Below are 288,358 nucleotides of genomic sequence, written 5' to 3'. Positions count from 1 at the left end.
CAGCAGCAACAGTAGCTGCTCGTTTTTGTTGTTGTTGTTGTTGTTTTTTTGGACCCAAAAGCAGCAATCAAAAAGCTATTTTCTTGTTCTATCTGCAAGAAATGCAATAAATGTGTTTTTTCTTCCCCCTGCTGAGCTCGTATTTTCTTTTTTCTTTTTAAAGCCACAGGAAAACACTCAATTGGCAGCACTCAGATGCTTTCACTCGTGTTTGGGTGCCCGGGATTTTCCTTTTACTGTCCGGCTGCGTATTGTAGCATGCACCAGTTAATGGCGCACGAGCCGGGAAGGAAATACTTGCTGGCAAGATCCGTAAATCAAAGTACCCTATGAGAGAACCTGATAGATTTAGAAGATTTGATATAGCCATCTAATTCAAATCTCTGCTGATTTTTGTTCGTTTGAACAATTCCATTGATTTTTAAAGGCTATTGGACCAAAGATGGTCACTCTACATTAAGTCATAGGCCCGTTACTTTTTCGATCTCTATCAGCAACCATTTCAATTGAGTCTGATATTTCTTTCTTTTTTTTGAGGCTTTCAGGGGTTGTTTTAGCTAAGGCAAAACAAGATTATTGATTTTAAAGGACATTACACTCAAGGCACTATGAGAACCAAATTTCTGGCAGTTTCAAGGATTATATAATGATTTCATGTCAGAAGCACAACCCTAATGTAAAGGTCAAAGCAGTCCATAAGTCACCTGACAGGGATGAACCAATCAGCAGCCTTTAGGGAATGTTGAGTTTTATGTGCGAACATGAGCCCGATTGATTTTGGCTGATAAATCGATCTCACTAGTTGGCCCTCAAAGACAGAGCCTACATTTGTGAGAAATTACTTAAGGCAGGTCTAAAATCCAAACTATTAAAAAACTAGTCAATATAAACTGCATTCAGGCACAATTGAGGCATTTTTTTCCCTCATGATAAAGAATAGAGACACAGGAAAAATGGCTATGACAAATAAGATGATATACCAGGGAATACATTATATTTTTAATACTTAAGGAATAAAGTTTTAAGAATGTTTTTTTTTTTTTTTTTTTGGCATGGGCCCAAAGAAAGAAGACAATGGTGCTACCAGGAGCAAAGAAAAGAGGAAAGTTGTGCGAACCACAGTGGATTTAACTAAGGAGATAATGTAGTGCGTACTGATTATGGCTCTTGGTAAATCGTATCTTATGCCTAAGTCGACTATTTCGTCTATGCTAAAGAATAAAAATGTAATAAAAGGCAGATAGTGTTACCAAAGGAGTGACTAGCATTACAAAGCAAAGGCCACAGATAATGGAAGAAATGGTGACGCTAGTGGAGAAATACCCAATCAAATTATGGAGGGTGACATTAGTGTACATATTTTTACATAAATAGGAATTAGAATGGGAATTTTTCATTAGGACGTTGGGAACAGATTAAACTCATTTACATTATTTCCTATGGAAAAAAATGCTCTGGAGGTTGAACACATCGGACTTTGAACACTTCACAAGAAGGAATCGTATTTGAACTTTGAGGTTCTGGTGTACTTGTAAAATTGTAATAAAATTGCAATTATGTTGATGCCCTGTCCCAACAATCAACGTAGTTGAATAAACGAACACTTCTGGCCAGTATTCAGGGACATTTCTACTTTGACTTCATGGATTGTGGATTTTTGGGGCCATGGTAAACAACTGTTTAGCACAACTCCCTCAGAGTTCGGAGGAGTCGCGTTCAGATCTGGCCTTGCCTGGATGGAGTTTTGATGTTCTTCCTGTGCCAGCATGTTTTTTTTTAATGGGTCATCGCAAAAACATGCATGGTAGGTTCATTGCAGATTCTAAATTGCCTGTAGGCATGAATGTGAGAGCAAATGGTTGCTTGTTTATATGTGCCCTACGATTGGCTGGCGACCAGTTTGTGTACCCTGCCTCTTGTCTCTAGCCAGCTGGGATTGGCTGGAGGACTCCTGTGACACTAGTGAGGGTAATTGGTACAGAAAATGGAATGGAATGGCTCGTGGAATATGCGCTTGATGAAATAAAACTTTTACAATAATGCCATCTTCAAGCATTAGCATGCAAGCAATGGACAGCAGGTCCTCCTGGTGTCACAACGTTAAGTACACAAATTTGTCACGATTTGGGCCCCATTACTGCGTTCGCCGGTTCCCTTCCCCTGAAGAAGTCTGCGTATTGACCGTGAGCATTGATTCTTATGCGCAATATTTGCCGATAACCCGTCTCCTCGCAGTAGTCAAGTGATGAGGCACACAAGCACCGATGACTGTTGTCCCTGAGCAAACAAGTCAATAAAACTCATTTCCTCCCGGTCAATTGTTAATTAAATGGTAGTTTCCTTTCAATTAAAAACACATAGATACACACACGATATGAAGCATTTCGTTTTTTCCGCTTCAGCAAAATACATTTCTATAATTGGCAAACATGCCCCCCCAAAAATATTAATTTTCTGATGTCTATCTGCAAATTGTCGGCACCCTTAAAGCTATAAGTGGGATTTATCAGCATTGCACCTGTTTGATTGAAACGTATGATTGGTAGGATTACCCCTGACGCCGGATACTAAAGGGCATCCCACATTAGCTAAAGGGCACAGCTTGCAATTATGCAGAACGGGATATGGAACCTTTTAAATCCAAACAGTGTTTTTCAAATAGGAAAGGGAAGAATGCATTGAGAAATGGTAGGTTTTTTTTGTATTTTTTCTGTAACTATGTATTATAGGTGTGCTACATACTTGTTTTTTTCCTTTCTTTTGGCTTGCCCCTTTTCGGGGTCGCCACAGCGTGTCATCTCAGATGAACGCACATATATGTTTGGCACAATTTTTACCCCGGATACCCTTCCTGACGCAACCCTTTTCAGGGAGTGGAGGCCTCAGTGGGATATGAACCCACAACCCCGGTTTACCAAACCAGTGCTCTAACCACTGAGCTTCGGGGCCTCCTATGTATGCTACATACAATGCCTCGAAATAGTCTTGCTGTTCTCCACAGTTACTTCTCTATATACCGACTTAAAGCTTTAAATCAAGGGAAACTTCTAATCTAAAAGTGCAACAACTTTTTCCACAACTTTAACAAATTGAATCGATGACTTGAAATTGAAATTAATTAATTGAAAATAATCTAAGTCATTTGTTAATTGATCATTTCAGAACCATTGTTTAACTTAAAATCGTCCAATCCTGTCATTTCACCCTCATACTGTACAGACAGTATTGACACTCACACTCACGCCATAATTAAGTGGGAAGCGCCTGTACAGAAGTCAGGCAAATGTAGCCCCCCCAAACTGTCACTGAGTGAATTTTAATCATTTCTGGAAAAAAAACAGTCTATTTTTTCACAAGTATTCATGATTTGCACAAGGAAAAACTGATGTAGTTGAACCTGAAGCATCCTGAAAACTAATAGTCCTTTGCTTTTAGGATAATATATTCTAAAACTATTTGGATACAGTAGCTGCAGCTCTACTCTTCACCGGTATACTGCCAAAACCTCCGATTTCTAGATGTGGTTAGTTTACTATAGATTTTTTTCACAAATCAAAACTGTTGGTAAGTCTCCACGTCGGTATGTTATTTATTTATATTTTTAATTACATTTGGACTAAAATAAAACTGCTTGCTTTCTTTGATGATGCAATGCTAATGGCTCAACAAGCGTTTTTTTTTCCTGACAAGTGAGGTTTCCGCATGATGCCAGTGAATTATGCACTAATTATTGATACATGTACCATATACTTTTCCTGCATGTAGTGCTGCTGATTATTCTTATTGCTACCCAGATTCACTTCTGTAGGTATAGTTTCCATTTTTTTTATTTTCAGTTTGCCTTTCACAATCTCATATATTATTCCTTATTCCTGTACAGTTGCCACATACACCGGTGCTGCTATGCTATTACTGTGGTATTTGCCAAAGGTATAATAAGACATTGTGCATTGCCTTTCAGTCCAAGAAGAGTTTTTCTCTTTTTGAAACTAGTGATGATAATAACTCCCACAAGCCGCGTAAGGCATTCCACCGCGGCTGTCGTCGAAGTCGCCATCAGGCAAGATCATCCATGAGTGCAAAGAAGCCCACAGGGTGGCGAGACAAGAGGAGGAGGCCGCGGATCAAGCTTTGGTGTTTTGCTGTGAGTTATAAAGCTCCTGACAGATGCTTCTCCTAAAAATGCGCCAGCGTGCTCTCAGGGCTCGAAAGCATCCGACTTCTCCAGAGAGTTGATGGTGCTCAAACACTCTCACAACTGTCAACCTGCATTTTTTCACCCCCTTAAAAAGGCACCACATACATCACTCACTGTTTCATGCCGTATCAATATGAACAAACGACACAGCAGAGTGCTCCTATTTTCAAATATTGTATGCATCACAAACTTCCATAAGACAAAATGTACATCCGTTAATATTTCTTATATGCAGTGCTGCCACCAAAGTTGAACACACAGAAGATCTAAATCTTCAATCAAATCTTTTAAAGCGATTTTCTGATAAATCTGATTTAAATTATAGCCACTTGTATCATTTTAACCTTTTAAAACTTGAGCTGGACATTGGTTACTGGACTTATGAGTTGATTTCATTCTGTAAAAAAAAAAAAAAACTCCTAAATCAATTTATTCAGATATTATGTAAATTTTCTTCATCGAATTGAAATGCCACCAATCCATTACAGCCCACCCCAAACAAATAAATTATGTTGAAAACAACTAACTCACTATAAAAACAGACTACAAAGAAAATGCAAATACAAAGAAATGAATTGGTTTTATGTTATAGGCACGTCACACAATTACATCTTTAGTTTCACAAAACAAAACACTAGATGAGTCAAAACACAGCGACCTCTTTCAAAATACTGATGCATTTCAAGTAGGGCGAAGTTCCTTCATGCAATTGATTTCCACCAGCATCGTGGCATTTTTATTTCAAGGTCAGCTTCCTAAAATGTGTCAAACTCAGCCAAACGCTGCGTGGATGGAAGAGCGGAATGACTGCGACAATGTTGCGGCACTGAACCACTGCTGCTCAGGCGGAACGTCTGTCCATCTATCCTCCATTGTGGAGATGACACACAAGTGTGGCACACATGGTCGTGTTGTCATGACAATCACCTCTGGTAGTCTTCCACCTCTTTGGTTTTTTTTCTTAAACTGACCAAGCCCACACCTGATGACGTAACAAATCTCATGTGCACTTATTTGTCTTGTCCACTTATGTGTACTGGAGATGAGCTCACCAGACATGGAAACCCAAATCCGCTATCAACTGACAATTGGAAGTCAACATCCCCAAAACATGGAAAAAAATATATTTTTTGCCTTTTTATCGTTAATGAATGTGGCTTGTGTATAAATGGTGCTGTACAAATCAACTTGCCTTGCCCACTACTGTGGATCTCTGACAACTTACCAAGACTGAGTTGTGACAGGCAGCACGTTGCCAGAGGGCATCCAGATTCCGTAGTGACGCTAAATGCAAAGAATAAAAAGAAAAGTACTTGCAGAAAATGAATTCAAGGAGTGAGGCGAACACCTAGCTCGTTTGGAACTATGTTACAGTAGCAAACTAAATCACAGAGTTTATCTTTCTATTAGTCTGTGTAGCGCGTACACAGAGATTTAAACTTATTCAACAGGGTTAAAATTTATGATTGTTGGTCAATGGATAATGGGGGGGGAACACCCAACACACCCAAGATAATCTCTGGATACATCCGATAATCGGGCCTTTGCCGACTTTGATTGTAAGGAGGGACAAATGTTTAAATTCCCCACTGGGTATCCTTATGTGTCTTTAAAGCTCAAGTGTCGTCAAACGGATGATTTTTGGTATATTATTAATGAAAAACCCACTGCCAATATGGTCCCATGTTTTTTCACCACAAAACATGATTTTGACGTATACAGCTTTTTGTAACTCCTGCCATGAAAATACTCTCAGGGATTAGTTTTCGAGAAGAAGCAGGAAGTGATGTAAAGGACAGCGGCGCCCCCTCGTGGACTCGTTTGTTTCCATTAGTTTAACCTCCGGGAAGGTAGCTCGTTGTTCCTTCGTGTTAGCCAAAATGCCAGCTCATTGCATTGCTGGACATTGCTTGAACACTCGGGAGAATGGAATTACCCTTCATAAGTTTGAAAGAGACCCTGTTCGTTGTGAAAATGGATTGCACGGGTGCAGAGGACGAGAGTTTCGTGGGTTCCAAATAACAGGTAGGTGTGAATACAGCTAAAAAAAAAAAATAGTTTGGGGCGGACCACGAAATCGGTCCCTCTCATAACGTAACAAAAGATCCGCGTATGAAATGTGTCGATGTGCGTGTCACCCAGCCAACAATGTCTCACTCAGCCTTGTCTCGATAGTGTTCAACGCGTACTGCTGCAACTTTGAACATAGCCCTAAAAGCAGAAGAGCTCGGCTCCACCTTCTCCTTATATGCCACCACGGGCGCAGAAACTCAGCCACACCGGCTGAGGTGCCGCGTTCGGCGGTCACAGCTACTGCGAAGGCTGCACGTCGGGGTTTGCGATGGGGGCGGCTCTGAAGAACCCAGCCAAGAATGCGTTACTCAGTCGCGTGTGCGCATAAAGCGCCCAGGCTCAACTGTGACTAAAGCAGCACCGCTCCGCTATGTCATAAGCCACACCGGCCGGCTGCGATGAGCCGTGGTGGCTCATCTCTACCACGGAAATTGATCGGACGGGATGCGGTTTGGCCGTGATCGGATATAATCTGAATATGGCTCGAAACAATAGTGTAATGTTGTCCTGAGGGCTCAAAACAATATGTAATATTTCCCCGGTAACTTCACTCAGTTGTGTGGTGTTGTCCTTTTCGAAAAGAGCTTCGGTGTCAGAAGGGGCGTCGGAAAAATCCGAATATCACTGTTGTTCGGCTTCCGTAGTAGCAGGCACTGCGCGTTTTCAACGGCGGAAGTGAGGATGACGTCAAGGACAGAAGACGCGACTAATATGGCCACCACTTGGATGTTGAGGGACACTCAACTGCGCAACTTTGTGCATGGATTATGCGCTCTCCGCTCATTTTTTTTTCCCGTATAGACATTGAAGTGAATACTGTTATATGTATTTTTCATTACAATATCTATTTTAGAATGTTGACAGTCCCACTTTAACTGGAGATAAAGTTTTCTGAATCTAAATCTGAATAGTCTTCCAGTTCACACCGCAATCCGAGTTTGTCGGTTGGCTGATCTCCATGTTGACCTCATGCATAAGGATTTCCAACATTGAACAGTTTAAACACTGACGTTTGTCACTTGCTCACTTCTCACAATCGTTGTCTGAACAGATTGGGGTGGAAAAATGACTGTTAAAACTTTACACACCGCAATATATCCTGTAATTCTTTAGAAATGTCATATTCAAGGTTGTGGTGACTTTGATCACAAGGGCTGTGTGGGGTCAAATGCTTAAATTCCCCCCAATTAACAGTATTGGTGTGTAGCTGACTTGCTTTCTGTTACTCATCACAATCACAGAATCCACAGAATCACAGAATTGGCTACATTTATAGTTGTCGACCCAGTTGTTTTACTCATCATATCGGGAAAGCTAATCCCCTCTGAACATATCCCATATAAAGTGATACATCTGACAATTGGGCCTTTGCTGACTTATCTGAATGGGGGGGGGAGAAGTGTATAATGCTCAAACAGTATGCGTATATATGTTTACACTGCCAAACCATAACTATATTGAATAAATGACCACTGATATTCTCCTCACTCAAACGGTGCCGATCTGACAGGAATCAAAGTCAAGGGGATAGTAAGGATGATTTCCATTCTCAGATTCAAATGAAGCGATGTAAAGTATGATTCAACTAATGCAATAACAATTATGTTGTCTCGTAAATCACTCGAGTAATTTCCCTCCCGTCTCCCCATGATGTGAGGCGGGGTGGTGCAATCTCTGCTGAGTGTGCCAGGTTTAATCTGTCAAGCGCAGAGCTGTGACGTGCAACTCACTGTGATGAAGACTGATTGCGCAGGGAGGCGTGCGGGAGGGATGGATCATAAAAATCGATTCGTGACGCGAAGGCGGCTTGGTGGTGGGGGTCCTGAGCAGTCCGGCGTGGACTCGAGGACAACCGCAAATTGTTGTGGGTCAGACGGTGTTAAGTGTCACATCCCAGCTGGAACGCTCCAGTCAGATGAGATAACCCTCACAACAAGAAGTAAAGACACAATAGTTATTGCTGAGGATTGTATTTCAACAGGAGTGTCCAGCAAACAAGGGTGAAACTACTCTAAAACTGAAATTAAATTATGAGGTAGTGCTTTAGCTACATCTTAATTTAGTGTTGGAAACAGACTAACCCAAAGTCTTTTGTTGGCATGGACATTTTGACTCTGGGTAAAATGAATGATCAATTAATCCATTGCAAATTTAAAAAAATGATTATTCAATGGGACGGCAAGGTGGATCAGCTGTAAAGTGTTGGCCTCACAGCTCTGAGGTCCCGGGTTCAATCCCAGACCCGCCTCTGTGGACTTTGCATGTTTTTCGCGTGCCTGCGTGGGTTTTCTCCGGGCACTCCAGTTTCCTACCACATCCCAATAGCCGGTATTAATTGTGACTCTATATTTCCCTTAGGTGTGCTTTTGAGTGCGACTGTTGTCTTTCTCTATGTGCCCTGCAATTGGCTGTCAACCAGTACTGGGTGTACCCCACTTCCTGCCCATCGCGATAGGGCTAGGTTCCAGCACTCCCGCGACCCTTGTGATGATAAGCGGTAAGCAATCATCAATGCTGTTCATAACCTTTATGGACAAAATTTCTAGGCCCAGCTGAGTCATAGAACCTCTATGACTTTATGTCTGGTTTGTAGAGCTCCCTCTCCAGGATTGGGATGAGATCCTGCCCAAAGTGAAAAAGTTCAAGTGTCTCTGGATCTTGTTAACAAGTGAGGGAAGAATGGAATGGGAGATGGACAAGTTGATCAGTGGAGTGTCTGCAGTGATGCGGAATTAGTATTTGTCCATTGTTGTGAAGAAGGAGCTAAGCCAAAAGCCGAAGCTCTCAATTTACCGGTCGATCTACGTTCCTTCCCTCACGTTTGATTACGAGCTGTGGGTTGTGACCGAAAGAACAAGATCTTGGATACAAGTGGCAGAATTGCGTTTCCTTCGCAAGGTGTCCGGGCTCTCGCTTAGAGATAGGGTGAGCGCCTCGATAATCCAAAAGGGCTGCTGCTCTTCCACACTGAAATAAGGTGACTTGCGCATCTGTTCAGGGTTCCTCCTGGACTCCTCCCTGGTGAGGTGTTTCAGGTGTGTCCAACCAGGAGGAAACACCAGGCACAACCCAGGACATGCTGGAGAGACTACATTTCTTGGTTGGCCTTGGGATCCCACTGGAAGAGACGGAGGAAGTGGCTGGGGAGAGGGAAGTCTAGGCTTCCCTGCTAAAGCAACTAGCCTCGTGACCCAAACTCAGAAAAGTGGAACAAAATGGATGGCGGGGGGATGGGGGGGGGATTGTTTCAGTCTGGATTCACAGTTAAGTGTTTTAGTTGGTGTTCATTCCAATACCCTTTCATGGTGTTTAGTAAAAATAGAAAATGTGCCTTTGAGGATACACTTTAAAAATGTGTAAAAATTGACTTTCAAAACCAGACTGGTGTTACGTCATTGTTTTTGTTGTGACATACTTGCACATTCTTTTACTGAAAAGTAAAGGTGAAAGCTTATGTCCTCTGTATTGACTGTTCTCAAAGTTTAAAATATCATACTAACATACTCCTAAAAATATGTTGTACCCTTTGCCTTAAAAGCAGCAAATATTGTTTTACCAAACAGTAATGGTAGTAGTAGTAGTAGAAGTAGTAGTAGTAATAATAGTAGTAGTAGTAGTTTGTCAAATTTATCTCAAGCGGAGTTGTACGTCACCTCCACTGAAGAAGTAATGTTTCTTGTCGGGCTTGTTTGGTTGTACACTAGATAGTTTGTATCCTCGCAGAACACAACAAAAACTACACGGATTTCCACAAGAGCAGTTTTGATTATAAAATATGTAGGTAAATGTGCAAGATCTCTTTTGAGGCTTTATTTAAGAGTTTGGCCTTGAATCTCAAGAATTTCATCAATAAATTTAATCACACAAGATAATGTCAATACACTTTACTGATCTTGTTCCTCAAGTGGAACTCCTGGTCGATACAATACAGGGGCAAATGCAATTCTCATTTCTTGATTTCCATTGAGGTTCTCCTTCATGTGTTGGAACAGCATTGATTTACCAGTATTAGGAAAGACCTCAACCTGTGAATATGTATTCTTTGTTTGTTCTGTACTTTGTATTATTTTGGCAAGAAATGAAAGAATTTCTCATGAGACTATTCCAAATATTCATTGTCAACAGGTTCGACGACCACAAAAAGTAGAAAAGATAACTTTGTTGAAATGCTTCTCCTCTTATTTTCCCTTTTGTTGCAAATGAAAAAAGCTGGAAAGTCAAACAGGTGACAGTCCCAAAAGTAATTGGTGGTTGATAGGCTGTGTAAATTGTATGCATTTCCCAGTGGAACGGTCTAGCCAAACAATGTTTACTTTTGCAACTTCAAACTCAGTCTTGCACACACACACATATGCACACACACCATATACTTTGAATTCACTGCTGTGAGGTTTGCCTTCAGTTTCACTTTTTTTTATTTTTACCAGATGTCGAATACATTCACTGAATATCCTTTATAATCATTATTTCTGGTAGACTGTTGTCTGCACTTTTAATGGATGTGTTGATTGGTGGCGAAAACACCACTGACAACTGGATTTACTAAGATCCTAAATAATGGACAGTAAATTTCATGCCCCCTCACTCTATAAAAGATTGTGGTCTGTTGACAAGAGCTGTAAAAGTGGTGGAGACAGCCATATTCATAAGACGGTTTTGTGCTTTAGGTAGATTGTATGGCTTTTATCATGGAATATTTGGGAGAGCACCATAAGCTCAAAATTAAGTTTGAAGTGAGGGAATTGGAAGTCTTGGTGAAAGCGGCAAACAAACATACTACTGATTAATGTAAAGAAATCTATTGCTTCGGTCATTTTGGGGAAGTGAAATATAAAAGCCATGTTTTGTTTGTTTCAACTCACCTTTGTGCCTGGAAATTGATATTTTTTTAGCCTTTCTTAAAAAACTTTATGCAGCACATCCGAAAAACTGCTCCAGGAGAGTCTAGCACCAGTAGTCTCACTCTACTTAAAGGACCCAGATGCAAGGTAATATGACTTTCTTTTGACTTTGCACACACCCACTAATCACCAGGGATGTTTTGCTGTGTTCAAAAAATGAAGGTACACCTCATCAAAGTTCTTTCTTTTACATTTGAGTTGTAAATGTTGCATGTTGCTCATATTTCCCCCAATTTCAACAAAAATATTATCTGTGAATCCCAATGCAATTACCCAAGATCTTCCAGGCAGGCAGCCTCGGTCCTTGTCTTTCAAAAAACCAAAGGTACACGGTATTGAGAGTATGAAATAAATCATATTGTTCAAGTCTAAATCAAGTCGAATCTCGTGGATGCCAAGTCTAAGTCAGTATTTTACAAGTTTTAGCCAAGCAAGTCACAAGTCATAAAATCAGCGATTAGTTGAGTCAAATCCAAGTCAGGTGACTCGAGTCCGCTAGGTCTGACACATCCGATATAGGCATTGGTCTATTCAACAGCAGTGGGTGTTGTCACTCTGACAGTTCTTAATCTCACTTCCTAATTAGTGTAGAATAACACCTACTGCATAGTTGTTTGGTCTCACTAACTAGCCCATTAGTGAATAAGGGTCTAAAGTAATTGGTCTCTGTTACCAGTCAGTGCATGAGCACACCCATTGTGACCAGTCAGTGTGCCGATTGATTCTTGTTTACCCAAGTACACTGCTACCAAGGAGGCCTGAAAGACATAATTCATTTAACTTATGCTAATATTAACATTTTTATCGATTAGTGTGTTTGTGTTTCGGCGTGTATAATTCCAATTTGTGCCAGATCCAGCCTGGCACATCAATTAACGTGGTCCGTCATCATGTGTGTTGACTTCGTGTTTGTTGATAAAATAACACCATTGTTTGAGAATTGCAAGCATTTGAATTGTTTTGGGTCACCGTTTGAAAATAAAATTCATTATAGTTCTACAGTTTTCATTCGCTTCTGATTTCAAAACTAGTCATCCATCAATTTGTTATGTATTTGATAAAATTATACATTTATTATAACTTTATATCTATGATGAGGCCCGCGCCAAAAATTTGTTTGACATCCCTACCGTGGGTCTTTTTGACGCTGATAATATTCTTGGCCATTTGTAACGCTTATTGATGGCCCTCAAGTCTGCTAGACATCAGTAAGACGCCCCCCTCCCCCGTGTGTCCAGTAAGTGCGACGGATAACCTTGCGAGGTAGATGGATCCACGTGGGTATGTCATCCTCTAAATCCATTTTGCTGATCCAATTGTGGGCGGTTAAAAAAATAAAAAAGGGTGCTCCAATCAGCTTGTTGACTGAGGTGGCAGCTATAGTGATGTTTTTAAGATGTGGTAAACTACACTGACCTCTGAGGCAGCGATTGTGAATTCAGTAAGAAGGGCAGTGTAATCAAAACTGGACAAGCATTTGACGAAATGCAGTTAGTGCGCAGCTAACAACTCTTATCGCCATTCAGCCTAAACACTGTGAAATTTCCAAACTGTTAGTGTGAAGCACACACATAGTCATCGGTCTGTCAGGCAACAATCACCATAAGGGTGTCTCATCCCATTTTTGGGGGGATGCTGAAGCACCCCTAAGGTGAATACAGGCTGTACAATTGTGGTAGGTTTAGGGGAATATTCTTGACAAAATTGTGAAAATATAGATCATCCTCTTCTTTTCCTTTTGACTTTTTCCGTTAGGAGTCGCCAATGCGTGTCATATCATCACGCATCTCTTTGGTCTTCCTCTCGCTGTTTTGCTTGGCAACTCCATCCTCAGCACCCTTCTACCAATAGACTCACTCTCTCGCTTCTAGACATGTACAAACCATCGAAGTCTGCTCCATCTAACTTTGTCTCCAAAACATTTAACATTGGCTTGTCCTCCGATGAGCTCATTTCCAATTTGATCCAACCTAGTCACTCCTAGATGAACCCCATCATCTTCATTTCCTCCAACTCCAGCTGTGCTTCCTGTTGTCTCTTCAGTGCCACTGTCTCTAATCCCTGCATCATGGCTGGCCTTGTGGAAGATCAATCTTGGGAGGAAATAATAATATAATTCATTACTATGAACTATTCTTTACTGGTGTTCCTCTTATTGAAGCATTTAATATAACTAAATTGTCAACGATACTGAGAGATAACACTTGGAAAAAGCTGAGCTCTGAAATACCTCTCTGAGGGACCTTTCTTAGATTACAGACGAATGACACTTGAAAGCAACTGGTCGCCTGAAAGTGTTTATAGCCGCCAGCCAGTCTCTGGGGCTAGCTAAAACTGAGGATATTTGACAGAATGTTTTACGATTAAGGAATGCTAGAAATGCTGAGATCATCTGAAAGGAATAGACTAGCTATGGCTTAAAGCACCCCTTGTAGGTGACAAAGACACCATTAGAAAGTAAGAAGTCCTGATGAACTTGTTATAGCTTATGATGGAAGAACACCAAATACAATTAAAAACTAAATACATATATGATTATACTGCATGAATTAACTACATCAAAAAACATTGAAAAAAGTACTGTAACTCAACAAGTGGAAAAAAGGGTGCCATCTGCCCCTCCTGTGCCACCCAACCGAGGCAGCGACAATTCACGACACAACAGCCTCACGACTGTCTTATACATTTTGGCCTTCATCCTAGCAGAGACTCTTCCATCACATAACATGGCTGACACCTTCCGTCAGGTGTTCCATCTTCCTTGGACCCTTTTATTCTTTTCCTGCCAACACTCACTATTAAAAGTATGGATATTTATTTATTTATTTATTTATTTATTATTATTTTATTTTTTATTAGTCGGCAGCTCTGTTCATCTCTCTAATACCTCACTTAATGTAAAATTAGTGTACAAGATCACCAATAAACACTGCTTTCAAAACAAATTCTTTAGTCCTTGATATATTTCACTTACTAGTTAGTATACAAGACCTCCTACTATATAGTACACTATGTTGTGATGATTGACCAGTGTGTTTTTCTCTTTTTGGAACAGTCTCTTTCGGCTTTGCTTGAATGATTGGTACAACGAATGGTCCTGCGGTTCAATCTGTTTGAGATTAAAGCAACTATATGTTATACAAATTGCAATACATACTGCTCCACTGTGTGATTTAGGCTCACTGCCTCCTTTCAATGTGTTGTTGCAGCTTGAAACCTGCCCTCAATCAAACGGTAGACACGGTGCAGCTGTGAACACTTGATCCCCCACCCTACCCCCAACAGATAGCTGTGATTTTAAATAAAATATAACATCACAGTGTTCTAATCATCAACATTTTGCATACAGGTTGGCAGCTTCACCTGAAAAGCTCCAGGTAATATAACTCCCTTTCAAGGATAATTGGAGTGTGGATGTTTTTCAGCTACTCTGGTAATAACAGAGCCTTTCTTGTCACATTTTTTACAGACCTCCATTTTTCTTTTAATTTTAATGCTTGTTTATTCTAATTACATTTAGCAAACAGCCCAAGACCAAAGCAAGGCCGAGGAGATCCACACTAATTACATTAGAGCTAGATGAAGACTGCGCATGTGATGAAGTGGTTTGGCCATTGGCGATCCCACTCCATAACTTAAAGCCCTGCCTGGTTGTTGATGAGATTGAGCTGTCGTCCGAGGCATCACTCACCTTCAGGATACTTCCTCTATCGTCTCTGTCGAAGACACCTCACAAAGGATGCTCAGAGGTGGAGGTGATGACTTTTCCATTAGGAAGCAACTCTGGTGAGAGGAGGCTTGGTTTAAAACACAACCAAAATTCTTGTTTGTGGATACAATGAAAGATTTTTAAAATGTCACTTTTGAGTTCAGTACAGGGGAACAAACCTTCCATCTTAAAGACTGTTTTCCGACAAAAGAAGTTACCGCGAAGGTTGCGTAGAATCTCAAAAGGCAAGGGTAAAGGGTAAATAAATAAAAAATAACAATGGATGAGTACTGGACTGACGAGTTGGCCTTGTTTTGTTCAACTCAAGCAAGAACTGTTGTGGCTCTACAGCAGGGGTCTCAAACTCAATTTACCTTGGGGCCGCTGGAGGCAGAGTCTGGCTGAGGCTGCACTGCAACTTTGGCACACATACAAAATTAGAAATGAAAAGAAAAATCCAATCTGCTCCAGCATCTTTTTTTAATTTTTTAACACAAAATAAAATAAACAAGGACAGCGGTGAAAACAAGTTGTGTGCAAAACTACGAATAAGCCTCGATGGCAGTGCTGCTGTAACCTTCACTCATTGAAAAATGTTTCTCTGTTTGCATTGAGCCCGGTCGATGTTGGGGCCCCGAGAGCTATACACCCCACCGTGATTGGTAGATTTGTCAGCTCTGGACACAACACTGCAAAAGGTCCATTCTTTTAGAAACTCGAGGGCCGCACTAACGTTTAACTTGCATATTAAGGCAGGGGCCACAAACGGCCAGTTTGAGACCCCTGCTCTACAGGGTTAAACGGATGGCTTGACATTGGACATCTGTTCGTCATGATGGTAGCTAGATAAGCCATCTTTGAACTTCATGACAATGGAATGTAAATGAACGTTAAATGAATTTCAGACCCAGATAGTACTGCAAGTCTATAGGTTGGCGAGAGCAACTTTTTGGTGGTCTGCTTGACATACTTTTTATCAAATGTCTTTTAAACTTTCAGGCATTATTTCTCAATGTCAGAGCAAGAACCGTAAAGATTTTATTGAGTGTCCAACAGGAGCGGCTCGGGTTGCTCGGGTCAGTTGTTTGATTGCCAGCTGCATATTGCTTGTCAGCGCTTTGCCATTAACCTCCAGCATTTGTTCTGTGCACATACTGTATGCGTCTGTACAATTGTTGAAGTTTCTGACTACAGTACACAATTTCTTTTTTTTTTTTGCGCACCGCGCCATCAGCTATAGCTCAAACGTTTCTTTGTGACAGCCACTATTTTGAGTCGAGTGTTGTTCTCACCACTCTATACCCTTTCAACAGTGTCTTCTGTTTGCTTGCCCGTGTATGTGCGTGTGTGTGTGTGTGTACACACATTTGTGTTTGAGTGTTTGTTTGTTTACGTCTGCACTTGCTTCAGGGGGGAGGAGGTGGTGGCAGTGGATGGGCTACATTGAGGAACCTTGCAGTTTGCAGCTGTCACAATGAAATGTCAATATTTATGACACACTTTCTCTGTGCATGTTTTTTTTTTTGTGACGCCAAGGGAATAGTAGAGTGATGGTGACTACAGATAAATAACTAGAGTTCACTGTAACATAGGGAAGGAGAACATGCATTTTCCTTCCTGTTCAGTAAAATATGGCCAAGTCAAATCTACTACTACTAAAACTGCTGATAATATTAATAATCTTACAATAATCCAACAATAAAATAAACAATAAAAAAAAATTAAACTAAACTAACAAGTGGAAAGGACTTTCGCACATAACCTAAAGTCAAGCAGAAAATGCAGACACTCAACAACAGCTACAACAAAACAACCAATAATATAAACCTGGGGTGCCCAATGCATTAGTCGCCTTAGGTAATTTTGGCCGATCGCGTCACCCTGTGGACAAAAAAACAAATAAAAAGAGGTTGGTCTCTCATCCATCTTGTTGCCCGATTCAGGTGTGGCCAATACGTTGATTATGTGTGTCAATTGTTTGTTTGTTTGACCAATGCTGGCCTCTCCTGACGTGTCACTGCGCGTGTGTGCATAAAGGCGTGTTCTAGCAGGCTGAAGATCAGGCAAACAGCAGTTGAGTGGAGAACACGGGTATTGACCACACTACTCCTCACGTGCAAACCAAGCACTCGAACACTTGAACTAATTAATTTTCTTTTCAAAACTTCTTCTTCTTTTCCTTTCGGCTTGTCCTGATTAGAGGTCACCACAGCGTGTAATTTTTTCCATCTTAGCCTATCTCGTGTATCTTCCTCTTTAACACCCACAGCCTTAATGTCCTCCCTCACAACATCCATCAACCTTTTCTTTGGTCTTCCTCTCGCTCTTTTGCCTGACAACTCCATCCTCACCATCCTTCTACCAATATATTCACTCTCTCCTCTCTGAACATGTCCAAACCTTCTAAGTCTGGTCTCTCTAACTTGGTCTCCAAAACATCCAACTTTGGCTGTCGCTGTAAAGAGCTAATTTCTAATCCTATCCAATCTGCTCACTCCGAGCAAGAACCTCAACATGTTAATTTCTGCTACCTCAAATTCTGCTTCCTGTTGTTTCTTCATTGCTACCGTCTATAATCTGTACATCATCGCCGGCCTCACCACTTTTTATAGTCTTTGCCCTTCATCCTAGCGGAGACTCTTCTGTCACGTAGTACACCAGACACCTTCCGCCAACTGTTCCACCACGCTTGGACCTGTTTCTTAACTTTTTTACCACACTCCCATTGCTCTGTATATTTGACCACAAGTATTTGAAGTCATCCACCCTTACTATTACTTCTCCCTGGAGCTTCACTCTTCACCCACTGCCCCTCTCATTCATGCATATGTACTCTGTTTTACTCTGGCTAATCTTCATTCCTCTCCTTTCCAGTCCATGCCTCCATCTTTTTAATTGTTCCTCTACCTGCTCCCTGTTTTCACTGCTGATCACAATATCATCTGCGAACATCATAGTTCAAGGGGATTCCAGTCAAACTTCATCTGTTTTTTGCAATTTAATTCCAACCATTTGGAATCTTAGGAAAAGATTGCAATCCTCATAAATAACACATCTACCAACAGTGCGTATCTGGATAAGCGAAACCCACGATTTATGCTATTCTTTATTTCTCTGCTATCTGTAGTCGCTTATAAATAGCACGTCATTAAAGCGGGACTTGTTCTATTTTTTTTTTTGTAATATACTTTTACCATACAATAGTTTTGTAAATTTGCATGGCAGTTCAGGGTGTTAAATATTATTGTCTTGGAGGTGAAAAGAGTATCAGATTGAGTGATGAGACTGAAATTTGAAATTGAGTATGAAATTGTTATGTATAATGTGATTGGCAGCTATGCCCCACTGGTAGGATGTGACCTAGAGATGAAAGAGAAATTCTGGAAGGAACTCACTGAAGTAGTTCTGATCATCCCAGACACGAAAGTTGTGATTGGTGCAGATTGTAATGGGTGTGTTGGTGATGGAAAGAGGGGTGATGAAGAACTGATGAGTAAGTACGGCATCCCGGAAATGAACTTTGAGGGGCAGATGGTGGTAGACTTTGCAAAAAGGATGCAATTGGCAGTGGCGAACACTTATTTTCAGAAGAGACAGGAACATAGAGGGACCTACAAGAGCAGAGGTAGAGCCACACAGGTGGATTATATTTTGTGCAGACGATGTAATCTGAAGGTTACTGACTGTAAGGTAGTGGTAGGGGAGAGTGTAGCTCGACAACACAGGATGGTGGTGTGTAGGACAACTCTGGTGGTGGGTAGGAAAATTAAGAAGACAAAGGTAGAGCAGAGAACCATGTGGTGGAAGCTGAGAAAGGAAAAATGTTATGAGGCCTTTCGGAAAGAGGTAAGACAGGCTCTCGATGGACAGGAGAAGCTCCCGGAAGACTGGACTACTACAGCCAAGGTGATCAGAGAGACAGGCCGGAGATTACTTGGTGTGTCTTCTGGTAGGAAAGGGGAGAAGGAGAATTGGTGGTGGAACGCCAAAATAAAGGAAGTCATACAAGGAAAGCGATTACCGAAGAAGAAGTGGGACACTGAGAGGACTGAGGAGAGCCGAAAGGAATACATTGAGAAGCAACGTATGGCAAAGGTGTCACGGACGAGACTCGGGGGAGGACCCAAATGCACGACTCAGGTGAGAGGTAAGCAGTGCGGAATAAGCCTTTATTCGTTCCAATGTCCGTTACCAGGGAGTCAGTCCAAACAAGCAGCAAGATCAGTAACGGCAGGCTTACGGGGTAGGTCGGGAGACAGGCGTTGGTCGGTACACGGGAGGTAGACGTCAGGAGTACGGTAGTGCGGGAACGAGGCATGAGAGGCAACGATCTAGCAGAGTAATAGTCGTCCCCCGGGTCCTATATGTACTGGGTCTTAATCAAAGGTCATGAGGCGCAGGTGTGCACCTTCAGATTAGCTGGCCACGCCCAGCCCTGGCTGGAATCCAGGAGCATGACAAAAGGTAGAGGTGCCAAAGGGTAAACAAGAGGTATATGACCACATGTACACCAGGTTGGATATGAAAGAAGGACAAAAGGAACTTTACAGGTTGGCGAGACAGAGGGATAGAGATGGGAAGGATGTGCAGCAGGTAAGGGTGCTTAAGGATAGAGATGGAAATGTGTTGACTGGTGCCAGTAATGTGCTAAATAGATGGAAAGAATACTTTGAGAAGTTGATGAATGAAGAAAATGAGAGAGAAGGAAGAGTTGAAGAGGCAAGTGTGAAGGACCAGAAAGTGGCAATGATCAGTAAGGGGGAAGTTAGAAAGGGACTACAAAGGATGAAAAATGGAAAGGCAGTTGGTCTTGATGACATACCGATAGAGGTATGGAAGCAATTTGGAGAGATGGCTGTGGAGTTTTTGACCAACTTATTCAACAGAATACTAGCGGGCGAAAAGATGCCTGAAGAATGGAGGAAAAGTGTTCTAGTTCCCATTTTTAAGAACAAAGGGGATGTTCAGAGCTGTGGGAACTATAGAGGAATAAAGTTGATGAGCCACACAATGAAGTTATGGGAAAGAGTAGTGGAGGCTAGACTCAGGACAGAAGTAAGTATCTGCGAGCAACAGTATGGTTTCATGCCTAGAAAGAGTACCACAAATGCATTATTTGCCTTGAGGATGCTCGTGGAAAAGTACAGAGAAGGTCAGAAGGAGCTACATTGTGTCTTTGTGGATCTAGAGAAAGCCTATGACAGAGTACCAAGAGAGGAACTGTGGTACTGCATGCGTAAGTCTGGTGTGGCAGAGAAGTATGTTAAAATAGTACAGGACATGTATGATGGCAGCAGAACAATGGTGAGGTGTGCCTTAGGTGTGACAGAGGAATTTAAGGTGGAGGTGGGACTGCATCAGGGATCAGCTCTGAGCCCCTTCCTGTTTGCAGTGGTAATGGATAGGCTGACAGATGAGGTTAGACTGGAATCCCCTTGGACCATGATGTTCGCAGATGATATTGTCATATGCAGTGAAAGCAGGGAGCATGCAGAGGAACAATTGGAAAGATGGAGACATGCACTGGAAAGGAGAGGAATGAAGATTAGCCGAAGTAAAACAGAATATATGTGCGTGAATGAGAAAAGTGGAGGGGGAAGAGTGAGGCTACAGGGAGAACAGATAGCGAGGGTGGACGACTTCAAATACTTGGGGTCAACAATACAGAGCAATGGAGAGTGTGGTCAGGAAGTGAAGAAACGGGTCCAAGCAGGTTGGAACAGCTGGCGAAAGGTGTCTGGTGTGTTATGTGACAGAAGAGTGTATGCTAGGATGAAGGGCAAAGTTTACAAAACAGTGGTGAGGCCGGCCATGATGTACGGATTAGAGACGGTGGCACTGAAGAAACAACAGGAAGCTGAACTGGAGGTGGCAGAAATGAAGATGTTGAGGTTCTCGCTCGGAGTGACCAGGTTGGATAGGATTAGAAATGACCTCATTAGAGGGACAGCCAAAGCTGGATGTTTTGGAGACAAGATTCGAGAGAGCAGACTTCGATGGTTTGGACATGTTCAGAGGAGAGAGAGTGAGTATATTGGTAGTAGGATGCTGAGGATGGAGCTCCCAGGCAAAAGAGCGAGAAGAAGACCAAAGAGAAGGTTTATGGATGTGGTGAGGGAAGACATGAGGGCAGTTGGGGTTAGAGAGGAAGATGCAGGAGATAGGCTAAGATGGCAAAAGATGACACGCTGTGGCGACCCCTAACGGGACAAGCCGAAAGGAAAAGAAGAAGAAGTTGGTCTTGATGACATACCTGTGGAGATATGGAAGCAATTTGGAGGGATGGCTGTCGAGGTTTTGATCAACTCATTCAATAGAATACTACTGGGTGAGAAGATGCTTGAAGAATGGAGAAAAAGTGTGCTAGTTCCAATTTTTAAGAACAAACCCGATGTTCAGAGGTGTGGGAAGTATAGAGGAATAAAGTTGATGAGCCACACAATGACGTTATGGGAAAGAGTAGTGGAGGCTAGACTCAGGACAGAAGTAAGTATCTGCGAGCAACAGTATGGTTTCATGCCTAAAAAGAGTACCACAGATGCATTATTCGCCTTGAAGATGCTATTGGAAAAGTACAGAGAAGGTCAGATGGAGCTACATTGTGTCTTTGTGGATCTAGATAAAGCCTATGACAGAGTACCAAGAGAGGAACTGTAGTACTGCATGCGTAAGTCTGGTGTGGCGGAAAAATATGTTGTAATAGTACAAGACATGTATGAGGGCTGCAAACAGCAGTGAAGTGTGCCTTTGGTGTGTCAGAAGAATTTAAGGTGGAGATGGGACTGCATCAGGGATCCGTGCTGAGCCTCTTCTTGTTTGCGGTAGTAATGGATCGGGTGACAGACGAGATTAGACTGGAATCCCCTTGGACTATGATGTTCGCAGATGATATTGTGATATGCAATGAAAGCAGGGAGCAGATGGAGGAACAATTAGAAAGATGGAGACATACACTGGAAAGGAGAGGAATAAAGGTTAGCCAAAGTAAAGCAGAATATATGTGCGTGAATGAGAGGCGTGGAGGGGGAAGAGTGAGGCTTCAGGGACAAGAGGTAGCGAGGGTGGACGACTTCAAATACTTGGGGTCAACAATCCAGAGCAATGGAGAGTGTGGTAAGGAAGTGAAGAAACAGGTCCAAGCGGGCCGGAACAGTTGGTGGAAGCTGTCTGGTGTTCTTTATGACAGAAGTCTCCGCCAGGATGAAGGGCAAAGTCTTTACAGGGTTTGCACGCGGCCCTAGAAGTCCCTAAAACCCCTAAATTTTCGAAGGTGCATTTAGGGGCTCCTGAAAGTCCTTAAAAATCCGCGAAAACCAGTCAAGCCCCTAAAAAGGCCTTAAATTAAAAAAAATCAAAGGGAGGACCTCTACCGCCAAAATTCTCCCTAAAAAAATTATCTTTTATTTTAAAAAAATAGCGATCCGTCTGGCGTCCAAAACAGCCGGAAATTGTCATTGGAAGTCACTGTGTTGACAACTTGTCACAATCTTGTCGATATTCCATTGTTTGTTTCCGTGAGTAGGCATTTGACTTCGTCTTCGTTACGACGTAGCGTAGTTCTTTCATTGATCCAACTTGTATCATGGGGAAGTGCATTTTTCAATATGCTTGGGTTGAAAGTAAGGAGTTCGGGAGCCATTACAGTTACAAATCTTGTGAAAATAATTCGAAAGTGTTTGCAGTCATGTTCCCAGACAGTGACATTGATAAAAACTACCACTGTGGGGAAAGGAAGACTTCGTACCTGGCTACATTTGGGATCGTTGCCCTCTCTACTGCCTCAAAGCCAAAAAAGCCAGAATAGAGACTAACATATCTACGCTTTTTAAGAAGGCTGACAGGCTGTGTGAGGAGATAGAAGAAAAGAGGAATCTGAGGTTTATCACTGAGGCCAATGCACTCAGAGGCAGCGCAAAGGACAAGAGAGCCACTTTGGCACCTCTGCAGCAACAATTAGAGGAGGCACTGGGTAGGCTCAAGGAGCTAGAGTAGGGGTGCTGAAACAGACATCAGTAGAAGACATTTGTGTATATAGTTGCAATTGTAGTTAGAATCTGTTTTTCTGTAGACTGTTATGTGAAGACATTGAGAATGGTCATATCAATGAGAACTACCACAAGGGGCGACAGGTGATCATGTCACAGGTACTGAGATACTGGAACATTTGATGAACCAAGAACGGTTGATGGCACCATTGGGTGAGTCTTTTTTCCTTACTCTTGATTTCCCACGATGGCCCTAAATTTTTTGTGTCAGCCCTAATTTTTTTCCGTGTCGGCCCGAAATTTTTCGTGTCAGCCCCTAAGAATGCCCCTAAAAAGCCCTTAAAGTTTTTGGGTCAGACTGAGTATGAACCCTGCTTTAAAACAGTGGTGAGGCTGGCCATGATGTACGGATTGGAGAAAGTGACACTGAAGAAACAACATGAAGCAGAACGGGAGGAAAAATGAAGATGTTGAGGTTCTCACTTGGAATGAGCAGGTTGGATAGGATTAGAAATGAGCTCATTTGGATTAGAAATTAGCTCATTAGCGGGACAGCCAAAATTGAATGTTTTGGAAACAAGGTTTGAAAGAGCAAACTTTGATGGTTTGGACTTGTCCAGAGGCGAGAGAGTGAGAGGAAGACCAAAGAGAAGGTTCATGGATGTTGAGAGGGAAGACATGAGCCACTTGGGGTTAGAGAAGAGGATGCAGGAGATAGGCTAAAATGGAAAAAGATGACGCATTGTGCTGACCCCTAACGGAACAAGCCGAAAGGAAAAGAAGAAGATTGCCGCTACAATTAATAAAGGGTTTACAATTGCAACACCCTGAAAAGCATCAATTTAATAATAATAATATATATATTATAATTAATGATTTTCCTCTGGGAAAAATTCTTCACTTTGGACCTTTGGTGTTCACGGACACTCACTACACTGTACATCATGTTTCAGATCAGCTTACCTTTTGTTGGAATCATGACTAAGCGTTTGATATATGGTCAATATATGTCAAAAATGTTTTCTGATGGCCTTGAACATACACTATGGTGCTCCCCCCCCTGCTGACTCAGTTGGGCTGGCCACACAAAATATGGCAAGGCCTTACACTACTGAAGAGGAAATCAAACACTGCCAATAAAAGGGATTGAATTTCCATCCAGTGCCAACGACATGAATTGAAGCAGGAACGCAACATCCTGGAGCGCTTTTTTTTTTTTTCCAGGTAGAAGCTCATTATTTGTGCCTCTGAGGAGTTAGAAATTTCACTGATACAAAGATAAAAAGAAAATTATTTTTTTTACTCTTTAATAATTACTGGAACTATTCTTGAGGCTGTTTTGAATTATACACTCAACCTTTCTCACCCCTCCCCTATTTTTACAACAAGTAATTAAAATATCACAATTTAAATCACAACCTCATTAACTAAAGTGTTCACTTATCAGGCCTGGTTGTTCTACAAACATAAACATACAGGGCTTTAATAAATTAAATTAATTCTCCAAAAAGATTAAATGATTATGAAGGCATTGAGAAACATAACATAACAAGAAGAATACTGTATAGTTCACAAAGTGCCCAAAGCTGGGAAACACATTGAAAATGAAAAAATGCACTAACAAAAAGATTTGAAAAGTTATGAATTCACAAAATATAGAAAAGAAAAAGAGGGTAGATAATTCTAAGGAAGGTGTTAAGGACAAGCAAAACAAAAAATAATATCAAGAATATTACATTTGAAAGCATAATATAAACAATGTGATCTCCCCTCTAATGAAGTCATCTTGTACTCTTAATCATGAAATTCTAATTGTTATATGACAATTAGAAGTATTTAGTTTGAATATATAATATATTTACTCCCAAAAATTATATATATATATATATATATATATATATATATATATATATATATATATACAGTGAAGAAAATAAGTGTTTGAACACCCTGCTATATTGCAAGTTCTCCCACTTAGAAATCATGAAGGGGTCTGAAATTTTCATCGTAGGTGCATGTCCACTGTGAGAGAGATAATCTCAAAAGAAAAATCCAGAAATCACAATGTATGTTTTTTAACTATTTATTTGTGTGATACAGCCACAAATAAGTATTTGAACACCTGTCTATCAGCTCGAATTCTGACCCTCAAAGACCTGTTAGTCCGCCTTTAAAAGTCCACCTCCACTCCATGTCTTATGCTGAATCAGATGCACCTGTGTGTGGTCGTTAGCTGCATAAAGACACCTGCTCACCACATACAATCAGTAAAACTCAAACTTGTAACGTGGCCAAGACCAAAGAGCTGTCCAAAGACACCAGAGACAAATTTTACAACACCACAAGGTTGGAAAGGGCTACGGAGAAATTCCCAAGCAGCTTGGTGAAAAAACGTCCGCTGTTGGAGCAATCATTAGAAAATGAAGGAAGCTAAACATGACAGTCACTCTCAATCGGAGTGGAGACCCATGCAAGATATAAACCTCGTGGGGTCTCAATGATCCTTAGAAAGGTGAGAAATCAGCCCAGGACTACACAACAGGACTTGGTCAATGACCTGAAAAGAGCTGGGACCACTGTTTCCAATGTGACTGTTGGTAATACACTAAGACGTCATGGTTTGAAATAATGCACGGCATGGAAGGTTCTCCTGCTTAAACCAGCACATGTCAAGGCTCGTCGTAAGTTTGGTAATGAACATTTGTATGATACAGAGGATTCATGGAAAAAGGTTTTCTGGTCAGATGAGACCAAAATGGAACATTTGGTCATAATTCCACTAACTGTGTTGGAAAGAAGACAAATGATGAGTTCCTTCCCAAGGACACCATCCCTAGCATGAGGTGAAGCATGGAGGCGGTAGCATCATGCTTTGGAGGTGTTTTTTCTGTACATGGGACAGGACGACTGCACTGTATTAAGAAGAGGATGACTGCGGCCATATATTGTGACATTTTGGGGAAAAAACTCTTTCCCTCAGTCAGAGCGTTGAAGATGGGTCGTGGCTGGGTCTTTCAACATGACAATGCCAAGAAGCACGCAGCCAGGAATACCATGGAGTGGCTCCGTAAGAAGCATGTCAAGGTTCTGGCTTGGCCTATCCAGTCTCCAGACCTAAACCCGATAGAAAATCTTTGGAGGGAGCTGAAACTCTGTGTTTCTCAGTGACAGCCCAGAAACTCATCTGATCTAGAGAATATCTGTGTGGAGGAGTGGGCCAAAATCCCCCCTGCAGTGTGTGCAAACCTGGTGAGCAACTAGTGGAAACGTTTGACCTCTGTAATTGCAAACAAAGGCTACTGTACCAAATATTAACATTGGCCTTCTCGGGTGTTCAAATACTTATTTGAAGCTGTATCACACAAATAAATCATTAAAAAATCATACATTGTGACTTCTGGATTTTTCTTTTTAGATTATCTCTCTCACAGTGGAGATGCACCAACGATGAAAATTTCGGACCCCTCCATGATTTCTAGGTGGGAGAACTTGCACTATAGCAAGGTATTCAAATAATTATTTTCTTCACTGTATATAATGAACTTGCCCTGCAAAAATGCCACAACAACGGCTTCAGATTTATATTTATAGCACACATTAGGGTCATGCTGAAAAGGGAAACACGAGATTCAAGTATTTTTTACCAGAATAAGTTGTGTATTTTCCACTCCGAAGTTGTAATAGTATTAGGGAAAAAAGTCATACAAGACCTTTGTGTAACATATGATATTTCTTCTGCATAAAAAGTCATGTAAGAAGGGAATTTTGAAATCCGCCCACATAGGTCAGGCAGCCGTCTGAGCCAAGCAGTTGCTGGCTTCCTCTCAATACCTGGCAAAGAAATACCAATTAGTTATACTCTACTGTACTTTCAATCTTACACAGGCAACACATGGCTCATCTGACATCATTCTTTCACTTGCCCTCATTAAAATCCCACTTTAACTTTTCCTGATCTTTAATTCTACTGATAAGAAATGTTATCTGATAAAACAACTTTCATTTCATTGAAGCAACATTTGACTCCATTTTGAAAATGTATATCGTTGTTCTCAAATTTGAAACATTGGCTTGAACATCAAATATGTGTAGTATTAAAATATGTGACTTAATTTTTCTACACTACTTTTCCAAGATCACGCCTAATCATAATAGTATAATAATTTTATTTCTTTTTCAGTGTGGCCATAACACTCCTTGATATGGTAGCTTTTAATAATTCGACTACTACTTGCCTCAATACGAGTTGGAGACATTTATTGTTGTTAATGTTGCCACTACCTAATCATGATCAGGCTGTTTTTTTGTTGTTGGTTTTGTTAGGTTTTTTTTTGCCAACATTATATTATAACACTGTGGCAAAACCTACTGAAAAAAGTTTATCGCTAACGACTCTATAGAGCTCGTGCATGTGACGTCACCAATTTTTTCCAGCGCCATATTGCTGGTCAAACAGATCTGCTCGCCATTGTGGGAGACACTGAACCGGAGGAGAATATTTACAATGCCCGAGACCTGTTGTGCTGTTGGTTGTCACAACAGACAAGACAGATCTTCAAAGAGATCATTCTATAGCATACCATCTGAACAGATCGATGGACTTCGGCAATTAAACGTGATGGCTGGTGCCCAACTAAACACACACGCCTGTATAGCAATCACTTCATTTCAGGTAGGAATTATTCTTAATCTCAAAATACAAAGTATTTATAATCCTAAATTGACTCATTTAAGAACAATGCGTATTAAAAAAAAAAAAAAAACATCTGTTGCAGAGAGGTTTAACAGAGGTTAACGTGTGGCAGCGATATGCTTCCATGTACGGAGGAGCCGGCTCCCCGTCCTCTTTTTTTTTTCCAATCATAGTTAATGAGTGTGCGTTTGTGTAAAACCAGGGGTCATTTATTCAAATTATTAAATTAAACTATATGTATTGAAAAAATCTGAGTGGGCCCATCACTTTGTCGGATTTATTCTTGATTGAGAACAGATCCAGCAACGAAGTATTTTTATGCGTCCAGACTTTTATACGCTTTGTAACTCTTCAGTGTAAATCTTGACGATTTACTCAACAGATACACGTGTAGATCCAGTTGTCCAAGACAAGCGGAAGCGAGTTAACAGTCCGATTTCCTTTTGGCGAAAACATTGACTTTGGCATTAAATATGTGTCCTCTTTGCCAAGTGTCTCTCATTTTTCCACGTACCTTCATTTATTATCACCTTCTAAATGTTTGACAGTATCGGACAAAACTCTGGGCGTCGTGCTATAACACATATTTTTGTTTTGTCTCAACGGATTTAGCATTGAACAATGTATTGTTTGACCGGCAATATGGCCAGTCACGTAAATTCGTTGACGTAGGTGTACGAGCTCTATATTAATTTGGCATGCATTACAGCATCAGAGTCATCAGCCTCATCAAAAAAGAATGATGAATCTGCATCTTTTCAGAAAGTGGAGTGCCTGGAGCTTTTTCAACACAACCTTGAGCTGAACACATTTCCCTGCGTTAACCATCAAGTTCCTGGGAATTGCAGCCTCTCGGGATGTTCAGTGGGAAATAAACATCAACTATATGTTGCCAAATTTGTCTTGCAATTGTTGTCACATTTCTGTCGGGCCTATTATGCATTACTCAGGCGCTCACTGTAGTAGTCTCGGCACTCTGCGCGACTTGGATATCTGTTGTTGACCAATACTGGCCACTTATGTGCTCGTGAAGTAACAGCATAGTTTCCTCAATGGATATTGTCCCAGATTGTCGCACGGCGAGTCACACTCTCTACACCATTTACACAATGGTTACTCCAATTGATAGAGAACTCAACATAGTTTTGCACAAGTGCGGAAAAACATGTCCCACCATTACCACATTACTGGAAACCTTTGATTGCTCAGTGATTATGTTTTTCTGTCTCAAAAATATTCTCTGTCAATTGACCATCTGTTGTCATACTAGAGCAGCTCCATGTTTCAGGCTCCAACTGTTGGTCAAAAGTGGCTCTGGATTCTATACCAGCCTAGCATCCAAGTCACGATTCGAGAAACTTTGTGTGTGGGCAGTTATGTCATCTTATATTATCTCCCGTAGCCACTCCAGACACAAAACTATTTACACCCAAGGAATTAATGGGTGGCCTACAATATGTCCCTTTAAGTGAATTACGAATAAACCTTAAAATAATACCTCTGGGCCTGAGTCAAGTAGCTCTAGGCTATCAACTTCGATGCAAAGTTAGAAAAACTTTTTGGAAGTTTCAGCCATCACTCGAATGTTCCTGAGGAGACTCTTTAATTTTTATATACTTGTGCTCTACCTAATGATGATACATGACATGAACTGGCACTGTGCTACCTTTTGTGCCAGATGGGCAATTAAAGTCACGGTAACCACATGCTGAGCACTGGATGCAACATGGGCACATGCAGAGTGATTACCTGCAAAAAAAGAAAAACATTTTTCTCAAAGTCCTTGCCATTCAACTTAGCACAGGTTGATGAATAGCACGTCTGAATCTCGCATTTGTGGGTTTTAAAGAGCTCAACCAGAAAATGTGTTGTCCGGAAACTGCTTTTTAGACACACCTGATCTGATAAAATGATGTAATGGAAATCTTACTTAAACATTGCAAATACTGATGGTGATGATGATGATGATGATGATGATAATCATCATCACAATACAATACACAATACTATTTTTCATATAAATGATGATCTGTCTTGGGAGACAAAACAGAATCTTATTATGCTTTTGCATGGAAATGGATGCATGTGATGGAAATTTGCCAGAACAGGCTGCTACATGTAACCAGATTATGTCTTTGTCTTTAGAATTGGCCAAGCAGCATGCGGTTTATTGTCCAAGGTTATTCTTGTACGCCTGATTCTAAGTAACTGTGAACAATGGTATATTTGTGATCTCAAGCTAGGCTTCTTGTGTTTAGTATAAGTGTGACAGCAGCTGCCAGGTGTATAAGAAGACTTTGTACACTGCATCCTATGCATCTGCTCTGTACACTTTTTTTTTCAAGAAATAAAACAGGACAACTCCTGTTATTTTCCAGTTTTTTATTTATTTATTTAATTTTTTGAATCCATTCTGTTCATCTGCTTGGTCACGCAGAAAATGACTACAACAATGCTACAGAGGAATCTGGTTCTCTCGATATTATGTGAACTGGGAAGGTAGTTCTATACCCTGGAGGAAGGCATGCACTGAGTAGCAAACAGGTCAAGATCGGACTGGACAGGACAGGACAGGGGAGGGCAGGAGAGGATTTTTTTTTATATATTGTAGAGAGTCAGACAGCGTAATCGGTGTGTGATAAAATTGGCAGTCCAGAGAATATAGAAAGTTGACAAAGTCAAGTGGGTTGAAAACGGCAGTTTAGGAGAGGCCACCCAAAAAAATATCTACAGAAACCTGCGAGTAAATCAACACCAATGTGCATGCATGTTAGTCATCAGAGGTGTCCTGGAACCATCCAAGTTGGGCACCCATCTTAGGGGATCTGGCTCCCTCATTGAGATTCCCTGGCATGCTCTCAGGCCTCCCAATTGCCCAGTTTGTCCTGCTACAACCAAATCTGCTACAACCAAATCCCCCACCCAACACCAGGGGAACAAGAGGTCCCCCATTAACCAAGTGAGACAACTGCCTAACCTACTATTTTATAAAATACTGAAAAAGCCCATAAAATTCCCAATAGAGTGGTACAAACAGCAAGTAGGTGTGGTTAATAATGTTAGCATTAAAATGGCCAAATCAGGGTAGCAGATCAGGTGGCGATGGTGGTGAGTTTGTTTTCATTCATACATGCTATTTCTGAAAATCATTGGTTTTCATTCACATCTTAACATCTTAACAAATGTGGGGGACCTGACACGACAAGGAAACAAACTTGCCAGTTTGTGCTTGCTTACTTCGCTAATGCAGTGTGGCATGCTCCAGACGAAAAACACAGCATGCGGTATCTCCATCATCATTCGTAAGTATCCTCCTCAAACCAGATGTCTGTCCTAGGATCAACACTGACCACCACCAGAATTTTATAAAATGCAAAGAAGAACAATGAGTAGGACTAGAAGAAGAAATTGAAGTAGCTTGGGTTGTGGTGTTTACATAATTCACCCGCGGGACCTCGAGTTGGGGTTCCGCACTGACTGTTTTTGTTGTTGCTCTTCCGGAATGGGCAGTTCACGGAGTTCCCGCCATTATCCGAGTAGTGTTTTGATGTCTGCCAATAAAACAAGTTTTGTTCCTGTGTCCGACACTCCGCCTCCGACTCCTTTTCTCCGGCACTACACTGGTGACCCCGACGTCAGTCCCGGCGTTTTCGAGACTGAACCGAACATGGCAACTGACATCCTCAAATTGCCGGAGTTTTGGGAGACGTCCGCGGCAGCGTGGTTCGCGCAGACGGAGGCTCAGTTCGTCCTCCGCGGGATCTCGGATGATTCCATGCATTATTAACACGTTGTCTCAGCCCTCGGGAGCTCAACGGCGGCCAGAGCAGTGAACTTCATCACCTCTCCCCCTGCCCGAGATAAGTATACTGGGATCAAGGTTCACCTTCTCAAGGTTTTTGAGCTTTCACGGCCGGAGCGTGCCCGACGTCTGTTGGTTATTAATGGACTGGGGGACAGCAAACCTTCTGAACTCATGGAAATTATGCTAAACCTGCTGGGCACGGAAGAGCCCAATTTCATTTTCATGGAATCGTTTCTCAGGCACATGCCACCGCATGTTGAGATGGCGCTCGCTAACAGTACAGTCACTGAGCCCCGGGCCCTGGCCGAGGAGGCCGACCGTTTCTTCCTGGCCACCCAGCGCTTCTACCTTGAGATGCTGGCCGCGACGCGCAGTTACTCTCCTCCGGGTGCGGGGGTGGCATCCAGCAGGGGCCCCATCGCCACCGACGGCCGTGCTGGCACAGGCTTGTGCTACTTCCACAATCGTTTCGGTGCAAAAGCGAAGAGGTGCCGCGCCCCTTGCAACTACGACACATCGGGAAACGCCAAAGCCCGCGCTCCGCGGCGGCTGTGAGCGTGGGCGCGAAGAGCCTGCTGCTGTTTGTCAAGGACACCCTTTCTGGGCGCAAATTCCTTTGCGACACTGGCGCCCAGAGGAGCGTCCTGACGCCCACTGTGGAGGACGCCGCTGGCGGGACTCATGGGCCACCCCTACTGTCCGCTAATGGTTCCCCTATCCGCTCTTATGTTAGAAGGACTGCGGACTTGTGTTTCGGGAGTCAGCGCTTCACATGGGACTTTGTCACTGCCGATGTCTCGTTCCCTCTCCTCTGCGCTGATTTTTTTTTTTGTGCCCACGGGCTGCTGGTGGATGTTAAGAGGGGCCATCTGGTGGATGCACTGACTTTCTCCACCGTTGCCTGCGTCCGCAATGAGGCGACTTATGGCGGTCTCTCCAGTTTGCTCTCAGATGGCACCAAGTACCAGCTCCTCCTTGGTGAGTTCCCTGGCTTGACACTGCCCACTTTCTCCTCTGCAACGACTAAACATGGGGTCGAGCACCACATTGAGACCAAGGGCCCCCTGATTCACGCAAGGGCCCGACGGCTGGAACCCGAGAAGCTAGCAGTCGCTAAGTCCAAGTTTGCCAACATGGAGCGCCTGGGCATCGTGCGCTGCTCGGATAGCCCGTGGGGCCTCGCCGCTACACATCGTCCCTAAACCGAGTGGCGGGTGGCGACCGTGTGGTGACTACCACCACCTTAACGACGCCACTACGCCCGACCGCTACCCTGTTCCACACATTCAGGACTTCTCGGCCCACCTGGCGGGCAAAATCCTGTTCTCAAAGGTCGACCTGGTGCGCGGGTATCACCAGGTTCTCGTGCACCCCTCAGACGTTCCCAAGATGGCTGTAATCACACTGTTTGGACTGTTCGAGTTTCTGAGGATGCTGTTTGGTCTTAAAAATGCGGCACAATCTTTCCAACGTTTAATGGATTCTGTGCTCAGGGACTTGCCATTTGTGTTCGTCTATTTGGATGACATCCTCGTCGCCAGCTCCTTGGAGGAAGAACATCTGATGCACCTCTGCGACCTCTTTGCAAGATTCGAGCAGCATGGCCTGATCATCAACCCGGCGAAGTGTGTTTTCGGGGTGCCCTCTATCCAGTTCCTTGGGCACCTCATTGACAAGAACGTCGCCGCCCCCCTTCCGGCAAAGGTGGAGGCCGTCTCCGCTTTTCCCCGACCTCGCTCGACTCGGGGGCTCCGGGAGTTCCTGGGGATGGTGACTTTCTACCACCGGTTCATCCGCCGGGCGACCCACATCATGCGCCCGCTCTATGAGGCTCTTAAAGACAAGGCCCCCAACCAGGACGTTGAATGGACTGCTGAGAGGATGGAAGCCTTTGAGGCTACGAAGGCTGCGCTGAGTCGTGCCGCTATGTTGGCCCACCCGACACACGGGGCCCCTGTCGCTCTCACTACCGATGCATCGGACTACGCTGTTGGAGCCGTATTCGAACAGTGGGTCGGCGGCGCCTGGCAACTGCTTGCCTTTTTCAGCCGTCAGCTAGTCCCCAGGGAGCGCAAATACAGCACGTTCGATAGGGAGCTCCTCGGCCTCTGGCTGGCAATCCGCCACTTCCGCTCCCTATTGGAAGGCCGTAAGTTCACGGTATATGTGGACCATAAACCCCTCACTTTCGCCATGTCCAAGGTGGCCGAGCCGTGGCCCGCCCGCCAGCAACGCCAATTGTCGTTCAGAGTACAGTAGGGACATCCACCACATTGCCGGCAAATCCACCTGGAGGAAGTCGCGGTTGATGACTCGGGCGTCAGGTTGCTGTGCGACCTCTCGGCTGACCAGGCTCGGCCGCTGGTCCCTGCAAACTGGCGGCGGGCTGTTTTTGAGGCGGTCCACAACCTCTCACACCCCGGAAGGAAACCATCCGTGAGGCTGGTGACCCAGAAGTTCGTGTCGCACGGTCTTAAGAAAGATGTGCAGGCCTGGGTCGACTCGTGCGTGGCCTGTCAGCAGGCTAAGGTGCATCGCCACACAAAAGCCCCCTTGGAGCCCTTCGCTGTCCCCGAGAGGACTGTTGTCCTCATCCGCCGAGCTCATCTACGTCCAGCCACTGTGGGTACCTGGCGAATTAATCCCGGATGCCACAGCGCCCTGGTCTGCAGCCAGGCAACGGTCCTCCCTGCTGGAGGCCGCAAAAGGGTTCGCAACATGGCACCCCAGCTGCCCGGCTGCCCCGTCACCTGCGCCATGACGCCCACCGTGGACCTCTGCGTCCCCCATACGATGGGCCGTTCAGGGTCCTGGAGCACGGCGATAAGAGCCTGCTCGTGGACATTGGCGGCAGACCCGAGACTGTTTCCGTGGACAGGGTCAAACATGCGCACCTGGACATTGCCCAGCCTTTGGGGTTGGCCCTCCACCCGTGCGGGGTCGTCCCCTTTTGCCCTGTGCCCCTGCGCCTGCCGGGGTGCCCTTGACCGCGCCTGAGCCCTTGTTCCGTGACTCAACGGACAGTGTGGCCCCGCCCCCCTCGGCCCCTAAAGTGCACACCCGCCGGGGTCGGGTCGTCATCCCTCCACGGCACGAGGATTTTGACTATGGATGAATTCTGGGGGGGCTTGTGTGGCGTTTACATAATTCACCCGCGGGACCTCGAGTTGGGGTGCGGGGTTCCGCACGGACTGTTTTTGTTGTTGCTCTTCCAGAGTGGGCAGTGGGTAGTGTTTTGATGTCTGCCAATAAAACAAGTTTTGTTCCTGTGTCCGACACTCCGCCTCTGACTCCTTTTCTCCGGCGCTACAGGGTTACTATTAGCCTATCCGGTAACAACATTGTGGTTAAAAAAAAAAAAAAAAAAACACTTTTACTTTGCATTTTGATTGTGGTAAATGACTTCTGAGATAAGATAACCAAACACTCAACAGAACCAGTTGTTCTTTTATATGTGTCAGTCAACAGTGTGAGTATCAACGAGCCTTTTAATTGGCTGTTCTGTTTTACGTCACAATCTGCTGTCTGTTCTAATTTGGCCTGATTGTTGGTATGTGTGTAAGCATCTTGTCATGGAGCGCAAAAGAGCCTTTACGTGACAGCTGTAAGAATGACTCCTCTATATAATTCCGCAACAAATTATCTTTTAAATGCGATGGTGAGCAGTAAATAATCGTGATTTTATCTCTCCTGACAGAAGGCAGGTCCGCGGTGAACATAAACGGGAGCTCGAGCAGATAATCGACGATAACGACGTAAACATTAACATAAGCTGTTTGTGCCGTTCCGCCTCAAAACGGCGAGTCCGTGGGGATTCATCTCGTTTATAAAGTGTGGCCTTTGTCGGCTTGTTTGGGATTGAGAGCACGCGATTGGCTTAGCGTGCGTTATCTTTCACAGAAGGGCTCTGATTTGGGTTGACTGTCGATAGCAGCTGCCGCTCTGATGGCTCTGCAGTTAAAAGACCGACCTCTAGTTAGTGCAAAGCCCCCCCCCCCATTAGCCCCCTCCTATACACCTGCCTGCGCTGGTATTCTGCCAGGGCGCTTGTCAATTTAGCATGAGTTATGTCACTTCGGTAAACGCGAGTGGCATGAGTGATTGCCCCTCATGACCAAAATTGTTTGCAAATGAGCTTGAAGTGTGCATATGGCTGTTGGACATTTAGATGGGAAAAAAATACCATGCAGGATGGGCACAAATACGATTGAAATGAAAATTAGAGAGTTTGTTTTTCCTTTTTTTCATAGAGCTGCTCTGCATGAAAAAGGCTTTTTAGATAAGTGCCAAAATGGAAGTGATGTAATTAAAAGATTTGTAAATGGGGGGTGTTAGAGAACAGCAAAACATTCAGGTAATTCTGGCTGTCATAATGGAAATTTGAAAGTGGCTGCAAGATAAAACAGACTGACTTTTAATTGATGTTTTTGCCACATTGCTATGCAAATTGCATCTATATGATCACACGTAATGGTTACTGAACAGCGCACAGTAAGAAGCATTTTTCTCATTAAAAACATATGTTATTATGCAGAGCACTAACAGTGTATATTTTAAAAAATCATTCAATTAATTAAATTCTAGTATTGTTTTTGCTTTAGCACCCTGCTATAGACAAAACAATGATAGGAGTGAGGCATGTAAAGGAAAATGGAGGCACATTGCAGTACCTTGATCGGTTGACAGAAATGATGTCAGACTGTCAGTCCATCCATTTCGTTTCTACAGCAATACTTTCACATTAAGGTGGCGTCCACCCTGGACTGGTCCGGCTAATCGCAGGGCACATGTAGACAAACAGCCATTCACATTTAAATTCACATAGACAACTTAGAGTCTTTGGTGGTCAACATCCAAGTTGATGGAATGTAGGAGGAAGTTAAATGTTGGACAGGAGGGCTAGAGCCAAGATTCAGACATAGAATTGGTGCTTCATATTTAACTCTGGTAAACGAAACAAATGGAAAAAATACAAGTCTTAAAATCCCCAAAATATTACGTGCAATCATTGCAAAACAACAAAAACAGAAACAAATGGCAGTACTTCAGCATACAACCCAAAATAAAGTGGACAACGCAGTCATCGATCCCAGTGAAGCTCACATACGAACCAAGTGCTATACCTCTTGAGCTAACTCAAAAAAAAAACATACATCCATCCATCCATTTTCTACCACTTCTCCGGGTTGGGTCGCGGGGATGGTAGCTTCATCAGGGATACCCAGATTTCCCTTTCCCCAGCCACTTCTTCCAGCTTTTCCGGAGGGATCCCGAGGCATTCCTAGGCCAGCTGAGAGAGATAGACTCTTCAGCGCGTCCTGGGTCATCCCTTGGTTTCTTTCCGGTGGGACATGCCCGGAACACCTAACCAGTGAGGCGTCCGGGAGGCATCCTGATCAGATGCCCCAGCCACCTCTTCTGGCTCCCCTCAATCCGGAGGAGCAGCAGCTTGACACAGACCCCCTCCCGGTTCTTCTTGACAGCAAGGGTACCTATGGGGGGATCCTGTTCGTGGACTTCAGCTCTGCGGCTAAGACCATCATCCCTGAACTCCTCTCCTCCAAACTTGTCCAGGTCAGCGTCTCGCCTGCCATCTCCCGGTGGATCTACAACTTCCTGATGGGCAGGACACAGCAGGTGAGGCTAGGGGCACCACCTCATCCACATGCACTATCAGCACCAGGCCACCCCAAGGTTGTGTCTCTCCCTTCTGGTCTTCTCACTCTACATGTACGACTGAACCTCGTGGCATCCAATTGTCAAACTCCTGAAGTTCACAGTTGACACCACGGTCATTGACCTCATCAAAGACAGTGACGAGTCTGCGTATCGACAGGAAGTGGCGAGACTGGAGCTTTGGTGTGGTCGACACAATCTGGCGTTGAACACTCTAAAGACTGTGGAGATGATTGTGGACTTCAGGAGGCATCCTTCACCACAGCCGCCCCAGACACTGTCCAACTGTTTTGTGTCAACCGTCGAGACCTTCAAGTTCTAGGGAATTACAGTCTCAGAGGACCTGAAGTGGGGGACGAACATCAACTCCAACCACAAAAAAGCCCAGCAAAAGATATACTTCTTGCGGCTTTTGAGGAAGCATGGCCTGTCAAAAGAGCTCCCGAGACAGTTCTACACAGCGGTTATCCAATCAGTACTGTGTACCTCCATCACAGTCTGGTTTGGTGCTGCAACAAAAAAAGACAAACTCAAACCGGACAATCAAAACCGCTGAATGGATTGTCGGCACCACACTACCCACTATTGAGGACTTGCATGCAATGCGAACTAGATCCAGAGCAGGCAGGATACTTTCGGGCCCTCCCCACCCTGACCCCCACCTCTTCAAACTCCTTCCATTGGGAAAGCGTTACAGATCAATGAAAGTCAAAAGTAACAGGCATTCAAATATTTTTTTCTCTGGCAATGAAGTCATTCATGAATTTTTGATCAGCGAACCTACTATTTTTCTGCTTTGTGCCATGTTAGGACACTCACTCACATCCTCCTGGTTCAATCTGTGTGTGTGTGTGTGTGTGTGTGTGTGTATATATATATTTATTCATCTGTTTATTTATTTATTATTTTGTGTACCATATGATTCATCACTAAACTGCTCCCATTTCACAATTGATATTCTTCCCTCACTCATGAACAAGACCCCAAGATACTTGAACTCTTCCACTTGGGGCAGGATCTCATCACCAACCTAGAGAGGGCATGCGACCCTTTTCCGACTGAAGACAATGGTCTCAGATTTGGAGGTGCTGATTCTCATCCAAGCTGCTTCACACTCGGCTGCGAACCACTCCAGTGAGAGTTGGAAATCACGGCTTGATAAAGCCAACAGAACCAGATCATCTGCAAAGAGCAGAGATGTGATGCTGAGGCTACCAAATTGGACACACTCTACGCCTCGGCTGCGCCTAGAGATTTTGTCCATAAAAGTTATGAACAAAATTGGTGACAAAGGGCAGCCTTGGCGGAGTCCAACTCTCACTGGAATCGAATGTCACGACCCATCGGAACGGGAGTAGAACTCAAATGAAGGAGGACACGGAAGATGCAAGGTAGTTCGGGGGGAAACGTTTATTAGTCCGTAATCGGGGATCGGGCAGGCAGTCAGGTGCAGCAGGGATAGTTGGGACGTCGGGCGAAGAGAGCAGGTGAGCGGGCAGGCAGGAGTCGGTACGCGGGAGATCGATCAAGGCAGGCAGAAGTCTCGAAGGAGTCAGGCTTACAGGGTCGGTCGGAGAACAGGCGGAGGTCGGTACACACGGGTTGACGATCAGGGATACGGAAGTACTCGAACGGGGCATGAAGCTCAACGATCTGGCCCGGACCAGTCGTCATCGGGGTCATATAAATACACAGGATAATCAGCCTGCATGAGGCGCAGGTGTGCGCCTCCCAATCAGCGCAACCGCGCGGGCACCCGCACGGCCCGGGCTGGAGCGGCAGGATCATGACATCGAGTCCAACTAATTGTTGCCAATGTCGACCAATCTCTGACACCGGTTGTACAGGGACTGAGCAGCCAGTATCCGGGGGTTCCGTACCCCATACCCCTGAAGAACCCCCCACAAGACTCCCCAAGGGACACAATCGAACGACTTCTCCAAGTCCACAAAACACATGTAGACTTGTTGGGCGAACTCCTATGCACCCTCAAGAATCCTGCCGAAGGTGTAGAACTGTTCCACGGCAAGAATGAAAACCACATTGCTCCTCCTGAATCTGAGATTTGACTGAGATCCTCCTCTCCAGTACCCCTGAATAGACCTCACCAGGGAGGCTGAGGAGCGTGATGCCCCGTTAGTTGGAACACACTCTCCGGTCCCCCTTCTTAAAAAGGGGGACCATCTCCCCAGTCTGCCAATCCAGAGGCACTGTCCCCGATCTCCATGTGATGTTGCAGAGGCATGTCAACAAGGACAGCCCCACAACATCTAGAGCCTTTAGGAACTCTGGGCAAATCTCATCCACCCCCGGGGCCCTGCCACTAAGGAGCTTTTAACCCCCTCAGTGACCTCAACCCCAGAGATAGAAGAACCCGCCTCAGACTCAGCTTCTTCATGGAAGGCGTGTTGGTGGAATTGAGGAGGTCTTCGAAGTATTCTCCCCACTGACTCACAACATCCCAAGTTGAGGTCAGCGGTGCCACATCCCCACTATACACAGTGTTGATGGTGCACTGCTTCCTCCTCCTGAGACGCCGGACGGTGGACCAAAATTTCCTTGAAGCTGTCTTGAAGTTGTTCTACATGGCCTCACCAAACTCCTCGAACACACCCGGGTTTTTGCCTCGAAGCTGCTTTCCGTTTGGCCTTCCGGTACCTATCAGCAGCTTCAGGAACAGGGCAACACTAAAACAACAAATCAAACTAAACAAATTAATTTAGCAGAGAATTTAAGTCAGGGGGATATTTCAGCCATTGATCCTGCACTCTCTGACAATCAAAGCAAGCCCTCTATTTACCTGTTTTGACAAAAAAAAAAATAATAATAATAATAAACAGCAATAAAAACAGCCATCAAGCTAACCCAATAAGAAGACATCCAAAAGTCAAGTGGTTAATACAGGTATTGATCCCGCTATCTTGCACATGCTAAGCAAGCGCTCTACCATTTGAACAATTCCCCTGTTTTGGAAAAAAAAAAAAAAACAACAACCATCAAACTAAACCAATGAGCAGAAGAAAGAACTAGAGAATATGGGCATCAGTCGCACGACCTCTCTCTCGTACTGAGCGGGCTTTCTACCACTTGAGCTAATTCCCCCCGTTTTGTAATATGACTGCAACAAAAACAACCATCAAACTAAACCAACAAGTGGAAGACCAGCAGATAACTGAAAGTCAAGTGGGGAATGCGAGCATCGATCTGCGCCACCTCTCACATGCTAGGTGAGCACTCTGCTATTTGAGCAATTTCCCCTTTTTGAAAACAAAACAAAACAAAACAAACGAAAAAAAACAACAACCATAAAATTAAACCAACAAGTGGAAGACATCAGTCAACCAAATGTCAAGTGAAAAATCCCAGAATCACTCCTGCTACATGCTTAGTAAAAGCTCTACTGTTTGATCAAATTCCATTGACCCAACCAGCCAATCCCAGCTGTCTTCGGGCAGGAGGCAGAGTACACTGGTTGCCAGCCAATCACAGGGCACATGGAGACAGAAAACACTCACAATCACACCTAGGGGCAATTTAGGGTCTCCAATTAATGCACGTTTTTGGGATGTGGGAGGAAACCGGTGTGTCCGGACAAAACCCACGCAGACACGGGGAGAACATGCAAACTCCACACAGGTGGGGCCAGGATTTAAACTCAGGTCCAGAGAACTGTGAGGCCAACGCTCTTCAGTTGAACCATCATGTTGCCCTTGAGCAATTGCCCGATTTTGGGGGGAACACAAAAGAACCATCAAACTATACAGACAAGCAGAAGATATTAGTCAAGCAAAGGTCAAGTGGTGAATGCAGGCATCAATCCTGCTACCGCTCACTTGCTAAGCAAACACTCTACCACTTTAGATAATTCTAAGATAAACTACGGGGCGGACAACCATCAAACTAACATGCTTAAGACATCAGTCAATGCCAAGTAGGCAAATACCAATCCCACGACCTCTCACATTCTAAGCCAGCACTTACGATCTGATTTAATTAATGGTTTAGTGACTGAAAACAGCAACAACAAAACAATCATCAAATTAAGCCAACGGAAATAAAAATGACTTCAGTAGACATTCTAACTCCAAGTGTAGAATGCTGGGATCAATACCACTACATCTCAAATGCTAAGTAGGCAGTCTAGCACTGGAACTAATTCCCCTGTTTTGCGGCAAAACAACAACAAAAACAACCATTTAACCGACCAACAGAACTTAGTTGTGGAGATTGCGGATATTGATCCCAGTAGGCATTGATTGGCTCAACCGGCCTTCCACAGAGGAAAGCACACACATACATTCACCTGCCACACCCAATCATAAATCTAACTGTAGCCATGTTAAACATGAGTGAATAATAGATAAGATGGTGGCACCCATATTTGCAACAGCTGCTTTGCCCATGATAGTTTTGCCAAACTAGGACTAAACACCACATCTATCCGATGGAATCGATTACATCATTTCAGTGGAGCATCGCATAACCTATCTACAACTGCCAGTGAAACTGACAAATGTACTTCTGCAGATAAACCACAGAGATGAAAATACTATTATGACTGTCTTTGTGGCAATAGCTGCCCTCAAAATAGACAGGTTTCAGGAAAAAAAAGTCGATTGAAAGAAATTGTTGAAAAAGAAAGTGCAATAATTCTTGATCCTTGGGTTACGTTGACAAAAGCATGTCGCTGTTATGTTATGAAGACACCTGGGAACTGTTCAAAATTTTAAAGAATGGATATGCCTCATCATAATCTTACAAATTGAATTAGGCTTTATTAAATTTAGCATAGATTGCTGCTTGTCGTGTGAATACAAGGATACTCTTGACATTGACAAAACAATGGGTCGACCTCAGAAGTAAGGCAATACTTCAACCAAAGTTTGAGATCTGGCTGCTGTCCCCCATTACTCATCAGCCCCCCTCGAATGAGTTTGTTTTTCATTAGAGGAGCACAGAGGCTAGAACGGTGCCATCTTTACTCATCCAAGCTTTGCCCCTCCTCGACCCCTGCGCGCCAAACAAATCCCTGTGAGTGATGAACCTGCGGGCTATTTGGACATCTGTCTTCTCCCTCGTCGCCGCGGCAGCGAAAAGGTCCGGCTTCAATGTCACGGGCTTCTCGCGACAACGTGTATTAACACCGGTTGGAGACATCTCCGCGGGTTGGGCCTCGGAGATCAGTTATTAGTGGCCCGTCAATCTCTCTATGCTCCTGCAGTCAGCTGGGAGGAAGAATACGCTTCTGGTAAAGGTGTGATCATTACAGATTGATTTAGCCGCTGGAATTGTACGGCACTTTGGCGCAGTTGTTAAATTTATAATGTACTCAAGTTCTGTGGATCACAGTAAGGGTGGGAATAAGGGGCACTCAGTTTACAAAGTAGTGCTGGTCTTACAGTGGCATTGTAACACAAATTAGTACAGTAGGACCTATCCTTACCTTACGTTACGAATGCTCCGGCTCACAAGTTTTTGGAGTTATGTTGACACAGCTCAGCCAATATTTTTTTCCTTTATGTTGTGAGCAAAATTTTTGATGACAAGTGAGCTTTTTTCCAATTACAATATCTTTTCTGCCCTCTCAAAGCGTGCCCTCTGCCATTCAGGAGATGGCAAATAGTTCTTCAAAATAGAGCACACGTGTGCTTGCTTCAAGCTGTTCATTGCCACTTTCAACTGAAGTTCACTGTAAAGTAAACATAAAGCAAATAGAAATTCATTTTCTGTATTGGAATAGGCATCTTAGTAGCGCAGCTGCAGTGTTGTCCTCACAGTTTTGCCTGTGTGAAGTTTGCATTTTCTCCCTGTGCCCGTATGGGTTTTCTCCGAGGACTCCAGTTTCCTACCACATTCCAAAAACATGCATTAGTTGAGGACTTTAAATTGGCCCGTGGTGTGATTGTGAGTGCCACTGTTGTCTGTCTCCATGAGTGGCTCCAATTGGCTGGCAACCAGTTCAGGGTGTACCCTGCGTCCTGCTCCATGACAGCTGGGATTGGCTCCAGCACTCCTGTGAGCTTCATGAGGTTAAGTGGCTCAGAAAATGAATGAATGGATGGATAGATAGGTGGATGTATTTAAATAAACCGCATCATTTTGTTTTACAAAATCCCTGTAGTTTAATGGTCTAGATGAGCTAACAAAACTAGCATCAATATTGGAGTAGTTATAAATCTTTAAACAGATGATTGTTGAACACAAATAGTGGAGCAACAAATGCAGAGAGAACATGAAACAATCAGTTGTGTCGGTCTACGTCTCATCATCAAATTGACGTGTGCTATACATGTACAGTATTCATTTTACTGCCCCCTGGTTGTCAAGGCCAGAGGACAATGTATACTGAATTAAAGCACGAAAAGGTTATTTTCATTCTATTTAATTGTGTTATTAATGTAGAAGTTCAAACCAGGGTTCAAATCCGGCTTTGCCTCCATCGAGTACATTACTTGACTACTACCACCACTTCTTTGTTATGTCACGGGGGAAAAATGCTAAAATGAAAAATAAATGAAAGGATCATCCTGAAAAACTGAACCAAATCCAGTAATTCATCGATAAGAAATCTGTCTATTGATTGCACTTTGAATAAACTGAGGTAAAATGGATTTTGCGACTTATTCTGCTGTAAATAATTGACCACATTTGATTTGGTTTGACAAAGTTTTTTCCCCACTTGAAAATAAACGGAACCAATGTTTTATATCTATCAACTGGAAAAGAGAAAAACTATCACCATCAAAGAACACTAATTTTTTTTGAAAACTTCTAAAATTTTGGAGGTAAATGTTTAAGCGTCAGACTGAATAGCTGACTGGATGTTGTAAAACGTGGACGTAATTGCACCTGGATCACTTTTGGCAATGTGTCTGTTGTCCTGTGTTTTCATGGAATAGAGTTTCATACTTCAAAATCTGCAATAAGAAACACATGCAAGGTAAATTACAGTATAAGTGACTGAGTGTAGGTCTCGTAAATTCACCTAACGAGAAATAATGAGGAAATTTGATGCGTGCAGCTTGCAAGACTTTGACAATCATGATGGTCTGGCAAAAAAAAGACTGACTTCTTCGTGTGCACTAAAGTTTGCAAGAAAGTCATTGGTCAAATAAAGTTGTACGTTTTTGCTTAGGGCACTGAAGCATTGCCATGTGCTAAAGCTGGAAATGGTAGAAAATCAGGCAAAAAGTAATGTGAATAATTAGAAGAAATTCTATTCATTTGAATCTTACTCGAGAATTATATCACATAGTGATTAATCTTTATATTTATTACACAGTGCGGTGCAAATTATAAGCCTCCACCTTTGTTGACTCCAAGTTAATATTAAAGCATCATCGGAAATACCTGAAAGGGAGGCCCTGTAGCTCAGTGGGTAGAGCACTGGTTTGGTAAACCAGGGGTTGTGGGTTCCTATCCCACTGGGGCCTCCACTCCCTGAGTAGAGCTGCGTCAGGAAGGGCATCTGGTGTAAAAATTGTGCCAAACATATATATGTGTTCATCTGAGATGATACTCTGTGGCAACCCTGAAAAGGAACAGGCCATAAGGAAAAAACATCAAAAATACCTGAAATTTAATTCCTTTTGAAACTTAATCCTTCTCAAAACTTCAATGCCATTCAGGGTGCCCCCTAAGTTAGGTTGGGAAGGTTTAAACATCCATCTATCCATTTTCCCAGTCGCTTATCCTCACTAGGGTCGCGGGAGTGCTGGAGCCTATCCCGGCTGTCATCGGGCAGGAAGCGGGGTACACACTGAACTGGTTGCCAGCCAATCGCAGGTCACATGGAGACTGACAGCTGCACTCACAATCACACATAGGGGTAATTTAGAGTGTTCAAATAATGTTGCATGTTTTTGGAATGCGGGAGGAAACCAGAGTGCCTGGAGAAAACCCAGGCAGGCACGGGGAGAACATGGTAACTCCACAAAGGCGGGGCCGGGATCGAACCCGGATCCCCAGAACTGTAAGGCCAACGCTTTACCAGCTGAGGCCCCGTGCCACCTTGTGTGGAAAATCGCTCTATGAAAATAGAGCCCTTAGTACTTTCTGTAGATGACTAAAGAACCATCCCTTTTTTACTGTCATATGAAGAAATTTGTACCTAAGTTCAGTTGTGTTGTGAATGAATTCCGTGTATTATTTATGGACACCTTTGCCCTCATATTTTAATATTCACTTTGCATCTGTGGAGGCTCAAACCATATTTTTTAAAAACACCAACATACACACTTTGACAGGTGTTGATACCACCTGAAATAGTGATTGATGGCGTATGCTTGAGAACATAAACCCGTTTGCACACCCTTCCTGACTCAAATTCACATTTTTGAATCCTTCTCACCAGAACCTTTTTATGGAGAGGAATTAGAATCCATTCATATTGAGTCTTGCCATAGCCGCCACTCCTGTTAATGTGAATCCAAAGATGATGAAGTATCATCGAACACTGGCTCCAAATGAATGCAGTTTATGAATACCCATGAGCAATCGACTAATATGAAGCAATCACTATCCCCGGAATATTCGACGTATGTGATAAGCAAAGGCAAAGTGTCACATGTCACCGCCATCTCCGCGCTCCAATGACTCACTAATGATGCCATTTGTCCATTTAGCCTCATTGGCTTGAATGCTGCGCAGGACTCGCCAGTTTCCTCTGCCAGCACCGCACAAGTGGACCATTGAGCTTACATCACCACCGTGAGTGATAAACATTACGAATAAACTCATTTTAGTCAATGCTCTCACTCAATGGGCTTTTTATGAGTTTGAATTGTTGAATCCAAAAAATATGTGTAATGTTATGTGACAAGTTAAAATACAAAATAATTTAAGTGTAAAAATTACAACTCTAATAACTAGATATTAAAATGTATTCTGACAAATAAATAAAATGGGTTTAGTGATAAAAAAAGACGTCACGAATGGTGTCGTGGTACACATGGCTGACTATGGTGCAGGCAACGTGGGATCAATTACTGCTCAGTGATGGTGTCGATATGTGCCCTGCGACTGACTTGCGACCACTTCATGGTGTAGTCCGTGTACAGAGTGTAGTAGGCTCCATCATTCCTGTGACCCTTCTGAGGATGAGTGGCTCAGAAAATGGATGGATGGATGGATGGATGGTGATAAAAACAGACACTTAAGAGGCTGAATATGTGATAGAAGAACTTTCGCTAAAAAAGTAAATGTTGCTTTTTTCAATTCTTACAAATGAACATAGAATGAGGAATGAAAAATGTGGTTTGGTGTGGTTTATTTGGTTTTAAGTGGACTTAAGAAATCATTCAATGCATTTTTAATTTGAGATTTTGATTATCATATTGGCCTTAAATGCAATCTACAGTATATCAAAATAAACAAATGCATTAATTAAATTTAAAAAAATGATTTCACAAATATTAAAAAAACATTCTCGATTTATATTTTAATTAAAATGATTGATAAAAATGAAAAGGGTGGTGTGGTTAGTCACAAAAATATCATTTTTATATCAATAAATGAATGAATTAAAATAAATTTAAATTTAAAGAAATATACTTTTAAACATGGATGCAATCAACCCGAAAATTTTTAATTTCTGTTCTGCAATTATACCAATAACTAACTGAAATAATAAATCATTAAGTGCTATTTTTTTAAAGGCAAATAAATTATAGAATATAATTTTAAAATGGTGTTAACTGCTAATTAGTGATTCAAATCAATGATATTATTCAACGTTAAAAAAAGGGTACAACTTTAATCAGCTTCCCATATCTTAACTTAAACAACTTTAAACCACTTTTTTCAATTACTTAAAAATATATGTACACTATAAGTAATGTAATATTTAAACATTAAAGTGCCACCAGTATCTGTGATGTAATGAATCAATGCAAAGTAATCAATCAATAAATGTTAAGTTTACACACCTAAAGGCTTTTTAATGCTAGAGAAAACTCTCCCTTAAATAATAAATATTGTATATTGCATGTTGTAAATGCTTAAATGTAGTCAGTTTGTAAATGTAGCGATAAAGAAATTCAGTTTGAAAAGGACTATATTTCAACCAGCAGTTTTTAAACCCCCCCTGCCAAAAAAAAAAAAAAAAGATTTACATTTATCAAAGGCTTTGAAACATTCTACCACCATTGACACTGCTAAGACTCCATCAGGCAGAACAGATGGTCGGCACGGCAAAGAAAAATGTTTATAAATGACCGCATCCATCACCTTGAAGATGGCGTCATTAAACTAATCTTGGCCATTTAAACGTGGAGGATAAACACGGGAATGTAACGCTTGGACGCCGAGCACTGGATGTAAAAGTGATGGAAATCTACTTGTGCTTGCTCAGCCCTTTTGTAAATCCATTACATTTAATAGAGATTGCATTTACAATACATTTATATGAAAATGAAAACAAGTTGTATAATGTTTGGGATGGGGGAGTGAACTCGTGTTGTCGTGTTGCGGAGGAAGTGGTAGGCGTTTTGACTTCTGAGTTTTGCCGTAGCACTGCAAGAAAACACTAAGACGCAAGCCTTTTCCACTTTCTGTGGTTGCTTGTGTGGGTGTTGCTTGGGAAAGGGTTCGTGTGGTTGAAATTGATAATGTAAACATTTTGAGACTTTACCAGAGCAAGCTGAGACGTGATGTATTTGTCTTAAAAACTTGGTGAAGCAACATGTAGCTCTTTACCCAACACTTTATTTTGTTTGTTGTGACTAATAACTATCACTTATAGAGGCATGTAAATAGCATGTATTGTGCCAAATAAGTATGTTGATATGGACGATGGAGATATGAATTAATGAATAGGCGAATTTGGAGCATCAATTAATGAAAAATACATTTTGACTGCCTGAGCATAACATCCAAGGCAACATTTTTGTGCAGACTAATAAGCTACATTTAAAAGCTAATCGCATGCATACCATTAAGCAACTAATTGATGTTAAATATGCTGCTCATAAATCACATACTAGGAATTCATATCTCTGCATGTTCAGGAATGTGCTATAAAATTCTTTTAGTCTGGAATTTAAAAAGAAAAAAAACACAGCTAGTATGTGAGAGGTGTTCTGACTTGGTGGCAGGGATGGAGTCGGTAAAACATGGACATCTTTAACTACAGCCCGGAATTCCAGTTATACTAATGTTTCATTGACTTTTCTAAGAGATTTCAAGATAAGAAGAAATTCACGGGTACGTTGAGTGCTAAAAAACGTGTTTTGTCAAGTTATACCCCCGTCATGCTCTGTGACATTACAGAGCTTAAAAAACAAGAAGACCACCACCCCAAGACTTGCGCCATTATAATAGGATGAATTTAGTCTGAAAGTTTGAAACGTTCTATCTCCAAAACAAGTAGTCTAAGTGGTTGAATAAATTTTTTTAGTACACTAACTCTTCAATCACTTAAAATTTCAGATCGGGGGTGGCCAACCTACAAAACTGTGAGCCATGTAAGGACCATACATAAGATATTAATCAGCTTCGGCATGCTAATCATCAGAATCAGAATTAGCTTTATTACTCAAGTATATAAACAACACACAAGAAATTTGTCTCCGGTAGTTGGAGCCACCCGAGTACGACATACATGTTTAGTACAGACAGTCAAATGACAGGGATTTTTTTTTTTAAACTCAGAGGTGTGCAAAGGATTCAGTCTTCTTCTAGCATCTAGAATCCCCATTAGAGTGATAGTCCAGTGAAATGAACATTGTGCAAAGGGTGTCAAGACTTTAAGGAGTGTATGCAGTTTAAAGTGACTAGTAATGCTATAGTCTATCGTATATAACACTAATACTGATTGGTCCAGCAGGATGTGACAATAACTTGAGGCAGAAAATCATCAGCATGTTTCTGTGAAATTGAAAGTTAGCTGTTCAAGAATCAAATTGAAAGAGGGTAGATGCTGTCAGAATGCCTGCTGGTTTTGGTTTGCATTGTTCGGTAGCGCCTACCTGAGGAAAGGAGCTGGAAGAGCAGACCGCCAGGATGTAGAGCAGGGGTGCCCAGGCTTTTTTTACTCCAAGATCGACTTTTGAAGCAGCCAGCCTCTCACGAGCTACCAACGGCAGTGGTGATGATGCTCCCAATGTTATGTTATTAATGTTATGTGATATACTATTTATAAATATATATGTATATTTAAAATGCAGAATTAGCTTTTTGTGCACTGTATTGTCTTTGCTTTCATCCTGGATCAGGCTGTGCCAAAGTGAAATTTTCAAATTACACACCATCTCATCCTGCACTTTCTACATTGGCTTCAGACCAGACCTTTCCCACTTGAAAAGAGAAAATCTCGTCCAGTTTAACCACTTTTTCTTTGATTATTCACATACTCCGACAGTCATTCCGTCTTAAAACACCAGCATTTCTTTTTGTTACTTTCTCTATTAATATCGAGCGTAAACATAAGCAGCACGTCAAGCTCGTTTTTGCTCTGCGTTGCACAGACTGCGTTGCGAACTAAAGCAGAGGTGTTGGATGCTGTCATTATAAAACACATTGATGGGCTGCATAAGCACTATAACATTTGGAATTATGAGTGTACGGCTTTAAGAGTGGGGGGGTGTAAGGTAAACTAGGAAAAAGATAGTGTGGCGGAGAAAGTTCTGTGTGCTGCCTAAAAGAAAACAGTGGCTTCTTCATTTCATTTTTTTACAGTACGTATGTGAATTGTGCCATTGGATATAACAACCAGTCATCCCTCACTTATTGAATCACATTGCAAAATGCCACAAATTGAATAGCTGTATGTTATACTTTCAATTTGCATTGGATTTTTTTGGGGCGCGCAACGCAGAGTATCTCCGAAGAGACTGCATCAGTAGCGCACGCACGCAGTTTAGAGGGAACATCGGCTGACGTTTTTTTTTTTTGTTTTGTTTTTTTTTGGCATACCGTCCCACAGTCGACCAAGACTGCCTCGCGATCGATCGAAGCATTGAGCACCCCTGATAAAGAGGGTCCAATAGGATCCTGGCTGCTCTTGCCCTAGTTTGTGCAAGACATCAATGGTGGGTAGGGTGGTTCTGACAATCCATTCAGGATTTTCGATTGTCCATTGCAGTTTGTCCTTTTTGTGGCAGCCCCAATTGAGGTGAACAAGTACTGCTTCGAAGACCGCTGTGTAGAACTGTGTGTGTGTATATATATATATATATATATATATATATATATATATATATATATATATACATTTTCTTAGCCGCTTATCCTCACGAGGGTCGTGGGAGTGCTGGAGCCTATCCCAGCTGTCAACAGGCAGGAGGCAGGGTACACCCTGAACTGGTTGCTAGCCAATCGCAGGGCACATACAGACAAACAGCCCCACTCAAAATCACACCTAGGGGAAATTTAAAGTGTCCAATTTATGTTGCATGTTTTTGGGATGTGGGAGGAAACCAGAGTATCCGGAGGAAACCCACGCAGGCACAGGGAGAACATGCAAACTCCACACAGGGAGGGCCGGGATCGAACCTGGGACCTCAGAACTGTGAGGCCAACGCTTTCCAGCTGACCCATATATATATATATATATATATATATATATATATATATATATATATTAAAAGGTGCACATACAGCATGAATGTAGAAGAAAACAAAAGACAATGTAAACTTTAAAGTACAACAGCCAAATAATATGGGATGATAAGTAAAATAAAAAAGAGAAATACTGTGACCAAAACCCATGCTGGAGATGGAAAATAACATAGAGGAGCACAATGAGAGAAACACTAATTGACAATAGATGGAAGAACTAAAGTACTTACAAGCACACAACACCACGAAGTACCGGTTATACTAACGGGCAGGGGGAGGAAAAAAGGATGGATGAAATACAGCGATGGCAGCAAGCAAAAGCAATAATCCGATGACTCGTTTCTGACACCGCAGGGTTTTTAACTCCCCTTGACTGACTTTGCTTGGTGTTGTGTGACAGCTATCTCCAAGGAAACTGAATAAACAACGCAGGACAGAACAGGAGCGAGACAATATGTGTTGAGATTAATATAACTTCTTGTGTAATATGCTCTGCAGCTAAAATAAGTATGTAAAGCATCATCATCTTTCTCATTAAATGTATTTACTCAGATGTTATTGATGTGAAAATTTCACCAGATGTTTGAGACAAACCCAAGTAATCCATACAATACAAAGAAAGCCCAACAAATGAAATCTCAAATAAAGTGTGTCATAATATGAAATGACACAGGGTGAAAGTATTAAACAGAGCAACTGGTATTTATTTCATACTTTGTACAAAAGCATTTGTTTTCAATGACAGGTTCAAGGCATCTGTTGTAAGGAGAAACTCATCGCATGGATTGAAAATCCTACCGCAGCTATTTTTGGGCGAGAGGTGGGTACACCCTGAACTGGTCGTCAGCCAATCACAGGAGATTCATAGTCACATTCACAGTTACAGAAAAAACTCATGCAGACAGTGGGAGAACATGCAAATGCATACACAGGTCAGGCTAGACTTGAACCTGGGTCCCCATGAACTGCGAGGCAGACCTTCCAACCAGTCACACATTGTGCCGCAATTCTATCCATTGGTCAAGCAAATGAATCAAATATTCTAAAGGCAGATGTTAGCTAAAGTGCATTTTTCATTTTTTATGTGTTAAAATTACTTTTAAAAGATGTATGGTCGTATTTAAGCTTCTTAGTGGGTAGAAAAAAAACCCAATAGGGATCAAACCAACCCTAAACCCCAAAGGTAATTATTACACCAGACTGCCATTAATTTTTAATTACCCCAGTTTGGAGATTGCTCTAACTTCAAATAACACATTGTTCTTTATACCCACCACAAATAAATATAGTGGCATGCTGGTGTGACTGGTTGGAGTGCCTGCCTCACAGTTCTGAGGACCGGGGTTTGAATCCTGGCCCCGCCGGCGTGGAGTTTGCATGTTCTCCCTTTGCCTGCATGGGCTATTTCCGGGCCCTAAAGTTTCCTCACACATCCCAAAAAAACATGCATTAATTGGAGACTACAAATTGCCCTAAGTTGAGACTGTGAGTGCGAATACTTGTTTCCATTTGCCCCGCGATCGGCTGCCAACCAGTTCAGCGCGTACCCAGCATCCTGCCTGAAGATAGCTGGGATACACTCTAGCACTCCTGCGACCCTTGTGAGCATGAGTGGCTCAGAAAATGGATGGATAAATAAATAAAACTATTGAATGTGAAAGATATCTGAACTAAGAAAAAGTAGTTAAGTGCTTCATTCAGGTCTACCAAATGTTGTGGCCTATGGGCTCAACAACACTCAAGTTCAGCACCAAGGACAGCAACCATATCCTCTTTTTTTTTTTTTTTTTTTAAGTTCCACTCCGCCTCTTGACTTCCTACTCAGTGCGTGGCTGGTTAAAGCGTGTGTGTCATGTTCAGACGTTGTTGCAAAAGTCCAACACAGCCCACGCGTGTCACAGGAGTGTGACTCCGACCAGCCTCCTCAACATCTCACACCTTCTGCTTTCTGGAGCTCTAATTAGTGATCCAAACACTGCTACCTCTGTAGTCTTGAAAGGAGTCACACTCGTGGAGCTGGAGCAACGTTTTCAGCGAGAAGGAAGAGTTTTGAATATGAATTTTTTTTGGATGTGGAACCATCATAAATAGTAGCATCTCACTAGACTTCGTTTCATATAGCATCAAAGGAATCTGGTGAAGTGAGTTTTTTCAATTTGGCTACTTGCAAAGCGTTGAGTGGGAAATTCTGTGATTAGTGTGATGCACTAAAGTTCATCTGTTTGTGCTGTTTGACGAGAAGGAGTACAAAGAGAAGCTGTAGACTCCTAAATTTACCATCTCAGGCAAACTAGCTTGACAGAATTCTTAGCTGGACCTGGACCTTTTTTTTTCAATGAACAAAATACTTTAATTTGAATCACCTGTGATGTGTCGTCTTTGCGTTGAAGTCCACCTGCTTCTGATAGGACTCTCACATCGTCTTTTTCAATGTGAATCTGGTTTGTATTGTATGAAGAACCGAGTGAACGTGGACTACTGTTAGCTTCTTGCAATAGCTTCTGGCTAACCTTATCAGACAGCCAGAGTATTTATTGACATTTTTTTTAGCCCCTCTGTCTGAGCCTTTTGACAAGCGAGAGCATTGATTGAAGATATGGCTCAGGTCAACTTTCCAAGTTAGCCGCAAGCTAGTTAGCCTGACAGAAGTTTGATTTGGATCTTCTTCATTCATTTGGAGTCTGTGCTGTTTTACAAAAAGGAATGCTAAGGAAACCTGTAGCTTTTATATCCAATTGACCCCTCCGTAGAAATTGCGCAATCCGCATCACTGACCAATCAGAGGCCAGAGATCTGTATAAACCACGCCCCTTGTTTGGACCCGCAGTTTTCTCAGACAACGCTGCATGGTCCAGTATAGCTTCTGTTGGCGTTTTATCGCGGATTTGGGTTCTTTGACTATAGATATGGTTAAGAGGTGTAGTCACGGACTTTATAATAGTGACAACAGGTATCCTGAAAGGCTAGTTGGTGGAGTTCAATTCGTACCCTTTCCAAAACCGAAGACCCAGTACGAAAAATGTCTTTGATGGATCAAACTTTGTGGAAGACCGCATCATCAACTGAATCCCTCTAAAATCAACCGGAACAGAAGACCGAGTACGAAAAATGTCTTTGAGTAAAACTTTGTGGAAGACCGCATGATCGACTGAATCCATCAACCGGAACAGATATGTTTGCATGAAGGTAAGTCCGATATTTGATTTTCAATACATGTCTCATATAAATGAAGTAGCAGGTCTGCGCTTGCATATTATAGCTACGTGTGAATGATTGACACACTTGATCCGTGTTGAGCGATATTTTGCGATGATCTGACTGCACAAATGTGTCCCTTTGTTCGCGGCTACGGTAAACCGGACTGTGTTAGCACGAAGGTATGCCCTATATTTGATTTTCAATAAATGTCTCATATAAATGAATTAGCAGTTCTTCGCTTGCATAATATAGCTACATGTGACTGATTGTCACACTTGATCTGTGTTGACCGATATTTTGCGATGATCTGACTGCACAAACGTGTCTCGGTTCGGCGGTGAGCTAAGCTAAACCGGACTAGTAGTCCTAAAAGCCTTCGACGTGCATCGAGACACCAAGACTGAAGGAAGGATGTTTGAGGACACTAAAGTAGTGATTGTCGTACTCGGTCGGGACTTGCGTAGGTTCGGCACTAATTCATGAATAATTATTGAGGGGAGCGCGTGACGTTACACAAAGAAAACGAGAGAAACAACTCGTAAATCAAGCCTCGCCTTATTTTCCTTCATACGGCGTTTCACAAACAGCTATACAGATACACATACAGATTCTGCACACAAGTGTGATATGTAACACGAAAATAGGAAACTGTCAATGACGAATTCGTCTTTGGGTTATAATATATTATATTATGTGGCTTCTCGGTCTTCCTCTGACTCCGGAAATATCTCGCGCTAATATCAATGGTTTCTCCGTCGATATGCATGTAAATACCATTGAAATACCCCTCGCTGAAATATTTGAACCCTGCTGTTTGCTTTTCAACGATATTTCACTATTCGCTAAGAATGCAAGTGAGAAATCAGCCGGTAAATCGGACAGTTTCGCTCTATTCTTTTCTTGATGCGCCGCCCTTTTTGCTAATTGTTTGTCTGACATCAGCGCACGTGGTGTGACGTCACTTCAGGAGGCGTGGTTAAGTGCCCTGTACGGAGGGGTCAATTGGTTACCTGCTATTTGGTCATCACTGATTATCAAAAGATATTCTTACATGTTATGTTATTCTGTTCATATTTATTTATTTTATTTTAAGTCTGTAACACTGTTAAAAATGGACTGTCCAACCTATTTTAATATTTTTACATTCCACAGATTACTCCAACATAATTTATACGAATGATTTATATCAAGTTTTTTTGGTCCATTTTTATAAGTGTATATATATATATATATATATATACATATATATGTGTGTGTGTGTGTGTGTGTGTGTGTGTGTGTGTGTGTGTGTGGTGTGTGTGTGTGTGTGTGTGTGTGTGTGTGTGTGTGTGTGTGTGTGTGTGTGTGTGTGTGTGTGTGTGTGTGTGTGTGTGTGGTGGCACGGTGGAGCAGCTGGAGAGCACTGGCTTCACAGTTCTGACGACCTGGGTTCAAATCCCAGCCGCGCCTGTGTGAAGTTTGCATGTTCTACCCATGCCTGTGTGGGTTTTCTCCAGGCACGCCGGTTTCTTCCCACATCCCAAAACATGAATTCTTTGGAAACTCTAAATTGCCCTTCGATATGATATTGAGTGTGACTGTTGTCTGTCTCCATGTGCCCTGCGATTGGCTGGCAACTAGTTCAGGGTGTAGCCTGCCTCCTGCCCATTGACAGCTGGGATGTCATATTGAGACAAACAGCCGCACTCACAATCAATTTAGAGTGTCCAATTTTTGGAGTTTTGGGAGGAAGCTGGAGTGCCCAAACGAAAGCCACGCAGGCATGGGAAGAACATGCAAACTCCTCACAGGTGGCTCCGGGAATGAACCGGGGACCTCAGAACTGTGAAACCAACGCTTTTACCACCGTGCTGCCCTGGATATATATATATATATATATATATATATATAATATATATATATATATATCGTTCTTGTCCTCATCCACCCAAAGCAGCCACCCCTCCCCTCGGTTACCTCATCCGGTCTGCACCCCCCCACACCCTCTCCCCCTTTGCCGTCTGCAAGGACCCTCCCCCTTTTTCTCGCCTCCAGTCTTAGCATCAGAACCTCCTCTCCCTCCCACCCTCCACATCACACGCACACACACACCTTCTGCAACCGCAAAGCCCGCTGCTGTGTGACGGGAAGCCACAGGAACGACAGAGAGAACCACCGAGTCTCTCTCACACACACGCACACACACACACGCACTCAGAGAGCGCCTTCCTGACGGACTTTCTTCTCCTCTTGTCATCCTGTGTGCACTGTAGCGATCGAGTCTGGATTTCCTCTCCCCCCGAGTATGAAAAGGATTCCCAGGATTGCCAAATTAGCCGCAATCCAGCAGCAGCAAAGAGCAGCAGCAGCAGCAGCAGCAGCAAAGAGCAGCAGCGGCAGCAGCAGAAGAAGAAGAAGCATCGCCGTCGCCGAGCACCGGATGCTCCAGCAGAAGTTGTTGGCTGCGCAAGTCACACAGGGGCCGAGACTCGGAGGGGAGCGTCTGATTAAGGTGAGTGCTGTGTGCACTCTCCTTGTATGCACGCGCATGTGCCTGGTCAACAGTGTTATTGTGGGCGATGGTGTTTTATGCAAAGGACTTGATTGCATCCAGGATGGATTTCCATTCTCCACACGTGTGCCACATCTCCGTTATTGAGTATGGAACAAGCATGCTCCCTGTAAACCATGGTCAAATCATATCTGCTGGTTTTGTGTGTGTGTGAAAAAAAAAATATATATATATATATACATGTGTGTGTGTGTGTACAAAATGGACGTTTGTGTGCGTCAGCAAGATTCTGATGTGTATAATCTTGTGTGAGTGAGCAGCAAGTTTCAGAACGTTTCAGCAACTGCTTTAAACCAAAATGGCATGTACACAAAAGAGAACAAGGGCATTTCTTCTCAATACACTGTACTAGTTTAAGATCATCGAAGGTCTGTTTTTTTTCAATTTAAAACAAAATCCTTCTCAAAATGAAAAACTATATATTTTTAAATTGCAAAACAAAACAGCGAAAGTACACCTGGTGTCTCATCAGAAAGTTGTCTCACGCCAAAGTTTACCTAAAGTGTGCTGTTCCACCAGCTCACTGCGAGGGGAGCTCATGCTCTTCTCCAATAAAGGTGTCACGGTTCTGGCCCAAGGCGAGATGGATGCTAATGATCCCCCGGTATCAACTAGAATCGTCTTCTGTTGGGGAAAAATGGGTCCCCGGAGCAATTCCAGACTTGAGTTGCGCGCCCCAACACCCCACCCTCTTCTTCTCACATGAGACGGCATTATATTTACAGGAGAGTAAATACACCCCGTGATTGTTTGGCCTCTTCGCTATCTGAAACCCGCTGCCTCATAGACGCAACGCCGCGTTCTATTTGGTCGCCTTTTCATTTACAAAGCGCCGTAATTGTGTTCACAAGGATTCCCACATCATGAAAATGCCAGCATTAGCTTCAGGCTGTATTTGTATCATGGCTTTTAGATGACCCAATGTAGATTTTTTTTTTTTTTCTTTCAAGGAATGTTGTCAGTACTGGCTAATAGAAATTTTGTGACAGTGTTTGAGAATTGAAGGTTAAAACTAATTACAAATGAAAGCTGTGAGCGTTGATGATCGGTCCCTCATGCCTCCTTTTTCCTGGCAAAACTTTCAAATTCTCATCATATTAAGACGCTGATTTCAGCAATTCCGTTATTGGAGTCAATCAAAGTAGGCACCTCGAATTCACTTGTAATGGCTGCTTCCTGCGGAATGTCAGCCATCGGGTTCTTGAGACTTTCTCGTGAGTAAACCTATCTAATGGACTTGATAGTGGCACATGAAGCTGGCTTCCGGGCGAAAAAAAAAAAAAAAAAAAAAGCATTTCCTGGGGGTTACTCGCCATTGAGGAAGTTGAGGTGTGGATCGTCTCAGGGTGGCGTTTCTCAGCTTCCTAACTCTTTTAATCAATATATGACCATATGGCAGTGAGTTACTTAAATTATAGCAGTTCTGCAAAATGATGAGCAAACTTGCATTGGCCAAAAAAAAAAAAAAGGTTTGCGATTTTGTCTAGCCCATCTGTCTTGGTTCTGCTCTCCAGTGGACTCCTTTGGATACATTCTTTAGTTGGAATTTGGTGAAGTACAAGCTCTGGAACGCTCCCAAAATGGCAGCTTCAAATTAACTGTTCAATTATTATTTTCATGTAATTTAAATAATTTGTACCCAACTTTCACAAAGCAAATTTTTCTAAAACATTAAATGAAAATGTATATCATCTAAAAATTAAATACAGCTAAACTCTATTTTTCACATGTTCTCCCCGTGCCTGCGTGGGTTTCCTCCAGGCACTCCGGTTTCCTCCCACATTCCAAAAACATGCAACATTAATTGGACACTCTAAATTGGCCCTAGGTGTGATTGTGAGTGCGGGTGTTTCTCTCAATGTGCCCTGCGATTGGCTGGAGGCCAGTTTGGGATGTACCCCGCCTCCTGCCCGTTGACAGTTGGGATGGGCTCCAGCGCTCCCTGCGACCCTCGTGAGGATAATCAGCGGAAAAAATGGATAGAATTTATGGATGGAAACTGCTGTAACACTACCCACAGTTTTAACATTAAATGATTTTTCACATACCGCAGTTAGTAATACTGCAGTATGAAAATCATTGCCCTTGTGCAAGCCATGAAATCCACCTAAATTGGTTGCTTCAACCAAAAATGTCAGCCTTCCTCTTTAATTCCAGGTGTGGGATTTTTGATAGAGGCGCACCAAATTTTCCATTAATTGCTAAACTGGTTTTTGAGGGTTGATTTTCAGTGAGCACTAGTTTCTTTTTTTTTTCTTTTTTTAAAGCTTAGTTGGAGCATCATGTTAAGAACCCACTTCAGCGCATATATTTTCTTCAACGTAAACGTATTTGCAAGTAATGCTGAGCTTTCTGACATTCGAGCCCTCCCAGAAGGTAAATCTTTCCTTGAAAGAATTATAACTCACAACAACTCCAAGGAGGTCTTTGCACTGGCTTCTGCTCATGCCCTGATGTCTCTTAGTGGTGGATGGTGGTGTAAAAAATATTTTGCTGCTGCATTGGAGCAGAAGGCTGCCGTTGTCCCGAGAGGCTTTGAAAAAAGACAAATTTGAGGAAAAACATCAGGGTCACATAATGACATCCAACAACTGAAAAAAAGCTGCTGAGTCAAAGAAGCCGTGTCACCGACAGTTAAGTCCTGTATTAGTCATACCTTGGCCTAATTTTAATCTTCCTTTCGATGGGGGGAAAAAAATAGTCACTTCAAAACCTGTTTTTACAGCTTCATTGAACAATTATAGCTCTTTTCCTTATTAATGAAAACTAAGTGTAGTACTGTGGCCTGACTGGTGAACACATCTGCTTCGCAGTTCTGAGGACTGGGGTTCAAATCCCGGGGCTTGCCTCTATGGAGTTTGCATGTTCTTCCTATGTCCGTGTGAGTTTACTCTCGGCACTCTGTTTTTTTCCCCATCATCCCAAAAACATGCATGGTAAGTTGATCGAAGACTCTAAATTTCAGATAGATGTGCATGTGAGTACGAATGGTTCTTCGATTGGATGTGCTCAGTAATTGACTGGCGACCAGTTCAGTGTGCACATCACCTCTCGGTTGCTGGCATATACTCCAGCACGGCTGCAACCCTAGTGAGGATATGTAGTAATGAAAATAGATAGATGGATGGATAAGTAGTCAGCCATTGCGTATTTGCTGTGGGTAGAACTCTGGTCATAGCTGGTGTAAAGGCTCTCTTTAAATTGTTAATTTTTTTTCGTTGGCCAAACAGATCACCATTTTAAGGTCCTTCCCACACATAAAAACTCTCCAAATTTTATAGCTGTGTTCATCCTTTAAAGTGAGAATACATTTAGGACCTCAAGAAACCACTTTCACTTCCTAACATGAGATTTGGTGGGCTTGTCTATCATGAGTAGACTCACAAAGTGTGAAGAATGGAAGCTTGAAAAGACACAAGGGTCTGCCATTTTGGCTTGAAGTGTCCTTCAGAGAGACTTATCCTGTAGGGTTTGACCCATTACTACCAAATTTCAAATAGATGCAGTACACAGAGAGGTGATGCTGATTTCCAAAGCTTCTCACATTGTACGGGGGATGTTTAGTCATGCACCACGAAGGCTTAAATGACACATTGCATTTATGCCTGAATTGGCTATATTTGTCTTTTTGGGCTTTTTCAGAAAAATCTCAACATGAGAGTACAAAATACTCAACTGGATTTTCAACAGACAGTGATGACAACACTGCCAGAGGCGCATAAAGTTCAACGTACAGTAAAGGCGCATCTACTAGGGGCAACACATTTAATGGGGCGAGGCATTTAATTGGACAATTGTAAGAAAATGTAGCACACACTCAGATTAAGCTATTTCATATACTGTATAAAAATAATGAGTAAAATATGCATGATAAAGGCAAGGCATTTATTAAGTAGGGGGTACAACTTTAAATGTTATATCATATTTCATCATGACATTTTTATCATTTTTGAGCTTATCTTGTGATCAGTCAGATGACGTAAAACCTCATTTGAACTTAAACTTTGGCTAGCGTATGAATAATTTTTAAGGTATGAAAAATCTCAGTCTTGTAGCTAATTGCAGCTCTGCACTCTATTCAAGTAAGAGGGCAGTTTGAAAAACAAAAGTTTGTGCCGAGCCTTTTGGGAGCCCAGGCAGACACAGGAAATGATCATAATAGAGATGTTTTATTTTTATCAATTTATGAAAGTTCTGCGGCACACAATTACTCCTCTGAAGATTTGGATATGGTCCCTTTCTCTCTTTCACTTTCTGCAGCAGTATCCTTGTTCGATTTTCCTTCAAAGTAGGCAACACCATTTGCATTTTCATTTTTTGCGGCTGCCCCCAAAACCTTAAATGAACAGTGAACTTGCAATAGAAATAGTTGCAGTTCGTTACGATTTCCTGCAAAGGACATTGATTCAAATGTTTTTCTTCTATTTTCACGAGCAGCAGTGCCAGTCCTTGTTTGAATGGCACCCTGTTCGAATGCCCCACCCCCTCCTCACTCTTTTGGCTGAAAATTGTTTATTGTGATCATACTGTGTTGTTTGTTGTTCTCCTGTAACATAATTATTTGTTTTTGTGTTGTCACCCCCACCCGCCCATAGTCAGAGCAGTTGTCTTTGTGTTTTACATGTGTTGTGTGTCCCTTTATTTGCACTGTGTCAATTTTGTTTAATGACCTTGTTTGTTTTTATAGAAGGTTATTAACAGGGTAAAACATTTAACAGCAATTGAAGATCAAATCCATTCTGGTCACATGGTTATTCAGCAATAGAACATCAGACAAAAATATTTCATACTTAAACAAGAAAAAAATCTGTTAATTGGAGATGTGAATCAAATACTATACAGAAGAATAGGCAATAAATTTGATGGCCCTACCTACTAAGGAACCAACATTATAATGCTAAACAGCAACTTAATTGCATATTTTCAAAAATATCACCCTTCCTACTCCAGCAGTTAAGCTGGACTAATTTTGAGGGGAAAAACAAATTAGAAAATGTTCTCACAAACCAGCTTTGACAAAGAATAAGAATAAACACAAATTTTAACCATGCAAGAGTGAAACGGCTAACTTACTCAATCACCACACAATTTTAATGATATATTCTACAACTACAGTGACTTATATTCATCCCTTAATAAGCAGAATAAAAATTATGTCAGAAGTTTTATCAATAACCCAAACCTAAATTGCTAGAAGGCTCTGCATCATTTACACAATTAGCAAAAAAAAAGAACATCATTACCACATTACCGATAATGTTTCATTACCCACTGTGCGTTTTTATGTTATTTCTCAAAAGTATTTTCTGACAAATTGACTGTCTGCCGTTGTACTAAAGAAGCTCTAACTAGCCGAGACAAATTCCTTGTGTTTTTTTGATGTACTTAAATAAAAATGATTGTAATTCTTATTCTGATGATTAATTTTTGAGAGGGTATTTAGACATCTCATTAACCCTGACACAATTTCATACACCTATGAGCAATATCCCAACAGGTAGCGCTTCAGGTGATGATGGATTTCCCACTGTTTTTTTTTTTTTTCTCTTTCTAGCATTTCTGTTCTGGACTACTGTTGAACCACTATTTTTCACAACATTGGCAAAGATAAAAGGTAAAGTCCTAATTAGAAGCTTTACGAGGATGCCTGCAATAAAACTACTACTGAAACCACGGAACGACCCCTTTATTCAGCTAATTACCATTTTCTCTTACTAATTAATACGGACATCAAAATCTTTGCCAAGGCTTTATCTAACAGAATATAACAAAAAATATTTAAGCGTGGAACTCCACTGACAATATCAAGTGACTGAAAAACCTAGTAAGTATGTCTCAGTGTAATAATCTATAGCATAATGTTTCATTTACAAAGGAAAAACTAGATAAGAATGCCTTCACTCAACCCTGCTATTTGCACTGTTTAATGAACCACTGACACTAGCAATACAGCAAACTACTACTATTAAAGCTACGTGCACTCCTGTCAGAACACACAATTAATATTTAAACAGATTATATTCTTCTTTATTTACAAGAACTCAAGTCACCACTTCAAACAGTTTTTAAACTCATTAAGACATTTTTACTGTGATCAGAATATGCTATCAATGGGTTAAACTCAACAATATTCCCTGTAACGACTAATTTATGGAATCCTGGAGCAAAAACCCACACTTTCCTATCCTGACAAGGAATATCAAATATCTAGTCATGAATATCTCGGTGAAAATTACAGTTAAAATAATCTAAATCACATACCTCCACTAGAAAAAAAAAAGTGATGATTTAAGATGTTGGAACAGCCTACCTAGTTATTAATTCTCAGAGATCTCATTCAAACTCATGATGACATGGTTCCAAATGCTAAACTCTGCCATTTAAATTTTTTGCTCTAAAAATAATAAAAAGAAAATTTAATTAGCCTATCCACCCTTCAGAAAGTTAAAAAAGGGGGACTTGAGGCACCAAACTTCAAACACTGTTACTTAATACCAAATAAAGTACCTCAGTAGCACTAAATTTTCAGACCTCACATTTATCAGCGCAAGTCTCAAATGGTCTAGATCTTACAAATATACTCAACCAATACTTCTAATTTGAGCAGTTTCCAAAATAAATAGTACTGTTAAACTGAAAATATAAACAAGGTAGCAACATTAACCATTGCCAAAATCTCGTCATAGACTACACTTCTCTCCCAAACCTGATAAACAAATGGATAACTTCAAAACTGCTCCCCTTTCATAAAAATAGTGAACCTTGTAGCTTCATTCAAGTTTGCCTGCGAAAGAATGTCGTACAGAAATGTGATATAATGTGTAATATGTATGTATGTATGTATATAATGTGTCCAAATCACATCATCTCATTTTAGAGTCCTGTGCATGCCATAGCTTAATTTGCATGTACTTGAACCCCTACCCTTCTTGATCTGTGGTGTGACTTTTTTGAGAAAGATGGGCCTATTTCCCCCTCCTGCTCTTCAGTCTGGTTGTATCCATGTTGCCCTCCTGGGAGGTCGGGGGCTGCTCTCAGTCCCTGGGGGCCAGCAAAGTGCCTTTAGAGGTCACCACATTCCTCTCCCCTCTCCTGGCATCTTATTTCGTCATTGCTCATGATATCATTGCTTGGATTTGGCGGGCATTGGTGATGCTTTGGGGCCTGTTGGTGACTGGGCCCCCATGCTCTCAGGAGGCGGTTGTAGCAATGGGGAACACAAGGTGGTTGCGTGGATGGAATTGGGAATGGGGCACAGTGGTCTGGTACCCATGCTCCTCCCTCCCTTTGGAACTGGTCAGGGCGCTTGGGTTGGTCCTGGTGACCGCCTTGGGTCCTAGGGAGTAGGTAGAGTCCCTCTGGTGAGGTCCCCTTGTGGGATGGGCTTGCTAGCTTGGCCATGCCTTACTGGTGGAAGGGGGCTGGACCCTTCCTCAATGTGCTGGATCAGCAGCTCCACACACAAGTTGAATAACAGGCATGTGATAGATGGGTTCATACATTAATAAGTTTTCATAGCCTCGGTTTAGGACTCATTTTTTTGTCCTGGGACCACTAATTATAACACAGGTTGTATTAAGATACAGCTCACAGGTTGTTACTAGCATTTAGACATTGTAAAAGGCATCCCACCGCACCAGTCATTAAGTACCACTGCATTGCTCATTTCCCACATCTTGTCCTGCCCTTTTCTGGCTTCTCTTGTCTCATTCTGTTTTTTAGTTGCTGCATGTTCATACCAGGTGGGTCCCCCCTCCATCCATAAATAATAAAATATGACTAACGTTACTTGTGGTCAAATATCTAGACTGTCTTACCATTGTTCTGCTGTGGTTCTCACCCCTTGTCCCCTCTGTCCTTTTGTCTGTCCCCTAAAATATTTTTCTGCCTCCCTATGTTTTCATTAAACAGCATAATAATGAAAATGAAAAGTGATACACACACTAACGGAGTATATCAAACTCCCCAGTTAAACATCAAAACTGTTGCAGCACATAAGGCTTACAAGGATTTATATACGTTTTGTGCTGGAACAGTTCCAAAAAAAAAAAAACAAACAAACAAAAGAAACAATCCCCCACCCCACAAAAAAATAATCTGGCATCTGTTTCGTTATATATATATATATATATATATATATATATATATATTTAAATTATTTTTTAATATATTTTGTTATATATACTGTCCATAAGTCCTGATGCTTAAACTGCATCGCATACACTGCAATTGACAGCATTTCAAAAGCCATTTTATTTTATGTGCAAAAGTCTTGTCAGCAGTGAGCATCTGTCACTATAATGGATGCAAAATATGTCCAATGTGTTTATCAATACAATATACATGTACAGCATGTGATTATGTGAACACATTAACTTTAAAAACGAGCATTCCATAGTATTCTACCCCTCCATTTTTTTACAGTGCAAAAGTAGCCAAACTATTAAGAAGAAGAATGCTTATTCAATTTATGGAAATGGAACGGCCTTCTAGACCTGATTGTTATCCAGTTGAATTTTGTAATCCCAAACTAGTCTAATTGGCTGCTCCATTTACCTGATATAGGCCATTAAGACTTTGGGTATTATGTTAACCCTTCACTTATTAATTATGTGATTGGATAGACCCTATTTATACAGTATATAGCCCTTAGTAGCAATCACAATTTTAAATGTAGAAAAAATGAGGTTGTAATTTGGCGTTGATTATACAAGTGATTCACTATCAACTCGTTTGCCAATTAATTAGGGATGTAAAAATAATGCTATTAATCCTGCCTTCACAAGGCTTTTAATCATTTTTTTCCTTTTAATGATATGTTTCCAGAGAGGTATGGGGGATACTTTAATTCTTACTTTGGGAGCTGTAATTAGCTGGTGAGCTTCAACTGAATTATATGAAATACAGTTGATGATATACTACTTGTTCTCAAGATAAATATACAGATTTTCACATAAATCACTCTTTCTATCTTTAAGTGTCTGCGTATTAATATTTCATGTAATCGCTCACAACGCCTCACAGAAAAATGAAATAAAAAAAAAAACACTCTCCTGTTGTGAAATTAAAATGAGATTTCCAGAGATGGTGAACCAAAATGATTTTTGTGCGCTGTAGTTAATCATTATCAGTCACAGCTCGTGCACAGGTGAGCCGACTTGGGAGACAGAAATGGGAATGCGAGAGGATTTATTGTCAGCCTCAAGTGGCGCTGATGTTTGCAGGTGACAAGAGAGGAAGAGGCTGTAATCATGTCCCTTGGAGGGCAAAGTCACAATATGGCAGGAGACTGGACGCAGTTTCAGTAACCTCATATGTAGTATTACAGTATTATTCATTGACAGATTGATGGCTAAAACCTTTTCCAACTGTAGCTATATTGTATAATAACTCAGATTGGGATATATTTGTCCTGTATGCTACTACTTATTGTTCGGACTAGGTTGGGTATCACACCCCAGTATTTTTGCAATATTTTGTCAATCCCGATATCTTCGCTCTTTGGCAAGAATCCATCTGGCAAGTAGCTTTACAGAGCATAAACACAATTAAAACGCATGGAGGCAGCAGTTGAAACACTATACTGTGTGCATGTGGCACATAGTTCACCCCCACTGGCCCCCTGTACTGCCGCCACATTGACAGTTTCACCGAACAAGCGTGGAACACGAGTGTTTGTCGTTTACTCGGAACACGTTCAAAGAGGCTGCAGTTCAAAATATACCACAGCATAAATGAAGTGACAAGGAAATCCGCCATTTACCTGAGCAGCTCTCTCAACGTGGGTGCCATTAGCAAATCTGGAGGTGAACTTAAGAGCTCAGTAACCACATCCTTTCACATTCAACCTGTGGGGAACATTGATTGGATCGCAATTAATGTACATTTGTGGTCAGCGGATGTTACTTCCTTGCCTGTCGCTATGGTAGCACCAACCACACTTGCCATAAATCTCTACCTTAATTTCAATGTTATCATTCAGTGTGAATCTACCTATTAAGCGTTAGTAATGCGGAAAAAGATGTCCGTCAACATCTTGGATCCACTGATGTAGTTTTTCATTATTTTGCATGTCAATGAAAATGCTTGTGTTTATAAGGCAAACATTATCTGAGGCCTCTGGCATTCCTGCATTTAAACAAGACTTCCTCAGGGTGAGGAATATAATTAAATGCTTAACAATATATATTTTTTAAATTCTCAGCTATTTACCCACTCTTATACCACAACTTGTAAAAAAAAAAAAAAAAAATCATGTTGAAGGACACTTCATTTTCTGTTAAATTAAAAAAAGAATAAAAACATTGCTGACACAATTGATACTATTCTTCAGTGAGTGAAGAAACAAGTTACATTATTAATTTAAATTTTATAAATTATACTGACATCAGAAACAATACAGTTTAAACAATATAAAAAGTTTGCTAATATAACAGTTTCGTCAGAGCAGACAAATGTGCTTTGTTCCTGCAATTCCTTGTTAAAGTCGAACAATTAGGTAGTAGTTTTATGTAAAAAAAAAAATGTAATATACACACACATATACTGTACTTTTAAATCGTTAAACATTTAAAAATAGAGTTAACGGGTTTTATAGCCCTGACAAATTATTTCACTTTACATTATGTCTGATTGAATTCACAAAATGAAATTTGGGATTTCCAACATACACTTAACATATATTCCCAACACATTTGTACATTTTTTTAACATATATTTACCATATACTATGAAATACAGTATGTGAATTGGTAGTGACCACATTTTCCACATAGTTCCAAGTTCTAAGACTGGGTTTCCAAGAGTGCATGTTAGGTCTTCCTCCTATGTTCTGAAAACAAGCTTGTTAGGTTAATGGAAGACTAAATTGTCAATAGGTGTGAGTGTGAATGTGAATTCTTGTTTGTCTATGCACCATGCAATTGGTTGGAAATGAGTCCAGGGTGTACCTGGCTCTCGCCCAAAGTCAGCTGGGATTGACTCCAGCTCACACATGACCCTAATGAGGACAAGCAAAATGTGTTCCATCTACATAATTTAAAGCCGAAAAAAAAAGTTGCTTTACTTACAGGAATGGGAGTGAGGTCAGCTGTCAGCATGGTTCTGGGGAAAAAAAAGGATCCTGCATTGAATATTTAGCTCTAGAACTTGAGGCTGAAGCAAGAGAAATGCAATGAATTAAAAATGTGGTGCGGCAAATTTATGAGACACGTCTAGGATTTAATGCAAGATTATAAACATATTTTTAAGTCGCTCTTAAGCTCCTAATTTGAAACGGCCCCCTGCTGAACTCCCTTCTCTGACCATTAACATCTTCTGTGCCAAGGTTAGAATGTCAAACTGGGAATATGATTTGAGACGAATGCTTATTCTTAGTTGTGTCCATTTTTTTTCCTCAGTCCTTTCCTCACCCTCCCCTCAATGCATTGCAGAGCTGGAAGTCTTCTTTAAATCATGTAGTCCGTAGTACCAATGTGTGTTGCTGCAATTTGATCATTCGTACTAAAAATTGGAGTCATCTTTTTGGATTCAGAGTCTCGCCATACAGCTAGTGGCAACTAAGTGTGGGGTTCTGGATAAAGTGACACAAAAATAGCCACCAAAAGGTTAAAATGCAGAGTCATGCATTTGCACAGGCTCTTAGGGAAGTGCAAAAAAAACAACAACTCTTGAATAAATGAACATGTTTCTACAAAACCTCAGCACCGCTACTGTTGCCTCAGCTATTTGAGCCTGCAAAGCATGAAAAAGTTGAAGTAGACATTATCATGCAAATGCAAGCTCTTACTTGATCACTTGCCTTGGTTTCACTTCAAACTACAATAAACCTCCGAAATTCACAGGGGGATAGAGACCAAACCTTGCTGACATTAACGACAACAAGAGCCTCCGGTGGTTGATCCGCCTCACAAAAATGCAAAACTGTTCAAATTGAAAATGTACCACAAACTCTAATCTCCCAAACACTGTTGTTTCAAACTCATTTCACATTACCGTTAAGAATAATTGGAAGAATAATTGGATAATATTTTGATTTTTAATACAAGTAGACACTTGTTCAACAAATTCAAATTTTACTTTTGTTTATGCTGCGTTTAAACAGCATACACTATACAAATATTTTTTAAATAACTCATATTTGAAGAGCTATTTTCAATGTTATTGATGATTTCAAATATTAGGCCAGAATATTGGTACATAAGTGGAAAACACAAAATTCATGGCAGTTCAATGCAAATGTAATTTCATTAATTGCATGGAAAAAATCTTAAACACTAACTTTGATTGATGAACGGCAACTTTGTTCAATAAAAAATAAAACAAAATTCACAGTGAACCTAAAGTTTAAATTTGATTGAGTGTGCTCAAACTATAGCATGATATTCTGAACAATTTACAACGTATACGTGTAATTTAGCTATGCAAACTCGAAATACATTAATTAAAAAACGCCCATTTTTTGAATTATGCAAATTTCTGCATTAATCTTTTCCGATTTAAATTCTGCCACAGCTTTGTTGACAGAACCCATTGACCAAGCAAATGGTTGACCACTGAAATACACTTCTGCATAAATGGTAAAGACAAAAGTGCAGAATGGTTAAGATATGAACAGTTCGATTAAAAAAAAGCATGTAAATTGCACTATTCACATGTAACCCCAACCCTTTAAGCTCTGCAGTTGCAAGAGTATGGATGATACTCACTTTTCATTAAACACAGAACACTCTTGTCTTTACACAATCATAATAAAGGTAACGAGATGCAATAGTTCTGAAACTTTCACAAATTCATTCAAACATACAAATAACAGCATTTATAGTATTTTGTTGTATGCTATTTTGTCAATGCAAAATAGCTCTCACAGATTTTTCTAGTGTATAGCAACAAGATAATGACGCTCCATCCAGTGACATAGAAGGGCGGAAAACAACCCCCCCCCCCAAAAAAAGGAACTCTGCAGCCACTACCAGGCATTTGTATTCATTTTTATGGAAAAGACAAGCTCAAGCTATCGAAGAGAAATGTTAAAAACCCTGTGCTCCATATCATGAAATTTCATTGGGGAGAAACAAGGGCGTTTTGAAAAATATGACTTTGCTTTGGAAAAAAAGTATACTATCACCTTTTGAATGATAACAATTGAAAAATATTCAAACGCTCGTATCTGTCAAATTAACAGCTTTTAAAATTGAAATTCACTGGGGGTATGTCTTTAGCGTTGTGGATCAAATACCCAGAGAAAACATGCAAACGCCATATTGGAAGGCCGTAGTCGAGCTTCAAACCCTCAACGAGTAGGGCACTGTCCTGGCCAGGTAGAGTCCAAAAGAGCCTAAATGGAGGATGAAAACTCATACAAGAGGCAGTTTCTTTGTTGAAAGCCTCTTACACGGGGTTGTACGGTGCAAGCACAGACCGGCTCATGCTGTCGGACATCACTCAATTCGGGGCTGTTAAGGCCACTAAAAGTCAATGGCAGCGACTCACTCTTGCCAATGCATCGTTCACGTGTAGCACATAGCATAAAGATAAAAAAAAAAAACGAAAGGACAGCAATGCTTTGTTGTGCAGCCTCTTCGGGTTATACAATACTGTCAGAATGTCGAGGCGGGAGCTGTACTGAGTGTTCAGAGCCGTGTAGTATCTGGGAGATTTGTTGCAGAGCGAGCTCCTTTTTGTGAGCGGCGGCCTGGCTCAGGAACGGCGAGGTCGCACTTCAAAAGAGTCGGCAGTTGGAAGGTGAATAAAAGCCAGTCAATTGGCCCAGAATTCCCTCAACTAAACTGCAATATCAGCACTGCCAAGGAAGCAGCCGGCTAGGACCATTTTCAGCTTAAATCACTCGGCCCTGCACGTTGACATGGAGGCCAGGCGGACAGAGAGAAAGGAGGAAGTAGGCTGGTTTTATCAGTAATTATAGGAATGCTATTTTCTCCCGTCAGGAAGGAGAGTAGCCATTTGTTAATCTTGACACATGGTCATCATGTAGCACTCCTATTACATGTCCAAGGTGTTTGAATTGTATTTCGGGGGAAATTAGGGTGACAGAGATGAAGAGTGTTGGGGGATACGTGAACCTGAGGGGGAAATGAAAGTTGACAAAGGATAAAAGTTTAATGCCTTTGTATGACATCAAAACCCCTACTGAGTTTGTGTAATAATTTTTTAAGGGGAGCAGTCGGCCGCATTCATTTGAAAATCCCAAAACTGGCCAATGAACAACTGGACACAAATAAAATGATAAATGTAGGCCAGCCTTTCCCCCATCGAAATAAATAAAATAGAATCTTAATAAAATGCAAACTATGAATTTTAACTCAACCTTTAAAGGGTTAACTGCTGTACTCATATGAATGACGTTGCTAACCAAAAAGGCAGCACCAATATTAACGTTCTAATATTCTGACGTGATCATTCTGAAATCATGCATGTCCAAGTGTAAACTTCTAAATGTTGCTATAAAGTATCTGCACATTTGAAAGAAATTGTCTGCACAGTATTAAAGAAGATCTTTCGTTATGCAAGTCTGACACGCTTAAGCCTCGATTAGCATTCCGGCAGACTCTGACATGCCCAGGTTTAGACTTACTGCATGTTGTAAACAGGTTTCCGGAGCAGTATTAAAGACCATGTTACATTAAGTAAAGACTTGTTGTGCCCCATTTCTCTGCATTTGTCCATAACAGTCCTTCTAATTCCACTTTCAACTCCACTTTGACTTGGCACAAAGTGTAATATGCTGGTAACATTGCTCAGTGTTGCTTGCAAAGTGTCTATTTCTCGTGTGGAAACATGAAACATTTTTCGTGACATGAAATTGCGAGGCTTTCATGTTTCACCCCCATGGGCTGACTTTGAACAATAATAAAACACAATCAAGACAAAAATGAATTGTGTTTTGCTTTTGGGATGTTTGCGCATCGCAAATCAACGGCTGGCAATAAAGTCAAGATTGTTGTGTGGTGTTCCGATATATCTTTTGATTTCAACTAGGCAAGGAACTTGAGCACTTTTCTCACAAAAAAAAAAAATAATTCAAGTTGTTGAATTTGAATAGAACCTTTAGCACACCCTGTCAGTCTTCTTCTCCTAATTTTAGCATATAACACAAATGGAGTCTTTTCAATCATCTTATATTTTGTTTGTTCCTTGGAGAAAAGAGGAGACAGACACATAGACTCGTAGTGTCAGAACTAAGAATAAAGATACACAAATCAACCCATTTTTGTGTGTGCGTGTTTTTAGCACACAAACCCCACACAAGCACCCAAGCGTTTCTGAATCAGACGGTAGAAATTGTTTGTATTTCTGTCAGATTTCAGTTTGACTGCTGACTTGGTAATGATGTGTACTTGACAACATTAAAAAAAGCTAACATTTAACGAGCTATTTGTGTAATTGTCAAACAATATTATATATTGTTTCCAAAGATGTCAGTTGACATTCATCTTTTAAATATTTGCATTTACAAAGATAATAATGCTCAATGGTGTAATATTGCAATGCATCAGGTATATATTACCAATATTTTGGTTATGGTACTCAGGAAACAAATGACAAAACATTAGGAACACCCATAAATCCCCATTCCCCATCAGGTAACAATAATAACTGTAATTGTATAACCGGTTTATTGATGCGATTGTTGACACATTATAAAATGCTGATAATATGAGCCCATTTAAACTTTGCTAAAATTAAGGTCTAATGAACACTTTCCCCAAATCTGCCGCAGAGTATAGAATTTGATTGCTTATTTATTCTGTTTTAGTATTGGAATTGGTGTGAACTGCATGTTTCAATTATGTGAGTTCACTAATCATGTATGGATGCATACACACTGTATACATGCTATAGATGTACAGTATAGATTCCAAACAATCAATTCTTTGAGAGCAGCCAGTGCACATTAACATGCAACCACAAGGAGCTCAAGCGCATTATATTCCCACAGTTGCTGTGAGTGCAGCCTGTGCCGATGGAGCCACAATTGTTTGTGGTAATGACAACGAAAAAAGGGTCCAGGTGAAGCTTAGCTGTGCTGTATCGTGTATCGTGTTCCCGCAAGGTGCACACTCAGCATGCCTCCACGTCTCACATGTAGGGCACAGAAAAGGCAACACAGCACATTCGAGCTGTCGTTAGCTGAATGGAAAAAAAATGCAGTTTGCTGCACAACAATCTTCATCGCGTTCAGGCTTAAAATAAAATCAGTCAGGACGAGCCTTTCAAAATTACAGGGATGTTCATGAAACACTAACTTGACTTCACATCACAAAAAAAAGAAAAAAAAATCACAAAAAAATGGAGTGCATTTATTAAAAAGAATGGCCTGTTCATAGAAAGGAATACAAATGGAGATTTAAGTACAATAAACAGCCGCTGAGCAAAGGCGTTGAGTGTCTGTGTGGTTGGGGTGAAGGCCTGCAGCATATAGTGGAAAAAAAATTAATTGAAATCCCGTCACTATAAATGTTGTCTAGATTAATAAAGTGTAACAATACCACACACTATGGTCTCATATTATTTCAAACTCAGTTTTAATCAAATTAAAGGGATTGGACAACAGATTATTTTCTTTAAATTGTATTTAAAAATTGCATGTGGCAAACACACAGCAACATAGAAGTCTATCGCGCACATTATGGAGAGAGGAAGAACTATAATCAATTTGTGTACTTTGACTTTTAAGTAATTGTATTTCTGAGTACAACCTTTCACGTGAGCCCCGTAACATCCCAGGAATCGGGCGGAATTTGTCAAATTTTTCTGCTTCAATTGGAGTCACCAAAGGTGTGATTGTAGGATGGTTCTCAAAGATCCTGAGTTGATTTTCTTGTGGTGTGGGGTGTGATCAGAGTGAAATTTTCCCCACAATTGCTTGGTTGACAAATATAGATATTAAGCCTGTTCAATAATTACTATCACAAATCCTTGTATGTTCAACAAAGTTGGGGCCACACTATGTGATTATAACATGAAACGTTATCGATAGTCAATTAAGAAGTGTGCGGTTTTGGTGGACACAAATCGGGAAGCAAGTGTTTGTGTTGAGTGCTTGTGTTACATTTTACAAGACCACCACAAAACAGAGGTGAGTTTGCAATGGCATTGTTGTTACACAATACAAGCTAACAGTTGGTGAGGAGAATCACGATTGTTGATGATGCTATCGATATGTGTTTGGTGTCCTGTGTTGTGTACTAAGAACATGCTTGGCAATTTTCTTTGTGGCTGGTCTCTCATGTTTAAAAATAATCGGTTAGGATGTTAAAAACATACATTTGTAACCTGCAATTTAAAGTTATTTGGTTACCGACCCACTAGTCTCCCCTTCCTCATCACTGGAACTTCATCGATCTGAATTCTCGTAAATTTTTTGGATCTCTCTAATGATGACAGTTTGAATAGACGTACATCTAAATTAATCTTGTATTCATGTACAGGATAACTTCAATTTACAGAGGTCGTTATATACGTCGGTTCCAGCTCATAATGGGTATGTAATGAACTAATTTGCGCAGAAGCATAAGAATACAAAATCTTTCAATCCGGTACTGCCATTCTACCTGCTTTTGCATTCGATTCAATGGTTCCATAGTTTGGTTATTTAGATCACCATAGAGTAATTCTCAAATATGTGCTTACTATATAATTGTCATTTTCATTTAAAAAAAAATGCCTTGATTTTTGTCATACTAGTGTCAGACATGGCACCTCTGACAGCTACATTTGCTGGATCCAGTTTTGAATTTGCTTTCTGGTAAAGACTGCCCCCTTTCCTCTGCTTGGTTGTCTCTGTGTTAAAAAGTCACTTGTGAGCACACGTTGTGTTGACAGCGCTTGGTCAGGAGCAGAAAGATAGGAGGAGATGAGCGCTAGTGACGCATTTAGGCTTGAGAAATTCGCATGACCCGATTTCAAGCCTTTTGGCAGAAAAACTTCTGAAATCAGGGCCACACAGACAGGTTTTACATGTTTACTCAGGCATCATAGAGAGGATATTACATCCCCAACAACACAAAAAGTTGGACTGGCAAGATACAGGGCCTTTATTGCATTGGAATATTTGTATCCTTTTAAATGTTTTACTCTAATTAGAACTTAACTTGTGCTGTAGTGTAGGTTAGTCATGACATAGTACTTCGACTTGTGTAAAAATTTAGTTACGCTGCTATAGGAACGAACTCAGTGGTGAATCAAGAACTCCATGAAAATAAATTTGTTCTTCTGACACGTCCAGTGAGCCGTGTAATTTGGCAGCGGAATGATAAGGAGTTGAGACTTTTTCCAGTTTACTTTAAAGAGCTTATATATAAATAACGCTCTTTTTAAATGGCACTGGAATGGAACTGGAAGTTTGTCACAAGTCATTCAGTCTGCCTTCAGTCAAGCATTTCAGTGACTTTGGAAATTTTCGGGGAATCACATTGTTGTTCATTGCGAGGGTGGACGTACATTTTCAACACTTGGGCACTGTCATTTCGCGGCGACATGGCGGCTAGCACTTGCTTCCATGTCCATCTTGGAAAGGAATGCGGTGATAAATTAAACCACGAGCCTTCTTGCAAAAGCCTTTGAGCTGGGGAAAAAAAAAAAGGGAAAGCCTGAAGGAAGGGTGGGTAGTGAGTAGTGGGGGGGGGTGATACTGTGGCATTCGGAGAATTTCAAAGGGAGGAGGTCAAGACTACTCTATTTCCAATCTTTCCACACTGAATGGCTGCTCTAACCTGTATCAAGAGGGCATTTCTTGCTAACGGTAACTTCACAAGGAAGAGCAGGTGCAGTAGGGTGCAGAAATAAGGGACTTGTTCATGGTATATGGCTCCACGCAGTCTAGATCTACGTGCCTATTTCCACCTTGTCCAATTTCTCCAAGACTCAATAGAGAATGGAGTGCACATTTGCTGAGCTCATGTATAGTGACGCGGCAGATGGTTTGTTTGCGTTACCATCTGGGGACGAGACAATGGAAGCAGCTCGGAAAAAGGTTGTGTCCCATCTATCACATCGATTTTGCAGTCAAGTTGAGTAGTAAACTGCTTACAGTGAGTCAGCGTCTCTTGTTATATGTGGACAAATCTTTCTATCAGGAAGAATCCTTATAGTGCTCTGCTCTAGTTCCAATAGAAATGCAGCGGCAGCATGCCTGTCTATTTGCTGTTAGGTTGAAAAAGGATTCAGACCGGAGCCAAATTTAAAAATACATTTAATTTGACTTGATGTTGAAGAAATCACCTTATTAATCATTTTCATTGTTTGTTTTTTCTACATTTTTGGAAATTATTCATATCCAGGACAACTTTACTCTTCTATAGCATTTTAATAAGCTAAATTTACATACATATTATTTCTTGTATGTACGATTGGGACGAATAATTTTCATCTATTAATACAGGGAGACTAAAATACAATAAAACTACTTATACTTTGAGGATGGCTATCAAGCATATGATGGAATGGAAACAAGAAAGCGGCATTTTTGTCTGTACAAAAAAAATGCTAAAGGAAAAAAAAGATTGTTCAAAAGATGATGTCTTGAGTTATGTTTCCCACGGTAGCTCTTCAACTTCCAAGCTTCGTTAAACTTTAACCCATAATTTGGATCAGATTAATGAATAATTTTGGGCTTGAGTATACGATCATATTTTTTTGTACCACAATCTTTACCATGCCCACAATTTAGTTTTTAAAGCAATTACTTTATACAGAGGTGGAGCGTAACCAGGTACTTTTACTCTATTATAATTATTTAAGTAAACTAAGTAGCTTTTAGGATAAATTGCACTTGTTAAGAGTATTTTTAATGGAACATTTATTTTACCTTTGCTTGAGCAATTTTGTTTCGAGTAAACACTTCCGTTATTTGCATTGTTACCCTTACGATGAGCTACGTTTTGCCTGGTATTTCTATTTTTTATCTTCCCTTATTTCATATAGTTTGCACATTCTATTTTCGTCTGCCAGAAAGATGTCCTCTTTATTTTGATGTAAAGTATCTATGGTGTGTGTTCACCAATCCAATGTTACTTCTCGTGACGTTTGATTGTATTTCTCCCATGAAATTAGCTTGATCACACACAGCCTGCACAATGCCACCTACAAGTAAAGTTCTCAAAAAACTAAGACGCAAAGCATGCCAGGAATATTTATTTTCTTTACAGACAGCCGGCTGCCATCTTACCTGAGATCCAAATGAGGATAGGATGTATAGAAAATGGATTCATGGACTAGGATAAAGAACATCTATGTCATGCACTGTCTGTCATTGTGTTTCTGCATGAAAATGTTTGCTATTCAGGCGACAAGAACTCCACTCTGCACTTGAGAAACATGCGAGAGGCTGTCATTGAGTGCATTTGCAAGACTTAATACTGTCTGGAATAGTACTAGATTGGAGCAAATTGCTGTTCATCCAACCCACTCAAATCTGTTAAAGTTTTTGGTTTCTCACTGTATAAAAGGTTGTGTGCAATCAAAAGGAGCAGGGAGAAAAGCAGTCCACAGTTTATCCACAGCACTGAAGATAAGAGCTTCCCCTTTTTTTGTTTTTTTTTAAGCAAAGAAACATATGTAACCCTTGTTGCATTAGTTTATTTGATGAAAAATGTTCAAAAGTGATGTTGTTGGGAAATATTTGAATTTTCAAATTTCTAATATTGCTATATACTTTATGTACAGTATCCATCTATCCATTTTTGCCGCCGCTTATCCTCACCAGGGTCGCTGTGGTGCTGGAGCCTCTTCCTGCAATCTTCGGGTGAGAGCCCGGGTACACCCTGAACTGGTCACCAGCCCATCGTCTGCATCTCAGGAATGCATGAGTAATTTCAATTCACATTTCACGTTTACTAGTGGGGGGCACGGTGGTTCAGCTGGAAAGCGTTGGCCTCACAGTTCTGAGGACTCAGGTTCAATCCCAGCCCTCCCTGTGTGGAGTTTGCATGTTCTCCCCGTGCCTGGGTGGGTTTTTTCCGGGCACTTCGGTTTCCTCCCACATCCCAAAATCATGCAACATTAATTGGACTCTCTACATTGTGCCTAGTTTGTGATTTGTGAGTGCGGCTGTTTGTTTCTATGTGCCCTGGGATTGGCTGGCAACCTGTTCAAGGTGTACCCCGCCTCCTGCCCGTTGACAGGTGGGATAGGCTCCAGCACTCCTGTGACCCTTTTCAGGATAAGCGGCTAAGTAAATGGATGGATGGATGGATAGATGGAAAAATTTACATTTACTCATGCACTATAAAGCAAATATTACATTCCGGGTTACTATAAAAAGTTGGGTTGGCAAAATACAGGACCTTTAAAAGACTACTCACATTTGAATGAAATTCTTGGCCTACTCTACTCACCTCTGGTTTAAAGCTTGGCAAGTCAGCTCAAATACTGTTACTGTATTCTCTCTCCAGTGTGTTTTCGCTTGATAAAAGGTTAGCTTTCAGTCCGAATCACCAAATGTCCTGACAAACAATTTAGTTTTGTAATTCCGTTCACTGCTTAGGGCCATTTCATTGAAAAATTGGGAGAGGGAAAAACATGACCTGTATTTATAATTAGACCGCTGCATTGCTCTCATTATGAGGCAGATCTTCCCTCCACTCATTCTGAGCTTTTCAATGGAAAGTCTGCCGTTGTTGTGGTGTGCAGGGAAATCAATTCGAACAGCATATTTAAATATATTTTTTAGACATCATATTTAGTTTTTGTTGCCGTATATTTGTCAACCCATTAGTTGCACTTAGCAAGCAAATGTATTTGTAAAGAGCATTTCATACACTAGGTAACTGAATGTGCTTTACATGATTAAAAGCATTTGAATACGAAGAAATCAAACATTTAAAACAGGGATAAAATCGAATGACAAAAAATGAAAAATAAAAGGACAATTAAAACAGTGTGCAGTGCAAGAAATATAATTAAAAAGTGGAAATACTCAAAGCATGAGGGAAAAAAAAGTTTTTAACCTAGATTGAAAAATATTCACACTTGGGGGTGATGTCACCTCTATTGGCAATCTATTCCATTTGGGTGTAGCATAATAGCTAAATTCTGTTTCACCATGCTTGCTTTCGAGCCAGACTCCGTGAAGGCAGTTGAGAAGAAAATAGGAGGAATCCAAATCATTCTGAATCACAAACAAAATTTTAATCAGTAATTGCAATATTTGTTAGCTGCAGTTAAAATGGGTACTAAAAACATAGCTTTAATGCAAAATGTGTGTTGTAGTACAGTGCGAGGGTACCTAGATGATTGACCTAGAAAATCTTTACTGATTAAAGAATGCCTCACTGGGATTAAATGGAATGGGAAGGAAAGAAAATACATCTTTTCTCATAGGAATATTCTACTTGTCAGTAGAGTAGAGCTACAAAGGAATTGTGTGTACTCTGGGGAAAATGTATGTGTTTTAGGTGCACTGAGGACAAACCCTCAAAAGCCAGTCCCCAAGTGCCCACACGGAAAGTTGTATAAATTTGCTGCTAATATCAATTTCATCAATCAACACAAAATTTTGTCCATATGTCTATCTGAATATATGACACACAAAAAGCTTCAAAGAATAATGCCTGGATTGAATGTGGACATTTTGGTTTGAAGCAGCCATTTTTGTCAAATTCTACAGGCTTGTACCCTTGCCAATTCCATCCATCCATCCATTTCCCACACCATTTACCCTCACCAGGGTTGTGGGCAAGCTGGAGTCTACAGTATATCAGGTGACTCTGAATACCTTGAACCCGTTACGAGTCAATCACAGGGTGCATACAAACACTCATTCACACTAACCCTAACCCTTTATTGTGGGTGGAGAATTGCATCAATGTTTGTGCATGTTGAGGATTTACTATTAAAAACCGAGTTAGAAGGCCTTTGGAGGTTTTTTCCATTCCACGCTTGTGAATTTGGAGATGGTAGTGGAACATTACCAGTGTAAGTAGCTACATAAGATCAAATAAAGCCTTGTTTTGGTTTACACTTCGTGAAGCAGCATGTGGCTCATTGCCCACGGTTCTTATCAGCACTTTTCAAAATAACTGCAAATAATTGTATGTTTGTGATCACAAGGAAGCTTCATTTAAATTTAGTTTCATATAAATGTGACAGCAACTGTCCTGTTAGCCAAAATAGCTCATTTATATTTGTGTGTATCTGCTCTGTACAATTACTGCATATTTACAGTCTCTCAAAGAATTAACTAGAAAGACAGAACTGTAATAAACAAGGTTATCGGAAATATTGCCACAGCACAGATGTGCTGTTTTCATTGGACAAGTGATTGGGGAGTGCTAACTTGTGGTGTCATATTTAAAAAAAAAAAAAAAAAACTGTTTTTCATTCGCATTAGTTTTTATCTGATTTAAAAAGATTTGGCTCATCTGGAATTATTCACACATTGAGCATTTTCGAACTCTATTTAAAGGTCCCATGCAATCAAAACCCAAATTTGTTGGATTGCTTTTTAGATAATATTGTTGAAAGTGTGTCTTTGATATGGTTTAAATTGGACAACTATGCAGTTTGTCGGTTGAAAGCAAGAGCCTTTGAACACTGAAACAGTTGCAAACGACCGGATTACATTTTTGTTTTTTGATCATGTGGGTACTTATTCAAGTATCCACCCACTTTGTGGCTTTTACCCACCTACTTAGCTCAGCTGAACAGCAACCTGGCATTTCCAGATTTTATGCGATCCTGTCTCAGCTGCCGCCAAGGTTTACAAATGCAGTCTCTAAAGAAGACATACAGTATGTTGTGTTTTACAACAGTACTTAACCATATTTATCATTTAAAATGTAGCTGTGGATGAAATTGTGAATTTGTGGTCTATATCACCAAAGTGTGTGAAAAATGAATGTCGCGTCACATCGTACTTACAAGTGAATGGGACCCCAAGATAAGCCTATGTTCAAAATATCCCCGTTGTTTAATTTTTACCCACTTCCCTCTTTCAGCTCAAGTTTGCAATTAGTGGACCAACAATCTAATGTTTGGTGAATTCTGCTTCATAATGAAAGACCCCAAACAACATGTTGCTCTGATCGCTTGGTCACCACTAGTCACAAGACAACATGATGTCCCCAAGGACAAATCAGAACAAAGCGGTTATCCAAATGTAGATAATCATAACAGTGATCCAATGAGAGTCCAGCTTATTTACACATTGAATATTAATGAGAAAATCTCCCGTCTCATTTGTCAAGCATAAGCGACCAAAGAGAATAGCTTGAAAAAGGTCGTTCTGGGCATTTCTAACACAAATTATCCTGGAAACTTGATAGAAGGACATCAAAGATTATGGAAAAAAAAAGATGGCATAAGACCTTTCAGGTAATTGTTACATTCTCATGCAATTTTTTTCATGATCAGTTGTGATTTCACCATATTCCTGTTAATTACTATATCTTTGTATGGAGAATACCGTATTTTCCGCACTATAAGGCGCATCGCATTATAAGGTGTGCCTTCAATGAATGGCCCATTTTAATACTTTTTTTCATATGTAAAGCGTACCGCATTATAAGGTGCGCCTTCAATGAATGGCCCACTTTAAGACTTTTTTTCATATATAAAGCATACCGGATTATAAGGCGCACCGCATTATAAGGCACATAGAATAGACGTTACAGTAGAGGCTGGGGTTACGTTATGTATCCATTAGATGGAGTTGCACTAAAGGCTCAATATTGATCCATATATAAGGCGCACCATCATCTTTTGAGAAAATTAAAGGCTTTTAGGTGTGCATTATTGTGCAGAATATACTTATTCATGTTTTGGGTGGCACAATTGCGCAGTTTTAGAGCGTTGGCCTCACAGTTCTGCGGACTGGGGTTCAAATCACCTCCCCGGTCTCCCTGTGCCTGCATGGTTTTCTCATGGCACTCCGGTTTCCTCCCACATCCCAAAAAACATGCATTAATTGTAGACTGTAAATTCCCCAAAGTGTCATTTGTGAGTGCAACTCTTCTTTCTCTCCATGTCTTCTTTGGTGTTGTAATATTATGGCACCCACTGCTTGTTTAACATACTTGGCCAAAAAATATGATTCTGATGACTGTTTAGTCCCATGGAAGGCTTACAATATTGAAACTTGGGCAGCCCTAATAGAGAGGCATCAAATGTTGGATGTCCTCTATTTGTTTACTGTGCCCTTCTTGTTCTGGTTAAAGTCATTGGCGGGCAACAGTGTTGAGCTGCTGTGAAGTCGCAGTATTTAATGGGGCTGACACAGCACATCTGTGTGATTGCACTGAGAGATTGTTTATGCAAGTTGGCAGAGCATAGGAGGTGCTTTTTGTGATTGCGATTGAGCCAGGCATTGTACAAAGCAGCCTTTACTATATTGATATTGGTGATACAACGCACTGGTAATATAACCCCGTTTCATTTTACAATTCTTACTCTGAAAGGAGTAGAGATGGGAGACACTTGGAAGGTACCATCTGCCGTGCGTCTCAGCAGATTTACCAGACTTAAGGAATCTGCAGAGTCTCTTCGCTTGTTCTGATTCGCTCTCGTTTCTGGAAAATGTATGACTTTGAATTCAGGAACAGTGGGAGCAGGCAGGACCCCGGCTTAACACTTCATTTCCTCCCCTCGCTCAGGAAACCATCATCCCCCAAGTCTCCTCATTAGTTATTCGTCAGGCTGGCAAATTGTAGAGTAAACAGCAAATTGGCAAAAAATGAGGTCGCTAGATTCAGGGATGGCACCTCATCAGAGTGAGTGCAAAAATAAACCCGCTGCAGCTGGACAAAAGCTTCTCTGCGCATTATGCGACCGGTCGCCTCCCTCGAGAGGGCAGCAGCTGTTCTCCATTTTCTTCTCCATTTTTTTCATTACATATATTTCCTTGTGATATATGAACATCTGTCGGTAAAAGGGGGAAGAGATGAGTTGAGAGGGGAAAAGACATGATTCTGTTCAAGCGTCATGTTCTGATAAAACCCCAGGAATGAGAAAATGACTCGTATTTTTTCCTTCTTTCGGATACCGGGATAGAAATAAGAAAAACATGGCCTCTGCCTGATAAGGTGAGGCTCTTATTTTTCTTTTTGCATACATCTTCCCTCACTTCAACTGCAATCTTCACAGTCGAAGCGCAACACTTTCATCACAGTCGAGAAGGCGACACCTGCAGTGAGACATGAATACATTATAACACAAGCGAAGGGTGACGGATCAGTCGCAGTGGGGAGATACCTTGGAAACGGGTGTCTTAATTCGTCAAGTAATGACAATGGTAAAGTATTAATGGGAGCTGAGGTGAGCAGAGTCTCTATTGGGACCCATTTGATACATGCTGGAAGTATTTACCTGATGCAGATAAACTGTGCAATAGTCATGTATTTTCCCTCTGAATGTTCTGAACTCTGGTTTCCTTGCCCTAGCAGGGATGGAGCTCAACTTCCCATAGCCAATGTTGGGGGTTACATGCAGTCTGACAATGGGACTGAATTTAACATTTTTAGTACACTATTTCCAAAGTCAGTAAAGGCTGGACTATGAAATTTATTTGAAAGATTAATTGAATTGAATTTCCTTCACCAATCTGCTGAAAAATTGGTTGCAGCTAATGTTTTTAAATGTTAAACCACTTTAATACTTCTCCTCGCAAATGCTTATCTGTGTGGTCAACACTAAGTTCTGACAAGCCAAAGACTCTTTCATTGTGATGTGAAACAGAATGAGAGCCGATCCCATATATGCGCACCCTGTTTTCTGGATTCAGCAAAACAGGTCGAAGGACTTCGTCCCGGTTGGGTTGAATGGTGCAGAGGGCTGGGAGTTGCCAGTGTGGAGTTTGCGTGTTCTTCCCATGCCTGTGTGGGTTTTCTCTGGGTGCACCAGTTTCCTCCCACATCCGCAAAATATGCATGGATGGTCAAACCCTAAATTACCCGCAGGTGTTAATATGCTTGTGAATCGTTTATTGTCCACATGTCCCCTGTGATTGACTGGCAACCAGTTCAAGGTGTACCCCGCCTATCATCCAGAGTCAGGTCAGATAACCTCCAGCAGCATCCCAGTGACCCTTGTGAGGATAAGTGGTAGGGAAAAGGGATTGATGTAAGGATGATATGATTTGATCACAGTAAACCCCCACTATATTTTTCATGGTCTTTTTATTTCATTTTATTTTTTTAATTGTGTGTGAGAGAGAGAGAGAGAGAGAGAGAGAGAGAGAGAGAGAGAGAGAGAAAGAAAGAGAGAGAGAGAGAGAGAGAGAATTTCTTTTGCAGACATATTTTTGCCTTGAACATATTGATAAGGAACTATAGCTTGTTACTATTTCTAGTTGTGTGTAAGTTTAACTTAAATGAACACCATAATTCTATAGATACATGTATACTGTCATCCAGATACTATAAATAGACATTGGGGGTAGCTGTCCTTACCTGCTTGAAGAAATATATCATGTTCTAGTGACATAATTTTGCTCAAATTATGTAATATTCTCATTTTTTACTTGTTTTTATTTTTTTTTACATCCATCTTTTGCAGTGTAGGACTGTAATGTACCCTGTCTTTGCTCATGCTTTCCCTTGGTGCACACCTTTTGGGTCAGTGGGTTAGCTTACATAGATAACATCGCTTGACATTTACATGCGTGAGCATGGTGGAGCTGCACAGCCAGTACTTGTCATGGACATTCTCGGAACTGCTTGGAATCGTGTCGGGGGCTCTTCTCGGCGCATTATGGGACGCGGCTAAGGGAAGGGAATCTGCTCACACACGTTCTTGTCATATATTATTCCAGCAGAACAGATGAGCACAATCTGTCAGGTTGGCTCGCTCCCCTTAATGTCTTTTTGGCGAGAGAAGATGAATTCAAAACAAACAAACAAACAAAAAAAAAGCTTGTGCCCAGTGAGGTAAATCCAAGGAAAACAGTCAGCGGTTTCTCATCAATAAAACCACAGGGTAATTAGAGAAAGCAGTTGAAAGCCAATTTGTATCTTGACAAATGATCAATCTTCATCTGCGAGGCAGCCACAGTCGCGTGAAGCGGCAATGCTGGCGAATTTAGTGACAAATCACTCAAACCTTGGACCGCAGGAGAAATGTTCCTGTCCATTTTGTACAAGCTCCCTCGCTCATACATACAATTTGTATGAGTTCTATCAGTTTCAGAGTTGCTGTTTAAGGCCCTTTATTGTGGTTAAAGGTTTTTTGTTGCTGTATTAGCTCCACACCCAATAATATCTGCATTGTTCATTGTTGCTTTATAGGCTTCATATGGCTCATAGTCACTGTATGAGTAATTTTTACCAAATTATTATCTTTAAGTATCTTTAGCATTTGTATATATATTTGTCTCCATTAACTGGAGCTGCTCTAGTACAACAGCAGGCATTATTTATTGATATATATACATACATTATATACATACATTTATATTATCCATTATACATTTTATCTCATACATACATTTGTATGTATTTTTCTTTTTTTTTGGAGGGGCGGGGGCAATTATGCAAAAGATGTCCTCTAGCACTTTAGAGCACTTTGAAGTGACCATTAGCACAATAATCTGGTACATTGATCATTGTGCAAATGGTGCAGTAAATTCAAGGAATTTAAGCAGTTAAAAGAGACTGGTAGTGCAATAATCTGGAACAGTGTCAATTGTGAAGAACTTCCTCAACAGCTCCTGTGGCAGGCCATGCTTCCTCAGAAACCACAACATTTGCTGGGCCTCTTTGAGGATGGATTTGTTTGTTTCTCACTTTAGGGCCTGTGAAACCATAATTCCCAGGAGCTTGAAGGTTTTGATGGTTGACGCAGGGTAGTTAGACAGCGTGATGGGCACCTGTGGCATAGGATGCCTCCGTAAGTCCACGAACATCTCTACAGTCTTGAGCGTATTAAACTCCAGGTTGTGTCAGCCGCACCAAAGCTCCAGCCGCTCCACTTCCTGTTGATACACAGACTCGTCCCCAACTTTGATGAGGGCAATATCTGTGGTGTTGTCTGCAAATTTCAGGAGTTTGACAGCCAGGTGCAATCATGTGTGTAGAGAGAGAAGAGTAGTGGAAAGAGAACACATCCGTGGGAAACCCCAGTACTGGTGGTACATGTAGATGAGGTAGTGTTCCCCAGCCTCACCTGCTGTGTCCTGTCGGTCAGATTCCATTGGCAGATGGCAGGCAAGACACTGAGCTGGAGAAGGTTTGAGAAAAGGAGTTCAGAAATCCACAAACGGGATCCTCGTGTAGTTCCCTGTGCTGTTGTGGTATTCTAGGATGAAGTGCAGAAATGCATCATCTACAGACCTGTTTGCTTTCTTGGAAAAATGTGACATTGAGGTTGTCCAGCACAAGGCCTTCAAAAGACTTCATGACCACACATGTTGCTGTTTAATCTCTAGTCTATATGAGCTCCCAAGTTGCTGTATAAACAGTATATGTCCTCTCGATATACTGTTGGTGCTGTATAGGTTCCACAGTCTACCTACTTTCGAGGCTCCATTGTTGTATAAGATCCCCTGTTGCTGTATCAGCTTCAGTGTCCAAAGTCAGTATATAAGATCTATTGCTGCTGTATAAGATCCAAAGTTCATAATAATTGGAAGCTCCACAATACATAGTTCTTCTTTAAGGTCCCTAGTCGCTATATAATCTTCACAGTTAAATTTAGTTCTTTTAGCTCCCTAATTGGTGTATAAGTTCCATAGTTGTTACATACTGCATGGCCCATCGCTGATGGATACTGTAAGCGCCGTCGTCCAAAGTCAATGGATGAGATCCCTAGATGCTATTTTACCTCCATACACAGCATCCCTAAACCCTCGTTGCTAATTGTCAGCTCAAAACTTTGGTAGGCATTTTTCATTTGTTGTGTTTATAACACACAATGTAATGTTTCTTTCATTCACATGCTCAAGTTTTAAAGTAATAGACTGGAGGAACAAAAAATAATTAAAGTGTGGCAATGTTTTTTATTTCCCTTGTTGCCAATTCCCTCATGAAGCAAATGAATTGCAGTTTTTATTCCATGCCATATTTTACTACTTTTCTGGTGGCCAATTTATCTGTGAAAAGACACACAGCGCCGGCGCATCCATAGTGCCTGGTCTCATGCTGTCTCTGAAATCTTATTAATTAGTTTGCTTTATGACAGAGGCGATCCCTGCTTTAAGAACCATCTCATAAACTGCCTCTGTACTGTCGCTGCTAATACAGGGGGCAACTACCGTATAAACCTACAGTGTCGTGTTCACCACAAAAATATTACCCAAGCTGCCTGCCCCCCCTCCTTTCTCTTGCAATAATTCAGCCGCCAGGTAAATTGGAATAACTGTGACCATTAGTGAATTACTTTGCTCTTTAAAATTGGCCATTGATCTCCAAGCTGAGCTGATTGGTTGTTGACCAGCCAGGGGAATTTAATTATCAAGTGGGCTGCTTGTTCAGTCACGTTTGGTGAAGGTCACGGCGCCATTCTGAGACATTTTTCATGTATTTTTTTGTTGTTAAAGCAGCAACTGTGTCGAGAGACTGCGATATGGGTGGATTGAATGGTGGGATATGGAATCCAGTACAAATAAAGTTAGCCATGCCTGGTCCTCGAGTTCTTCTGTTGCTTCCCGGCAATTGCAAGTGGCAGACCATTACCATGCCTTTCCGCACATGAGCTGAGAGCTCTGCGATCATCATTCTCGGAATTCTGATTTATACTGGGTAATTCCCTCAACTAGACCCCTGAGAGGTGACGCAATGAGGTTTTTACCTCCATGTAGGAGTTAATGTTTTGGTTTCTAAAGGCACGTTCTTACCAAGCGTATGATTGAGACCATTGTCTGTCGACCAATTACTGCACAACAGCGTGTCCTTTGATTGAGTGTTTGTTGGGAGTGAAGCATCCAATAAAAAATATCTGCATGACAGGGTGAGGCCTTGTTATACAAGACATTTGGTCTAGCTCTGACCTTGTGGAGCTAAAGGTTTAGAGTTTAATGTTCAACAGCATCATCAAATTTTTCCAAAATACATGCATTTTGGGAGTTTGTGGTTGTGGAAATAATCTAATTAAATAATAAAGAATAAATAATTTAGCATTGTCCATCTGTTTAGTACATGTACTTCAGTCATTGTAGCAATCAGCTTGGACAGTATTTGTCAAACGGTGTGTCACCACCTTGAAAAATACTTGGGTCTCCAAGTACCATCATAGTGACTGCATTAAAATACAGTAACACAGTAGGCCTACCTGTTCATCAAAAAAAGAGGTAGGTTTTATTCCTAAACTGTTATTGTAAGCCACTGTAACATTATGTACACTTTTGACAACAGTGTAAAAAAAAAAAAAAAAAACTGTAGGAAGACAAAAAAAGATAATTCAATTAAAAATGTTTTCTAAATGAGGCAAATATGCTTGATATGTTAAAAGCAAACAGTTAAACAAGAAAATATATTGTGCTTAAAAGTTAAATACATATAAACTCAACTTGAAAATATAAAGCACTTGACTTCACTGCTCTGGGACAGATCAGTTTTTGAAGGATCCCTGGCAGTCGAGAAAATGCCAGATCAAAATGGCAAACGTCCGGTGACATATAGCATTTTAAGACAAGTCATCGGACTACATACACACGATCAGGGCACATGCGATGAGGAAAAAAAAAATAATAACAAACTTTCTCTCAAAATAATCTACAAGAGCATGGTTCAAATCTGTTAGCAATTGGACAAAATGACCCAAAATACTGTATAATCCCATGGGGAGTCATCACCCTGTTATTCTCTGCCCACATGAAATTACAAAAGCGAACATTTATTCTCAATTTAGCATCTCCTGTCTGTCTACGTAGAATCCAAGGTTCGAAATAGGTATTCCATTTTGCAAGGAGTCAACGATAGTGTAGTGTGCGTTCAGTTTACACTCAGTGACGGCGTGAATGTGAGTCTGAATGGTTGGCCATCTCTACATGTCCCCAGCAACCGGCTGGCAAACACTTCAGGGCTTAATACGCTTTTCGCCCAAAGTCAGCTAAACTCCAGCACCTCACGACACTGAACAGGATAAGCGGTGAAGAGAATGGATGGATAGATGTGTTTGAAGGATCTCTGGAAATCCCAGACCTGTGTCTATTCGAGCATAGGTTCTTGAGATTGTGAGTGTACTCACAACTGAAATTCATACCAAATGTAATGTTAAACCATCTTTCTAGACTGCATTTAAAATTTAAAAAAAAAGGGGGGGGGTGGAAACTACCAGTAAACTAACCAGTCTCTTTGGGGTCTCAGACTCATTGATACTACCACATGTAAAAGAGGAACACACTTGCAAATTATGGAGGTATTTGAAAATGGGAAAGCTCTCAGAATAGCATATCATTTGCCCTGAAAAGCTCCCCGCTAATAATGGCGACCAGATGCAGTGTAACAAACAGGCACTGATGGTAGTGCAGCATCCCTCGTGTCTACCTGTCTCGACCAAAAGACTTCAGTCACTATTGATCTTTTACGCAACCAGAATTTAGAATTCAAATTGGGAGAACAAGCCTCTCGATTCTTATGAACTTTTTGGAATAAAGAGGGACACTTAGAAGCATGCACGCAGGGGAAGAAGATAGGAATTGATTGACAAAGTGAGTGACGGGACCAGAATGGAAATTGAATCCCCTTGAATGAACCTGAATGGAGGAGGAGCTGCCGCATGAATAGGGCCGCTTTGAGATGGGGGACGAAGAAAACAAATCCTCCCTTGTCCTGTCTGCTTGATTTCCTGAAGCAGACATCCTCCCTTCTTTTTTCTTATTCAACGCGATCCACTCCGTGCAGCTTCCTCTTTTTCTTGGCCGTCTCCTCTCGTCTTCGCTAATCCACTCTGCAAAATGTTGTAATCTGTAAACACCACAAGATGGCCATTATTTACAAGACACCGCCAGGCTGTTTTGTGAAACACATATCAAATCTAGCCTCGGGATGTAAATAAGGGAAGGGGATAACACACACAAAGAATCGATGGATCAATATTTACAACAGCATGCTTGAATGAGTCAGTTGGTTTATGAATGCAATGAGGCTGTTTTCAAACATGAAAATGAGAAAAAGTTGCAAACTTTGTCGTAACATTTTTTGTGTGTTTGGTCTGACAGTTAATTTATCAGGAATAAGGTGAAATTGACTGTTGATTAAGGCAAAATACAGTGTAGGAGTGCTGTTAATTCACTCATCTACTTTGCTGTTTTGAGCATAAACAATAATATGTTCAGGAAAGGTGGTATGGTGGGGTGGCTGGTTAGAGTGCCTGCCTGACAGTTCTGTGGCTGGGGACAAAATCCTGGCCCCGCCTGTGTGGAGTTTGCATGTTCTCCCCATGCCTGCGTGGGTTTTCTCCGAGCACTCCGAAAACATGCATTAATTGGTGACTCTGAATTGCCCTTAGGTGTGCTTGCGACTGCAACTGTTTTCTGTCTCTATGTGCCCTGCGATTGGCTGGCAATCAGTTCAGGGTGCCTAAAGTTAGCTGGGATTGGCTCCAACATACCTGTGACCCTCGTGAGGATATATATATGTATATGTGTATATATGTGTGTGTATATATGTGTGTGTGTATATATGTGTGTGTGTATATATATATATATATATATATATATGTATGTGTGTGTGTGTGTGTGTGTATATATATATATATATATATATATATAATATATATATATATATATATATACATATATACACGTGTGTGTGTACATATGTATATGTATATATGTGTATATCCATCCATTTTCTTAGCCGCTTATCCTCACAAGGGTTGCGGAGAGTCCTGGAGCCTATCCTATATATATTTTCATATCTATCTATCTATCTATCTGCATGCGCCACGGTGGCATAGCTGTACAGAGACACTCAGACAATGGATGGATGTTTAGGAAAAACAATCCTGGTTCCTGCAAAGTTAGATTTTTCCCCAATTGTTTTTATATTTATGGCCAAAAAGCTTTTCATACCAGTATTTACTGTATTACAAGAAGTTTCTTTTTTACTGGATTAGTGTAGATTAGTGATACACTTTGTTGTTGTGGTTGTTTGTGTGACAGTCTAACATTTAAATGGATCCATGTTGTAAAACCAAGTAACATACTTTAATGAATTTGGTTGTTCTTCGTGAACCCACAATCAATAATATCATAGTAAAAGTGTCAGATAAAGTCCCAATGTTTTTCTAATACTTGTTTGACGATTGAAATGTATACACTTTGCCAGCTGGAAAATATAATTTCTTTTTTTTAACATTTTCTTTACATTTTTTACATTAAAAAAATTTAATTATCTCCAAATCAGTGCAGTTTTGTATCCTGCAGCCCCATTCTGCTAGGCTTTGATCTGTATTTTAGGATGTGGTTTTCAGTTAAATGACCTCCATCTAGTTGTCCTGCAGCTCTGCAAATTATTTAGTTGTCCTTTGGATGACATTGAAGGCACTGCCTACATCTGACAACAGTCCTCAAAGGAGCGGGGAAAACACTATTTGGAAACCAATGTGGCATACTTACTACTGGATGTCTGCCCTTCTCACTTGTGAAAAATAAGAGATGTCTATTTAATACTAAACCTCTCCAAATAGAACACTTGCGATTCCACAAGTCCAGTTTGGATTCTTGTTTATATGAGCGTGTGAATCCTTATGAAAATATATTTATTTTACAGATACCCAACACTAATACAATAGCTCCCCAAAGAAAGTTGGGTGAAAAAAAGCCCATGACACTAGTTTCAATAGGAAATTGGGTGAATACGTAGACAGTAACAGGACATTTGAAAATGTATCAACGACTCATACATAGAATTGACGCTTTTGTTTGAAGCAGCCACTTCGGGCAAATTTCTTCTTGAGCCTCCAGTTTGAACTTTTTGCCAATGTGGATGGAGCATGGCATCAAAGTTCGATTACCATTTTGAGAACTGACCCTAAAAAGGGTTGCAGAGGTTGCAAGGGCCCGTTCATTGCTCATAGCAGGTTTTATTTTTATCTGATCTGATAAATAAATTGTATTTACTAATTTAAGAGCCTTCCTAAACCAGCAATTCTTATTCCAGAAATTTTCCCAAAATACCTTTAGTATGTATGAAATTACTTTTTACTTTGGCTGTTCAATCACAATTTTTAATTTTGATTAATTGATTGAGTTTTTATTTTTTGTACTCTACCTTATGGTAATTTACTTTAGTACACAGAAACTCATTGCTGAGCCAGGCCTTAGAGAAAATGTACAAAAACACATAGATTAGTCATTTTAAGTTTAAAATAGCTCGAGTTTTAGAAAGCCTTACCAACCAATACAGGGTTGGAATTAGGGCATTACTATTGTCCGAAAATGAGGCTAGCATATTGCGTATTGGCTAATGCTCGTCATATCATGCCCTGCTAACTGCTAATGCTAATTTAACTTCAGATAGATGCACACACTTGTTTATAATTTGACAATTTGACTTTCATATTTCATCTTGGAATTTGCTCCGATGAAAGCTAGCTAGAGAAATTCTTTTGAAATTACAGTATGTCTGAATCTTGTACTAAATTGAGGCTAGTTGTAAACGCAGCTAGCCACAAGTAATGCATTGCCAAATGCTAAAGCGACTCCAGTAGTTGCTATTATACAATGGTATAATACTTTTACTATTGCTACCCTTGAGAAAACCACATAGTGTAATTGTTTTTTATGAGTTTTTACAGTTTACCTACTGAGTGTGTGATGCCATTGCATGTGGGAACGGGGAGCCACAGTCACTGATGGAGTCTTCAGCTGTCTATTAAATGCCAGAAGAAATGTGAAACACAAACATGTAGGAGCTGCTGTCAGCCACAGTTCACACCCTACCAGGCTCCACCTCTTAAAGACACTTGCATGTACACAGATACTACAGTAAATACTGTATTTTCTGTACAATTTATACGTCTATATTTTTGGGGGGTGTTCAAAAAGGTTTATATTGTATCTCAAAATTTTATTTTGATAAGAATACATTTACTGTAAAGCAAATGGGAGGGATCGATGTATGTAAAATAAATGTAAATGGTTTCTATATATTGCAAGTTGACACCTATTGCATGGGAGTCTGGAACATTTTCTCGCAGTAAACTGGTTCAATATATTCCTCCCTTATTTTATCTTTTGTTTTAATCTAAAGATCATTCACTGCGAGCCCTCCCATTTAACATGGATATTTGACTTCTAAAGCCGTCAATGGCAGTGAACGTTTAACTACAAACACAGCGTGCTGTCACACTGGCAAGCTAGCGACAAACCATTTTACATTAGTGTTGCTATTAGCTGAATTGGCATCCATTTTACCTGGTAGTAAATCAAGGTTTAAGGAGTCATGCTGTATAACTATCTGTAGAAAACGCAGCATGGGAGGAACACAATTTCATGGCAGCAGGAGGTATAAAGATTTTAATGCGGCAACAGAATCCTGTCTGTGGAAATAAGACGGGAGGATTTATTCTCATCCTGTGACCATATGAATGTAAATGCACTCACGGCGGGAGGTTTCAGGAGGATTCAAAGGAGAAATGACGCACCAGGTAGCAAAAAATTTAGAAGCTTTAGAAGCTTTTAGAAGTTGACCACAGCACAGCCCGCGAAACCATCTTCACTTACAGAATACATAATAGTTGTCACTCATCAGAACTGGTGTGATCTGTATAATGTACATAATCAACCAGGACGTGTCAACTCAACGGTTATGTATTATTAAATGCTTATGTAATCAGAAGATCCAATATCCTCACTTCCCATCATTATTCTTTAAATCTATAAATTATTTAAAATACTTTGATTAACATTTTTCATTGTAAAAATTAATGACTTGATGTGACACTTTATATGGGTTTACCAGGCACTGAGATATGACAGGCGCGTATGTGCCCCCGCGCACCACCACCCTCGCAAAACTGTACAGTCGAGCACAAAAAATCACGCACTTAAAATTTGTTCCGAGTAGAAATACATAAATATTGAAAGACTTCGCTTATTTTTTTGTTTATTTCAGAAACGTTGGTAACAAAATAAGCGTGAAGTTATGCCAAAATCACATCTTCCGAGCTTCTTCACGTACTGTGAGCGAGTTTACGTCAAAAGTCATCAACATCATGAGCCATGTCAAAGGAAATTCAGTTACACTGAAAACATTTTTGGGATACAACACGGGTAATGTTTCAGTACCTAACTTTCACTTGATCTAAGTTCTAACGTTAGACTACTCCGTCCATATATCTAAATGCGAACAGTCTATATTTAATTTTGAAATTTAATGTCTATTGACCTCTTTAAAAATGTCTGCTTCAGTCTGTGCAGTGTCAATAAATTAGGATTATTGTGTTAGGTAACAATTACATACTCGGGTATAACAACTCAGTAAGTTATATTAAGATCTTGAGATTAAATCCCTAATCACACTTGCAACTTTATATCTGCGGGCATTACAGACCACACCCGTACATTTTTCAAATGTGAGTGACTGGTTTACACAATTTTGATGTAATAGTCATGTAAAAAAAATGTTAATAAAATGGGTGCGGAAAACTGCAATCACATTTTTTTACTCCAGGAAGATTACGATTATGTAAATCTTACTTGAAATTTTGTGACACCGGACCTGGAATCTTTTTGACACCTTTCTTTTATAAGACAGTGTTTAATAAAGGGAAATTGAAATCACAAAACAATTCTTTTAATTAAGCGTTAGGGTTCCTCACTAAAAATACCAGTTCCGGTGCAGTTAGGATGTTGTTTAATGCATGCGATAAATGAAAAGTGAATTCAATTATTTGCAAATCATTTCTACTGGTATTAAATTTAATACACTACCATTTCAAGATACTGTTCTTAATATTCAAATTGATGAATGGTTCTCATTGTTTTTTTGCAAGGGGTTAGAAGGGAATATTCTCTTATTTTGAATTTGATTCCTGCAACATGTTCCCAAAAAGCTGGAGAAAGGGGAACAAAAGATTGATTATAAAAGTCGCATCCTTGAAAGTTTCAGGGGTTCTCGAGGAAAGATGGTGCAAGGTTCACCACTATGAATAACCGAGACTACATAAGCAAAAAGTTCAACACTTTAAGAACAAAATTTCTCAATGTGCAGTTTCAAGGAATTTAATGATTTCATCATCCACAGTCTTTAAAATTAAACGATTCATAGAATCTGGAGAAATCTCTGCACATAAGCGTCAAGGCCGAAAACCAGCATTTGATTACCTTTGACCTTCAATCCCTCAGGAGGTACTACATTATCAAATGGAACCATTGTGCAAAGGATATCGCCAGATGGGTTTAGGAACACTTCAAAAACCAGTCAGTTAACACGGTTTTTCACTACATTTACAAAATATCAAACTCTACCAAGCAAAATGAAACGCATATATATAAAATAAAGGAACCTTAGAAATCCCACCAGCTTCTCTGAGCCTGAATTCACCTGAGATAGACTGACGCAAAGTCGAAAGGTGTACTGCGATTTAAGTCCAGATTTCAAATCATTTTTGGAAATCATGGATGACGTGTCCTCCAGGGTAAAGAGGAAAACAACCATCCAGATAAATATCAGTACAAAGTTCCAAAGCCAGCATCTCCGTGTAAGTGGTAATTGAAATAATGTATTGTAATTGTAATTGCTAACTTGTACATCTGTGAAGACCCCCAAAATACAAAAAGGTACAATCAGGATTTGAAGAAAATTATGCTGCCATCAAAGCGACAGCTTTTCAGTGATGTCCCCACTTTTTTCAGCAAGACAATGCCAAACGACATTCTACACATGTTTAAACAGTGTGGCTTTGCAGTAAACGAGTGCGAGTACTAGACTGGCCTGCCAGTAGTCTAGACCTGTCTTCCATTGAAAATATTTGGCGCATTATGAAGCCTAAAATACAATAACAGAAACCCCGGACTGTTGAGAAAATGAAGTTGTTCACCGTGCAAGAATGGTGAAAAAATTCCACCTATAAAGCTTCAACTATTAGTGTCCTCTGTTCCTAAACGCTTACTGAGCGCTGTTCAAAGGAAAGATGTAATGCAATTGTAAACCTGGGCACCCATCTCATCTTTTTTGTCACGTGTTGCAGGCATTAAACTTAAAAATTGGCAAAAATATGCAAAAAAAAGTTTGTTTCAAAATGAAATATTCTGACTTCGTAGGGAAATTTAATTGAATATAGGTTAAAATCGATTTGAAAATCATTGTGCATGCCATTGGTTGGAAACCTGTTCAGGGTCCTGCCTGATGTTAGCTGGAATAGGCTGCAGCACTCCCGCAACCATTGTGAGGATAGACGGCTCAGAAAATGGATGGATGGATGTATTCAGTTTTTATCTACGCTTTACACAACATCCCAACATTATTAGAATTGAGGCTTGTAAGAAATTATCAATTTCTTCAGTGTCACACAAATGAAATGTGGGTTTTACAAACACTTTTCTAATCACTAAAAGCCGATAAAGCAAGTGTTTTTTTTAATAATTGTTTTTACACGAACAATACATCTATTTTTTTAATCCTTTTCCTTTGTTATTAGTTTCTAGTCCTTTGGTAAACAAGGAGTTGTCATGATCCTGCCGCTTCAGCACGAGCTGTCCGGGTGCCCGTGCGACTGCGCTGATTGGGAGACACACACCTGTGCCTCATGCGGCCTGATCATCCCCCGTATATATAGGACCCGGTGACGACTGGTCCTCCGCCAGTTCGTTGAGCTTTATGTCCCGTTCCAGCACTCTCGTATTCCTGACTGAACCTGTGTGTACCGACCTCCGTCCGTTCTCTGACCAACCTTGTAAACCTGACTCCTTGACACTTCTGCCTGCGTTGATTGTTTCCCCGTGTACCGACTACTGCCTGCCCACTCATCTGCTCTTTTCGCCCGATGCCCCAACAACCGCTGCTGCACCGGACTGCCTGCTCGATCCCCGACCTCGGCATACAATAAACGTGTCTCTTCTTGAACTACCTTGCGTCTTCCGAGTTCCTGCATTTGGGTCCTACCTCTCGTTCCGATGGGACGTGACAGGAGTTTGACTAACGCATAATTTATTTTCAACTGTATTACCAAAGAGTGATGTTTTAGCCCTTTTTATGTGTGCTAGTGATATTTAACGTTAGGTATCGAGTTGTTCATCATCTATTTCGTGGGAACAGATTAGGCCCATTACATTTAGTCTGGGCTTTTAAGATATTATTGTCTAATAAAGCATGAAATAGAAAAGATTTCACCCAGCCACCCTTGATAGCGCTCTATAGGCCATCCCCCCACGGCAAGGGGCCCAAGCTCTTTCAGTGTAATTACAGATTTTCTTGTATTTTTTATTTTATGGTTAACTAACTGGGCAACATGGTAGAACAGCTGTAGAGTGTTGAGGTCACAGTTCTGAGGACCACGGTACAAATCCCAGCCCCACCTGTGTGGAGTATGCATGTTCTCCCCGTGCTTGCGTGGGTTTTCTCCGGGCACTCCAGTTTCTCCCCACATCCCAAAAACATATATTAATTGGAGACTCTAAAATTTCCCCTAGGTGTGATTGTGAGCGCGACTGTTGCCTGTTTCCATGTTCCCTGCGATTGGCTGGCAATCGGTTAAGGGTGTAGCCTGCCTACTGTCTGATGACAGTTGGGATTGGCTTCAGCACTCCTGTGACCCTCGTAAGGATCAGTGGCTCAGAAAATGGATGGATGGATGGTTAACTAAGTGACTTGATTTAACTTGCAAGAGAATATTAAAACAGAAATATACACAATGAGGATATGTAGTCTTATAATGTTCTGAAGAATAAGATGTTAATATTGTTCTCAAACTGTGACAATGACACTTAAAACATTCTTATTCTTATTCACTGCGTGTAAGTATTATAAATTATGTATTACATCGCAGTCTGGTTTGAACACACTAAGGAATTACCTCTACACTATTGTAGTCATGATGCTCTTAACTACAAATGGATTCACAAACCTTGTAATTTTCTAGAGTTCTTTTTAGATTAGTTGTGGACAGGCCTGAAGGCCTCACCCTTAGTAATTTATAGAAACAAGCTCACGTTTATTATTTTAATCAATTGTTGGCACTTTGAGAGCAGTAATACATTCAACCAAGCTGCCTTTTCTGAAGTCACTTTGTATATGTTCCTAGCAATGATCTTCTTCTTCTTCACCTTTCGGCTTGTCCCGCTGAGGAGTCGCCGCAGCATGTCACCTTTTTCCATCTAAGCCTATCTCGTGCATCTTCCTCACTAACACCCACAGTCTTCATGTCCTCCCTCACCACATCCATCAACTTTTTCTTTGGTCTTCCTCTCGCTCTTTTGCCTGGCAGCTCCATCCTCAGCACCCTTCTACCAATGTACTCAGTCTCTCGCCTCTGGACATGTCCAAACCGTTGAAGTCTCCTCTCTTGAACCCTGTCTCCAAAACGCCCAACTTTGGCTGTCCCTCTAATGAGCTCATTTTAAATTCTATCCAACTGCTCACTCCGAGCGAGAACCTCAACCTCTTAATTTCAGCTACCTCAATTTCTGCTTCCTGTTGTTTCTTCAGTCCCACCATCTCTAATCCGTACATCATGGCCGGCCTCACCACTGTTTAAAGACTTTGCCCTTCATCCTGGCGGAGACTCTTCTGTCATATAGAACACCAGACACCTTCCGCCAACTGTTCCAGCCCGCTTGGACCTGTTTCTTTGTATTTGTATTGTTGACCCCAAGTACTTGTAGTCGTCCACCCTATCTCTTCTCCCTGGAGCTTCACTCTTCCCCCACCGCCCCTCTTATTTATGGACGTATATTCTGTTTTACTTTGGCTAATCTTCATTCCGCTCTTTTCCAGTGCGTGCCTCCATCTTTGTAATTGTTCCTCCACCTGCTCCCTGCTTTTACTGCTGATCACAATATCATCTATGAACGTCATGGTCCAAGGGGAATCCAGTCTAACCTCATCTGTCAGCCTATCCATTACTACCGCAAACAGGAAGGGGCTCTGGACAGATCCCTGATGCAGTCCAACCTCCACCTTAAATTCTTCTGACACACCTACGGCTCATCTCACCGCAGTTCTGCTGTCCTCATACATGTCCTGTACAATTCTAACATATTTCTCCCCCACACCGGACTTGCAGATTCAGTACCACAGTTCCTCTCTTGGTACTCTGTCATGGGCTTTCTCGAGATCCACAAAGACACAATGTAGCTCCTTCTGACCTTCTCTTTACTCTTCCACGCGCATCCTCAAGGCAAATAATGCATCTGTGGTACTCTTTCTAGGCATAAAACCATACTGTTGCTCGCATATACTTACTTCTGACCCGAGTCTAGGATCCACTACTCTTTCCCATAACTTCATTGTGTGGCTCATCATCTAGCAAAGATACACTATATTATTCGTTGTAAATTACTGATGTGTTTCTGACCGATTAAGTGAAGTTGGATAATTTCCAGTTCACATCGTCCAATGTGCCATGGCACACTAATGTGCTGCAGGACAGTGGGTGGATTGATTTATTCAACAAGTAACTCGACTGGAAACAATCCTTAAGTTACGCCATTGAAATGGTGGGTGCACTGGCTGCAGTTTACGGGTTTGGTATATCACAACAACTAGCGCAATAGCTATGATTGTATGTCTTTTGTTTAAATGTGAACGATCAGTAGTGTGACATCTCCTCAAGTAGTGGCTTGTGTGGTGTTTATAGCTTTATAGGTTAAGTGTCATGCCTATAAACATTCTAAACTAGATATTGTAATGAAAAATACATATAACATTATTCACTTAAATCTCCATACGAAAAAATAAATATGAGCAGAGAGCACGTCATCCATTCGCAAAGTTCCGGAATTTTCATTTGAGATCCAAGTGGTAGCCATATTGGCTGCAACGTCTGTCCATTATGTCACACCAGGATGTTCGCCATTGAAAACACGCTGTGCCACCTACTATGGTACACGGAAGCTCTTTTCAAAGAAGAGAACATCTCACAATTGAGTGAAGTGATTGGGGCAATATAACCCTATCGTTTTGAGCCATATTTAGATGATATGCGGATCACTTATAACTAACAAGACTCCTAGATGGTATGTATGAGCCAGCCCGGCTGAAGCCGCGACAAGGCGCCGACGAGTACATCGACCCATTTAGCACTATTTTGACTTATGTACGCAGATCTTTTGTTGCACTCTGCGAGGATTATGCCCCTCCTCCCCAATTTTTTTTTTATTAGTAGCTGTATACACACCTACCTGTCATTTGAAAACCACAAAGCTCTTGTCCTTTGCACCCGTGCAATCCATTTTTCACGACGAACCATGTCTTTTTGAAAAGTATGAAGAATGAATCCATCCCCCCCGTGTCTTTGAACAGTATCCAGAAATACAACAAGCTGTCATTTTGGCTAGCACGAAGGAACAAAGGGCTACCTTCCAGCAGATAAAACTAGTAGAAACAGATGAGACTGCTTGAGTGGGCGTCTGATATTAACGTCACTTCCTGCTCCTTCTCAAAAACAAATCCCTTGAGAGGATTTTCATGGCGGGAGTGACAAAAACCTTATACATCAAATCATTTTGTGTCGTTAAAAAAATGGATGGGTCCATGCCTTTTTTTCATAAATGACGTACTAAAAATGATGCATTTCATGACAGTGGACCTTTAAGTAAAGGCTATTTCTCAGGGTACTTTTTAACGTAATCTGGTACTCTAGTCTGACCTTTGATGGTTTTGTAGCGTGTTTGCGCAGCTAACTGTGGAGATGTAAGTTGTTAGCAAGTTGCTGCCTTTGTTTCGATTTGTTCAAGATCACCCCCTTGGGCTGTATTTACACTAACCTGAACCATAATGGGAGCTCACTAATACTGTAACCCTAACCACATCTATCATGTTAACTGTTTTCACGCTAAACTGAAAATTCATCTGTTAATACCATGTGACTCGTGATTTGGCACCATTGTGCCAATTATGGTCCAAGCTCATTGGTTCTTTGCCATCTGAAAAAGACCATCTGACTGGACTAAACGGCAGACGCATGAAAGCACCTTTAATTCCTTTGTACTTTAGGACAATTGACCTCATATATGGCTAAAATTGTCATCTAATGGCTGTCTTTCTCTTCCTACTCCCTCCCCTTCTCTCCTTTTATTTTTGTCTCACTCATCAGGTCTCCACATAATGGACCGAGAATGAACAGAGAACGGCTGAAAAAAAAGCATGAACTGGAGGTTTATTAAGGTCATCTGCTTCCTGTTTATATGGGACCATATAACAGTTCAGTCTTCCCGCCAGGACCCGTTGGCCACTGAGCAACATGTCGCCAAGCAGTATGACTGGCTCATCTCCGACCGCGGACCGTTCCACCACTCGCGCAGTTATCTGTCCTTTGTGGATAGATTCCGCCAAGGATTCACGACCAGATATAAAATTTATAGGTGAGTGTTTGCTGACGCCGCACACTATTTTCAGATGGCACTTGCAAAAAGCTGCATGTACATTTTTAACTTACTAACTATGCATTTTTTATTATAGCGTGTTGTCGCTCCTTATTAGATATTGATGAGGCTGTTGCTTGCTTATTTTGAATGCATTTTTTTTTTTCTCTGACGATCAGAATAACAATTTTCAAGTAGTTAGACTTTACCACACCGAAACACCCTCCATAAATAGAGGGCATTTATAGCTCTGTTTTTATAGCCCTTAAGTCCAAAAGCGCCTCGCAGCATTTCATTGCATAGCCTCTTATGCAACCCACTCACACCCACATCCACACGCTGGCGATGATGGCAAGGTGCAAAGCAACTTGTCAGGAGCTCTTAAGGATTCCAAGTCTTCTACAAGGACACTTGGGCTGTGTCGCAGGCGGCATAACTTTGGAATTATGAAACAGTCTTGCTGATCTACCGAGCGGAACAGCCCGTGTTAAATTACAGCTGTATAAATGTATAAAAACAGTATTATTATTGCTAAATTGTATTGTAATTGTACTGTATGTACTGTAATTCCCGGCTTACAGAGCGCACCTGGTCATAAGCCTCACTGAGTACATTTGTAAAGGAAAAAAACATTTGGTACATACATACGCTGCAGCTGTGTAAAAGGCGGAAGTGCCCACATTGAAACCCACATTCAAACATGAGATATTTACAAAGACGGTAAACAGAGAGCTTAAAGCTAGCGTGATGCTAGCACTAACGCTAACAGGGCCGGTTAAAATAAAACCTCCTGGTAAATACCAATGAGACACACTAGTAACACAGCAGCAACACGCTAGCACAGCGCCAAGGCTAGTGCAGCGCTAACAGGCCTGGTATAAATCACGTCCTCGGCACATATATACATCCATAAGAAATTGATGCCATCCAGAAAGGATTTAGAATTGTTTGTAGATGACACAAGATGGCTGCAAAGCAATAATTACAATCCTCTGGCCTGTGCACAGCCTTCCATCCATGTTCTGTTATCCTTGCTTCATGGGCGTGCTGGGGCCTGTTCCAGCTATCTTTGGACGAGGTCTGAGGTACACCGCATTGGTCACCAGCCGCAAATATGCAGAGTTTCACTCTACTGCATATTTTCTACCTTTTTTTTGTTGTTCTAGTACACCTGCATCTTGTAATTCTCCTCACAACCGGCAAACTCTGTATTGTAGAAAAACCCAAGTCAGAATAATTCTTTTCAATCACCATTTTGCTTTTGACTGATCGCCTCACAGGTGTGTTGTAGCTTTTTCTTTGGTGTCTCTAAGAAAGTCGCCACATCGGCTGCCTGCTCCCCTCTTGGTTTCCATACCCCTTGGTATAGTCACATGTAAGAGTAAACAATCCATTTGCATAATATGTTTCTCAACTTGAGCGGGGATTCTTGTGCCGGGGATGCAATTCTCAGAGGCGTGACTTCTGAGGCGCCATTCGGCAGACAGGATGCAGCGTGCTGGATGGGTTTATTAAAACACAGACTGTGTTTGCACGGAGGGTGACACTGGGGGAAGTTGGTATAAGCAGGTGTCATCCTCCCCTCCTGACAAACCATTTGTAGTTTTAAATTCATCCATCAGCGCAGGGTGTGACTTCTCTGTTTACAAGACAATTAAATGAGAGAGGTATGCTGGATTTTCTCATCTGTCATAATAACAGATTGTTTAATCTTCAGCATTAAAAGGTTAGAAGACTTATAGATCAAATTGGAAAATGTGATGTGCTTAGTAATTTGCTTTGAAAGGTAGGAGGTGCTGTCATATAGTGCAAACCTCCACAAAGGATGTTACTGCTAACAAAAAATGTTTTTTTTTTTTTTTTTCATCCATGCGAACACTAGGAGGAGAATTATCTTGGCTCACGGACATAAAAAGGCAATATTTATATTCATGAGTGTGGCTAACAATCGGAATTTGAATGGCAAAAAGGGAAAATAAACTCTTACAGAAAGTGACAGAATTGTCCAGAGTTCCTATTTTTGTCCGTCAATATTTTGGTGAGATATTTTGTTCTTGAAGAGCGGTATATTTTTTTATTTGACTCAAGGGAAAAAGTCACAATAAATTCCGCTAACAAAAGTTAAAGCAACATTGTGGGTTTTATTTTGTTCTGTCATATTTAGCAGGGTACTTCCTTGATCACAGAGAATGACATAATAAGACTTTGCATAATTTTGAAGACGGTGACTCAAACCGTAACTGTCAAAATAAAACATGAACCTCAGGTCATTTTCTAATTTATAAAGGGTGATATAAAGTAGGATTTTTTCAAAATTGAATCTGGAGCTGGCATAACTATTTAATCATGCTAAAATAATGAAATAAATTCCGTAAAGAAGCGAAAAAAAAATGTTTCCGATTGTTATAACTTAGCAAGCTACTTCCTGGTTCATAAAGGTTGATAAAAGATAACAGAGACCATACTGATTTCGACATGACTCAAACAGAAAATGTGACAAAAATAATTGGAAACCATATCTTTATTCATTAATTAACTGGCAGGCTACTTCCTGGTTCACAAAGACTGATGTAGAACAACGCCATGACTGATTCACAATGGGGGAAATTGTTTGTTTTAATATAAATTACCAAATAGTGACTGTACATTCCAACAACAAGAGTGGGGGAAAATATGTGAAACTGTTTTTGTTTTTCTGGTTGTTAGCTCCTGTAACAGCCCGTTTTCGTTCATGGACGATAACGCAAACTAAAAAGATCCTTTCATTTTTGGGGCCAACACTTTTATCATGACTCAAACAACATAAGGTCAAAAGCATAGACCACCACTATGATTTTTTTTTTTTTTAAGTTAGCAGGCTACTTTCTGCTCTCACAATATGGCATCAATTGATTCTGAAGAGGGGGATCGGTTTTATCCTGACAAACAGAACAATTGCAAAAGGTGACAATACATTGCTTTTGGGAAATAGTGTGTGTGTGGGGGGCGGGGGGGAAGCACAGTACTGCTTTTCATACTGTTAGCCAGTAGAAAAAGAAGCAGATGGCCGTAGTGTACAGCCGGCAGCGAGATCCAGCCCGCTGTTATAAAACACTTGCAGGTAAAATTGAGGCAGTCCACACAGCCTCACTAGTTAGAAAGCTCAGGCTCCACCCCCAGGTCATCATCGTAACAAAAGCCAAACTTGTCAGTGGCCAAGCAGTCTGTCCATCTAGAGTCTATGTGTGAGCATCTGGGCATGTGCCGTGGCCTACAACTGCTCCTTGCATGTGTTGCCATAGCTACAAGGAGCTGAAGTGCATCAGTGGCTGTCCACATGTGAGGACATTACAATAATTGCTAAATATTTTAATTTATTTTTTTTCATTTCATAGCAGTGGTGTATATGAAATTGGCTCATAATTCAAAAAGAAAACAAATCTGGCATCACAAAATAGAAAAAAAACTGCAAAAAACAAGCAAGTAACATTTACTTTGCATGTTTATGTGGCTGGATGGGGTTGGTGTTGTATACTTCTTGTTAAAGGTTGGTTTTAATTTCTGTAAAGCACTCTGTGCTACATTTGTTGTTATGAAATATGCTATATATCATAGATACACTTAATTTGATATGATTCATACCATGAAAAAGTTTTAATTTATGCTACCCTGAAGGCAAGGTACCGCATTTTAAATTGACGAAACAGAAAATGTCGCATTCAATATACCTTTTCATCGCTTGAGATGTTTTTGATTAGTCAAGGTTAAAATGAGTGCAATAATGACCATTATAAAGAAATTCATTGCTGAACAGTACATTAATGGATACATTTGTGTCTCATTCACTGTTGCTCAGTGTGACTCCTGTCAGCCTGCACACAGTGACCATGAAAACAAATTGCAGTGAGCGTTCCAAACAGCCCGACCCACCGGTACAAATTGACTGGTCGCCCTGGTTGTAAATTGGAGTAGCAGATCAGTGCATCTTCGAGCAGCGAGGGGGAAGGAAAACGAGCGACATCAGCTGCTCTAGTGTTTTGTCGGAATGAAGCCTCTACCACGAGTCTCACCCCATATCGCGCTCTCCTCTAAGCGCCAATGAGCACTGAATAGCTTTGTAAATTTCCCTTGGGACTCCGGCAGCCTCTGCGAATTAAAGGTGGAAAGTGGTTGAATTAAATTTGCAGAGCGACAAAAACCATGTGTCCTCTTCTTTTTTTCTTTCGTCTTTTTTTTTTTTTTTTTAGCTCGGCGTATCATATCACAAATGATTACCCTCGAGGCACGGTGTACGGACAATGGCAACCTGATCAGCGATAAACAAATCCGGCCCATCTCTAATAATATGGGCGCGGCGCCTAATTCCAAAGATAAACACAGCTTTAAGAGGTGCCAGCCTCTTGTCTTGTTCTTTGAAAAGGTCAGTGGCCATGTGAAGAGAGGGAAGCGAGGAGCCACAAGGCACCAATTACTCTCTCCCCCTGCACGTAAGGGCCTCAAAAAACATGCCAACTTGAAGTAATCATCAACACTGTTGATTGTAATCTTCAAACTGCCGGGCACATTTGGTGGAAAGAATTGTTGGGAAACTTTTGACTTGTTGGTCATACATTGTCATACACATTTCATGCAGGCCACCATGAAATTCTTGAGAATAAATTTTACAATAGAATACAATACAATTTCCCACTTCAGCCATATTGTACTGAGAAGCCATCACAGAACTTTTTGACACATTCACGAATTTCATATTCAGATAATTTCTTCTTTGCTTTCAATGGGACACTTAGGCAGTGGTATCGCACGCTCTCGCTCTTGCTCTCTCTCTCTCTTGCTCTCCCTCTCTCTCTCTCTCTCTCTCTCTCTCTTAGACACACAGATACTCACAACAATAATAATCATAATAATTGTAATGTTCAGTCTGATTCACCATAAGTATTTTTGCCAGCGCACGTCTGGTGTTGTATGTAAACAGACCCATGTACCCCTCTCCCACGTTGGACAAGCAAGTTCCATTTTGGCTTTCGTAATGTATTCAGTTAAAATTTGGTGGCAATTATTGGATTACTGCCAACTGGATTCTGTATTGTTTTGCACGTTTACTGTCACTGCTTAATTGGTTTTGAGGCATTCCATCTGGAAACCCTGAAATTTATAAGTACAGTATTTGCCAGGTTTCATGTTTTTGCAAATATCGGTGTGTCGTCAAGTATGTTGAAGCCTGCCAAAGGGTGATGATAATGTATATATAATATTATAATAACTATTGAAGCTGCAAAGATAGAAAGGAATGTTCAGGCTAGTATTTCCACACTTTTTTCCACAACCCGTGATAGGAAATAGATCTTTTAGCATGTAGCCAATTACAGACCAGCAAAATCCTAATAAAGCTCTGAGAATATAATAACTTTGAACATGGCTATAGTTGCATATGTGCAGGCGCTTTTCATTCTGTAATGCAGCAGCGATGATAAATACGATATCAAGGGATTTGCAAGTCTCTGAAAATGGTGCAATGAAAATACGCAATGGCCCAGTTTTCCATTTTAAATGAGCTTTTCCCTGCCAGTAGAATATATCCCCCCTCCTTTATTCCATTGTTAGAAAAAGTGTTCCTTTAAATAAATGGAAAGATTGCTTGCTTTATTTGATATCTGATATCTTTCATACTTCTCTGCAGGTCATTACGCCGCTTGCATATTGAGCAGATTGGACGGGAGATGTTTCAAAAAGAGCAATCAATCAGAAGTGTGCATTTTCATAAATATTTTTTATGTCTAAATAACATCCTCCACCACACGTCTTTGATTACGGTACAATGCCGATTCGAGGCCTTCAGAATGCATTAATGGACGTCGGATTTGCATTTATATTGGATTTTGGTGTGGGGCATGCGAGAACCTGAGATGGAGCAAACAAAGAGCATCATATGAAACACACTGGTAGCCCATAATAGAGTACAAGAGAGAGAATGAGTGATGCTAGTCTGAGCAAAACAGGCTGTTGAGATTCAACCACTAAAAGAATCAAGCAATGCTACATATCCAGTGTAGAGATCGTGCCATAGGTATAGACAAAATATTTTTTTTTGCATAGTTTTTTAGTAATAGTACATACTAAGTATTTGTGCTCGGACTCAATGTCTAAATCCCCAATCGCTATTCGCATTGACTGTAATGAATGACTAGCAAATAACAATCTAACGCCTTGTACTGTTTCAAAATAAAGAAATGTCATTGTTCTACGACAACAAAAAAAAATCCAATTTGATTATTTGAAAACTATCTTTGCTTAAATCTTGGGTGCTGTGTTTTGGGGGTCGCAGATTTGATAAGAACATTCAAGAAGACAGCTGACACGTTTTGGCTGGCACGTTTTAGCAACTGCTTGTCCCTAAACTACGCTGGTTAGAAACATCTGTTTCTCTTTAGACAGCTAGTTATCTTAGCTACTAGTGAGTGGTACCTGTTAGGTCTCATAAAACATCTGCCATGACGTTGAATGAATCTCGAATAACTTTATCTGCAGTAGTTGCAGTCTACCATGACCATCCGTTTGGTTCTTCATGGCCACTGGACACCTCATTCGGCCGAAAATATCATCTCGAGGGAGAGTGTGACTCTTTGATCGGCAACAACTCTGCCTACAACTGCACAAAGGAACATGTCCATCAAGTCAAAACGGCGGTGGCAATAAACAACACTTTGACACTCATTTGTTTTTGGGACTTCTAAGTACCATGAAATTCTGTCTGCTGGCTTTTGCATATACTGTAAGTTGTACATATTAGACATAAGGTGCTTGCTCCTGTAGGGTGCACATATTAGTCTGACAATGGTAGGACTGCGACACAGGAAGAGTTGATTCGTTCAAGAAGTAAAGGAATAAAACCTCAGCAAAATCCCAGAAATTCCAATTGTTCTATTTATATGCTTTACTACCATGGTTAGCTACAATAACAGTTGCTTAATGTTTTAAAATCCCATTGTATCTTAGCATTAGGATAGCGGCTTTATGTTAGGCTAATGATCATTGTCGTGATGGTGTGTTGGAAGTACTTTGAATTAACATTTATGACAAATAAACAGCTTGAAGCGAGAACATTTGGACTCTCTTTTGGAGAACTTAGCTATCTGCCAATTCAAACTTTCAGGGAGGAACAGGGACAAATGCTAGACAAAAAAATGCCAACCTTAAAGTAGGCGCACACGAGTGAAATAACACAAAAGTTAGGATGATGTTGTATGCTTGTGCAGAACAGATCTGAATACTGAGGCGAGTTGGTGTGCAAATTTGATTTGAAAATTTTAAGAGTTAAAAAGAATGTGAGAATAGACAAGAGTGTAATCCTCCAGGGATTGGGATAATTTGCAAAGAAAATGCTACTTTGTTTGAACTACAAGAGTTAAAGCTTGGGAAAATACAGTGGTTCCTTGATTTATGACTTCCCCTTGGGAAAAAAAAAAAAAGTAAATGAAGGTACGCCTGTAGCTGGAGCTGATTGTCCGTACTTTACTGCATCTTCAGTTCTACATTTATTGACAAGTTTAACGTTATTCATGTCCAATATTTTTAATTTTTTTTAATTTTTTTTTTTTTTTTTTACATTTGTCAAAAAGCTTTTGAAAACATTTGGATTTGTGCAATCTCCACCTTGTAGCATCCACTGTACTAATACATTAGAATTGCAAACAATCATGTAAAAGAACATAATTAGATGATGATGATGATGATGATACTCAAAAATAGCCCTGAAGCAACTCAGTCGACACATCCTTAATTACTGGATCACAGTGACAATCAAAAACCCAAAGCCAGTGGCGACCAATTAGCATAAAGCCTTGGTCAAAGTGTTAAGCTGCTCATTTGCACATTGTTGGCTCCGGGTGAGTCGCTGTGTGAGACTTTATCGGCATCGACGTGTCACAAAGATGCAACTCCACGCAAATTGGGCTGTTCTGATAGTTTACGTGCTTGTAAAATGAGCAGATATTTGATATGTAATCTAGTTTAGAATAAAATGTCTTTATTAGTCCCACAATGGGGAAAAGCTGCAGTTTAGATTTTCATTACACAATCAATCTAAAAATCCAGAATCGTGCGGAAAATTTGACATGAAAAATAAATACTTTATTTTCAGATGTGAATGGTAAACGCTACATAGGTGCTACATATAATGCACAGATAAGGATATGGACAGCGGCAAAAATCGTTGGCAATACACTATTTTATGTAGCAAGAAAATACCGTATTTTCTGGATGATAGCATGCAGTGGGTAATAAGCCTTGCCTATGCTGTGTAGCTTTTAAAAAACTCCATGCGTATATAATCCCTATGTATTGGTACATTTTAACAAGTTGTTGTTGATGTTTAAACTGAGACCCACTAGCAACCCAAAAAACTAAGAAAAATATTAAATATGGCGGATGGCTCACATTGCCGAAAAAAGTAGCAACTAGTTGTCTGGAAAATATGGTAGTTGAAAATTATGTGAATACCATTACTATCAAAAGTCAAGTGACAACAAGGTATATACATATAATACTCTAGGATACAATACATACTTTATAGGCAGATGTATATACAAATCTACAGTGAAGAAAAGTATTTGAACACCCTGGTATATTGCAAGATCTCCCACTTTGAAATTATGGAGGGGTCTGAAATTTTTATGGTAGGTGCATGTCCACTGTGAGACAGATAATCTAAAAAGAAAAATCCAGAAATCACAATGTATGATTTTTTATTTATGATTTATTTGTGTGATACAGCGGCAAATAAGTATTTGAACACCTATCAGCTAGAATTCTGACCCTCAAAGACCTGTCCAACTTTAAAAGTCCACCTCCACTCCATGTATTATCCTGAATTAGTGTGAGGCCGTTAGCTGCATAAAGACACCTGTCCAACCTATATAATCAGTAAGACCCAAACTTGTAACATAGCCAAGAACAAAGAGCTATCCAAAGATACCAGAGACAAAATTGTACAATCAGTAATCATTAGAAAATGAAAGAAGCTAAACATGACGGTCAATCTCAATCGGAGTGGGGCCCCATGCAAGATATAACCTTGTGGGGTCTCAATGATTCTTAGAAAGGTGAGGAATCAGCCTAGGACTCCATGACAGGACTTGGTCAATGACCTCAAAACAGCCTGGACAACTGTTTCCATGGTGACAGTTGGTAATACACTTAGACGCCATGGTTTGAAATCATCCATGGCACGGAAGGTTCCGCTGCTTAAACCAGCACATGTCAAGGCCCGTCTTCAGTTTGCCAATGACCATTTGGATGTTACAGAGAAGTCATGGGAGGAAAGTTTGGATGTCAGATGAGACCAAAATTGAACTGTTAATTCCACTAACTGTGTTTGGAGGAAGATGAATGATGAGTTCCATCCCAAGAACACCATCCCTACTGTGAAGCATGGGGGTGGTAGCATCATGCTTTGGGGGTGTTTTCTGCACATGGGGCAGGATGTCAGCACTGTATTAAGGAGAGGATGACCGCGGCCATATATTGTGAGATTTTGGGGAACAACTGCTTTCCTTCTGTCAGAGCATTGAAGATGGGTCGTGGGTGGGTCTTTCAACATGACAATGACCTGAAGCACACAGCCAGGAAAACCAACCAACCGTAAGAAGCATATCAAGGTCCTGGTGTGGCATAGCCAGTCTCCTTGACCTAAACCCAATAGAAAATCTTTGGAAGGAGCTTAAACTCCATGTTTCTCAGTAACTGCCCAGAAACCTGTATGAGCTAGAGAAGATATGTGTGGAGGAGTGGGCCAAAATCCCTCCTGCAGTGTGTGCAAACCTGGTGAACAACTACAGGAAACGTTTGACCTCTCTAATTACAAACAAAGGCTACTGTACCAAATATTAACATTGGTTTTCTCAAGTGTTCAAATACTTATTTGCAGCTGTATTACACAAATAAATTGGTAAAAAAAATCATACTTTGTGATTACTGGATTTTTCTTTTTAGATTATCTCTCTCACTCTGGAAATGCACCTACAATGAAAACTTTGTACATACAGACACTAATGTACTGTTGTGTGCTAGAAGCTGTAAAAGTAGACACAATGAATCGAGCAACCCCCCAAAAAGGACACCAATAGAAAACAGAAAACACATGTAGTGACAACTATACCTATGAATATGTATCCAAATTACACTCTGCAGTACTATGCATCGCGTATATGCAGATGTGAAGGTGAGCAAAGGCAGCAACAATCGTCAGTGTCATTGTTTGTGTATTTGTTATGTAGCTGGGTGCTTGATTCAATATGTTGTGACATATGCCATGATACAAACGCATTATGCGTCGTGCTAACACATTTCCTCGTCATTATTAATTATGCCTAATCAGTCAGTACACAAGCCTTGAATGAATTATCTGTACTTCTCATTTGCATATAAAAACTTATTTTCTCCAACTCTGCTCTCTAACTCTTTTTCTTTCAAACACCCTAAAAGATATGTCGTTTTTCTCATGCTTTTATTTTTTATATGGCCAGCTTTTTTTAAACTTCAACAAGGTGCACAATTTGTCTAGACTTAAGTTCTCTCATTAGCTAGAATGAGAGGTCTGAAATTGGGAAGCTGATTTGATAGTCTACAATTTTTCACTCCCATGCTTGAGTCACTGCGATTGGCTGGCAACCGGTTAAGGGTGCACCCCAGCTCCTGCTCGATGACAGCTGGGATGGGCTCCAGCACTCCTGCGAACCTCGCGAGGATAAGCTTCTTAGAAAATGGATGGATGGATGTTTAATTCAACAGGTGTACTACCGTGGTAGCCACTGGAAAAGGAGGAGATGAAGAGGTGGTGAGGTGGCAGGAAGTCGGGATGGATGAAACAGACAGAAGAATAAAGGAAAACAAAAAGGTGGGTGGGTGCAGGATCCATTGGTACCCATTAGGGGAGGGGACGAAAAGGCGCTAAAAGTCAGGGGGAAAGTATAGTAAGTGGTGGAGGCATGAAAGCAGGTTTTCTGTGTTTAGTATCAAACAAACGAGCACTGGCGGTGAGCTCCAAGTCAGTATGAGAAAGGAGAGACACTTTTGACTCACCCACAGAGCACCAAAAAAAAAACCCAAAACATTTGTATAAAAAGTTGCCATCTCATCATCTCTTTGTTTAGAAGATCCCATTTGCTGGCTTATCTAACAAGCTGAGTCATTTTTGTACAACCACACAAATGACTATTTTTAGCAGTACAAAAGATAATGGTTGTTTTTGCTCTTAGAAGGTGTACTGGAGTCAGAGTCATGATCAATATTGAAACTTATTAAAGGAGATATAGATCTATACTCATCGTCATTGGGGTTGCCAGTGACCTGGACCCAATCCCAGGTGAGTAGAGGTGAGGTACAGTCAGGACTGGTCGCCAGTCGATTACAGTGCACATATAGACAAGAAAGCACTCACATTCCTAAGGGCAATTAAGAAGTTTCAATGAATCTAAAATGAAAACAAAAAGAATCTTTGATTAAAGGATGAAAAAGAAACCAAAAAAATGACATTGCACTTATTTTAAGTGAAAATATGAAGACACTTTATTCTACTCAAAGTCTAGACAAGATGTTTCGCCTAAAATGCAGGCAGCTTCTTCAGTTCAAAAATTTAATGTGTGGAGTTCCTCTATTTATGCCGTGGTGGGTTTGTTCCTTGAGGGGTGTTCCACAATAGACAGTAGCTGAGTCATCACAAGGATAAAGTCCCCAGAAGCAAACTCAGCCTTTTTTTTTTTTTTTTTTTTTTTTACCCCCAGTGCAGCGAGGTGTTCAATGACCTCTACATTGGAGAAACTTAGCAGCCGCTGTACAGGCACATTCTGGATAGGGAGGGCAAAGATGTCAAACTACAAAAGTCATCTTGAAACAGAGTAGGCGGCTTGGGGGATCTCCCATTATCTGCCTGTAAGTCCTGACATCTCTCACATGAAAGATCACCCCGTTTAACAGAAAGAGTCGCCCCAACGAGCTACTTTACTAAAAACAACTTACTGGTATCCAGGACTGTTGTTTCACTAAGTACAATGCCCAACAACACACTATTGTTAACCACCCAGAGGAAACACACTCACCAAGGCATCAAGAGGGACACCATGCATAACATTTAGAACTAAAGAAGTCTTTTGGATTCAAGGTGACACATCTTCAACATACAAGAACAGTTCAGTCACCTTGATTCAAACTTTGTGGATTACCACGATCCGGACCTACACCTACAATTTTTGATAAGGGTTATAAAAAACAAATAAGAATGATCTTGAGTAGTTTTGTGCAGCCCAGTACAGCAGCATGTTGGTCATTCGCCAATATTTTTCTTTATATACGCCTTGCTCCAAGTAACTAAAAAATTCATGTTTGTGATCATGAAGCCCCAAAGGCAGCAGCTGTTCGGTTCTTGAAAATCTTGTGTGCTGCATTCCTTCATCTATACAATCTCTCCCTTTGGTGTATTACTGTACCACGTCTTTTTTTTGTGTGTCCATATACGGTATGCTGTGCTATCCATGCCACTTCCAACAGCAGTGGGCGAAACGCCCCAGCTGTAGGCCGACTCAGCGGCAACAAGGAAAAGGGTGGCTAATTAGCGTCGTAACAGGGGGAGGCGAGAAGGGAAGTGCCAGGGTTAAGCGCCGACTAATTCACCGCGTGGGTTGCTGCCACCCTCCCACGAGACAGTGGCAATCTCCACAAGAGCAACACAGTGCTCGGAGGAGGAGACGTCTGTCTCGCCACCGCCGTCGTGTCATATTAGCCGCTTAATCTGTCTAATATAGTGAAAGAGCATCTGAAACGTACATGTAATAATATTTTGGAAAAAGCTGTCGCGCTGGCCATGAAGTTAATGGAGTTTATGTGTCGTGGGCTGACACTTTAATCTGCAGCCGTGAAAGTTGCCCATTGAATTCCGCCATTCCCAGTTCAAATTTCCATATTTAAATACTATATATGACATTCTGAGTTTGTTAACTCCCTGTTGGAGGTTAATGCTGTACTTTACTGTGTGGGTAGAGCGCCAACAGTATGTGTAAAATAACTCACATAGTACAGTGAACTCCTGCTATGCATTGCATTGTTTCTTATGTACTGTTTGGGTAAAATTTTACCTGGTGTGACGTTTGATAGCGATCCACATGTGCTTTTTAATCATCGTAAATGTGTGGTGCTATTTGCTTCTTGCGTGATGAAGAGGCCTACGACCAAGTTCCAATACTGTACTCCCAGTTAATCACTGATGCCAATGAAGCGCGCTCAAGTATTTGTTTAGTGGGGCATGGGTGTCACATGCCGGATGCACAAATACATCATTGGGTGCCGTTTTAGGCACGACCAAAAAATGTCTGAAAACTCAAGTGGTGCAATACAGTTTTTCAGCATTTATCTTCATATATGTATGTATTGTATTTCGAAATAAATGTCAAAATTCACTTTATTGAGGCTTGTGAAAGTGTAGACGTATATGTATGAATATTTGTATGGGAAGGTGGATATCATGCTGTAGGATGCTTGAAACTTTTCTAGCACATTTGAATGGGTTTCCCTAGAAACATGCACCTGTTGGTTTTTGACATGTCAGGGGCAAATCGTAAAACTGTGTAAGTCTTCAGTTCGGTGTAGGAACAATGACCTAACAGCAGATATAGCAGAAGAGGCAGATTTAAGTGACGGATGTTTATTGAGAGATGGGCCAGGGGGAGTCAAATCCAGACAGAGTTGTGGCATGAGCGCCATAGGCACTCGGTTCTGCTGAGAATGAGGTGAGGCAAACAAAGCAGGAGGGTAGGTGAGGGTGCCTTGGCAGTAACTCTGACAGGAATATAGAATAGTGGTTAAATCACGGCAAGAGTGCATTAAGACGACTCACTCTATAACAGCGAGAAAGAGTCCGGAAGTTTTTTTTTTTTTTTTTTTTTAAGACTCGACCCAAAGCTGATGACGATTATGGTCTACAGCTGCTTTGGCATCCCGACCTTTAAACCTGCACACAGACACTCATACGGAGGGCAAAATGGGGAAGAGATTTGACAGAAAGAACATCAAAATCATCATCATGGCTGACATTTGTTAATGTCCTTGAGAAAATAGTATGTATATCACATAGTTTCATAGATATTTCCATCCAAAAATGAGTACTTTAAAAGGTAAAAAATACCCGTTCCTTTTTTACTGAAACATTTATTAGGGATTGCATATCCTTTTCATAATGTCAGGCAAGCTAGAGTTTGTTTTAAAAAGATCTCTTGTTCATAATTTAAAATAAACCCGGAACGGCTCAGACTACCAGAGACAAATTGCTGGTGTGTTTTTGACATACCTGGTAATAAAGACAAGTCTTTCATAGGAGTAGTAGTTATAGCAGTGTAGTTATTTACGTCATTCATCTAAGGATTAAGTGAAAAAGAATAAAAATTGCAGATGATTTTGCTTTGTTTTAAATAATAATACAGTGAATCTTTATTTATAATCATTATTACTTCTAGGCCCTCTTTGTGTGACACACTATAAATATGACATGAATATTAATATTTCTCTCCTGGTAAACATGTTTTAGTTTTCCTTACCTTTTCATTTTCTAATGGAAATTGGCCACCGGAGTGAACAAAAAGCTGGCCACGCATCCATCAGTTCAGCGCCGCAGCTGGTAAACGCATTCAGCTTGATCACACATGAAAGTAAATGCTATGTTTACAGCACAAGGCAACCTGCCGCTCTCTGTATTTCCAACATAAAGGAGCTAGCATAACAATGCCTGACATTGCCACACTTTTCCTGAGAGTAAAAGTGAGTCAGATGTTCTGTAGGAGGCTCAGAATATAAGCTTTTCTTTCTTTCTTTTTTTTGTTTACTGTTTGTGTAGGTCAGAGAAAACCAGCACCGAGGCAAACTGGCAGGTGGCTACATGAAAAAAAAATTCCAGCCCAAAATTGCTTTATATAGCTCCACACAGGCGGGTCTGGGATTGAACCCGCGACCTCAGAACTGTGATGCTAACGCTTTCCAGCTGCGGCACTGTGTCGTCATATATATGTGAGTGTGTGTGTGTGTGTGTGTGTATGTGTATATATATACACACATACACACACATTTTGGGTTTTCCAAAACTTTTTTCACAATTTAAAAGAGTTCCTTGGTGTGTTGCCTCTCATGTGCTTCATATAATGATAGTCCAATGGTAAGTCTGGCTTTTGTTACCATGATGACCAGGGGGGGCACATTGGTGTTACAATGAGGACAGCTTATACTTGCAGGAACAAAGTCCTGAGTATGGAACAAAAGCAAGTGCTTGTAAAACTATAAAAACATTTTAACTCATGGACTTCTTACTTGCTATACTTGTGTATGTGTCACTAGTACACATGAACAAACATACTGTGATGGGGTTGCTAATTTAACAAAATAAGTAAATGCAGCTCTGGTTACCTTTTGGGTTTAACCTATTAAGTATTTCTGACAGTGCAGTCTGTCCATTGCTTGAAAATGGGAGGTCTTTGCACAGCCTAGCTGACAAGTCGTGGCCAGTAAAAGTCAGTTTGGGAATGACGTTACATAAATTAGCATGCTTCTTATGTTACAGCTAGCCATTTTCAGAAATAGGCAGATGAAATATTTACTTTACTTGATTTGACACTTGATGGGTATGAAGGTACTCCAGAAATCCAAATATTTGTAGCAACAGTTGCTTTTAAGTGTACAGGATCAAAATCATAGAGAAGGGCATTATTTGTATCTCGATTTCCTGCTATAGTGTGTGTTTTTAATCTTCTGACATTAGGTCCAGTTCTATTCAGGAAGGCAGAGGATGCTGGTAATTCAATCCGTATGTGTAATGGTAGCATTGACAAAATTTGCTCACCCGCTGCGCCTCATAAAACCAGATTAAGGTCAAACTGGCCAAAGATACATTTCTAGGAAGCCTCCAACTCTGAGAAAGAAAAATAAAGCAGATGAATAATTTAGAGTTCTTTTTTTGTTTCTTTCCCGAGAAAGTATATGTTATGTATAAAGAGAGGTTTTATCAAACCAAAGAGGACACAGTCTGATATCTTGCGGGCATTTGTTCCGATCTCCGGGGTCTTGCACAGCAGAGACCTGCTAAGTGGCTCGAGCAAGAAACAACATGTATCTCATTTTCAAAAGTGCAGGCTGTGAACCAGCTGTGAAATTGTACATTTACACCATGCGCATGTCCTTGTTGAGACTTTGGACAAGATATGTAACACCTAAAGTATTATTCGAACACTTGATAACCACTCTAAAAATATATATGTAGCTGCAACACTCCATTTTGTTTTCCACTAAATGGTTCGGGGATATGTGGCAAGCCCGATAATTTTTTATTTATTTTTAATAATACATTCTGCATGTGGCTTCAAATGTTTACCATCATTGGATTAATTGTTACTGAGTTACTATATGGTCAATTTGCTGAAAATATCATCTGACCCCACACCTTTTTCATAATGTTCTTTGACATTGTGGAACAGTGATGACTGGTTAGGGTGTCTGCCTCACAGTTCCGAGGACCTGGGTTAAAATCCTGGCCCCGCCAGTGTGGAGTTTGCATGTTTTCCCTGTGCCTGTGTGAGTTTTCTCCAGGCAATCCGGGTTCCTCCCACATCCTCAGAACTGTGAGACAAAGACACTAACTAGTCAGGCACTGTGCCCAAATTTGGAGTTGATTGAGTGAAAAACGGAAATATGCATGTATGCAAATCTGTGCTTGGCTTAATCGAGACGTCAAGTCAGCCTGTAGACAAAAGGGATCTAAAACGTAATGATTTTAAAAAATATATTTTCAGGTATATACTCAACAGCAACCTGACTTAAATGTGACTGCATTGGGAACATGTTTCATTTGAGGAAATATCTGACAGGTACTATGACGCAAATTGAATCCAGCAGCAAATAGATGGAAAATAATAAGTGACGGAGGTTTCTTTGAACTGCATGGATGCCACAGCTTGGCTCTGGAATGGTGTGATGAAAGGAGTGGTATTAGCAGTTCTTTCATTCTCTGCTACAAAGGGTCACAATAAATAAATTAATTCATCATAGTTCAAGGTGATTGTCTTTAAATTATTATATTCCATATGACTGCAGATCAGAATATTTTTGCTTACTTATATAACATTTGGTCTATTTTGGCAATGTCAAAAAAAAAAAATAAGACGATAATGAGTGGTGTTGACCTGTTAAAATCAAATTTGATTCAGCATGTCATTGCTGTTCAATGAAAAGTATGTTTCTAAATGTTTGGCGGCGGTGGGGGGGGGGGGTAAACGAAAGCTCTCAAACAAATTCTCCACATTATTAATGTTCAATGAACAACATTTATATTAGACTATTCTTTTCTGTATACGTGTTCAAATATTAAACCAGGGGTGCTCAATGCGTTGATCGCAATCGACCAGTTGCTCGCTTCATCACAATTGCTGAGTACACTAACAGGACTACTATACCATCATATTCCATTTAATTACTCATGTTCCATTTGCAGACCTTAATGGTTAATAATAAGGGTGTTTACAATTTCTGTTTTAGCATTTTATCCTGTTGTATGAAATATGAAGTTCAGTTAATTTGGTGTATGTTGACCATTTCTGGGAATTTCCAGCACGAGGACCACCATATGAGTAGATGGGAAACTGCGAGATGTGCCAATGTACCTCCAAAAATATTGATTTACCATTTCAAACAGACACAAAAGAGTTGGTAAAATGAAGCTAACAGAGCTGGTTTTAGGCTCGCTAAAAACTTTTCCACAGACAAATTTGAATATATTGTAGATATACACTAACCCTATTGCAGATGTATCTCTGTTCACAAAATCAGTTAACGAAAATCAAGAATTTTTTTTGTGAAACTGACATCACACGTTCAGGATAAACAAAACCACCGTTATCAGAAGCTAATGCTGAATCTGCGTGTCCAACAAAGCTCTGCTTACTTTTTTTTCTTTGAAATAATCTTACAGTGTAGTCCAACTGAAAAGTGGCACTTGATCTTCACCAGGCTGAGCTGACAAGTAAAAAAAAAAAAAATGAGTAAGTGTGTTAATGACCGAAATTATTTCTGATATTTCAAATATAGCTCACAAAATATTTCCGGTGTTGTTTATTTTTACACTTGATGGGTGGACCGGCACATCTGACACCCAATTGTTTGTATACAAACAAGAAAAAGTCACTTTTCCATATGTCACTGAGCTACATCAACAGAAATAATATTAGATATTACTGTCTAAAGATTTCAATTCAAGCTTCTTACAGGATTGCTTCTTTGAACCAAAGTAGTGAGACCAATCTCGCCGGTTTAGAGCACTGTTATGCCACTGGCAATATTGCCTGTCACTCCAATTGCCTACTGCAATGTTGCTATATTGCTGATTCTATATCTCACTTTGTCTATAGCACCTCTACGATCAAAATAAATGAATACGAATTCCATTGCTGCATTTTTTGGGGGGTTGGCGAGATGACAGCACGAAAGTAAAAATATATAAATCAAGCCCAAACGAACAGCTCAGGTCAAGCGAAATAACACCCGACCTCTTGCTCTGACTGTGTGTGTCTTCCTATTGTTTTCTCCCTGTGCACTGTAGCGTGTGATTAAGATGCATCCTATAATATTTGGAACACTTCTTGCCAGATTAATTTCACGCTGGAATTTCATAGAGGATTTCATTTGCGACTCTGTCTGAGTGATTTATGACGGAACTTTGCCTCCTTATTAGCAAGAAAAAGTCTTTTTTTTTTTTTTTCTCCGCCCCCTGTGGCAGCCACATAATACCTCAGAAGGAAAAAAAGTTCGGGAGGTCGACGATTATGGCAGGCTCTTCCTCAGCAATACCCGTTATTACTGCTCTCCAGGGAACGTTAACACAGAAAACTGCAGAACAAAGTATAATAATGCAATGTTAAACGAAAGAGAGCGACAGCACCAGATGCTGGCTTGCCTCATCTGCCGTAATTTAGCGAGATAAAAGATGTATAACGCAGATTACTAAAACATCTGTTAGGCTGTGAGGCATTTGACATTTGACTTGGTGACTGGATTGGGATCAGAGCCACAGTGAAAGGAGTCCATTTTTCTTTTGGTAGGGGGGAGACAATCAAGAATTCAAAGACGGCAATTAAATAGGGGTAGAAAAATATGTTGACATCTCCATCCATCCATTTTCCAGACCACTTCTCCTCACTGGAGCCACAGGCATGCTGGAGCCTATCCCAGCTGACTGTGGGTGATAGGCGGGGTACACCCCGAACTGGTTGCCAGCCTATCACAGGGCACCTATAGACAAACAACCACTTACACTCATATGCACATGTACGGGCAATTTTGAGTCTTCAATTAACCCACCCTGTATGCTTTGGAAATCTGGGAAGAAAAAGGAGTACACGCAGGCACAGGGGGAGAACATGCAAATAACACATAGTCGAAAGCGGATTCGAATCCAAGTCCTCTGAAGTGTCAGGCAGAGGTGTTAATTTGAAAAATGAAATGGAATTTTAAGAAATATCACCAAGTGATTAATAGAGCTCACATATGCAGTTTGACAGTTGAAAAAAAAATGAGACTGGCCATCCAGACACATGAAGAGAGATGAAACAGTTTTCCTTCACATTTTCAAACAGGAGTATTACCATTTCAATTTCAAATTATTGCTACTACCGTATTTCGCATAATGAGCTGAGTGTGGCCCCTATAAGGGGTGAATGAGACAGAATGAGGAGGCTGTCGTGGAAGCAAGGTGGTGGTTTACAATATTTGAAAACAATGGGGGTGTCACTAGGGCTTCAACCCCACTAAAAACATCTCAATTCCTGCTAAACAAGTATTGTTCCCCACAAAATTACTCCCCCTTCCCAAAATAATATTCTATCTACATCCAGCTCCTCCAGATGGATTCCAAGAAAAATGTGGCTACACAAAAGCCCGGCGGGAAAAAATTGAAGGTTTGAGATGTTATAATGCAAGTCATGTTTTATTCCATTTCTCCAACAGCTAGCCCAATAAACCCACATTTGATATAGATGTTTTTTTTTTTTTTTTTTTTTTTTTCAGTTTTAAGGTTGCAGCAGTTTTTAGGCTTTACTGTACTTTTCTTTCCTTCCCTGTCCCTACATTTATGAATAGTGGAAATTTTATGCCATTGTGAGGCATTGATTCAAACAAACAAACAAGTAGTTGTAAAATCACTAATATAAAGACACAGGCCAGTTTGCTTTTCACCTTTGATGAATGTATTTTTTTGTGGTTTCGTTGTTTGCTTCAGTTACCTTGAAATCATTTCTCCTTTCGATGATTTAATGGAACTGTAATCGTAGATTGAAGTTCAGAACCCCACCCCCACCCCACCCAATATTTGTCAAACGCTACAGGCAAATCTTGCAACCACTGAAAATGAAATGAACAAAGCTTCATCTACCTGGTCATCTGATAAATGGATGAATGTGTTAAAACTTAGCTAATTGCCTTTTATTTTTCACATTTTTATTTATATAAATAATGATGCACTGGAAAGGAGAGGAATGAAGATTAGCCAAAATGAAACAGAATATATCTGCATGAATGTGAGGGGCAGAGAAGGAAGAGTGAAGCTCCAGGGAGAAGAGTGAGTGAGGGTGGATGACTTCAAATACTTGGGGTCAACAATACAGAGCAAGGGAGAGTGTGATAAAAAAGTGAAGAAACGGGTCCAAGTGGGGTGGAACAGTTGGCAGAAGATGTCTGGTGTTCTATGTGACAGAAGAGTCTCTGCTAGGATGAAGGGCAAAGTTTATAAAACAGTGTTAAGGCCGGCCATTATGTACGGATTAGAGACGGTGGCTCTGAAGAAAAAAACAGGAAGCAGAACTTGAGGTAGCAGAAATGAAGATGTTGAAGTTCTCGCTCGTAGTGAGCAGGTTGGTTAGGATTAGAAATGAGCTCATTAGAGGGACAACCAAGGTTGAATGTTTTGGAGACAAGGTTAGAGAAAGAAAACTTGGATGGTTTGGACATGTTCAGATCCCCGAGAGTGAGTATATTGGTAGAAGGGTGCTGAGGATGGAGCTGCCAGGCAAAAGAGCGAGAGGAAGACCAAAGAAAAGGTTGATGGTTGTTGTGATGTAGGACATGAGGACAGTGGGTGTTAGAGAGGTAGATGCACGAGATAGGCTTAGATGGAAAAAGATGACACGCTGTGGCGATCCCAAATGGAACAAGCCGAAAGGAAAATAAAAATGTTTTTATAAATAATAACTAATTGGATGAGATCATATCATATTGCTTCACTGCAGGGACACCATTTGCACAAGAATTGAGAACATGTCAATACTGTTTGGGAAGACCAAATTGCTTTACAAAGTTATCCATGGGAGAAATTACCATTATAAGATCAAAGTCCACGCTCACGACCTCGCCTGACCATAACCAACTGCTGGCAACTTGCCGCTCAGCCTGTCACGTCCCATCAGAACGAGAGTAGGACCCAAATGCAGGACTCGGACGATGCCAGGTAATTCAAGGAGAAACGTTTATTATATGCCGAGGTCGGGGATCGAGCAGGCAGTCCGGTGCAGCAGCAGTAGTTAGGACGTCGGGCGAAGAGAGCAGGTGAGCGGATAGGCAGGAGTCTGGACACAGGGGAACAATCAAAGCAGGCAGAACTATCAGAGGAGTCAGGCTTACAAGGGTGGTCGGAGAACGGGCGAAGGTCGGTACACACAGGTTCGATCAGGGATACCGGAGCACACGAACGGGACATGAAGATCAACGAACTGGCGCCGGCCAGTTGTCATCGGGGTCATATAAATCCACAGCATAATCAGGCTGCATGAGGCGGAGGTGTGCACCTCCCAATCAGCGCACCCGCACAGCTCGTGCTGGAGTGGCAGGATCATGACAGTACCCCCCCCCCCTCAAAGGCACGGCTCCCGGACATGCCTAAACGAAAAAACACAGGCAGGGGTGGGCTGAAGGGGTGTCCGGAGGAGGGCACGTACCCCCACCCTCCCGTACCCCAGTCTGGTGGCCATCCAGGCCACCAAACGCAAGGCGTCCGGGTGGACAGGTCAGGAGGACGACCCGGACGCCAACCACCAGGGTCCCCAAGGGGCGATTTGGGCGGACGACCTCTGTGAGGAACCAAACGGCGAAGCAGGCACCAGAACGAGGCAGACCACTGCTCCGGACGAGAACCTCCCATGCCGTAGTTCTTGTCGGACAGGAATGTGAGAAGGCGGCGACCCCATCGCCATCGCCACCTCCTGGACAGGAACGGGAGAAGGCGGCGACCCCCTCTCCATCGCCACCTCCTGGACAGCAACGTGAGAAGGCGGCAACCCATCGCCATCGCCACCTCCTGGACAGCAACGTGAGAAGGCGGCGACCCCATCGCCATCGCCACCTCCTGGACAGCAACGTGAGAAGGCGGCGACCCCATCGCCATCGCCACCTCCTGGACAGCAACGTGAGAAGGCGGCGACACCATCGCCACCTCCTGGACAGGAACATATGGACTTGCCCGTCGCCGTCGGAGCAGGAACAGGGGACGACCGCGGACCGGTCGCCACTGGTACTCCAGGGCACGGACGAGAAGCTGCTGTGGAGACGTCGCCACCTCCTGGACAGCAACGTGAGGCGGCTTCGGGTCGGTCCCCACTGCCACGTGAACTTGCAGTGCATTCGTTGAAACAGCATTGTGGGCGTGGCGCGGTGGCGAATCCGTTTCCAGGGCAATGTGAACGAGCGTCGGCAGAGAGTCAGTCGAAACTGACACGTGGGCGTGTCTCAAGAGCGGGTCAGTTCCAACTTCCGCGTGAACTCTGCTCGGAACAGCCAAAACCTCAATGTGGGAATGGCGAGGAGGCGGGTCAGTTTCCACAGCTATGTGCGCTTGGCGAGGTGGCGAGTCCGTTCCCACTGCGACATGCACTTGACCAGGTGGCGAGTCCGTTCCCACTGCAGTGTGCGCTTGGCGAGGGGGCGGGTCGGTTTCCACGGCAACGTGAACCTGAGTCGGCGGATAGTCAGTCGAAACTGACACGTGGGCGTGTCTCGGGAGCGGGTCAGTTCCATCTGCCACGTGAACCTGCATCAGAAGCGAGTCCGTCGCCGTTGCGACGTCAGCGTAGCTCGGCTGGTTCGCCAATCCTTGCCGGACCTGGGCCGTGAGAGCCACCAATTCGGCGCTCTGCCACTCTATCTCCGCCCGCATTTTGTGGCGGAACGCCTCGTGATTTGGCGGCTCCTCCTCCCTCTGGGCTGGAAGCTTCGCCACCACCGGTTTTGCCGTTGCTGGCGAGGACTATGTCTTAGTTGCCGCGCAGCGGGAGGCACAAGGGAGCGCCCGGCCGGGGCGTCTCCTCTGGCCCGCACGCGGAGGTCCAGGGCAGATGGCCAAGCGGGTTCCCTCATACGGATTGGTGTACTTCAACCTACTGGGCGAAGACGCTTGGGTGCTGGAAACGCGGGGAGGTGGAACAAACTGACTGGGATGAAAAGCCGGGCAAAGAGATTCAAAATCAAAGTCATCGGAGTCGTACTCAGGCACCCGGTCATACAAATCACGGTCCTCCTCATATTCCGAAAAGTCAGAGTCCAGAACAATATGAGGAGCCGGACGGGTCGTGTTTGGGACATATTAATACCTCGCTGGCGGAGCGTAAGACACGGAAGCAGAGGACGTCAGGGAGCCTACCCGGATTGGACTGGCTTGGTCCTCCGGCAGACGGTCTAACTTGCGTTGGTCCCGGCGACGCCGGGTCTTTCCTGCTGGGTCGTGTTGTGGCCAGTTCGTTCTGTCACGTCCCATCGGAACGAGAGTAGGACCCAAATGCAGGACTCAGACGATGCCAGGTAGTTCAAGGAGAAACGTTTTTTATATGCCGAGGTCGGGGATCGAGCAGGCAGTCCGGTGCAGCAGCGGTAGTTGGGACGTCGGGCGAAGAGAGCAGGTGAGCGGGCAGGCAGGAGTCAGTACACAGGGGAACAATCAAAGCAGGCAGAAGTAACGAAGGAGTCAGGCCTACAAGGGTGGTCGGAGAACGGGCGAAGGTCGGTACACACAGGTTCGATCAGGGATACCGGAGCACACGAACGGGACATGAAGATCAACGAACTGGCGCCGGCCAGTTGTCATCGGGGTCATATAAATCCACAGCATAATCAGGCTGCATGAGGCGGAGGTGTGCACCTCCCAATCAGTGCACCCGCGCGGGCACCCGCACAGCTCGTGCTGGAGCGGCAGGATCATGACACAGCCTCATTGTGCACTGACATCATCTCAGCTAAAATCAAGCCAAAGAAAAAGAAAAATTGTCTAGTGAGGCAAACAGTGTGTTTGCGTTGGCACAGAAAGCCCAAAGGAATAAAAAATAGGAGATATGATATGAGTTTGGTGTCCACTTACCTCACAGCATCTTCTGGATCAAGTGTCACTCTAAAAGCCTGCAAGAAAAAGTGTATGGTTTATTTGCCCAAAATGTTTTTTAAAAAATATATATTTTCTTTCTGCATAGATAATGAACATAATGAAAAGCTGTACACATCTTATGAAATTTTGCCCTTTTAATCAAACATAGTTTAACCACACCACAGTGTATTATTCTCCCATTTCCTAGATACAAGTAAGGCTGCATTTCACAATAAAAGCAACAAAAATAAAAAGAGAAATTTAGATGTGTTCTAATAAAGCCCCTAACTTAAAAAAAAAGTTAGAAATTACCCTTTTCTCTTTGAGATTTTGACATCAGTGAAGTTAGTTTTACATATTTCATTAAAAAATATTGAACCATTTTTAGAGGTTTCAAACCCCATTTGGTTCATAAGAACATTTCACATATATGCACTTTTAATCAATGTTCCTGGTGGGAACTTGCTACTGAAAAGTACAAACTATTTTGCAGATTTTAATTACAGTTGTTGCTTTAATTTTTTTATACACTTTGTACTTTGCACTTTTTAGTGAGCTGATCTGTGTTTTTTCAGGTGTTTAAAAAAATGTAAGTCAAAAGTGCAGAAAACAACCCATACCTAGAATGTATTTATATTGTTACGGTAAATTGGCCATTCATTGTTCACAAATTTCCCTTATTGCGAGGGGGTAATGGCATTTACCCCCCCCCAATACAGATCATCATCTTATGAATAACTAATAGTCATGTATTTACTTTATAACAAGTTGATTACAAAAAGACCTAGTTATTTGTACTTTTACACAATAGGACTTGAAGGACTTTATTGAGCTCAGGAAACATTCTTTCTTTTTTCAAATTCACACTATTAAGTTGCTAATTCCAATTTTGGGTGGTAAAATATTATTTACTGGGCATGGGGAAAACTCTAAATGTTTATGTGCAATAATTTAAAGGTGAAGTGTCATGCCAATAAAGACTCTAAAATAGATAATGAAAAATACATATAACATCATTCACTTCAATGTCCATATGGAAAAATAAATGAGCGGAGAGCGCGTCATCCATGCACAAAGTTGCGGAAGTCTCATTCGACATGCAAGTGGTAGCCATATTGCCTGCATCCTGTGGTCATTTCGTCACACCGCGACATTTGCCATTGAAAACATGCTGTGCCACCTACTATGGGACATGGGAGCTCTTTTCAAAGAAGAGAACATCTCACAATCGAGTGATGTGACCAGGGAAATATTACTCTATCGTTTTGAGCCATATTTAGATGATATGCGAATCACTTCTAACTAACAATAGACACATTTAGCACCCCTGACTACTTGTGCAGATCTTTTGTTACATTCTGAGAGGATTACGTCCCATCCACCCCAAAACTATTATTTTTTTTTTTTTTAGTAGCTGTATACACACCTACCTGTCATTTGGAACCCATGAAGCTCTCATCCTTTGCACCTGTGCAATCCATTTTTCATGATGAATTGGGTCTTTTTTTAAAGTTTTAAGAATGAATCCATCCTCCTGAGTGTTCGAACAATATCCAGCAATATAATGACCTGGCATTTGGCTAACATGAAGGAACAAAGAGCTTCCTTCCAGCAGGTAAAACTAGTACAAACAGACGAGACCTCTTGAGTGGGTGTCTGCTACGAATGTCACTTCCTGCTTCTTCTCGAAAACAAATCCCTCGAGAGGATTTTCACGGCAGGAGTGACAAAAAGACATATACATTAAAATAATGTTGTGTGGTGGGAAAAAAAACGGATGGGTCCGTTCCGGCTGCCTTTTTTTCATTAATACCATACTAAAAATCATACATTTCTTGACAGTGGCACTTTAAGATGTTAGGGAATTGTAACAGGAGCAGGAAAAATTTGGCCTAAAAGACATCCGGTACTCATTCTTTGTTTGTCAAAACTGAACGGAAGTATAATACAATTGCTGTACATGTGAAAGTATGTCCAGGCATAGAAGGCAAACTTCTCTTTACTGATTGATTGCGAACCTCGTGACTGCTCTGTTCCTCGCATGAGCAAACCGGTAAGCCTCTCCACAGCGAGTGGCGCGGCCGCCCCCTTCGGAGGAAAGAGTAAACTAACTCCCCCTCAGTTAGTGAGAGGGTGAAATGAATGACTGAAATATAACCATACGATTGCAAACTGTATGGTAGACGTTTTTACACATGCATGTTTTAAATCAAGCATAGCTCTCTCTGCTGTGCTTACTCATGTGTCACATAGATTTTTTTTTCCAAACAGACACACACACACACACACAGGCTTCTCCCTTTAGTGGGTAATGATTTGCTGATGCGCTTCAGGAACACAGAGCAATGTTGTGTGTCAGTGAATGAAGATTCACCATGCTTATGCATTCGCACTCATTTTTGTGCATATCAGATATGGGACATGCATCAAACGAGATCCCTAAATATATCATAAGGCAAAGAAAAAGCTAAATTAGGTTCGGCAGTCTCAAAAGGTGACCAGGGAGCTAATTAGCATCCGTTTTTAAAATTGAAATCCCACAAAAAGGTGAAAAAAATTCCAAAGGCAAAACACGCACAGTTAGGTTGTCAGATATGAGCATTATTTTAACAGCATCTTTTGGATTAAGCGTCACAAGAAAATGAGACAGAAAGTCAAAAGAAAGCAAAACATGCGCCAAGGGAGGCGCGGCCAGCTTCTTTGAGCGTCTCACCATAAAATGTTAAAGAAAAAAAAATAGCGTGAGTTTAGTTTTATTTTGTCACTAAAGCAGCAAAAATCAAAAGAAAAAGCAAAAAAGAAAGGCATCTTAGACAACATTTTTCTGCAGTCATACTTTGTACTAATCAGAATAACATCCCATTAACATTACCTTTTCATGTAAAAATAGTTTGACAAGTGATGAGATGGTTGATAGTCTCTAATTATCTCTGCTGTGTTCATACATATGACATTCATCCTATAGTTAATGCTCCTTTTTTCTGTTTTTTCCTGTTTGTCATGTGTTGTTGTTTTTTTTGTTTTTTTTAAATCCATGCGAGACGAACAGCCCGAGCTGACATCACCGTTATTATGTCCGTCTCTTGCAGCATTTGAAGTATTATTCAAGTCATCCTGAACAAATCGGTAGTGGAACAAATGGCTGCAAATTAAAGGTTTATCCTTCATCAAAGCATGAAACCCGATGCTGTCTTGTTTGCGACAGGAGGATTCATTGCTTTCAACACGCATGGACAAACGCGTACACCACACAACCAATTCCAATACAAAATATATGTGGGTTTCAGTATTTATTTTTTTATATTTTATTTTGGCTTATTTTGCAAAAACAAGTCCAAGGAGATATTGTAGTGGGCCCGCTGTGACTTCCCTGTGTTTATTTTTTCATTCAAAGACACAATTAGGGAGTGGATGAAAAAGAATGCCACCACTTTTTGCCCCCAATGAGTTTTTTTTTTTTTTTTTCCCCCAGTCTCATTTTGTCATCACTGAATTTGAATGTTGTAAGGACAAGAAATACAGTAACTGATTCAGTTTGGAAGTAACATTTTTCTGTTTTGACGTGCTCTATCCTTTGAATATAAAGGACAATCAAAACGGCATCAGGTTGCTGAGAATTTCATTAAAAAAAATTTGGTTCCCCAAATTAACTGACTAACATCACAAAGTTTGTGAAACTTTGCTGTTCTACTTCTCTATTATCGTTAAAACCCAAGATCTTACCTGGTATGAATCATCATCTTTTTCTTATTTTGGCAATTTGTACACTGAACTATTCTGCTGTTTGTACACTGCCAAAAACTATTAACAGTTCTATTCAAAAGTAAAAAAAAAAAAAAAAAAAAAACATGGTGGGGAGGAGTCAATGATTCCAGTTGGGTCTCTGCAGCTAAGGGCGCTCATCCTCGGATTGCGGTTTTCACCATGCAGCACGTGTTTCACGTGAAAACCACAAAAACATGTTCCTGAACTTCTGGGCTCAAAACTCTTGAAGATGTCAACATTAATTCCAAGCGTGAGTGTGACAGCCATTTATAAAATTTTAAGTGCAAGAAAATCTCTAACCGATGAAAAGGGGAAAAACGGCTCAGCGTGATTGAAATACATCATGTTTTAGGAAGCCCAAAAGGAGATAGAAAAAGACTTGCGAGTCTTTGAGCAGGTGGGAGGGAGGGGGATCCTCTTCCTGTTTGGTGATAATAAAAATATCAAAGAACTTATTTTGGACAGTTCCAACATGGGCTTCATTCGATTGAGCACCAGAAAAAACGACGTCTTTACTTGAAGAAAACATTTATGATGAATCAAAGCAAACAAAGAAATGTGACATCTTGCTAATAACATGAGGGTGATCAGTTCTCTCCTGACTTTTATATGAAACTGAAAAGGCCAAAGGTGTCAGAATATGCATTTGGGAAAAGGATCATTTAAAAAGAGCGGCATATGAACAAAATATCCTACAGAACACAAATTCAAGCTCTGATAAAGCAAAAATACACATTACAAATCTGGATAGCGTTAAAGCAGTGTTTAGACAAATGCTGAGTATACAATGGGATTAAAAGAAATGCTTTATTTTGATTGTGTGGCAGCAGGCGTGTTAAACTACATTTCAGATTTTTTCGGGTGCACAGACCCAGAGTATCATTCCAAAAAGGAACAACTTTTAAAAAAGCAAGCATGTGCTTTGAAGATACTTGTCCTTGCCTCCATAACTACACTTTTAACAAGTATCATTGTCGCTAAAGGACCTCAAGTAATGACTCGAGTGTAGAGTGATACACTTGTTTAAAAACACATTTTTAAACAACTCAATGCCTTATCGCAGTACATTCCCACCCTACATTGCTAAATTACGTTGTCATGTAAGATGAACATATGATGATGCAGATTTTTCTCAACAAAAGCTTTATGTTGCATATTATTGTAAAAGATTTAATTGAATACATTATTTTATGTATTTGAAAGTTCTCATTCCATTAGACGATTTACTGGTTGCGATGTGCTGTTTTTTAATTTTTTTTTATTTTGCTTCTCATTATGTCTCTTATGATTTACACAAAGAAAAACACTTTTGTGTTTTGCATTTTGCAATGTCAACCAATTTGCAACCATAAAACCGAAACATGGACCTAACTATGTTCTACTCCAATCTTGTGAAAATGATTGTTGCATAAAAAACTCACTCCTAAGTGTTAAAACTTTATATTCTAAATACTCAATCAACTGCAATTTAGTTAAAGCTATGAAAAATCTTTTAATTTTTATTTTAAATCTATTTAAACATTCCATCAGCTTGTTATGGATGCTGCTATTTTTAAGTGTTTTCATTCTTGCGACAGTCTGTATGTGCGACAATGTGATGAATGTTAACCAATTTCTGCCCATTTTTATTGCTAGGAAAATCAAGCCATAAATATTTAGCAATGACAAGCACCTTGGATTTCCTGATCTGCTTTTTTATCAGGAAGTTGATGTAAAATAATTTATTTTTTGCTACAATTCTCTCTGTTGGTTGCTGATATGATTTCCATCTCAGTCACGGTCTACACAGGATTAAATGATCAAATCGATCACTTTCTCCAATCTATAAGATGACACAGTTCAATAATGTGTCTTATTCGCAGGCACACTTCGACACAACTTCCGGTCTGCAGATGGTGATGATTTCACCAAACTTGTTTCACGACTGCAATATTTAACAGAATGCTATTTTTTTACTTTTTTTGATTTATTTTGGGGTTGAACACCCCCTTTAATTTTATTTTATTTTAGGGCAATTCGCCAAGTCGCTGAAACAGAGATTGGCCAACACAGCACAGAAGAGAAGTCTTTTCATTTTCTTTTAAATATATTTAGTTTTTTTCGAAGGTGATGAATATTCAAGGGAAATGCTGTTTTATTTTGTTGTCCAAAACCAACCTGTAGTCTATAAATCCAAAGTGAATAAAGCGTTGCAGTCGTCTGGATTGGCAACTGAATCTATTAAACTTTTGCTTGCTCCAAAGTTATTATCCATAATATAATTCTATGATGATTGATGACTGATGGAATAAACCTTTTTTTTTTTTTTTAACTCCACCTTTGTAGACTTTCACATGTTCTCCCTGAGTTTATGCTGGTTTTCTCCAGGTTCTCAAATTCCGTCCAAATTTCCTAAACATGAACGACAGGTTTATCAAAGTCAAATTTGTCCATTAGTGTGAATGTGAGTGATTCTATGTTATAATGGACAAACTTGTGATGGACCCTGTCTCCTGACCCAAAGTCAGCTAGTATAGGTTCCAAGTCACCGTATTCATCCTTAACAAGAACAACAACATGACATCATTTGTGGGAACTTCAAGTCGATCCATGGAGACCACTGCTATTTTAGTATTATATTGCCCAATACAACACTGGCATTACAATACCTCAGAACATTCATATTGAGATCCTCTAGTCTTTTTATATACCATGAAAAGACACTTTTTGTTTTTCCATACAGATAAATAAAGAAAATTGGACAAATGCCCCTCTATTTTAGGTCCAAATTAATGTGAGTTATTGTAAAACGTTTGGAGTCATTATTGCATTTGCTTAATTATAAATACACATTCATGAGGTTCTGACTTGCATGTGGCTAACGAGCACAGACGTCGCTCAAAGACACGAGACACTGGGCTCGCTCGTCATCAATATTTCATGGGCAAAACTTCCTCGCGAATCAGAGCTTTCTCTTTTTGTGACTTCGAAGAATCACGTGTTCCTTTTTTTTCTTTTTTTTTATCTGCGCGGTGACGATGTTTTGAAATGAGTGAACTGAGGTAAAAGCCTCCACTTCACAACAATATAAATACAGTATGCGTTGCCTATTTTTGTCGGCGAAAATCGAAACACATTGTGAAGGCTCTCCTATCGTATTCTTGTTTTTGGGTGACAACCTGAGTTGGGTAAAGTGCAAAAGGCATTACGATTAATTCCCCAACAGAAATGCAAAGACATCAGTGACGTGTAATTATGTATGATTTAAATTAGATATACTTTCAGAATTTGTCATCTCGTAAAACCCGTGTGTGGCGAACCTACGCAATATGACCCAAACCTGTTGGGTTACAGGAACCCCATAATGCAATAATCACCAATGTTCCAATTTCCTCCCTCCTATGCAGTCCGCTGTGCCATTCGTCTCTTCTACGTGCCGTGATAGGTCATTAAAGTGGTCTTGGAGCTGTGGAGTAATGCACTGAATCATGTCTCCCCATTCCATCTGCTGGCATGCTTAATCTGGGGCACGAGGGCTGGAGCGCATATGGCCGCCATTTAAGATTTTATATAACATGTGGCAGCCAGTGGGATTCACTGGGAATCAAGCTGACAACAGTAAGCTACAGTTCCTAGAGAAACCATATTTTAATTTTTTGTAATTTTTTTACTAATGTACCATTGGGTTTAGTGCTTGCTATGCTTTTGCTTGACTGATTGGTCTTTATAAGGAAATGATTTGCATTTCCTTTTCTACCTATTTTTCATTGAATACACAACAAAAACTAATATTTAACATTCTAACCAATACACTTTTTGAGGGGAGGTGAGCAAGTCAGACCTCAGGTTACGAGACATCAGAGGATTAGCTCTCTCAGTGTGTGTTTTACTTTTTCTTTTGCTCTTAATGGACTCTTTCTCTTCACTTTAAATTGCCATTCCTTTGCCTTTTGTTTTTGCTTGCTGAGTGCACCAGTGAAGTACATTTAGAATTTTAGTAACTTTTTTATGTAGCTTTAGTTTTGTGAGTGTAAGATAAAGTGTATACTGTTCGGACTTGGTGAAGATCAGGTGAATTCCCAAAGAGCAGTTTGTTCAAGTGAGCGTCACGAAGGCCTATTGTTTAGCATGTTTGCATCACAGCTCGGAGCTTCTATGTTCGAATATTCATTGCTAAGTGGAGTTTGCTTCTTCATGCATTTTTGCTCCAGTGATTTATTCCCACATTTCCAAAATACCTGCATGTCTGAATTTTTGAAGACAGTTCATCTCTTCTTTCTTGCAAGGCATGAATTGGAAACATGTCTTGTCAGTTTTAATTACACTAACAGAATATATGGATATGGATTTGAGCTTCTTCCTTATCTTTGGAAATAATGTCATTTTCCACAATATTCATTATGCAGCTGAAGTTGTCAGTAGTAGAAGTGATAAATGGGTTTCGTCTATGCTGATCAATTAGCAAGAGAGCTTGTGAATTACATTTTGGATGGCAATGCTTGATCATATGAATAATTTTCATTAGCCAATATGCACAGTTGGGTTGCTCGCTACATTAGGTTAACCAGTGGTTTTCAAACTGAGGGGCACAGCATTGTGTGACAGCGGAGTGGTGCGGGGCAACCATCAACTATCGTGAAAACCTATCATTAAAAATTACACCCAGTTGGTGGTGTTGATGTTTTGTTTATTCCCAAGGAAGAAAAAGAGTTTGGGAACCATTAGGTTAAAATCACTTTAAACTTTATTATGGAAAGTTGATGGGATCATTTTTGAATGTTAAAGTCAAACTGTAATCAGGAGTGCCTGTCTACTCATCAAATGTCAAAGCCAAAAGGGAATGCGAGGCAGTTATGGTTCAATTAGCGAGTTCTGGCTGAATATGGAAGGATGAAAATCTCCTACTCAGCAGGGAAACTCAGATTCTCTAGACATCTCAAATAACATCAGACGATGTTGTTAAATTTGTTGCTCACCATTTTTTTTCCCGTTTTTTTGTTTACCAGAGGGGTTAAACCAGAGTACATACTATGTGTATATTACTGGTATAGGTGCTGGAATTTTTCATCTTTTTTTTGTATTTCAAAGGAAAGATAGTTTTATTGAGACATCTGTTTTTTAAATTGCGAAATGAAGGATAAAGTTTCTTTTTTTCTTGCTTTTAATACTTTTAAAATTAATAACTATTTAACCATGGAGGAATATTATTACGCAAAAATCTACCTTTGCACTAATGGTATATCCATATATTTATGTATTTATTTTACTGAACATTTTTTGGACACATTAATTTACTTCTTAACATTGTGCTGGTCACAACATGCCTTTTCCTTTTAATCTCTCTGGTCCTTGAATTAGTCATCTCCTCATTCCCCCACAAAAGCACACACAAGAAGCAGTATATCTAAGTAGAATTAAAAAGTAACAACTGTAAAAGATGTGCTATTTGTGTTTTATACATGTCAAAAGCTAATTAGGAGTTCAAGTTAGATCATTATTCCAGCTGATAAACTCTTGCCATTAATAATAAAAATAGATACTGAAGTAGGGATGGGCATAATAATCGATTACTGTAATTGGCCATCAAGAATACTGTCTTATCGTGTGGAATTTTTTGTCGATTAATTGTCTTGAAGCAACTGAGTCATAATGTAGTGCACGACTTGGCAGCAACCAGCTGAGGTGCAGTTGATTCACTCTGAATTGCTTTGCTGTCTGAAGAAGGGGGTGGGGGTGGATACACTGTATCTGATGATTGAAATAGTTTACTAACATAGAAAAAGTTCTTCTGTTACCACATGAACTCAGATTTCTTAAAAATGGTTGAAGAATTTGTTGAATTTATTTCCAAGAATTGTGTTTTTACCAACTTAAAGCAATTGAGGCAAAGTGCTGCATTACTTTCCTGTTCTCATAAAAGTGAGACTTATTCAAAAATGCTAAAAAATGTACCCCTTTATCTTTCAACATCAAACCAGCCTATGGTGTTTGAAGCAGAAATGGTTTTCTATTGACGGCCTGCCACAGCGCCTCTGCATCAAGACAAGCTACAGTAGCTTGAGCACCCTAGACGGATGCCTCCTGGACACCTCCCTGGTGAGGTGTCCTCAGCTAAGGCCAAGGACATCATAGAGACTATATCCTCTATTTTCCTGACTCAGGGAAATCTGTGTGGGTCGAGTAATTTCATGGAGGTGTGCAAGGTGGTATATTTAAAAAAGGGTGGTCTTAACACACTCGAATTCATTCACCACTAATCAGAGCGATTTCTCTCGTTGCCTTGAAATGTGGTGTAATGAGTCTTGGATAGAGACCTCTCTGTGCGGAAGAGGACGCCGTGATCTCCGTGTGACTGGAGCATTGTCGCTGCTCTTGCCCCATGTAGCAACATACAATGTGAACAGTTACCCTTAAATACAGAATGACCTGGTGATGACCACCAGTGACTTAATATCTCTTGGCTGGCCTGTTTTACCCCACATTTCCCACAGAAGAGTTAGACCAAGGAACTGGGGAGAGGGAAATCGGGAATTCTCTGCCCCCTAAAACCTGACCTAGATTTAGCAGAATAAACTGGCTGGATGGCCTAGAATTGTTTTTCATTCCAATATTTATTATAATTATGACTTCACTACTATGGTCTTGTAGAAATCCATCCCACCCTTGTACTCTGATCAAAGACACTACCATTGAAAGGAATTTCAAACATTCTGTAAAATATTATTATGAAAAAGTGTGGTATGGTGGGTGACTCGTGAGAGCATCTGCCTCGCAGTTCTAAGGTTCTGGGTTGAAATGCCAGCCCCGTCTGTGTGGGATTTCCACGTTCTCCCTGTCAAGGGTGTGGCTTTTCTCCGGGCACTCGAGCGTCCTCTAACATCCCTAAAACAATGAATGGTAGGTCAATTTAAGACTAATTTGTCTGTAGTTGTGAATGTGAGTGCCAATGTTTTTTTGTTAATATGTGCCCTGCAATTGGCTATTCAGGGTGTACTCTGTGTACTGCCTGAATATAGGCGGGATTGACTCCAGCGCTCCCAAAACCCTTTTGAGGATAGATGGCTCTGAAAATGGATGGATTCTGATTTAAAAAAAAAAAAAAAAAAGTTCATACACTCAGTTTCCTCATAAGTTTTAGTTAAACTATGGAAGTAAATAAATAAAGTAAGTAAGTAAATAGTAAGTAATAAGTAAATAGTTGGGCTTTCTTTGTATGTGACGTCATGTGACTAAGAAAGCGTAACTGTATTGGCTGGGTGTTAGGTTCTGACCTTAAGTAAGCCTGCGTTCTTAACCCTGAATTTAGGCGCTGAATTTCAGACGGCGAATGGTAGCCAGTTGAATCTCAGGAGACTGAAAATATTGCGTTTTAATTTTAAAGGTTGAATTTTTTTATATGGCGAATTTGTTAACATTGAACAGTTAAACTGAAATACAGCTACTGAAAATGGGATCACTTTGAAATAACTATGTGAATTTTAGAGCATAAAAGTTTCTGTGGGATTTTTAATTCAAATCCTGGTGGCACATATTTACTTCCATATTAAACCACCCTATTTTTTTTGTTTACTCTAAACTTCAATGCTGATTCAACATATTGTTTGAATTAGTTCATAAAAATACATAGTTAAAATCATTCTAGCTGACAGGAATAGCAAAGCACATTTTTGTGTACTTCACAGGCAACAAAAAATGCTGCTGCTGTGCGCCATTCTCCACATCCTCCATACAGATAATGCTCCATCCATTGGCGGCTTCTTACCTGAATGTCTAATCATGCTTAGACATTTTAGTTCCTGAATGTGCCAGGCGCAAGCTATTGACTCAATGACAGTGCATCTGCTTTAGCGCTTCGACATGGCAGACAGCTGGAGAAAACCTGGCACTTTTATCCTCAGGCTTATAGGTGCTCTGCCATGGAGTAACAGAGATTTCTCTATCTCTTTGTTTTCTTGACGTATGTCTCGGTGGTGTCATGAGTAAATGCTCCGAAAGCTCCCACACAAATATTTTGTAAGCTCAATCTGGCAGATACATTTTTATGTTTTTCACTACTGTCAAACATTATTGTTGTCAGCTTAAGGGAAAGTTCACCACATGGTGATAGTGAAGGTAGAAATACAAATTTTGGATGTCCTCTTTTGACCTTTGGAAACAGTTGCTGTCCCGGAAATCTTTTGAGTTCTTTCACTACTTGAAAGACAAGGACAAAAATTTCATGTTTTGAACACTGTTAGTTCGTGAGCAAGTCAGTAAACCCCGCATATCTGCTGTTGAACATTTGCAGATTCACCCGTTTGTGGATATTTCGGGCAACTGTAGTCTTTATATGCGGAAAAAAGTCATATTCACTGCTCTAAGCTAAATACATGTCCTGTATAAAAAAAATATTTCTCACCATTTTTGTATAAGAAGCTGTTAGGGACATTATTCAGCTCATTATTATTATTATTATTATTATTATTTATCTTTCACGCTGACTTATAAAATGCTCTCACACACAAAGTACAGAAATGCTCCCATATACACATTTTCAAGTGCACTCATGAACACTTGTCAATTCTCCTATAAACACTATTCAAATACTCATGCACTACTGAAAGTATTGCTCTCATAAAGACTTAAACACGCGAACGCGAACATGTGACTGTCACTCGGACACAAGCGTCAATCTCATTCACACACATGCATTCACGCATTCATGTCACTCACACAGTGACGTCAATTACATTCATACGTACGTGACTTGTACTCATGCACGCATGTCACTGGCGCTCACACATTCATGTCACTGACACTCATGCACACATGTCAATCACATTCACGCGCCACATGTCACCTACGCTCACACACGCATAACATTGGCGCTCACACGTTCATGATACCGGCGGTCATACATGTATGTCAATGACATTTACACGCACGTCACTGGTGCTAACGCACACATCACTGGCGCTCATCCATACATGTCACTGACGGTCACCCACGCATATCAATCACATTCTCATGTATATCACTGGCGCTCATGCACACACAACATTTGCATTCATGCACACATGTGCATCACATTCACTTTAATGTGTGTGTGTTTGTGTGTGTGTGTGCCGTATTTGGATCTTAGATCAGGCAGATTGGGGAAACTGTACACCCTGTATGCTGGCGGTTTCACTGTGTCACAGTGTAGTTTTTGAGCTTTCTCTGTTTTCTTTGCATTTTATTGACGTTTTATTAAGGAAAAGAGTCGATCAGAGCAAAATTTCTAGAGGATTGAGAGAAACAAAGGCAAACACAACGCTAACTGTAAACAGAATGAGTGGTAAATCATTCCATATCTACAACCAACATTACATATGGATGTTGCATGAGACTGTCACACTACACTCTTTGAAGGACAAGGACAGGAGAACAAGCATTCAAGACAAGGATTGTAAACATGGCTATACAACTGGAATGTGGTGGGATTGACTAAGTGATCATAGAAGTCTATAGAATGAGAATATAAGTGGCAAATACATGACCAATTTGCGTATACATGAGCTATTTGTTGCAAAAAGTGAGCAGTCCCACACCCAATGAAAGAAACCCATGGGTGTGTGCCTATAGACACATGCAAGAGAATATACACCATTGCGGATGCAAGAAAAAAATGACAGAAGTGCCCTAGAATTGCTGTGTCCACAATGCTGAGGCAAAGGACATCACACAATCAATCGAAGACAGAACCGGGACCAGGGGTCCACCCGAGAGCAGTCCTCTGGATAGGACACATCTCATGTTAAGGGACGCAGTGTGGTCCGCCCCGACAGGGAACCAATGCCACCTCACCTCCAACCCCCCCCCCAGAGAACCTGCAAGACCTGCAATCCAGCCAGTCCCAGCCCAGCCCGAGGACTGGAGAATGTCTGTTATTTATTGGGAATGAGGGGGTATGGGCACCTGACAAGAGAACGAGAAGGTTGGGAACCCAAGTAGTAGACATGGGCCATGAGAGGGGAGTCACCACATCGAGCAGATCATCCATCCAGAAGGGCCCGGCGGCCTCAAGAGCCCTACCATGTAGCTAAGTGTGAAACCCAACCCCCCCACTGTTACTATGACTGCCAGATTCGCGACTAGTAGTCATTGACCCCACCCCGTGAATCAGTGGCATCCCCTGCATGGTGTGGTGCATTAAAAATCTAGAGGGCCAGTTTGCCGAGGGTAGGTAGGACGAGCTGTCAGGCACTACTGCCTAACAGCTAAACACCCCCCCCCCCACACACACACACACACACTCACGACCCGCTGCCCCTCAGAGATAGGTGTATGTGTGCATTAGAAGGGAAATTAGATAAGTGTGTGTGAACTGCATTTAAAATCCAGGGGAGCAGACAGCAGATTGGCAATGAGCTCGAACCAAGAAACGGCACCGGCCTGTGGTGTCAATCATCATATTCACACACTCATGTCACTGATGCACTCGAATGTCCATCACATTCTCATGCAGCTATCACTGGCACTCACAGTGTTAAATTAGAATTTTTGTTGACACAATTTTTGTCGTATTCAGGGAATTTGCCCGTTGGAAGGTCAGGAACACAGCAATTGAGAGGCGGGACCTGATCCGGAATCCTGTGCCCCTCATGCCTGAGTTCCAGCGCAGCGTCCGCCTCCTGGGCCGCAGACCCACCACGCAGCAGTTCATCCACACCATCATTAAAAAATATGGGACTCACATTCTCATCTCGGCCACGCTGGGAGGTAAGATAGTTTCATTGCTTTGGATAATGGCTGAGGGGTTGGGAGAGAAACAAAACGTGTTAAAAATTTTTATGCTTTTAGCATTTTGCTAACATGCAGGGGTGGTGCCATCATTTCAAAATGAAGGGGGGGGGTAGGTTAGGACTTTTATGAGCAAATATCAATCTGTCACCTTGAAATATGCTTTTCTCCATAGTGGCCAAGGAACTAAATAGCTGAATTGTCAAACTCTGGTTAACGTAAAACGATGAAACAATGTTACCAGCAAAATTATTGGATACAATGAACAGAAGTGAAAGGGTTTTGAACCATTTTTCAAACATCATTTACAAAAAAGTCAAAATTCTCTCTTTTAAGTCTATGAAATGTATATACTTGCTGATTTCCTTAGTCCTGCAGGAAAACCGCAATATCATCTTGGACGTGAGTTTGAACTTAACAAAATTTTACAAATTTTCTGAAGTTTTTAGTCAAGGACTGACCCAGTCATTACCAAAACTTAGAGTCCCAGGTCCCAATTTGAAATCTGAAAATTTTCTATAATTCACCAAAACATCCGCAGGTGAGGCTGGGCTCAATAATTCCAAAATAGTTATAGTTTTCACAAAACAGACAAAACAGTTTATTGGAACATGGTGCTATTAAAATCTTCTTCTAATCTTCTCATTCCAAACATTTTTTAATGAACATGTTTAGATAAAATAAGAACACTAATATTTGAAAGTTAATTAACCATTTATAAGATATGTTGAATTTCAAAACATTTCATATCTTTCAATCAATCCCAACTTTGATTCCTATACACTGTACATGTGCAATGCATAAGTGAAAAAAAATTACACACAAAGCAGGGAGCACAACGTCTAAGCAATAAAATGCTGTAGCTAATGAGCAAGCTAACATACTGTAGGTAAGAATCCTTTGTTCATCTTAGCGTCATTGATTTGTATTCCCAGAAGCGAAAAAGCATGCCTTAGCACACTCACAAATAACACTTTAGATAATACATAAAGTGCATTGAAACGCTCATAAATTTTTATCTTGGAGAGATGGGTGGCTGAGTGATAATGACATTACAGACTAACTCCACATTACCTAAAGGTTAAGGGGTGACTTTTAGGTTTATTTGTTATAAATTGGCTTTATTACCAATGTGTAACAATTTTACTCATCTTACAATGCTTCTTTGGAAAAATCCATATAAGGTTTCTTTCCTCTTGGTGGCTTGCTTGCTTAACATTGCTTCACTGTAAAATCTATTTTATCTCCTTTATGGGATTGGTCATCTGCGGGGCAACTACTGCCGTTCAAGAGCTGTGAGAAAAAAACAATTGTTAGGTTATGTTCAAAAGGCAGTAAAAGTCTGTGTTTGTGTGTGGTAGCATGGGGACACAACCTAGCCACCGCTTACATGATACAAAAAAAAAAAAAAAAAAACATGACAGTATCAGGGTTTTGTTTTATCAGAACAAAATATTTTCTTTTAGTTAAGCTTCATTTTTAAAAGATCATACAAACATTAGAAATCCAAGAAAATGTTTAAAAATTAAAATACTAAAAAGTAATTTTACTAAAAAATATAAACTAATACTTCAGAAACGTAGAACATTAAGTTGTTTGTGTTCAAGTTACAAAAGAATCGTTAAATTGAAAGTAGAATTACAGTTACTTTCTTGGTGTGGAAGATAAGACAAAGACACAGATCACCTAAGTGCAGGGAATCTGGGACGCAAGGCACGACTCCAGGAAGCTGAAAAAAAATTATATTTTATTTGAAAAACCGCAAACTGAACAGTCCAAAAACCAAATAATCAAAGTAACAAAGAAAATCTTCGCTAAAACTAAACTAGAAACAGGATGTGGTACAGAGTGACTATGGTTACGGCACAGACTGACGTAACGTCAACAACACAATAATCCAATGGACCAACCAGAACTGAATGAAACTTGGAAGTTAAATACATTGATTGACGAGACAACGAGGAACACCTTGATAAGACGTGAGTTGCTGGAGGGAACTGATTGGTCGACACAAAAACAGCTGGACGCAGCTAACAAAATGAGCACACGAGACATGGGAAGCATGGAACACAGGGAACATGAATCAAAACTGAGACCATGAAAATGACATTCTCAATTAGAGTAGAAAATATTTTCATTCACATTTGAGGAAATATTTTACACCGTTCTTAAAGGTCCAGTGACATGTAAAACATAATTTTAGTATGTTTTTAATAAATAAATATGGACCCATCGTTTGTTTCAGCACACGTCAGGATGTCGTATATGGATTTTTACATCTCCCGCCATGAAAATCCTCTCAAAGCTTTTGTGTTGGATAAGAACCAGGAAGTGATGTTTTTTGCAGACGCCCACACTGGCGGGTTCATCTGTTTATTCCTGTTTTACTGGCAGGAAGTAGCTGTGTGTTAACCAAAAAGCCGGCTCGATGTATTGCTGGATTCTGCTCGAACACTCGGGAAGATGGATTCACTCTTCACACTTTTCCAAAATACCTGGTTCGTCATGAAAAATGCATTGCACGGTTGCAAAGGACGACAGTTTTGTGGGTTCATATGACAAGTAGATGTGTGTAAAGCTATTAAAAAAATAGTTGTGGGGGACTAATTTGTCTCATAGATTATAGCATATGTACCATTTACAATATATGTTATGTGTGAATTTAGAATAAATCCCCTTGGTCAAATTGGCAAAATATAACAAAGCCCTTGTGTTGTATTTAAGACAATTTAATCACACACAATACAATACAAAACAAAACAATAACAAAATAGAAGTACATTTAGTAGCGTGTAACACGAGCTAACTAGCTAACTAGACGTATAGTCACCAAACTCAAAAGACTTCTCCGAAAGCAGCAATAATAAAAACCTCCATCTGCGTCCGACGACATAATTCTTCTCTCAGAATGTATCAACAGACCTGCGTCATAATAACTTCATAAAGTACGTAAGTCAGGGCTGTTAAATGTGACTATGTGTGCGGCCCGGTGTTGTTGTCGCTCACCGGCGGCCCGGCATTGCCGGCAGCCCGGTGTTGTTGTCGCTCACCAGCGCCCCGGCGTTGTTGTAGTTAGCCAGCGGCCGCAGCGTTATCCCCGACGCGGAGGTGGATTGGGTGGGGATGTGGTTTGGCCGTGTGCGGGGAGGAGAAAGGAGTTCCCCCACCACCGGCCACCAGTGTATGGGCACCCCTGAACTAGTTACTTCGCCCGACATGGGTCCTCCTGACTACGCTACATCCACAAGACTTTTAAGAGAGTTGGGAAATTTTGAATATTTCACCGGGTTCCTCGTAAGTCTGTCAGCGAGTCTGTTGTTAGTTAGAAGTGATCTGCATATAATCTAAATATGGCTCGAAATGAGAGAGTAATATTGCCCTAGTCACTCGATTCTGAGATATTCTCTTCGAAATGAGCTTCAGTCTCAGAAGGGGTGTCAGAAAAATCCGAGAATCTCCCGTTCATTTCCCATAGCAGGTGGCACAGCGTCTTCTCAATGGCGACTTTCCCAGTGTGACATCTGCAAATGACGTTGCAGGCACTATGGCCGCCACTGGGATGTCGAGTGAGAATTAATTAATGACACGCTCTCCGTTCATATTTTTTTTCGTGTAGACATTGAAGTTAATAATATTATGTGTATTTTTCATCATATCTATTTTAAAATGTGTATATGCTGTCAGTGGACCTTTTAAGGTTACTGGTAACTTATATTAGAAGATGATTAATTAATACATTTTGAGAGAACGATATTGCACACGATTGACTTCTATTCGTTTCATTCTTTTTTGTTTCTTTTTCTTTTTACATCCCAACCATGCATCTTTAACCTTGAGGCCTTTTTGTCTCAAGTTGCAGGTCAATACACTCGTTACAATCTCACTCTTTGGATTGGCCATTAAAGAACACAGTTATAGAGGACAATAAAGGTGCTCAGCAGACTAGTAATCATCAAGAAGAGGCTAATTCTCTGTGTGGCCACCTACACTTTTATGCTCTCGACAATCATTATACACGAGGGTAGGGAAGAAGTGAATTTTCACAGGCAACTTAAATTTCACTGGTCAAGAGTAAAGAGTGTCATTAGTGGTTGGACCATTTGAGTGTTACATGGACGCATATAGAAATAAAACTGTAGAATACATTGACATTCTTGGGTGCGTATGTGGCTCATTTTATTTAGGATCCTTCCCTGTTTTTCTGGGCCAATTCTATCAAGTCAAATGGAACTTTGACATGTATTCTCACCACCCCCTGATGACATTACCCCGCTCAATACAAAATGTGAAATCCACATCTTTTTCCATTGCCACTTTGGATATACTTTCCATAATGCTTCATATTTTACCTGCACTGTTAAAAAGAACCTAAACAATTTAGCTAATAAATTTAGGGTAATGATTTGCAGCCATTTTCTTTGTGTAAATATAAACTATATATTTGGGGTGAAAAATACCTTAATTCAATAGCTATAAAAAATTGGATAAAGTTTACCACAGATTTGTGATTACACCCCAACCACAGCGGCCGAGTTGTGGGGGAGGTTCACGTGGGAGAGTACGTGAGCATCACGTTACAGCTTGTGTTCTTTGTGTTCATCATCTTTCCTGTTCACTCATTGTACAGTATATTTCACGGATGTAAGTCTCCATATTTTGGCAACGTCAGGTTTTTCAAGGCAAGTGCAGTAGCGAAAGACTCAACAGGCAGCCCAGTGAGACATGTTCACAGATAACTTCAACATTTTGTTTTACATTTTAAATACAGTTGAGGGCAGGGCCAAGAAATTGTTTTCCATAGAATCCACAGACACGGTTTAATGGAAGAAAATGCACATGTACCCTGCTAACCTTATCCAGCACATTCATAATACAAGCAGGAACAAATGTAACTAAGGATCAACGTTTAGCTAAACTTGTTTACCATATCGAGACTTTTTCTTTGTCATTTGTTTCCTTTGGTGCTGGTTCGCTCCCTAACAACCAATCAGAGAGACCAACTGTCACCGACGGGCGATGCCATTTTGCATATTGCATCTAGCGAAAGCGCAGCGGAACAGAATGTGCAAGCCATGCGTGAAAACTGCTCGCTGACGACGGCTCATTAATTTACTGCTCACTTTACTGTCCACAACAAAGCCATCTCTTCGTCCTCACTGGGGTCATAGGCATGATGCGGTGGTTACTTGTTAAATATATGGGTCTGAAGTCTTTATGTATGTATTTATACCAAAGCAAATAAGTAGTGTCCAAAGTGACTGATCAGTCCACAATGTTGTGTGCATCTCTGTTTATCTTGCATCACGTCAGTCTGCCTCAGTTCTTGATGTTTTGTTGCATTCCTTTGCCACATTCCACTTCTATTTCACTTCATTTAGATGAACAACCAAATTTCATCAAATAAATGCCTGGATTCAAACAAACATTCAAAGATTCTACTTTGACTTCTGAGCAATGAGCTCACATGGACTCTGTTGCTAAACAAAACAGCAGCATCTACTCTGTCAACATTTTTCGCTGCATTTTTCCCATTATATGACTTGTTACTTTGTTTCAAACTGTACTTATCTCTAAATATATTGTAATGTATGTACCTTACTATGAATATTGTTTAAAATGAATGCACAGACACTAATGGACTCCGTCATTTCACCAAAATAGATTCTATCTACAATTGAGTCATGAAACATCCCTCATATTTAAGTCTTGTTCTTGGATCATTAGGCAGTTTATTAACAATGTTTTCTTTGTAATGGTGTACGAAACGTTGCAGGTATTTATTAAAGGTGCACAATTGGAAGGACTACATTTTCTCTGTTATCCGGGCTGATAAGAATAAAGGGAGGGACATTTATCCAAACAAGTCACACGGTGGAACTTAAACGCAAGTGATTGATTCAGAGCACCGAACCTGTTGAACAGAATGAGCGGGTTGTCAAGTAGATTACTCCTTTAGCGTCAACAAGCAGCACAATATAGATTTCAGCTGAGGGGGGAAGAGAGCGAGAGCTCATTCCACTTCCCTCTCGTAAACGCACAACCTGTGATTGGATCCGAGGTGCTTGCAGTGCGACAGTCCTCTGTGCTCAGTGGCACGCTCACAGAAATGGTTTATTGGAATGACTTGGCTGGGGTCGCGGGGGATTGTTTTGCAGGAACCTGGCGGACCCGATTTTGTTGGGATGTGAAGGAGAAACTGGCGAAGCGGCCTACGCTGCCACTTTTTTATCATGTCACTTGCCGCTTTCTGGTCTTTGTGTTGTTCTGCAGTCAACTTGACATGCTGTAGACACGGTTGGACATTTACATTTGATTTGCATGACATTTTTTTTTGGAAGGCTCCTTTATGCTGTTTGCACATACAAAAGTGGGTGTTTTAAAGGGTTATAAAAGTGGGCTGTCACTCAGTACCAATGCCAGTGCCCAACCAAGGTATATATTTAAAAGTACCATTGCTCTACAGTACTCGTATGAACAAAAGAGAGAAAAAAACAGCCTTCCAACTGTATGTTTATGGGCATAAACTATTAATGCAGACAATTATAAGATATTTAGGGAGTGTGTCAATTACTTGTTTATTTACGTACTGTACTTGGCAAACTAAAGATGATTTTGATTCAGCAAGTGCTCTTAGTAGATATTAAGACACCAAAGAACGGTGGATGACTGGTTTGCACATCTGCCTTACAGATCTGAGGACCAGGGTTAAATTCTGTCTTACCCAATTTGCATGCTGGGTCACCGGGTTTCCTCCCACATCTCAAAAACATGCATAGTGGGTTAATTGAAGACACTAAATTGGCCATAGGTGTGAATGTGAGCGAGATTGGTTGTTTGTTCATATGTGCCCTGCAATCGGCTGGCGACGAGTTCATGGTGTATCCCGCCTCTTGCCCAAAGATAGCTGGGAGACACCAGCGACCTGAGTAATGATAAATTGTTCAGACAATGGATGGATGGATTGATGTAGCCTGTCTGATGTGAATAAAGTAAGTAATCCCTATTTGATGTCTAACAAGTGAGAAGTCCTGAATTTTAGCTACTGTCTTGAATTTTAACACTCACAGAGATATTTTTCTTACTGTACAATGCATTCAAATTGCGTGAAGGGTTAAACTTTTCCTTTTTTTTTTATAATATTGTAGGGCACGTTGTACAACTGGTTAGCACATCAGCCTCTGTGGAAATTGCATGTTCTTCCGCATCTATGTGTGTTTTCTTCGTGTACTCCAGTTTCCTCCCCACATCCCAAAATTGTGGATAATTGTTAACTGAAGATTGGAATTTGCCCATAAGTGGGAATATGAGTGTGAATGGTTGTTTAATATGTGCCGTGCTATCAGTTCAGGGTGTGGCCTGCCTCTCGCCCAAAATCAGCTGAGCTAGACGAAAGCGTGCCTGCGACTCTTGTGATGATAAATACAATGGAAAATGAATGGCGGATGGTTGTCACTGGAATAAATAATTGGCTTCCTTTAACCTGGGAAAAAAACAACAATGAAAAAAGTAAAAATGCATGTCTCAAAGGTTCAAGACCCGTGGTTACAACAATGGCCTTTTTTTTTTTTTCAATTCCATCAGTCATTGTTTATAATATCCTGCAATGGTTGCTTGTTGTGAAGCTTTTTATCCACTTTAACAGTGTCCTAATTATACACACGGTCGGTATAATTATATTTTGCATGCTTTCTAACTTTTTAACAACCACCTTTTAATCAATGCTCCTTTCATACATAAAAGCATTTGCCCTCCTGGGACTGAATGTGAGGGGAAAAAAAACACTTTGATTAGCTCTCTCCGCTGGAAGAATGCCATACATAACACGGAACGGTCAAGTCTTTCCATTACTTTAAAACTCTTCTTGTCCTCTATACTTTTAACATCCCCATACATACGTGCATCTATTTTAATATATACATATATATATATATTTATATATATGCAAGTAGTTACCTAGTGGTGCGCTTTCAAGCTGATACATTACATTGTTTTAAAATTGCTTAAACGAAGGGTCTGCTTGAGTGCATTACTGGCAAGCAGGGTGGTCCATAATAGTAATTTATTGCCGGAGTTGAAGCAATATCCACAAATATTTATGAAGCTACATGCAACCGTAGCTTCAGGCGTGCAATTGCATGTGCACACATACAGATTTGAAAACATCTCAACTTATTTTACAATCAAGAAACCTCACACGACAAAGAACATATGGGTATGTGTGCTTACTGTTCTTGGAACATGTAGTGTACTTGACATGACTAACAGCACACCACATGCCTAACAATATTTCAACTGATGATCACGAGTCTCCTCCAAGATTGACCTGTGAGAGGCAGCACAAGAGACCCAGACAGCTGGAAAATAAAGAGAAGTATCCTTAGTGCATTTAAAATTGGATGTCTGTGCTTGTGTGAACATCACCACATCCGACTTAAATCTTTTTCAATCGATGCAGGTTATTACATGGCGACGTCATATGTGTGGAAGAGGACTCCAGTGAAGGATCATCAAAAACGCTTAACACACACAAAAACTAAAGACTTAACGTGGCTCAATGTCAAAAAGCTGCCCTCAGTCACCAAGATATGTGTGGATATCTCTACGTAGGCTATCTTCAACATCAGACAATGGTAGAACGATCAGCCCGATATTTTGGACATTAACCATTTTCACATCGGTGCTATACTGTACAGGAATAGATTAATGTCAGAAAATGGTCATCAATCATCGCCAAAATTTGTTGTAATCTTTAATCATGCCCACTCCAACCTGAAAATATCAGGACAATTGGCACGATATTTTTTAGATGAACGTTAAGCATTTTGTCATAGGAGCGGTAAAGTAAAAAGCTTCACCACCACAGAATAATTGCTCAGATAATCTTTTATATATAATCGGACGGTTGCTGACTGATTTCAAGGGAACACAAATTCTAAAATGTGCCACATTTGCGGTTTGTGTGTATCCTGCTTAAATAACTTGGCAGAGCACCGAGCGCCGCAAGGATTTTGGACTCCAAACAGCCACAAGACTGGTCGTCCCGGTCACCACAAGTTAAGTGACCAATTCACATGCATCGCTCGGGGACAAAAAAAAGGGTTGGAGCGTGCCGTAGATGTAAACATGTGTGACATGCTCTCCAACCCGGCTGCAGGGATACGCTTTTGCCTTTTGGTTGAACCGTAATCTTGGAAAGGCGAGGTCACGTGAGCCCGTGGGATTGAATCGGGGCTGTTTGCTTGTTTGCTCCATGTGCTCGTCGGAATGAGATGTGGATAAACATGATGTTGTAGAGAATGAGCAAAACGCAAACCTTTTGAGAATGTGTCAACAAACAAATGTATGACATGCAAATCACCACAGATTGCCGCACGACGGGTAAATATTTGGTCCCGTTATGGCTCAGTGATTCATATTTCAACCCCTGAGTTTGAGATGTCGTTGATTTGCAGCCTTTTTCTCTTCAGTTTAAATGGAGTCCTCCAATGACCATATCAACCTTGAAAAATGTGATGGAACAAATGTTTTATTAAATGTTAGGGCAATGTCTGGGTTTCATGACTTTTGCCTTTTTATAAAAGTTCCTCTGGAATTCTGTTTATTTTTAGAATTCCATGCAGTGTCAGGTGTAGATAATGACTGTTCATTAAAAAAAAAGTGAAAATTTAAAGTATTATCATTAACTGTCACACAAGTCTAAAAATAAACTAACCACTGCTAATAAAAAAATGAACATTTTTCAATAATTCCACATAAAAAATCGAATAAGAATTTAAAACTAACTGTAATAGAAGTATAAAAAGCTAGCCTCTGTTTATAATATGTATCTAAAAAAAGTGTCACCATTTTAATCTTAATAATCACAGTGACTGGAAGCCATTGTTAATATTAAGATATAAAAAATACAAATGCTTGAAGTAACAGATAACAGTTTTAAATGTCATACAAGAGTAAGAAATTTTAGCCTATATTAAAAAGAAAATTTCATTCAATCAAAATGCTTAAATCAACGTCAAATTTCATAAGCTGTAAGTGGAAAAATAAGTGTGTGAAATTCAAATAAAATAAAACGACTTACATTATCATGAATACTAAAGGAATATTTACACATGGACACTGCTGCTGTGTGGAAATACATAGGTTCTACTGGAATCATTCCGCTTTATCTACATATTTTGGCATGTACTATTTAACAGTGCTGGGTGGTGTATTTGGTACCTAAATCTTGAGAATTTACACACACACACACACACACAGATATGTGTGTGAATTCAAATGACATATATCCATCCATCCATTTTCTTGTCACGCTTATCCTCACTAAGGTCACGGGCCCAATTGACATGATTAGTAATGATATTGCTCATACTGAGCAGTCAGGCACTATCTTACGTCGCAATAAATCCCATTTTCTCTTCTATTGTGATCATTTCACTCTCCTCGACGAGATGGGATGTGCAGTGACTGCATAATTGAGTTGGGTTGTGTTACCTTCTCACAGCAGCTTGAAACTCCTCCCTCCTTAGAAGAAGTCTATCTTGATAAACATTTGTAAGGTTTCAGGTAGTACAACACTGCTCATTACGTGTGTTTGGCTATATTCTGGTAGACATGCTGCAATACAGGCAACATACCAACATGCTGGAAGAGCAAGGTCAGACATACAGCACCTTTCTTTTTTCACTGTGTGCAGTTTTTTTTTTTCTTCATTATCTATGAGATGATGAATTGATACCATTTAGGAGGTATAAAATCACTTTTTCATAATAGCACAAAGCCACATCTAACCTTGGAGTTGTGCAGTATCAAACAAGAAGCAAGGCAAGAAGAATGGGCTGAGTCTTTTCTCTCCCGCAGTACTAATATAAATAGAAACACGTGACGCAAAGATAATGTGGGCACATTCTATCTGATGCACACAATGTCTAACAGACAAGTAATGCAAGAAATGTTCCTACTGCCCAGTCGTCATGTATTCAGTGTACTTGCTATTTCTGTCATAGCATTTACCAAGCACATGCAACAGAGCCTTCCTGTATGGACGGCATTCAAAGAAGTAATTCAATCCTGAGAGGGTAAAGCTGGGCGCTTCCTGGGCAGATGCCAACTGGGGATAAAGCAGAGAACGTGTACAGTATGTTCCTGAAAAATTGGGGCATCTGATTTCTCTAGCTAAATGTTGCTTGCCTATCTTTTTTTTTTTTTTTTAAATTGATGAGCGTGACTAGAATGAGTATTACATTTATGACAATAGTTTTTGGTTAACTCACTTGGAGTACGACATCATTTCAGCTCTGGAAATCACATTTCTGCATTTAGTCCTAAAATTGAAAAGCGCCATTGAGCACAAAAGTTTTGCTGACTGAACATATTATTTTTTCCAGTGAAAATTTTTTGTGAAATTGGGCAAAATCTCAAATATTGCCTAAGTCAAAGTATATCCAATTTGAACAAAACATTTTTGTACAGGCTCTTTTTTTTTTTTTTTTAATCGGGGTTTGATCCAGATTGCGAAGCTGGTAAACATGGTAAATAAAACAAAATGTTTTTTCAGACACTTAGGGTTCATTTTAAGTACCCTGTTATTCCTCTAATTCAGTGCAGATATGTTTTTGAACTATTTACTGTACATCTTTTTCATGAAGCAATTTATGTTTGTATTTGCTAGTTTGGCTTTAGTTGATTCACTGCAAGTATTAGGTTGTTTCGATTTACATCAGGATAATATCATGCGGGGTGAATCCGATATGTTTATTCAACATGATCACGTATTCAAAAACATTTCCTGTATCTGATTTTAATCCATACTTAAATAATATCCTAGTCGGATTTCAAGATCTATGATTCCACTCACTAATGATGCAGTGGTTCACTTGCCTCAGGATGGTTCATTTCCAACTCGGTAGTCTATTTGAGTATGAATGGCTGTCTATTTAAGGTCCCTGCGTTTGACTGGTGATCACTCCAGGATATAAAGTTTATTTTCCTTTGACCCCAAGCCAGCTGGGAAAGGCAGCAGCTCTCCAAAGATAAAGAAAATAAATGAATGGATGTATCTTTTTTTTATGCAAAACCGTCAATGACACATATACAAACCAGATACAAACGATGAATATGTGTCACTTGTACATTCACATGTTCATTTATAACCGATGTTTGGTGTTCCCTTGTAGGGGAGGAGGCACTGACGATGTATCTGGCCAAAAACAAGCTGGACAGGAAGCTCACCAACGCCACTCAAAATGTGGAAGCACTCCACCAGCTGGCCTCCTCCTACTTCATCGACCGCGACGGCACAATGAGGAAGCTGCACGAGATCCAGATCTCCACCAATGCCATCAAGGTTGCTTGTTCATTTATATCTGGAAAATGCACCCTACAATCGTCACACTATGTATTCCTCCATTTTCCCAAGCTGCTCATCCTCACAAAGGCTGATTTCTTCAATTAAAGCAATGCTCCTGTCCTTCCTCACCCTAAATAATAACTATAGAATTCACTCATCTTTCAATTGTCTGCAATAATACCCTGATGAGTAAAGATCGATAAGTGTCCATACTAGCCAATTGTGATATTAACTTAAAAATGTACTCTACGATCTATTGACTCCAATAACAACTTCATCCTTAAAGGATCATTCATATTCGTACTAACCCTTATTAATAACAACTAGCGCATGGACTCTACAATCACCTGACTACAACGTTAACCCTATGCTTAATGGCTAAATATCGACCATAATAACCCTGGAAAATAACCAAATAATGAACAGTATCTTACAATATATTGATAACAATAACACTATCCTTGACGGCTACTTTGTGTCTTGACTATTCCTTACAATAATCACTACTAATTGCCCTCTACACTCTATTAAATGAAATATTAACCCTATGCTTAAAATATTTTTCCTTACCAAACAATATTAAGTAGACTTGCCAACCTATTGACAACAATATTAAACTAACCTTTAAAGGCATTTCAGTTCCCTTACTAACATAACCAAGCATTAACAATAACAATTAGATATTGCACACTAAGATCCACTGAATTCTTACGAACATTTAATAATGCTACTACTGCTAATAATAATAGTAAACAAGATAATCCAAATTCTGGTTTTAAAATGAACTTGGACTGATTATTTTTTTTTATTTTTAATCTTGTTGGAAGCTGTAACTAATGATACATCACGGGTACTACCATATTTCCACATAAAACGACTTATTCTCACATGATTTCTCAAGATAAAGGCAGCAGGGAATACATAACTACACGCAGCATGACCAGTATCATGCTACACTTCCATCTGACATTTTTACAGGTAGCAGCTGAGTGTCAGGAATGCAGTCTGCAGCTGTATGTTGAATAAATAATACTGCCCTGGGCCCAGAACAACAGGCCTCCTCTCTCCTATGACCTTGCCGGCATCTACATTAGTGATTCATTTTGTGGGGAAAATCCATACCATGAGAATTAAAGTCCCTTGTGTCACCGGACAAGGATGAATTATTCCGGCAGCATAGCTACCTGTGTTTCTTTGACCAGAAACAGTTATCAATAAGTAAAAAGTAATGATGTCACATAATTCACCAAATGTAAGATTATTTTTAACCAAAATGTGTCCAACGTAGGAATCTGTTTTAGCGTCACCAGCAATTTATTTTTTCAAGGGAGAAGCCCGAAGCAAACACCTTCACTACATAATTATTTTCCTTTTTGTTATGTGAAAACAATCAGCGCTAGATGGAAATACATGACCCATGCGAGCGCTGAACAAGCTGTTTATTTGAAGCCCCAGCGCTCTAAATTATTTAGACTTATTTGACTCACCAAAGTCTCACAATCAGGGAATTCTTAGATGGAATGAAACAAGAGACAGCCCTAACCGCGCACAAAATGAAATCCCGCACTCCTTTCAACTTGTAATTGCACTCTGTGAATGTAAATCACTTGAGATGTTTCAATCACCAACGGTGTGCCAAATGGGCTGCTATAGGAGCAAAAGTTAACAACATCATTTTCAAATCCCTCATTCCTGTCCAAAATGGTAAAAGCGACGAGAACTCAAATTGCGAAGGTCCATATAAAACCCGTACATGACGCTGGACGGTCTCTTTCAATTTTGAAGATATGCAGTATGGTCTTTGTTCAGAACTGAAAGTGGCGCCTGTGTAACAAACAGACATGAGAAAAATAGAGAGATCATATGTAGTAATTGAAGTCATGTTGGAAAAAGCAGGTTTCTTATCACACTTCATACAAGTGTTTACTATTAATAAAATGTGTTTTCGTTACTTTGGTTAGAACTTTGAAATATCCATCCTACCATTTTCTGTACCAGTTTTTCCTCACAAGGGTCATGGGCAACTTGGAATTTTTTTCATTATTATTACACTATTTGTAAAAGTCAGCTGAATAACAACTAAAGTTCCCAAATTTTGTGAAAGTGGCCAGCAGCACAAGTAATTTTGAGTATGTATAGCCTTGGAATTTAGCTAATTCAGAACAAAATGATGGATGATGATGACAAAGGATGTTTAATTTCGGGCATAGGTCCTTAAGACTTTTTTGTTCACCCTGTTATGACTGAAAAGTCATAAAATTAGTGCCGGGGAATCATTTCTTGCTACACTTTCTCATCTGAACTTCCTATTAGTAAACGTTTCTGTGGATTTATAGGAAATATTCCCTTTGCAAACCCCATTTACCTCAGTTGTACACTGTGGAAAAACTTGCTACTGTGCTTCAACATGACCTTGTAAAAAAGTAGGTGTTCACCTTGGACTGGATTCACTACACACATTGTTTTCCTCACAACTATTTGCGAGGAGAAGGTTTTATTATGCCACGAATAGTTTACTGTGCAAGCATATGGCAACCCTCCTCCTCAACTTTTCATCCCGGGCCTTCATTCAGCTTCTTATCTTTTTGGGGGCTGGTGAGTGACAAGAGGATTAAGGCACTGTGGCACATGAGAGTGCAGGTAGCGACGAGTCGAGGATGGCAAACTTAAGCAAACCTGACAGCGGCTGCTGAATCAGTTTCTGAGGGGAGGCAAGACTGGGAGCGGTGTTAAGGGAAGGCTGGGGTGGCTCTTAAGTCAAGTTGCGCAGTGGACGGTGTGTTTGTCTGTCAAGTCTGATGGACAGACGGAGTCTGTCACAAAGGGAGCATTGTCTGATTTTTAGGAACAACTGCTTTAGGGCGAATAGCAATGGTTTATGATTTTTTTTTTTTTTTGGGGGGGGTGCACTTCGAGATCCCGAATATCATCACATCTGCCAGAATGTAATGACTCAAGTGAGACTCCTGGTGCATATCTCTTTCTCTTCTAACAGGCTAATGTAGCAGTGATGCTCAGTTGCAGCGCAGATCGACAAAACACAGATCACAGCAGCTCCTTATGGTGTGTTGTGTTTTCCGCATTCACTTCAGAGAGCGCATCAGTAACACACGTTGGACTTTTTGGCAGACGCTTCAGTTTTAGTACAGACTCCTTGTAAATTCCTTTTTTTTCCCATCGTGTTCTCCGTGAGAGACAAAAGCTGAGTACACACCATGAAGCTTTCTTTTAAAATAGATTATGACTTGGCTGACTCGTTTTTTAATCTGGTCTGATTTTTTGTTTGGTTAGGCAAAATGCAGGATCATAAGAACAATTTTAAATAATAAGACTTCAAAATAATCTAGTGCAATTATTAATCAATATGCACTTAACCATAACACTACTATGATGTATTTTGGCAAAAAGTTTGAACACGCAAATGAAATTTTCGCAACGCGAATTTGCTGGCAAACGTTAGATTTTGATGTTAAATCGCTGACATTGAGTTTGAAAAGATTAAAAGATAATGGGAGTAAATTTATCTTGTAGCAGTAATAAAAAATACATCTGTAATTAATTTTCATTATGGAAGTAGGCCTCATTATGACTACTCTTTTAAAAGTAGTGAGTAGTAAATATGAGTATTTTAACAAGTGTTTTTTTAAACGATGTCCACACCAAACATCGTGATGCTCTTCTCCCAAACCTGTCTGTTGTAATAAGGTGTCATGTTTTACAAGTGTCAGCCCCAACTAGTTTCCGAGCGGATCGGTTAAGAAGAATTACTCCTCACACACCCTCGCACCAGAGGATAATCATAATCGATAATCCGTTAAGGACATCCGATGATCGGGCCTTTGCTTAATTGGATTGGATGGGCTTTAATGAAATCAAAATATAACCTTGGACAATGAACGTAACAATTTGACCATAGAATTGAAATTATGGGATTTATTTTTTATCTGAACCAAGTCTCATTAATGGATAATCTTTGTAATTGAGTGACTGTATTTGCCACCAGCTATTTTGAGTACAATATGTGTGAAAGGGGCTTTGCAACAATGTCTGGAAGGATGTAATAGCTTACCTTTGGATTGTTGTTGTTTTCAACCATAAATTCCTTCTTGGTTATTGACTTGTGAGTTCAGCACTATTGTGAGGGGAAGAAAAGTCATTTTATATCTTGACTGTTCAAAAATGCTTCTACGAACAGTACAGTTGTATCGCACACATCAAATCAAACTCCACAGTGTCATACTGTAGACTCAAACCTCATGGGGTTTAAATTCAAGTAAGACTACGGACCGTAAGTAAGTGGTGTAAATAAAAGGAGAAAAAGACACTTTGGAGCAGATCACCGCGAGCAAACACTGTGTGAATATAAAACATGCATAGCCAACTGTATTATTGCAGACATAACATAACCCAAATTTAATCTCAGGTTATGTGCCTTATAAAACCCCTTGACTATGAAAAATGGCGACAGAAACTGCTGTTTTCCGCTCACGTCGCTGACAACAGCAAAAGCGATGCGAATGTGCAGAGGAAGCAAAGTCCAGCCCATGGATCTATAAACACAGGGAACAAGGGCTTTGCTCCTTCAATATTGATTCAGAGTGACTGTGAGAGCTGCTTTGCAGTGCAAACTTACAATCAGGATGAAAAGCATGTGTCAATATGGCCGTATTGTTTGAGACGTTTCCTGTCCACACGGAAGCAGGTTGGACCAAGTCCATTTTGTTCCGTCGGGATGTCGTACGCTCACAAAGCAAAGCTTTGCGCATGATTTTGGTGACACCCTATTTGCTCAAAAGGCCACTCTGCTGGAGAACCATTTTGAATCACCATTTCCATAATGACATTCTCGTCCGCTCAGAAACGATTCAACGTGATCATCAAACTCTTGGTGCGTAGCCAAAAAAATTTTATCCGTTTCAGGTGTTATCTGGCTTGTTGAGCCTCTCAAAAAGGTGATTCATGTTTTTGAAGAAGTAGAAGAACAAACACAATGATGATAACCTGGCCCATCATTATGAAATGATTTGGGAAAACAAAATGTACACAACTCAGAACTATATTACATACAAATTAAATACACACACATAAATATGGTTCCAAACTGGGAATCTAATGGAAAGGCCCAGTACAGGAAGTGGTCATGTTTGTCATGTTTCTAAGTATTTCCATTGGCCAACAGAACTGTCCTATAAATACACTTCTTCAGATCATATTTGAAGTTTTCAATTTAAAAAAAAAAAATTAGAACTTTGTTTTAATACATCAATCATGAACATTATTGGATTATGAACATGACATTTTGAGCCTAGACTTTAAAATATTAATATAAATATATTTATATATATATGATTTTTTTTTGTTTGTTTTAGTCTCACTGGTGTATGCAGGTTAAAATTGTGTGGCTACGACAAAACTATAAAATCATTTTGAAAATGCTTTGCTCAGAACGGATTTATCTTCCACGTCTTAAACGCCATTATACTACACAACAATTAAAAATGCCTTTTTCTTGTACTTGAGCTTGAAACTAAACACAGACGCTGATGTAAATTCATCAGCAATTATTATCTGATGTTGAAGACAGCAGATGCTCTCATTTGGAAATGAAGGCACACTCCCGCCGATGGTCGGACACAAGCTGGTGGCTACGCAATCCCCTTCTTCAAGACGGTAACTGATGGTTTGCCGCCAGCTTCTTTGTTGGCTGTTGGCCTAAATATGCTAAAGTGTGTCTGATGATGCATCATCTTCGAAACAATGTGTAGCATATTTAGCAAATTTATAAGGAAATTAACACATAACATTGTTGCTATTGGATGACATGAATAAGATTAATTTTTTTACAGCTTTATAAATTACACCACTGACTGTTGGTAGATACAGTGTAAGAATGAACATAGAAATCAATGAACAGACCATTAATAATTCAGGGAATTGCATGGAATTGATTGTCAATTTTCCACATCTTGAATGAGTCGGGGCATAAAGAAGTTCAAATTGACTGCAATCAGCAGAGGTGTTGATCCACTACTAGTTTTAGGTCTGAACAGCAAAAATAAGAGAAGAAAAGGAAAAGTTACTGTATGAGAAAATTTGATCTAAAAAATAAATAAATAAATAACATGGGCGTAATGGTGGCACGTCTGGTTAGTGCATTTGTTTCACAGTTCTGAGGACCAGGTTTCAAATCCTGGCCCCACCTTTATGAAGTGTGCATGTTCTCCCCATGCCTGTGTGGGTTTTCACCGGGCACTCCGGTTTCCTCCCACACCCCAAAAACATACATCAATTGGAGAGTCCAAATTGCCCTTAGGTGTTATTGTGATTGTGAAGGCTTGTCTCTATCTGCCTTGTGATTGGCCGGCAACCAGTTCAGGTTTTACCCCGCTTCCTCGCCAAAGATAGCTGAGCGCCTTTGTTCACTTTCTGGTTAGTTCGATTTTTATTTTAACAGCATTTTTTTCTTGTAAAGGGCACCAAATCTCCTTTTTTATGTGTAAAATTTCAAAAACATGACAAAAAAACATAAGACTTAGAATGTGAAGGTTGCTGCATTTTGGAAATTTGGGTTTTGTGATGACAAAGGTTTCATTTTTAAACTCAAACACTCAAAAAACACAACCACACTGAATTATCTAGATTTTCATTTTTTTGATTACAAGGGATCTATGGGGAAAACACAGAAAACAAATGATTGACAACAATTGTTAAGGAAAGAAAACAATACAAAAAGGGAAATACAACACTATTGCCTTGCTATAACTGTGAGGATGAAATAGTTGAGTCATAGCAAGAGAGAGCCAAGTTAGGATTTGCGTGAACATCGTATTTTCTTTACTTTACTTATAAGGGACTAAGCTTGTACATTCTTACAACCATTGTGGTGCTACTCATGACTGTAGATCAAGTTTTCTTTGGAAATGGTCTTTTCTCTCTGCATCTCAGGAGGTAAATAAAGCAGGTTTGGTTGAAGAAAATGTAGCACAAAAATAAAACAAAAGGAGGTGCAAAAAGCAAGTTGTTTTCCCGTTGGGGTACTTAAACATTAGTCTTGGCAAACAAGCGCTTGTGGTTCAATACAACATTTAATAGTGTTTGGCTTCAAATCAAGCTGAACAGTTCTCAGTCTTGCAGCTGGACCCATAAAGATGACACAGTGATACAGACATCAAGGCATATGTTTGGAATGTTACTGCAGAGTTTGTGAATTATCTAAACAAATATTTATTATCTGTTAAAGAAACTTTGAATGAGAGTCTACTCATTACAGTAATTCTCAAATGCCAGCAGGTGTCGTCTATAGTGTTCTAGCAATGTTCCCCATCGATGAGTGGATCCAACCTTTTGGTCGCGCACTTCAAAAGAAGGAACGGAGTCTTTGATGACTGGAATCCAGATTTGCTGGGGAGCAGTCAATTAGTTTAAAATCCGGGTGAGATAAATTAGCCGTCCTTTGGTGGCCGTCCTGCACAGAAGGCCAGCAGGGAAGAATGCCAAGTCTATCAGTTGTAGTGGGGGTTGGGGCGTTTGTTATGACAGCCAGTTCACAGTCACTAAAAACAAAATAAGTAAGAAAAGATATGTTTTGACATATTTTGAGTTGAACTCTAAATACTATGTGGGGGAAAAAACACAGCTAATTTACTTTTCCTTTTTTTTTTTTCAAGTCACTGATTAATTGTGTCTTTGAAGCAATTTAGTCAAAATGACGCGCAGAACTTGGACAGTAGAGGTGATGTTTATTCATTTTCTAATTTGCTGTCATATTTCTGAATTTCTAAAACATAATTTTTTTTCTCATCAACTTAATTGTTGAAATGTAAATTACAGCTGTTGTCCGGTCTCACTGGGAAGCAATTTATCTCATGTAACATCTTTTCAAATGATGAATCACACATTTAAGCTATCGCAGTAGAGAAGAAGGCTAAAGTCATCATTTCAGCCTTTGACCTTTTTTACAATTGCTCTGTTCTTGGTCAAATGACTTGTTGGGTTCATTTGTGGTGCCATGGAAGGATGCTGGGCCTTTGCCATCCAAAATTGTATGTGAGGTAAGGGTCAAATGTCTGACAAAATATCAGGGCAATGACTTTACCACCACACTGCAGTTCACAGGCTTCCATTTTAATAATCAGAGAAGATGAAATAAAAAGATATTCATATTTTAATAATGCGTATGCGTGTCCTGTGGGGTGATGAACTACATTCGTCTCATAACAACTCCTTCTCCTCATTCTGCTCAATGCGATACTAGCAATGCAAAACATCAATCACTTGATTCATTCATTTTTCGCTTTGCCCATAATTGATCACTGGAAGTGTCAGATTATTATGTCTATATTGTGTTTTTCCTCCACGCATCCTTTTGAAGAATCATGTCATTATAATATTTTTTTTATGACATAATGTTATGAAGCAGCATGAGGATAGCCAGCAGGACATAACAATCAGTTGCTTATTAGCAAACATCTGTGCAGGTGCTTTCTCATTAAGCTCTTTTTGTGGGGAAAAATGCAAACAATGCTTTTGGATTGTTATTGCAGTCGTGCCGTGCTTGGCTCAATTGTTTGAATACCGCCAAAGTCATTACATGGTATTAAAAAGTTGAGTGGAAATGTGTGAAGCCTTTATTAAGTGAAATCCTCTTCCACAAATCTTAGCCTTTGTGTGTGTGTGTGTGTGTATGTGTGTGTGCGTGTGTGTATGTGTGTGTGTACCTTATCCAATTGATTACCACTAAAAGTGTGACGTGATAAAGAGGCATACTGAAAACATCAAGCCTCTCTCGCTGTCCTTCTCAGTGTTGGAGGTTTTAGCCATCATCTGAACATTAATCACAATCTAAGCTGCATACATTTCCAAACTCACTGTGGGTGCGCTGTTTACCAGGCTCTCCAGACAGCACAACACTTCAAACAAAGATTCACAACGCCAAAAAGAAAAAAAAAAGATAACTACGTCGTAGAGGAGAAAAAAATCGTGAAATGTTTTTTTTTTTTCTTGACTGTGTCAGCTTGTGTTCTCCGTTGGCAGCAGGGAGGGAGACGTGATTCCGCAGAGACAAGCACAATAAAGCGACAGTACGTGAGCAAGCTAGCCTTGGGTTAGGAGATAATGAGATCATGCAGTTTGGGCATTCTTTCTCATCGTTGCAGCTCCATTCATGGATCCCAAGCTTTTGCGTTGTCAGGGAAGTACTCACGTTATAGACAGTCCACCAAATGTACTTATGGCAGGAAAACACTGTATTAATTCATATCCAAATATTGTACTACTGTACTGCCTTAAATTGTACACACCATGTGCTCTACTGATTATAACTATGATTGACATGTGTCTTTAACACATAATACTGTCATGAACAATATGCATAGCCTGCACAGCTGGTGTGGCCTCTGGAAAGGTGTAAAGTTCAAACTTCAAAGAGACAATTCTGGAGTAAAACATGTGAAACATTTTGGCATTGAATCATAAAGAAAGAAAAACCCCAAATAGATGGCCGGTTGTCTTTTGGGTCGAGGCAGTCAGTAGTGTCTGAAGCATGCAACAGGTGAGAGGTACAACCCTCATAGGCGATTCATTTTCGCCAATCAGGTAGCCCAAAAAAAAAAAAAGGATGTAAAAGATTAACTGTTTTGAATTTGGATATCCCATGTGAATCAACAATAAAGCTGTCATTAAAAAATAATTAAATATAAGCAATTAACATTCAGAATAAATTGCATGGATGAACAGACATGTATTCCTTTGTTGGTTTATTAGTACAGAAAAAGAATGGTAAAAAAATAAATAAAATAAAGGTGCTCATTTAAATTCCCCCGCAGTGTGAAATCCTTGAAAAAACAGCAGTACCTGTTCATGCAGCCATGTAAGAAAAAAATAGCCCCTTCCCACTGTGACCAATATCATTCCTGCCTGATGGAAATAAATGACGTCAAGTTGTTTGTGTTTGGGTGGCTGCGTTGCCCAGGACTCCAGTCGTGAGGGATGATCATTTAGCGACAACAATAAGCCACCCCGCCGAGTATTTTAATGAAAACCAAATACCACTTTCCGCATTTGTAAGTGTCTTCCGGTGCTGGAAATGCATCATGAATGGTACGTAGGCTCCTGCTCGCTGGCACGTTATCACGGCCGAGAGGATACGTGGCAAAAGCTTGTGAATATGTGTCATTAATGCATTCGGGCGTGAGGTTTGCTCGTGGCTCCCAGGCAGTGCTTTGACTGCATCCCTCACAAGGTCACCTATGCACACAGCGACCATGGATTGATTTACACCAGTGCTCAATATGCATCCCCCCGCATCCCCCCAATGCTCCTGGTGTGTCGGTGGTGGTGGCAGTGCTGGTAATGTGTGCCTGTAACAGGTTCTTTGAGCAATTAGCAAACAAAAAAAAAATGAATAGAAAATGGGAAAAGGTTCAATATGTAGGGAGATGCACTGACTGACTACACAAGGTCTTTGCACACTTTATGAAATGTAAATTTTGTTGTATGAAAAACGAGACCCAGATAAATCAAGACAACTAAGATTTAAACAAAAACACCTCTAACATTTATGTTACAGATAATGCACAGGTGTCAATCTGAAGGCCGGGGGGGGGGGGGCAGATCTGGCCCACCACATGATTTTATGCGGCCCGCCAAACAAAATCATGTCAACTTTCATGATTCTTTTGAAAATCTGTATCAAAGTTTCAAATTGTCTTGTATCATAAATGATAAAGATTATATATATATATATATATATATATATATATATATATATATATATTATAATTATAACCATTTTTGTGTTGCAAAACATGAAGAATGGTTGAAAAACACACTTGAATTCTGCTTTCAAAACAAGCCCTGAAATTTCATGTGTAAATATGGTGAGGCAATTAAAGATTTATATGGTTTCACACTCATAACGGCCCTCTGTGAGAAACCGTAGCTATAATGTGTCCCGTGACAAATGTACTATGATGTGTACAACTCAATTGAAACTGAGATCATGTGATTGCAGAAGTGTGCACACCTTTTTAGAACTGTGGAAGTGGGTGTGCTCAGAATATACCAATCACAATCAGAAACTCGTATTAAAGTGGGAGTCCACAGTCAACACACAGCTTGCCAACATTTAACCCTCTCCGGACCAAATAAAATTTTGCAGAGACAAAAACATGATACTTTGAGAAAATTATACTCTGGATTTAAAATTTTCAATTATATTAAACCTGTTGCAAATTTGCAACCCCTGCCCGGAAAGGGTTAAAGTGCTTTTGAATAGCCCAGATAAAGTTAATCTCTTCTTGTGATCTTTAACCGAGATTTCTTTCATTTTCTTACTGAAGCTTGAAGGTTTTGTACCAACACCGGCGAGGTATTTGGAAGTGTTCATCAATTGCTAAAAAGTGTAACATTGGTTACTTCGGACTGAGACAATTCAAGTCTTTATTTTGCTTGATGTGGCTCACAGATCAGCCGACCCTACTGTACGGTACATTATCCAAGACATACAAAGTGCACAAAAGATTGTCATGACCTGTACGAAACAGCGAGTATTTGCCAGATGTTGCTGTCAGTCATTCTTTTGTCCATGAGCATCTTATTGCCATTTCATCAATTTTCAAGGGACATCCAGTTCTTGGTAATGTCAGGACGTTCATCCCCCCCCTTTTCCCGTACCACTTATCCTCATGAAGTTCGCGGGTGTCCAGAAGCCTTAGTTCTTATCTGTGGTTAAACTGTGGTTTGCACCCCTACTCCCCTTGTCCACTATGTCCCTCTCTCTGAAATGCTTTGCTGTCTGGGTGCATTTTCAACAAACATTACACTAATTTAACAAATAATAATGAGTAAATGGCGTATTTCAAACTCCCTAGCTGCACAGCAAAACTGTTCCAGAACAAAGGGCATACAGATCCTCCATTCTGCAAGGCAATGCAGCTGTAATGGACAGGATGAAAGAAGAAAAGAAAGAAAGAGAAAATAAAAAGTAGAATAATTGAATGAACTAAGCCCACCTTGACAACTGCAAGGCTTTAAATGTGCAAAAAAAAAAAAAAAAGATCTGCCCCCTAGTATTTTTAAGGTTCAGTACACGATTATCAAATTGTTTGGATAAAAAAAAACTTGTTTTATAAATATATAGTCAATAAGTATATATATGTGTGTGTGTGTGTGTGTGTGTGGCTGGTGGAAGAGCGTTGGCCTCACAGTTCTGAGGTCCCAGCTTCGATCCCGGACCCACCTGTGTGGAGTTTGCAAGTTCTCACCATACCTGGGTGAGTTTTTTCCGGGCACTCTGGTTTCCTCCCACATCCCAAAAACATGCAACATTAATTGGACACTCTAAATTGCCCCTAGGTGGGATTGTGAGTCCGGCTGTTTGTCTCTATGTGCGATTGGCTGGCAACTAGTTCAGGGTGTACACCACCTCCTGTCTGTTGACAGCTGGGATAGGCTCCAAGCACTCCCGCGACCCTTGTGAGGATAAGCGGCTAAGAAGATGGATGGATGGATGGATGGATATATGTGTGTGTGTCAACTCACATTAGATTGTGGGGAAAATGCTTCAATTGCAAATCTTCTTCTTCTTTTCCTTTCGGCTTGTCCCGTTAGGGGTCGCCACAGCGTGTCATCTTTTGCCATCTTAGCCTATCTCCTGCATCTTCCTCTCTAACCCCAACTGCCCTCATGTCTTCCCTCACCACATCCATAAACCTTCTCTTTGGTCTTCCTCTCGCTCTTTTGCCTGGGAGCGCCATCCTCAGCATCCTACTACCAATATACTCACTCTCTCTCCTCTGAACATGTCCAAACCATCGAAGTCTGCTCTCTCGAATCTTGTCTCCAAAACATCCAGCTTTGGCTGTCCCTCTAATGAGGTCATTTCTAATCCTATCCAACCTGGTCACTCCGAGCGAGAACCTCAACATCTTCATTTCTGCCACCTCCAGTTCAGCTTCCTGTTGTTTCTTCAGTGCCACCGTCTCTAATCCGTACATCATGGCCGGCCTCACCACTGTTTTGTAAACTTTGCCCTTCATCCTAGCAGACACTCTTCTGTCACATAACACACCAGACACCTTTCGCCAGCTGTTCCAACCTGCTTGGACCCGTTTCTTCACTTCCTGACCACACTCTCCATTGCTCTGTATTGTTGACCCCAAGTATTTGAAGTCGTCCACCCTCGCTATCTCTTCTCCCTGTAGCCTCACTCTTCCCCCTCTACTTTTCTCATTCACGCACATATATTTTGTTTTACTTCGGCTAATCTTCATTCCTCTCCTTTCCAGTGCATGTCTCCATCTTTCTAATTGTTCCTCTGCTTTCTCCCTGCTTTCACTGCATATCACAATATCATCTGCGAACATCATGGTCCAAGAGGATTCCAGTCTAACCTCATCTGTCAGCCTATCCATTACCACTGCAAACAGGAAGGGGCTCAAAACTGATCCCTGATGCAGTCACACCTTCACCTTAAATTCCTCTGTCACACCTAAGGCACACCTTACCATTGTTCTGCTGCCATCATACATGTCCTGTACTATTTTAACATACTTCTCTGCCACACCAGACTTCCACAGTTCCTCTCTTGGTACTCTGTCATGGGCTTTCTCGAGATCCACAAAGACACAATGTAGCTCCTTCTGACCTTCTCTGTACTTTTCCACGAGCATCCTCAAGGCAAATAATGCATCTGTGGTACTCTTTCTAGGCATGAAACCATACTGTTGCTCGCAGATACTTACTTCTGTCCTGAGTCTAGCCTCCACTACTCTTTCCCATAACTTCATTGTGTGGCTCATCAACTTTATTCCTCTATAGTTCCCACAGCTCTGAACATCCCCTTTGTTCTTAAAAATGGGAACTAGAACACTTTTCCTCCATTCTTCAGGCATCTTTTCGCCCGCTAGTATTCTGTTGAATAAGTTGGTCAAAAACTCCAAAAGCCATCTCTCCAAATTGCTTCCATACCTCTACCGGTATGTCATCAGGACCAACTGCCTTTCCATTTTTCATCCTTTGTAGTGCCTTTCTGACTTCCCCCTTAGTAATCATTTCCACTTCCTGGTCCTTCACTCTTGCCTCTTCAACTCTTCCTTCTCTCTCATTTTCTTCATTCATCAACTTCTCAAAGTATTCTTTCCATCTATTTAGTACACTACCGGCACCAGTCAACACATTTCCATCTCTATCCTTAATCACCCTTACCTGCTGCACATCCTTCCCATCTCTATCCCTCTGTCTGGCCAACCTGTAGAGATCCTTTTCTCCTTCTTTCGTGTCCAACCTGGTGTACATGTCTTCATATGCCTCTTGTTTAGCCTTTGCCACCTCTACCTTTGCCCTACGTCGCATCTCGATGTACTCCTTTCGCCTCTCCTCAGTCCTCTCAGTATCCCACTTCTTCTTCGCTAATCTCTTTCCTTGTATGACTCCCTGTATTTTGGGGTTCCACCACCAAGTCTCCTTCTCCCCTTTCCTACCAGATGACACACCAAATACTCTCCTGCCTGATTCTCTCTGATCACCTTGGCTGTCGTCGTCCAGTCTTCCGGGAGCTTCGGTTGTCCATCGAGAGCCTGTCTCACCTCTTTCCGGAAGGCCGCACAACATTCTTCCTTTCTTAGCTTCCACCACATGGTTCTCTGCTCTACCTTTGTCTTCTTAATCTTCCTACCCACCACCAGAGTCATCCTGCATACTGCCATCCTATGCTGTCGAGCTACAGTCTCCCCTCCCTCTACTTTACAGTCAGTAACCTCCTTCAGATTACATCGTCTGCACAAAATATAATCTACCTGTGTGGTTCTACCTCCGCTCTTGTAGGTCACTATATGTTCCTCCCTCTTCTGGAAATAAGTGTTCACTACAGCCATCTCCATCCTTTTTGCAAAGTCCACCACCATCTGCCCTTCAAAGTTCCTTTCATGGATGCCGTACTTACCCATCACTTCTTCATTCCCCCTGTTTCCTTTACCAATATGTCCATTACAATCTGCACCAATCACAACTCTCTCGCTGTCTGGGATGCTCAGAACTACTTCATCTAGTTCCTTCCAGAATTTCTCTTTCAACTCTAGGTCACATCCTACCTGTGGTGCATAGCCGCTAACCACATTATACATAACACCCTCAATATCAAATTTTAGTCTCATCACTCGATCTGATACTCTTTTCACCTCCAAGACATTCTTAGCCAGCTCTTCCTTTAAAATAACCCCTACTCCATTTCTCTTCCCATCTACTCCGTGGTAGAATAATTTAAACCCTGCTCCCAAACTTCTAGCCTTACTACCTTTCCACCTGCTCTCTTGGATGCACAGAATATCAACCTTTCTCCTAATCATCATGTCAACCAACTCCTGTGCTTTTCCTGTCATAGTCCCAACATTCAAAGTCCCTACACTCAGTTGTAGGCTCTGTGCATTCCTCTTTTTCTTCTGACGCTGGATCCGGTTTCCTCCTCTTCTTTGTCTTCGAGACACAGTAGTTGAATTTCCACCGACGCCCTGCAGGTTAGCAGTGCCGGGGGCGGGCGTTGTTAACCCGGGCCACGACCGATCCGGTATGGGATTCTTTAGATGAACGCTCATATTTGTTTGGCACAGTTTTTACGCCGGATGCCCTTCCTGACGCAACCCTCTGCATTTATCCGGGCTTGGGACCGGCCTACAGATTGCACTGGTTTGTGCCCCCATAGGGCTGCATTCTTCAATTGCAAATACAAACTGTAAATTAAATACACTGTAAGGTATTTACATTTAATTAAATGTATTTTTAAAAATGCAGGAATAACAATTTAGAAAAATCTTCAATCTTTAGAATATAGACAAAGCAAGTTGTCCACTGACGATAAAATGGTGCTACTCAACACAAATTCATTTTTTGACGAGCTCAGTATAACCACTGATGTTTTTATATTAAAAAAAAATTGTGTAATTGACTCCACAATATGTAGTTCCTGCGATAAATCAGTTAAACAGTTTTGACACAATGGAATTTGTCAAAAAATGAATAACCCAATACACTCCCCTGTAAAATTGACTCAGAGGTCAATTATTGGAAAAAATCCTCTGAGATTTTAAACACTCTCATGCACGGTGAATTAGCTAGGAGCATGTTTCTTCATTTCTACGTTGGCTGGAAATAGCAAGTCATTAAGAGAGGATGGCAAGTGATGGGCAGATTAGGAGGCCTGGGTTGGGGCAGTGTGAAATTAAGACGCTTCTCCAACCTTCCACACAAGTCCCGCCAGACCATTGACATTTTATTTTTTATGGTTTTAAGCTGAAATGCTCAATGATTACTGAAAATATTAGACCCTTTGCAAGCACAGCTGAGATTTGAAATCAAAGGGACTCTATCCCAACAATGAGTCCTCATCTACAGAAAGGCAGTTTTCTTTGACAGTGCTTGGCTCCTTTCATTGACCCCAAAAATATGCTGACGCCACTCTACTGCTCTAACCTCTACTGCTCTAACCTGAAATAAGAGTCTACTTCCAATGTTGGACTCTGGGGACCGAGTTCTTCCGGTCGCAGTCACATGTTTTCACCCTCCATAAATGGCTGTTGTAGTTGGTCCCAAATAGCTCAACTGTGGTGCACTCTTCGCAAGCTAACTTTTATTTTCCTCTTTTAGCTCTTGTATGGCAAATTTAAGGCGGGCCTGCACATGTTGCTTCTTGAGCAGTCACTGCAATATTGTGTGCTGACAACAGTTTTCCTGATGACTGAGGTCCCAATTGTCCTCCAATCAAGAACCTCTTCTGCCATGTACTTTCAATATTTCATGATCATACTCACTCCACTAGGTCATTTTGTGTATCTTTCAGTACAGTTTCACCTTGTCATCAAGCCTTTCACTGATGGTTCTGTTCTTGATGTTATGTGTTGTTTTGCCAACCTGTGCACAACAAAAACAATGCAGCTCTGCTTAACTTTCTGCATTGTTTCTGTGTATTCCGGCCAGAAAATGGGTAATGCAATTTTTAAGTTTGTTACTTGAGGCCATCTAATTGGGCAGGGAATAATGTCAAAAAGTGTGATGATCATTTGGCGTATTTGGAAAGGGAGTACAAGAGCTATTTCATTGTTGCTTGCCAACTTTAATGTCACGTAAGGGTTGTCACTGATGTGCTCTAAGTGTGATGTCAATTTTTTTTTACATTTACCTTACTGTATGTTGTTCTTCAGCACAATGTCCCCAATGTGTACTGTAACCTCACAGCATGCAGTGTAATAATTCCTACATTGACAAGAAATTAAAAAGATCTTACTAATCAGCCACGAGGGTTGCTAATGCCGCGAGATGACTTTTATTATGGCGATTAATTTGCACTGCTCTATGTCACCGCGTGCTCTGGCATTCGGTTGTCAAAACAATGTTGCATGACTGCTGAGTCGAGATTGTGCGAATCTTCGCTTTGTTGCGATCTGACGTGAGCCTGGCGTTTACACCGCCAAATGTGCCCAACTCACTTTTGACTGTCAAGCCGCTGAGGCCCAAATGAGATTTTTAATTGGTGTCTAATTAAAAGCGCACACACAGGAAAGGTCGAGCATATGAGTGAATAGGCCAGTGTATGTGGAGAGAGGAAAAAATATTGAAATGCTTTGACATCAGTTTGTAGATACAGTGCATGTTGTGTGCTCATTAAAGTGGGTCAAAATGGGTCAACCCTAATCAAATAGTGACACTCATTTTCCTTCTTATTGCAGGATATTTTTATGCATACAACCAAGAAATTAAAAACATTGTTCCCTTTAGAGAACAGCCATTTAAACCAAATGTTTAAAAAAAAATACCGGTATTGGATAGAGGAATTTGCCACCACCTGAGGCAGTATTAGATAACAAAGAAATAATCATGTCACAAAGACAAATGTTATACTGATGAGAAAAAGTTTATCATGTTGAGTTGGGCTGAGTTGTGTAGTAATGCACCGTTGGATTGTGGATTGATGAATATCATACCGAAGAGGAAAGTTGCAGTCACGGGGTTGTGGGGAGGTTGTACTATAAAGAGTGGAAAGTTGCAGCAATGCAGTCCTGTATCGTGCGGCAATGGTTTCACGATTACACACATTCTGCTGTGACATTTCATGAAATGAATGAGTGGCAAATACATTGTATGCAGGATATCAGTTGGAGTAGTGCAGTTTTATTACTTCAAGTGATGCGGTGTGACAAATGCAAATCGTAGTGAAGGAATATGTGCACTAATACAATGTTATTTCATGAAGGAATCGTGTGACAAAGACATCATAATATCTTACCAAGGAGAATTGCAGCCATGCAATGCTATAAAGTGATGGTGTGCTACAGACAGATATTGTACAATGTGACAAAAACAAAAGAGGAAACTTGAGTAATGTAGTGTCTTAATGTGAAGCGATTGTATTGCGCCTCTTACCTGTCATCTTCCATGTAGTCGCAAGAATTGGACAAAAGACATACAAGACCTGATTTTTCCACACTTTCCCCAAAATGTCTGCACTAAATTAACTCACTCATGTCATTAAAGCACGACAACAAATGTAGCACATCTCATATTCCTTTGCATAGTGCTGGAATTAATTTAGCATTGTCATTATTTGTCAAATTGGGAGTAAGACACGCACTATATATCTTGCCACTTCACCGGATAGGAAACCGGATCTCTCGGGCATCGTTTTATTTACAGCGTGGAGATCATTTTCATGATGACAGATGACAATTATCGAGGCTGTTCCAGATCTCTGGTTTCTGTCTAACGGTGGGGTTTGACAAAGTCGGGTGGGGTTTGGAGGATGGTGGCCCAGTGGGATTCCACTGTTGTGTTCCGCTTAATAATCCAAATCCTCTGCTGTCCCCCCCAAGGCCCACTTCAGTCGTTTGATTGCTCCTTGTATATTTATTACGTTAGATTCCACATTTTAATAATCTGCTGGTGTGTGCTCAGAGAGAAATTGAGCCGCATACTGTAGCACTCCTAAAAGTCCCGCAGATTATCAGGTCTACGCTTAAATCCATAAAGCTGTGTACGAATGTGCTCATGTTTATGCACATCGATTAGCACCACATGTTTGTGTGAAAGTGAATGTAAACAGGTTTCAGCCTGCTGGTGGAACCAAGCGACAAGGGCCAAATTATGCATTAGCATGCTACATTACCTTTTAAAGGGCATAAGAAATTGTAAAACGAACCACTAATGAAGTAATAGTGTGACAAACATTGTCCTGAAAAGAAAGTTGCAGTAAAACAGTTTTGTATCATAAACTAATAATATGATGAATACTGTATGTATATATGTATATATATGTGTATATGTATATATATGTATATGTATGTATATATATGTGTATATGTATATATGTATGTATATATATGTATATGTATGTATATATGTGTATATATATATGTATATGTATGTATATATGTGTATATGTATATATATATGTGTGTATGTGTATGTGTATATATGTGTGTATGTGTATATGTATATGTATATATGTATGTGTATGTGTATATGTATGTATATGTATATGTATATATATGTATGTATATATGTATGTATATGTATATATGTATATGTATATATATGTATGTATATATGTATATGTATGTATATATGTATGTATATATGTATATGTATGTATATATATATATATATATATATATGTATGTATGTATGTGTAGGTTCTAGTGAGGAGAAAAGGTAGAGAAAATGGATCTATGATGTTTCAAAATGATGCCAATTGAGCTCGCTGCGATGATCCAACCGTACCATTCACAGTGCAATGTATACAGACGTTCTCATACCAGTAAAAGTGATTAAACATTAAAACACATTTCTTTTAAAACAGTGTGCCTTGCAAATCGTTGGATGCCGAAATGCAGCCTTTCTTTATCTTCCTCCCAGTCTAAATTCTTGCATTTCGCCCAGTCCACCTTAATGACTTGATGCAGCAGCAAAAAAATACATCCATCTAATTTCTTGCATGTCAGTGCACCATCTGGTGTGTGACCAGCATGAAAGACATTAGAAATATTGATAAACAAACACAATTAACTTGTTCTAAACTTTTGTCTGTGTTATTACAGTCAAACCTCTGCTTTGTGCTGAGTTTGATTTACTCTATCCCCTAGGAAAATGGTCATTATTTTATTTGTTAAAAGTTTGGAACAGTAAAGGCATTTTATAAAAATATCATTCTTTATTGTCATACGAGTATAAAAGCTGTTATTGGAAATACGATATGTAAGATGTAAGCATAACACAGAAATTATCTTTTTGAAATGTAAAAATGAAATAAAATACATTAGTCAGCTGCAATCCCCCTCCTATTGATGTTTTGCTATTCGCATATGCACCCAATCACATTTTTCTTTCCATAAATGTATCCCAAACTTTTTGCTCCAAAGTTCACCCTTTTATATATTTTTGTGGTCTTCCTGGAATACTCTAAAACCCCACGAGATGTAGGCAATGCTTATGGCCTTTAGGGAAGTAGTAATTGGAATTGAAAGATGATTAATGAGGTCATCATAAATGAGCGTGAGGAATACAAATCAAGTATGTGAAATCGGGTTTTAAAATAGTAAAAAAAAGACAAGTCTCTTGTGCAATTTCATTTGAATAGCTAGCATTTTAGAGTGTGACCATAATTTAGGGTCACTGATTGTGTAGTGGTACACTCACCTGACTTTGGTGTGGGCAGCGTATGTTCCTTTGCAACTCAGTGACGCTGTGAATGATTGTCTGTCTATATGTGCCCCGCGAATGACTGGTAAACAGTTCAGGGTGTAGTCCGCCTTCACCCGAAGTTGGACTTGGATAGGCTCCAGTACCACGGTGACCCGAAAACTGGACAAGTAATGTTGAGAATGGATGAATGGGTCTTAGTGCAATAGGTTCCAGCCTGTGCATTCATCATCATAGACCAGACTAACTAAACTAAAATGAAAACGAAAAAGAAGACACTTTGATAGGAGACACAAATACACTACAGTGCACACAATTATAACATGACTTAAGGGTACTTGTTAAAGCAATAATCCCCCAAAATTTTTTTGTTAGTCATTTTCTCCCAAACCATGAAAAGAATAAATGGCAGAATGCTGATTAATCCAACAAAATATCTTCCTTTCCAGCCATCAATTTTCTGCACCGCTTATCCTCAGTATAGTCGCGGGTGTGCTGGAGCCTATGCCAGCCATCTTCGGGCAAAAGGCGAAGTACACCCTAAACTGATCAGCAGCCAATCGAAGGGCACATATGAACAAATAACCACTTGCAATCACATTCACACCTATGAGCAATCTACTGTAGAGTTTTCAATAAACCAAATAGGCAGTTTTTTGGATGTGAGAGGAAACTGGAGTACCCGGAGAAATCCCACAGAGGCAAGGCGAGAATCTGCAAACTCGACACAGGCAGGGCTGGGATTTGAACCCCAGTCCTCAGAACTGTGAGGCAGTTGTGCTAAACTGTGATATATTTTTTGTCCTATTTTTCTATTGACTATTCTATGCATTCTCACACTGGATCACTGTAAAATAAGGTAACGGAAGATGTCCCGTATTCTCCCTCTGAACGGGCACACCCGTACACCCACAGGTTTCAGGTCGCCTGAGCCATAGAGAAAGGAGTTGGAAGGAGGAGGGCGGACAAACATTTAGCCCATGTCATATCAATGTGATGAAACATTATGCCAGAAACTGAAGTTTGTCGCATTAGGCAGATATGAAATGTGTCTCAGATTGGCAATTAACTCTTACACCAATAGTATTGTAATTCTCTCAGAAGTGGTCTGTGAGGAAGTCTTCAAACCGCTTCAGTGACCTTATTCATTGGGTGGCAACTTATTCAAGTATTTTTGAAGCTGTACTATGGACAATTACAAACATTTTTGGGGGCTGCCAACAATGTACTCTCATGTTCACTATTGAAGGGAGAGGTCAGTTCCTGTACTGTACTAAAACGGACAAACAACAAAATGATATGCTTACCCACTGACATTAAACAACTGAACTTGTTTTGTATTATATTCTTCTTTTATTATTGTCTATGATGTCGTATTTTTAGCCATATTGAACAGCCAAGGCAGGGACATGTCTACCTAAGTTGAATTATTAACACATTTCATCTCCTCTTCTATGAATTTCATCACATTTTCTGTATTCTCTTTGCCTTCACTGATTCCCCCACACACAAAGCCAACGAAAAAGCAAATTACAATTGTGCAGTGAATAGATATTCTGTACTTTCCAGTATACATCTCCATGTTCTTGAGTTATTGTCATTATTGTATTTTTACATACGCACATTTCCGTATATTATTGGGAGGGTTTTGAAGTAGCACTCCACAGTCATTGTACCTAACCTTTTCAAGGTGCTATTTGGGACTACTCAATGGGCAGGGGCCCTTTACTTCATATTCCGTTCCATACGATTTCCAAGGACAACCTTCTCCAAGCCCGACGATGTGAATGTTGGCCATTAAAAGCACACTCTACATATTGGAATAGGTCCATTATTTTCTCTTGATGGCAGTTCGGGGTCAGGCATTGTTATATACTGTATGTCTTAGCGCGACTGGCACGGAGTTCGGCTTTTTATTTGAGAAAAATGCCCATTAATGGGTCCCATAAAAGTGTTTTAAGATCATCATTAGTAGGGAGTTAGGACGCTTCGCTAGCAGTTTAATATCAAACATTGCGTTCATCTTTCTCCAATCTATAATTAACAATGCTTAAATTTACGCTTTAGGATTTAACACTGGTCATTGTCCCCAGTCTTGGGGTACTTCAACGTGCTTTGAAAAGCCATGAAAACAATGTATTTGTTATGTGATGTTCTGTGTTGATGTTATCGGAACACACCACACACAATACAACCAAAATGGTTAAATGCCAGGTTTTTCATCTATATGTGTCGGGTCTGTCACAAATAAATAATCTTTTAATATTTGAAGTCCTTGTGTGTACCAGACCTGTATCTGATTAAACAAAGATCATGACACAGCCAGGATGGAGATATGTGTACTGTTTTGCTGAATCCCATTGAATCACATTTTTCCTCTTTGCCAAACAACACAAAAACGATGAACTCAAATCATCACAAGAGGTTCAATAAATCCTTTTTTTTTTTTAAGACTGACTACTGGTGAACCTCACACCTTCATGACACATACACATTCTGCAACATGTGGTAAAAGTACATGGACAAAATGATATGCATCAATACAAAGTTGTTTTCTATTTCTGTCATGGAACAGGTGACGGAGACACGGACAGGCCCGCTGGGATGCAGTAGCTATGACAATCTAGACTCAGTCAGCTCCGTCCTCTTGCAGAGCCCGGAGAGCAAGCTTCATCTGCAAGGTAAACAAAAAGTCAGCATGCCTATATTAACGTTCAGGGATGCCGTGTGACACTTCGTCACACATCGGTAAACTACATTTTCTCTCTTTAAAATGGAGACTGACGGTTTGAATGTAAGTAAGCGTTCACCCTTGGTCAACTTGGTGTTACAATATTCCCAGCAAATAGCAAGTTACACATGATGTTTTACTAAATTATAGTATTTTCCGCACTATAAGGCACACCTAAGAGGCTTTAATTTTGTCAAAATCTGACAGTGCGCCTTATAATCAGGTGCGCCTTATATATGGATCAATATTGAGCCTTTACCGCTACCCATCTAATGGATGCATAACGTAACCCCAGCCTCTACTGTAGTGTCTATTCTATGAGCCTTATAATGCGGAAAATATGGTACTCAAAATATCCCAACCACACATTTTATGCAAACCGAAACATAAAGGTTTACTTCACAGTCTACCCTTTAAGAAGCACAATAAAACTACCTGGCATTCTTGCGATCGTCAGACAGCAAAAAAATAACAAATAAATAAACCCAAACACAATAAGTAATTGTCATAGTTACTCGATTTCTTCTACACAGAAGTACCCCGATACCCATTTTTTTTACAGATAATATGAAATGTTTGGTTGAACGCTGGGAGAGCAATAAAATATAAACAGAATGACCATACTGATACCTGCTGTCAGCCTCCAAACATGGGTTTAAAATTGATAGAAGTGCATATGTGCAGTGTGTGTGTGTGTATATATATATATATATATATATAATATATATATATATATTTGAATGTGGATTCAATGTACATTCAAAAATACCAGTAATAACTCCATGGGGGTATGGCACAATGGAAAAAAAATGAATGCATTTCTTTCCACAATGAAGCTAAATAACTAACTTTGCCGCTCTAGTGGCTTCCATTTTTAAAGATCTTAAACAATGTCGCAAGTAATTACAAAGGCCGACAAATGCAATTGAAGTCAAAGATAGAGCACTGTGTAATCTGCAGTTAAGTATTTGAACAGAGTGATTGCTTCTTTTTTATTTCGCCGAGTTTACCGAGACAATTACGAGCAGCCAGAGATTCTCAAAAGGCACGCTTTCTTCATTATGACGCCCACGACCGTCCCGTCTCCTTGTAACAAAGAGATCATTATTTGTCCTCTAAAAATCTGAGAACTAAGTGGCCTTGTCAAAGGAGCCATTTAAGTCATCTTTCGGTCAATGGGTTCCAAAGCTTTACTCTCGAGTACAAACTTTGTTGTTTGTATCCATTCTCCACACTGTTGTTGGTGACAGACTTGGTTCAAGTAATACCGTTTACATTGCGTGGTTTTGGAACTTTGTGCACTATCTGTGTAATAGCAGTGGTTTCAGAATCTGAAACAGGCCTTTCAGCAAGTTCCAGATACAAATGAAATATGATTCTGACGCCAAGCATATTGTTAATGGATAGATTTCGAGCCTAGCACTGTATTGATTCATTGATTGCATGTCTTTGTTTCAAACGTCAGCCACAATAAAAAAATCAAGAACAAACAAATAAAATGAAACAATACAAAACTAGAAGGCAGATTACACTAAAAACAAGATCAGAACAAACTAACTTACACTTGCTCGAAAAGGGGTAGAAGGAAATTATACTGTACTAAAAAATTTAAATTTAATTTATTATATATACCTGTAAATGATTATATTTACAGTCAGTATTATAAAGTTACCCCATATATAATATTGCAAAAGAATGTAGTTTTTTATATGCATATATAGATATAGATAGATTTGAGTGACAATAAATAAATAATATATATAATCCTAAAAAAATTTATAAATAAATAAATAAAATTATACATCTATAAATATGAGGTAATATGGTTGGACAAGTGTGCACAACTGCAGATTATCATATAAATGGGGATGTGACTGATCGGGAGTAACCACTTACGTTTATAAATATGTAAAATGTTAGCACAAAACATGCCCTTATTTAAAATCCCTCTAATTAACCCCCCCAAAAAGTTTAAATCTTCTAGTATGCATTTCCTGATATTTTGTAGTCACATCAAATATCACAATCCATGATATGCTTTCACAGCATCACAGTGATCTCATTGTTCAACAGAAGGGTACAAGAGAATTTCCAAGGCATGAAATACTGTATACCGTAGAAGACAGTGAAGACAGACATCAAGTAGAGAAAATATAGCTCCACAGTGATATTACCAAGAACTGGGTGCGCCTCCTTAATTGATGAAAAGACGAGATAATGGTCAAGCGGGCTGCCAAGAGGCTATCCAGAACATCTAAGAAGCTGCAAGAATTTCTAGGAAGTATTGTCTGTGTAGTACACATGATAACAGTCTCTGGTCTTCCTCCTATAGCCGTGCTGCAGGGTATTGTGGCAAGAAAGAATATGAATATAGGTTGAATATAGGATCAAAAGGATTTGCATTTATATTTTCGTTTTTTACTTAGATTTTACACAACATCCAAACTTTGGGACTTACTAGTTTCAATTAAGTTTTGAGAGTTGGAAATATGCAAATTTAATGAAAATATTTTTTTCATGACCTGAGTTTAAAGGCCTTGTATCTCGCAATGGAGCATTGAAATGGGACATAAAATGCAGAATGAATTCAAGATGCAAGCACTCCCATTTACCCCTTTTTTTCATGGCAAATCCTCAAAATAATCACCATCTGCCTGCATTAGGCGTTTAACATCGCTCAGCTCTCTAAAAGACTTGTTTCCGAATGGGGCTGTTTTGGCCGAATTAGGAGGTCAAAGAAATTACAGAATTCTCCCATAGTGGCCTTTTCATACAAACATGTCCAACTTCTTTTTTTAAATCTCATACATGGGTCATTGAGGTTTTTATCTATGCCCTTTTATAATCGTCGTTTCCAGCCAATTTCTTGTTTGTCAGTGAAACTTCTGTTGGGGGTATCTTTTTAGAACTTTTCCTTGGCGCACTACTTAGTGACGTTTTTTGGGGACACATTTGTTTATTTTTTGACTATGTCAAGGCTCTCAATACGGCAAATAATTTTTTGCGATAGTAATAAACACACCAAGCTCAAGAGTTCCTTTACATTTCCTGGTGCTCGGACTTAAATATTGACAATGGCATTGCATTTGATTAATACGTATTCATTGTTGATTATACTGTAGTCTTCTTGCTGCACACATACTTTCTGCACAGGAATGCAGTTTTTACTTGAAACGGCAGCAACTGCACGTTTTTGTATCAGAAATGTATCATTGAAGTTGTCAAGATTAAAGCTATTGAGAATTCACTGAAAAGGGGTGAGAATTTGCTTAAGGCCTTCTTAATTAGAAGTGGATGGTTTAACTTTATCAACAAGCATGGCAGTGGTTTTCAAAGTGATGGCACTTTGCACAGCTCATAAAGAGAGGCCCATTCCCTGTGGAGCACTTTGAAGGTATGTGCTGCTGAAATAATGACATCCACTTATTTAATTTGCTCATTTTGTCATAATAGCGAGTGCTCGTATAGCAATTAGTCTTCTGTTATCCCAACTACTGTGTGTGTGTGTGTGTATATATATATATATATATATATATATATATATATATATATATGAAGAGTTTGTTTTCAAAACGAGACATAGGCATTTTTTTTCAGATTTACGCAACTCGCGCCAAAATTATCCAGCTCCGAATGGATAATTTTGGCGCAAGTTTCATAAATCTGAAAAAAATGCCAATGTCTCGTTTTGAAAACAAACTCTTCATATATTGTTTGTGTGCCTCCCTAATCTGGACACGTGTCACCTTCAGCAATTTCTTCTCTTGGGAACATGAAATCTGGAAAGCTTAAACCTTTTCATTTACGCAGTTCACACGACTCGGTTTGATTTAGCCTGAACTAAACACATGTTGATCCGATTGCAATTTTCAGACCATATTATTTTCCTTGTCTCTAGAACTGGAGGTTATTATTCTGACCTTGGGGGTTACAGACAATTTTCTTGGCCTCTTTGCACCAGCCGTTTGTTGTTTGGATTTGTTTAATAAAGGTGTCATCTATGTGGTGGTGATTAGATCTCACAAGGTTAGACAGACTCTTTGTTGTGTATTCTACCCACAAAGCCACAATAGAGTGGATTCCAAACGGATTTATCATAGTAGCAAATGACAATCTGTTTAGAGGCCATATACTGTGCTTCAGTCCTTGTCTAAAGAGTGGAAAAGATCAGTGATTCTAGGATGTGATCACAAAACTCCAAAGCCATAGCTCATGTAGTGTACTTTGTTTGGTCAAATGTGAACGCTACCATATGAACTCATTTGGTAGACAGACTATAGGTCCTTTGGATTATTTTGAGTCAATCTATTCACAGTATTTCCTTAAAATATGGTGGCACTATGATAAAAATATATATGTCATGTAAGTGTGCCCTATTTTAAGACGCCAAGTTGTACTGTGATTTTATATTGTATTTTTTCACTTCATGACACAACAGAGCATTCACCTGTTGATTCTGAATGATAACATTTCTCCAATTGGTGACTCCACTTCTCCCACCGTGAAAAAAATATGTCTGGTAACTGTAATTATTTCAGTTCATTGACACTATCGTTCACATACAGACAGACCATCAAGTGTTGACCATGCCCAAACTCCATGCCTAACGAAAGCAGCGCTACTAACCCAGGCACATAAATAATCTCAGTTGATAATTACTCCATGTTATAAATGAATTTGTTTTTTCAAGACCACTGGCCTTCCAGTAGAATTCGATGTACTGTATGGACACTCCCCAATGTTTTTTTTAATCCACATTTATGTTCTGGAGAGTGACGCAAATGCCTTAATTCTTGCTGTTTCGCTTCCTCTAACAGTCCTTATTTTATTTTATTTTATTTTATTTTTTACAATAGGCTACATAGAGTAAATACAATAAATGTTCCCCATGAGTCTGTCATGTTGAACTTTAAGCTTGCCATTATTTCCTGTTGACCTTCCTAACCCTAACCCTTCATGCTACTGATGGCAGAAAAAAAAAATGTATGTTCTCCAAGCAGTAATTGTTTGGACAGCTTTGAGTATGAAAAGGTCAGGACACAGATGTATCTCAGATCTCTTTGTGTTTCTGGTCATCTTTTGACATTTCTCACTTAAAAAAACCAACAAATTGCACTTGAAAACAGCACTCCTAAATCTGCCAATTTTTACGTTATCTCGTGAAGATTGTTACGAAATTACAAGAGATTATTGATTGACATTGTGATGTTTTTCATTTTTGAAGAGATTGGGGAAAAACTGATCCCATGTCATGACTGATTCAGGTGCAGTTTGTATGAGAATACTCCGTGGGGGGAGAAAATGGTGTGAAAATAGTTTTCCACATTGCCACCAAAAATGTCAGAAAGGCTTTGAGAAAAATACCAAAAGTGTGCCTGTGCATAATTAATACCTTGGAAAGAAAGGTTACAAGCCTCTGCTTGGACACTGCTCCAAGCACAAATAGAAAAGGAGTTGATTAATGGAACTGAAAGTGACAGATGCTTTATTTCTTTGGCTTGGAAGGAAAGATCCAAGTGGAAGCTTTGGCCATCTGCTGGACCAACTTTTGAACCCCCTAAAGTGTTTTCACTGCCTTTTTTTTTCTTTCTTTGAGGAAAAATGAGTCGCTGGTCTTTATAGTTAATGCTGTTCCCTCAGAAAAGCTCTTAAAAGCCATCATCTTTTTTTTTTTTTTGACAACATAAAGGAAAGAACACTAGCTGCAGAAAAATTTACACTGCTGCTCTAAGCACCGTTGCCACCTTTAAATACCTTATGTAATTAATAATCCATGCATCCACTTGAAGAGATCAAACAAAAAAAAGCCATATGTGCCATATAGACAAAAATTGACTCACACCTACTAGCATACTATCATGGCATCATTCACGCGTTCATTTCTTTTTTTTTTCTTCTTAAAGCTGTCCTATTTGGCTGCTGGGTCATGTTTAGGAAGTATGTTGAATAATGCATCTCAACTGAGGGACTAATGTTTGGATTAGACTATCAGAAAAATTTGGTCTTTCAAAATTGCACTATTTCCGACTACTACCAAAATCTCTCCGTATCTCGGTCAGAGAGGGCAACACTACACAAAGTATCCCGAGCACACTTTTTTTCCATCTTTTACGAACACTGGGCATTATCTTGTGAAATCAAACACTGTTGGAGAGGCGTGAACAGAAAAGGTGTCACAATGGATCGCTGCAACAATGTTTGGGGAACAAAGTGGGGGGAAAACATGCTGTGTTTCAGGTGCAACAATTCAGGGATGGCTTGAGGTATTTTCATGTACTTTTAATTCATGTAATGCCAGGCATGTTTCCCAAATTGGAATTGACGGCAATTTCTGACCATTTTGACAGATTTTTCAAGGCTTAAGGAAAATTTAGTTCTGTAGCTATATAAACACGGAACCTACCAAAAAGAAATATTTAACCCTCCTCTTTCATCAGAAAAAAGTACATTTCTACCTTTTACCATTCTTTAGTAAATAGCAGTTAAAAATTGCTAAGGTCCTTGAAAATACTTGTTCCAAAAAATAACTGAGAAAAAGAGCTTTTTGTGAACAGATGCATTTCAAGTGGATGCTGTTTTTTTGTTGTTGTTTTTGTGATACCGCAAATATCTGAATGATGCACTTCTACTATGTAACGTTATAACACAAAAAAGGGTACTTTGATTGCAAAATAGTTTATTGCAAGGATAGCACTGTACTGATTCATGAACTTTGCATGAACTTTGAACTTTGCGTGTGTGTAGGTGTGTTGATCTTGACCATTCTAAAAGTCATTTTTTTGTGTGGTAAATGTGTAGTAAATAGGACAAACTGTCTTTCTTGTTTTTTCTCATTGCAACAACTCAGACTATGGCCGTTAGCCTTGAGGTTAGCAAGTTCTTACATCGTGGTTTTTGCCACCTTCTGAGAGCTCAGAGGATGACTGTCTTCCACACGCAGATGATCCAGATGGACACTAGTTATAGATATATAATTAGAAGAATCTGGTTCAAGCTCACTTATCATTATATCATTTGGAATTGGATGTGTATATATGTAGGCAATTATTAACATTTTTAGGATACTCTTAGTGGCAAGGCCCAGTCCTTATCCCACATGAATAATGGTTTTTCTGTATTTTACTTTCTTATGATCCATTCACTTAATAAACTGCACTTCAAGTCATTACTTTGCACACATTTTCAGAAAAGAAAAAAAAAAGCTTTTTGGTGCGAGGGCATTACATTTAGATGCCTCAGTGGGAGCCCAAAAGTTTAGCCAACGTGAGGTCTTAACCTCACAGTGTGATCCTGGGTGGTGGAACGTGGGAGGAAAAAAACCAGAAAAAACAAAACCAGACTTTCACTTCTTCATTTACACCTTTGGGTTGCCCCTTAAGTGAGCCCTTTAACCCCCAACTGCTGCACTGAGTTGGAGGGGAGAATGTATGACTCCGAGGATTAAGAACATATTTTGTATATGGAGGTATAATGAGGATTTTATTCAGCATTGAACTAGTTTTGAATCCACTATGTGGCCTGAATAAATGACTTGTAAAAAGACACCAATAATCCCAGCCCGAAATATACAGTTAACTGTCAATCAATTCATTGGTTATCATTTGGACATGAATCACATACACGCACACATTTCTTTTCACATAGCCAACATTTGAGCTCATCATTTTAGTTAGCAACACCGTTGCAGGAAACAGTAAATCGTGTGAAATGGAGCTGCGTGCTTTGAAAAGGAAAATAGCGGCAACCTCTTGTGAGCGCATATTCCAAATTGAAATATACATAAAAACTTGCTGCAAGCGATTGTATTAATTTATGTCATCGAATGTAGGATCAAACATGACATTTTCAATGGGATTTTTGAATATGTCAGCTGCAATATACATATTAAATACTTGATGGTTATTTTTTTTTGTATAGCTTTGCCATTTCAGACTAATTTAAGTAACAGATATGACAACTGAAATGTTTTTTCAAAAGAGTATTCGCAGTCGTAGCTGAAACACAGTCAATAGTGCAAAGTGGCTTCACAGAAACTCTCAAAATATTTGCTGGGATGTCTTTAGGGTAATTTGTTTTCCTCTGCCAATGCATAAACATAACATCCATGCCGCATGCATGGTCAGATTTTAAACATGCAAAAGAAAATGACTTTTTAGTCCACCCCGCAGACATTTCAGCCAAACATCATATACAAAGCAGTGGAATATTCAAAAGTAAATGTGTTTTTCTCTCACCCTGGTGGTCCCTGTGGTCTTTAGAAAGCAGGCTAGGCTGCCAACCACTGATAACACAATGCGGATATGACACTCCCTGAATGTGCCTCCTGCTTGTGCTTAGATATAGATGAGAATATGCTATTGGTCTCAAACATAAATGGAGCCGCCTATCAAAGCCAAAACACTGTTCTCGCACTTCAATGTGCAGATTTAAAATAGTTGGCATAATAAACCAAACAGCTTGCGTCTCACATTTTTTTTCCTGATAAATGATCGAAAATAGGGATGGCGCTGCAAGTGTGCTTTTTTTTTTTTTATCACAATACATTTCATGTGCTTTGATCAATCAAAGCAGACGACTTTTATTGGTGTCAACTTAATGTGGCCGCTGAAGCGCTTCTTTCATATTGGGGCTTGTTCGACATTCAATAACGACATCGCGGGAGGTCATTAGGGAATGTTATTATGCGGAAACTATTTTGAGAACCTATTGTGGCTTTGCAATAGGTCACAAGAGTGAATTGTCAATTTTCCGTGCCTCTAATCTCCCAACATAAAGAAAAACGTAATTAAATACACCAGTTGTTTAGTGCTATTGTAGGTTTTTAAAAATGCACTGTAAAATATGTGCACTTAAATGAGGCAAAGTTATCCATGGCTGTATGTATGACTTATTCGCCCAAACACTAAATGATCAGTATGAAATTTTATTTTTGGGAATGTGTAATCAGTTCAAAATCAAAAAGCCTGTCGAGCAGGAATGTTGGGAATTCCATCTTGATTCTGAATTCACTCTTAAAGATAGCTAATATGCTCACCATTGTTTTGTCCAATCATTTCTTTTTAACGTTTGCTGCAAAGCAGAAGTGGGTATTTTGTTATTTTCATAAAACGTCCTGAAACCCATTTTAACACTTCCATGTGAAGCTGTGGGTTGTGCGAACACACAGCAAATAATTGACACCTTGTCAGCCACACCTTCGATATCAGATAAGTTGTTTTCCCTCGGGCGCATTAGTTGCTTAAAATCATATTAGATGTGCAATTTTCTGTTACAAAATAAAGGAATATAGAGTAGAATGGGGTTTTTTTCAACCTGACACTAGATGAAGAAATTTTCAAAATACTGTATTTTCCGCACAATAAGGCACACCTATGAGCCTTTAATTTTCTCAAAAACTGACAGTGCGCCTTATAATCGGGTCCGCCTTATATATGGATCAATATTGAACCTTTACCACTGCCCATCAAATGGATGTATAACATAACCCCAGCCTCTGCTTTAGTGTCTATTCTATGCGCCTTATAATGTGGTGTGCCTTATATATGAAAAACAGTTTTAAAATAGGCCAGTCATTGAAGGTCCGCCTTATAATGCAGTGTGCCTTAAAAAAATACAGTAATCATTAGTTGCAGCGTTATACCGCTTGAGAGTAAAATAAAAATAAAAAATGTTTTACAAAAATCTTGTAATTTTTTCATGTAAAAGTTGTGATTACAATAATATAACTGGAAAATGTAATTTTACATAATTAAATTAATAGCTTAACATTTTTATATTATATTATTATATTATATTAGATTGAAGCATGGCAAGAACGATTGATCAACCAAACTGCTTATTAATGTAATGTTTACACTGTGACAAACACATTCTGTGATTGCTTTTTAAAATAAGAATACGACCTCCCACTAGGAAAAGTTTTGATCACCTTGTGACACAAGAGTGAAGTAGCAGTTAGACACAAATGACAGCCTGCGGTTGGCAAGAGTGAGCCAGGGGGAGAAGATGTATGGCTTTGCCAGCCCGAATGGAAACTTACCCTTGATTGACCACTTCCAATTGAATACTGACCCAAGGGTCAGTCAGAGAAGATTTCATCAGTTACTGGAGGGGTTTTGGCCGTATTTGAGCAGAAGACGTGTGCGGCCATCCATCTTGAAAATGATCCCGTTTTTTATCAGTTCTCCAGGCAAAGGGTCAACATATTTTAATAAAGAAAATCGATACGGCGGTTCGGTTTCACAGAGCACTCCACGAGATGCTTCAGTAACTCTCAAGATTCACTGTGTGTGATTATTTGTTGCACAAGTAGTGCGATCCTGTGTAATCAGTTGCATGACATGAAAAATTCTGGGATGGGAAAAAAAAAACTTGCTAATTATTTTTGCAAAGGATGGTGTTTGCTGTGAGTAAGCCTACAAATCAATTTCTCAACACGTCCGTTATTAAAATTTTTATGTTTGTGTTTGCTGTGATGTTTGCAGCATTTTTGCTCAGAAAAAAAAGAGGGGACAGCAACGGAGCGACAGCGCAATGAGTATCTAATTCATCACGCCGCTCACGACTAGCCTACAGGGCCACTTTAATTTATTTTCACTTCACCACTTTGAAAACTGTTGGCTCAGGCTATTGGAACATATTCATAAATCTTGCGCGATAGGCTCATGGCTCTTCCTAGATAGACTCTTGAGAAAATACAGAAAAGAGACTGGTGAGAAAAGCATGTGCCGAGTTAGACAAACTACTCTGCTTTTGTTTTGCTTCTAATTTATGACAGCCGTATTGACGGTGATTTGGTCCTTTTCAGCTAATGACTTTTTTACCTTTCTAATGCCCCTGTGAGTTTTTTTTTTTTTCTTTCCCTAATACTTTTTCAACCCCTGGGAGAAGATGCCCGAGTGGTTCGCAAGTCCGGACTCAGAGCCTCTTTTGTGGATATTGGATATCCTTGCTGTTTTCTTTTTTTTTTTTTTTTTCAGGTACTTGTGCATCCTTCTACATTACTTGAAGACTCCATAGATTGTGTGATTGTGAATATATTGTGGAGCAGCTGTAGAGCATTGGCTTCACAGTTCTGAGGACATGGGTTCAAATCCCAGCCCTGCCTCTGTGGAGTTTCTCCGGCCACTCCAGTTTCCATCCACATCCCCAAAATATGAATTAATTGGAAACTCTAAATTGCCCATAGGTGTGACTGTGAGTGCGACAGTTGTCTGTCTCCATGTGACCTGCGATTAACCAGTTCAGGGTATACCCTGCTTCCTGCCTGAAGATAGCTTGAATAGGCTCCTGTAAACCCACGACCCTAGTGAGGATAAGCGGCACATAAAAAGAATTCGTTAACGATTAATAGGGTTTTTAACAATCGCATGCTCAAGGCTTTGCAATGTAAAGTATTTTATTTATCGCATAATCGCTGTATCATGGTATTATTGTTGGCCATTTATCTCTATACTGTATTTCATTTCCATAGAAGACAAAGTTATGATAAATGAGATTTCTTTCAGAAAAGGGTTTGTACACAATTAAAATCCCTACCCCTTTAACTACTTCGAGCAAATACCATCAGTGCTTCAATAGAATCATTTTACCTGTCAGTCTCTGGAGAAATTTAAATTCCACTCCAGCTAATATCGAGAACACTTCTCGAGCATTAGTCTGGTGCCAGGAGAAACAAACAAAGAGCACATTAATGTGCCATAGCAAATTACTATTGCAATCCCTGTTGGAGGGAAGCAAAAGACATTTTGACATTGATTAAACTTGAGACAAATTTCTTGTTTTTTTAACTAGAAACCCGCCACCAATATCGCATACCAAATTGTATTTTTTAGTCGAATAATTTATGAAAAAAAAAGTTAACAGAAATGTCTGCACCTTCAACTACAACTTTACACTTATTTTGCTATTTTGTACTTTACATTCTTCGCTAGGTTTCAGTGGGCAGAGGCGTTTAGGTTTTTTTATTATCCTGATGTTCACCAGATGAACTTGGTTTCACTCCATTATTCTTGTATTACAGTACTCATTTTGGTAAATGATATGGTTTCATCCTTGCAATTAAAATTTCAAACTCATCATATTTACAATATTTCAATCATTTTTTATGCATTTATTTCTTTTATATATGTGCCATTGTCTACACTTTACTGCAGGGGTTGGTCCATTTTCCTGGTCCTCTTAGATAAGATTGTCCATATAAGATAATCTGAATGTCAAAGGTTTCCCTCCTATGATTTTTACCACTCAAAACAAGGCAAATAAATTATCTCACGAGCCAATCGTTGTGTTCAATTGGAACAAATTTGGATTTAAAGAGAAAAAATTTGGATTTAAATAGACATAACAGATGTGACAGAATATTTGCAGCCCCTGAAGACATTTCTCACAGCATTTTTTTTCCTATGATCAAAATGTCTGTCAGAATATTTGAATTACAAAATCTACATCTTTACTCACTGTCATTTTTACATTACAGCTAACAATTTTGCAACAACTGTGAAAGTTTCTCTTAATGTATGAAATGATTTGTGCACTGGAGATCATTTGATGTTGAGTTGCTTCAATAAATGTCTGCGTCCGTGTAAGCATTTTATCTTGCAGCCTATACAATCTTGACACTTTAAGAGCAGTCGTATCTTTAAGAGGCATAACGGAAACGTCGAAGCTTGTCCTCGGACAAAATTCCACACCCACTCTCTGGGGTCCTTGTAAAATGTGTGATTTCTGCAGGACCTTTGACTAGTGGTTGTGTGGGGTTGGGTCCTATCATGGACGTGCGCAAGTATAGATGTTACAATTGTGCAGGGCTGCATGTCAAAAACACCTAATAACTGTGCAAGTAAGTCAGACTGGCCAGGAATCATCATTTGTTGTCTTTACTAATTCTCTTAAATTTACAACTCTGCTTTTCCATTTATCCATCCATCCCTCCATTTTCTAAAGCTTATTCAAAGTCTGATCGCAGTTGCAGTAGCTTTCGGGGGGATGCCTAGACTTTTCTCTCCCCACCTGCTTCATCTAGCTTTTTTGGGGCAGTCCTGAGGCGTTCCTCAGGCAACCGAGAGACATAATCTCTCCAGCATGTCATGTGTCGTCCCCATGGTTTCCTCCTGGTAGGACCTGCCCAGAACACCTCACCAGGCAAGCGTCCCAGAGGCATCTGAATTAGATGGCCAAGTCACCTCATCTGGATCTTCTCAATGCGGAAGAGCAGAGGCTATACTCTGAGCCCCTCCCGGATTATCGATCTTCTGACCCCATCTTTAAGGGAAAGCCCAAATTCGGGATCTTGTTCTCTTGGTAATGACCCACACCTCGTGACCAAAAATGAGGGAAGGAACGTAGATCGACTGGTAAATAGTTTCACATTTCGACTTAGCTCCTTCTTTACCACAATGGACCCATTACTGCAGATGCTGCACTTATCCAACTGTTGATCTCACCTTTCATTTTTCCCTCCCTTGTGAACAAGACGTACATACTTGAACTCTGCTGCGAACCACTCCAGGGAGCTGGAGCTCATGGCTTGATGAAGCCAACAGAACCACATCATCTGCAAAAAGCAGGGAGACAATACTGAGGCCACTGAACCAGACCCCCTTTACATCTTGACTGGGCCTACAAATTCTGCCCATAAATGTGAACAGGATCTGCAATAAAAGGCAATCTTGGTGGAGTCCACCCCTCACAGGAAACAAGTCCGACCTCTTGCCGTCAATGTGGACCAATCTTTGAGACCGGTCGTACTGGGCCTAACAGCGCATATCAAGGGGTTCAGTACCCCATACTCCCGAAGGACCCCCCCCACATGACTCCAGAAGGGACATGGTCAAACGCCTTCTCCAAGTCCACAAAACACAGACTTGTTGGGTGAACTCCCATGCACCCTGCTGAGAGTGTAGAGCTGGGCCTTTAGTCCACAGCACGGACAAAAAACACAATACTCCTACTGAATCTGAGATTTGACTTTCCCACATACGCTCATCTCCAGCCCCCTAAATAGACCTTACCAAGGAGGTTGAGGAGTGTGATCACCCTGTAGTTGGAACCCGCCCTCCTGTCCCCCTTCTTAAAAAGTGGGACCACCACTCCAGTCTGCCTATCCTGAGGGACTGTCCTTGATGTCCACGTGATGTTGCAGAGCCATTTCAACCAGGACACCCTCACAATATTCAGAGACTTTAGGAACTCCAAGCACTAGACACTGTACTGACGGTCCACTGCTTCCCCCTCCTGAGACGCCAGATGGTCGACCAGAATTTCTTTGAAGCCGTCCAAAAGTCTTTCTTCATGCCCTCCCCAAACGCCTCCCATGCCCGAGATTTTTCAACCACCAATGCTGCATTCCACTAAGCCAGGTGGTACCCATCTGTGGCCTCAGGAGTCCCACAAATCAAAAATATCCGATAGGACTCCTTCATCTTGACAGCATTCCTCACCATTGGTGTTAACAACCAGGTTTGGGGATGACCGCCACAACAGGCAACAACCACCTTACAGCTGCACCTTCAATCGGCCTCCTCAACATTGGAGGCACTGAACATGGTGACTTAGACCCCTGCATCCTCCCGACTATGAGCTAAGTTCTGTCGGAGGTGGGAATTGAAACTCCTTCTGACAGGAAATTCTTCCAGACATTCCCAGCAGACCCTCACAATATGTTTGGGCCTGCCAGGTCGGACCAACATTACCCCTCACCATCGGAGCCAACTCCCCACCAAGTGGTAGCAATAGAAAGCTCCGCCGAATGTCCAAGACGTGACCAAAAGTCCGATGAAGTTTAATCAGTTTATTGATGCCTTTGTTTTTGTTACCTTTAAACTTCCTTCTCGTGATACTGTTATTTTTGTCATGTTTTATGATTTTAATTTTGTTAAATTTCCCATTTCTTTTTTTTTAAGTGCTTCCATTTGTTTAGCACAACTCTATGACTTTTATGGAAAAGGGACATTAAAGAACACATTCTTTTTTTGTGTGATTTGAAAGGCAAAGGGTGAATTTTGAAATCATAGTTTCTGGTCTTTGTACAGAGATCATGTTGCAGCCCTTTGCCATTCGTTTGTGTCTTGAGTGTTACAGAAAAAGATTTGTCTTTTTTACTTGCACAATACCTGCATTATTCAAGGAGACATGTATTTTCCAACCACAAGTCACTACACTTCTTAGTTTTCTAAAGTGTTTATTTTACTGGTGGAGATGTCAACACAACTACCACAGCTGATCCAGTTGTAGCGACCAGTTCAGGAGACCAAAATTTTGCTCGTCTTGTCAACACAGTGATGTCTCATAGAGAACAGTTCACCCGGAAGTCACCTCCGTATCTTTGCTCTGCAGCAGGTCTCAGAGAGACGTGTCCCCTCAGCAATGTCTCTGAGATATGCTAGAGACATCAAAAACTCCCCAAAAGGTCTATGATGGAATCAAACATTAGAATTCACTGAGACTCCCTATCAAACCGAATGGTCTCCAAGAGACATTCCAGGGAAATCGCCACAACCAGATGCGACTCGAATTGCCATCAGGTTGCCAACTAGTCTCCAGGCCAATGAGATAGACCCTTTAATAGTGTGTCAGAATCTGTTATCAAAAATAATCAAGATTTATGGAACGGTTGCACACACTATTTCTTATCTTATGGAAATCAGGCCATTTCTAGTGGCCAGTCCTCATCCAACCCTAGAAACTGCAAGTCAAGCATTGGTTACCGTGACAACAGGGGTGGAGAACACCCCTTGCGACTAGAGAGGGTTGTTGCACTTTGTCTTGCCGGCTTGCCAGCAAGTGCATGTATGAACAGTGGGTTGGATCTCGCCAGTGAATGTGGGCGTTTCGGCCAGTGCTTGGCGAGTGAGTTGCAGAATGTGGGGTAAAAAAAGACAATTACAGTTTTTGCGTATGTAGAAGCAACGCTATGTACATTCAACTGTATCGAACTGCCTCTGTGTATTTGTGTTTCTGAGCGTTTCCCTGCTACAGCTTTAATGTGGGTCTGGCACTGAACCCAGATTAGCTAATCATGTCATTGGTTGAGTAACCCTTGTGTTGGAGCAGTTATAGCATAATTTGTAAATGTTACGTAACAGTGGATTGAAAGTGAAGAAGGGCTCGCTAAAAAACATGAAAGACTTCCTTGATTGTTTTATCTCACACTTGATCAGAGGTCTTTACAGTAGCTAAATATTGTGCTAGAATAAGAGCTGTATTACTGTAGAATAATATGACTCAAGTAAAAGTAGTCCTCAAAATAATTATTTCAGCAAGAATAAGAAAGTACACAGTGATGAAATTACTCAAGTCCTGTGTTAACTGTATAAATTCCCATTTGTTTGATTTGATTAAGACCATGAACATAAAATGAAATAAAAGCAGCTGACTTTGGGCAAGGATGCATCCTGGACTGGTTGTCAGCCCATTGCAGGGTGCTTCAAGACAAAACAATGTATACTCACATTCAAACCTGTGAACAATTTAGACTGAACGTAACAAACTTGTATTGGCGATTTATGAGGAAGCCAGACTATGCAGATAAAACCAACAAAAGAGCTGGGAGAAAATGGAAAAAAATCCACAGATATAAACCTGCAAACCTAAACCTTAGAAATTCGAGGCAGATGTGCTGACCACTTTCACCGTGCGGCTCATTTTCAATAAAACTAAAATGTTTGACCTGGAAATGAAAGCTGCAAATATTTAGCTGTCCAGTGCAATTCTTATTCGTGCAACTTAAGACCTTGGGGGCCGATGCTCCGGTTTTACAATGCTAATCTTCGATAATCAACTCATCATACCTCTGAACCATTTGCATGCTCAGTGCTGAGACTATGAAAGTTTTCCAAAAGTGCTATTCTGAGCTCCAGTGCTGCTCACAGAGAGTCTTATGGAATAGAAATGAAAAGTGGATAAATAGCAGCTTTGGCAGCACAGATGTGTGCAAAATGGGTCGACACAGAAAATCTTCCAATGATATGCCCCCTCTGGCTAAAGCCTCCACAGGCAGACCAGAGTACCCATTCCCCAACCTAGAAAAATACAAGGAGCTATAATCCACATCGGAGGTTTTAGCATTTGATAACGATAACCTCTAATCTACGTTAAATGCCCATCTCTTTCTTCCCTCCCCTCGCCTCTTTCCTATTCAAGTAAATGCACTTTATTGCACCAGTGGATTAAGTAATGATTATTTTGCAAAATTGCAGGCCACACAATGGTCAATTAATCTGTAATGAAACGCTGATTTATGAGGCGAAGCGTGGCATCGCAATAAGCAGGCGACAGCTTTGCCGTTCCAAACTCCGGCCCCTCCTTTCCCTTCCCTTAACCCATATCTATCAGCATTTAAAAATAGTCCACACCACAAGGAGACATAATGGAAAGGCAAAGTCACAGTGGAGTTCATGGCCATTGTCATCATTCAGTGGAAAGAATTAAGCCTCTTCACTGACTTCAGTGCTATTTACAGTGGAGCCTTTAAGGTCAAAAATTTCCCATTGAAAATAACAGAAAATAAAGCTGCGCGCTGCATAAATCAATCATTCGCACCCCTTTTGAATGTAAATCCTGCCAATGATCATCAAACTTTGACATCAGGCTCCAGCCTTATTTGATGGCATAGGCCACAGGTGTCAAACTCAAGGCCCTGGGGCCAGACCCATGTCATTTTATGAGGCCCATGAAAGCAAATCAAATGCCATCTTTCAGGATTCTTGCTCAAATCCATGCCAACATTTCCAAATTGTCATATGAAATAAATGAGCTATTGTAACAGGATTTTTTGGGGGGTTACCAAACCCCTCAAGCACCAATTAAATCTCACAGTTGCAGAGATGCTACTCACATGAGTATATAATATACAATACAAAAAAAAAAAACAGTAATGACAACAATGCAGGAATAAGGAGTGCTTTGCAGCACTGCATTGCTATGAAGAAAACATGCAGTTGTGTAATGTAGATTTTTACAGTTGTGTAATGTAGATTTTTGTAATAGTTTTATAAAAGCTCACTGTCTTTGAGACCAAGAAGTTATCTGTGGTTTGTGATTGGGCAGTGGGGACAGCAGAAGGACGATAAGGATTCTGAATGTTTTTCTGCAGGATCAAGGCTGACAATTTTGGAGAAATGCTTGCTTCTTTGCTGACATTAAACGTTACTGACCGCTTAGCTTTGTTCATCATTCAAACAGATGCTACAGTGTATGTATGTTTTTTCACTGGTACAGGAAAGCATTTGGCAGCTGACAGCTGACATAAGCATTTAAGGCTCTTGGGCAGCTGTCATGAGCAGCTGCCTTTAAGATTGGCACTCATTTATTACTGTATACAAACAATAATGTTGGTTATTTTGCAAGTGACTCTACTACTGATCTAATCCTTTGTAAAACATTTCCCAACACTTGAGCTACCTGTTGATTTTAATCAGGATTGTTCTTAATGCAGAAACACGTGATTGATTGACTTCCGGCTACTTTCTAACCATTCTTAGGCTCAACTCATTGGTTCAACCCCTATTGAGTGATACCTGTATTTGTATTATTATCAGCATTAGTTGATGACAATTATTTAAGGTATTTATCAGTACTTTTTGTGTGGGAGAGTTCTTTTTTGTTTTTTGTTGCGGTACACAAGGAAATTTCATAGTGCCATTTATTGCCAGTCCAATGACAATAAAGGTGATTCTGATCTTGCCAAATGTGTTAGCCATGGTGGAGTTCCGTGTCAGTACCAAAGGCTGCTGTGGGATTCTTGTAGCAGGGGGCATGAGGAGAAGACATCACATTTCCAGTAAGTGAGTCGATGCACAGTGATTGAGTGTAGTTGGGGACAGCACGAGAGGTAAAGAAACAGTAGTGAGTGATGGACTGAACACAAGCCAAAGGTCGCGTGGAGGCACGTAGCGGCAGCACAAGTGAGCTTAATGAAGTCGGACAAAGGTGCAAAGAGGAGAGACAAAGTCGGCAAGTAGAAAAGAGTGGACAGCAGCTGACGTGACGGATGTTGAGGTGAGGCTCGGAGCTTGTGAAGTATGGTCAGAGGAAGGAGGAGGAAGGAGATGGGTAGGCACTCTCTGTTATTGTGCAGCGGGCCCCGCTGGCACCCGCCTCCGTCAGTGAACGGCGATGATCCGTGAACTTGCCATCTGGATTGTCCCACAAATCACATTAAAGTTTCAAGTCCAGGAATACATCAAGCTAAATGAATATTGGATCTGGGGGCCACAGACAGGCCTGATGGAGAGAGAAAAAGGCTTGTGCAACCAGACTCTTTTGTGGTCACATTGTATGCTATCCATCCACTTTGCCCCGACCAGAATCCCGCCTCCCCCTCATCTGGATGATGGGCAACAGTCATTGTATGGGGAACGGAGGCAATTTCTGTAAAGCACCAGTAAAATATATTACAGTACATTCTGATCAATTTACTGTTAGTTCCTCTTTTGGCAATGATGTTTTTTTTCCATGAAAAAAATAATTAAAATAGGGTCAAAAGCTTGCCATCATGAAACCTCTTTTAAGTGTTGTAGTAATAAAGGTGAAATATAATGGAAATGTTTACTTTTTAATTATGAGCATACACGTAATTGGTTCCTAACACCCCCCCCCGCACCCCATCAAAAAAAAATCAAAATTAAATGACCAAATAATGCTTTTGTGAGCTGACCAAGCTAGAAAATCTGACTTGAAGGCGTTCAGATTTTGGCCCTATTTTGTAACACTCTGACTGGGTGGGAACCAGTCCAGGGTGCACACCACCACTTGCTGATCGTCAACTGGGATACGCTCCAATTCACCAGCTACCCCAATGAGGACAAGTACGAGAGGAAATGGATGCTAGGTCACAGTCAGTCTAATTTACATAATTCCTCCCCCACACAGTTTTCTCAGTCTATGACCGATAAACTACCTGGGAACCAGACCATACGGGACCACGATCATTCCAAAGCCAATAAAAGCCAAACATGGTTTTAGGGTTGTTGAACACACACATTGGCAACCCAAAGCCTATAAACACAGAACTTCCTGTATATGTACAGTACAATGTTATCGAGTAGCAGTCACAAGCATAGCTACCAAAATTAGAATAAAACATGTGACTGTTATCTACTTCCGAGCACACATAAGAGAACTGCTGAGTGACTTAAAGTTCTTACAAAGTGAATAACATTTCTGTAACGTCCTGTTGTAGCTAAATGACTCAGTTCTTTCGCTCTCAGGGTTGCATGGCCGTGAGCCCGGGAATTACTACTCATTTTAAAATAAATTACACAAATTTGTCCATTCTTCAGCCGCTAGATGTTAAATTGTGAAGTGTCATTCACTGATGCAGTATTTTATATTTTACATATTACTACTACATTAGTACTGCTATATTCCATCCATCCATTTTAACACTCCTATGTTCCTATGTCATATAAGTGTAAACTATTTTACTACACTGTAGAGCACTGTAGAGCAGAACTAATTACATCTTTCTTTGTAAGGTACCTTACAGACACATAATGAGGAGTCTCGGGTCAATTCACTGATCATTGTTAACCGTTATATTTTCAGCTCCATGTCATTTACTTGCGTATTACTATTTACATCAGTATCTGCTTGGAAAAATAGTTGTGCAGAACACTGTTTGAATTAAATTAGTTTTTCAAGCTGCACCTGTACCATGCTGCACACCATTTCCCAGATCACTCAAATTTCTATTTCCAATCTATCTGGATATTTAACTTGTTATTTCTGTGATTTGACCTCTCAGTAAAAGACTGGTAACATAAAACATAACGTTAGCAATTTTTCCTAACCCCAAGTTTAACTCGCCGTCAATTTTAGGAGTATTGATTGTTCAGTTTACCATACAAATATGCTGTGTAGTTGTTGCTTAATTTAATGACTATAAAGATCTTAGTTAACTTCTCAGCTCCCAAGTTTTTTGTATTAACAGTTTGCGAATGAAAATAAGTGAAGTTTAATTGAAGTGTGCTTACAAGAGAGGCACCATTTGACAATTTAACAGTGTTATTCAAGCGTACAATGTGCAATAATGTGCTTGCTTTTCATTTGAGCTACGTTGCATTGATTCGGCATAAATGGATAATGTTTTTCACCTTTGGGTGAAAATAATACATAAGTGCAAAATGAAAAAAAAAAATCATTCCCCATATAGTATATTATGTTGTAGTTGCTGCGTGCATATATTTTCTGCTGAGGCAACGTTTGTTCTCAAGCCAACCTGATTAAAAAAATATTGCTTTCCCAATGTTCCATACAAAAAGGGCGAGGAAAAAAATAGTTCTTTTCCAGTCCACTGGCTTGTAGAGCTGAGGATTTATTTTCCAGGGCCTGGATTGAAGAAAAAGGCTTTACCACCACACAACCTTCATTTCTATGAGATCTCCTGAGAGATATCAATTGGCCCACAATGATCCGTTCAGAGGGAGTCGAACGGGGGCGAAATGCACTGCTTCCATTTGTTGGCCTTTAGTTTCTACACCACTGGCCCTTCCTGGATCAGGACCTGCACACTATGGGTGGGAATCAAGTCCAATCGTACTTTATTATTTTACTGTAGTATCTTATTCTGTCTCTGTATTGGAATTGGTAGGGAAAATGTCACGATATAGTTTTTTTGAAAAAATAAAATAAACTACAATGAATCACACTATATCTGGGCAACTGGAGCTTGGTATAAAATATTATCAGGATATTTTGACAACCATGTTATCACAAAACAGAAATCCCTCGTTTCTCGCAATAGATGAAATCTGCGATGTACAATTCACTTATTGCATTGATTATTTATATCCATTTTAAGGCTGTATGAATCAACCCACACTATTATTAATCTTCCCCACAGTCCTATTAACCTCTACCATACTCTTCACACTTTCTCCACACTTTAACATGTTTTAAATTTAAAAAAAATACACTAATGAACAGCTCTATTCTTCACAATATGTTAATTGTAAAATGTTTTAATGAAATTGTATCTATATTGTGATTTAAAAAAAAAAAATGCAGTTTCACCTGTCATGTTTTATGACATACAAGTTTGTTTGGTTTTTTTATCACGTAAAAAAATTACAGCATGGCCTCAAAATCCAGCGATATGGTGGACTATGTGTGATATCAATATGAAAAAAAAAATCTGCAATGCACTGAAACAATGAATACAATGAAATAGGTGAACTGCAATATAGGAAGGGAACACTATACAGCCACTGTTCAATAATCCTTATGAGCCACTGTTCATTAATCCTTATGAAGTTTTTAAAACTATAAATATATCAACTATATCAAAGAATAGCTCAAAATACACAGCTATTCCGATTTACCCGACATAACCAACGATCAACATTTTATGTTGGTGTATTGATGATTTACTGTGAGCGCTGATAATAGTTTACCTTGCCATATAAGTGTTTGATACTGGTGTAGGCACAAAATAACCCCTGGGGGTGCGTAAGCACCATCCTTTACACCCTGGATGAAAAAAAAAGTGTCTTTTGTGTCAAAAAGTTCAAAATTACCCTCTCTGTCATCACTTCCTGCAAAATGTGTTTGATACCCGAGGAGCATCTATTTGAGTTCTTGTGAGAATTATGCTCCTCGCTGATACTTCACTGCATCCCTGTCCTCTTCCTCCTCCTCCTCCTCCTCCTCCTCCACACAGCTCTCATGGAGTACTGAGCGTCAACTCCCAGGCAGAACAGGTCTCCTTTGACTCTCACTGTCAGACAGACTGGTCATGATAGTGTTTGTTACAAATTAATCACAACACTTTGCATTACATCATCGCTGAAAATATCCCATGGATACCAGCATAATGTCTCCTAAACAAACACACGCACATATGCATGCACACACACGTACTCATACTGGAGGGGCGCGATTTAAGCAACCCACCTGCCGAAAACCCTAGCTTTTTCATTCAAAGTAAAAAAAGAGCATCCATGCAGCTTACACATTTTATACTAATGATGGTAAAGCTTTGTCCGGCTGTTTGCCGACATCTGTTATGCTTAATGAAGAGACTTTCTGTAGAGAGATACAGACGGACAAAATTTGACAGAGCTTTGCTCATTGACAAATTAGACAAGTCCACTATTTTTCTTATTTAAAATCTTGATTATGACATGAAAGCATGAAGAAAAACCACAAAGATTTTGCAGAACAATGTCATGTAGCATAAAGTGTTGAAAATACAAAGTAGAAACAGAATATTTTTACTGTACAGCATCTTAGCCAAAACTCTGGACTACAAGAATAAGGTGGTATAAAAGTTTCTTCCAAATGATACTGATGCATAAATAATGTAGTCATTAGCAACAATACAATTTGCTCCAAAACCAATGTTCGACACTGGTAAACCAATACAATACTACAAGCCATAGTAACGATAAACTAAATTGGTATCAATGGCAAATGATGATACTGATGCATAAATAATGTAGTCATTAGCAACAATACAATTTGCTCCAAAACCAATGTTCGATAATGGTAAACCAATACAATACTACAAGCCATAGTAATGATAAAGTAAATTGGTATCAATGCCAAAACATAAAGAATAAACATATGACACATTGCACTATTTATGTTTGATGCATTGATACCAACTCTTAAAGGTCCACTGTCATTAAATGCATGATTTTTAGTACGTTATTAATGAAAAAACGGCAGCCGGTATGGACCCATCTTTTTTTTCACCACAAAACATGATTTTGACGTATGTGGTTTCTTGTAACTCTCGACATGAACATCCTCTATAGGGAACTGTTTTCGAGAAGAAGCAGAAAGTGACATACAGGGCAGTAGTGCACTCAGGCGGGGCTGTATGTTTCCATTAGTTTTACCTGCGGGCAGGTAGCTCTTTGTTCCTTCGTGTTAGCCAAAAGGCCAGCTCGTTGTATTGCTGGATGTTGCTCAAACACTCGGGAGGATGGATTTGCTCTTCATACTTTTCAAAAAGATTCGGTTCGTCGTGAAAAACGGATTGCACAGGTGCAATGGACGAGAGCCTCGTTGGTTCCAAATGACAGGTAGGTGTGTATAGAGTTACCAAAAAAAAAAACAATGGTTGGGGGGGAGGGGTGCAATCCATAAGTCAGGGATGCTAAATGTGTCGATGTCCCACCCCGGCCGAAGCCGTGATCGGCGGACGCGGACAGAAGATGCAGCCAATATGGCTACTACTTGAATGTCTAATGAGTATTCCGTAACTTTGCGCATGGATGACGCGCGCTCTCCGCTCATATTTATTTTTTCGTATAGACATTGAAGTGAAATAATGCTATGTATTTTTCATTACACTATCTATTTTAGAATGTTTATAGGCATGACACCTGACCTTTAAGCAATAATGCTAATTTAGGTAGTATAGTTTTCCCTCACATGTGAGTTTCCTCTAAAATTGATGTGCAATACACTGTGAAAACATGAATGCTATCTCACTTTCTGGTTGGTTGATTGTGTGAAACACGGGCTCAAAATGGCATACGAGGAGGGGAACGATTGTATGCTAAATAAGCTGACAGTACACTCGATGGGAGGCATCAATCTCGACTGAAAGCTGTCATGTTGAGGGCAAGCCAGTACAAAAGTGACAACTCATGTTCAACATTGGAAGGCTTTGAAGCATGTCCTTTAGACAAATAACCGAGTATCTAAAACATCAAAGCAACACTGAAAAGACGCTCAACCATTTATTTCCCCGCACACAAAGCCCTTTATAGAACAATTGTTGAATTAATTTAAAGTTCTACATGACAATTTTACTTGTTTTTACATATATAAACCATCATTAGTGCACAATAATATGCCAGTACAACACAGCACCTATGTGCCATTGCTTTTTTCATTCTATAATCCTTTATTATTTTACTACTGCAGTGATAGTGACAGATCGATGATTTAAACTCCCTTAAGTTGCTAAAGACGGTGTCTTACTGTTCTAATTATTTCACTACATAGGAAATTCTTCTTAAAATCTGAATCTATGAGCATGTATCTACTGTACTATTGTGCATACTGGTATGTATGTTGTTGAGCCAAAAATTATGTACTTTTTTTAAAAAAAAAAGTGTCTTGTACAAACATCCATCCACCAGAGTACCTGGAGAAAACACAACCAGGCACAGTCGAAATCTTTACACAAAAGCTCAAATCGCATAAATTCCCATTTGAAGCACTGAAGACATACAGTATAATAATATGGAATAATCCTGCTTTAATTGATGTACATTGTTTTTTTTTTTTTGTTTGTTTTGTTTTGTTTTTGTGTTTTCCAGGTCTTCAGGTCATTTTCCCGGAGTACCTGCAGGAGAAGTTTGTCCAGTCGGCTTTGAGCTACATTATGTGTAATGGAGAAGGGGAGTACTTGTGCCGCAACAACCAGTGCATCTGCCAGTGTGCCGACGAGTATCCCCAGTGCAACTGTCCCATCACCGACATCCAGATCATGGAGAACACAATGCTGGGCATGGTGGAGTCATGGGCATCCTCCTACAAGGACTTTGAGAACTCTGGTGAGTAGTTATGAGCACTCGTTTTAAGAAGTGAGTTTTTCACTCCTTGTTTGCTAGACTCAGACAATCGGATTGGATCTAAATGTCTCTAAAATCTCCCATTTTACTACTCTTAATACATGAACACAATCTGCCAAGTGATCACAAAGATACAATTGTTTGCAGTTACTCAATCATGTAAATAAATGTGGGTGATCAGAAACATGCTGCTGGGTCCAGTCTGAAGACATTATTATCGTAGCACATCTGCTCTGCGAAATATCCACTTTTTTTTCACACAAATGAGTCACTTCATTGAAAACACGTCATCATCTTTTGGACGTTAGTATTTTCAGTTTGATAAAGTATCGCTAACATGTCAATACTTTTCTGGGAAAATTTCTGTTTGTTATTCCCCCATACAGGACATGGCACTTGCCGAGATTGTAAGAGTGGGTGACATGTTAATGGTCATTTTGGGGCGTCAAATTCAGACGACTATTAATCGAGAGACAACACCCCCACTGTGGCTCGTCGAGCGAAAGGTTGAGGGTGGCGAGTGACATCTCAGAAAGAGTAGAGGAGGAAGAGAAGGACTCTGGTGTCTCTTAAGCAAATGAGCAAAGTAGATCTGACAAGCCCAGGGAGGACAAGACAAAAACTGTGAGAAATGTCTCTGTCAAGGCTGGAGGTGCGGGGAGAGAAAAAAAGGTGTTCAACTGTCTTGAAGTCTGGAAGTGAGTCGAGTGTGGAGGGCATCGCCATTTTACAAATTGACCTTTGGCTTCCTTCAGCTCACAAGATTACCATAGTTCCCTGATGGTCATCCTGGCTTTTTTTTTTTTTTTTTTTTGAGTTTATATGCTGGATACTTACACTACATCCAAAACTGTGTAGCTTTGACTAGGCGTGAAAATTGTGACTATCTTTCCATCTTCTATAGACCGTGTCCTTGTTGCAACGGAGTTTTAACCTATCCCAGCAGACTTTTGGCAGGGAAAGGCGATGTTTATTCTGGACTACTCACCGCTCACTTGCAGAGCATCCCATCCTTTTTCAAGAGTGCCCAGTTGGACTACATGCACCAAACCAATGCAAGCACAGGGAGAACATGCAAGCTCTATACAGGAGGGCCTGAGGCAGAACTCGGGCCATATCCTTTCAACTGTGAGGCAGACTTGCGAACCACAACAACTGTGCACCCGGCAACTATAGCAACTCACAATATTTTGCTAAAGATATCAATATATGTCAACCATTTTGTCTGGCTAATGCTTGTCCGTGTTTGTGCGCCGGGACTATCTTAGCATTTTTCGCCCTCCTTTTCAGACATTGCCCCAAAGAAGAAAGCTGTGTCTTTTAGCGATGCTTTTGCAGCCAAAAGAAAATCCATTACCATGGAAACGAAATTCAAGATCATAAAATGATTGGAGAAAGGAGAGACACCAATACTACCAAGGCTTCAGTCGGTCGACCGTGGTGACAATTATTAAAGACAAAACTCGTATTTTACTGCATGTGAAGGGTTCTGTTCCTGTTGGATACAATGATCACAAAACGGGGTTCTTTGATATTTGTTGAGATGGAGAGGATTAAGGACCAGGTTCCTTTGCAATAGCTAAGCATAGCCTCCCCTTCCCCTTCTCCATCCACCTCTCAGCAGTAATGCTAAGTATCGTATTTTCCGCACTATAAGGCACACCTTCAATGAATGGCCTATTTTAAAACTTCTGACTTTAATGGTAGAAACCTACTTAAGTCAAAATTCAAGTTAAGTCTCTACTGTAGGAACAGATCTCAATCGTAGACCGAGGACTCCCTGGAATGAATTCAGTGATACAGATGGAATTATGAAACAAACAACAAACCTCTAAAAGGCTTCAGGTTTTAAGGTTTAAAGTGTAAAATATAAAATTGTTTGTCACTTCACTCTTGTGTTAAGATGCCAAACAAGTAAGGGGAAACTCAATTTTTTTCTGAAGTAAACCATTTTATTTAAACAGGTATACCTTTTTTTTTTTTACTTGGTTACTTTTATTTAGTAAGCTTGTTACACTATTGCGCTGATATCTTTGATTGCTCAACCAGAATTAGGAAGATTTGAACAATTCTTGAAAGAAAACATGAAGGATAAGACAAAACACCTTTCATTTTATTTTTATTGGCATTAAAATTCAACTGTAAGTCATTATCATCTTTAATCATTAAACAAAACATAAATATAAAGAAGATAATGGCATGGTACTTATTTAATCATCAGCCAGATAAAAAATATATATATATATATATATATTTACAAGGTTATGTCTGGGGGCTTGTAAATCTATGACCACAAATGTACACATCAGCAGTCAGATTTCTTTAGTTCTGTCTTTCTTGACAATAATAATACATAATAATGATGCAATGAGTAGGAAGGCTAAGTAAAAACATATAACAATTACTGTTATACTGGATTACTGTTTTTTCAATTGACAGTATTTTCTGTATGGAATTGTATTCAGAAAATCTGATCAAATAGAAGATTGAAGCACTTCTTTTCTAGAGTCCACCGAAACAAACGAATCAACCAACAAATTGACAAGCAGAGCTCAATAAACTGAGTTAGTTTTTTCCCATGGTTCTCTGTGTTTTTGCAGATGAGTTCAAGTCTTTCCTGAAGAGGCTGCCCTCCACTCACTTCCTGCCCATCAACAGTGTGCACTTGCTGTGGGGCAGCGACTGGGACCTGCAGGCTCGCTACAGGCTGCTCCAAGGCTCCCTAGAGGTCCAGCGGCTCAAGATCCAGCGCACTGCCCGCAAGCTCTTTGGCCTCAGCATCCGCTGTCACCACAATCCCAACCACCAGATGCCTAGGGAGAGGTGAGTAGAAATACAATCTTGACAGAACGCGCCCCGCTTTTCATGCTCCATAAACCCAACGTACAACAGTACGAGGCAGTTACTTATTTTAGAGGAAAAATGTCCACAGTTTTTATTTTGATAGCCAAAGCTCTGAGCGTGTGCGCTTTAAAAGGACGTCATCCATTATAGATCTCAAGTTATGGCTGCGTTGTTTGTGTCCATCACGTCGACTTAGTTCTGAGTGTTGCACAAGCCTACTTCACTTGTGTCGTTCCACGTTGTCATCTATAAAAGCAAATGCAACTCTGGGAGTGTTCTCTAAAGGTCATTGCACACATCTACCAGCACCTCCCTGCTCTTGCAGCTTGAGAGCCTCGTTGACACGGGTGCGCCACCGCCTGACATGATGGCAAATAACCCGAAATGTGAAACGGTGTGCTGTGATGAGGGCCTCACCATACAAGTGGAAAGTGATTAAATATTAATTTTAGCGCATCAAAAATGAGCACTGTCACTGGTACCACGACTGCAAGTAAGCGTTGGCTTGTGAAGTGTTATCAAACATAGCGTGCGCCTCCTCTTCATGTAGCTTCTTTCAAGAGTACAGTATTTCATCATATAATGCATTTTCAGATATCCAGAAGATACCCCTTATAAAATCCCATGTGTGAGACATCTTATTAATAGCTCTATTATAATACACCCATGTTTCCTGGCCCTGTTGGTCCATCTGTTCTTTTTATGTTGGTACTGTTACCTTCGGAACATAGGTGTGGTTTCATTTCATTATGGACAGAAGCCACACATCGATCACAATGATTATTATAACTGAAAACTTTTAGATTTATTTTTATTTTTTGAAAAGATATTCATGGGCAGAACGGTGGAGGAACTGGTTATAGCGTTGCCTTTACAGTTCACAGAACCCGGGCTCAAATCCCGGCCCCGCCTGTGTGGAGTTTGCATGTCCTCCCCCGTGCCTGTGTGGGTTTTCTCCGGGCACTCCAATTTCCTCCCACGTGCATCATTAATTGGACACTCTAAATTTTGTCTGTCTCCATGTGCCCTGCAGCTGGCTGGCAACGAGTTCAGGGTGGACACCACTTCCTGACCGATGATAGCCAGCGTAGGCTCCCGCACTTCCACGACACTTGTGAGGATAAGCAGTTCAGAAAATAAATGGATGGATTCCTGAGTTTAAATTGGATGCATGTGTCCGAGCGAGTGAGAGTGAGCTATTACAGAGTATATCCCAAAAATGCATGTTTTACAGTTACTTATATCCATAAAATAGGGCTAGTGTTACACAGCCAAAACAACAACATCTGCAATTTACCGCAAGGTGTTTTTTTAAGTGTGGGTTGAGATAATCCAAGTTTTTGGCAGTCACAATTTAAAACTATGCTGCATGACAAAGCTGTTGTTTTTCGGAGCCTGAAATGTAAACAAGTCATGCAACGGATTTTTTTTTTTTTTTTACTTCAATATGAGTCAATGTTATTGGCCGGCACAGCCTTTGTTTGCAGTAATGTGTGCTGCCTTGCACCATCTGGTTGGTTAACTAGATTCAAATGACACAAGTGGCTGGGTTGGATTGGTGCAAACGGCGCCTAATGCCCTAATCTGACGTGAAGTTTAAAAATAGATTGTGTACACAATAATTGACAAATAAAAGTACCGAGCAGCATGTGGACCATTGTAGCGTTGCGTGTTTCTTCTTAACACAATACTTAAACTAAAAGGAAAATATATGATGCATTCAAACTACCCTGTCAAGTACAATTTATCCAAAGTGTTATTTGAGATATTGTAACAAAGTAAATGTAATATGTTGCAACCCACTTGTGCTGAATACTGAAAACCGAGTGACACAACCTTAATATGTCCCGATCACATTATGGGAACAGACAAATGCTGACATATTACATATTACTTGGCAAAAATATTGGTGCCAGCTATCTTTTTTAGCTCTGCTTGGAAGTGCTCCACTTCCAACAAGCTGTTTCTTTCTTAAAAGGAGGGCTCCTATTGGACACTACTGTCACTGTAATGTTGCATTAGTTAGATATTGAATTACTGAAGTATTTTTATTCATCAAATACATTCAAAGTGACATGCCCTGTGTATTGCACAAGGAAAGTTGGCCATTGCTGATGTAGATAACGGTAGCGGGACACCTATTTTAATTCAATGGACCTCCAAACATGCAGTCAATCATAAGCATGTTATTCTGATTCAATTACATTTTGTGAATTGATTTCAAAATTAATAAAAATTACTTACCCTCCTTCAAAATGTGTCAAACAAAGCAACAGACACATCGCACTGATGACAACCCATCAGCTTTGTACGTTTTTTTTTTTTTCAAGTTTAAAATCTACTGTCTTTTTCAAATGGCTTATTATGGCATTTAAAATTTTAAGGAAAACTCCACGATTTACAGCCAGCCTCAGACTCATCTTTTGTGGTTGCACACAAATTCCCAGGTTATGCACAGTGAGTATATCAGAAGTCTGACTGGGTGAATGCCTGTAAATGAAAGGTGCTCAAGCAAGGCATTTAAAAAAAAAAAAAAAAAAAAAAACTTAAATGGGAATTGTCGAATGGGGGCCTTATGTGGCCAGTCACTCAGATAGTTCATTACTCAGTTAGTTTGACCTGAAATCATTTTAAAACTTGTAAATGGCAGTTAGTTATCATGATAATTCCTTTTTTGTTTGTTTACAATTTTAGGTGAAAGCTTTCCTGTGGAAACGGCCCTTCGGTTAGCTACCTTGTATATATTTAGATGATAGATATATATTAAGTAAAAACTTTTGGTTTTGGTTTCTTGCTCCTGCCCATTTTTGTGCGACGGATTTTTACCATTTTCAAGTGCAAGCATTCAATTACTCAGATTTTCACAATTTGTTACAGGGGTTGGTCCCTTGCATATGGCTAATTTGTTAACTCTTGTGAGTTATTAAGACACTAAGACTGGTAGTTGTTCTGTTTGTAAAGTTCTTTCATGTCTGTGCTATTTAGAAAAATGTTCCCTCGCACCAACAGGGAGTTGCCTCTTCTCTTGGCAGCTGATCAGTGGATGAGGGAATAGTAGCTGAAGATCTGTAAAGTGGTTCCAAGGTGTGTGCACTGCCCACCGCCTCCATAGCACCACCTCAGGGAGGCCTCGTAGCCCATCTTATACATGTGAGCCAGGCCGCGGCAGCAGCAGCAGATGATGACGATGATGATGTAAAAGCATCTCGCCAGGTTGACAACAGGCGCCATGGGGCCAAACCCCAGTGCAAGCCATTCATCCATCAGAACCCACAATGGGGCTGGATGTTGCCATCCAGCTGTCACTGTTGTACACGCCAACTCTGAGAGCTGCTGTGAGAATTCTGTTCAATGGCACCTCCTGCAGATTCCACCACAATACTCCAACCTCCCAAAATGTGGAATCACCAACAGTGCCCATCCATTACCTCCCCAGTGGTTTGCAACACACTTCAATGGGATAAACAAAAACATGCGGAACGGTCCAAAAAGGCTTTACTATAAAATTCTGTTGACGGGCAAAAGAATATTGGAAAAATGATCCATATTGCTTGGCAAACCAAAGAAGGACTTAAAAAAAAAAAAAAAAATATATATATATATATATATATATATATATATATATATATATATACAGTGAAGAAAATGTGGAGAAATCGTCAAGCAGCTTGGTGAAAAAAGGTCCACTGCTGGAGCAGTCATTAGAAAATGGAAGAAGCTAAACATGACAATCTCAATCGGAGTGGAGCCCCATATAAGATGATTTCAATGATCCTTAGAAAAGTGAGGAATCAGCCCAGGACTACATGACATGACTTGGTCAATGACCTGAAAAGAGCTGGGACCACCGTTTCCAAGGTGACTGTTGTTAATACAATAAGACCTCATGGTTTGAAATCAATGACCATTTGGATGATAGAGGAGTCATGGGAGAAAGTTCTTTGGTCAGATGAAACCAAAATGAAAATTTTTGGTCTACTTCCATCACCGTGTTTGGAGGAAGACGAATGATGAGTTCCATAACAAGAACACCATCCCTACTGTGAAGAATGGAGGTGGTACCATCATGCTTTGGGGGTGTTTTTCTGCACATGGGACAGGACGACAATACAGTATTAAGGAAAGGATGACCGCGGCCATGTATTGTGAGATTTTGGGGAACAACCTCTTTCCCTCAGTCAGAGCATTAAAGATGGACCGTGGCTGGGTCTTTCAACATGACATGACAATGACCCGAAGCACACAGCTACAAAAATCAAGGAGTGGCTCCGTAAGAAGCATATCAAGGTTCTGGCATAGTCTAGCCACTCTCCAGACCCAAACCCAAGAGAAAATCTTTGAAGGGAGCTGAAACTCCGTGTTTCTCAGCAACAGCCCAGAAACCTGTCTGATCTAGAAAAGATCTGTGTGGAGGAGTGGACCTAAATCCCTCCTGCAGTGTGTGCAAACCTGTTGAACAACTACAGGAAACGTTTGACCTCTGCAATTGCAAACAAACGGTACTGTACCAAATATTAACATTGTTTTTCTCAGGTGTTCAAATACTTATTTGCAGCTGTATCACACAAATTCATTATTAAAAAAAATCCTACATTGAGATTTCTGGATTGTTCTTTTGAGATTATCTTTCTGTACTTACGATGAAAATTTCAGACCCCTCCATGATTTCTAAGTGGGAGAACTTGCAATATATGTTCACATAGTTATATTCTTCAGTTAATTTTTGACTTTTTAATCCATCCATCCATCCATTTTCTCAGCCCCTTATCCTCACAAGGGTCGCGACAGTGCTGGAGCTTATCCCAGCTGTCATCGGCAGGAGGCAGGGTACACCCTGGACTGTTTGTCAGCCAATTGCAGGGCACATGGAGACAGACAACAGTCGCACTCAATTTAGAGTGTCCAATTAATGTTACATGTTTTTGGGATGTGGGAGGAAACCAGAGTGTCCGGAGAAAACTCATGCAGGCACGAGGAGAACATGCAAACTCCACACAGGCGGGTCCAGGATTTGAGCCCTGAACCTCAGAACTGTGAAGCCAACGCTTTACAGTTGTACCACCGTGCCGCCTGACTTTTTAATATTAAATAAATACATCTGACTTTGGGGAATATATTTTAATATATTGAACATCTCTGGCAATGTCAATGTTGTTTTAAGGATAAACTGATCGATGGTCGAATGTGACTGAACTGCAGAATTGTGAAAAAATTAGTCTCCGACTCACACCCACGTGGCACACAAGACAATTGACCCTCACGCACATAAGACGCCCCACCAAATTTATTACTTTATTATTTTTCACAGAACAACACGTGCAATTGTCAAGGAAGTAGCCGACTGTAACAGCTGTAGCTATATAATGATAACACAGACCAAGGACATGGTGAGAAATTCAGAATCAAGTTGGGATATTTCGGCTTTTGGCAATGATCACCCCATTCGTTATCTGCATTTGTGTATTTTGTCTTTTTTTATCGAACTTTTTTCCGCATACGTATTATTTTATTTTTTCTTCCAGCCACAAACTAGTTTGAATCAACAGCACATTTTCTGGTAAAATAACACACTCCATTTTGTCTCAATTGCTTCAAGACACCATTAATTGGCAATCAATTCCACATAAACATCCTATTTTTTTAAATATCAATTACTCAATGATCATGCTCACCCATTAATAATTTGTCTCGAGTCGTTTATATAATTTCTGGTTTAGACTGGCATATACAGTACATTTTGTCTACAGGTTGTAAATTATTAATAGCTACCTGGTCTCATTACTCCCAAGACATTTCTCTACAGTATACATTAGCTTTATTTATTCATGTTCAAAGTCTGACATGTATGGAATAGGAATGAGGCCTGCATAGAATTAGAATATTTTTATTAAGTGATAATGGCACAGATGGCCTCTAATTGCTATGACACTGGTGCTCGGATGGCATGTAACAGTAACCACTACCTGAGAAGAATACATATTGAAAATGATCAGTTACTTAAGAATGGCTTGAATACACTTCTGCTTGCCCCTTTTCTGTAATACAGTCCACCAAAAATGTTCATGGGTTAAAAAAAAAAAATACATAACAAAACAGCCAATATTTAATTCAACTACTTTTTTCATATTGCAAAAAGAAAATGTATATTGTATATAAAGTGTAATAATAATACATTGTCTATTTAAATACCATGATTGGTGAAATGCTGGGTATCATGTTAATGTACTGTATTTATTTTTACTAAATTTATTTTTAGTTAGTTTTATTCTGCTGTTTGCAACCAAGTCAATATTGCAAATGAGAATCTGGTCTCAACTGCTTTACCTGGATAAATTAAGTTAAATGACATAAATACAAATAAACTCACTGCACTATTAAGTACAAGTATTTGCTTTAAAACACCCTCTTTTTTTTAGCATTGTGAGTGACAGTGAGCACCCTCACAAATACAGTGGACTGATTTTCACCATTAAATGCACTTTTGTCAGTTTATTTCCTCTATATAATATAGCACTTGCCATTAAATTTCTCTACAAAGCCATGACAATGACTCAACAATTGAAGGATTCCCCACGCATGATTAATCTCTCTTAAACAAAAAACCCGGCTGTTAATACTTAAAATAATAACTGTAATGTGATGATTTTTATTTTTATTTTTCCGCTACTCCGGCTCTGCTCTCTTTGGGAGGAATTTATGACACATTTAATCTGAGCTCATTTAACTTTGAAGCCCCCTGCACACGCTAAGTATTCTCAGCGGAAAGAAACAACGTCTATTCCACTTGATTGTTTTTTGATTTCCTGTGACAAATCTAAGCAAGCTAGATGATGCAGTGACAATAATTTATGTCCGTATTTCAACCTAATAATAGGATGAAATGATCATTTCAAAAGTAAAAATGTTTCTTTGCCTTAAATACAGTATGTCCATTAGTTAGTGTGCCACTTCAAAATAAAGCTCTTAATTGATCTAAATTGCACTCTGTTGAACCGATAACTGCCATTCAAATCACAATATTTTTATCTTTCAATTACTTGCACATATTTTATACTCCCAATAGCAAAAAAACAAATACACTTTGGTTACATTTAATCTGGTCGAGACCCGAAATGTGACATGTCTGCAGTGTTACAAAGAAGCAATAAAAAATAAAGATTAAACATTATCACCACCGTATCCTTCAGAATGGGACAAAGTAGACCACATGAGGACAAAAAATATTAATAAAAAATAAACATAGCACGAGTCACTGAATTGCCTGGAGTAATAGTATGTGATCAGATAAACTGTATTAGAGAGACCAAATATTGGGATGTACCCGGACAAGTCCACTCTTGTGAATAGTTCATGATGTCAATCTGCTTTTTTTTTTTTTAATGCTCATTGAGAGAGGCCTAAACTAACATGTAAAGTAGATATGTCTGCTTTTGTGCACGGTGTGACTGAAACTGGCTGACATGGCTGGCTGACTTCAGCTCGGCTAAAGAAAAATCAGGGGAACAACATGTGAGAGGTTGTTATGAAGACACCTGGCAAAGGTTTTCATCTGTGAAAAGAATGTATCCATCCATCCTCTGCCGCCTTTCTGGGTCAGGGTGTGGGGGCAGTATATTTAGCAGGGATACAAAGACTTCCCTTTCCCCAGCCACTTCATGCAGCTCTTCCGGAAGAATCCCGAGGCATTCCCAGGCCAGCCGAGAGACATAGTCTCTCCAATGTGTCTTGGGTCGTCCCTGGGGTCTCTTTATGGTGGGACGTTCCTGGAACACCTCACTAAGGAGGTGTCCGAGAGGCATCCGGATCAGATGTCCCAGCCATCTCATCTGGCTCCTCTCAATGCGGGGGAGCAGCGGCTCGACACTGAGCCCCTCCCGGATGACCGAGCTTATCACACTTTCTCTAAGGAAGAACCAAGGCACCCTGCAGAGGAAACTCATTTCGGCCGGTTGTATCCAGGATCTTATTCTTTCAGTCACAACCCACAGCTTGTGACCATAGGTGAGGGTAGGAACGTAAATTGACTGGTAAATTGAGAGCTTCGCCTTTTGAGTTAGCTTCCTCTTTACTACAACGGAACAATACAAAGTCTGTTTCATTGCAGATGATGCACCGATCCTCCTGTCAATCTCCTGCTCCATTCTTCCCTCATTCGTGAACAAGACCCAAAGATACTTGAACTCTGGTGACCCGCATCAGGACAAGGAAATCCTGAATCCATTATTTTTACTTGTCATAGCGGTTTATGGAGCCGTACTTTGTCTGGTCCCTCACCTTGAACCTGTTTGCCATGGTTGACCCTACCAAAGGCGTGAAGCACCAGACAACTTAGCTTCTAGAATCATTGGGACACCCAAACCCCTCTACCACAATAAGGTGACTCGAGGAGGGGGAAAAAATAATCATAGATAATAACAACTATACCAAGAAATGTAGTAATTTCTATTGTTTATGTTATTACAAAATGTATTTGTAGGAAACTATGAAAAGTTACTTTAGTTAATGGTAACTGGTTGATTATGTTAAAAGGTAGTGAAAGGTTAAACTGGAACATCTAAATATCACCTATTCACACCAAAACAGGTAATAGCTGGCACACTGTTTCATAACAGACTCAAAGCTTAATCTCTTTTTTTTTTGCTAGCCATAGCACACTCTTCTATTCATGCTCTTGAGTACAATTTTTCTTTTGCACCACAAGGCCTGGTTTGGAGCTGAAGAAAATCATAAAATGTTTATCAGAATGATTGACTGTTTTTGGAGATCTGTCATTCTTAACATGGTGAGCTCAGAATAGCAAGTATCGCTCCCATCTCCAGTCGCTAATTGGAGTGATGCTGTGCCCCGTCATGGCACCATTATGCAAATCAGCTGCTTAAGAGTTTCATGCAAATGCACAATTAGTATGAAAATAGAAAGACACACTCATGCTTATGTGCATATTCAACCTTCTGCCTGCTAATTATCTTTTTTTTTGGGGGGGGTGCAATTTCTTTTACAAATCAACAAGTGTGTGGTTCAAATCAATACACAACTGGTGGGCAAATAAGGGTGACATTATTAACACCTCAAGGACAATCTGTTCCAACACTCCCACTCTATCTGTCAATACCAGATACCTGGCGCAACAACTGTGTGGTTTTGGCCAAACCACTGCCTGTTTTGTTTCCATCCCCTCACCCCCAATTACAGATAATCATACAGCCAGGGCAAGTACCCTGAGACTGAGTCTGCCCAGGCCATAATGATAATGATGAGGATATGATAATATGAATATTTTCCAAGGCAACACATTTTTGTATCGTTAATTTGAAGGCGCTTTTGACCTGCGGCCGAGGACAGTCCAAGCTAAAAACCAACAGACCAAAGAAGCCAAAAATCACAGACCAAAACAATATTATTCAAATTGGGCCTGAAAAATTCATTTGAGCCATGGGGAAAAATGCAATAAAAAGTAATACACATTAATACCACTCCTGTGATAAGAACTAATTCCTATATTTCCATTCTAGTTGAATTTCACAAAATATAGTATCCTTTTTGGGATTCTGCAGATGGCAAACATAATTCAATATTATTAGTCAAGGCAACACTGATTTATTTATATTTCTTTCACAAGGTAACTCAAAGTGCTTTTCATGATTAAAAGCCTTTGAAATCAAAGGGCAAAATGCATTTAAAAACAAAGCTCAGAAAATGACACAAAACCATTTAAAAACAGACCAAAATTATTTCAAATATGTAGTGAAACTAAAATCATATAAAAATGGAAATACTTTAAAATGCTCAATCTTAATAGGATACGGTATTTTCGTTGTCCAGTAAAAAAAAAAAAAATCTCCTCGCAAATTTTGTGTTTAATTTCTTTTGTCAACAAAATTCAGATTAAAATAAAAAAAGTCCTATAACCACACTTCGGATTGCATGTTTGTTGTTTTTGATCAATATTTGACCATTACTGAAGTTCAAAGTACACATCTCACATTTCGGTAAAAAATTTTCATACGTTTTCATCAGACAACACTTAAGAACTGGCCCCTTCCTACAATATATAGGAATCAGTGTATATCTTACATAAAAGTATAACTTTACTATCCCCTCAAAATAACTCAACACACAGCCATTGATTGAACTGCTGGCAACAAAAATGAGTACACCACGTAGTTCAATGTCCAAGTTGTGTGTTAAGGGTATGATTGGCCATTATTATTTTCCAGAACTGTCTTGACCCTCTCGGGCAGGGGTCGGGAACCTTTTCGTGAAACATAATTTCAAAACAGCCTTGCAATATTTAAAAAACTAAATACAGGTGTATTTGCGCAATTATGTAGAACCAACACTTTCAGAGTCCAATAAAGTCTCTGAATTCTATTAAATAACATTATGATGTTGCTAACCAATGATGACAAAAGTACTTCTCACCATTGATGCGACTTCAGGTACTTCCTGGTTTTGCTAATGGCTTGACAGTCTGTTTCATATATCATCAGATTAAGCTTCACGCAGGCGTTGAGATTTCCATTTGTTAATTGTGAATGTAATTCAATTTGGTTTTCCATCATACTGGTAGGATGGAGAACAGTTCTTGCCGACAAACGCATGTCTTTTATTCATTTGATTATCTTGTCTCTATGCGAATTTTGCAAAATGTTGATTGAGTACGAATGCATACTCCCCATCTGTGAATTTAAACACACAGCAGAACCCTCCATCTCCACAAAGACTGTCCATTCTTGTTGAAAGCTTTGGTACTCAATTTTCTTTCTTTGAGCGACATTTGTCAAAAGTGTTTCCATAATTACTTGTTCCAACACGATCAGCATTAGACCCTTCTGCACCTCTGGACATCGACAACCATGCAAAAACTACGTCAACCCACTAGGCCAAACTGTCTCTAAGTCATTTGCGTTGCCTCCAACACCTAACTACTGCAACCCCACTAGGACAAACCTCTGCACAAAATAAATCACATGTACATTATGTGGTTATGAGGGCTCCGCAAGTCACATGCAACCACCAAAAGAGACAGGTATGGCTCGCGAGCCATAGGTTCCCGACCACTGCTCTTGGGGATGGACTTTACCAGGGCTCCAGGATAACATCCCAGAGCTGGTGGATGCTAGAAATCTTTTGTTCCCCCATTTTTCGTTTGACGATGACCCCTGATGCTCAATAGGGTTCAGGTCTGGCAACATGCTTGACCAGTCCTTCACTCTACTAAGTTGTTAAACTAGACCGTGGTCGTCTTGGAGGAGTTTTCGGGGTTATCATGTTGGAAAACTGTTTCGGAAGGGATCAGATCAGATCGTGCTCTGCCTCAGTGTGTCATGGTACATCCAGGGTTCTGTAGCTCCCTGAGGAGCATTCAAACAGACCATAACACTTACACCACTGTAGTTGACTGTAGACAAGGCACACATGTCTTTTATACTCTGCATCTGGGTGCTACCATACACGCCTGACATGTTGTGAACCAATGAGTTCATCATTGTTTCATCAGGCCACGAGACATGGTGGCAGTAATCCATCTCCTCAGTCTGCTTGTATTTCCCAAACAGTTTGAGGGTTTTCTTGTGCATTATCTTTCGGAGAGGTTTCCTCCTGGGATGATAGACCAATATGATGCCGTGTGTAGCGTATAGTCTAAGAACTGATACGCTGACCCCTGACCCCATTCAGCCTCTTCAGCAATGCTGGCAGCACTGGTACCTCTATTTTCCCAAAACAAATTCTGGATATGACGCTAAGAACATGCTCACTTACTTATTTGGCCGTTGCTGTTGAGGCCTGTTCTGAGTGGAACCTGTCTTATTAATAGGCTATATGGTCTTGGCCATGCTGAATATTAATTTCAGAGTGTTGATAAATTTCTTATTGTCTTGTTCATTTTTATGAAGAGCAAGAAATCTGTTTTAAATATTCCTAGAGCGTTTTTTGGCAAGAGGTGTTATATTGAAATTCCAGTGACAAGTATGAGAGAGTCTGAGTGCGATGACACCAACTTTAACACTCTTGCTCTGCAGTCACACCTGAGACCTTACCTTGTGACATTAATGAGTCACATGACATTGAGGCAGGAATATAGCCAATTGAGCCAAATTCCATTTTACATTCCATTTTCAGATCGAATGCACAATACTCACTTCTGTCGTCAGCAGTTGTAGACAATGGTTGTGTGTTGACTTATTGGGGAGTACCGTATTTACAGTTATACTGTATAAGCTTTACATTGATTACATTCCATTGTAGCAAGGAACTATTTCAACAGTCACAAGAATGTCAAAATGACTTGCATCTCCACTTGAACTTCAATAGCAATGACTGGTGACATTTCACGGACATGAGGCCATTGCGTTGAAAAGACTTGCCACTTTTACCCAAGTACTAAATAAAAGAGCGCAGTGTCTCAATAGCTTAGCATGCCAATTTTTATTTAATTACAGTATTTCAAGAATTAAAGTTATAAAATTGATGTTACTTAAAGGATATCACTTAGATGAAAAGTGTCACACTATACCATATGCTATATAAGCGATTATCTCTTTCACTGCCCTGTTGGGCACCTTAAAGTAGAGGAATTGACCAGGAATTCATGCTTTCAGACACAATCTAAAGTAATATCCATTCATCCATTTTCAGATCTCATCTTTACAAGGGCCGCGAGGTGGGTTACGCCCTGAACTGGGTTCCATCCAATCGCAGGGCAGATAGAGACAGACAACAGTCGCACTCACAATCACATCTTTGGCCAACTTAGAGTCTCCAATTAATGCATGTTTTCAGAAAGTGGGAGGAAACCAGAGTTCCTGGAGAAAACCCAGGCAGGGATGGGGAGAACATGCAAGTGCCACACAGGCGGGGCCAGGATTTGAACCCCTGTTACACCACCATGCCACCCCTAAAGTAATAGTGTTATCAAAAAAAAGAGAAAAAAACTCCGTACAACACAAATCAACAAATAATGTGAGAATTTCATAAACTACACATTCAACAAAGTACTGGTAACAGTAATAAAGTGTAATAAGTAATAAAGTGAATTACTATTTGAAATTAATCAAAAAATTAAAAAAATCCAGACTGCATCATGGGAATCCTGCGGCTTGCCGTCACGTATGGGTGATTTAGTTAACATTAGCAGCTAGCTTTGTGAGAAGTCTCACAAAAACATATATGGTGAGCCAGCAATGCACCCTCTGGGTTAACTGTTCATTGCAGTCATTTTTTTTTCTTGTTTACTTTATTTGCCAATCAGCACACAGCTAGGATCTTTTTGACATAAAGCAACATTCTTCTTCATGTCCTTTTCTTCATCTAGTGTTTTGATTGAGATACCACAGTTGGATAAAATTCTCTTTAAAGCAAGACAACAAAATTGTCACACTTTTTTTTTTTATTAATGCCTTGTTTTTGATGTACATCCTTAAGAAATACCAAGTTCAAACTGAAATCTATTTTTATTTTTATTTGGAATTGGCGCACTAGAAATGTTTGTAGCCCCAAAAAAAAATGCAGTTTCCTGCTATATGCACTCACAATTAAAATAAAAATAGTATTGAATATCTAAAAGAGAAAAACAATTGGTCATACATTATTAAATTAAATATTTCATTTTCTCTTTTGGACACTCTTTAACCAAACAAAAATATATATTGATCTGATTACTTGATTATTTGGATATGGCTTGTTTTGATTTCAAATTTGGGTTATGTTTCCACCCAGCAAATTTTGTGCAGCTTTCAGATTATTGCATCCAAGCAAAATTGTAAATTGATTTGAGCTGAATTCAAAGGTCACAATTCTGAATTGGGGGAATGTCTGAATGTAGTTTTCCTGTACATATTCAGCCATTGAAAATGTCCCTTTCTCTGTAGCAATAGTATGATCTCTGGATTTTAGTGGTTCTTGAACTGATACATCACAGATCTAAAGTTTGCTAGCTGAGGGTGTTTCCATTGTCCTACATAAGTGACGCATTCAAACCCATTTGGTAGATAGAAACTAGTCATCTGCCAATACGTCATTCCTCACAGTTAGTACTCGGGTTCACTAACCTTAACCAACTCTCCTCTCCATAACAAAAATCAGAATTTATTTCCTACAGTCAGAAACGAAGTTCCAATACTGTCAAGATGACAGGGAACGATGCCTGCAGGGAAGCAGAGACGAGCTAAGAATAGCAAGTGTGATACCTTCCACCTGAGGGAAATAACCAAACTCCTCCCGCTTGTAAAAAGGAAAAGAACTTCCTACTCCCTCGTCTCTTTCACATTGAGTTTTTACAAAATTGGTGCCTCAAAGACAAGACGGGCTAAATTTGTCTCGGGTTTGAGTCATTTTGGCCTTTTACAACCACCACAACAATCAGAACTCTCTCCATTATCCCTTCCATAAATAATTAACCTAATAAATGCACAATATATTCTGATACACCGCACACAGAAAAGGCAACAGATGAAGTGTGTAGAAAAAAAATAGTAAGACGCTTGAATTTATTTTTTTGTAACTATAGTCACATCAGCTCAGGGTGTAGTCCACCTTTTGCGTGAAGTTAGCTGGCATAAGCTCTAGCATTCCCGGGACCCTTGTGAGGATAAGCGGCTTTTAAAATGGACATGGACAGTCACATTTGACATAATTTAATCACCTGTGTAATGGAGCCAGAACATTGCCATTAGCTTTTGGCATTGAGAATACAGTTTGGCATTGTGAACAAAGAAACCGAAACAAAGAGTGGCACTGAAAAGGTTCCTCCAATAAAGCACGGCATCGGGCTCGCCAGCGAAGGCTGCCGCGCCGGCTCGTGGACGGCAGTGGCTATGAACAACGCTCTTGACAATGGTGCACTCAAAAAGCCGTAAAGCAGCCCGGCTCGGCTTTGTGTTAAGCCCCCTTGGCGCCGAAAATGAGACGTCCGCCGGTCACGGCTTTGGGGAAGGCTGCACGCGGGGCTCGCGGGCGGCGGTGGCTCTGAAAAACGCTGCCGACAATGCCGCACTCAGCCACGTCCGACAACAACGCTGTAAAGAGCCCTGGCTCGACGGTGTTGTTCATCGCAAATGGCGGCGGCTATGAACAACGCTGTAAAGCAGCCCGGTTGGGCGCCATGATAAGCCACCTGGGCGCTGAAAATGAGCAACCCCGGCCGGTCTTTCGATGCTCTTCTCCGACGTGGAAGTGGATCGGACGCGGAGGCGGTTTGGCCGTAATCGCATTTCATCTGAATATGGCTCAAAACAATAGGGTAATATTGCCCCGGTAACTTCACTTGGTTGTGTGATGTTCTCTTCTTCGAAAAGAGCTTCCGTGTCAGAAGGGGCATGTTCGTCTCCCATGGTAGGGTCGACTGCCTCTTTTCAATGGCGAATGTCCGGGGTGATGTCACGGACAGGGGATGGAGCCAATATGGCGACCACTTTGATGTCGTCGAATGACACTTCCGCAACTTTGTGCATGGATGACACGCTCTCCGCTCATATTTAGTTTTTCGTTTGGACATTGAAGTGAATAATGTTATGTATTTTTCATTACAATATCTATTTTAGAATGTTTTTAGGGATGACATTAGACCTTTAAATTGCTGTGCGAATTAGTCATTGATCATAACCACAAAACCACCTACAGTATGTCTACACCGTCATAAACTGAGTACCTGCAGTATTCCCTTACACATACCTGCTGTACAATTTTTCAGGGATTTACTGGTGAAACAGAGTTGTGATTATCCTGAAGACAGGAATAGATCGTAGTCATCTGCAAAGCAAATACTTTCAACAGCAAAAAATTGAGCAAATTGCTGCATTAGAGGCATAATGATTGAGCTTGTCAAGGTGAGACTTATTGGCACCTATCAAACTCGGATGCAACCTGACAAATTTGTTGGTCTTCTTCAATCCCTTATCCAACATCAATACTGAACACACACTCTAAGATGGACAGTAGGAAAGGGGCAAAAACTTCATTGGTCATTATGTCATTGGTGGTCAAGATTTTAACCGTTCATAATTTTCTTGTCTTTTCCGAACAGGTCAGTGATGCAGTGGCTCAACCGAGTCCAGTCCTTCCTCTATTGTAATGAAAACGGCTTTTGGGGAACCTTCCTGGAAAGCCAACGAACATGCGTGTGTCACACGGGTGTCACCCTGTGCCAGCGACCAATCCCTTGCATCATCGGGGGCAACAACAGCTGTGCTATGTGCAGCTTGGCCAACATTTCACAGTGTGGCTCATGCAACAAGGGCTACAAATTGTACCGTGGCCGCTGCGAGCCCCAAAATGTGGATTCTGAGCGGAGTGAGCAGTTCATCAGTTTCGAAACTGACTTGGACTTTCAGGACTTGGAACTGAAGTACCTGCTGCAGAAAATGGACTCGCGACTGTACATCCACACGACGTTCATCAGCAATGAGATCCGCCTGGAGACTTTCTTTGACCCACGGTGGCGTAAGCGCATGTCCCTGACACTCAAAAGTAACAAGAACCGCATGGACTACCTCCACATGATTATCGGTCTGTCCATGAAGATCTGCCAGATGCGAAACAGCAGCATCGAACCCATGTTCTTCGTCTATGTCAACCCATTCAGCGGGAGCCATTCGGAGGGATGGAGCATGCCCTTCGGTGAGCACGGTTACCCCCGCTGGGAAAAGGTGCGCCTTCAGAACTCCCAGTGCTTCAACTGGACCCTTTTGCTCGGCAACCGCTGGAAGACCTTCTTTGAGACCGTGCACATCTACTTAAGGAGCCGAGCCAAGATCCCCACCGGCCTCCGCAACGACACGGGTCCAGTTGATCTGGCAGACCCCAATAAGCGACAGATCTACATCAAAATATCTGACATCCAAGTGTTCGGTTACAGCCTGCGCTTCAACGCCGACCTGCTCCGCAGCGCCGTGCAACAGGTGAACCAGTCGTACACACAGGGAAGTCAATTCTACTCGTCGTCCTCCGTCATGCTCCTGTTACTGGACATACGAGATCGGATTAACCGCCTTGCCCCTCCATCTGCACCTGGCAAACCCCAGCTGGATCTCTTTTCCTGTATGCTAAAGCATCGGCTCAAGCTGAACAACAGTGAAATGATCCGAGTCAATCACGCCTTGGACATGTACAGCACAGAGATACTAAAACAATCAGATCACCTGACTGCAAAACTGTGTTGATTGCTTTAAAATGTCAAAGTAAGTATGGAAAACAATGCAGAAATACCGCCACAAATGGACTGAACCTCTGGGGTGGGCTCTTGTTTCATTTTTTTTCCTTTTGCCTTTTTTCCTTTTTGGACCTTTTCTGCCTTTTTGATGTAATTCAAACTTTGTAAGGATACTTCATATAAAAAGGTGGGGGGGGGGGTTGGGGGTGGGAATGGCTGAAAAAGCATCACTGAAAGGAAGAAATTAACCAGAAGTAATATAAAAGGACTGTAACATATCTGTCCAAGCATGTCTGTCACTCTCTCAAAGAACTTTATCAGAGAAAGAGATTAAAAAAAAAAACACTATGATAAAGAGGCCTTGACTGGAACGTTGTATCTGAAACTGCCATTCTTCTTTACCTGGGGAATTAAAAAAAAAAAAAAAAAAAAAATTTTAACAAAAAAAAAAAAAAAAAATCAAGTGGGCAGACCAGAAACCTTTTATTTCTGCTAACATGCAAAATAAAATTGTTTATATTCACCCTGAAGATTTAAAACAGCCCTACAGCGTGTAACGTAGCCAACACATTTATTATAGAGTCTTTATTACTTTTCCAACCCTGAGCGAGTCGGTGAGTTATGAAGCACTCGGTCATCGGTCTGACATGCAAGGCACATGCAGCAGGCCACTAATGGATAGTCACGTCAAATAACAAAAAGCCAGCTGTTTATAAATATATATATATATATAAATATATATACTTACCGTATATTGTGTGTGTCTGTGTGTGGGTGTGTATACGTGTGCGCGTGTGTATGTGGATGCATAATGTTTTTTTTTTTTTTTCATTTGCTTGATAATTGAATCCGTCCAATTTTAAATTGGAAGCGCTTTTTGACGTGTTTTCAGTTTGTATTGATTTTTTTTTTGTTCTTGTGGATTCATAAGGCACTACCTTTACTGCAGCGTGAATGCAACATCGTCGTGGATTTAATAGTCAACGCTAATTTTGTAGCTTTACGTAAAATGGACAAATAAAGAAATTAAAAATATATAAAATGTTGTGACAGCTGGTTTGTTGAGCTTTTTCTCGGGCACCAAAATGTTAGCGTTCATCATTCAGGCACACTGACGAAAAGCCATAAACGCCCCCACGCCCTCCATCCCCAACTAGAATAATTGTCCGACCCATTTCATTTTACACATACAAGAGAGTGATTTGTATCTCTCCAAGTTGATTATTGAAAAAAGCACAGCAAACTTGATGTTGGCTAGCCATTGAATTTCTGTTGCGCTACAAAAAAAATTACTTGAAACCTAAAACCTCAGCATATATTTCAATCTGGAATCCTTACACTATGTTTTTTTTTTTCTTAATTATTTCAACATGACCCTATAGTGTTGTATAGTTTTGATTTTTATTAGTTATCCCCAATGTCTATGTATATAATTCAATTTATTAGACATGGAAATTAAATCTCTCGCGTGTTTGCTGGGGAAGCCCGTTGACCTGGTGTCTTAATTATTTTATTGGCGCACACAAAAAATATCTAAATATGACCCCTACTGGGTTGCAGACCAACTTGAGATTTTAGTTTATCTTGCTATGGATTGCTGCTTTACTGTTTAGTGTGACACTAAGTCTTGTGGACATTGCGGAGGCACGTATTTAATACCTGAATTTGCAATTTACAGTACAATGGAAAGTGGACCTTTTTTTTTTTTTTGCTCGTATACACAGGTGAGTCTCTAGTGTGAAATTACACAACCACGTAAAAAAAAATTGTGAGCTATCTAAAATTTGTCTGTGAGCAAACCTTTCTGATTTATTTTTTTTTTTTTTGTGCGTGCAGAATTTATATAATCAGGCCTCCACATCGATTTTCTTGTTCCATGACTTAGCAGGCAGACTAAGTGAAGCACATACAAGTGTTTGACTAAGTTGTCAACAGAGGGGAATTTTTGTCTGAGTCGGCTAAACTATCTGTAAAGTTTATTTGGCGGCTTGGTGATAATGAAGTGCTGCCTCCATGACTGAAAAGATCTTATTTTATACATTTATTAGTTGTCTATGGATCTTTACCTGTGCTTCGAAGTTTGGTCTTGCTTTTTGAGAATGGGGCTCCATAGGGAGCTCTGGCACGAGTCATCATGGTAGTGAAGTCTACACCCCACAGTCGAAGGGGTCGGCGTGGACAACACTCATTTCAAATCTTATTTCAGCAACGCTACAAACAACAAAAATAACACGAAACAATCTTTGGGCTATTTTTGTCAAAAGCCCGTCACAGACCTAAAGACTTGTAATTGTTTTTAAATTGTTAAAAAAAATGTCTCCTCAACTTCATCTTGTAAACATCCAACAATTTCCTTTGATTGTGTTCTTTGTTCATCTTGTGTGATTTACCTAATTGCAAAATTCCATGTGTGATTCAATTATCATTTGAAGTCTTACTGTCAAAATTAAAAATATAAAGCCGTTACAAAAAAGGTTCCACCCCACAAAAAAACAACACTTTAAGTGCCATTTTATAGTGTTAGTTCATTCCACTCAGCAATGAATTATCAACTTAATAGCTTGCTAATATGGACATGGTAGAACGTGGCGTAACAACCGCAGTGCAGCGTTGCATGCTAACATTTATCGTAATGTATGTTAGTTAAATTTGACTTTTCAGACACAGAAAGCAAACAAATTTTACGTTAAATAACTCAATGGTCTATGTGTTTTTTATCTTTGTTTGGCTTTTGTGGGTTTTTTTTTTCTATTGCGAGGTACGCGGGGCCCTTTGTAGGCTGGTGTGCTAGTCCCGAAACTGTACCTGAACGGCTCATGTGATTTGTCTTCAAAACAGAAAATGCAACAAATAGTCCCCATTTTCATTGGCACTAGTTTGCACAATTCGTAAGAAATCCTATCACATATTTCTTGTATTTTAAGTCTACTCTTAAAGAGCATTGCTGTTTAAAAAAAGAACAAACATCAAATTTTATCACCCAATTCTCCACTATGGATTTTACAATAATTTCCTTATTCCAGTGACGTAATTAGGCCAGCGTGTTAGCACCAAGGGGAGTTCTCATGAGGTTTATGACACTATGAGACTGTTTGTACATTATCAGAACCATTTTTGCATTTGTTTACTTTTGTTGTTGACCCACTGCAAGGTCCATAAAACAAGAATTTGTGAGGACTTAATTTTTTTCTACATATCACAAACTGACAGAGTAAAGCCATTCTTGTAAGGATTCGATTACAGTCGCTCACGCTAGCCTAAGTTTAAAAATATAGCTATTTTTCACATTTATTAGAGCGCCATTCGTTATGTTTATGGCAAATGATATGATACAGAAAGTCAAACGGTATCAAAGGTAAATTCATAATCTGCAAAAAAAAAGTATGAGTGATAAAATTTTGAGCCCAGGCAAAACCTGTTTGTGAATGTTCCACTACTTGCGATGTATACAGTACAACTAAATTAATGGCAGTCATTTACACATCCCACATTATGCTATATAGTGTTGCTTATATGTATCCATTAAATGTGTCCTAATACCTTGCCGATGTTATGTCCCCCCTGCCCCCCTGTTATGTTGAGGTCATGATATCAGCTTCTTTCAATGAATGTTTCATATTATAATCTATTTCTCATTAAAAGGCTATATTTAATAATATTTGACAGGCTTGTCTTATTTTTTATCTTTTTAGAGAGATTTTGCATATATTTTTCAATTATTAGAGCCCAAGGATGCACGTAAAAATACTGAGTAAAAAAGAAAAAAAAAAGACCTTTACGTACTTAATTTGACGTCTTTTAAACTTTTGACTCCAGGTATCCAACTGTTAAAATTTTCAACATTTAGTCATTCCCAGGTATTTTTTCCATCAACAGACAAATAATTTTTGCGGGGTTCAATTCAAATTCCAATTGAGGCTTGGGGATACTAATTGAAAATTACAGAGAAGGTCAAAAGGAGCTACATTGTGTCTTTGTGGATCTAGAGAAAGCCTATGACAGAGTACCAAGAGAGGAACTGTAGTACTGCATGCGCAAGTCTGATGTGGTTGAAAAATATGTTAGAATAGTACAGAACATGTATGAGGACAGCAGAACAGTAGTGACGTGCTGTAGGAGTGTCAGAAGAATTTAAGGTGGAGGTAGGACTGCATCAGGGATCAGCTCTGAGCCCCTTCCTGTTTGTTGTGGTAATGGTTAGGCTGACAGATGAGGTTAGACTGGAATCCCCTTGCACCATGATGTTCGCAGATGATATTGTGATATGCAGTGAAAGCAGGGAGCATGCAGAGGAACAATTAGAAAGATTGAGACATGCACTGGAAAGGAGAGGAATGAAGATTAGCCGAAGTAAAACAGAATATATGTGCGTCAATGAGAAAGTGGAGGGGGAAGAGTGAGCCTACAGGGAGAAGAGATAGCGAGGGTGGACGACTTCAAATATTTGGGGTCAACAATCCAGAGCAATGGTGAGTGTGGTCAAGAAGTGAAGAAATGGGTCCAAGCAGGTTGGAATGGCTGGCAGAAGGTCTCTGGTGTGTTATGTGACAGAAGAGTCTCTGCTCGGATGAAGGGCAAAGTTTATAAAACAGTGGTGAGGCCGGCCATAATGTACGGATTAGACACTGTGGCACTGAAGAAACAACAGGAAGCAGAACTAGAGGTGGCAGAAATGAAGATGTTGAGGTTCTCGCTCGGAGTGAGCAGGTTGAATAGCATTAGAAATGAGTTAATTAGAGGTACAGCCAAAGTTGGATGTTATGGAGACAAGGTTCAAGACACCAGACTTAATGGTTTGGACATGTCCAGAGGCAAGAGAGTGAGTATGTTGGTAGAAGGGTGCTCAGGATGGAGCTGCCAGGCAAAAGAGCGAGAGGAAGACCATAGAAAAGGTCGATGGCTGTTGTTAGGGAAGACATGAGCGCAGTGGGTGTTAGAGAGGAAGATAGATGCACGAGATAGGCTTAGATGGAAAAAGATCAAAAAGTCACGCTGTGGCGACCCCTAATGGGACAAGCCGAAAGGAAAAGAAAAAGATGATTAAAATTCCAATTGATATTTTAACAGTCCTCCTCATGATGCTGTTAAGACGAGCAACCCAAAACTTAATTAACAGCATTTTGTGGTTACGAGGCTTCGAACAGGATGTTGTCAGAGGGATGTTCCAAAGAGATTAAAGTGTCATCAGCAGGTTGTGTAAGAAAAACTGAAAAAGTCACATAAGCCAAAGAAATGGACATCCTTGAATTTATTAAAAAAAAAAAAAAAAGTGATACAGCTGTGAATTTCTGTTCTGCTCATTGGAAGAAAACACCAAGTTTTGAAAAAAAAAAATGAAACTGTTGAACTTGTGTTCAAACATTTAGAGGAGCTTAAATGAAGTTAGTGGGTAAGGTTATACTGCATTTTTTTCTTGAAATTAAATAAAATGCATTTCATCCTTAAATTGGACCTTAAATCCAAATATCCCTAACATTTTGCGAGTAGTATGGGTAAACGTGAAAGAGGAACATGAAATTTGGTAGTCATGTCTATCATGAATGGACCCACAAAGTTGTAGATGTCTGCCATCTAGGTTTAAAGTGACCTTTTCCAGGAGTCTTTCATACATTTTACATTTGATATATAGACAGATTTGATCTAACTCCTACTAAATTTGAACCACATATAGTGATGCTAAAGTTATTTTATTTCATCATGGTGGTAAGTTGAATAAATTGCCGTTAAACACTAATGCAGAGCCATATCTAAGGTGATCGGTTGGTGACCAGACCGGAGTCTTCCCTGCCACTTAACCAAAAATCAGCTGCGCTTGGCTCCATCCAGCTCAGTAGTATGGACAAACGCTAAAGAAACCAATGGATGGAGTAATAACTGGCTTTAGCCTTCATCTGTAACAGGGACATACTGGGCTCAAATTCAGCCCGTAAATTTAGATGAAGATGCCCCAGAGCGCACAACCAAAAACCATCATGTTTTTTCTTTGTTCCTCCTGCCTTGTAACATACAATTACCTACCCAGTACAGCTGCTGTAAACACAGCATCACGAGCGGTCTGGTTATTGTGGCGTCCTTTCTTTCCCCCCCAATCTAACTAAGACCTCTTTATCCTTTTCCTGGTTCTCCAAGAACAACACCACCTCCTCACTGCCACCCTGCGGTCACCCAGTCAATCAAAAGCCCTTTTGCGAGTGACCTTCACCCCTGCTGCTGCTAATAACAATAATAATCATTACAAGAGTTGTGGGGGTTTTTTTATACACAAAGGGAAACCAGGTATGAAAAGGCCATAAATCACCCAGATGTGCGCACATACTCATGGAGCACACCATGTTTGAGTGTTTATGCTTTCTTATATCAGAGAATTCCTGCTGATTTGGTCACATATCAAATACTATGTACCCCAAGTATCCCTTAATTACTCAAAGTGTAATTCACACAGTCAGGTCAGAGAGACTTGATCATTTTCTGATGGTGAATAACAACAAGAATCAATGATGCTTGTGATACATAAGGACTAAATCATTTGCATAACAATTGCATGGTCTGCTAAGCCTAATATTGTGCTACTGTGCCCACCCGAAGTCATGCTGCTTGGATCCTTCCTCTACTGAAAAGATCTCTTAAATCGTCATATTTTGGTTCACCTTAGGTGTTGGAGAGCAAGTGGAGACGACCCATTTAGGGCTTTTCTGCTGCTGAAAAGCCACCACTGGTAGCACTACCCATGCCACAAGAAGTGTCCAGCAAAGACATGAATCAGAAACACAAGGTACAGTCTGCAGGCTATGATCTCGACTGCTAATACAGCCGGCAACTGACACCCTCGCTGGGCGTGCGCACGTGACCAATGTACGGCTTTGTTGACATAAGGCTACCCTGTCCTGTAAGTCATCTTGTATTTGTTGAAGAGTAGTCTGTAATTATCCATCCTTCCATTTTCATACCTGCTTGTCCTCACAAGGGACACGGGAGAGCTGGAGCCTATCCCAGCTATCAACGGGGTACACCCTAACTCAAAGCCAGCCAATCGCAGGGCACAATGTGACAAACACCTGCACTCACAATCATACCTAGGGGCATTTTAGAGCGTCCAATTAATATTGCATGTTTTTGGGATGTGGGAAGAAATAGGAGTGCCCGGAGAAAACCCATGCAGGCGCAAGGAGAACATGCAAACTCCATACAGGGAAGGCTGGGATTGACCCCGGGTCCTCAGAACTGTGAGGCCGACGCTTTCCAGCTGATCCACCGTGCCGCTTGACTTTTTACTATTAAAAAAAATACATGACTTTGGGGAATATATTTTAATATATTGAACTTCTCTGGCAATGTCAGTGTGGTTTTAAGGATAAACCGATCGATGGCTGCTTAGTCTGTAATTATCTTTTGTTAAATTATGTCAATCTTTATTGGAAATGATACAAGAAAAGAAAAATATACTTGGCTAGGTTTTCCTGGACTGGACAGACTGTCCCAGAGTTGTCCTGAAATTCCCAATTGCCACCCTGCCCCTGATGTACAATCATAACGCAAAATTGCATGGAATTATTTCCTCTTGGCGGCACGTAATTAATCACAAAGTCACCAAAACAGTAGGCGTTTTCAGACGCAGAGTTTATTAAAGAGTGCTTATTGGAACCTGTTGCAATGATATGCTCTGAGAAAAGGGTGGAATTTGGGAACGTCCCACTCTCTTGACGCACTGTAATTAGGGTTGAGGACATCGCTGGAAATTTGGAGCTTCAGCTGAAGAACAGAACCACGTTACTGTGGCGTTGGATGAGAGCGGCAATGTGCCTGACACTGCCCAGGTGAGCATCTTCTTACAAGGGATAACTTCAGACTTGCAAATCACGGAGGAGCAAGCCGCCTTGCAACCAGTGAAAGAGACCACCACTGGGGAGTGACTTGTTCACAGAGGTATGTGACTGAATGTTTTGACAAGTTAAGACTGAAATGAGACAAGCAGGCAAGTGTGAAAATGGACGGTTATTCAAATCTGGCTGGGAAAAATGTTAGACTTTTGAACAGAATGCAGGATAAGGTGAGAGAAATGAACCCTGTGCAGAAATTGACATTGTTTTATTCAGCAGGATGTGTTAAGTAAATCAGTGTTAGAAATTAACCATGTTGTTGGTGCCGTAACTAGAATACCGTCTTCTTCTTTTCCTTTCGGCTTATCCAATTATGGGTCGCCACAGCATCTCATCTCAGATGAACGCATATTTGTTTGGCACAGTTTTACGCCAGATGCCCTTCCTGACGCAACCCCTCTGCATTTAGCCGGGGAGAGAAGCTAACAGCACCTGGTATTCCCAGGCGGTCTCCCATCCGAGTACTTACCAGGGCCAAACCCGCTGAGCTTCCGAGATCTGACGAGATCGGGCGTTCTCAGGGTAGCGTGGCCATAAGTTGTAACTAGAATACTGTACTGTAGTTAATTCAAAGCAAATAAAAAAAGAACATGGTTAGTAAGGTCACTCTCTGCTGGATTTTTACTCTTCCCCTCAAAGAGAACTTTCCACACCTGAAAACGTCCTCTTTGGAACCACTTACATATGTGAACAGACATTCTCAGTGATGAAATTCAATAAATCCAAACACAGATCCGATGTCACTGAATGACAACCTCTCAACTGTCCTTCACATAGCTACTGCAGATACTCAGCCACTCTCCTCATGCACTGTAACGAAGCGGGTTGAGGACATCGCTGGAAACTTGTAGCTTCAGCTGAATAACAACCACTTTTCTCTGGAGTTGGATGAGAGTTGCCACATACATGACATTGCCCACCTGTTCATCTTCTTACGAGGGATAACTGCAGACTTTCAAATCACAGAGGAGCGAGCCGACTTGCAATCAATGAAAGGGACCACCACTGGGAGTGACTTGTTCACAGAGGTAACTGCATGTTTCGACAAGTTATGACTGAAATGAGTGAAGCTGGCAAGTGTGACAACAGACTGTTGTTCAAAATCTGAGTGGCAAAAATGTTAGACTTTTGAACAGAATGCAGGATAAGGTGACCAAAATGAACCCTGTGCAGAAATTGACATTGTTTTATTCATCAGGATGCGTTGTTTAAATCAGTGTTAGAAATTAACCATGTTTCTGGTGCTGTAACTAGAATACAGTAGTTAATTATATCAGAGCAAATGAGAAAGAAAATAGAGAATGAGGTCTGTCTCACTGCTGGATTTTTACTCTTCCCCCTCAAAGAGAACTTTCCACACCTGAGAATGCATGCTCAGAAGATTCTCATCCTCTTTGGAACCACTTACACATGTGAACAGACATTCTCAGTGATGAAATTCAATAACTCCTAACACAGATCCTCTGTCAATGATGACGACCTCTCAACCATCCTTCGTATAGCAACCTCTGATATTCAGCCAGATTTCAATATTCTTGTTCAAGCCCAATATTAGATGAAAACAAGTTACAGGTTCCAGTGTTTATGGAGATTAACAAGTTAAAAATAATTTGCACTGATGTGATAGTTTTTAATACTTTCTCTGCTATATGCTCTATATTTTCTCATTTGACATATAAACTAAAATTTCAACATAGCCAATCATTATAAATATTTACCGAATAGTTTTATTTCAATTACCAGTTATTCAAAATATAGAATTGAGTGAATTTTACAACAGGACAAAGTTGAGAATTAAGTTCAAGATTTCAATGGTGCAGCCCTTTGACACAATTCTGGTTTCTCATGTGGCCCCTTCCAAAAATTAATTCCCCACCTCTGTTGTAGACCATTTTCTATTCTGGCTCAAGTACTCAGGAATGCAATGCCCTCAGAAAGTGGAGCAGCAATAGCTGTAGTAACCTTCAAATCTCCATTTAAAACATTCCTCCCCTTTTGCATTTAGTTTTACCCCCTGACATTTGGGACGCTGGCTTGTCTTGCCACATATCTTCTCTCCTCCCTCCCGTCTCATGTGAAGACCTGTTGGCAAAGAGCAAAGTGAGGCCTTCACCATTGCTATGCAGTATTTTGCATCGACCCAACAGGAGTGGACCTGAGAGAGACAACTTCCCTGGAGCTGTCCACCTGCATCACTTCATGCCATCAAAGGGGACTGTTATCCTGTTTGCTTTTATTGATCATATAAAAATATAATTTATGTAGTCCTTTCATCAACCAATGCACCCTGTTCATCCTGGAAAGGAGATTCACGTGTCTTTTCCCTTCTCGATGTTTATGCTTCTTCCCCCAAAAAGATCTTCTGGTAATTCCTCCTTGCCCAGGTGAGGTGAATGGTTGAATTGCGAAGCCTTTTGGGTCTCCATCGTGGTTAAGATTTACGCTATAGAGAGGAATAATTTAGATTTGTATAAACTTGACTTGATTCGAGTGGAGGGATCAATCTAATAGTTAAGGTGATTTTTATTTTATTTATTTTATTTGATAAAAGACTGCTTGATTTTTTTATCCTACACTTTATGGAGACTCACCTCCATCTGGCCTGTAATTTGAGGTGGAAGAATGGGAAAGTGAGAAAAGTGCCTTTGTAGGCAACCTTTAGTGCTTAAGCGTTTGAGCACGCCACTTGAGTTAGAGAAAAAGCTGCAGCCTTTTATGCAAGCCATCAGTCCAGCTTGTGCCTGAAATGAGCCCCTTTACTTCCTCCCCCTAAAACCTTTTAATACTCAAAGTATGAAATTTGATTGGACAACATCTGGAAGCATTTGTTCCAATCTCTTTAAAAATCTTCAGTTTTGTATTAATACAGGTATTTTTTTTTTTTGTAACATTAGCTCTTTTTTCCCCTCATCAGTCAACAGCAAAGAAACAACAATTACAGCATTTGTAACTCGTTCCAACCAAGCTAACTGACTAGCTATTGTTATCCAACCACCTCAAGTAAGCTTTAATCAGTTGCTCCCTTTTCTACTCCCATTGATCCATTCGACTGTATCTTGGTTTATTTAGTTAGTGGGTGTGTCATCCACTTCAGATAAATAGATTTTGCCTCCTCTTTTCACATTAGGAGTAAAGAATCAGTGGTTGTTCTAAACCATTATTTCTATGTTATCCTTCTCATGGAGAATCGAATATGTTCCCCAGTGTGTCATCCACTAAAGCAGGTATGACAAACTCAAGGCCCGTGGACCAAGCCTAGCCCATCACATTATTTTAAGTGGTCTGTGAAAGAAAATGATGTGTGTTGATTTCATTTTTTTTTTTTTTTGCTGAAATACCAAACGTGTAAATCTTCACTTTTAGTAATGTTGAGACATTGCAAATATTTTTTAATCAATCTCTTGTTAAAAAGGAATTTAATAATAATTGAACAAGTTTTTACTGAATTCTGATTTCAATACATCGTATTCATTAATTGGAAGTGTTTATGTAATAATATGTGGCAATCGTACATTTCTAAGTTCACAGTCATAATGCACTGCCAGAGGGAACCATAATTACGATGAAGACTTTGACAAGATGAGTTTGGCACCCCTGCTTGAAGATAAATTAGATGCTTCACCTCAGGTAAATTTTCCTTAATTGCGCCATTTAAAAAAAAATAAATAAAAAAGTACTGTGTAAGTGTAGTTGGCTCCAAGGGGCTTGTTTCTGTTTTAATGGCATCCCTCGTATAGATGCAGTTACCCTAGTTAGTCACAGGGTGTCAAGGATAGTTCTGTTCATTGCCAGTTTCCATGCTAACCCTCTCATGGAGGCCCTGCACCAATGAGATGCTTGGTGCATCATCCACTACAGCCACCTCTCTCAAATAGATGCATACCTCGAATGAGCTTTAATCAGTCTCTCTCTTTCCTAACCTTTTCCCTGCAGGAAAAAAGCAGTAGCTATTTTCTATGTTGTCCATCTCATGGAGGCCTTGCACTGATGGGTTGTTGGATGTGAAGAAACACCTTATTCAAATACTGTAGACGTCCCCCTCTTTTTTTTTTTTTTGTTTTTTACATCAGAGTTGTATTTTGGTTCATTCTGTTCCCTACAGGTTGTGTATCCATGTTAGATGAATAAATGCCTCACTCTACATCAGTGCGGAAAAAAAAAACAAGTAGTTGTTTTGAACTCTGCCCCAATTAGTAATAGGCAGTGTAATCCACCTGAGAAAAATAAACACCCCCCATTCCCACTTCAGAAAAAAGTAGTGTGTTCTGAACTCTTGTTTTTATGTTAATAATTTTATAAAGGCAGGCAAGATCCACTTAAATTTAAAGAATGTCTCCCTCAAATAGATATTTCCCCTTTATCATGTCGGGGGGGAAAAAAGTACCGTAATTTCTCAAGTATAATGCCTCCTGAAGTTTAACGCGCACCCCCAAAGTTGACCTAAAAAAAATCAGGAAAACCCTTCTCCCAATGTACAATGTGTACCACCAATTTGCTGCTATCCATATGCTCAAAATATTAGCAATTATCTGTATTTCTATTTTGCTAGGTTTGGACTTTTATTGTTTGTACTTGCATTGGTTTTCAAAAAATCGTTTGTACAACAATCATTAACAATAATCATCTTTGTGCATGTACTGATGCAGTGGTAATATATAGTAGGGACAGGCCACGGGACACGCTTGTCCTCGTCCCTGTAATTGTCAGAACAGAATCCTTCAACCAACTAAAATAAATGCTGAATGATGGCATAACATTTTGTTAATACTATTGATAGCACATATTACAGTTTTAAAGAAATAAAATATTTAACACTGTTTAACTTAAACATTTTTTGCATTAAATATTGGTGCATAAAACGTTTGTGCATAATGCAGTTTATTCACTACATTACACATCCCTGAGCAAGACTTAAAAAGAAGCATCTGACTCATCTCCAATCTGAAAAATATCCATCATCGCTACCTTTGGTGCATCACTGTCAAACTCATCATTGATGAATTGGTCTACTTCTAGTGCTTCCTGCATTCATGAACGGTGATCCCATCATGTCATCCTCTATGCCATCCATGGCGTTTGTGAGGAAACATTTTTTGAATCCCAAGAGTCATGGTTCCCTTTATTTCTCATTGTCAGTGCTTTGAGCGGAAGGACCACCGCGCTAACAGCGGAGCCTGTTGCCCCCGTTCGGCTGCAATCTGTACCAACTCTTCATAGCGTCAGCTCAAACTACGTAGAAATGAGCATTTTTAAAAAAGCAAGCATTTCAATTATCCCTTTTTTTTAAATGATCGTATGATCGTACTACGTAGTTTCAGCTCATGTTGTTTTGCTTCCGGTTTGCCCGTGTCATCGGCCGGAGTGGTGAAATATTTCTTTTATAAGCGGCTGACCAACTAGCCCTTGCAGTCGACATTTTTTGTCTTCGTTTTAGTTAAAACAAACTCACATAAAGTTGTTTCTGATGTTTGGTACAGTTGCAACAAATATGCTACGCTAACGATCGTTAAATGCAAAGCTTTCCCCACCCTGCCTCATTGAGAAGGTTTAAGTTCAGGTTGGTGGTGCACATTACATAATAAATATAAATGTCTAAAATGAGACATCGAATATGATATTGAAATTTATATGTATACCTTTTTTACCACTCTTTTTACCTGTATTCGACAATACAATGTAACTGTATTTTTTTATTTTTCATCCATACTGAAAAATAATGCGGTCTATTGACTTTTTGAAAATATTTTTGGAAAAAATTTCACATTTTTGAGAAATGACAATTATTTTTAACTGCTGTTTCCATGTTGCCCCTCAAATAGAATATGTTCCTTAATTATTTATGGGGTTCATTATATACTTCAATAAATGCCTCCCTTTTTTAAATCACGAAAAAACATGTAACTTTTTTCATCGAAATTCTCTTTCAATGATAGCCCTAAAATAGCAATTAGTTATTAGTTACCATGTGGAGAGAGGAAGACCAAAGAGGTTTATGGATGTGGTGAGGGAAAACATAAGGGCAGTTGGGGTTAGAGAGGAAGATGCAGTAGATAGGCTAAGATGGGAAAAGATGACATGCTGTGGTGACCCCTAATGGGACAAGCCGAAAGGAAAAGAAGATGCCACATCCACTGAAGATAAATAGATGGCTCCCTCAAAAAGACACCTTCCTTTTTCACATCAGGATAAAATGGGATTGTTTCATCAGCTTTTTAGTGCCGTGCTTCAAATAGGTACCAACGATAATAAAAACAAACAACAAATGTTTCCCTAAATAAACCCCTCCGTTTTTTACATCAGAAAAAAATGGAAGTTGTTCTGAACTCCTGATTTATCTCATTGGTTCTGCCCAGTCTGCCTCTTTTTCTTAGTGTTTATATAACCGTTCAGTTCACCTCTACTTAACGTAGGCTTGCTTTGTTTGAAAACATTTCAAGCACAAGTTCTTTAGAAAACCTCAAACCCTCCACACAATAGGCTGTCAAGTGACATATTTGGAAGAAAAAAAAAAAGAATTAAAAAAAGTGTCAGTATTCTGACGCATCCCACTTTGTTAACGAACTTAACGGGGGAGGGAAACAAACCATACGTAAGTAAATACAGGGCCTCCGCGCGAAGCAGGTGAAGTTAATAGTTAGTCGTGCACTGCCATCGGATGACATGCTTGTTAGTTACCATTTGTCTTGAAAGGAATTACACACAAACTTGGAGCTAGCTCTCCCAATAATTGAAGACACACGACACAAACACCTTCAGGCTGTTGTTCTTGTCGAATGCGTCGGTATGACAGCCACAATAGGCACTTTTGTGACAAAAATAACGTGGCATTTAGCATTAAAAGTACATTGGTTGCAAAGTCTTGTCTGGAGTAAAATGACTTCCAAGTTTCTTGGTAAAAGCTTGTTTTGTTTTCGCAAGAGCTTGATATCCTTTTTTTCTGTTTTAACGCTTGAGCAAAGAGCAAACTCAGCCATTTGTGACAAGAGACGGTAAATTAGGCATCACCACTTTTCAAAAATGCAAAGTAGCACAACGCAGTGAGACCAACGCAGCAAATTGGGGAAACAAAGTGAAGCCATTCAGAGGCTTCATTGTTTTATATTCTCAACTTTTCTTTTCTATCGACATTTGTATTGGCAAACCATTTCTATTGAGCAGTTTTTAATGGTTATTCTATGCTTTTCATCCATACGTGTAATTGAAAGGCAAAAAGCTGGAAAGCGTAAGCAATATGCTGGCATTGTCTAAAGTGTCCATCCAAGGGTTGTTGCTCAGAACAGATGAAGATGAATAAAATGTGCTGTCCTGGCTCAAAGTAAGTATAATGACAGCAAAGAAACCAAAATATAAGAAGACAAAAGCCTGTGTGTTGTATAATGCTTGAAAAGTCGTGGCAGTCGATAGTATGATGCTTAGAAGATTGTTTAGAATTCATTTTGTGTCGAAAAAAGCATGGCAAAATTAGCGGGTGAATTGAGGCACTTGGCTGGCTTGAAGTGAAAAAGATAACAAAAGAGTAAAAAAAAAAAAAAAAAAAAAAGCAGTTCAAGACTGGAATAGTTACGAGTGCATGAAATGTTGCTCTTGAGTTTTCTCAATTATGCTTCCACATTTGTCAAAATCTGCTAATCCAAAATACACAGAGAACGTGGTATGACTCCGGTATGATGAACAACTACAGTTTTAACAAAGTGCTGCAGATATCAAACACAAGCAAAGCAAAGCAAATTAATTTGCATAGCACATTTTATACACAAGGTAACTGAATGTGCTTTACATGATCAAAAGCATTCAAATATATAAATAGCATTTGGAAAAAGTACAATTAAAACAGCTTTTGGTCCAAGAACTATCACTGAAAAGTGGAAGTACTCTAAAACGCATGAGAAAAAACCGAGTTTTTAAATCTGATTTGAAAACACACACTTTGAGCTGATATCACCTCTGTTGGGAACTTAATTTTTATTTAATTTATTTATTTGCAGCATAATAGTTGAATGCTGCTTCTCCATGTTTGCTTTGGACTCTGCACTCCATATTTTGACCTGAATCAGTTGATCTCAGAGAACTTCTGGGTTTGTATTCCATGAGAATTTTTTTTTCATAAATTCAAGACTTAAACCATTTAGTGATTCATAGATCAGTTGTAGAACTTTAAAATCTATTTTTAAACTGACTGGAATCCGGTGTAAAAACTTTAGAATGGACCTTTCCGACTGCTAATCTTCAGCTGCTGCCCCCCCCCCCCACTTAACTACAGTTGCCATGCCACACAATCTTCCAAAATGGCGACAGAACATAAAAGGTTTGAACTGGATCATCTATCGCGTATTCCAGATAATATTGGGGTATGTTTTTTGCCAAATGCGTCAGACTTGTCCAAGAGAGTTCTACAGATAGGTCACAACTATTTCACACAAGGATATGTACACAGAATTAAGATTTTGGACCGGGAAGGATGCAATGTCAGAGTTACAGCGAAACGTTGGCGATCGATCATTTGACGCCACACAAACTTTATATTGAAATTCAACATGATAAAATTGTGGAATCGTACTGAACATGTAAAGCGGGGTGAGTACTTTTTCCTTGGAAAGATCACGAGTAATATCATTGTAGTCTTTAAGTGAGTGGGTGTATTCATTTGACTTGGCTTGTAATGGAACACAGTGCTATGTCTGAAAAGTCCGATGTGATACAAATAGGAAAATAACATTTCTCTTGCATGACATCACGCATTTACGTATTACAAACCCGACTCGTTGGCATAAAACCTTACACACTTCATTCAGCAGGTCAGTGATACACCAACAAAGTGAAAGTTGTTCTGCTGCAATGTATAAAGCATTGATAATAATTCAATCAAACTCAGAGAAGATACTTCTCCATCACTTACCTTCGAACATGCAACCTTGTTTGTTGTTGTCCACACACAAGTTGTACGTGTGCTCTTCCGTGAGCCTTAATCCACTGTAGACACTTCCACAACCGTGTTTTAGGCTTTGGAAAATGAATCACCCAGGCCTCTTGTAATCTAGCCAGATGTCTTTCAACAGAATTGCACGTTCCCCATATGCATCTGAGGACCATTTTGTTCATAACATTAACTTTTTCAACTGCACGCGACCGATAACCAGCATTGCTTGTGCGACATGGCAACAAGAGGGGCGGGTCAAGCCAGGGGTTAAGACAATGAAGCTATCCGATTGGCTATTACTGTATGAGTGATTGACAGGTCAGAAAGGTTCATTGGAGTTATATGCTTTGATGGCTTTGTTCTGATTACAATCCGAGTTGCAGCATTCTGAATGAGCTGCAGCAGTTGAATGCTCTTCAGAAGACTATTACAATAGTCAAGTCTACTTGAAATAAAAGCACGGATGAGCTTCTCCTGGTCTGCTTGACACATGCAAGCCTTCAGATGGTAAAAGGCAGTTTTAGTAATTCATTTCATATGACTGTAGAAGCTCTTGTCAGAATCTATCAGAACACCAAGGTTTCAGACTTGGTGTTTGGTTTTTTATAATAATGATCATTTTCTTTATTGCCAAAACAATTATCTCAGTTTTGTTTTGGTTTAGTTGAAAGAAATTTTGGCTCAATGAGTTATTTCTCTGCTTTAGACAGTGGCACAATAGCTCAATTGAAGTATAAAACAATTATATTTTATTATTATAGAAAATTATATCACACTTATGATACATAATATAATGATTTGAAAATAAATACAGTTTAAATGAAAAGGTGGGAGTACGATGGTCGACTAGTTCATGTCTTCCTCACCATTCTGAGGGTCGGGTTTCAAATCCCAGCCTCGCCTGTGTGGCGTTTTTATGTTCTCCCCGTGATTCCGTGGGTTTTCTCCATCTACTCTGGTTTCCTCCTACATTACTAAAAACATGAATGGTTGGTTAATTGAAGACTCTAAATTGGCCATAGGTATGAATGTGATTGTGTGTTTGTTTAAATGTCCCCTGTGATGGGCTGGCAAGCAGTTCAGGGCATACCCCGTTTCCTGGCCCAAGATAGATAGGATAGGCTCCAGCACTCCTGCAATCCTTGTGAGGATAAGTGATTCAGAGAATCAATGGATGGATGGATGAAAAAGTTAATTGATAAAAAAAATAACTAAATATTTTTTCTGGGTTGTCACAAACAGTCTGGTTTATGGTGCTAAGGTTGGATTGTCAGGATTTGATTTTGATCATAAACATCTCACAATCTACTGGTAAATAAAGATATGATGCTGGTTTGAGTTAAGGTGACAATAAAATATTAATATATACATTATTGCACTGAATTGAATAGTCAGGACACTCCATGGTATGCTGTTTAGTGAAGACAGTAAAGAATTACTTTGTTCCAAATTCCAAATGTCTCCATGTGCTGTCCTGCATTGAAGTGATTAGGTTAAGATATAAAAGGAAAAAGCCTGAATACAGTTTTACCGAAGAATAGTCACACAAATCCATGTTATGCTTTTCAGAATTGATTTCGACTCCAAATTTGCTACGCTGACATTTATCAAAAAAGTTGTGAATGCTCAAACTCCCAACTGGATATGCGTGTACCTTGATTGAATCCATAAAATTTTCTGAAATATACTTGATTTCTCTCCAACAGCAATTGTCTTGAAACTTTAGGCTTAAAATTTGTAAAGTTATTTCTCTATTTGTTCTGTTATATACGTTTTTTACTGAGCATGTAGTTCCAATAGTCTGATGTGTGAAGACAGAAGATATCTTTCATTTTCAGTGCTTTACCGGGACGTGAAAGTCAACTCGGAAGGTTTTTGCCGACAGCTGTGCACACACAGTGTAATGATGTCAGGACTTTTAAGGTTATTGGATTCGCCATTGTGTGTTTTAGTTTTATGTGCTGAGCCTCGCAAGCTGTATCGTCCGATCGCATTTTGCGAGGTGGGTGTGGGGCGGGGGACGGGGGGTTGACCTCAGCGCACGTTAAGATGGAAGCTTTCACTTTTATTAGCGGGGAACTTTGGAAAAGCTGTCAGTGCTTACCTTGTCATAAAAGCTCGTGTCAGGATTGTGCAAAACAACAAAATCCCTGTCATCTATTATGGGAAGAAGCCTACTTTTGTAAGCATTTTGGGAATAATAAATTCTGTGATACAGTGTGATACAATTTATTTCACGTAAAAGTGGAGCAAACCGAAATAAGAATGAATATATGAGAATGCAACAAAATGTCCAGAAACGAGGCATAATGGGTGGAACAATAGATTGAGAAGCTCCCCGGAATATTAACGTGGAGCCACACGACATTGTAAAGCGACGTTTCAATCTGCAGGAACAAGGCCAGCATCGTATAACCAGTAGATAATCTTTAAATCTTTATTACTGTGCACTTTTATTAGATTTACATTCTGTTTTGATTACAAAGGAGTACAAATGGGCTCAGAAGTTAACTTTTTAAAGCCTGTTTGTGAACAATACCATCTCCAGTATGAACGTCTCGTTAGAGATGGCTATACTTTACTTTTATTGCAGAAAAGGGAGGGAAATAGGAGGATGGACAAGATAGAGGCATTTATTTGGCTAAAAGGGGACATTTTTTGCTGTGTTTTTGCTCTATGGTGCCTCAGTTAAAGTGAAATATGAGTTCAAATTGTCCACCCGTTCCCGAGTTCCAGAGCTTTTTCTGCCGGGAAGCCTGAAAAATCTGGTAATTTGAATTTCTCATGGTTATCCATGTCACTAGTCACAAGCAAGTCTTCTACATCACGGCAACCAATCAGAGGAAAGGAAGCAATCAGCCAAGTGTGAATAAAGCAGACACAAATTCTGGATCAAATGGAGAGAACCTATGCAAGGTCCACACAGGTGAGTCTGGGATTTGAACCCAGGTGCTCAGAACTATGAGTCAGATGCTCTAACCAGTCGGCCATCCCGTGTATATTATACATACATAAATTTCAAAAAACGTTTTTCCTTTGTCATCTAAATCTTACCATGAACACTCAATACACATATTTTATATATGCAAATTAAGAAATGCTAAAATAAAAAATACATATAGGCGGCATGGTGGAGCCGCTGTAGAGCATTGGCCTCACAGTTCTGAGGTCCAGGGTTCAAATCCCAGCCCCGCCTGTGTGGAGTTAAATGTTCTCCCCATGCCTGTGTGGGTTTTCTCCAGGCACTCCGGTTTCCTCCCACATCCCAGAAACATGCCTTCTTTGGAGAATCTAAATGGCCCTTTTTAAAAAATTGAACTGTATTTGAACATTCTTTCCCAAAGTAAAAATACAATCAAAACATTTAACTCAATACTTTGCAATGGAATCTTTGTTTGGAATTAGCGAGGTTTGGTGAAGTTCTTAACTGGTTTGCATACACTCTAGCAGGTATTACCATCCACTTTTTCATGCAGATCTTCTCTACATCTGTTCTGTTTTGGGGTTGGGGTATATACTCTCCTTAATACGGATCAGTTGTTCTTTCCCTTTTGTTGAGAAACAGACTCAAACCATGATATTTCCACCCGCATACTTCACAGTGGGTATGGTGTGATTGGGCTGTCACTCATATTTTTCTTTTCTTCTTTACAACAAGAAGTTCTATTTTGATCTTATCTGACCACATGGCATTCTCCCAATCGTCCTCTGGATGATCCGGATATAAACTAGCAAACTTTAGATGGACAAGTGCTGGTTTAAGCAGGCGGACCTTTCGGGCAATGCAGGGTTTTGAATGAATCCATGATAATGTCATGTGTTGTTATTGGGAACATTTGTGATTGTGGTCCCAGCTCTCTTCAGGCCATTGAACAGGTCTTCCCGTGTAGTTCTGGGTTGATCCCTCACCGTTCTCAAGATCATTTATGGCCCACAAAGTGAGTTCTTTGATAGAGTCCCAGGTTGAGGAAGATTGTCTGTCACCTTGTATTTCTTCCATCTTTTAATAATTCCCACAACAGTTGATCTCTTCTCTCTAAACTGCTTGCCTATTATAGAGTAGCTCATCCCAGCCTTGTGCTGGTCTACATTTTTGTCCCTGGTGCCCTTCGACGGCTCTGTGGTCTTGTCCCTGGTGGAGGTTGGAGTCTGACTTTTTGAGATGGGTGGATAGGTTTCTTTTATATTAGATGTGGAGTTCAAACAGTTAACAGGTAGTGTGTGATAGAAGAGTTTCTTAAAGATGAACTACCAGGTCTGTGAGAGCCAGAATGCTTGCTGGATGGTTGGTACCCCATTTTTTTTTTTTCCTGGTATGTACAAATCAGTCTTTTAAATATCGTACAATATGATTTCCCGGATTTTATTTTTCACTTTCTCTCTCTCACAGTTGTAGTATGCGAATGATGAAAATGACAGACGTCTCTCATTTTTAAATGGGACAATTCACAAAATCGTTGGCTGTCCAAATACTTTATTATCCCAAATGTTTTTGCAACTGTAGGGGGAACACCGGAGAAGAAAAAACAATAATTCCTTACTTCTGCAGTTTTTGAAATGAAAGCAGGTATGCAAGTTCCAATGAGACTGTTCATGAACTTGCACTGTCCAGTTTTAACACATGATGGACAGAGGAGAGGATTTATTTTACATATCAATTTCCAACAGGCTCGTCACTCCTTTTGTAGATGCTAACAAAGCAACGCCTCACCTCGACACCGACAGGCCAAATTGATGGCAGTGACTGGAAAGCTATATTTCAGAGACCGTGCCAAAACTCCCCTGACAATATCCTGTGAACAAGTTCCGCTGGTAAATGTGAGGGCCACTGCATCTGTCTCTGTCACACAAACGATGGCACAAGAAAAGAGGAGCTCTCCACCAAGGCTGAACTATTTGCAAAGGCATTTTTGTTTATTTGTCTGTCCAAATGTAACCGCACTACTTCCTGGTTAGAGCAGGATGATGTAAGATGATGCAACGGTACCGTTTTTCGATTCTGGGGCTAGATTGATGGCGGTGACAGGAAAAAACTATATTTCAGAGAGAGCGCAAAAGCTCCCCCAGTTACCGGACATTATGGCTCAAAACAACCATTAATATCCAGACTATTTTATTATTTATAGAGTAATAGATTAAATGAAGTCACTGATGGCATAGTGGTACACTCGCCTGACTTTTCCAGCTTGGAAAAAGAATAGAAGGAATATGTTAGATTTTGACATTGTATCAGTTTTTATTGTAAGTCGGCAGAGAAGAAGAGACTTAAACATCAAAACAATAAAATTGACTTCTAACAAAGAAATTATGGGACGCCATATCACGTCAGTTTTGGTTCGTTTCATTGTTTGATTGGGCAATAGAAGAAATTTAATCCCTCTAACAAAGTGGAAAAAAGCATGCACCTCCATATTTGTTTTTGAGCAGGTAAATAGCAAATGATGATGATGGTAAAATGCAGGATTTTTTTAAACCAAAGACAGGGATGAACCCTTCCATCATGACAGCTCATTCCTGGTTTATGAAAATATGTCAGAAGTTCAGATTACATTTTTCCCCCCTATTCTTGGTTTTGTCATGCACATTGATTGTGGTGAATCGAAAATGAAAACATTTAATGAAATCTCTACAATGTAAAAAGTATTCATACTCTTTCACTTTTTCCACATTTATTTTTTATTTTTTATTTATTTCATCTAGACATTCTAAATATGATTTGAAAATATTTTTCTACAAAATCTGCATAAAATATCCCATAGCGACAAAGTAAAAACCTATTTTCAGACATTTCTACAAATGTATTGAAAATCTAACCATTTAAAGATTAGGGGTGATAAGTATTCAGACTCTTGGCTTAATATTTTGTTAAAGGTATGAAGTAATTTTATTGTCAAATCTACAATATGTGTTGTACATACAGACTATTGATATGTTGATTCTCGATGCCCCGTGGTGCTACAGAAGACGGCATAAATAATAAACATCAGGATAAACAAAAGATGGTCTAAATGATTAACATTAGTATAAAGAACCTAAATAAAATTATGGCATGTACTATATAAAAATTATAGATATATCAAATATCGAAGATTAGAAGACCTGTGCAACAGCTTCAGGGGCAGGCTGTGAAATCCTTGAGTTGTCCAGCTGAAGCCCGGACTTGAAGCCATTAAAACATCTCTTCTGGAAAGACCTAAAAATGGCTGTCCACCGATTTTACCCATTCAACCAAACTGCCCTTGAGAGGAGGGAAGAAAAAATAAACCATAGTTTCCGCAGTCTACAAAGCATAGAAGCGACAATGCTGCAAGTGGACGTGGGCTGGGATCCAAATCAAACTTCGCAAGAGAGGACACAGATTGGCGTTCCCGTCAATCCCACCCCAAATCTATGCTCCCTTCCCAACAAAATAGATGACTCCCGAAATACAAGCAGCACATAGACTGTCCGTCCAGGGAAAATAACACTTTAGACCACTGCTATACCAAAGTAAATAATGCATATCAACCAACATATGGACCAACAGGGCAAAAATAGAACTTCAAAGCTGTTTTGACTGCACTGACTGGAGAGTCTTTGAAACTCCCCCTCATAGCCTGGACGAATATATGGATACTATTGCATCCTATCCTTTTCGGTGAGGAGGTGTGTTTACCAACACAACCTGTTCGCATGTTCAAGAACAACAAGCTGTTGTTTACTACCAAACTTAAGGAACTTCACCAGGCTAAAGAGGTCGCATACTGTAGCAGTGATAGGGCCCTGTACAATCACATTAGAAACAAGCTAACTAAAGAAATCAACATTTCAAAGAGGAATTATGAGGCAAAGTTGGAAAAACAGTTTTGTGCCGTTTAGATGAGCCGTGCCTCTTTTTCTCCAGATATGAGGCTTATAATTTAGGCCTAAAAGTTATATTTTGGTTTCATTAGACCAAGGGTTAATGGTTGACTTTCTTGATGGTTCTCCTATCCCCACAAGGGATCAATGGAGCTCAATCTTAGTGACCATAGGGTTGTTGTTCACCTCTCTGACCCAGACCCTTCTTCGTGTTACTCAGCTTGGTCAGACGGGCAAATCGAGCAAACGTCCTGGTGGTTCCAAACCTCTTCCATTTTTGAATAATGGAGACTACAGTACTTTTTGGGACCTTCAATGCTGCTGAAATTCTTTTAGATCCTTCCACATATTTGTGTCTTAAGACAATCTAGTCTTGGAAGTCTGTAGACAATTCATCAATATAAACCTGAACTGAGTTTATATGGGGAAAATTGTGTGCAGATGCCACATCAAATAAAATAAAACTTTGGTGTGTAATATCTTCATGTTTTAAAAGGTCGACTTTCTTATGGAGCCCTTCATGACTTCCCTCTTGCAAACCTTTATCTTTCTTTTTCACGATTTATAAAAAAAAAAAAAATGTCAAAGCCAGAGGAATTTGCCTAATGAGTTTTGTCCCTATTAAATGGTTGCTTTGCAATTTTGTACAGCTCACCTCAGAGGAAGGGAAATTGTTTTTGGTGCATAACCCTATGCAATGTTGACGTAATTTTCTATTCTAGTTTCACAGCAATGGTGTTAAATTGCTAACCTTCACTATCACTCATGCCACCACCGGCATACATACAGTATGTAAACAATGTCATTGAATTGACAAGCACTGTTGGGATTATACTGTTACCAATCATATGTGTCACTGGACACGATGAGACTCTTAGGATTATTTTTGACACCCGCTAGTTCCTCGCCATAGCTGGACATGTGCGTGCATTTGCAGCTGGGCACATCAAATGGTTGCCAAAAGTGGGGCAATGTTTGAGAGCGTGCTGTTGGCGGGCTGGAGAAACTCCGTATTCGTGAAATTGTCTCATCGCCAGCATGGCAAAGACTGCAAACATTTACCTTCTAACACCCAGTTTTAGGGGTCACCATTGATGACGTAACAAATGTGACGCATGCACGCTGATTCCTGAAGAGTGTACAAGCGCCAGCCGCCAGACCCACCAGGAATTCTCACTGTGCTCTTGGCTGCCCAAACAAAGTATGATCTGTAAAGAGTTTATCTTCATCATACTGCATTGCCCTTAAAAACTAATAACCTACAGATGATTTGATTTTGAAAAAATATGTACAAGGAATTGACAAAATTGGCTTTTAGTGTGATTGTGAGTGGGACTGTTGTTGTTTGTCTCGCAGCCCTAGCAACCAGTTCAGGGTATACCCCGCCTTCTCCCCCCAAAATAGTTAGGATGGGCTCCCGTTCTCCCGCAACCCTTGTGAGGATGAGTGACTCAAATAACGAATGGATGGATGCACCAGAATTGGATAAACATGCACTGAGGGCTCTCTGAATATCCACTCACAACAAAGGCTTCTCATACTACAAAGCTTATCTCTCAGTTCATATACATCAGATTCATATTCCTTCACGAGATAATTTCTTTACAAACAGGGCTTCTCACAAAAAATTTTTGCAATTTAGAGGATTATGTAATGAGCACAAATGCTGCAAATAGGAGAGATTTTCAGTAAAGACCAGGACAGGTTACCAACAAAACGGGTTACCAATTTGCGGCATGTTGGAATTGTTAATAAGCACAGATTGGACCTTTTGCATTTTGGGCTGAGGGTGAAAAGGTCAATATATGCAATGGGTGGCTTGTTGCATATTTGTCACTGTGTAAAAGTTTCGAGGGAAAAGGCTTTGTAGATTTAGCGTAATCTAATGTGTCATTTCTTTGCCTACCTTAAAAATGTATGATTATTATTACTATTATGAGAAACACTTTTATGTCCTTTCCCTCCCCTCTCTTCCAAAGGACAGTAGCAGGGCGGAATAGGATTATAAGAAGGCATTCATCCGTTTACGAGTACGTGGATTGGAAGGAAACGGGGAGGAGGGGCGGTCAAAGATGAGAAAGTAGTTATTTCATATTGTAAAGGGTCACTGTGCTACTTTTACTAATAACGACTTGTGTCTGTTTCAGGGACAAGCTCGTCCTTGGGGGTTGAGGCTAGCTCTCTCGGTGCTAAATGCCCAATTAACCTGGTGTGGCCCAGGCACATTTTCCCAAGTTTAAGTGATTCCCAAATGACTTAAGGTAATTAATAAATTTAACGGGACAGCACACTCAGCCTGTTGTCAAAAGGTGCTCGGTTCACCCAAAGCTAATCGATGAGCTCGGCCTTATTTTAAATGGAACCCAAAAGATGCTGTGACCTGCCTGGATCAGGCTACAAGATAAATTGGGTCTCTCACGGTGAAACATTTCAAACTACAGTATTGCCATAAAATCTTGCTGACACTGGCAACACAACATGTACAGATCACCATGTCCAATCTTTTGCAATCTTTGGGCTACATCTTGTCAAATCCAAAAGTGTTTGTTAAGGCGAGACCGGAAAACATGTCACTACTGCTGGATACAACCCTTATCATGGCAAGAAAAGCAACGATTGCAGCAATCATTTGTGCTGAGTTGGAAAAAAAAGAACCCAAAAGCGAAAAATATGTGTCGTGTCTTCAACAGACAGTAACGGAGTAATTTGCACATTATGTGAACGTAAGTAGTAGTAGTGATGCACTTGCCTGAATTTGGTGCAAGCAGTGTGGGTTCAGTTGTCACTCAATAATGGAGTCTAGATGTGCCCTGCAACTGGCAACCAGTTCCGGGTGTATTCCGCCTTTTAAGCAAATTTAGCCGGGATAGGCTACAGCATTTCTGTGACCCTTGTGAGGATAAGCAGATTGGAAAATGGATGGATGTATGTTAACACTTCTTGCAAGCAAGCAGGCAAGACGACTTGACTGTATGTAACTAGCTAGTGCTAGCACTATTTGTCCGTAAACATGCTGATGTTCTGCTGAATCATGCACTAAATCATCAGTAAACGTTAGTTTGTGCATGTGAATAAATGTTGACAACCGCTAACTAGGGAGGAGCTGTTCCAGTTGAATACTTTCAGTGAACATCAAGGCACGATGTCATATGGTTGTTGTTCCTTTGTCACATTGCATGGAAGATATCAAAAAAGACAAACATGCTAGCCTTTTCATGTATGCACTACAGAGCTATTGTAGCGGCAAATCGTTCCCGACAACATATGTTGGGCCTGAGCCAGGAAATCGCCCAAGATAGCAAATCAGGCCAATATCAGGGTGAAGGTCCTGCAGGCTGATCCAGGCACTAGTGTGTAACTAGCTGTCAAGGATTACTAGGGGCGGGGCACAATATTACAGTGAAGAAAATAAGTATTTGAACACCCTGCTATATTGCAAGTTCTCCCACTTAGAAATCATGGAGGGGTCTGAAATTTTCATCGTAAGTACAGAAAGATAATCTCAAAAGAACAATCCAGAAATCTCAATGTAGGATTTTTTTTAATAATGAATTTGTGTGATACAGCTGCAAATAAGTATTTGAACACCTGAGAAAGCCAATGTTAATATTTGGTACAGTAGCCTTTGTTTGCAATTACAGAGGTCAAATGTTTCCTGTAGTTGTTCTCCAGGTTTGCATACACTTCAGGAGCGATTTTGGCCCACCCATCCACACAGATCTTCTCTACATCAGACAGCTTTCTGGGCTGTTGCTGAGAAACACGGAGTTTCAGCTCCCTCTGAAGATTTTCTATTGGGTTTAGGTCTGGAAACTGGCTAGGCCACGCCAGAACCTCGATATTCATCTTACGGACCCACTCCTTGGTTTTCCTGGCTGTGTGCTTCGGATCATTGTCATGTTGAAAGACCAAGCCACGACCCATCTTCAATGCTCTGACTGAGGGAAAGAGGTTGTTCCCCAAAATCTCACAATACATGGCCACAGTCATCCTTTCCTTTATACAGTGCAGTCGTCCTGTCCCAATGTGCAGAAAAACACTCCCAAAGCATGATGCTACCACCCCCATTCTTCACAGTAGGGATAGTGTTCTTGGGATGGAACTCATCATTTGTCTTCCTCCAAACACGGCTGGTGGAATTATGACCAAAAAGTTCAACTTTGGTCAAATCTGACCACAAAACTATCTCCCATGACTCCTCTGTATCATTCAAATGGTCATTGGCAAACATAAGAAAGGCCTTGACATCCTGGTTTAAGCAGGGGAACCTTCCGTGCCATGGATGATTTCAAACCATGATGTCTTAGTGTATTGCCAAAAGTCACCTTGACAACAGTGGTCCCAGCTCTTTTCAGGTCATTGACCAAGTCCTGTAGTGTAGTCCTGGGGTGATTCCTCAACTTTCTAAGGATCATTGAGAACCCTCGAGTTGATATCTTGGATGGGGCTCCACTCCAATTGAGATTGACCGTCATGTTTAACTTCTTCCATTTTCTAATGATTGCTCCAACAGTGGACCTTTTTTCACCAAGCTGCTTGGGAATTTCTCCGTAGCCCTTTCCAGCCTTGTGGAGTTGTACAATTTTGTCTTTGGTGTCTTTGGACAGCTCTTTGGTCTTGACCATGTTACAAGTCTGAGTCTTACTGATTGTATGGTTTGGACAGGTGTCTTTATGGAGCTAACGACCTCACACAGGTGCATCTGATACAGGATAATACATGGAGTGGAGGTGGACTTTTAATGGTGGACTAACAGGTCTTTGAGGGTCAGAATTCTAGCTGATAGACAGGTGTTCAAATACTTCTTTGCAGCCGTATCTCACTAATACATCGTTAAAAAAATCATACATTATTTCTGGATTTTTCTTTTTCTCTCACAGTGGACATGCACCTACGATAAAAATTTCAGACCCCTCTATGATTTCTAAGAACTTGCAATATAGCAGGGTGTTCAAATACTCATTTTCTTCACTGTATTTCCTTATCTCTGATGAATGTACAACCCTGGCTTGAAACCTTCCTTTGAAACATAAACTACATATGGCTTAAAACCATAGTTTAGAGCCCAAACCCTTGTTTCAAACTCTAATCCGAGTTTGAAACCTTAACTGTGTCTCAAAAATGGGACTTTAACCGTTATCCTATTTTGAAACTGAAATTTGTAACCCTAACATTTGCTTGAAACCTCACTTTTAAAGCTTATCCCTGACTTGAAATAAAATTTGTAACACAAACCCTGCTTGAAACGATAAGCCTTTTTTCAAAGGCCAATTGAGGCTTGAAACCCTAACGGTGTTTTGAAACCCTAATGTTAAAGCTGAACCCTTGTTTGAAACACTAACCCTGGCTCAAGAACCTAACCCAGACTTGAAACACAAATCCTTATTTGAAACCCTAACCCACGGTTCAAACACAGACCATGGTTTGAAGCACGATTCAAGTCTACAATATTTATTTGAAACCCATACCCTTTTTAACATTAACCTACGTTAAAAAAAATAACTAATCTGAAACTCCAAACCAGTCTTTTAAGTAGGGGTTTTATCCCTATAAACATTCTAAAATAGATATTGTAATGAAAAATACATATAACAGTATTCACTTCAATGTCTATACGAAAAAAAAAAAGTGAGCGGAGAGCGCGTCATCCATGCACAAAGTTGCGCAATTGAGTGTCCCTCGACATCCAAGTGGTCGCCATATTAGTCGCATCCTCTGTGTTTGACGTCATTCCACTTCCGTCGTTGAAAACCCGCAGGGCCTGCTTTTATGGAAGCCAAACAACAGAGATATTCAGATTTTTGCAACACCCCTTCTAACACAGAAGCTCTTTTCAAAAAGGAATACACCACACAACCGAGTGAAGTTACCGGGGCAATATTGCACTATTGTTTCGAGCCATCAGGGCAATATTACACTACTGTTTCGAGCCATATTCAGATGATATGCAATCACGGCCAAACCGCATCCCCGTCCGATCCACTTCCGCATCATCGTAGCTGGCCGGTGTGGCTTATGACAGAGCTAAGCGGTGATGCTTTGTGTTCAGTCAAGCCCGCGCGCATCATGCTCGCACTCGACTGAGTAAAGCATTCTTGGCTGGATTATTCAGAGCTGCCCCCGTCCCAAAGCTCGACGCGCAGATCTTCGCGGAAGATGTGACCACCGAACGCTGTGCCTCAGCCTGAGCTGAGTTTCGGCGCTGTGGTATATAAGGAGGGGGTGGGGCCGAGCTATGTTGCTTTTAGGGGTATGTTCAAAGTCGCCGCAGTACGCTACGAGCACTTTCGAGACGAGGCTGAGTGAGACATTGTTAGCTGGGCGATGCGCACATCGACACATTTCATACGTGGATCTTTTATTACATTATGAGAGAGACAGATTATGTGGTCCGCCCCAAACTAATATTTCTTTTAGTAGCTATATGCGCACATCAACACATTTCATACGCGGATCTTTTGCTACGTTATGAGAGAGACCGATTATGTGGTCTGCCCCAAACTTTTTTTTTTTTTTAGTAGCTGTATACACACCTACCTGTTATTTGGAACCCACGTAACTCTCGTCCTCTGCACCCGTGCAATCCATTTTTCACAAAGAACAGGGTCTCTTTCAAACTTATGAAGGGTAATTCTATTCTCCCGAGTGTTCAAGCAATGTCCAGCAATGCAATGAGCCGGGATTTTGGCTAACACGAAGGAACAACGAGCTACCTTCCCGGAGGTAAAATTAATGGAAACAAACGAGTCCACTAGGGGGTGCCTCTGTTTTGTACGTCACTTCCTGCTTCTTCTCGAAAACAAATCCCTCAAGAGGATTTTCATGGCGGGAGTTACAAAAAGCTGTATAGGTCAAATTCATGTTTTGTGGTGAAAAAACACAAGGGACCATATTGGCTGTGGGTTTTTTTTCCATTAATAATATAACAAAAATCATCCGTTTGACGACACTTGACCTTTAAACACAAATTCAAACAGTAAACCTATTATGGAACAGAAATTTAAAAACCCTAAACATGACTAGAAACCATAATTTGAAAAAAACTAACACATCTTGAAACTCGAGCCATCATTTGAAACCAATATACCAGTTTTCAAATATCACATGCACACAGAAGCAGTAACTTTATAGTTTGCAATCTTTGGAGAGGCCAGGCATGCTGCCGACCCCCCTTGGGAGTGCACACAGTTTTGCCATCTGCCATTAAAATTGAGCAGGTTTAATGTGAGCCTCTCAGTGCTAGCACCAACAGGCAGGAACCAGCATCACTGCCAGTCATTGAAATCATAAAATAAAACACTGCTGACTGAGCTGCGTGCGCTCAACATGGAACAGCTGATGTACTCTATTTTATTTTTCTGATATAAGATTATTAGTCAAAATTCAACCAACTAGATATCCCAAGCTTTCACAAACTGAGGGGCGAGGTACAAAATTGGTTTTGGCTATATTTACTTTATATGTGGTCATCAAGGTATGTTATTCATCAACAATCCAGCATACAATTAAAACTGGAACTTAAAACTGTACTTTAAAACACCAACCATAATTTGCAATCCCAATTTGAATTAACTACATTTTTAAGGACATGTTGTTGGTGTTATTTTTGTGCCGTCTTTTCTGGCATATCATTGGCAGCACGCCACCAATAGTTCCAGTGTAAGAAATTAATATTTAGTATTCACTAAAATATAAAATTCACTAAATGTGAAAAATAAGATGCTAACAAGGACAGCATGGTCGAGGAGCTGAATGTCTTATGAGCTGAACATTGTGTCATCATCCTCTAGTAATGGCCTGGGTGAAAATTATTATTATTTTTTTAACAAAAAGGTTGGGCTCTAGCATTAACTCTGGCCTAAAATCTCATCTTGAAAGTCCAACTAAACTTTAAACTTGAGTATAAAACCTTGAACTGGCGTTAAAATTCAAATTTGAATTATTATTCTATCTTGAAACTCTGACCCTGAATTGAAACCTTAATTTCAAACACTAACCTTGGAGTGAAACCCTCATTTGGAACAGTTGTTGAATTAAAACAGAAAAAAAAACAGCTGCCCTTTTTTAATACCGCAAATTTCTAAATTTATCACGGTTTCACCAAGAATAGCCAAGTTAGAGGCTGTAACAACAGAAGACATGACCGAGGGATGTTGCCAATCATTGCCATGCACATCCAGGCACACGCCATAGCCTTGTGGGGAGATGCCACAGGTTCATGCAGACTCATGTTCGTGGCTCGATTATAGTATTTACTTCTAGTTGGCAACAAAAGTTTGAAGGAAGAATTGGACAGCTCTTGAGAACAAACAATGGTAAAGGGTGGGAGTAGTTAGGGCTCCAAACTTGGACCGCTAAATCAACGGCTGCCAGTTGGCTCTCCATAATATTGGAGGAGTGAATATGATTCTGCTCAGTGTACATCAATTTTGTTATTTTAGTTGATTGTAGATTCCAAAAAAAATTTGTCAAACTAGTAACATTTAGTTATGTACAACATATCCTAGCAATGTAGTAGCCATAGCTAAGATTTAAAATTGTGCACGTTCCTGTGAGTGAAAGGCGGAGGCCCCGTAGCTCAGTGGTTAGAGCACTGGTTTGGTAAGCCAGGGGTTGTGGGTTCGTATCCCACTGGGGTCTCCACTCCCTGAGAAGGCTTGCGTCAGGAAGGGCATCCGGCGTAAAACTTGTGCCAAAACATATATGTACGTTCATCTGAGGTGACGCGCTGTGGCGACCCCAAAAGGGAGAAGCTGAAAGAAACATACCTGTGAGTAAAAGGAGTGGCTATGGTCAGACACACAAGGGGGTGGAAAGGGATGACTGAAGTGATGCTAAATTCAGATCTTGAATTTAAAATCCTAACCCTAGTTTGAAATGGTATCTTGAACCCCTAAACCTGCTGTATCTCAAAGCCAACAAGGAAACACTAACTTGAAATCCTAACTCTCTAATTTAAAACTGAAACCCATCCTTGAAACACAAACCAGGACTTCAATCCTTAAATAGCAACTCTTTTACATTGTTCCTAAGCGCTGCTTGGTCATTTAATCCCAAATCAACTTCTCTAGTAGCATGGATCGATCATCCCCATCAATCGGCTCTTGTTTTTCATGCTGGGGCTTTCCCTCAATCCCCTTTTCAATGTGTTTTGATGTGATTCTTCACTCGTGTAAGTAAGTAGGAACCACCCCAGGGGGGCTTCCATCAAAGTGGCTGCCAGGGAGACAAAGAAGCTTGGCAGCCCTCTTTGCAAGCTGCAAATGCCCTCAAAAAGGGACTGAGCTGGCAATGCCACCTTAGATCAGTCCGCCATGACTTGATTTCCCCGAAGCACAGCACTACTGTCGTTAATGACAGAGTGACTTACTGACTGTCTGAGTGATAGCCTTCCTGTGGCACTGAAAGCAACTTGGTATGATATTATAACACTTGTTTTACTTTTTAGATGAAACTTGAGATTTTTAAAAGGATTCCAACAGGAGTGAAGTTATTCACTTTGAACTTTTGAGACGTTCATGTAATGTGATGTAACCCAGTGATGTTGCTGAGAAAAAAATGCCTTTTGTTTTTTTTTTTGTATGCAAAAAAAAAAAAGGTTCTTTCATGTTGATCTGAATCTGTAAATAACAAACACTTTTTAAACCGTATCCCTTTTTCTGAAACGGTAAACCATCATAAAACCCAAACCTTGCCATAAAACCATGGTTTGAGTCACATCCGGGCGACAGTCTGGCCCGTGTGAGGCCAATAAAAAATGAAACTAAATTTAATACAAAATATGTATGCTATGTATCCAATACAGCTGTGTTGCTTTTATTTTGAAAAGTCTTATGTTCACATTTACTGCAGTGTGGACTCACATATGAGCAATGAGACGTGAGTGAAGGTAAGCAGCAAGAAGTGATGCTCGCTAGGTTAGCCTCAAGATGTCAGATCATGGGAAGAAAAGAAAAATTGAGAACAAATGTCATGTCTTCAACAAGACATGGACTGCCATGTACTTATTTAGAGAAACCAAAAGGAAAGCCTTCTGTTTAGTTTGTGGTCACTGTGTTAAAAGACTATAATGTGTATTGCCACCACATGACCAAACTTGAGGGTAAACACAGAAATTTGTCTGATGAAGAGTGTGCAAGGGAGTTTTGCTAACCTAACTGCAAACCCAACAAGGAATTTTTTACACAATAAGTAGCAATGACAAAATGGATGTTCAACAGGGCCTGGCTTCATCCTTAAATAGGGGCCACCTGATTCACACCAGTTGTTTACAAAATTTATGACCTCTGTGATTAAATGCCTTACTGCTATTTTTTTACACAACCCTTTCAACAAATTTCCCATTTTTTTTTCTGAGAATCTACTGCACCTACTGGTAATTTGGTTTACATGGAGCAATAAAAAAATATACTGAAAATGTGGATTAATCTCGTTAGTGACTTTGAACTGTTATTATTTTGAACACTACTGTATGCCCAGTTAAAAAGGGTACATTTGGGAACATCCCACTCTCGTCATGCACTGTTACGAGGCGGGTTGAAGACATAGCTGGAAACATGTAACTTCAGCTGAATAACAGAATCACTTTTCTTTGGAGTTGGATGAGAGCCGCCACATACGTGACATTCCCACCTGTTCATCTTCTTACGAGGGATAACTGCAGACTTTCAAATCACAGAGGAGCGAGCCGACTTGCAATCAATGAAAGGGACCACCACTGGGAGTGACTTGTTCACAGAGGTAACTGCATGTTTCGACAAGTTATGACTGAAATGAGAGAAGCTGGCAAGTGTGACAACAGACGGTTGTTCAAAATCTGACTGGCAAAAATGTTAGACTTTTGAACAGAATGCACGATAAGGTGACCGAAATGAACCCTGTGCAGAAATTGACATTGTTTTATTCATCAGGATGCGTTGTTTAAATCAGTGTTAGAAATTAACCATGTTTCTGGTGCTGTAACTAGAATACAGTAGTTAATTGTATCAGAGCAAATGAGAAAGAACATAGAGAATGAGGTCTGTCTCACAGCTTGACTTTTACTCTTCCACGTACATATGAAGAGTTTGTTTTCAAAACGAGACATAGGCCTTTTTTTCAGATTTACGAAACTCGCGCCAAAATTATCCATTCGGAGCTGGATAATTTTGGCGCGAGTTTTGTAAATCTGAAAAAAAGGCCTACGTCTCTTTTTGAAAACAAACTCTTCATATGTGAACAGACATTCAGTGATCAAATTAAATAAATCCAAAGACAGATCCGATGTTATTGAATGACGACCCCTCAACTGTCCTTCGTATAGCCACTTCAGATATTCAGCCAAATTTCAACATCCAACATTCAACATCAAAACACCTGAAAGCTAAAATAAAGGTAAAAAAATTATAGATTTCCCTGTTTATGGAGATTAGCAAGTTCAAAATAAATTGCACTGACGCGATTATTTTTTTTATTACTTCTCTAGGGGTATTTTCTAATTTGATGTACAGCACAATTTCACAGCCTATTTATATAAATATTGACAGAATACTTTTATTACAATTACCAGTACCAGCTATTCAAAATATAGAATTTAATGTATTTTTAACAATGAGATGAACTTGAAAATCAAGTTCTCCTTATCAATGGCACAGCCCTCTGACACAATTCTGGTTTCTCATGTAGCCCCTTGCAAAAATTAATTGGCCACCCCCTGCGCTAACCCTACCTTGGAAGCCTCATTTGAAACACTATCCATTCTTTCCAATGCCAAAAATTTTCGTGATTCGTGGAACTCCTGTGCTGTGCTTGCCATCGTTATGCGAAGAGGAAGGCAAGCCGGCTTGTATCCCACCCAGTTGAAGTGGCTTCTTTCACATACGCAAAGTGAGGCTTGCAGCTCCACGAGAACAAGATGCTCTAGATTTCACCGGCGCCATCGACGGAAATAGAGCCCTTACTTTAAACCCTAAGCATTACTCCTTCGTCTTTCTTAATTTGAAACCTTAAAACTTGTTTGCATTCGATAACCTGCCTTGAAACCCTATTTGAAAGCTGAGCCATGATAAAAAAAAAAAAAAAAAAAACTAATTAGAATGATAAATAATAGGACTGAAATTCATGGACAAAAAAAAAAACAGCAATCAAATTGAAAGGAAAATTTTAAAAAGAATACTGACAACTAATAATATTTAGCCTCCACTTTAAAGAGATGAAGTGGTACTGAAAAATGACACATGGACAATTCACTTGGCAAGTTTCCAATTTCAAACCTATTTAAAATCCTTAATTTCCATTTACATGCACCTGTAGCAAGCAAACAAGTGAAACTAGTATAATTTCTAATACGCCAATTTTAGTCCCGAAATGTCAGAAGTCTCACTTTGTAATTACACACTTGATCACATGGGATTGGTTTGTCGTCTCAAACGAAACTTGTCCCCTAAATGTCCTTTGTAATCCTAAATGTGATACTAGACGTAAACATTAACCCTTGTTTAAAACATCAGCACTTGCTTCAAACCCTACTTTCAAACCTGAATATAGAAATAAACACATAAAACTGCCAGATTCAACAAGTAACAAGTTGGTTAAAATTTGGTCAACATTAAAAGGGTTGCTTTGAAAGGAGTTTTTGCACTAGCTGTCAATGTTCAATAAGCACCCTTTTCTCCCCACAGGGACAATTTAAATTTATGATGAAGCATACTGAAGTTGACATCTCAGTGGGGGGTGTTCAGAAGCTGTTGGAAGTAGGCTCCTTGTGGTTTCACGCAGCACAGGCTTAGGGTTTTGATACAGCAAGGTCAAGCCACGGTCAGGCCCGCCTGCTGCCCAGGCGCAAGGACGAGAGCGGCCTCGCAGAGCTCAGCCAGTTGCAGCGTCAGTCAAAAAGCAGAGCCGTCCACACAACCCTCCTGCTCCGGTCCCAACTGGCAACTTTTTCATCCGTCTCGTGGGCTCGCTGTAAAGGACGAGTAGGCAAGAGGATGGGAATGGTTGTGTGAGTCCCTCCCCTCCATCTGGTACTGCGCGCCGCTGTCAGGATGTCAGCCGGCACACCCATAATGAAGGGTGTCATCAAGGTTACCGCAGCTTGGAATGCTGCCTGCCTCCTGCTGTAGCTTTCATTTCGCATCCCAGTATCCACTTTTGTTCATCTCATGTGACAAACATCTATTTGGTAATTGGGTTGTTGATATTCTTATAGTTTTGTCGAGATGTCAAAACGTCCACATGCAGGAAAGATAAAGGACCAGGGGTTAGCCCTGTCATTGAACTTCAAAATCTCATCTAGGATCTGGGGAGTTTGCATACACAATTATATATTTTGGAATAATAGACATCCATCCATTCTTCCATTTTTTGACCCACGCAGGCACAGGGAGAACATGCAAACTCCCCACAGGCGGATTTTAACCCCGGTCCTCAGAACGCTTTACAGCTACTTCACACTGCCGCCAGTAATAAACATTTCACTTATATAGTTTATCTTTCACTCAATTTCCCAATGGACTTGTCGTCTATCGGCTTGTGGTCAAATTTGTGCCAAATTCCATGAACCTTTTGGCCAGTGTATTGCAGGGCACAAACAGACTGAGGTTCATTCACACTTACAGACAATTCACAGTCTACAATAAAGTGTGCATGTTTGTGAATGGGAGCTGAAATACCTGGAGCAAACCCATGCAAGTATGAAGAACACTTGTGGAAGACATGGGCCTGAACTGTGATTCAAACCCTGAACCTCAGAGGTGAAAGTCAGACATGCTAATCAATGTCCCAGCGTGCTGCAAGTGCAGTACTTTTACGGAGAAATACAGCAAACTGTTGTGCAGCTTCTAAAGAACATGGATGGACACGTTGTGGAATGACAGATCAGACAGAGTCTCCTTATAATGCTAATTGTCATAAAGGACACTGTGTCTATGTTAGATAGGTTGAAGATACTTTTTGTCCATTTCAGATCACAGTCCATACACAACACAAGCATTCCAGTGATGTGATGTGAATGACAGTCCATGCGCACACAGTCTGTACAGGCAATTTCCCAAGTAAACAATTTACACTCACACTCAAGGTCCTGCAATGCAGACAGCAAGAAGCATCATGGGGACCCAGAAATCATTGCAGTGATTTATTTTTAAATTTAGTCATCCATCCATCCATTATCCAAGCCGCTTATTCTCACAAGGGTCACGGGAGAGCCGGAGCCTATCCCAACAAGCTTCGTGCGAAAGGAAGACTACACCATGAACTAGTCACCACTCAGTCGCAAGGCAGTGACCTACACCATCACTGAGCGGGAATCGATCCCAAGCTCCCTGCACCAAAGTCAGGCGTGTGTAAAACTACACCATCAGTGACTCTATAGAAATCTAGTCGTAGAAAATTAATCTACACCGTTGCTCTTTATTTGTTCATGTTGTTATTGTCATGATTGTGTGCTTTAGCTGCGCGCTGGACGAAGATTGGTATTTGTCAATTTACGTCATAAAATACTTAAACTTAATCTGCAATAAATGTACGACAGTATAGCGAGGGATCACTGTATTCCTCATTTAGAGCTGGAGTATTCAACTGTTCAGCATGCAGAAATTTAAGAAACTACAAAGGGTTCACATATTTTTCCTCCCACTATATTATGCTTCTTTGAGATTAATTTCCCAGGGCTCCTGGTACTAGTATTCCATCATTATTGCACTTGGACCTTACACCCCCCCCCCCCAAAAAAAAAAAAAAAAAAAAATCACAAATGAGCATTCCATATCATTACATTGAGACATTGAGGCCACTGAACACCAAGCAAACTGAACACCCATTGACAAAGGGATGAATGAGCTGCATGAAAGTAACATATTTTCAGCACAATTAAGTCAAAGAAATTGGCGTTATAACTGATGCCAAAATTTTGCCTCCATTTCCCTACACTGAAAGCTCTAATCTTGGCTTTTCATGTCCCTGAAAACTCCCAGATGACACCTAGCCAAGTTGGCTCCCAGGCTGCAGCCTTGCCGGTTGCCCAGCCTGGCCAGGGTTTATGATACTCCAATCTGCAGCAGTCAAGATTCTGTTCTCACCCCCATTCAGGTGAGTCAAATAAATAAATAAATACATACATACATAAAGTTGTTCCATTTCATGATTTCCCTTGTGGGGCCATTGCGTTGTAGACGTCAACTACACTAGTCCTCGACAATCTTTCTTGTTTGGTCCCAAAGTGGTTAAACACGGAAGCTCTCTCTCTCCCTCTCTCTCTCTCTCTCTCTCTCTCTCTTTCTCTCTCTCTCTCTCTCCCTCTCTCTCAGGGCAGTATTCTTCTAGTTCTAATATTGACTTCTTCTGCGGCCAAGCCTTCATTGTAGAAGTCTTGTTTCGGGGTGAATCTCCAGAGATCTCTTCCTTGATCCTGCCACGCATGAGGTCAGTCATCTTCGAGAGTGGCAAAAACATTGGGCTCTGAGACTACAAGCGAGCCCTTCTGCTCAATTTCTACTAGAATATTACAAAGGACTATTCGGGCTTAGACTGAAAGGCATATTGAAATTATGATATTTCAATATGATTCTTGCAATGGTTTGACTTTGTCATGGTAATAGTAATACATTATCTTGTAAAATGATTTTATTCAGATGCAGATGCAATACAGTATTTTATGACTGGACGGTGAAGCATCTGGTTAGAGCGTTGGCCCCACAGTCCTGAGGATCAGGGTTCAAATCTCTGCCCCATCTGTGTGGAGTTTGCATGTCCTCCCCGTGCCTGTGTGAATTTTCTCTGGGCACTCTGGTTTTCTCCCACATCCCAAAAAACATCCATTCATTGGAGACTCTAAATTGCGCCAAGGTGTCATTGTGAGTGCGACTGTTGTCAGTCTCTATGTGCCCTGCCATTGGCCGGCAACCAGGTCAGGGTGTACCCCACCTCCTGCCCGATGACAGCTGGGATAGGCTCCAGCACTAGCGTGACCCTTCTGAGGATAAGTGACTCAGAAGATGGATGGATGGATAATACAGTATATTACCATAGTATTTTGACTTTATTGCCATATTTAGAATTGATGCTCATCATATTTGAACTTCCTTTTCTGAATTTTTTTTCATTTTTTCAGCAAACCCTAATAATACTTGTTTAATAGAGTAAATTGATACATCTTTTGACTCAGTTTCACAAGGGAGGAAGCTGAATAAAAACTCCACACTTACTGTAATTCCTCAACTATGACATTTCTTATAGAAAATGTCTTGATAAGATGAAGAATGGCGATTCAGTGGGGAACCAAGGGCTATTTCCTTACTCCTTTGTGATAAATGAAAGAGGTGTAATACACATTCGTTCCAGAACTACATATTCACCTGAATGCACCTTTCAGCACTTGGGTTGCATTAGTTCTGGCAGACAAAATCTTACCTAATAGTACCTTTCAGCTTGGAATGAACACATACTAGCCCTTTCACTTCTCACCAGACACGTTCACTAACACTCACTATATCTGTGTATTCGGGCTGCCGTGATCTTAGAGATCACCCAAAATAGCACTTTTGTGAGATAAAGTGGTGTTGATACAGTGCTAGACGACAGTTTTTCTTCAACCTTGTCACGCGGCGAAGGAAATAGACTTGTACACAGCTTTTAAAGAGTCATTACTGTCATAGGAAAATGTCTGACACATGGACCGCAACTTTAGAAGGAGAAGTGCCTCCACAACTATGGCCGTATTGTGGAATAGCACAATTATACTATAATGGTGCTTAGATGTGGAGGTGAGTCAGCAGTCTCCATTTTTATGATTTTTTTTATGTAATCCCCATTTCATGGTGATGTGCTCAAAAGGCAAATACCAAATGTAGTGTATCAACTGCTGCTTCCACAAGATCAGCCTTCTGTTGAGCATGCACTTGCCAGCTAGATACAGCCTGCTATGAGCATACACTACGTGATGAGAGGAAGCGCGAAAGCGTCTTTTTGCCCGACGCACATCGAACAACATCAGTGACTGGTCTGTCAAATTGTGTGCGGGGTTCGGCAAACTAGTTTTCCTGAATACCCAGCAGTCATCAACTAGTTTTGCTGTGTTTCGAAATTTAAACTGCAGGTAAAGACCATCACCATGTCGCAGAATGAACCCGCTCAATCTAATTTGCTAGTTACTAGCTAATAACATAATTGAGCCTCATAGCAAAGCAAATTTATCTATATAGTGCATTTCAAACAAAAGGTAACTCAATGCACTTTACATGATTAAAATCATTTAAATACATAAAAAACATTTGAAGAGTACAATTAAAACATCTTTAAGTGCAAGAAATATGACTGAAAAGTGAAAGTACTCTAAAATCCATGAGAAAAAGAATTTTCTAATCTTGATTTGAAAACACTCACACTTGGGTCTGACGTCACCTCTGTTGGAAACTTATTCAATTTTTTTTTTGCAGCATAATAGCTAAATGCTGCTTCGCCATATTTACTTTGGACTCTGCACTCCATTATTAGACCTGAGTCAGTCGACATCAGAGCCCTATTGGGTTTCTATTCAAATAGCATAACCCTCTTTCATGTATACAGGACCTAAACTATTTATCACGTGAAGGTTTTTTTTTTTGTGTTGAGAAGTTATTGTTGGGTTAGTATGGCCCCCACTCCAGGATCCAAGGCATCCACCTCTACAATAAACCGATGTTTAAGATTGGGATGAGTGAGAATAGCTGGGCAGTCTGGTTTCCTCCCACATCCCAAAAACATGCATTAATTGGAGATTCTAAAATGTCTCTACTGTAGGTGTGATTTTGAGTGCGACTGACGTCTGTCTCCAAGTGCCCTGCGACTGGGTGGCAACCAGTTCAGGGTGTACCCCGCCTCCTGCTAGATGACAGCTGGGATTGGCTCCAGCACCCTCGCGACCTTCGTGAGGATAAGAGGCTCAGAAAATAGATGGACGGGTATGTGTATGTATGTATGTATGGATGTATAAATGAATGAATTTCAACAGTAGACTGAGCACTCCAGTTTCCTCCCCCATCCCCAAAACATGCATTAATTGGAGACTTGAAATTGCCTCTCAGTGTGATTCTGAGTGTGACTGTTGTCTCTCTCCATGTGCCCTGCGATTGGCTGGCAACCACTTCAGGGTGTACCTCGCCTCCTGCCGATGATAGCTGGGATAGGCTCCACCACTCCTGCGACCCTTGTGAGAATAAGCGGCTCAGAAAATGGGTGGATTAATGTTTGTGCATCGGTAGCTCGGGAGGTAGGTTGGTGGGTAGATTCTATCTTATATATTTTGGCAACTATATGATGTTGCTCGTCTTTCTTCACTCCCACTCCCCAAAAAACAAGATAAGGATGAGCTGGAGGAGGAAGCTATTAATGGAGGAGCAAGAGCTTTGTGGCAGTTAAATCCGTGCCCTAATGGACTCTATTGACCACATTAATAAAATAGGATGTCTTCCTAATGTCCTTGCCTAAGTGCATTAGCTTTTGCCTTGATAACGTTTGTTTGTTTGTTTGTCTGTGTGGCAGCCAGATAAGATCCAAAAAATGCACTTATTGCTAACACTTGTCAAAATATGAAACCTGGTGAATCCTTTGCTTTTCATAATTGTGTATGTGCTCTCCTCTAAAGACATCCTAAGTGCTATTATAATAATAGTATAATAGGTTTCATCAGACTTCATTGAACTCTGTGGAAGAAGAGTAGAAAACAAATCATAAATCTGTTCTGTGACTGACAAGTTTTATTATTATATTGTGCTGAGCAGCCAGGACAGTAAGACATACTGGATAACCATACATTGTATTTATTTATTTTTAATTACTATGCGGGTTGCAGATGGCACGGTGTGGTGACTGGTTCAATCATCTACCTCACAGTTCTGAGGACTGGGGTTTAAATCCCATCCCCGCCTGTGTGGCGTTTGCATGTTCTCCCTGTGGTTGTGTGGGTTTTCTCGGGGCGCTCCGGTTTCCTCCCACATCCCTGGAAAAAAACAAAACAAAACATTAATTTGAGACTCTAAATTGCCTCTCGGTGTGATTGTGAGTGTGACTGGTTAGTTGTTTCTGTGTGCCCTGTGACTGGCTGGCAACTAGTTCAGGGTGTACCCTGCCCGAAGTTAGTTGGGATAGGCTCCGGCACTCCCTTGTGGAGATAAGGAGCTCAGAAAATGGATGGATGTATATCATGGCACAGTTTTCGACTGGTTAGAGCATTTGCCTCACAGTTCTGAGGACCAGGTTTAAATCCTAGCCACACAAGTGTGGGTTTCGTATGTTTTCTCTGTGTCTTTGTGAGTTTTTTTTCCAGACACACCGGTTTCCTCCCACATTCCAAAAACTCTCATTAATTGGAGAAACTAAATTGCTCATAGGTGTGATTGTCAGTGCGAAGGAAGGGTTGTTTGTTTAAATGTGACGTGTGATTGGCTGGCAACCTGTTCATGGTGCACCTCGCCTCCTGCCCAAAAACAGCTGGGATAGGCTCCAGCACTCCCGTGACACTCAGATAATGCATGGATGGATGGATTGATGGACAATGTGGATAGCTGCATTGTTTTTTCACAGCCAGCTATTATCTGAGTTAATTCAAATGTTATGTCTTTTATTAGAATCAGAGTCGCAAATAAAGAAATAGCAACATATTTTTGGCAGACGTGAAAAAATAAGAACATTCTGAATCTTCTAACATTCATTGCCGATGAGAATACTCACAACTCTTACTTTTGTGTTCTCCACCAGAGGCTCTAGACTTGGAGCCAATGACATTTCTGATATTGAATTTGTGTTACTAGCACTTTGGGTCATAGTGGTCAAGATGCAGTATATATATTTTTTTCCCCAAAAGTTCACCTCATACGTTGTAGTTACTGCAAGTGTCAGTGGGTGTGAAGGTGTTTGAAGGATAGTTGCCTACTTGCAGAAAAAAGGAATACAATAAAAACAAAATTTCTAGTGGGTCAGATTGAATTTTCCTTTCATTCTTGGTCAGACATGAAAACCTATTTGTTGTAAGGTGTAACATTTTTGCAGTCATATAAAGATAAAAGACATTGCAGAGCATGGAATTGGTGTACTAGACTGTGGTTTATAGAATGTTCACACTGTCTTATGAAACAAATTTAATCTTTGTTGGAAGGACTACATATACACACATATCCATCAATTTTCAGAGCCGCCTATCCTCACGAGGGTCATGGGAATGCCATCCATCCTTTCATTTTATTAGCCGTTTATCCTCACCACAGCCACACTCAGAATCACACTTAGCGGCAATTTAGAGTGTCCAATTAATTTTTTGGGATGTGGGAGGAAACCGGAGTGCCCGGAGAAAACCCACACAGGCACAGGAAGAACATGCATACTCCACACAGGTGAGTACGGAATTGAACCCAGGACCTCAGAACTGTGAGGCCAACGCTTTCCAGCTGATCCACTGTGCCGCCCATATATATGTGTGTGTGTGTGTGTGTGTGTGTGTGTGTGTGTGTGTGTGTATATATATATATATAGTTCTGAAGACTGGTGTTCAAATCCCGGTCCCATCTGTGTGGAGTTTGCGTGCTCTCCCTGTCCCTGCATGTTGTGGAGTTTGCATGTTCTCCCTGTCCCTGCATGTCCATCAGCATTCCGATTTCATCCCAAAAACATGCTTTAATTTGAGAGTGTGTGTGAGAGTGTGAGTGCGACTAGCTCTTTGTTTATGTGTGCCATGTGATTGGCTGGCCTGGTGTACCCCGCCTCCTCCCCACACATACCTGGGAATCCTGTGACCCTTGTGAGGATAAGCGGCTCAGATATTGGATAATTTTTTTATAATGGATACCCAGAACACAATACAGACAACACATTAGGGTATAATTGTTGCAGCGATTTGTTTTTGGCTCTAATGAACAGACTGATTATGTGGTAAACAAAGAGGTATTGTATCCTCAACATGCAGACACATGAAGTTGTTGTCATGGTGACCGTGAATTGAAATTTAGCACATGCCATATTATATAAATTATATACATTTTCTGGGTAGGAAAGGCCAAGCTTTTTTCAATGATACCATTAGTAATCAAACCCTTCTATGTCATTTGAAGCAGAGCGATCAGAAATCAGTGGAAAAAGACTTTAATAATCATTTTAGCCTACCTCTCTACCACCAGTTTTAATATGTGGAGTGTTAGTTGAAAAGAAGATGTTACATAAGGAAAATTACTTCAAAGCGGTATGGAAGGCTGGTGTGGTAGATTTTCAGACAGGGTTACAGTAACATGATCATGGGACTAGGGACTAACTTTTTGTTGCCTAGATTCAGATGTACATACTCCTTCTTCTGACGGTGAATTACGCTCTCAAACACTGCTAGAAATCCATAATTTTTATGTTATTTGTTAGCCTGGACTTATATGTTTTCTATATACATTACATATAGCATTACCACTAACCACACTACAGCTGACATTATTTAACAGGCTAGCCATCCTTGACTACATACGAGGACACAATATAATCATAATGTAAATGTGTTGATTCCCCTTAGGAGGAGAGCCCCAGAGTTTTGTTATCCAATGCACTCCACTCGACTTTTTCATATTTGGCCATATTCTCCCATTGATGCATAAATCTGTTTTGTTTGGCCCCTGGATTAATGACCATGCAAAATACATTTGAGAAATTGTGTTTCACACTTTAAATGGAAAATAATTTCTTCTAGCAGAGTGGGGACCCTCTTCCACGCCTGTCTTGAAACACTCACTTGACGAATAAATTTGTTGTGGCAGTACACACTTGGATTCCAAGTGATAAATGCAATTTTTCATGATGGTGAATGAATTAAATGTACTTTCCTACTCCTGTTGTTACATTGGTGACAAATAAACGCCCCCTGAAATAGACACTTATTTTTTCCAGTTTTTCCCAGTTCATACTGTAGCTTCCGTCATTCACAAAAATTGATCCACTCAGATTAGAACTAATGAAATAAATTAAATCCAGAATGTACTTTGTTCCCTTGTGCTTCCCCAACTGCCCTGTCATCCTTTCATTTCTGTTGCATTTATTTCACCCTGTTTTTATTTATTAGCTCAAAATGCTCCTGCTCACAGTTGTACATCCACTTTAGGCTTTGTCCAGAAGCTATCTTTTGGCTACCCATTATAGGGGTGGCCAACTCGAGCCTCTCGAGCCTGATGCAGCTCTTTGGCTCTTTTCGTGTGGCTCCTGTGACAGCACGAAAGCATATGAAAGTTCTGTTTATCCGCACACACTTTGCTTGAGTTCATTACAGTTGTTGCGAGTGAGCGTTGCTTGCGTTTATTACGGTATTTGCGTGTGGGCTTTGCTTGAGTTTATTATGGTTGCTACGTGTATTGTGACAACAAGCTCGGTATGTGTCTGGGTTGTGAGTGAGACGGGACTGCTCAGCGGGAGGGTGAGAATGGGGAAAAAAGTGCGATGGCAACCGGGGAAGAGTGGCTTTACTGTTCCCGCCACCCAGGTCAGTTGTGCAACGAGAGAAGGAAGATTTAACCCCGACGACCTTCTTCTTGGAGAATACGTCTCTCCTGTGTTTCCCGACCACTGTAAGGTGACCGCAGCAGGAAGGGTTAGCACAGTATTTTCAGAAACCTGGGTTGCGCATTGAATGAAAATAGCTGATCTGTGGAAAAAATAATTTGTTAATTTTGTACTCACAATACCAGGGAAAAATGCAGTGAACCAAAAATATGTGGATGAACAAAGGATGTTTTTGCTTGAGACCATTTTTTTTTTTTTTTTGAGGGCAAAAGCAAGCCAATCTCTGCCTTTTGTCAGAGGACCATCATATTTCAGAGCTACAAATCTTCTCTTCATCTCACTCCATGTTAACATCGACCTGGAATTTCCGAAAGGGACTAAACTTCCCAGTCACAAGTTAGTTACTTTGAATAATCACACACAAATGCACACAAAAGCAGATGCAGTTTTAAACAAAAGATACTAGAGACTAATGCTTGCATCATTTTAAGTGGCTTGGAACATTGCAAGGACCATAAAGCCATAAAACGAAGGGTAATTTATTAAAAATGCCTTGGTGATGTTGCTGAAATATTGTGTCCCGAAAAGAAAAATCTAAAAATGGTATCAGACACTCAACTGTCCCGCCACACTATTGAATAGAGAATATTGGACATTAGCATAGCGACTGTTTCACAGTTGCACTCAGACATCCAATCATTTTAGTCTTTTGTGTTCCATTAGATGAGACTTGTGCCATACAAGACAAGACTTGGTTGAAAGGCTAGTTTGTCTGTGTGTGAGAGCACACAATTTGAATGTTTAAAATTTTCTGGCGTGTGGTCTTGGTACTTTGCAGGAGTTGATTTTTCTCACCATGTTTGTGTGTGAAATTTATAACAAATCTGACTGAGCAAAGGTATGTGTGTGAGGAGGAAATGGTATCCATGTGTATTATGTGGCTCTTTGCCATAACAGCAAAAAAAAAAAAAAAAAAAAATTGTGTCTCTTCATCAATGATTGGTTGGCCACCCCTACTTTAAACCAACATAAATATATAACAAAATGTTAAAACTGGTGCTTCTCCAACTTGTCTTTTTTTAATCTTTTCGGCTCTTTTCACTCAAGCTTCTGTCATGAAGTTGATAGTTTTTGCTGCAGTAATTAAAGCCCATTGTTGGAGAAGAAAAGCACATAACTAATAAACTTTGAAAAGTCATACAAAAACATCAAGTACACAGTTTGAGGTATATCAGACATCCTCTTACGTGCACAATTTTTAGAGCAACATCAGAACATCAATTGAAGGTTTTATTTTAGGATATTAACTATATATTTTTCTTCTAATTACAATAAAAAATGTGTTTGTGATTCTATGATTTAAAACCGACTTGCTGCATGGTCTGACTCAACCACAAGTGGAAAAATGCCCATGGTATTACATCATCTCAACCATTATAGCAGCACACTAACCCTAATTCTCAGACACAATTGACTGTGGTTGCTTATGTCTATGAACAACTGTATTTGTTTTGGGAGAATAAGATAATTTAAAATGTAAAAACCTAAAAGCCAGTAATCAAGATCCAATGGCCAGGCAAAGGGCCTGATTAAGTAGGATCCCTGAAAGTCGGGTGGTCCATTGCATATTCGGTCTGAATGATTGCACGTTGGGCGTGCTGCACATGATCTATTGCAATCTTTTACTAAAATCAAAAATATTGGAGGCTAATTTGCGTATTCAGTTGCTCGAACAGATGGCGTGCACTATTGTCCCCAGGTGTAAAAATGGTGGGGAGAGTCATATTTTAAAGAAATTTTCTGTGCTTTATGGTTAGCTTTTCATGAACAATTTGAGAATGCACTGCAGGTACAAAATAAAATTTTTGGTAAAGAAATTTGAGAGGTTGTGGAAGAGACAACTGGTGAACCCCCCCCCCCCAAAAAAAAAAAAAAAAAAAAAACAGCACCGATAATTTTCGGGAAACCAGCATTCACATTAAAGCTGTTTTGTTTGATTTAACTTATCCTGAGTGCAAGGGAATTGGATGTGTCCATCTTACGTTACAGTGTTCAATAATTGGAACAGGACACCAAAATAACTTCCTTGATAGAGGCCAGTATCAATTTTCACAGTATGCTGAAATGACTCAGATGCACATAAATGCAGAGTTGGAAAAACATAGTTTGTATGGCATGACTCCTTCTTGTGGCTGGCTTCAGGTTATCCTTTAGATCATTCACCACTCCAAAATTACATTTGCTAATCGACAATATTTCTCCATAATTTATGTTTCTGGCATTTCCAAAATGATGTGAAAGTGCTCCCACCATATCTCATTTTGTCTGTGTTACGCAGGCCGGACTGTATAAGGGTTTTTTACCTGCATTTCAGACATGGTATTTCAAGACAATTTCTCTCAGGGTTGATGAATAACATTGCACTTCTTAAATTTGTCTATTTGCATATAACCCTCTCAGAAGGTGCAAAATGATCAATGATATTGCTCCTTTAGCAGGCACAATCCTGGGTATGTCCGGTTAGAACATGAGCTTCCACATTGGCTTACGTGAGCAATCACATTTGCTCCCAGCTTTGGCCTGGCAAACCTTTAGTAAACCAAGCCCAAACAGTCTTTTTCTGAAGCCTTGCAAAGGATTATACTTTTGAAAAGGAGATTGATTATTTAGTATCAATATTTGCAATTAGCAAGGACTTCCTACATAATTTTACCATGATATACTCAAGAGGGGTAGCGGGATACTATAAAAGAGGCTTTGGATTTCTGAATCATGTTGCTAATCTTCCCGTAATTGCCACTGAGCTCATGTATCAGACCGTATCATGCATGCAGTGATAAGATGCAATAATATGCGGTAGCAGTTACTTTAGATAAGATTTTAAAAGTGGAACTCTCCAACAATAAAGGCCGCCATGCAATTTTGCCGTGCCCTGCCTCGTGTCACCTCATAATTCAGCCGTGACTGTGCCTTACCTCTCGGCTGGTCTGAGAATACCGTGACCTTTCATTGCAAAGCCCCACCGTGCATCGAGATCATTGCCACAGCTTAGGGATTTGTCTGAGGATCGGTTGGAAGGAAGGCGGCAGGGAGGCAGCCTGCTTAATGCTGGCACTGGAGCGATGTTTAAAGGAGCCCCGGGGGCTTGACAGCAAAGGCCTTTTCTCTCAATTAGATTGATTCCAAAGCCGGTGGGCTTAACCTCCACAGAAACACAATTTGCCTCCTTTGGCCAAGGATGTCTGAAGCAATCCCACACACTGCGTTTTCGGACAGTTCCACTCTGTATGCGTAGCCCAAACGTGCATATTTGAATGTAGAACGTGAGAGATTTTGATGCATTTATTTATAAGGATGAACTCCATGGGGTAAACCAGCTTGTTTTTGGGAACGTTTTCCAAGCATGACAATGGACAAAAGCAAAATAGCAATCAGCAAATCCCATAGACAACCAAGCACAAATAGTTTTCAGTAAGATAGAACAACATTCAAAGTAAAAAAAAAAACAATTTTAGTAATATTATATTTGAAGAGTTCATGTGCAAGACAGCGAAATACCGTTTTAAAAAAAAATAAGATAGCAGCCTGTAGCGTCTTTCCTTCATAACATTTACAAGCTGGTCAACTCAAACTGCCACGAAACCCCCTATAGCCCATGCATTACGAGCTTAAAACAAGATGTTTCGTCTGAGTTGGCTAACTACCATTCTCGTATTTCCGCAAATGGAGTTACTTCCGCTGCACCAATAGCTAAGCTTTCCAGGTCATGTGCCAACAAAAGCCACGCTGCTCATGAAACAAGTCCTTTATTTACAATACGCAACCCTTTGGTGCTTTTTGCTTATTGTGTGCTTCTTTGCTCCAAAGTCATGGAAAATTTCGATGAGGTGGACAAATTCATCTTGGTCTCACCACTTGGGAAACGCAGACGTCGGCAGCCAGAGAATTCCACTCGTTTTAAAGCAAAGCAAAGCAAAGCTAATGAAGTGAATGAAGGGCAAAGTTTACAAAACAGTGGTGAGGCCGGCCATGATGTACGGATTAGAGACGGTGGCACTGAAGAAACAACAGGAAGCTGAACTGGAGGTGGCAGAAATGAAGATGTTGAGGTTCTCGCTCGGAGTGACCAGGTTGGATAGGATTAGAAATGAGCTCATTCGAGGGACAGCCAAAGCTGGACGTTTTGGAGACAAGATTCGAGAGAGCAGACTTCGATGGTTTGGACATGTTCAGAGGCGAGAGAGTGAGTATATTGGTAGAAGGATGCTGAGGATGGAGCTCCCAGGCAAAAGAGCGAGAGGAAGACCAAAGAGAAGGTTTATGGATGTGGTGAGGGAAGACATGAGGGCAGTTGGGGTTAGAGAGGAAGATGCAGGAGATAGGCTAAGATGGCAAAAGATGACATGCTGTGGCGACCCCTAACGGGACAAGCCGAAAGGAAAAGAAGAAGAAGTATTTTGTTCGCATTTCTTTCATCTATTCAGGACCTAAACCATTTAGTGTTTTATTAACCAGTAGCAGAACTTTAAAATCTATTCTAAATCTGGAAGCTAGTTTAAGGACTTTAGAATTGGAGTTTTTTGCTGTGACCGCTTTATTCTAGTCACTAACCAAGATGCAATGTTTTGAATGAGCTTTTTGGGGGAGTTTTGTCAGAAGACCATTAAAATAGTCAAGTCTACTTTTGGGATAAAAGGATGGTTGATCTTTTCCTAGTCTCCTTGACACATACAAGCCTTCACTTATGGTAATAGGCAGTTTTTATGATTGACTTGATATGAGTCAGGTTGGAATCTATCAGAACAAACAGATTAGATGTCTCATATCTTTGGGCTTTGCTTCCATTAAATTCCATGGAGAACTGCTGGAGGTTCCGTTATTGTTTCCACAATCCACATCTGTCATGGTTGTTGAGCTAAGTGTCTCTTAGCACACTTCTGCTCACCATTTTGAAACATCCACATATATTTCAAGACGGTAGATTTTTGATTCCATATTTTACATCCTCTGCAGTAGTTCTAGATCGTCTTCAAAGAAGGGAGGCATCTTGATGGTTGGTCTTGCTGCTAACACAAGGCTTGTGCTAATTAGCAGCCCACGCTTATGGTGAAACAACTGATTACCGAAAAATACACTCCCACTGGTTTAAAAGTATCCAGGAGTCACTGCTTCTATTTTTTTTTTTTTTTTTTTAGAAGAAAAACAAGCTTATCAGCAAGAAAAAAATGTCGAAAGGCAAAGCAAGCAGAGCAAGGAAGAAAGTCTCTCCACTGTAAGAGAAGCAAGAGAAAAGGTTTTTAGGATAAACAAGCTTGGTATAGTGGGGATGATAAAACTCTGAGGATTGCTTGTCAACAAAACAATGCATCGTGTGCGGGCGAAACCTTGACCGAGCAGCAGCAGCAGCTTTATTCAGCAAAAGATGGAGCAGGATGCAAGAATTTTCTTGAATCTCAACATAACAAAAGTCAAGCATACAGAAGTTGTGGACATATACAAACAATGAGAGATGGATCTCACGATCTAGTACAGTGTCAAAAGGAAGACAGTTTCCAGTTTTCCAGGCAATGTTCCCAAGCATTTTCTTTAAGTATAGTATTTTGTTGTGAGCTCATTCTACAATTCAATTATTCAGTTATTGATTTCTTATTGCTAATATTACTAAGTTTTCATTATGAACACCAGATATATTTATCCATCCATCCATTATCCAAACCACTTATCCTCACAAGGGTCACAGGACTGCTTGGATCCTATCCCAGCCAGGTTGGGGCGAAAGGCAGACTACACCCTGAAATGGTCGCCAGTCAGTCACAGGGCAGATATCAACACCACTGAGTGGGAATCGATTCCACGCTGGATCCACCAAAGTCAGGTGTGTGCACCACTACATCATCTGTGACTTTATTACATTTATATCCATTAACCATTTTCTGAGCCGCATATCCTCACAAGGGTCGCGGGAGTGCTGGAGTCAATCCGTGCTGTCATTGGGCAGGAGGCATGGTACACCCTGAACTGGTTGCCAGCCAACCGCAGAGTACATGAAGACAGAGAACAGTCACACTCGGAATCACACCTAGGGGCAATTTAGAGTCTCTAATTGATGCATGTTTTGGGGATGTGGGAGGAAACCGGAGTGCCCGGAGAAAACCCATGCAGGCACGTGGAGAACATGCAAACTCCACACAAAAGGGGGTGGGATTGAACCCCAGTCCTCAGAACTGTGAGGCCACCGCTTTACAGCTGCTCCACCGTATATTTATTACCACCATATGTACACTACATTAATTTTATTCAAGTCCAATTTTTATTGCGTTGTAAGTATAGATTCTATGGCTGAGTCTGAGTATGTATGTGTGTAATATAAACTACAGTATATTTTACAAAAAACAACCTTGTCATCAGATATCTCATCTCCCATAAAATGTCACCCATTGTAGGAGAGATGTAGGTAAGAAACCCCAGTTGTATTATTTGTTGTTGTCAGTTTTGAAAAGTTTCATGTTCAGTTGACAGTGACGTTAAAACGACTCAGATTGCTCTGATATGCATGCCAGGACAGTAGTTGTTCATGTCACTGAAAAAAACTACAACATCCATGTGCATGCACCAGAGGTTTGTAAAAAACTGTTTTCTTAAATAGCTGTATGTATTAATTTTATGCATGATCCAAGTCTGTGAAGCATTTTAAGTATAAAGGCAAAAGGTGTTGTTCCACCATTTCTTTTTCTTTTTTAACCTGTTCTGTTCATCTGCATGGCCTTGCAGGATGGTGGATCTCCATGACTTTGTGCTGGAATGGTTTTGCTTTCAGAAAAGGGCGGGACAGGATGTGGGAAAAATGAGCAAGGGAGTACAGTTGCCGAGTGGTGCGTTGGGATTCATTTTTAGTGTCTGAATACCTGTTAGTATCACCTGAGTTGTTATTAGTGATCCCAGCATGAATAATTAAAGTCTATGGAGTTTCTATCAAATTTATTTATGAATAAACACAATACCACATGTATGTTAGTCAACTGGTGTAGGGAGTTGCTGAGCTGGCTTTTTGACGAACGGTAAGACCAGACAGTGAGCCTATCCCCCATAGACCCAACCAGTACGGACACCACTGAAACCTCCCCCCCCCATCCTGGGACCCAGAGAGGTCCTAAGCCCAACTGAAGCATCCAAGCATCCCATGGGGAGGGGCACAAGCACAGGACTCCCCCCCCCAAGACCCCCCACTTCATCCACAGCCCAACGTGCCCTACCCATTGCCAATCCAGTAAGCCCAACCATTGCCACCATGCCCATCACCCCCAGAGACCATGGGGGTCTCAGCCACCAACACGGTGCAACACAGGAGCCGGCTGCCACCCTAGAAAAACGGTCATAGCCCACCAAAGTGAGCCCAGGTTAAGCACCATTTTTGTTTTGATTAGTACGAAATACTTCTTAGCATACCATTTTATGTCCTCCCCTTCAATGCAATCAATAACATGGAACTTCAATATTTTCCATTTTGGAATCCATCCATTCATCCATTTTACAACCCGGTTATCCTCACCAGGGTCCCCATATGTTTTTAGTCTGTAAAATCTTATCAAATGAACTGTCTCCCTAGTTATTTTCATTGGTCTAATTTCACAGACATCTACTAAATACATTTCTCCAAAAACCATCAGAAAATGTTTTGCTTTGGTATGAACCTGGCCTCCTACAGCGACTAATATGTCACACAAAGGATTTCCTCAGAGCCTCGTCTTATCACAGGACAGGTTGGCACTAATTTCCTGTCTCCTGACACTGTCATTTCCAATTCATAGTCTAGTAGGGGGAAAGGGCTCAGATGATAAACCCTACATTACATCAAAAAGGCTGACAAATAAAGCTCTGAAATTCAGGCATATGTGTAAAAAGGAATAAAATTAAAGCCCGAATGATACCTTGATGTCACAATTATTGGTTTGAAATGCGACAGGCCAGTTTAGTATACAGCGCAAGTAGGATTGTTATTCTTTGTGATGCACACAGAGTGCAGTCTTGTGTAAAAGCAACAAAGCGCCATGATCACCATCATCCCATGTTATAATCATGCCAAAGTCAATGAACACTTTTCTTTAAAGTTTTCTTTGAAAGGAAATTGGACAGAACTTGCTGCACAGCTATCATTAACAAATTCAAGTTCAAACAAGTAATTATTCAACCACAGCGAATGTTTGTCATGTTATTCTACTTAAAGTTTGAAGTTTAAAGTTTGAAACATTCTTTGAACTGGAAACTAAAAAAAATCAAGTCCCCTGTTACACCATATAAGAAAGTGTACCATCTCATCTCAGGTCATTCAGTCAGATAATGCCTAAAGCAGTGGTGTCCAAACCTTTTCCTCTTGAGGGCTGCAATACTGTCAAAAATTCTAAGGATGCAAGGGCCACTTTAATATTCTCCAACTTTCTTCGTCTTCTTTTCCTTTTGGCTTGTCCCGTTACGGGTCATCACAGTGTGTCATCTCAAATGAATGCATATTTGTTTGGCAGTTTTACGCCAGATGCCTACCATTCTCTTAACTTTTTTTTTTTTTTAAACAAAATCTATTCATCATGCAATTATTTATTTTGTTATGTTTTAAAAACACCACACAAAAAGTAAGTACCATTGTGTTTGCTCGATTTTTTTGACAATGCATCTTGGCAGATTTGTAAGGAACATGCATTTGTGAGATAAGTAACAGAGCTGAGTACTGTATGTGGTTTGCTGTTGGTTCAATTTCCTTCCAGAAAGTTTCTCTGTGTTCAACTCCAAGAGGAGTGGACCACAGCTATCACAGCCCTCCTAGCATTCGATTCCACCTGTAGACGTTACAGAGGTTTGAAAACCAGCAGGAACTGGGGAAGGTGTCGTGTCTGAGATTTCACAGGTACATTTCGGTTCAGCAAAAATGTCTTTTTTAACGTAACATGACTGCAACGTAATGTGTTTTGCAGTGAGTTAAACTGGGATTCATGTAATGTTTACGTACAGTATTATGTAGCTTTATAGCTATACTGCTGTGAAAAAGTATTCCACCTTCCTGATTTCTGTGTTTTTTTCATATCTATCACCACAATGTTTTCATATCATCAAACATATTTTGATATCACTCAGGGACAACTCAAGGAAATACAAAGTGCAGTTTTCAAGTGACAATTCAATTTATTAAGGCACAAAAATCCAAATCTTTTTGACCCTCAGTGAAAAAGTAATCTAACCCCCTACCACCACCACCCCCCTCACAGAAAGCACAAAATCACTGACTAACCACACATTTGGGAAAGGGGACTTCAATTTCAGAAGTCACACTCAAACCTGATGACCGCCATACTTTTTGAATCAAGAAATCACTTAAATAGAATCTGTCAGAAGACCTGAAGTAGGCTACAAGAGCTCAAAAACCAAGGTATCATGTCACGATCCTCAGAAATTCAAGAAGAAATGAGAAAAAAAAATGATTGAAATCCCCAATTCCCAGGAACGTGAAGGTCTCGACAGTTGACAAAGCGTTGGACAGCGTAACGGGCACCTGTGGCGAAGGATGCCTGCTTAAGTCCATGATCATTGCTACTGTAGTCAAGTGCATTCACCTCCAGGTTGTGTCGGCCGACCCACAGCTCCAGCCTCTCCACTTCCTGTCAATACGCAGACTTGTCACTGTCTTTGATGAAGCCAATGACTATGGTCTCATCTGAAAACTTCAGGAATTTGACAGCTGGGTGCTTGGAGGTGAAGTTGTTTATGTAGAGAGAGAGAGAGATCAAAAGCTAACTAAACAGTAACCATAACAGATAAATTTTAACTTGTATAACATTCATTGTTATGGGTGTCTTCTAAGAAAAAGCCAATTTGCTTATGAGAATAGAGGACAGAACACTAGAGGGTTCAAGATGAGATACAATGTTTGCTATCCACACTAACCTCAGTAAATTTAATGACCTGGTGGTGGAATTACACTGCAAATCCTATCAAATTTGAAAACCAGGTACCCGCCTGCAAGCATCAACCATATCCTTACAACACAGATTTTCTTCTGCTAGGGTAGTGGTTTTCAAAAATTTTCAGGTACACTCCTCTTTTGGGAGGTTAACTTCTTCACAACGCACAAAAAAGTAAAAATAACATAAAAATACAAATCCAATCTGAACCGAATGTTTAACAACTATTCATTTTGTGGCATTTTGCAATATGGATCAATCAGTAAGGCCTGACTGACTGCTACATCCAATGACACAATTCATATACTGTATGTACTTACGCAGCCCGTCAAAGTTTAGAATGACAGCGTCCTTAAGTGCTGGCCACCACGAGTGTTTAGTTAGCTAAGCGGTTCGGGCAAAGTAGAGCAAAGACGAGCTAGACAAGCTGCTTATGTTTACCCTCGATAATAATGGCAAATGTATAAAAAAAGAAATGCTATTTTAAGATGCAATGACTGTCAGAATATGTGCAAATAGAGGGAAAAATGGTGAAACTGGATGACTTTTTCTCTTTTTTGAGCGAGAAAGGTCTGGTATGAAAAATGTTGTGAAACCAAAGTAGAAACTGAATTTACAGAAGGTAATGTGTGGACAGCATGAAACCGGGACTACCTCGAGCATCACATTCAAAGGAATGTACTGACACTGGAAAACAAATTGAACCCAAAGCAAATTCAAATTCTCATCGACAATATTCTTCTAGCCATCAAAAGGAATGCATGTCTGCCCTCAGTTCAACAAATTCACAATGACATGGCAAAGTATCCAAATATACCAGAAAGCTGAAGTAAAATCAAACATTTTTACAAGCGTAATGTGTAAAAGAATTTTATTTGTTAGATATACTGTGTTATGAAATTGACAGAAAAAAGAAAAGTTACCACTATCAAAATGTTTTCATTGAAATCATCTGATCTGATTTAATTCTGTGTCTGTGTGCACAACTTCAAGTCATTGTTCACCAAAACCACAATGTGGCGTTATGTTGAGTGCATACCATCTCCAAACTGAAGGTAAAGTTCCATATAATGGGATATCAGAGGCAGGCCATGACATGGGCATCCAAGGAATACAACACTCTAACAACCCGTTCACCACTTCAGATACTGTAAAGCTGACTTCAACAGATTTGCAGGACAATACGGCCAACAGCTCTCTGCCCAGACAATCTGGAACATACGGCACAAAGCCAATCTCCACTCTCATATGACTTCCAGAAGGCCTGACATGACCGCCCTTCACTCTCAGGCACATTTGCACTGATTTTGGCAACATGTCCACTGGAACCTGAACATGTAGTGAACTTACGTTATGTTATGTTCCAAGACGAGTCCATTAATTGCCTTACAGTCATAATGAATAGGGTTATTGTTTAAATATTAAAAATCAATCACAGGAAGTCTACAGAGAATCACTTGCAAATTGAGACCTGTAAATGACCCACATGAGATTTCTCTGGAAAAAGGACTGTCCAAAGCAACAAAGTAGATGTAACTATTTATGCGGATGATATACGACTAGGCTTGCTCTCCTTAAAATGTGTCTAATTAACACAATTTACACTTCTTGTGACGAGCTGCTCAGAGAGTAATTGCTACATCCATTATTGCTGCTGTGAGCTGACAAGGTGCATATTTCTGACAGAAATAAAATCAATGTTGGTTTCAAAGAGGGCTCTGCTACGCAATGGAGAGAGCATTGTATCCAAAGTCAAAACCAGCAGCAATTGAAAAGAGGCTTTACCAACAAATTATAACTGTAGTAGAAATCGGGACGCAATTTGTAGAAATGGGGAAGAAATAGGGTTTCTTTCAAAAGGTAAGGCACCACAATGAATTGTAAGGGGACAACGGTAGAGTTATTTACCGATAATGGATTGTGTTTAGTGCTTTACTACCTTCAAGGTAGTCAAAGTGCTTAAACGCTCTCTCTTCATCGACGAAGCGGCAGGGGCAACTAGGGGTTCAATAACTTGCTCAACGACACTTTTAGGTAGTAATCACGGCTGAGGGTTGAAGCCACAACCTTCGGGTGCAAGACAACCATTCTACCACCTCTGAGCAAGGCTGGCCCAATGAATGGTATAAGAATGAAACATTGTCACGATCTCAGTTTTTAAATATATATCTGTGGAAAAATTAACTTTCAATGCAAAACATATTTATGTAATTTAAAAAAAATACATTAAAAATATTTATTAAAGTGGCGGCACGGTGGATCAGCTGGTAAAGCGGTGGCCTCACAGTTCTGAGCTTCCGGGTTCAATCCCAGACCCGCCTGTGTGTAGTTTACATGTTCTCGCTGTGCCTGCGTAGGTTTCCTCCGGGCACTCCGGTTTCCTCCCACATTCCAAAAACATGCACCATTAATTGGACACTCTAAATTGCCCTTTGGTGTGATTGTGAGTGCGGCTGTTTGACTCCATGTGCCCTGCGATTGCCTGGCAACCAGTTTAGGTTGTACACTCCTCCCTGCCCGTTGACAGCTGGGATAGGCTCCAGCACTTCGCATGACCCTCATGAGGCTAAGCGGTGAAGAAAGTGGATGGATATTGATCAAAGTTACAAAAAATCAAATTCTTTCTGATCAGTGATTACGTGGGTTTCACCTGGGTTAAGGTGTTTTTGTCAGTGCGTATTGTAGAGTAACCTAGCTAAATCGGGTGTTTTTGCACGAAAGCACTGGGCTGTTTTTTTTTTTTTTTCAAGAATTATACAATTTTCTGACATTGACCATGACTCTTGTGAGGATAACTGGCTTGGAAAATGGATGGATTGGTGGATGGATGGATGGATGGATGGATGGATGGATGGATGGATGGATGGATGGACCATTGGCATGGTTTATATCTCTCTATGTAATGAGTGTAAGTCTTAAACTAAGAGTTGCTTTCTTACAATACTCTTTTGGCTTGTATTATGCTGTCATTTTAATGAAGACTATATAGTTAATTATTGATAAAGATATGAGTGTGCTGTGTGAGACCTAATCAAAAAGCTCAGAAAATGGGAGCCAGGCTCATTAATGGCAGCTTCTTATGGGTGAATAAGTAGAAGCAGCAGGTGTATAATTGAGTATGAGTGGGGCATGACATGCATAAGAAAGAGCAGCAGTGTGAAGCTGATCTCAATGCAACCTCGGCATCCTTTTTAGATGATGTGTATGGCTTTATCAGTTTCTTGCATGACATTAACAATTTATAGGTACATTTGTATGTGCTTAACCTTAATACTTGCTGCATAATGCTCTGTAGTGGATATTTCCACATCTATATGATGGGTTCCCATGGTGGTAGTTGCAATTAAAAATACTTACTTTGAAAATGACCTTGGTGAATTTGACTTTGATGACTCTCTCCCCATTGTATGAACCTCTGTCTATAACTATCTATAAATAGATAACGGCTTAAATAGGATTTTGTCCTCGAGGGTAGCAATAATCCACTTTGTCACGTCAGCTAACATGACAAGCAAATTTCTCAATTTGCCCTAAGTGGCAGAGTCAATACTTTGCCTAGGCTAGCATTTTGTAAACTCACAAGCGTTTGAGATGTTATACGTACTCGTAAAGTAATTTTAAAGATTTTCATTCAAGTCCCAATGATGCCCCTTTTTGTTTTAAAGACCCAGTAAAAGGACGAGGAAAGATGTATTTTAAATTTGACACACCAGAGAGAAGTGTTATTAACATGTCTGCCAAGCTTGAATCATTAAAACAAAAAACAAAACAAAAAATCTACATAAATGTAACTTTCAAAAGTAAACCAAGTGAGGTGGAGACTTCTTGGATTAGCTGAAGCCTTCCTGCCAGGCTCACTTAAATTTTAGTTTGCTAAATAGTTAGCTAGCTAGTTACCTCACAAGCTAACCCATGTGAAAAACAGTTATCTTTCTCTGAAGTGTCCCTGTTGTGAGGGCCTGTATATGGCGCAGCAGGTGTCTTGGACAGGCCCCAATGCCTTTGTACCAGACTACAGGAGACTTCTCACTGGCCGCTGGCGGACTGGTGTGCAGGAGTGAAGCCGTCAGGTTTTACGGCGTTTTTCCCGACCGCCGTGCGTGAGGGCACACGGCAGGGACACTATATCCTAACTAGCACAGAACGCATGACACTTCAAGGAAGATGCTTTTTTTTTTAGGGTGTAGACTTATTTCGATGGCCAACTGCATACTATGGTGCTACTAATTCACCAAGTTATTATCAGTACATAAGTTGCAATCACAGCCATTGGAGGTGTGCCATCCTTACTGTATAAAGTGAGCGAGGGCCAAGCGTTTTCTTGTTGCGTCAGCCTGTCCCTGTTTGGCCCTTCTCTAAAAAGGTCCAAAAGGATAGATAGAAAAAAATAAAATAAACAAATGCATGTTTCAAAAGTGTTCACAATTTGCTCTGCACTAGTTAAGTAGATTTTATGGAATACAGCTGGTATGCAAGTACATCTGTAAATATTCTTTCATTTTGTTAAAAATTTGGTCTTGGTGAAGGCCTGCCTAAATTTTGTCATTTTGTTAGAATACAGAAATAATCAGGTTTTTCTGTGTTTGCTTTCGTCAAAGATTTGGGCCTAATTGGCCAAAGTCTTCGCTGTTAAGTATATTTATTTCACTATTAGCATTTTTTTTTAATAGGGTGTATCCACTGTCTTCACAACTCTGATTTCTTGTACCACTTGTGTGGGTTTACCTATATCTGGAAGTCACCAATTGAAATTAAAAATAAAAAATACATTGCTTACGATCGATCAGTTAAAATTTTATTCTTCTGTGACCAGCGCCACGCTTGCTGGCTTGTCCCGGAGTGGCGCCTTAACACCAGCCAGCAGTGACATACTGACGTGAGCATGGAAGACAAAAACACCTCATCCATCATAAACGCTCCAGGCGAGGAAAATGGACTTCACTGTTGCCTGCATCTCTCAGTCTTGCATTTTCCCCCTTCCACACCTTCCTTCATCCATCCTTCTTTCTAGCATTTTTTTGTTTTCCTTATCCCTTGGTGATATCACTCTTTCTCAAAAGCATGACTTTTAACCATAATCCAAGTTTACAATGAAATTGTCTCCGTTTTTACAGAATATCACTTAACCGTTACCACGGAAAACTAAAAACCTCCATTGTTGTTTCTGCAAAATGACTAAAACACTAATTTTTTTTTGCTGTTTGGTACATCATACCCTAAAGGTTTATAACGCCTTCTAATACTGATGATGATGTTTTTATATACATAAAAAATAAAAATACTGTGTAAGCTTCAAAAGAGTTTTCAGGCCTCTTAGCGAGAAAGGCTTTTCAGGTCTTTTAACAGATCAACTTAAACCCCCTACCAACCCTTAGGACGTGGACACTGCCAGAAGTAAGACAAGCGCATATTCCAGCAACTTCTTCCCTCTTGCCATCAAATTACTAGAAGCTAAGTGACTCTCCGTAATGTGTTTTTATGGTTTGTTTTTATGGTTTTTTTGGTAAAATGGCTGTCATGCTAGAGCGGCAGTTTAGCCGTGCCCTATAGTGATTCATGAGCTCTGCATTGTGATTACTTTGATCTATCCATCTATTTTCAATGCTGCTTATCTTGTTAATGGAACCTGTCCCGGTTGATTTTAGGGAGAAGGTGGGGAACACCCTCAAATGTAACCATTAGTGCCCACATTCACATCTATGAACAATTTAGTCTTCACTCAGCCCAACATTCCTGCTTGTGATCCTGCAGTGCAGGGAAGACATGCAAACTACATAGGAAAGTCGGAGCTGAGATTTTGACCCCGAAACTCACAACTGTGAGGCAGATGTGCGAAGCACTTTCCACTGTGCTGCCTTGACTGGTTCCAAAGGCCTTTTGAAGGCTGCATTGATACGTCTGGAGCAAATTGCTTTCCAGGGACTCAGACTGTGGCCCTTTATATTCAACAAAACCCTATCAAATAAACACTTTTAGCTTGGGGCATTTTTTCCCCCATCAGGGTTATCATACGGAAGATGTGTGAATTTAACCAAAAATCTGTTTTGTCTTTATTATCAACTGGTTATTTGAAAGTGTCCCTGAAAATGTAAAACAAGAGGAAAAATAAAATAATACACTAGCAAGGGCAGAGGATAACTTGGCAACTACATCGGTAGCTTCTGAAATAATGACTCTGGGAAAATCATTGCCCCCTTTTTTTCCCAGCAGTGAGCAGTTTAATCACATTTTTCATATCATGGGGGTAAGTATTAGAAAGAGGACGCATAGCGAGAAGAAAATGTCTCAAGGACAAAAGTGTGATGCATGCTTTGCACTGTGATGACTGGAGATAGGACCTATCTCCTGGATATCTTTTATTGCTTTTATATTTGCCCTGGTCCTTGGGTTTCTTATGAATTGAAATTTGTTTCCTTGAAGCAAATTTTCACCGACATTGAAGAAAAGAAGCTGCTGGCACAGAAAGGTTGTTGCTGCCTTCGCTCTCTAAAGGTTTCTCAGGTCCATCAAGGCTGCCACTGATGCAATTGTTCCCGGCCAAATCAGTTCCATTATGTTCAATTTAATGTCAGCCAATTCAATAAATGATACCTTTTTATAGATAATCATTTTCACTTCAAATTTAATAGGTGTGGATTTTTTATTTGGATACTGTGGATGTAATTTACTTTGTATCATTTCAGGTACACCCTGAACTGGTTGCCAACCAATCGCAGGGCACATTGAGACAAACAGGCGCATTCACAATCACACCTAGGGGCAATTTACAGTGTCCAATTAATGTTGCATGTTTTTGGGATGTGGGAGGATCTTCTGCATCCTCCTCTCCAAGACTAACTACCCTCCGTATGGGCCGCTACATTTCAGCCAGTTCAAGTTTCGACCGGGTTTCTTCTCATTTCAACTGTATACACGTGTTTAAATGGTTGTCTAGTATTGTATGTTTTTGTAAAAAGGGATCAAACTCTTGTTTCATGTGCTCCTTTTGAACTATGCTCCTCCAAAAGTTTCAGTACGTCACTTCTTCGCAATTGATATTGAATTTTGAGCTTCCTTTTATTGGTTATGCCAGTCATTATGCAGTTCTGTTTCAACTTGCTGCCTGTTTATTAAACCTACCTGTTCTCAAATGTGTTAATGTATCTGACTGTTTTTCTGATTCTTTTTCTTCTTCTCAAAATCCATTTCCATGGTAGCTTCTGGGTATGCTTCCTGTTTCCTAGCACCCACCTGTGACATGATTTACACTTTAATAAAGATGCTGCATATTGTTCTCACAATGTGTAGTAGTTTCTTTTCCATTTTATTGAGCGATTGACATGTATGGCATGAAGTGTTTAAGTGCAATCATGGTTTTGCCTCGTCTTTTGCGCACTGAGATGAATAATAATTATCTCTGTGTGAATCTTTAAACTGAATTAAATTTGGAGTGATATACTCAAAATGGTGGAAGAGTGGGCGACTGGTAAGCACATCTGTCTAACATTTCTGAGGACTGGGGTACAAATACCAGCGCTGCTGGGTTGGAGTTTGGATGCTCCACCCTTACCTGTATGGGTCTTCTCTGAGTCCTTTGTTTCCTCCAAAAATCCCCAAAACATTCATGGTAGGTTGAATGAAGACTAATTTGCCTGTGGGAGTGAATGTTAGTGTCAGTGGTTGTTTGATGTGTCCTGCGATTGGCAGGCAACCAGTTCAGGGTGTACACCACCTCTAACCTGATGATTGGTGGGATAGTTGCTAAGGAATGTTTTGGGGTTTTTTTTCTCAGAAATTCCCAGTAAATTTTATAAGGACATTTCTTAAACAATAAGTAAATATTAGTTTATTAACCTTTACAAACATTTTCATTGATTTCTACTTTCTCTTTATAAGTATTGTCTACTGATAACTAAGGCCCGAATGTGTTAAATTACAAATCTTATGCAGAAATGAATACAAATTCCCTACTTATTGGTTGCTATTACTTTTGTTTCCACAATATAACGGTACATACAAAATAAGAAGCCGCTGTGTTCAAATACAATTGTTATATCACCAAATGTGAGATTAAAGCTGTATCCGAGTCGTAGTTAACGGATCTTAGACTCTCAAAAGATGAACTGATGGATTGCATGATATGAATTGAAACTCATTGACAATTTCATCCTTCCATTGATTTGACACGTGAAAAGTGCTCTCGAATTTCAGAATTATGTGGTCAAACTTCTCCTTTATGACCTGAGATAAATCTTCATGTGCCTCAGTCAATGATTCTGAATCCATCCAAGCACTGACAAACCGGGGGTTATCCCGGGCTGACAGGGTTCGCGACACAGAGGACCCAAAGAAGGACAAATCTCAAAAAGGTTTTATTAAAAATAAAACCACAAGAGGCCAACAAGTCCCAGGGAAAACAATACGTACTAAATTAATACAAGTCCCAAAAACAAGTTTTGAAGTCACAAACATCAGGTTCTGCTCATCAGGGCCCGTCTGGTGTCATGGACAGCCATCACAAGTGCAGTGCTTGGCTGGGCTATTCATGAGGTCATCCATGATGCCAAGCGAAGGAGTTTCCACAGGGCTGGTAGACGGCTACAATGTTGGACCCAACAGCAGCAATGCAAGGTCCAGGCAAGAGGGTCTGGTGAGGAAGGCTGGACGAGTGCCAACCAGAGCAAGGTCATGTCATCTGTCATCATCATCATCAACACAAACTTCTTCCTTTTCAGTGAGCTCTCCATATTGTATAATTTTCAACAGGAATGGGGAATTTCAATGTGAATTTCAATGTGAATCCACCATTTTAAGACCAAATTTGATCCGGCTCACTGGGCTTTTCTGGGAAGTCATAAATGAATCACCCATCACATTCAACCATGTAAATTTTGTTTCTCCAATAAGGAATGCAAGTAAATAACTAAATTTGACATTAATTAAAAAAAAACCCCATCGTGAGATTTATGATTTTTTTGTGTGTGAATCAGTATATTAAAAAAATGATGGATAACATCATTAATCAAATTTTGCATTAAAATATCTGTGGTTAAAGAGCTTCTACATATTGAAGCATTAGTCATTGCAAGAATATAAAAAATGTTTTCAGTAATTACAAATGTCAAATTAGAGCGCCTGTGTCATAAAACTAACTTTGATTCAGGTAAGGGTGGTCAACTACATTTGTTAACTCATTGTTAAATTTGCTAAGCACTGTACATAATTCTATTGAGTCTGTAGAATGCAATAATAAGGGGACTTATGAAGAGTTTGTTTTCAAAACGAGACATAGGCATTTTTTTCAGATTTACGAAACTCGCGCCAAAATTATCCATTCGGAGCTGGATAATTTTGGCGCGAGTTTCGTAAATCTGAAAAAAAATGCCTATGTATCGATTTGAAAACACACTCTTCATATTTCCAATTTTTCATCAAGCCTGTCACGGACGAGACTCGGGGGTGGACCCAAATGCACGACTCAGGTGAGAGGTAAGCAGTGCGGAATAAGCCTTTATTCGTTCCAATGTCGGTTACCAGCGAGTCAGTCCAAACAAGCAGCAAGATCAGTAACGGCAGGCTTACGGGGTAGGTCGGGAGACAGGCGTTGGTCGGTACACGTCAGGAGTACGGTAGTGCGGGAACGAGGCATGAGAGGCAACGATCTAGCAGAGTCTCTGTCGTCCCCCGGGTCCTATATGTACTGGATCTTAATCAAAGGTCATGAGGGGCAGGTGTGCACCTTCAGATTAGCTGGCCACGCCCAGCCCTGGCTGGAATCCAGGAGCATGACAGAACCCCCCCTCAACGGCCGGCACTGGACGGCCCAGGAGCATCAGGGTGAGCCGCGTGAAAGTCCCTGATGAGGGAGCGGTCCACGACGAAGCGGGAGGGGATCCAAGAGCGCTCCTCCGGGCCATATCCCTCCCAGTCCACCAGGTACTGGACCCCCCTTCCTCTGCGACGGGAAGACAGCAACCGGCGCACAGTGTACACCAACCCACCGTCGACCATGCAGGGGGGCGGGGGGGATTTGAGCGGAGGAGCCAGCGACGATGTGCGATTCGGGCGAAGTCTGCTGACGTGGAACGTCGGGTGCACCCTCATCGACCTGGGCAGTTTCAACGAGACGGCGACCGGGTTAATAACTTTGGAAACCGGGAACGGGCCAACGAACCTGGGAGCAAGTTTGCGGGATTCCGTCCGCAGCGGGAGATCTTTGGTGGAGAGCCACACTCGCTGTCCCACTCTGAGCTCAGGTGCGGCCCTCCTCTTGCGGTCTGCTGCGGCCTTGTAGGCGCTGCTCATGCGCAGCAGTGTCCTCCGAGCTGCTTCCCAGGTCCGTTTGCAGCGTCGCACCACGGCCAGGGCCGACGGAACTGTGGATTCTGTGACCAGTGGAGGAAACAGGGACGGAGGATACCCATGCACGACATGGAGTGGAGCCATACCTGTTGAAGCGGAGGGTAGAGAATTGTGGGCATACTCCACCCACTTGATGTGCTGGCTCCACGTGCTCTGGTCCCTGGATGCCAGACATCGAAGACCGGTCTCTCATTCCTGGTTAATCCTCTCAGTCTGGCCGTTAGACTCTGGGTGATGACCCGATGTCCGACTTGCTGAAGCGCCGATGAGGTTGCAGAACTCCTTCCAGAAACGGGCGCTGAATTGCGGACCCCTGTCCGAAACGATGTCCTGGGGTAGGCCGTGGTAGCGGACGACCTCGTCTAATACCAACTGGGCTGTCTGCTTGGCCGACGGGATCTTCGGAAGCGGCACGAAGTGGACCATTTTGGAAAAACGGTCCACTATGGACAGCACCACTGTGTTCCCTTGAGAAGGCGGCAGGCCGGTGACGAAGTCCAGCGCGATGTGTGACCACGGACGAAAGGGGATGGACAGGGGTTGCAACTCACCAACAGGCCGTAGGCGGGAAGTCTTATTGGCAGCACACACCGGGCAGGCGTTGACGAACTCCCTTACGTCCTTGCTGAGGTTAGGCCACCAGAACCTTTGTTCGACCACTGAACGTGTCTTCGCCATACCCGGGTGGCAGACCGTCTTGTTGGTATGGGCCCAGTTGATGACGTCTCCCCGCAGAGATGGGATGACGAACAGGCGGCCCGACGGACAATCCGCGGGTGACGGTGTCTCTCCCAGAGCCTCCTTCACCCGCGACTCGATCGCCCAGGTGAAACCGGCCACGAAGCACCCCGCTGGCAGGATAGTAGCGGCGTCTGAATCTGTGCGCCCTCCCTCGTGGATCCGCGAGAGTGCATCCGGCTTGCCGTTTTTGGAGCCTGGGCGGAAACACACCTTAAAGTGGAAGCGGGTGAAAAATAGGGCCCACCTGGCCTGACGGGCGTTC

The 288,358-nt window shown here is 40.4% G+C and overlaps 1 protein-coding gene, 3 long non-coding RNA genes and 1 pseudogene across 13 annotated transcripts; 1 reads left to right on the top strand and 4 right to left on the bottom strand.

The window, feature by feature from the left end:
• The first annotated feature begins 55,860 nt into the window (after positions 1 to 55,860).
• On the top strand, positions 55,861 to 224,527 carry brinp1 (bone morphogenetic protein/retinoic acid inducible neural-specific 1). Of its 10 annotated transcripts, XM_061801364.1 has the most exons (11): positions 55,861 to 56,286; positions 77,072 to 77,174; positions 100,498 to 100,558; positions 100,623 to 100,765; positions 101,773 to 101,850; positions 139,456 to 139,646; positions 151,841 to 152,010; positions 175,271 to 175,376; positions 200,704 to 200,940; positions 203,559 to 203,781; positions 219,827 to 224,527. In XM_061801364.1, exons 2-11 carry the CDS (start codon positions 77,167 to 77,169, stop codon positions 220,959 to 220,961), a joined length of 2,352 nt encoding a protein of 783 aa, XP_061657348.1. In that variant the 5' UTR covers positions 55,861 to 56,286; positions 77,072 to 77,166; the 3' UTR covers positions 220,962 to 224,527. The 10 variants fall into 10 exon arrangements, with proteins under 10 accessions (XP_061657348.1, XP_061657349.1, XP_061657346.1 ...); XM_061801365.1 differs by lacking the exon at positions 77,072 to 77,174; XM_061801362.1 differs by having other exon boundaries at positions 100,498 to 100,765.
• On the bottom strand, positions 121,204 to 128,986 carry LOC133490826 (uncharacterized). The gene is made up of 4 exons (XR_009792294.1): positions 128,886 to 128,986; positions 125,160 to 125,197; positions 124,449 to 125,037; positions 121,204 to 122,382 (listed from the first exon to the last, which is right to left on the bottom strand). It is a non-coding gene; the product is annotated as an uncharacterized LOC133490826 (long non-coding RNA).
• On the bottom strand, positions 139,554 to 141,559 carry LOC133490827 (uncharacterized). The gene is made up of 3 exons (XR_009792295.1): positions 141,354 to 141,559; positions 140,824 to 140,960; positions 139,554 to 139,676 (listed from the first exon to the last, which is right to left on the bottom strand). It is a non-coding gene; the product is annotated as an uncharacterized LOC133490827 (long non-coding RNA).
• On the bottom strand, positions 175,108 to 183,952 carry LOC133490825 (uncharacterized). Its single transcript, XR_009792293.1, has 2 exons — positions 183,661 to 183,952; positions 175,108 to 175,369 (listed from the first exon to the last, which is right to left on the bottom strand). It is a non-coding gene; the product is annotated as an uncharacterized LOC133490825 (long non-coding RNA).
• Positions 224,528 to 229,248: 4,721 nt separating the features above from the next.
• LOC133491284 (5S ribosomal RNA) lies at positions 229,249 to 229,367 on the bottom strand (annotated as a pseudogene).
• Positions 229,368 to 288,358: the final 58,991 nt, after the last annotated feature.

This window comes from Syngnathoides biaculeatus, chromosome 17 (genome assembly GCF_019802595.1).
Source record: "Syngnathoides biaculeatus isolate LvHL_M chromosome 17, ASM1980259v1, whole genome shotgun sequence".
Taxonomy (NCBI): Eukaryota; Metazoa; Chordata; class Actinopteri; order Syngnathiformes; family Syngnathidae; genus Syngnathoides; species Syngnathoides biaculeatus.
Note: the sequence above shows the minus strand (reverse complement) of the source record. Positions and strands in the feature narration are given on the sequence as shown.

What these genes read in the sequence shown, in the direction of transcription:
- brinp1 (XM_061801361.1), top strand. Translation starts at nt 100,548, where the DNA reads ATGAACTGGAGGTTTATTAAGGTCATCTGCTTCCTGTTTATATGGGAC. An exon ending in ATCTTTGGACGAGGTCTGAG is followed by an intron (nt 101,851 to 139,455) that starts GTACACCGCATT and finishes TGTCGTATTCAG; the next exon opens with GGAATTTGCCCGTTGGAAGG. An exon ending in GAGCAAGCTTCATCTGCAAG is followed by an intron (nt 175,377 to 200,703) that starts GTAAACAAAAAG and finishes TGTGTTTTCCAG; the next exon opens with GTCTTCAGGTCATTTTCCCG.